General features: G+C 39.5%; 12 protein-coding genes across 35 annotated transcripts in view; 3 read left to right on the plus strand and 9 right to left on the minus strand.

The window, feature by feature from the left end:
- Positions 1–654: 654 nt before the first annotated feature.
- Positions 655–138,501, plus strand: elmo1 (engulfment and cell motility 1 (ced-12 homolog, C. elegans)). Of its 7 annotated transcripts, XM_047383642.1 has the most exons (24): positions 658–804; positions 15,003–15,240; positions 54,224–54,380; positions 66,010–66,050; positions 66,179–66,251; positions 66,350–66,400; positions 66,495–66,664; positions 70,122–70,157; positions 72,621–72,720; positions 73,435–73,586; positions 73,672–73,750; positions 74,776–74,817; positions 75,097–75,147; positions 75,295–75,417; positions 77,029–77,157; positions 79,522–79,626; positions 81,936–82,044; positions 105,150–105,286; positions 126,423–126,586; positions 128,333–128,445; positions 131,738–131,845; positions 132,929–133,011; positions 135,598–135,675; positions 137,418–138,501. In XM_047383642.1, the coding sequence occupies exons 3-24, from the start codon at positions 54,303–54,305 to the stop codon at positions 137,616–137,618; spliced, it is 2,223 nt and encodes a 740-aa protein (XP_047239598.1). In that variant the 5' UTR covers positions 658–804; positions 15,003–15,240; positions 54,224–54,302; the 3' UTR covers positions 137,619–138,501. The 7 variants fall into 7 exon arrangements, with proteins under 7 accessions (XP_047239596.1, XP_047239600.1, XP_047239599.1 ...); XM_047383640.1 differs by lacking the exon at positions 15,003–15,240 and having other exon boundaries at positions 655–804; XM_047383641.1 differs by lacking the exons at positions 658–804; positions 15,003–15,240 and adding an exon at positions 35,833–36,022.
- A 2,611-nt stretch (positions 138,502–141,112) lies between these two features.
- Positions 141,113–158,078, minus strand: pex1 (peroxisomal biogenesis factor 1). 2 transcript variants are annotated; one of them, XM_047384133.1, is made up of 24 exons: positions 157,863–158,078; positions 156,409–156,555; positions 156,192–156,275; positions 154,910–155,024; positions 154,137–154,807; positions 152,817–152,936; positions 152,592–152,712; positions 152,365–152,471; positions 152,171–152,256; positions 151,949–152,081; positions 146,992–147,088; positions 146,746–146,916; positions 146,519–146,673; positions 146,256–146,442; positions 145,960–146,126; positions 144,822–144,956; positions 144,660–144,724; positions 144,421–144,563; positions 143,500–143,603; positions 143,181–143,354; positions 142,833–143,075; positions 141,987–142,151; positions 141,652–141,782; positions 141,113–141,345 (listed from the first exon to the last, which is right to left on the minus strand). In XM_047384133.1, the coding sequence occupies exons 1-24, from the start codon at positions 157,968–157,970 to the stop codon at positions 141,264–141,266; spliced, it is 3,711 nt and encodes a 1,236-aa protein (XP_047240089.1). In that variant the 5' UTR covers positions 157,971–158,078; the 3' UTR covers positions 141,113–141,263. The 2 variants fall into 2 exon arrangements, with proteins under 2 accessions (XP_047240089.1, XP_047240088.1); XM_047384132.1 differs by having other exon boundaries at positions 144,421–144,584.
- An 89-nt stretch (positions 158,079–158,167) lies between these two features.
- rbm48 (RNA binding motif protein 48) lies at positions 158,168–161,247 on the plus strand (the record flags this gene model as incomplete). Its single annotated transcript, XM_047383935.1, has 5 exons — positions 158,168–158,341; positions 159,768–159,958; positions 160,053–160,198; positions 160,339–160,871; positions 160,951–161,247. Coding segments are annotated over 5 exons (1,107 nt in total), but the record flags the coding sequence as incomplete, so codon positions are not given.
- efcab1 (EF-hand calcium binding domain 1) lies at positions 160,875–164,890 on the minus strand. 3 transcript variants are annotated; one of them, XM_047384135.1, is made up of 6 exons: positions 164,671–164,872; positions 164,368–164,526; positions 164,075–164,179; positions 161,541–161,692; positions 161,298–161,402; positions 160,875–161,217 (listed from the first exon to the last, which is right to left on the minus strand). In XM_047384135.1, the coding sequence occupies exons 1-6, from the start codon at positions 164,744–164,746 to the stop codon at positions 161,128–161,130; spliced, it is 687 nt and encodes a 228-aa protein (XP_047240091.1). In that variant the 5' UTR covers positions 164,747–164,872; the 3' UTR covers positions 160,875–161,127. The 3 variants fall into 3 exon arrangements, with proteins under 3 accessions (XP_047240091.1, XP_047240090.1, XP_047240092.1); XM_047384134.1 differs by having other exon boundaries at positions 160,875–161,402; positions 164,671–164,890; XM_047384136.1 differs by having other exon boundaries at positions 160,875–161,402; positions 164,681–164,827.
- A 2,799-nt stretch (positions 164,891–167,689) lies between these two features.
- sytl1 (synaptotagmin-like 1) lies at positions 167,690–181,263 on the minus strand. 4 transcript variants are annotated; one of them, XM_047384829.1, is made up of 16 exons: positions 181,121–181,263; positions 179,358–179,437; positions 176,703–176,799; positions 176,562–176,616; positions 174,561–174,712; positions 174,357–174,468; positions 174,201–174,271; positions 174,082–174,122; positions 172,478–172,597; positions 172,165–172,331; positions 171,982–172,084; positions 171,653–171,814; positions 170,565–170,643; positions 170,371–170,470; positions 169,686–169,891; positions 167,690–168,295 (listed from the first exon to the last, which is right to left on the minus strand). In XM_047384829.1, the coding sequence occupies exons 5-16, from the start codon at positions 174,697–174,699 to the stop codon at positions 168,153–168,155; spliced, it is 1,443 nt and encodes a 480-aa protein (XP_047240785.1). In that variant the 5' UTR covers positions 174,700–174,712; positions 176,562–176,616; positions 176,703–176,799; positions 179,358–179,437; positions 181,121–181,263; the 3' UTR covers positions 167,690–168,152. The 4 variants fall into 4 exon arrangements, with proteins under 4 accessions (XP_047240785.1, XP_047240783.1, XP_047240782.1 ...); XM_047384827.1 differs by lacking the exon at positions 176,562–176,616 and having other exon boundaries at positions 176,673–176,799; XM_047384826.1 differs by lacking the exons at positions 176,562–176,616; positions 181,121–181,263 and adding an exon at positions 180,335–180,369 and having other exon boundaries at positions 176,673–176,799.
- A 4,105-nt stretch (positions 181,264–185,368) lies between these two features.
- On the minus strand, positions 185,369–188,909 carry cd164l2 (CD164 sialomucin-like 2). The gene is made up of 6 exons (XM_047384254.1): positions 188,574–188,909; positions 188,212–188,298; positions 187,932–188,024; positions 187,812–187,850; positions 187,494–187,650; positions 185,369–186,574 (listed from the first exon to the last, which is right to left on the minus strand). Exons 1-6 carry the CDS (start codon positions 188,650–188,652, stop codon positions 186,559–186,561), a joined length of 471 nt encoding a protein of 156 aa, XP_047240210.1. The 5' UTR covers positions 188,653–188,909; the 3' UTR covers positions 185,369–186,558.
- A 4,732-nt stretch (positions 188,910–193,641) lies between these two features.
- Positions 193,642–196,984, plus strand: gpr3 (G protein-coupled receptor 3). The gene is made up of 2 exons (XM_047384152.1): positions 193,642–193,902; positions 195,402–196,984. Exon 2 carries the CDS (start codon positions 195,431–195,433, stop codon positions 196,421–196,423), a length of 993 nt encoding a protein of 330 aa, XP_047240108.1. The 5' UTR covers positions 193,642–193,902; positions 195,402–195,430; the 3' UTR covers positions 196,424–196,984.
- A 1,219-nt stretch (positions 196,985–198,203) lies between these two features.
- wasf2 (WASP family member 2) lies at positions 198,204–208,554 on the minus strand. Its single transcript, XM_047384777.1, has 9 exons — positions 208,405–208,554; positions 205,957–206,120; positions 205,698–205,832; positions 205,408–205,561; positions 204,852–204,969; positions 204,625–204,743; positions 201,987–202,145; positions 201,270–201,754; positions 198,204–199,874 (listed from the first exon to the last, which is right to left on the minus strand). Exons 2-9 carry the CDS (start codon positions 206,087–206,089, stop codon positions 199,717–199,719), a joined length of 1,461 nt encoding a protein of 486 aa, XP_047240733.1. The 5' UTR covers positions 206,090–206,120; positions 208,405–208,554; the 3' UTR covers positions 198,204–199,716.
- Positions 208,555–209,935: 1,381 nt separating this feature from the next.
- LOC124879234 (probable methyltransferase-like protein 24) lies at positions 209,936–220,769 on the minus strand. 2 transcript variants are annotated; one of them, XM_047383655.1, is made up of 5 exons: positions 220,366–220,761; positions 217,026–217,124; positions 212,833–212,969; positions 212,423–212,690; positions 209,936–210,278 (listed from the first exon to the last, which is right to left on the minus strand). In XM_047383655.1, exons 1-5 carry the CDS (start codon positions 220,666–220,668, stop codon positions 209,973–209,975), a joined length of 1,113 nt encoding a protein of 370 aa, XP_047239611.1. In that variant the 5' UTR covers positions 220,669–220,761; the 3' UTR covers positions 209,936–209,972. The 2 variants fall into 2 exon arrangements, with proteins under 2 accessions (XP_047239611.1, XP_047239612.1); XM_047383656.1 differs by lacking the exon at positions 217,026–217,124 and having other exon boundaries at positions 220,366–220,769.
- Positions 220,770–223,480: 2,711 nt separating this feature from the next.
- On the minus strand, positions 223,481–254,619 carry ahdc1 (AT hook, DNA binding motif, containing 1). 5 transcript variants are annotated; one of them, XR_007040980.1, is made up of 8 exons: positions 254,471–254,619; positions 254,134–254,372; positions 237,665–237,851; positions 236,134–237,434; positions 233,176–234,887; positions 231,041–232,709; positions 225,427–225,541; positions 223,481–224,773 (listed from the first exon to the last, which is right to left on the minus strand). XR_007040980.1 is itself a non-coding variant. In XM_047383653.1 (8 exons), the coding sequence occupies exons 5-7, from the start codon at positions 237,328–237,330 to the stop codon at positions 231,047–231,049; spliced, it is 4,572 nt and encodes a 1,523-aa protein (XP_047239609.1). In that variant the 5' UTR covers positions 237,331–237,434; positions 237,665–237,851; positions 238,282–238,326; positions 254,134–254,372; positions 254,471–254,619; the 3' UTR covers positions 223,481–224,773; positions 231,041–231,046. The 5 variants fall into 5 exon arrangements, 4 of the variants coding, with proteins under 4 accessions (XP_047239609.1, XP_047239607.1, XP_047239610.1 ...); XM_047383653.1 differs by lacking the exon at positions 225,427–225,541 and adding an exon at positions 238,282–238,326; XM_047383651.1 differs by lacking the exon at positions 225,427–225,541.
- Positions 254,620–256,999: 2,380 nt separating this feature from the next.
- Positions 257,000–283,980, minus strand: yrk (Yes-related kinase). Of its 6 annotated transcripts, none has more exons than XM_047384056.1 (13): positions 283,837–283,980; positions 272,538–272,581; positions 271,959–272,213; positions 271,674–271,776; positions 268,284–268,382; positions 268,011–268,114; positions 267,733–267,882; positions 265,574–265,738; positions 263,091–263,270; positions 262,420–262,496; positions 262,173–262,326; positions 260,259–260,390; positions 257,000–258,186 (listed from the first exon to the last, which is right to left on the minus strand). In XM_047384056.1, the coding sequence occupies exons 3-13, from the start codon at positions 272,188–272,190 to the stop codon at positions 257,978–257,980; spliced, it is 1,605 nt and encodes a 534-aa protein (XP_047240012.1). In that variant the 5' UTR covers positions 272,191–272,213; positions 272,538–272,581; positions 283,837–283,980; the 3' UTR covers positions 257,000–257,977. The 6 variants fall into 6 exon arrangements, with proteins under 6 accessions (XP_047240012.1, XP_047240011.1, XP_047240010.1 ...); XM_047384055.1 differs by having other exon boundaries at positions 272,527–272,581; XM_047384054.1 differs by lacking the exon at positions 283,837–283,980 and adding an exon at positions 283,406–283,678.
- Positions 283,981–284,977: 997 nt separating this feature from the next.
- Positions 284,978–288,358, minus strand: part of sesn2 (sestrin 2) — a 10,044-nt gene continuing 6,663 nt past the window's right edge. For both annotated transcript variants that reach the window (XM_047382846.1, XM_047382847.1), the window contains exons 5-11: positions 287,864–288,073; positions 287,595–287,727; positions 287,397–287,512; positions 286,987–287,070; positions 285,997–286,103; positions 285,763–285,907; positions 284,978–285,525 (exon numbers count right to left, since the gene is read on the minus strand). In XM_047382846.1, the coding sequence (XP_047238802.1) occupies positions 285,439–285,525; positions 285,763–285,907; positions 285,997–286,103; positions 286,987–287,070; positions 287,397–287,512; positions 287,595–287,727; positions 287,864–288,073 (882 nt within the window). In that variant the 3' untranslated portion in view covers positions 284,978–285,438. The remainder of the gene's footprint in view (positions 285,526–285,762; positions 285,908–285,996; positions 286,104–286,986; positions 287,071–287,396; positions 287,513–287,594; positions 287,728–287,863; positions 288,074–288,358) is intronic.

Genomic DNA, 288,358 nt, shown 5'->3' on the forward strand with positions numbered 1-288,358 from the left:
CCAACAAAAGATCAACACCCAATTTGATATTAAAAGTCTGCAAAATGGTGGGTTTTAAAAGAGATTTAAAAACTGTCAGGGAGCAAGCCTGTCTAAGGTGCGGCATTATAAAGAGATATGAAGAGATGTAAGTTGTGTGTCATCAGCATACATATGACAAGTGATGTTCTAGTACTCTACAATCTGAGCTAAGGGGATCATATAGTCAAATAAAGGTGACAAAATAAAAGAAGTGTTTGTTTGTGTGTGTATGGCACCCATTTTATCCTTAGGTTTTGATCAAATTCATTGTAGTCCTGCATATACCATGTAATAGAGTCTACCACTTCCCAGCAACACGCAGGGGGCGCCAACTTCCTATTGACTGTCTAAGCGTACAAGCAATAGAAACCTTGTTCAAGGTACAACGGAAAGGTAAGCTTTATATTTGTCCATCTGGTGCTTGTGCGTCCCCTTTCTAATGCCACCCTGGGCAACTACCCATATAGCCCATTTCAAAAACCTCCACTTAATCATATATAAGTCTTTAGTATGTTAAAAAGTAATTTTTTTAACGTCTGATCCAGCTAGATTTTGTTCTGTTTGTTTTCACTGAAATGTGTCCCTTCCCTCCGTCGCTGCTTCCTCCTCAGTCCCGCATGTCTGGCAGCACAGAGGCAGCCGGCAGAAGAAAGGAGGAAGTGGAAACATCAGCGCTCTCTCTTCAGGGTGGGAGGAAACACCAATGAGTCGAAACACAGACACACACAAACTCTGGACATCAGCGCTGTAGAGGAGGAAGAAGTGCCCTTCTCGACTCGACAGGTTTGTTACGTTTTCCCTTTTATTTGCTCCTAAAATGTAGCTTCACCTTGCTTTGTGTGCTGCGCTAATTCTTAATGATGATCCGCGATGTTTTGGGTCTGTTTTGTCTCACAGAGCCGTTCTCCCTGTGTGTTTTGGTCATATTGTTGCAGGATATTTCGGTGTTTCCTGTCGGATCTCTCTCCGCGGCTTCCTCCAGCCTTCATCTGCTGCATGTCGCTTACTTTATGAAGTGGCCTTTTGCGGCTTTTGGCGCCGTTCCCCCCTCTTGTTTTTGTATTGACAGTCATGTCTGTTGTGTGCGGAGAGCCATCGCTCTGTTCACCGCAGCTTTAAACACCCAAACGCGTTTTAGTCGCGGTGAATGAATTAAAGTGGTGGTGTTTTGGCTCCCTGCGTTTCTTCTGGTTCGGATTTTGTGAAACAAGTGCGCAGCGGCCGTGGAAGTTGCGTGTTTGCAGCATGAATGCAGCGAGGAAGCTGATGTTCCCGCTTCCCTTCTCGGGCTTGTTTGCTGAAGAAGTGCGCGTTTGTTGCTCTGGATCCAGACATATTTGCATATAGAGATGTCTTATTTAACTCCCGTCCCGCAAGCTTGGCCGCGCTGTGCGTCAAGAGGAAAGCCGGTGCAATCTTCTCGCCTTTGCGTCGCAGATCCAAATGTGCATTGCAGTTGCATTCATCGCATTTTGATCTCCTTCACATCTCTGCATGAGGTTTCCATAGGGTTCCGTTTGTCTTCTCGTTATACGCATCAGATTATTGTGTCAGAAACTTTATAAGCAGTGGTGCACTTCTAGGGCATGATAACTGATGGTTTATTTAAAAGACTGGATTTGTCAAGGTAAATAAAGCATATCATGTTAATAAAAAGCGAGAAGGTTCTTGCTATCTTTGCAAATTTGCAATAGTTTTAAACCACTGACCAATAGATGCAATTTTCAACGTTGAATAATGAATGACTGTTAGGTCTACAATGATCTAGAAGTACGCTTTGATGGTGAAAGTATGTACTGATGTGTCTTCACACACATTTGAACTTCAGTGACATTCCATTCCTAATCTTTACGGTTTGTTATGGCACGGGTCCACTCTTTGTTGCCATAACAACTCCATTGCTTCTTGGAAGGTTTAGAAATGTGTTTATGGAAAATATTGACTATTCTCCATAAAGGGGATTTGTGAGGTCAGACACTGATGTTCGACGCAGACGTGTGGCTAATGGTATCCTTCCTGATTCCTCTGAATAGGGTTCTGTCGGATTGAGTTTCCAAAACGTGCTGCAAAAATGATTTAAGAGGAGTGGAGGCCTCTTCGATGCTTGTATGTGCAGGTTTCAACCAGTGACCTTACCATTCATACAGTAAGCTTTATTTCAAACATGGATATGAGGTGAAACGCTCAAAACATTCACTTTCATGTCTGGGGCTCATAATTATAGCTTAAAGTAAAACACTCGAGAAAAACTTATTGAATAACCCCTGAAGTCTGATTTACGACTGAAAAGTCTGACCCTCGAGTTGAAATTCAATATGGCTGAAAAAGAAAAAGAGCAATATAAAACCCTTGAATCGTTGCTTCAAAAGTCATGGGACGTTTGTGATGTCTTTAGTGACTTTTGGTAACTACTTTGATTGAATGTGATTGTAATGTTCAGTAGTTTGCTATAGTTGTTGCTGAGGACATGCTTTTAATACTCTGTGTCGCTATGATACACATTCATCTGCCGCTGAGTCATCAGCTGATGGCTCAGCGGCTGAGAAAAGCTGAAGATATTGTCCATTGCTACAGACAAATGCATAAAATGTATTTTATCCACGCTGTAGAGCATTAGTTCTGACTTTCAGAATAGTTCCTAGTAAAACAAACAAACAAACTTGTTTTCCTACTTGCCTGTTTTATGGAAGTGTTTTATGTAGTCTAATTCATGCTTCTGTTGGGCATCAAATGCAGACTGAACGTCCCAACCCCACTACATTATTTTCCTAACAACCAAATTTAAAACAAGATTCTTTGGTTTATTTAAAAGTGTACTCTTCTGCCAGTGCATTATAACCCCTCATTTTTGAGTCTTGTCTTGTACATTTTTCTTGTATGCAGCAGTGTTATATTGTGTGTGTGTGTGTGTGTGTGCGTCCAGAGCAGAAACAACTTAGCTGTAGGTTAATTTGCTTTGCTTTTATATTAATTATAAAAAGGCTTTTTCCCCATACTGTCATTCTAAATTAAACAGAAGCTACTCACTCACAGATAATTAGTAATTTTATTCTGTTTTACAAGACATATATTTATTGGTCTATTAAGGGAAAATAAACATGCAAAAACACATAATAAACTACCCCTACAGCCGGCATCAGCACACTGGGTTCCTCTGCCTTCTCCTCTTCACACTCCATTCTCTTTGTCCCTCTGCTCATATCAGCAACTTCTGATGTAGCTATAGTTCGTTTGCATGTGCTGTTAGATATCAGCGAGGGTCATTACTGTGAAGGCTCCTCATTCATTTCTTCTGTGTCAAACCAGTCTAACTAACAATTAACACAAGCAAACTAATAGACTAGGAAGAAAAGTACGGTAATGTGCGCAGTCACGTCTCACTTCTTAGGGGCTTGCCTCTATAGAGGCCATCATGAGGATTTCATCATATAAAGTTTATCACTCTCTTCTTCATTTAAGTAGTACATTAGGTTAAAGTGTCAATTGCTGCTGCGACTTTCTATTAGGCACATGCTTGAGTGATTAAATGGTGATCCTGAGGGGTTGAACTGCAGAGGAAGATCAATTGTACGGTCAGTGCCGTAAGGGTAGCTCTCATTTCACCAAGCCCGATAACCTTTGTTCTCCATGATTGTTATTCTCTGCTAAGGGTGGCATGTTGAACATTCACATCTCTTTGAGCACTTCTTTATGAATACCTCTGAGCGAGCTTGTTGAGATACAGCAGCACAAACTGTGTTAGTCCCTTTACTATGGGAATATAAACTGTATGTGCATTTAGCTTGTAATGCAGGAACTACGTCAGCTAATTATGTCTTAGCGTTCTTTCTTCAGCCCGATTGTGCCATGTTGGTTTTAATCCCCAACATACCTGAATACAAACAAACCACCAAACTAATGCAGATACAAGCATCCCACGCCATCTCTGAGGGTGGCCTAAAGAAAACTGTTCTCAGTGAGTCTGGAGTGTGTTCACTCATATTTTTGGTGAAGTCCTGGTATAATCAAATCACTCAGGATGCACGTTATTGCTAGATGTGAACTGAGCTTTTCACTCTTGGATGTCAAGAAGAAGATTATGGTGATGGTCTAACAGCATGAGGACTTACAGTTCCACCTGGACTTCTGAGCAACATAGGTGCTGCATCATATGATTCTTGCCAATCAATTAGATAGTTTAAATTTAGCTTTTTACCACAAGTTCTTACTTTGTACCACTGGAGCGATTCAGTTAGATTAGCTCCCAAATTTAATTTGAACTAATATGAAGTCAAAGAGTTGTTTTGCATATTGAAGATATTCTAAACATATAATCGTTCTGCTGAATCAAATCTGTTTCACTTTTTGGGTTTTGACATGATAAACATTCACTATTGAACCTGACAATGATTAGTAATGCATTATTTTAATTTAAGAGAAATAAATAGTTAACTTTCACGATCAGAGAGTCCAGTGCAGCTATCAACGGCCTTCATATAAACTGAATGATACAAGAACAATTTGGAATATTATAAAATCATTGTTTGTTTAGAGAGACTTATTATTTTGAGAAAAATGCTTGATTTTTGTCTGACTCATAAAATTCTGCTGGTTAGCTGAAGTTAGCAGAAGAGCAAGAAGTCTCTGGAGATTAGAGGTCAAAAACCATAGGTCGGTTCCCACTACAGTACCATGTTTAAAGTTTTACATATGGCAGACATTAACAGTTCACAGAGTCGTAAAATAAACGTTATCTTACAGATGTGCTCGATAAAGCTTACAGCCTGAGGTCTTCCTGCCTTACTGACAGTTTATATTTTTGCCACATAATTGTCTTTTAAGATTCTTCACAGCTCTTTATTACATCAAAGAAAGGCAAATGGCTCAAACGCCTCTTTTATAGAGGAGCACATGCAGAGTTTGAAGAGGAAGGCTTGTTTCAGCAAGGAGGTGATAACAATGAAACTGAAATCACTGCAATAGCTCCTAAAGGATTGAAACATTTAAAAAAAAAGAGCTTTATAAACTCATTTTTCATTTTTAGTTTTCTGTTTTGTAAAAAATATATATTTTTTTTAGGCATATGTCTACTGAAATGTTCTTGCTTCCATTTTTTCTGTGTTTGGTGAAATACTATATATAGTTACTAGCAAAAGTATTTATTGCCCAAGGATTTTCTCATTTCATAAGGTTAGAAACACAAGCATAATATTTTTAGATCTTATTAAAAGAACAAGACAAATGAGTGCCACAGTCGTGGCAGATGGCCGCTCACACTGAGCCTGGTTCTGCTGGAGGTTTCTTCCTGTTAAAAGGGAGTTTTTCCTCTCCACTGTCGCTACATGCATGCTCAGTATGAGGGATTGCTGCAAAGTCAACGCCAGTGGCTGTCCACTGTCTCTACATGCTCATCCAGGTGGACTGAATGCTGCAAGTCACTGACTGGATGCAATCTGCTGGGTTTCCTTTGATAGAAAAACTTTTTATCCAATTTGAATAAATAACTGAATCTGACTGCACTGTTCAATGGTTAGGATTAATTGGAATGTATGTACCTGACTGTTGTGAAGTGCCTTGAGACAACATGTGTTGTGAATTGGCGCTATATAAATAAAACTGAATTGAATTGAATGAGTGCATAATTACGAAGCAGAAGGGAAAGGATACATGGTTTTAAAAACTGTGTATAAATGACAGTCAGGAAAGTGTGGCGTACATTTGTATTTAGCCCCACTGAGTCATTTCCTGCAATTTAGGTAGAGCACGTTTGTTGGCTGTTAGTGTCTCTAACAGTGTTACAAATCAAGTCTGTCCAACTACACTGTCCATTCTGAAGAAAAGCGTCCCCATATCGTGGTGCTGCCTCCACCATGCTTCACCTTAAATGTGGTGGGTTCAACATTGGTGTTCTGCCACTTATAGCATCTAAAACTTCGACTTTGGTCTCATCTCACTAGAGCACATCCCTCCACATGCTTGCTGTATAACCTGTACCCAGAATTGGTTGTCCTGTGGATCCCTGCAGCTTCTCCAGAGTTACCACTTTACTTCAGTTTTATTTAGGGTTTTTTGAGAAAAGGGGGCTGATTACAAATACACACTACCTTTTTTTTTGTAAAAAATACTGAAAACCATACGTCATTTCCCTTCTACTTAAATATTATGTGCTAGCTGGTGAGGGTCTCTCACATAAAATCCCCTGTAAAATGCGCTGAAACTTGTGCTTGAACTTGAACAAAATGTGAAAAGGTTTCAAAGGTTATGAATACTTTTTTAAGGGACTGTGCTTTAAAGTTTTTCAGTTTTAGCTCACTGCTCCAAAAACAAGTATTTAAAGTTTAGCTGTCCAGCTTCAACAACGAAGCGTGCCAGAAGCATCACATTTCACTTTAACAGCCACCTGAGGTACTTGTACGTCAAACAGGATGCACACCCATGCAAAAAGTAGTTTTATTAGCTGCGGCGAGGCTCAATTTCTTGTTAGCTGGCTTGCCTGAACAAATATTTCCTTTCCACTTCACAGAGCTGCAGTACAAACAATGTGAATTGCCCTGAGATTTAAAGAAAATGGTAAAACACAACAGCCTTGACTTGCATTATGAATGTAAAGCCAAATGAGTTAAAAAAATTAAATTGAGCGCTTTGAATCCCCTGTTTTTTTAGATGTTCAGGTATAATCCAGGAAATCGGATTAATGAAAAGAGATGGAGTGGTGTGGAGGAGTTTTTGGGAAGGGAATGGTTGCCTGCATTTGCTTAATGAGTAGTAACACATATTAGATTTTAATGTGTATCTGTCTGACTCAGCCTTGGTGTTTGGCATCGTCTCAGCACCTCCTGAAGTGCAATCTTGCCAATTTATTTCTCTTCTCATGTTATCTTTCTCTCATTAGCTTACTCTGCTTTAAGTGCACGGTTTGCATCAGTTTGAACTGTTTTCTCTCTCCATCTCTTCTCATTTGCAATTGCACAAGTGTCCCCCCCACCCCCCCACCACACACCCCATGCCCACATCCACTCTCCCTCTCCGTTGTCACTCCTTAGGGGAAGTGAAGGTATGTAAATTGTTTTCTCCTTCATTTATGCTCTGCAGTCCTCCTTAGTGAGCTCAACCTCCCAACACCTTTTTTTTCACCTAAAAGCTCAGAGTTGTAGCAAATAAAGAAATGACAAAAAACATTGTGTAGTCTTTTTCTGCAGCTATTAAAATTGTAATAAATAATAAATCTTTGCCCTAGTCTTGTGGTATCTTCTTGTTCTGAACACATTGAAGCCCCTGTCGCTTTGTAGCTTGCAGGTAGATTAATTTGCAGTTCCAAATTGGATGAATGTTGCCTTGCATAATTGCTCCCTGTGGTATGAAGTTAATTAAAACAGCGTGTATATACTAAAGGTGCAATGGGATGGCACTAGACAGGCGAGCAGACAAAGCTGGGTGAGAAGAGATCTCAAAGGTAATGTTGTCATGTTCTGCTCTCTGGTTTGCCTCTGGTAATATTCATGTAAATCACTGCAAAGCCAGAGTCCTGGGTTCTCCTCGCTTATGTTCTTCTCATCAGCTCATCCCACAGGTTTTCTGTTGGACATTAAAGGAGATCAATATTGTATGTTTTGAATGATTTCAGTCTTGACACGACCATACATTTTAGATCATTATCTTGCTCCAAGATTCAGTGATGACCCAATGTTAGGAGAGATGCAATAGTCAGGCTTCTCCTGGCCAGTACCAATAAATTTTTCTTTTCATAGGAAAATGAGCTGATTTCAATCTTTGATTGGTGCATTTGTATTTTTCCGTTTTCTAAGACATGATATCTGATTTTATTTTTTTTTTATTATAATTTCCTGGTAATTATAAAAGCTCATGATGTCATGCACCCTAAAAAGATTCACAGTCCCTTTTGGGGAAAAAAAAAAACAGGCCCACAGCATTACAGATCCTCCATCATACTTCACAATGGGGACAAAGTCCTTTTCCACATACTCATACTTTAAGTGCAGACCTAACTGGATGGTATGTTGCCAAAGTAAAGCCTATGCATCTATACCTTTACATGTTCTTTCACCTGGGAATTCAGATTATAAGTCAGTTTAATCATCCTGCGGTGAGATTTTCTGTCCAGACTTCATGCCACGTGAAGACAGCAGAACCTGCCTGCAGAACCTGATACAGATCCCTTTGTGTGCTGGCCCGACCGCTGCATTCCAGCTGCGGTGCGGCTGCGGAGCTCTGTAAATACAGAGGGAGATCTTTTGAACAGTGTATCTCTATGTTTGTGGTATTTAGGCTCTCCCAGCTAAAAGCTTTTCAGCCTCAAACCCAACTGACCCACCATGATAAACAGTTACAGAAAGAGCCTTTCAGTCTAGTGGGTATGTTTTCCCCCGAACACTGTGGGATGTTTGAGACGACCTAGAATCCAGGAGTTTTTAAAGACAGCCGAGGCTATGAGGGTCTACTTGGTATGTTCATGATCCCTGTTTTAAGATTGTTCCTATGACAGTATCACGTTGTAGGATTTAGAGCATTTGTGCACATGTGCTGCAGAAAGTAGCAGAATTTAATTGCTGTGTCAGTTTTTATGGGTTGCCTGCATGTTGTTCACTGTAGGTGCATGCTGGTGTGTGAGTAGGAGCTAAACACAGGTTTTCTGCAGCCAATACCCTCGAAGTGAGTTTGTGTGTGTGTTTTTATAGTAGATGCTTCTTAAAGATCTCTGATCACTGTTCAGTATTATGACTCATTGGTTGATGTGGCATTTTCCATAGACACCTCTTTGTTTAATTCGATAACTTTCCCAATATTCACTTAGAACATCCACTGCCTTGTTTGCAGTTTTTCTGAGTCCATGAAAATGTAATTGTCCAGTCACACAGGCAACTCATGAGTCCTGATTTTTCTTACTTGGAAGAGGTCAAAGTGTACATCCTTGTATCCGATAGGGCGTTGCGAAAGGGGGGACCCCAATTTTAGATTGAGTAGCTGCAAGAGATCTGATAATTTACTCAGAATTAAGAAAGGACAGTTGTATTCCTGATTTGTTTGTGGTTTGAAATTGATTCAAAGTTAATTAGACCTTTGTGTATTCACCCAGTTGAACCTGTTATCTGTTTGCTAACTTTCATTTTGGAATTCAACCTACAGGCTGGTAGTATTACAGGAATGCAGCCTGTTGAGTCCTTTTCTCACTGGAAGTATCAGAGGTTTGTAGTATTGTCCCATTTCCATCCTGTACTTTGTATGTTCAGTATGAGCGATTAAAGTATTAGGTGGAAGCCTCCTTAAACATTCCCGAGGTTTAGGGGATTTCCTCTTGTAAAATCAACAGGTGCATCAGTGCTCCCACTCACTTTAGGAATGTTTAACCCTTTATACAAACACTGCAGACTTTCAGAAATTACAAACTTCTGCTTGCCATCATCAAAAGGAATAATGGGAATATTTTTTATTGTTTTCAACCACTTTATTGTGGGACAAGAGTTGTTATCCTACAAAATGGAAACTCCTTTTAAAAAATGGAAATTGCTACTTTCTTTTAAAGAATAATTTGATAAATTATTTGCCAAGGACCTTAGATGAAGTGTAAACTCTGAAAAAAGGCATTGGTTAAAGCCCAGACAGTTGAGGGAATCAGTAGATCAGAGCTGCTATTGTTGACTGCTGTTACATCGTCATTGTGTCCACAGCTGCCAAGTTAAAGTGAACATTTGTGTGCTTGAAGTGAAGTCTGGAAAGCTGTGAGTTCTTTTTGTTCAGAGTGAAATGAAAACCCTGCCATGAGAATGTTGACTGGTAATAGTTTAGTTGTTAAAGCTGTAGTGGGTAACTTTTTTTGGTGAAAATGTCACTATGTCCTGACAATACAACATAAGACAGATGATCTGTGAAAAAATCGATCTCCTCTGGCTGCTCCCAGTGGTTCTACTGCAGAAATACACCGCTCCCGGTCACAACTAACCAGTCAGATTTAGGAGGAACGTCTACAAGATTTATGTTGTTCTGCAGCTGTGCTAATGATTTGACGACGAAGTTTGTAGTCAAAGTATAGGCAGACCTTAGACGACGTAAGGCATATCGTTGATGTTTCGTCCGTACCATTAAATGTGCCATAGCTGTTAAATCGCCGTCATCGGTGGCCCTGCTTACTACCCTGCGCGTTCACAGCAGGCTCCGCTGCAGTCGCAAGGAGTTGTGGAGGGAGGGCTGTAACATAGCTGAGAGCAAGGGGGAGGAGCATGTATGGTGTGCTTGTTCAAATTTTTAGGCTAAGTCCACTGTTTCCCCAGAACTCCCTGCCGGAGCTTTAAACATACCACAAATTGATTCCTAATGCAGTGGGCTTATAAGGAAGAGTAAGAGTGGTTGTATTTTTCATCATCTTGCTCAGTCACATAATGTATCACTCACCGACACAGAAGGTGTTCAGCTATAAAGTTGTCCTGAGGATGTTTCAGTGACCTGCTCAAGTAAAGCTTAAACTAGGAAAATAAATAAAAAACAGTGCCAGCACTTCTAGATTTACTGCATTTTTAAGATGGTAAAAATCATCCCAATGAACTGAACCAACCAAGGCACAGGTCAAGAGACTACATATAACTTTTTCTTAGTTGGAAATACAAGATACTACGCAAATAATTTCTGCAGCGCCTCACTCATGGTGCACTCAGGATTAACTTTGTGTTTTTTTGCAACTTTATTGAACAACTACACTTTTTAAAATGATGCCTGAACAAACAATGCACCCAGCACGTTGACTGCTGTGCATCTCTCCACATATCCGGGTAAAAGTTAACTTACATTAGCACCTAATCTGGTGGAGCTAGTGGATGCTTCTTTCTCCATGTTGTGAGAACAAAGACATCCTGAAAAAGCCTTCCTTCTGTAGAGCTCTTGGTTTCTGACTTTTTATATGGTTTTCTGCATTGTAATTCAAAACATATTTGTGGAGCAATTAAAAAATTTTTTTGTCACAATTGTTTTATTTTCTTCTGAGAGCTGATTTGAGCAACAATTACAGTCTCTTTCATATATGCTTTGGGTAAAAGATGTCTATGCTTAGACCGAATCTCCCCCTTGCTGTGACTGAAAGGGAAGCTAAACTCTAGTGTTCAGACGGCAAATTACAATGTTTTCTATAAACTTTCCGAATAGATCTCAACAGAGAGGTATGATAAAGCTATTAAAATGTAGTTTATAATTAATGTATAGCCTGAGATAACACATTTTAACCAATAATGGCACAACTCGATGCTTGGCAAGTGATCTTGCAGCAGCTTTTTCCACTAAAGAGAGAGAGAGAGTGAGAGATTGAGGAGGAGTGCAGCGCGTCTCACAACGTGCCAAGGTCACCAGCTCGCTTGTTCCTATTTGCTGGGAAACTGTAAGCCTTGGACTGAAGATGTGTTGCATTGTGCTAGAGCTGCTTACGAGCCTCTGCATAAATCAAAACACAGAAGGACACCCAAAGCACTTTGAATGAATCTCGTTTGCTCTTGTGCCTAAATTTGGCTGAATAATAAATGGTCTACACTTATTTTGTGCTTTTCCCTAGCCATATCGACCATTCAAAGTGCTTTTACACTAAAGCCACATTCACCCAGCCACACTCGCTATGGGCAAATGTTCATGCACTGTTATGCAGATCGGTGACCAACTTGGGGTTGAGTGCAACATGTGAAAAACAGCTGGAGTTGAACCCACAGTTTACAGATTGCATAGAGTTTACCTCACCCCTGTTTTGAGTGTCCAATTAGTGCCTTATTTCAAGTTAGGAAGTTTTGGTTAAAAATATTTCTTTATGAAATGGGATGTTTCTTCAAGGAGCCCATACAGTTAATTTTGCATAAGCAAAAGCATTGTGTTTTTACTCAAGATGCACCAATTGGTGGTGCAGTATGTGACAGTTTGAACAGCAGCTTTTGTAACTCTCAGACCTGCTGATTCCAGTTGCAGCTTTTTATAATTTCTCTTTCAGAAGAGCAGTGATTCTAAAACAAAGTTTTACTAAATTTTAAACGAAGACAAACTGATTTCAAGTTGGTATTTTAAAATGTGTTTAGCATCTTACATTAGCAATGAACACACTTCATGGCAAAACTAAAACAGTCTCTTTGTGTATTCCCTAGAGCTGTAGTTTTCAAAGTGGGGGATGCGGCCCCCTTGGGGGCTGCCAGGGGGGATTAGGGGAGACCTCAGAAAGGTTGGGGGTTTTGATAAAAAAAAAACCCTGTGCCTATTCTCAACAGTTTGTTGAATGTTATTCTGTGAGATTATAATTGTGTTAACATATTTTAATTATATTCTTACACTAAAGAAATATATAGATTTTTGAATAGTTAATAAAAGACATTTAAAAAAGTTGATGTTTCTTTACATAATTGTTAGCATCATCTGTGGGTTCAGTAGGTAACAGTTTTTACTTGAAAAGTGGGTCCAACTATGGCAGCATAGAGTCATAAAGTCTTGTCACATTGTTGAAGTATATGTGTAGCCCTTGATGTACTTGCTCTGAGCAGTGAATGTGTATTGGGATCAAAGGTGTGGAATTCTGTGTTCAGCCATGTCAGGACTGGGCATGCTACTTTTACCATGATAATATATATATATATATATATATATATATATATATATATATATATATATATATATATATATGGTAGCCAGTCTTCATTGATTGCACATTGCACCAGTAAGAGTGTGAAGGTTCAATTAGCAGGGTAAGAGCACAGTTTTGCTCAAAATATTGAAATGCACACAACATTATGGGTGACATACCAGAGTTCAAAAGAGTACAAATTGTTGGTGCACGTCTTGCTGGCGCATCTGTGACCAAGACAGCAAGCCTTTGTGATGTATCAAGAGCCACGGTATCCAGGGTAATGTCAGCATACCACCAAGAAGGACGAACCACATCCAATAGGATTAACTGTGGACGCAAGAGGAAGCTGTCTGAAAGGGATGTTCGGATGCTAACCCGGATTGTATCCAAAAAACATAAAACCACGGCTGCCCAAATCACGGCAGAATTAAATGTGCACCTCAACTCTCCTGTTTCCACCAGAACTGTCCGTCGGGAGCTCCACAGGGTCAATATACACGGCCGGGCTGCTATAGCCAAACCTTTGGTCACTCATGCCAATGCCAAATGTCGGTTTCAATGGTGAAAGGAGCGCAAATCTTGGGCTGTGGACAATGTGAAACATGTATTGTTCTCTGATGAGTCCACCTTTACTGTTTTCCCCACATCCGGGAGAGTTACGGTGTGGAGAAGCCCCAAAAAAGTGTACCACCCAGATTGTTGCATGCCCAGAGTGAAGCATGGGGGTGGATCAGTGATGGTTTGGGCTGCCATATCATGGCATTCCCTTGGTCCAATACTTGTGCTAGATGGGCGCGTCACTGCCAAGGACTACCGAACCATTCTTGAGGACCATGTGCATCCAATGGTTCAAACATTGTATCCTGAAGGCGGTGCCGTGTATCAGGATGACAATGCACCAATATACACAGCAAGACTGGTGAAAGATTGGTTTGATGAACATGAAAGTGAAGTTATACATCTCCCATGGCCTGCACAGTCACCAGATCTAAATATTATTGAGCCACTTTGGAATGTTTTGGAGGAGCGAGTCAGGAAACGTTTTCCTCCACCAGTGTCACGTAGTGACCTGGCCACTATCCTGCAAGAAGAATGGCTTACAATCCCTCTGACCACTGTGCAGGACTTGTATATGTCATTCCCAAGACGAATTGATGCTGTATTGGCCGCAAAAGGAGGCCCTACACCATACTAATGAATTATTGTGGTCTAAAACCAGGTGTTTCAGTTTCATTGTCCAACCCCTGTATATATTTCATATTTAAGGGTTCAATAACTGTCAGTGAATCTTTTTAAATGCTTTCTGTGTCGCCATGGGGTCAGATTAATATTGTCCAAATTAACACGTGGAATTCTTTGAAAAAAAGTGGATTATCTGGTGATTAAATTGTGTATGCATCAGTGCTAAACAGTGATGCTGGAGTGCCATTTTCAGACATTTCCAAGCTAGAATTCAATCACAGGACTTTCACACTGTGAGGCAACAGAGCTAACTGTGCCATCATGCAGTAAATGGGACTCACCCATTCTATTGAATTCTTGTCATTACTGTTTTCCACGTCCTACCTCTTCATTTTCTGATTAGAGATTTTAACATTAAAAAACAGCATATAAATATTGCCCAGTTTCTTAAAATGAGTGCCCACACACTAACCACCAGCGGCAGCAGCATTAGTCAGGGCATCTAGGATAGATCCGCTTGTTCAAAGCTTCACGAGTTGTCTTTCTTGCTCTCACTGTTAAGCTGAGCAGCAGCCTGAGGTGAGTTTCTGTTGATGTTAAACAGCCAGTAAATTGGAACTATAAATATCCTCATACCCTGGAGGTCCCTTGGTGGCAACAAAAAGTGTTCTGTTGATGAGAAATGGCCACAGCCAGTATGATTCTTCCATTAGCTTGGCAAAAGATTTGCTCAAGGTCTTGTTGATCTTTGACTGGCGTAGAACAACATGTCAACAAGTAAAAATCTTTGAGAAGCTCAATCAATATGCTAACGGTCATAATGGGTCATATTTTCTTTTCCTCGGGCAGGGGGACATTTCAGTGTATATTTTCATTTGCCCCAATGTTTATTTTCTGTCCTCACAGTTTGTGTTCATGAGAAAATGGATTTTAAGTTTAATACTGGATATTTCCCCAGTTGCAAACACAAGCTAAGCCTTTTGTTAAGCTTGTATATGTTTGCCGTAACAGGTTGGAGGCTGTTGGCAAAATCAATACAGCAATGCAGAAAAATTTAACCTGTTTGTGAGAGTAAACATAGAGGATACAGGTTTATCCTTTCTGTTTGTGCTTATCAGTGTTTGTGCTTCTAATCGCTCCTGCCTGCTGTTGTTGTGCATAGAGCTACATGTTTTTCCTCCCATCTGAGACTAAACGTCAGTGATTGTTTTGGCTCTCTTAGACTCAGCTGTGGCGCTGTCGCTTGTGGCCTGAGTGAATCCTCCATCTGTGCGCCACCTGCTTTACCTCGCATCACCCTGGATGCTCTGCGCTGTCCGCACATCAGAGCTTTTTCCATTTCCTGCAGATGTTGCACACTGTCAGCACGCCCGGCCCATATCTTAGACTCACCTGCTGTGCTGCACAGAAGAATAACGCGGCATCATCTCGGCTCACTGTGGCTCTCCGCATGTAGAAAGGTAGTAGTGTAACAGCATACGAGTTGGATTTATTGTTGCCTTCAGGGTGTGTTGCTGTGTTTGTTCTTTTTGCTGTCTAGAGGGGAGGCTTAGTTTCCTGTGTTTGCTTTTTTGTGCATGAGTATCTGACTTCTTGACTGCATTTTCCAGAACAGGCAGCACTGCGACAAGAAAGGCTCTGCAAGGAAAGGGAAGTTTTACAATGGTAGCAAAACCTGTTTGAAACACTGTACATTTGGTACCTTTAGAGCAATGCTTTTGCATTTAAAGTGAATTGTAGCATCAGTGATGGGCCTCTTCTGAACTGTGGGTTAAAATTGAGCCACTTCCTGCCTTTATCTCCATTAGTACCTACTCACATCCTGTTGAGCAGAAAGGTCAAGCGGTACAGGCACAGCCCAATGTTATATAGTAAGTGTGTCATGGTTTTAGCAAGATTACACTTACACATGTTTCTCTGTCTGTCAGGGATAGGATTGTCATAGCTTTAAAGTCATACTGGTTTTAGGTTATAGTTCAAGATTTTTAACGTGAGATTTGTTATAAACAGTTATCATCTTATTTTAATTTGATAACCCGCAGGGCGTCTTTATTTAGTGTAAATCTAAATGAGTTGGTGCTGGAGGCCAAAACAAACAGCTGGTCCAAGAGGGTCAGGTCCAATTTCAATAGTTTCAACCAATATTTTATGTGCAACCATTATTTTCTTTACTTTTTATTTGGTTGTTTTTTTAGACAATGATTACTTACATAACAAATGAAGGTAGGGGGTGCCTGGCATATATGGTTGCTCTGGTCAGAGCAGCCATATATAAAAAAATAGAAAAAATGGAAAAAAAGGACAAATGTAACAGAGTTTTGAGTGAACATGATTTTTATATACATTTTTTAGGTCGTTAGTCTGACTGGAAAAGGTTTACATTGTGTGTTTTTACCATGTTTCACCCTAGACGATCATTGGTGGCGCATTGCCTCCTGCCTCGGTTTCCCCCGCAAATAATCATCGGCTTCAGTGTAAATAATTACCCAATCCAACCTCAATGACGGTTTAAAGGTTCATAAAAGAGTGTTCTCCTAAGCCGCTGACATTTTTTAAAACTGAAATTTTATGACTGTAAAAGCTTTGGTCGTGGCCCCTTTCAGGTTAGCTGTTAGCTTTTGTATTCTGCTTTTTTCATATTAATAATGTAGCTATAACACGGGTTTCCCAAGCTGATATTAACTGGTTAATTAGTTGGATTATCTTCTTTAACAGTTTAAAACACATGCGTCACAAGACCATACTTCCTCCATATAAATGTTTTTTTTTATTTTGCTTAGGATAACTTGATATCTGTGACATCCTACCCACATAAATAAAAACCAGACTTGAGGAATGCCCACAACTGCGTCTCTTCTTTCCCTCTTTCTGTCCTTCTATTTCTCTATTGAACATAAATGTGTGTAATTAAGCCATAAAAGACAAAAATAAGTCCTTTGAATATTCAGCTCCTGTCCAAAAATAGTCAGTCTTCGGCCTCATTTCAGTTCTTCACCACAAGCAGAGCCCCCACCCACAGTCGTACTCTTTAACTTGACAATAATAGGCCAGCGAGTGGTTTTGAGCTCGCTGCAGAAGGGATGAAAGGGTTTTTAGCAGATGCCAGTCACCACACTGTTTGGGTGGAGGAGAGCTGGCACCTGCATATGACTGACCACTCGGGTATGAAGCCTGTCAGTCGGTCGGTAAATATAGGCAAGGGAAGGTATGAGTTGCGCAGGATAAACAATTAATAGAAAAGCAGCAGGGAGTCGAAAGTTGAGGGCTTGTAAATTAAAGGGTGAGGCCAGAGATGGGGCATCTGTCAAGGGAAGGGAGGGCTGTGTGGAGAGCCTGTGCACCATGCGTGACATGGAAGGGTAAGGAAAATAAACCAAGCAGACAAGAGCAAGCATCTCTGAGACAGCATTTAAAAATAATAAAGGGAAAACAGCTTGCATGGAAAATATTTAGAAAACCAGCTCCACCATATTATTCAGAGAGCATGAGCTCATGTGTGGCTGTGTGTGGTGGACTGGTACTGGTTGAGAGCTGGTGAAAAACACTGTGCCTCCAACGGAGCAGGCAGCCAGTCATTCAGCATGGCAGAGAGGCAAAGAGCACGCACCAGTACAGTGGGGAGCAGGGTTTTGGTGTGACTGGGTTCTGGAACTGCAGAGGGCAGGTTGGCCTGTGTGTGCACATCGAATTAAGGGGGTGTTTGATGTATAACCACAGCTGGGGTTGTGGGGAGGGGTTGCGGAGGTGCGTGGATATGGGAGGGATGGAAGGGACGGAGAGACAGCTGGCAGGCCAAAGCGTACATGTAACGAGGAGTGTGTGTGGCAGCCACAGTGACTCCTTTGTTCCCACTCACTTGTGCCAGTCAGAGCGAGTGGATGGCCTATCTGTGAAGTGACTGGACCCTTTCATTGCACCTAGACCAGATACACAATCCAGCTTCACACTCAGCTTGTGCTTCTATGCATAGGAGGGTTTAACAACACATGCGGACCACGGGACAGGACAATACACGATACAGATTTCAGGAGAATTCATGAGATGAGGCTATGACAATATTTGGGGGAAACTAAGAAACATTTTGTTTGCACAAAATGCTTGCAGCATTTATAGTGTAGATATGGTGGTTCAACATTATCACTGTTATATTGTTTATTTTGAGGAGGATCTAATGATCCAACAGGTGTTGATTTGAAACCTGTGGGATCCTGATTCAAACTTTAAAAACCAGTGTTTCAAACAATCCATCCTGAATGGTAAAAATGAATGAGGCCGCAGCTAAAGAACTCTGCCTCAGACCTCATAGTCTGTTGTATTCAGCAGGTGGCAATAACACAGTCATTAACTACATCTAAATTCAAAACAAGATCCCAAGCATGGCTAAAGCAGTGATTGAAGCTTAAATTCCTCTCAGTCATACCAAAGGTTTACTGGACTGAGTCGGATTTTAAAAGCTCAGATTTGTGCTCTTCAGATGGTCACAAAAAAATCAGAAAAGATCACATTGGCAAAGAAGTCGGGCCATTTTAACCTGCAGTGTGAACATAGCCTAGGCATTTTATATTTTCAGCTAGAGATGTTCGAATGCTTTGAAAAACAGTGAAATAGCCCTGCCCTTTAAAACTGATGGTAAACTATTATGTTATGTATTTTTCCTATTTTCTGTTCTTTTGCTGGCCACACATTAGCTTTACTACATTACACATCTCTCACAATTACTGGTGGTATTGCTTTGTTTGTTGCGTTTGGGTACAAATTCGTAGGTTCCCTTATGATGGACTAAAAGTACATACCAAAGTAAGGAATAAGACGAACAAAAGTCTCTAACATAGAGTATAAATGGCCCTTAAACGTGATAAGGGCTTTTTCACTGTTTATGTAACCCACTGTCAGCACAACAGGGCAACTCACAAACGACTTCCTTTGTGGTTTCGAGATAAATAACATAGATACAAATATTTATCAAACTAGAAACACTCACTGTTACATCCTGAGCCAGTACATCGATAGCTTAGATGTTTTTCTCCGGGTGAAGTCATACTGACAGCAATTTCTCTTTGATGAGAAATACTGTGGAGTTTAAATCTGGTGAGGCCACACACCAGATTTTACATGTGCCTTAGCACAGTTAGTTTGCTATGACAGATGTTTTTTACAATCCAACAACCATGCAGTCCATAACGTTAGTGCTCTCATAGAGTACTTATTACGCTTGTGATGATAGTCATCAGTGCTAACATAATTGCAGCACCAGTAACTTGTGTCCTATCCTAATTAAACGAGTGTTGTTTGTGCAGCCTCTGTAGTTACGGTGTAATATACAGAGTCATTTTTCTTGTGTACTCCTTAAATTGGGTTCATCAGGGTATAAGGTCACATGAGACCTATTATTTGATCTCTCATATATTAAAACAGCTCTGTGAGTGTGTGTCTGTGTGTGTGTGTTGATGTAGGCATTTATCTTTCCCTCCACAATAATGTTCTTCGGATTACCAGAAGTCTTTTAAAGCCACACACTAATGGAGGAAGGATTTGCTTAATAGCTTATTTCTCTCCTTATAAAAGTTTAACACTATAGCACCCAGTTTGTTTCCACCCTCTAGCTTTTAAAATTATTTTTTGTCCTTTTAGAAGTTCAATAGGCTTTTGTGGTGCTTGACTTCCTCTTCTAAAAATATGCTACATTAAATTCAAGTAGGACAGGTAAAAATAGCTATGAATCTATGCACATCTCAATCTGGGCTAGCTCAAGCCAACAGGGGATAGAGCATTCAAAGCTGGACAGAATGACGGTCAAACTGGCACTTAAATAGAGCTAATGTTCTCAAAAATGTGCCGAGTGGCACAAGTTTAGGTCCTCACAAATTTTAAAGAGGCAGCAGCGGATTATAAATCGGTGAGTTATGATTGTGGCATGGCCTTTTGATTATTACATGCTTCAGTAGAGATGGTAATCCTCTGAGCTATTGCATTTAGCTAAGTGGAGACCATGTTTCCATGTAGAGATGTATATAATGTGTACTGCAGTGAGACGTTTATGGCAAACCAAAATATATTTTGCAAATGATACAAATTCAGCACCAGCTATAAAGTTTTTTTTTCTATATCTATGTAAATAAAAACATACAGCACCCCAGAAACCCCTGGAAAAGAAAATGTAATAAAAACATTTTTTACATGAAATAGCATGACAATGTGGCCTCATTGCCTTTTCACCTAAAGGAGAGGGTCAGTTTCAAGGGAAGGACACCCTGAAGCTCTGTACGTACGAACCTCTTCTTGGACCTGCTCCAGAAGGGACTTACTACTTCCCACCTGTCCCTGGAAAAGTTCACCAAAGAGTTCAGTCAAAACAGACTTCTTAGCTGGGGGTTATCTGGTGGATGATTTCCCTGAAGATGAAGACTCAGCTGCTATCTCGGTGACATCCTCAGACTGCACACAACACAAAGGGGTAAAAAAATTTAGTTACTAAGATTATAATTTCAATTAAAAAGTTAATTAGATCATAACAATACGATAGCGCTACTTGTTTGGTCATCATTTCTTATACGAGGCCGTTGAATATCCTCTCTCGCTCATCATCATCGATATGTGGCAGGGCTTTAAATATGGGGTCCATGTTCTATGACTTATGCAAAAAGTCATAGAACACGGAGTATCTGTCCTCCTGGTTTTTTGTGACCGCAACCCTCACCTCTCTCACAACTGGACGGTCCTCTTATTTTGGTGCCATGAAGTGGAGAACAGGGGCTTACATGGGGAGTATCATTGATACAGAAGCTCTTGTTTCAGTGTTTATCAGAGTTGTGATAGTTTCCCCAGCAGTGACTGTGCTTCCGGAGGCAACTCAAGAAGTACAGTCTTCCACAGGAGCTGCTGGTCATCTACATTTCCATAATTCAGTCTGTCCTGTCTTCATCCATCTCAGTGTGGTTTGGCTCATCCACAAAACAGGACAGGTCCAGACTGCAACAAACAACCAGGACTGTAGAGAGAATCATCAGGGCTGATCTTCCCTCCATCCAGGACGTATGCAGGTCTAGGGTCAGGAAAAGGGCAGCTAAAATCTCTGCAGACCCCACACACCCTGCATATAAACTGTTTTGGCTTTCACCTTCAGGTTGGCACTACAGAGCCCTGTCTGCTAAAAGCAGCCACCACAGAGACAGTTTCTTCCCCCAGGCTGTTTCTCTGATAAACACTTGACAGTCCAGAAAAAACACCATGCATACCTGGACTGATCCCACATTATATTTTCTTGTAAGGTCACTTGTGTGTATATGTACAGGGGTTGGACAATGAAACTGAAACACCTGTCATTTTAGTGTGGGAGGTTTCATGGCTAAACTGGACCAGCCTGGTAGCCAGTCTTCATTGATTGCACATTGCACCAGTAAGAGCAGAGTGTGAAGGTTCAATTAGCAGGGTAAGAGCACAGTTTAGCTCAAAATATTGAAATGCACACAACATTATGGATGACATACCAGAGTTCAAAAGAGGACAAATTGTTGGTGCACGTCTTGCTGGCGCATCTGTGACCAAGACAGCAAGTCTTTGTGATGTATCAAGAGCCACGGTATCCAGGGTAATGTCAGCATACCACCAAGAAGGACGAACTACATCCAACAGGATTAACTGTGGACGCAAGAGGAAGCTGTCTGAAAGGGATGTTCGGGTGCTAACCTGGATTGTATCCAAAAAACATAAAACCATGGCTGCCCAAATCACGGCAGAATTAAATGTGCACCTCAACTCTCCTGTTTCCACCAGAACTGTCCGTCGGGAGCTCCACAGGGTCAATATACACGGCCGGGCTGCTATAGCCAAACCTTTGGTCACTCATGCCAATGCCAAACATCGGTTTCAATGGTGCAATGAGCACAAATCTTGGGCTGTGGACAATGTGAAACATGTATTGTTCTCTGATGAGTCCACCTTTACTGTTTTCCCCACATCCGGGAGAGTTACGGGGTGGAGAAGCCCCAAAAAAGTGTACCACCCAGATTGTTGCATGCCCAGAGTGAAGCATGGAGGTGGATCAGTGATGGTTTGAGCTGCCATATCATGGCATTCCCTTGGCCCAATACTTGTGCTAGATGGGCGCGTCACTGCCAAGGACTACCGAACCATTCTTGAGGACCATGTGCATCCATAGCCTCTCCACAGCCTCACTGCTCCACTTCCTTGTCGTCCTCACAACAGGTTTGCAGAGCTTTAGTTTCTGCCTGTATGCAGGAATCAGGTGGACCATGATATGGTCGGATTGGCCCAGTGCAGCACGTGGGACGGCGTGATAAGCGTCTCTGATGGTGGTGTAACAGTGATCCAGAATGTTGTCCTCTCTGGTCGGACATTTTATAAACTGTCTATATTTGGGGAGTTCGTGGGTGAGATTACCTTTGTTAAAGTCACCAGCGACGATTACTAAGGAGTCCGGGTTGGTCCGCTCCACACTCAGTATCTGGTCGGCGAGCATGCGCTGTGCGACCTGCACGTTAGCTTGCGGCGGGATGTAAACACCGACCAGGATGAACGAAGCGAACTCACAGGGGGAATAGAAAGGCTTACAGTTTATGATGAAGGATTCCAGGTCTGGAGAACAGTGCTGCTGAATCACTGTCACGTCGTTGCACCAACCACTGTTGAGGTAAAAACAGATTCCTCCACCTTTCGCTTTGCCGGAGAGTTCCGTGTCTCTGTCCGCTCTATAGAGCTGGAATCCTGCCAGCTGCAGCGCAGAGTCCGGTATTAATCCACACAGCCACGTCTCCGTGAAGCACAAAACTGCCGATGAATAAAAGTCCCTGTTTTTCCCCAACAGCAGTTGTAGTTCCTCCATTTTGTTGGGAAGTGAGCGCACGTTAGAGAGAAATATTCCAGGTAACGGTGTTCGTAGTCCACGCTGGCGAAGACGTACCAGCACCCCAGCCCGTTTCCCTCTCTTCCGGCGTTTCACCGCGTGAACAAAGGTGAGCGGAACCTTTGACCAGAATGTCCAAATATTCCAGAGCAGTAGGCAGAAAAGTTGGAAATAACTCCTCTGGTGTAGTAGCCATGATGTTCATGAGTTCTTCTCTGGTGAGAGAGCTCCGGGTACCATCACAGAAGACCGTTTTAAAGCAAAAAACAAAACAAAACAATGCGCACCAACACGCCGAGGCGACCATCTGCGGCGCCATCTTGCTATTGGTCTAATTATTTGATTCAGGCTAAAGCAAAAGCACAGCTAAAAGTTGCAGGACACAGACCTCCAAGGACTGGAGATACGCCAAATTTATACTGAGACACAGAGGTGGACCTTAGTTACTAATTAAGTGATTTCTGAAACAGTGGCACTGAATTGGCACACTTTTGAGGTACTTATTTGCTGTTTTGGTTTGTCTTTCAATATAAAATCCCAAAAAAGATACAGTGAACTTTGTGACTGTAACTTTACAACATGTAAAAAAAAATGCAAGGCTCTGTGTGATATGTCATTTCAACATGATACACACCTCCCGCATGGAGCATGGTTTTAAAAAGTTGTGCCAAACACCCTTCTTTGAGGTCATTTTGACAATGTGGTATGAAGCCAAACGCTAATTCGTTTCCTTTGCCTTGCTGCCCGTGCTGTCAGGCAGTGTAGAGTCATGCTTTCTCTCTGAAATGAGTGAAACTAAGCCTTCAGTTCCAGCATTGTTCTTGCATAATCCCCACATCTCTATTCTGAGACTCATTGCCTGCTCGGAAGAAACCGCACAGCTCATTTTGCAGCCTGGTTTATTTTTCCCATAGCACCAGGGCTTTTTGTTTTCATTGATTAGCTGTGCCAACGCCTTGTTGCTGATGAGCAGCGATTATCTAGTTAAAGGAATACCCCTCAAGAGCAGTGTTGTTTGCTGGGAAAAGCTTGTGTGCATCTTTTCCTTTTGTCTGGTACATTCTTCTCCTCCTGCTGTCTAGGTTGTAATTTTAGCATTTTTTTGAGGAAGTGTAACTTCAGGCTTTTTTGGTAAACTTGGTAGATTGTTGCACTTGACTTTGTTGAATTCAATGATCCGAGGCAGTTAAAGCAGACTGAATGGAAGTCTGTTTTTCAGGAATTTCTTCCTATTTTAAGAACCAACCAGAAAGCAATTTGATTACACAATCGCTGCTTTTGTAGGGGAGATATTTTTGTTGCTGTGGGAGAGTTTGTATGAGCCAGAGTAGCCGGCATATGGAAGTGGAGAGGTATTGATTTGCCCGGCGGGAACATAGTTTGATTGGTCGCACACATTAGTGTGGGACTGCAGGTCATCATAACTTAATGTCTGCCTTTATGGCTTTCTTTCTCTCTCAGTTTCATAATCCAGGCTGCATAGTGATAAATAGAAAAAAGGTCAGTTTATGTTTAAAAACGGTGATTCTGAAATGCGCCCACTTTGACTGAGAGGGGGTGTAAAGGAGATGCTCTGATGTACTGGCTGTTCTGAAATAGTTAGAAATAGTCAAGGTCACTTCATGTTGGAGTCATTTTATTTTTGTTCCTGGTTGTGAATGAACAATGCTTTGGTGGTCTTTCCTAAGGATACAGCACTCCCCACCTACTCCAACACAGCCACACATACACAGACATATACATACAGGCCTCACAGAGAGACAATGGCACTACAGACTTGTTTCCATGACTTTCTTCTCTAACCAACCAAAATGCACCATCTATCCCCTCCTTAGTCACATGACCTGACAGGGAGGTTTTGTTTCATTGCTACCGTCCCCACTTTATTTACCCCCTTTTACCCAAATGCACACAGATGAAGGGGTCCAATGAACTCTTTCAGGATGACTTGTTCCTTGAAACGTGGCCCCAGAGGCTTTAATCACCATTGTCCGCGGTGATCACCCAGAAAGGAGCCCCTCTCTCCCCCTGTTCTCTGCTACTTGTGAAGCACTTTAATGCTTTGTGCATCACAAACTTCTGAGTTTTGAAACAAGAGAGGCATGTTTGAACCAAGATCACATTTTTAACAATAAATGGATTCAGTGTCCTTCGGCAGGGAAAGGCTTGAATAGTAGTTGGTGCAACATCATGGTTGTTCGGTGCAATACTAAGGATTTTAGGTGCTTGGATATCATGCAAGAAAAGGCAAACAATTGTGATGTAGCTGGTAATCACTGATTTGCAGAATTATACAGATTTCCAGTCTCAGAATTCCCTTCTGGGGAAGACTGGAATTGCAGACTCCTTGAGCAAAAGAATATTCATGGTAATTCGATTTATGTTGTCGATGTGCATTATATGACTTCCTTAAGCTAACTTCAACACATTTTTTTATATAAGAACTTTGTACTTTTCCAGACTCAAATTTCCATAGAACATAGCCCTTTTTTAATACAAAAGTTAACTTTGGATCTATGGCAAATGTTTATATTGTAGCATTGCTTTTAATATGGAGCCTGTAAAAACTGGATGGATGGATGGATGGATGGATGGATGATTGAAATAAGACTGGATGGATGGATGATAGGCAAAAAGGTGAATGGACAAATGGATGAATGGGTGGACAGATGGATGGTCAAAGAGGTGGACAGATGAAAATGAAACAGGTGAATGGATTGATAGATAGATAGATAGATAGATAGATAGATAGATAGATAGATAGATAGATAGATAGATAGATAGATAGATAGATAGATAGATAGATAGATAGATAGATAGATAGATAGATAGATAGATAGATAGATAGATGGTCAGATAAGGTGATGACCAAATGGATTGGTGGATGGATGGACATATGATAAGATGATGGGAACACATGGATGGATGGCTGGCTGGACAAACATGGCTCATTGGTTAGATGGACAAATGATTAAGGGATGGACGGATGATGGACTGAGGATGAACAAACATGAATGGATGGACAAACAAACAGATGGACAGAAAACAGATGAATGGACGCATGGATGAATGAAGCAATAGACAAACAAATAGTAGACAATTTGGTGAATGGATGGTCAGATGGATAAATTGATTGCTTTGTTTTCTTTTTCCACACGTATCTATATCCAGAAAATGCTTAATTCAAATTCCATAGTTTTCCAGTCATCTTAAGAATCCTGTGTGTTTGTGCTTCTTTCCGTTATAAAAGCTTCCTGTTTCAGATCAGCTTTCTTGGCCACTGATTCAAACCTTCCACTAAGTCAGTCCTACTATATTCTCCAGTTTGACAGAATTACACTGTGGAGAGAGTAGGTGTTTGACCTGATTATGCTGCTTCCAACAGGCTCAAGAAGCCTGAGAGCACAGGGTCATATCGTCACTGACTCACTAACCCTGTGGGCTCTCCGACTATTTCACACTCGCGCTCATTCTACTTTTTTTCTCACTGACAGTGAAAAGGCTTCCAGGGTAAACAACTAATTGCGCACCTCTTTTTGGTTTTAAAGCTCTCATTGCCGCCCTCGATGCTGACTGATATTGAGTTATGCAATGTGGGCGGATGGCCTGTTATTTTTGCATCCAAAGAGGAAAGACATTGGGTTTGAACAGAGCACATGACCTATTGTTTTTCTGGTAGCAGGGGAATAGAGGGAAAACAACATGTATCATAGTCACCTTACGCAACACTCTTGAATTATGCACACTGGAAGAGGACAGGGTTTTAAATATACACTTCGTGTATAATGGTGTGGATTATGTTTTATAAGCCCTTAAACATCTAAAATGATCCTGCACTGCGATGAATCCGTGGGGGATAATGAGACATAGTGACACATTGTTCATTCATGAGAAATGCTTTAGGATCTGTCCAGATGGTTGTTTTGATTACCCAAAAATCACCATATGGAAGGTATAGCTCAACCCTTATCCCTCTTTCTCAGCCCTAACCCTACTGTCTGCACATTAATGCGGATATGATGTGGTGTGAGGGTAAAGTAGCAAAGTTTTAATGGCAATAAATGTGGGGATTTTGTAACGGCACACTTGAAATTGGAGGTGAATGAGCTGGGTTTGCACATAGACTTAACAATTTTATTATTTTCTCTTAAAAATTATTCTTACAGGCTGAAAAATAAACCCTTTGGTAACATCATGTTTATTGTTTCACTATGTTACTTTTGGTTCAATTCTAATGAATTTAAAAGTAGTAAAAATAGTATTGGATTATTTAAATTTAAATATTTAACACAGCACACAATATTGTGTAGTTTGATATGCACCGATCATTGTCAGCATAGAAAATAGGCAACACATTTTTATATTTCTTCCTGTTAGAAATATTTTAATGTCACAACAATAGAAACATAGTTTGGTGTATTATGATATCAGAGGTTTGGTGTTTGTATGCTAATGTGTGCTTCTCGTTTGGTAACCTGCAATACTTGATGACGTATCTGTTTATTAAAGGAGTTTTTAACTTCATAGCTAAGTATTTCAACCCCTTCATCGTTTGAGGGCCATAGAATATGTGTAGATGCTTGGGTAATGAGGTGAAAATAGATATTGACCTTCCAATGTCTGCTTGACTTTGAATTTGAAGTCACAAAGGTGGTTAACATTATCTGCTGGGAATTTAGGCATTCCTTGAACAAGCTAATGCACCACCAGGTATTTATGCATTTCCAATGTCTTGGAACTAGTCAGCCTTTGAGATTAGCAGAATATGTCCAGAATATGAGCCCTTTTTGGTGTTTTGCTCTTCATAGACTAACACAAACATAACAAGCTGATATGAGCTGGTTAGTCAGCCTATCTGCTCTGGCACCCAGCCTGCTGTCTGCTTTTCAGAAACACATATGGTTCGTAGCTTGCTAAACGTATTTTAAAACAGGATAGCTAATAAGGGTGATGGGTAATGCATCTTTAGTATCCACATTTTCTTCACTGGAGATTTATCAAAACTGCTGAATATGTTTTTCCTGTAAGTGAGGAAAAAGCATACTGGTCTACTTTTAGCCAGCAGGCAGCAACATGTGGAGGAGGAACAGCATTGAATAACTGTGCTCCATAACCCTGGAAAAACCTCCTGACACTGTAGTCACTTTCACTAACATTCTCATTAAACGCATCATAAATCATATGTAAGATATGATGAAACTTTTAAAAGCTGTAGCAATAAATTATTTTAATTTTCTTTTGAAGAAATATGACAATGAATGTATGTAATACACTTAAATACAACAGAAAAGGCAATATAAATATTGATAAGTGTTTGTTTTTTGTCTAGCAGGTTTTCTGCTTGTGTTTCCATCTTACTCACTGACATGAGCAAGTCATTTTAGTTGATGTTAGTATGTTTATATTGATATTAATGACTCCCTCTCTGAACTATAGACATTGATTTATATCATTTTCTTCTGCCCTGACATTTGCATAATTTCCATATTAGTTTTCAGCTTTTTCCTCGTATTATAGACGGGGAAAAAAATAAATAAAACTGTCCAGGGGACTGAACTAAGCTAAACTGACTTTAGTGATGGTATCCACTAGATATTTAAACGAATAAGTGTTTGTTTTTGCATGTTGTCTAGTCTATTCACACAAGATTAATGCATTTTTATGAAAAACAGTATTCTAGTAATAGCACTGTAAGACAGCAACACTCAAGCCTGTGTAAACACATTCAGTGATTATTTTGCAATAATAGGACGATACTTGCACAATTTGTGGGAAGTAAGACCCTGGCAAAACCCTGCTTGACATTTCATGCTGCAAGGTACACCCAGGAGTGTTTGGTCCAATTAAGTAGGTGCTGGAGTTAGCGGTTTGGATGTTTATGACTTGTGGCTCTTTGCTTTCCATGTCACTCTATGACGGTTAACATCAAATGAAAGATGGAATTTGAAGAATGTTTTGCTCACTTTTTTGTAAAGAAGAAAAAAGAATAAAACTATCCTGCTAATGCAGAAAATGTGTTTATATTGGATTTCAATGCAGTGTTATGTGGTCATGCTTTACCTTTTTGGAATATGGAGGTTTGTTAATGCTGATGTTAACCTTGTTTTTTTGTTCTGATGTTATACAGTGGATTTACAGTGGTTTGCTGTTCTATGTGTTTCTGCAAATTCTAATCCCATCTTGTGTCTCAGTATATCTCATCTTATTCAGGCTTTTTTTCCTCAGATCTGACCCAGTGAATTTTTTTGTGCCTGTTCAAGATTCAGTTTAAGGTCAGCTTATAGTGCCTTTTAAAAAGTAAAGCATCCAAACTATAAAACTTTGTACAATATGTCATATATGTCAAATATGTTACAACAACAAATTTCAACTTACTTATTGGAATTGTATGGGATACATCAACCAGTTGCCTATGATTGTAAGGTGAATAGGAAAATGATGCATAGTTTTTAGAATTGTTATCATATAAAAAATTTTGAAAGTTTTTCACACGTTTGCTACAATGACAACTCCCAGAAATCGTTTGGGAAGAAAGTCTTGACCTGCTTTGCAGTTCTAAATAGTTTTCCAGTTCTTCATGTTCTTATCCAGTTCTTCTTTTCAGTTTTCAAATATTCCCACTGATTCTCAACTGAATTAATGGCCTGAATTTTGACTTGGGCCATTCTAACATGAATATGCTTTAAATCCTTGTACCTCTGGCTCAGTTCTGACCAGCTTGCCTGTCCTTGCTGAAGAATGGGATCAGCACTGCATGACACTACCACAATGATGTGTTCCCGTGGCAATGGTGTGTTTAAGGTTATGACCAGTGTTAGTTTTCTGCCACATGGAGCACTTTGCATATGACCATAGCACTTTCCTTTCATGTTTTCTGTCTCCTCCTACATGTAGCAAACTGGAAAGGGGATGTCTTGTGGCTTTCTTTCAACACTAACCTTGTTCTCACAACTCTTTCTTAAAGGTCATAGTTGTAAAGTGTACATCTAAAAGTTTCTCTGTCAAAAGATTCTCACACCTGAGCTCCAGATCTTTGTAGCTCTCCCAGAGTTACCATGGGAATTTTCTCTGGTTAAAGCTAATAAAGGTTGATGGCCGTTTGTGATTGTGCCATGCTCTTAATATATTTTGGATGATTGATTGAATATTGCTCTAAGAGATCCTGAAAAACCAGGAACATTGTTTTATATCCATACCCTGCTTTAAACATGATCCGGATTTTCACAAATTTACAAACCTCTGATTAAGTATTTATGTATGCTTCACTTTTCAGTAATTCAAATTAAAATTCTTTTTGAAAACCATCAAAAGTGTTGGTCTGTTACAGAAAATCAGAATAAAGTATATTAGTCTGTGGCTGTAGCATGACAAATGACAAGGTTCAGTGGATATGGACAGTTTTGCAAGCCATTGTACATGCATTATGGTGGATGTGAATAATGCTCTGGTCTCATTGCCCAGATGTTATTCAGTGGAATTACAGCGATCTATAATATAATGGTCTCAAACAAGTGAGTCCTTGTTGAGAGACCCAGAGGGGTTTGTGTTTTAATACTGCCAAACAACTTAAATTTATTTATTTCGTATGAGAGAGCAATTATAGTCATATGAAGTTTTTGTAAGTTTTTATAGCCTGATTTGCTTTGAGGTGCAGGGTAATATGTGGTCACTTTTATTTGAGAAGTGTTTGGGTTAATGTGGAGTTTGGAAACAAAAGAAATTGCTCATTTTTCTGTTCTTCTTAGTTACTATAAGAACTACAGACAGCTTCTGTTTGTTACTGGAATGATGATTTAAAGTTAAACCTGTCCTAAGTGCAATACATCCAGATGTGGTTTTAAATAATAGATGATCCCCTGAGGTTGAGGGTACATGTATCTTCCATATATCATATAATTTAAACAAACTGTGCAAATGAACAGATTAATTTGTTTTAAGAAAAACAAAAAAAAGGAAAAAGCTGTTAATGAAACCCAACCCATGTCGGTTTCTGTCTGACATTTTTTGAGACACGCATTTGCATTTTACATTTTTGTCTCTCCACTGACACTGTCATCCAGAGCCATTTAGGGGCGAGTGCAACCATAAGCTTGCATTCCCAAAATACCAACAATACAAACAAGCAATCATAATGCAGGCTGCAGGCAGAGCCACGGCTCCCTGATAATAGCTTCTCTTCAGTGATACAAACAAAAATAACAGAGAATTATTCTGGTTATTACTCAGGTTGTATTTCCTGGTCTGTGATGATAAATAGGCAGAGTTAACTGCTTATTAGTATGCACCTAATGTTTAAAGCTCAGATACTCTCCATATGAGAAAAATCATTATTCATGCTGCATGGCCTTATCGCCAGAAAGTAATCTGATCCTCATAGGATCCATGCAGAGCTATTGTAGTTTTTGTGCACAAACAAGGAATTTACAGGGAGTACAAACTAAACAATCTGCATAAAATTCATGTAAAATGCACAATTTTCTTTTCTAAGAATCAATTGCAATCATGCAAAATGTTTTAGATTCTCAGAAATCAAATATCATAATAACTACTTTGAGTCTGCACCAACTGACTGCAGGTTTCTGCTTTTGAGAGTTTGTGGATGGATTCATGTTCATATGAAAGAGGGCAGCTCGTGTCTTCTTAAATTCTCATTTCTTGAGTTTTTTTAATACAATTTTTAAACATCTTCAGAGTTCACCACAACATATAAAACCTCTTTGCCTTTTGTCATTAAGCTCAAGATTTACCATACATTTTTGCTATTTTCACTGTTAGGTTTTTAAATCATAGTTTCTAATTAATTAATTTGAACAGTATTATTGTAAAACATGTTACAACCTATCTCCATTAATATACTATTATTATCTTTAAGGCATTCTAAAGCCATAGCTAAGAAATATTTATTTTTGTTTCTATTGAAGGAACTTAGATTTAACAAAAAATAATCAACTCAAGCAGTTAAAGTATGGTATGTGAGTGTCAATAAATCGGTCAACCAGGGTGTGCATATTTATGAGCGTGAATGTGCAAATGTATGGTATAAACTAAAATGACAAACCCAACCAGGGTAAAACTTAACCAAACCAAGCAAAAGCCAAAAGTCCATAAAAGCACTATACAGACAAAATTTAAAAGAAAAGGACGACCGTTGCGTCAAGTTCACCAATTTGTCAATTTCTACTCTACATTCATAGCCACACTTTCATCTCTACTCTTCCATTTTTTGCCTGTAAACAAATCCTTTTTTACCTATTTTTATTGTTAGCTTAGTATTTTAAATAATTATGAACATAACTAATCATAAAAAATTCTTACATATTGTGTATAATTTAGTTTAATAGTATATTACATACTGGCAAGTTTATATTAGACCCTGTTTTCAACTGTTGTTCTGCTTCTGTTTTGGGTCAGTTGATTCTAATAAAATAAGAAATTATGAACCCTGATTAAACTAAAATAACTGCTAGTGAACTCCCGCTGACAAATAATATTTACAGAGCCTTGCGAAAGTACTCGGATCCCTTGAACTGGTCAACCTCTTGCCACATTTCAGGCTTCAAACATAAAGATATAAAATTCAAATTTTTTGTGAAGAATCAACAACAAGTGGGACACAATCGTGAAGCGGAATGAAATTTATTGGATGTGTCCAACCTTTTTAATAAATAAAAAACTGAAAAGTGGGGCTTGCAATATTATTTGGCCCCTTTACTTTCAGTGCAGCAAACTCACTCCAGAAGTTCAGTGAGGATCTCTGAATGATCCAATGTTGTCCCAAATGACTGATGATGATAAATAGAATCCACCTGTGTGTAATCAAGTCTCCGTATAAATGCACCTGCTCTGTGATAGTCTCAGGGTTCTGTTCAAAGCGCAGAGAGCATCATGAAGACCAAGGAACACACCAGGCAGGTCCGAGATACTGTTGTGGAGAAGTTTAAAGCCGGATTTGGATACAAAAAGATTTCCCAAGCTTTAAACATCCCAAGGAGCACTGTGCAGGCAATCATATTGAAATGGAAGAAATATCAGACCACTGCAAATCTACCAAGACCCGGCCGTCCCTCTAAACTTTCATCTCGAACAAGAAGAAGACTGATCAGAGATGCAGCCAAGAGGCCCATCATCACTCTGGATGAACTGCAGAGATCTACAGCTGAGGTGTGATAGTCTGTCCATAGGACAACAATCAGTCGTAAACTGCACAAATCTGGCCTTTATGGAAGAGTGGCAAGAAGAAAGCCATTTCTCAAAGATATCCATAAAAAGTCTTGTTTAAAGTTTGCCACAAGCCACCTGGGAGACACATCAAACATGTGGAAGAAGGTGCTCTGGTCAGATGAAACCAAAATCAAACTGTTTGGCCACAAATAATATTGCACGCCCCACTTTTCAGTTTGTTTTTTTTGGTAAAAACGTTTGACACATCCAATAAATTTCATTCCACTTCACAATTGTGTCCCACTTGTTGTTGATTCTTCACAAAAAATTTAAATTTTATATCTTTATGTTTGAAGCCTGAAATGTGCCAAGAGGTTGAAAATTCAAGGGGGCCGAATGGTTTCGCAAGACACTGTATTTATTTATTTATTTCCTTCCTTACTGTAGCCCTTGAGTAAATTAGAGAAAATTACTTTAAAATAATCTGCTTCTTCTCCTAGCTGAAAAACTTGGGTGTGAAATGACCAAAACTGCGCAAGTACCAAATAATAAGTGATGAAAAATGACCAGCATCCCACAAGGACAAAACACCAAAAAAAAAGCCTCTTACTTTTTCTGTCTCAGCAAGTTAAAACCAACATGTTTAAAGACAACAGTGAGGGCAAAGTAGGACAAAACAAAATGGAAAAGACTAAACCCTGACTCAGGAGTAAACAATGGCAAACAAACAAGGCACCGTTGAGCAGAGTCTTTGATGACTAATGAATAGTTTGTGTGCTGTGACACTATTTTACACAGTGAAATAATGAGCCGTTATGAACAAAGCTATGACACACCGCACACCTACAAGCCTGAGTAGCTTGTATTAAATCCCAGACAGACTGTTTGTGTTTTGTGGCACTTTCAGGATCAAGACACCTTGTACACATTTCATTGATGTAAGGAAGCAAGGGGACATGGGGGGTTGGTGCAAGCTGCTCTTATGACCCTGATCCATCAAAGGGAGCTATTAACAAGCTGAGAAGGTGTGAAGTGACGACAGGCAAACCCCTTTTATAGCTAAAGGGGCTGTTTTCACTCATCTACATTATAGTTGTATGTCTGTATCACAACGTGATTTTGCCTTGGTCTTGTTTTATACTGTGTCTGTATGTTATTTGCAGTCGCTGTACTACTGCCCAATACAAATTTCCCAATAAAGTATATCTTATCTTATCTGTTCCCCTATTGAGAGGTTGTGAGTTTGCTTGCTTACCCCCAACTACCCTATGTTGGCATAGGAACACCATCTTGTCTACCAATCTGCATAAAAGTCTATAAATGTGTATGAGTGCATGTGTGTGTCAGTGGTTGAATGTGACTTGTAGTTTTAAATTGAGATGTCATTACGTCCATTAAAGCACTAAATAAGTAAACATTTCACCATGTAAGCACAACAGTTAGGGCAAAGGTGAACGAGTCAAGTGGTCGACTTATGAAAGGTTGAGATGTGTTAAAGAGAGGCTCGTCTTTATGGCCATAATGTCGTTGCACAGCTTTTTATGTAGATAATCCGTCTGTCTTTTGGGTGCAATTCACGGGCTCAGACACCAGTGCAATCAGTTGTGGATTGAGATTGTATGAAGAGTAAGAATCAAAGCTACGCAGCTGGCATGTCCAGGTACCAGTTATAAGTAGGGCTGCAACTAATGATTATTTTGCTAATCTATTAATCTGTTGACTATTTTTTCAATTAACCAATGAATGAATGAATGAATAATCAGATAGTAAAAGGTGCTTAATAGGAGATATTTTACAGAATTTGATCCAGGTGAAGCTAAAACTATGCCATCTGAGGAGGTCTGGATAGAGTATATTTACAGACAAAGATGTTTTTTTTATCTTAAATACAAAATGTTCATATTGTTTGTACAGTTTTTGCTTATTTACTGCTCTGAATGGGTTGTCCTTTCAGCAAATGGCATTTTTTAGAGTCTGCATACTCCAGTTAATGATTATTTTATTACTAAATTAGTTGACGATCATTTCAATAATCGATTAATCAGATTACTTGTTTCAGCCCTAGTCATAAATGCTCAGATGCCAACATCTAGGTAAACATGTTGACAGTGCTGTTTAAGGCAGTTCAGTACAGTAATTTATTATCTGGTAATTTAGTTATGCTCTGTGCTGGGGTACCTAGCCTGCAGTCAGGTGCTTAACAGGAACGCCGGGAGGGCTTTAAGACTAGATTCTGCCGTAAGGAGTTAGATCCATGGAATTTATTTCCTAAGGTCATAATAACATCTAAATTTGTTTTCGCCTGAATTACTGACTACAGTACAGCTCCACTCCCATCACGCTCTGTTTGCTTTGTCAAATTTTTTCAGTTGACTTTAAACCTTAGTGGGGATAATTTTCTTCCCCTGGATTGTTTGTTTTCACTGGTGTTGCTGTAGTGGAAGAAAAAAGATTCTCTCGGGGAATGTTGGAAGGAAATATCTTGAATGTTTGCATTTTTGGGGCTTGCAGGAACCAAAGCTTACCTCATCCTGGGTGGAGTAAACATCTGTTTTTTTCTGTGTCCCTTTCACAGACGAATAGCGTGCTGAGTCTGAAATGGCTATCAGTTTTGTCTCAATAAAAGTGATCATTGTGACAGAATAAAACCATCTAAATCAGAATGCTTTAGACTGCTCGGACTCTGCGGTATCTGCGGTAGAGATAGAGGTGGAGGTGTGAGCTGTGTTGACTGAATGGTGATTGAAATCTTCATTGAAAAGTATGTTTTGCTAAAAATACCTACATGCACATTGCATTTTGCAAGGATTTTAATTTGGCCTTAGTTTCTATGGATGTTACATTTTTGGGGAGTCTTTTTTTAATGTATGTGAATTATTACTTCTTACTCTATCAGCGTCTTCTTTAAGTCTCTTCTTCTTTAAACTTTGCCGCCTTTTAACCAACAAATCTGTTTCCTCTTTCTCAACAAACGCCTATTTCCTCCTTCTGTGTCTCTCAGAACCCTCTTAGTTGCTCTTTTCCTCTACCCAAAGCGCTGCACAAACCGTTGTGGAGCTCTTGCCTTTGGCTTATGATGCTGAAAGCCCTTTGTCAGTCTGAAGTTGCTTAGATAAAACAGCTTTTCACTGTTTTCTGCTGCAAAGCGGTCGCATCCTCGAGAAGCAGGTTGATTTTGAGGAAACCTCGCTGTCCTGTTGGTTGTCAAGTTTTGCGGGGTGAGTTTTTCACATCTATGCTGTGTTTTCTTCACGCGACACAGGATGCAGTAGGCCTCAGGGTGTGGTGGTTCAGTTTGATCTACTTTCTTATACAGTGTTTCATCTTTGGACTCCAATTTTACGTTTAGATGCAAATTCTGGAGTAGTTGTAGTCTGTAAGTGGACTTCATGTGCTTTTCAACTGATCCAATATGTGAGTTTTCTATATTTTGAGCGTAGAAGTATTTTATGTTAAAGACACATGAGATCTTAGAGGGTTTGATCTTTGAGGTATCATGATTTGAAGAATGGAAACAAACGGAGTGCGGTGTGTAAGAAAAAGAGCATACTTATTGGAAAGTAATTACTAGGTAATATGAGGATTCCCACAAATGCTCTTTATGGATTGCATGTTTTCCTGCGGGCCTAATTTCTGCCTTGCATTTTTTTTACTTTTGGCAGCTATCTTCTTTTTTTCCTACCTCTTAGTTTTTATAGCTTCCAATGTTGTGATTAACTGGGTTTCGCAGAACATTATCCAAGGACCTCTAATTGATTCTGACTCACTTGTTTACCTCAGTCTGCATGCTCTTCCTGATCACATCACTGCACTCGGGGGTTTGTTCAGCAGCTCGTTCTGTCTCTCTTTCACCTTATGATCAGACCTGTTGAAGGGAGACAGTAGATTCAGCCTGGCGCGTGCTCACAGGGAGTGGTAAAGCTGCTTTATGTCACCTCAGGTGGCCGAGACGTTTGCAGTAGGTCGACTGACTGCATGTTTGAGCTGTTACATGGTGCTGGCACAGTCGTTTAACAGGATATCCTGGCTGTGGTGGTGTTGTGAGAATTAGATCTGGTTTCTGACACAACGGGGCGCAGCTGGAGTGACTTAGGTGTTGTGATCCTTGTTAGTTTAACTTTAGAAAATTTAACTTATTTGGAACTTGATTTAGTCCCAGCGGTTTTAAAATTCGTGGTAGTCATACGTTTTTGTCACATAGAGGATTGTACTTCCTCTTTCAGTAGAATACCGTGTTCCTAAAGTATGACTCCAGACTGTACCCTGTTACCCTTGTCTTCTGTCTTTATTTATAGCTGTTTTGACTCATCCTTTTTTTCTATCATTCTTGTCATTGGAAATCTTTGTAGAGAACACCTACAACTTTGTTGGGAAGACAACCTCTGATTAAATTTTAACTAATTTCTTTTATACTTTCAAGCAGCTGTTGGATAGCTATTGGATCTCTGCCTTACTTTTACACTTTATATTGTACATAAGGGATTCACAACCAGAGGTTTTTTTTTTTTTTAGTGAAAGCAGTTTGAGAACAACAGGGATCATTTGTAATTGAGCAAAAATGAAATTATACTAAATTGCAAACAGGCATCATTAGGCATGGTATGAGATTCACACTGGATTATACCCTTGAGTCAATTACCTATATAATCACCAAAATGTGCATCGTCTAACTGCATTTATTTAAACCACAAAAGCAAGGTAATACATTGGAGCTGCAACTAATCTATTAATCTGTTGACTTTTTCCTGATTAATTGATTAACAGTCAGATAGCAAGAGGTTCTCAATAGGAGATTTTTTACAGAATTTGAACCAGGTGAAGCTAAAGCTATGCCACTTGAGGACTTCTGGATAGAGCATATTTACAGACAAAGATGGTTTTTCATCTTAAATGCAAAATGTATATATTTTTTGTACAGCTTAATTACTAGTGTGTTATTATTAGTGTGCTGTTCTTTCACCACATGGCATGTTTTAGAGTCTATACACTCCAGTTAGCGATTCATCAATTACTACATTAGTTGACGATTATTTCAAAAATTAATTAATCACGATTAATCCGATTAATTGTTTCAGCCCTATAATATGACATGTTATTGCAGTTATAACAATATTATAGCCAATATTTATTTATTTATTAGTTAGATTTTGATACTTGGCAACAATATAGAATTTATTAGTAGTCTTTAAGGGCTTATTGTGTTTGTTGTTTTTCTTTTGTATTAACTGGGTGTATAACAAGCTGATATTACTAGATATTAGGTATCTAGAAGAGCCTGCATTCTACCTTAGTAAGAGTGATTGGTGGGATTTATTTAGTCTTCACACAATAATTATGTGTCATTATTGTAAACAGTGAAGGGAAATCTCATTAAAAGAACTCGAACCATAGAAAATGTCATACTCATCTTCTTCCACTTCATCCAGAACTGGGTTGGGGGGGGGGCAGACTATCCTCTCCCCAGACACTTCCTCCAGCTCCTCCACGGGAGCCCAAGGCGTTCCTAGGCCAGCCGAGAGACATAGTCCCTCCAGCTTGTCCTGGGCCGTCCCCTGGACTTCCTCATGGTGGGACGGGCCTGCAAAGAGGATCCGGTCAGCGGATGCAGGTGGAGACCTCGACGACCCGATCCCCAGATGCTTAAACTGACTCTAGAGACCATAGGGAATTAGTGATGGAAACCTTTTGACACCATATCTTCTCCTAACCTTGCTATATATTAACCCTTTTAACTGACATTACCAAAAAATATACTAAAATACAGTTAACTGTTTTATTTAAAAGAAGAAAAAAATTTGATTGTGACACTTTCTAAACAGTTTTTAACAACTTTTATTGATTATCAAACAGGCTACATCAATACACCACTTACATTTAGTAATCCAATGGATTACAAAACAGCACACAGCAACCGCATCTAATCATACTTTTATGTATATTGATATTTATTGATGCCCTAGTGGAACCAACAGTGGAAAATAGCAAAAGTAACACTTCCAACCATAGTGTTTGTTTTTTGTGGTTCACAAACATTATCGATTATATATAATATAAAATAAACTCGATTTTAATTAGTTTATTATCATAATAAATCACATTTTTTATCGCGATAACATTTATTTTTAAAGAAAGATACAATAAATGATACAACTGCCAATTACCCTGAGAGTGATAAAAAGCAATTATGTTTTGTTAATCTAATAAAGCCCCCACAGTTCTTACTATTTGCTCAAAGCACACACCTAAAATGTACTTTCCCCTTTCCTAAAATATCTCAGAAGGAGGGCTGTGCAGAGACCACCAAAGGGGCAGGTGCTCAAAGCAACAAAAGGCCACATTAAATCTGATTTTAGGGTGGAATATTAGCAAGCATCACACTCAGCTTTTACACTTCACTGTACTATGATGTACAATACAGACCAAAAGTTTGGACACACCTTCTCATTCAAAGAGTTGTCTTTATTTTCATGACTATGAATATTGTAGCTTCACACTGAAGGCATCAAAACTATGAATTAACACATGTGGAATTATATACTGAACAAAAAACTGAAACAACTGAAAATATGTCTTATATTCTAGGTTTTTCAAAGTAGCCACCTTTTGCTTTGATTACTGCTCCGCACACTCTTGGCATTCTGTTGATGAACTTCAAGAGGTAGTCACCTGAAATGGTTTTCACTTCACAGGTGTGCCCTGTCAGGTTTAATAAGTGGGATTTCAAGCCTTATAAATGGGGTTGGGACCATCAGTTGTGTTGTGCAGGAGGTGGATACAGTACACATCTGATAGTCCTACTGAATAGAATGTTAGAATTTGTATTATGGCAAGAAAAAAGCAGCTAAGTAAAGAAAAACGAGTGGCCATCATTACTTTAAGAAATGAAGGTCAGTCAGTCCAAACAATTGGCACAACTTTGAAAGTGTCCCCAAGTGCAGTCGCAAAAACCATCAAGCGCTACAGAGAAACTGGCTCACATGAGGACCGCCCCAGGAAAGGATGACCAAGAGTCACCTCTGCTGCGGACGATAAGTTCATCCGAGTCACCAGCCCCAGAAATCGCAGGTTAACAGCAGCTCAGATTAGAGAGCAGGTCAATGCCACACAGAGTTCTAGCAGCAGACACATCTCTAGAACAACGGTTAAGAGAAGACTGTGTAAATCAGGCCTTCATTCAATTCAATTCATTTCAAAGATACTTTATTGATCCCCGAGGGGAAATTAGAATTCCAGTACAACCCATTCAAACATACATCATGACACAAGACAAGGGGGGGACGGGTCACCGAGGCTTTGTTGCCCACTCACAGGCGCTGCCCTTGCTAGATGAGAAAAGAGACCACATTAGGTAAGAAGAGGGAAAAAATCATATTTCACACTTTATCCTTAGCAGGATACAGTTTGAGATTGCAAAAAACCTCAGCACAAAGAAGCAACAAGTTTACAAAACAACATCATGCTGGGAATGGTGAAGGTGGTGTGAGGGGTGCATATGTTTATCTTGAGCATTTGTGTGTGTGTGTGCAAGTGAGTGTGTGCAAGTAAGTCCATGAAGCACTGTCACAGAGGCCATTGTCCTTGATGGTACGTTGGAATGTTCATCAACCGGCCACAAAGTTCTGAGCAGGTCCACAAATGTCCTCAGGGAAGGGAAGGGGCAGAGGGAGCAGAGCGTCATGTTTACATAACTTCCAGGAGAGGTTGAAGATTGCCAGCCATCAAGGCCGTGCAGGGGAGCCAGATTCTGAAAAACAATAATTATTTGGGTTAGGCTGACTCTTAATTTTCCGTCAGCCTTGAGAGTCTCGCTGGTGCTTCTCAAAGGCGAATCCAAACAGCCAAATTCCTGGTCTTTCGCCAGATCCAAGCGAACAACTTTCTCCAAGATTTATCCCATTTCACCCCTGAGTCCACGAACCGCAACCTGCCTGCGATCCTGTGTAAGGATCACATCCAGTCTGCGATTCAGCTCACATAACATCTCAGTCTGAGTGTTGATCGCCCTGAAGATCCCATCACACATGCCAGGCAGTCTCAAAATTGCCAGAACAGCTGTTGACATTCTCCGAATTTCTCGATATGCCAGGTAACCGCTGACTACAAAAGCAGAAATCCTGATATCAAACATCCAATTATATACACATCTTCCACATCCTCGACTGACATCGACAAACACACAATCCTCCACTTCTGCCAGGAGTCCATTGTGTATCCAGAGAAAAACGCCCAGTCCGGACAAGTTGGGCTCTCCTTCACTGTCTTCTCCTCGAGATAATTTGATCAGTTGCATTGAGAAACCAGCTGACCAAATCCATAACTCAGAATTTGGAAGATATGCAAAAAGAGGCTCCAAAAAGAAGACAAGACAGAGCTGAAGCAGGGCAGATATGGGAGGGGTGCGGGAGACAGAGAAAAAGCGTCCTCCTCCACCGAGAGCAGAAAGAAAAATAGTAAAATAGCTGCTAGGAAACCACTGCTGAGGACAGGCAACAAGCAGAAGAGACTTGTTTGGGCTAAAGAACACAAGGAATGGACATTAGACCAGTGGAAATCTGTGCTTTGGTCTGATGAGTCCAAGTTTGAGATCTCTGGTTCCAACCACCGTGTCTTTGTGCGGCGCAGAAGAGGTAAACGGGTGGATTCTACATGCCTGGTTCCCATCGTGAAGCATGGAGGAGGTGTGATGGCATGGGGGTGCTTTGCTGGTGACACTGTTGGGGATTTATTCAAAATTGAAGGCATACTGAACCAGCATGGCTACCACAGCATCTTGCAGCGGCATGTTATTCCATCCGGTTTGCGTTTAGTTGGACCATCATTTATTTTTCAACAGAACAATGACCCCAAACACACCTCCAGGCTGTGTAAGGGCTATTTGACCAAGGAGAGTGATGGGGTGCTGCGCCAGATGACCTGGCCTCCACAGTCACCGGACCTGAACCCACTCGAGATGGTTTGGGGTGAGCTGGACTGCAGAGTCAAGGCAAAAGGGCCAACAAGTGCTAAGCATCTCTGGGAACTCCTTCAAGACTGTTGGAAAACCATTTCAGGTGACTACGTCTTGAAGCTCATCAACAGAATGCCAAGAGTGTGTGGAGCAGTAATCAAAGCAAAAGGTGGCTACTTTGAAGAACCTAGAATATAAGACATATTTTCAGTTGTTTCACACTTTTTTGTTCAGTATATAATTCCACATGTGTTAATTCATAGTTTTGATGCCTTCAGTGTGAAGCTACAATAGTCATAGTCATGAAAATAAAGAAAACGCTTTGAATGAAAATGTGTGTCCAAACTTTTGGTCTGTACTGTATATCAAATAGTAAGCTTGGAGATATACAATATATATAATTGAATCAAATCTAGGGAAAACTACAATACAGAACACAACACCACATATGTGTATATTTAATATTTTATTGTGATCACAATTTTTCATCATAGCAAAGTATTGAGATATTCAAACCCGCATGAGTTTTATGTGTAAATTAGAGCTAGACCACAGAACGCATTTAGTTTTTACACAATTACACTGTTAAAAATATAAACAGAGGGCCACATAACAACCTTTTTGTGTACAGTGGTAAAAGCCCCAACAAAAAATGAAGCAGCCTGGATGTTCTGTACTTTCAGTGGAGGTGAAGATGCTCCATTCAGGACAGCACAGCTGCTTCAAACTTTAACATGGAGCTGCAGACAATAAAACAAAACTGATTTGTTGACATATATTACTTTAGTGTTACAAGTCACCATGAGAAAACATAAAGCCTACTAACCCTGCTAAATGACCACCAAACTTTAGGTTAAATCTCTTCTATTTATGTTTGTGTTTTGTGATTACTTATACACATTTTCTTCTTTTCCTCTTCTTTTTTTTTCTTCTCAGTCTATTCTCTCTTTATCCTCATTGTCTCATCCTCCTTATTTCAGACATCTTTCTTTACAAGGCATTTTTCAGTCAATAGCTCAGCATAACAGAAGTTATTTTAGAGAAAATGACACAGTGAGAGCTTCTGCAGGCTGTATTACAAGGAATTTTTGTTTTGAGTCTGAGTTGTGTTTTTTATTTTTCAAATCTCACATTTTCACGGGGCAGGAGCGCTTTCATTGGTCAATGCATAATTATCCATCCAGAACTATAATCTATCAGGAATAATGTGAGGGGGCTATTGTTTTATTTAAAAATTAACAGCTTATTTACAGCTATTTTTTATTTCTCACTTGAAATAAAAGCCAACTAAAGACCGCTGAGCGGGAGGAGACAGGTGAGGTGAAGCCATTATTATCTTACCATTCAGGTTTTACCGCTCAGACAGTAGTTTGTTGTTGTGTCATGAGCTAGTTGCTAGCTAAAGGCTTTGCCTCTTCCCTTTTTGCGTTAACAGTTTTCAGCCAGTATTACTATAATATTGGTTGAAAAGGCTACTGTGAGGATGTTTTTGTAATGCAATACTTCGTGCTGCAATTTATTCATATTTAACCTTTTTCGGTGGCCAATGAAAATGCAGTTGTTTATTTACTAGTCAGCTGTTTTATGGGTTAGAATGAAGTAAATAGCGTGTAACTAACAAGTCATTATGTAGATTATATCACAATTCTGTCAAAATGTGTCTCCTCCACTAATAATGTGGGTTTTTATTTTTCAATTTAATAAGATATGTTTTCATAAAATGTTATTCTTTTTTTTCAAGACATTAATAATAATTCATTTCTAGGAACTTGATTAGACAGTAGTGTGTGAATTTAAAATTTCTTGTCTTATCTGCATTGATTAAATAATGTTTGTCTGTGTCTCTGAATACATTTGCAGCATATATTAAAGCTGCACTACGTGATTTTGTGAAACTGTGAAAGGAAAAGGTAAGTTTAAATGATGTGAGCCTCTATCATTGTCTCACACATGGAGGCTGATGGAGAACACACTTCCTCGTAAACAAGCAGTTGTACAAGTGGCTTCTTCTTGGCACTCAGACAACAATTCTTAGCGCTACTCTGCCAGACAGGACACGGTTAAATTTTTAAAAAATAAAATAAACTTTAAATATGTTTTATATTTTAGATTCCTTAAAGTAAACGCCCATTGCTGAGATGACTGAAATATTAACCTTTGACCGTCTTTTAATGCTCATCTGGAACGTTCTTTCAAGACACCATTTCAGGTGACCACCTCATGAAGTTCATGGAGAGAATGCCAAGAGAGCAAAGCAGTAATCAATGCAAAGGGTGGCTATTTTGAAGAATCTAAAATATAAAAATGTTTAGTTATTTCACACTTTTTGTTTACTACATAATTCCATGTTTGTTCATTCAGTTTTGTTGCCTTTGTTGAGAATCGACAATGTAAATAGTCATGAAAATAGAGACCATTAAGTGAGAAAGTGTATCTGAAACCTTTGACCAGTAGCGTAAGCTTACACTACTTGTTTAAATATTAGCTACACAGACAGCAAAAATCATGGTGTTCTGTTGGTGTGAGCTCCACCGTCTGCCTCGTTCTACTGCGGGACGAATAAACGCACTAAAATGTTAATCAGTTGACGGTTCAGTCAGCTACCAAATAGTGAAGCAATGAAACAAACCAGTGTGCTCCCTCCATTACTCCCCCATCTGGTTGCAAAGCCACTGGAGGGTAATGTGGCTAATAATAACGCAGATTATGGTGGAGCCAGAATGAAGCTGACCATTAAAGCACAAAAAAAGTAGGAACCGCTAGCAACCTACCCTGCTGCTGTTATCATGCAAAGATCCTCATTTACGCTGTAAAACTCAGTTTTTTATGCACCAGATCTATGGTTTGGAAACACTATTTTAGTGATCCTTTATTTGTCCTTCAGTAGAAAAAGGTATTTGTATCAACATCAATTGACAGTAAAATGTAGGCACACAGTGGCACATTAAAGATAAGCAAATAGAATAATTGCATGACTGAATCAAAGGTACAAACTTCACTTATATTGTTGTCTAATGCTTTGCCAAACAGGGAACTTTTAAATAGCATATATATTTCTAAATGAGGCCCCACTTATTAGATTTTTACTAATTAAGAAGGTTAAATTATTGCCATGTTGTAATTAATCATAGTTTTTGCTCTTAACTTGAAAAAACCCTGTTTCATATGTTGCCACTTATTGAAACTGGGATAGAGTATCATACTTTTGTTGATATCCGTATTTTGAAATTTTAGTGTTGTGACTAACCTAGATCTGACATGCAGGAACCAAAGAGTCTATTTGTGTGTGTGTGTGTGTGGTCCTGTTTTTGCAGCTGAGTGAGGACCATTTTTCGTATTTAAGCATCAAAGTGAGGACTGTTTGTTGTAAAGTGAGGACATTTTCATGGTCCACACTTGCTATTTTGCTAGGGGTTAGATTTAGGACTAAGATGTGAAATGAGTTAAGGTTAGGCTTAGGGTTAGGTATGTACTGGTAATGGTTAGGTTTAGGGGTAGGGTCAGGGTTAGGCCATAGAAAGGGTTGAAAATGAATGGAAATTAATAGAAGTCAATGAGAGTCAATGCAAGGTCATCACAACATATAGTTCCTAGCCCTCATGCACATTCGGTGACCTTTTCTCTATTGTTGCACATAACAGAAGGATTCTAACACACCCTGAGCCCTGCAGCAAGCTGGGCCCTTTGTAGAGGCATCAGATGTAGAGCTAGAGGGGACTCTTTTGAAATCTATCCGCATGAACCTTAATGTCTGCCCAAAATAAAACCTTTACCCAAGCGACTGCATCAGACAGGCTTGCAGTTCTCTTTTTAAAATGTTTTTTTTTTTTTTTGCAATTTGTTTCTGTAATTGTCACAAACAGCAGAATTATAATGGTATAAACAAACTCATTAAACACATTAAAAATAGTTTTTAGGCCATTTTACCTTTCAAATTAGAATCTAATGCACTCAAAAAGTTTAAAATCACATTTTTATTATGCATTTTTATGAGTGTCTTTTAACTAAATTTTTGTTTTTGTTTTTTGGAGCCCTTTGAGAAATTTCTAAAACCTGCTAAAAAGTTCAAATGATCTAAAAGCATGTCATATATTTTATTGTATTTTTTAAATCAAATAAATGTTTTACTTCATTTAATTTACAAAAGGTGGAGATTTTAAAATGATCCAAAAATGTCAATCTATACTTGGTGTTATTTTGAAAAAAAGCAGTTATACTAAACATAAATATTTTCATATTTTTCATTAGGGTTTAAAGTGTAAATGCCTAAAAGGGCTAAAAGACCTAAATAACCTAAAAGACGGTTTAAATTTTATCAGTTGCCACCGTTTTTGTTTTGTTTTTACTTCATTTTTTATATTGAAGATTCAAATATTTTAGCAAATGGTTACAGGGAGTATTTGAGTTTATTGAAGACTATTTCAGTCAGGAATGGTTTTGCATGCTGAGAAACACTAGGCCTCTCAGACTATGGCACCTTAAATGTCAGAGAAATATCGTAGGTCAAAACCAGGTCATCTATAATTTCAACACTGACTTAATCTGCACGGGGGGGAAATGGTGACACTTAATAAATGCCTGTTAACTGAGGCTTACACTGTCATTGGAATAAACTGCTACCTCATGTTCCCTCGCAGCATTACAGCTCCTTTTCAAAGGTCGTTGGATAAATTGGCAGCTCTTACACATTTTTCTTTCTTATATTAGTCTTAATGTCCACTGTGAACTCAATGAATAGCTGCAGCAATTCTGTTGTATACTATGAAAGATATCTCTGCTTTATGTTTCAGTTAACTTTTTAATAACTTTGGCTTTTTAAAGATATTTTGATTTTCAAAATTTGCAATCTATCTATTTTTACCCTATATTGTTGAAGTTCTATTCCCCTCATTTATCTTTTGTTTTGCAATATTATTTGCTGCATTTCAACCACTTGTCTTTCAGCCATTTTTCTTTTCTTTTGATTTACTTTAGACACCAGAAGTGTCTACCTCTTTTTAGGCTTTATTACCTCTTACGTCCTCCCTTCTTTTATTTCCTCTCATGTTTCTTTGAGTTTCTCACCCTTACATCCTGCATATTTCGTCTTTTTTTAATTCCCTCCCTCCTCCCTTCACAGAATAGGTGACCCTCACATAACACTGCATGAATTATTAAGGGGAAACCAAGCCCTGCCCTTCCAATCTCCAGACGTCTCTGTGTTTCCTTTGCTTTTCCCTTTCTGGTTATTGATGGGTATGCTCTGAACCTCTGGCTTCCAATCCGATCACAGGTTTTTCATCAATCTCAAGGAATTATGTTTATTTTAACTCAGATATACAAATGTTTAAGAATAAGCTGATTGCACACATTCTCATTTGCAGTTTAAACTCCATTTTTAGATTAATATGGTCTGGGCAGCACATTCTCAGTAAATTAGATTATCATTGAAAAAGTAAATTTATTTCAGGAATTCATTTCAAAAAGGGAAGTTCATGTTATATAGAATGTTCTTATGTTTCTCAGGAAATTAAAAAAACAAATATGACCAACAGAAAATTATTTTTAATATAGAAATATTGGCTTAATGGAAAGTTTGTCCATGTACTACACATTATATGCACTCCGTAATGAGTTGAGGCTCCGTTTGCATAAGTCACTGCATCAATGCACCGACTCATGCAATCAGCCTATGGCTCTGCTGAGGTGTTAAGAAAGCCTGGGTTGCTTCTAATAGCGGCCTTCAGCTTGTCTGTACTTTTGGTTTTGGTGTCTCTCATCTTCTTCTAGACAATGCTCCACAGATTCTCTATGAGGTTTAGGTCTAGTCGGTTTGCAGCCAGTCAGTGTGATAGCTATAGCCCATGTCCTGAATAAGTGTATGTTGCAACTCTTGCAAGCACAGACTCCAGCCGCGGTCCACAACTTGTCAATATCCTGCAAATTCTTAAATTTCCTTTGCTTTACACTCATTTTAAGGCCGCAATTATTCCTGTTCCCTGTGAACCTTTTTATGCTACATGTTTTTCTTCCACTAAACCTTCCATTAATATGCTTGAATGTGGCACCTCTTTAACAATTCTTGCTTACTTTTCTTGTAGAGGATTTCAGTGACTACTTGCTGGACAACCTTCAGTTCAGCAGTCTTCCCAATGACTGTTGGCCATAACAGTACATTTCTGTATTGAAAATCCAAATGCAATATTCTGATTTGAGAAACTGAAAATTCAGATTTTATTAGGTGTAAGCAATAATTAATCTAATTAAACACTTAAATGTATCACCTTGTGTGCGGTTTTCTATATAATTCATGATTTTTATGTTTTGAATAGAGTTACTGAAGGTTTTAGATATTTTGAGACTACTGACATATATACAATATGTATAGATACATATGTACATATCAATATATTGAGACACATTAAGATGTACGCTTGTGGCACATTAATGCATTTCAAAGGAAATGAAATAAGAGAATATCTTAATATCTTTGTTGATTCCTGATTAACGTTCTTGCTGGTCTAACTTTGCAAAACATAACTCACAGAGAAGGCTCCAGTAAAGGTTGGTAGGGGCACAAGTAATTAAATGTGAGGAAACTAAATAAATAAGCAATTGAGTGTAGGAAAGTTGAATTGGATCCTGAAATCGAAAGTAGTCTACAGCAAATTAAAAAAACAGGGAGATTTTCTTTCTCCGTGAGCTTGTTTAACCTTCCAGTAGAGCAAAAAATAAACTTTCACTCGTTCACAGTCAACTACACAAGGTTGGAATAACTCAACCTGCTCTGACGTGATGAGCTCTGACAGCAGATAGCTCAGTATCAAACTTCCATTTACAATAAACTGGCTGTGATGAGATGTCAGAGTGACAAAATGGGAATTGACACATATCTGTAGGCTTAGTAAAGACACGTGAATAGCTTTTCAAACACACAAAAACAAAATCCTGAATCTTGTTGCCTAGATGATGTTTTCAGGAGTGTTAGAGGGAAGAAAAGACATGTTAATCAAATGAGGCTTTCTTGTGAAGGTGCTCATGGTGTAATGGTGTGTCACACTGCTTTGTCTCTAAATTAGATTTAAACCAGTTTTTTTAAAATAGATGTGCCTCATTTGCCACCAATGAGAACAATGTGTGTTTCTGCAGATTTCGTGTGTATTTCCAACCAATAATTCCAGAGGGTAACCATTCTCGTGTCATCTGAAGTCACTGTTAGATGACAAGATGCTTGAAATAATACACTCAAACACACAAAGCATAACCTCAATATTTTTATTGGAGCCAGTCTTCTGGCTGCAGTGCAACACTAGCGTCAGGAGGACAGCCTCTTGTTTGGACTGAATGAACTAACAAACCTCCCCTCATCAGTTGCACGCAAAAAAACACAATTGCGCAATCGCAAATGATCAATTTGGATTAGGTCTGAGCAAACCCACAGGTCTTTAAATAACAGTCTAAAATGGTCTGCTGTTGCAATTAAAAAGAAAAAAAACCTTAGAAATAGAATATTTCCAAGCACTAAAAACCCATTTAGGTGCACATCATGAATAATATATTTATTGTTGTTCTGCAGTGTAATGCAGTTGCATTCTGGTTTGAACTGGAAAGGTCAAGTAGAAGTCATGTTTATTTCTGTGCTGCGGAGGGTTGTTCCAGACGGCTGATGTGTCTACCCACAATGCATTGCAGGGAAAAAAACTAAAGCTCTGCAAATGAAAGTAATTTTCTCTGATAAAGAAATGATGACCCTGCATCTTTTGATCATTATATATTTTCAGCATATTCTGTGGATAAACAAATAGCCCCGAGACATCATGTATATTTCTTTAAACCAATTACATTTTATTCCCCAGGATTTTTCAGCAAGAAAATATACTAGTGGGTTGCTGTTTTAGTTTTCCATTTGTACTGACAGTCGTCATCCAAATGAAAACTACTGAGTGCACAGACACGAGTGTTTCTGTCCATTAGAGGGAAACCCCAACTTACTCAGTGGGAACTTTAATTTTTGTGGTTGCATTGAGGACAAGATGTTGTCAAGGATATTCTTGTAGGCACAACACTCTCACAGTAACCTGGGATTTTTGTTGTTGCTATAGCAGTTAAAATACTCAGTATGGGATTCTCAGAGTATTTAGTAAAATTGTTTGGTTCTGCTTTGGCTTTTTTTTTAAGCAGAATAACAACTGCTCCTAGGGGTGACTATTACAGTTATAATAATGTCATCTATAGAAGGTATTTATTGTTACTTTGAGTTTGATATATGGAGTTAAACAAAAACAGAATAAAGACCCCCAGAATGTCATACCTGTTTGTCCTTGTGCTCTTTATACAGTAATGGCGAGCTGATTTTAGCTGGTTTATCTGCAAAGGTAACTAGCCTGCAGTCAGCTGCTGAACAGATAATGTGTATCATCTTCATAAGTGTGATTGATATTGCCCTTTTTTTTTACACCATGAGTGTTCGTTTATCTTACAAATAGCAATACACTTAATGGCTATTTTATTGGGTACACCTAATCAATTGCTTGTTAAGAGAAATAGCTCATCATATGGCAGCAACTCAATGCATTTACGCATCTAAAAAATTACTAAATCGACCAACTGAAGTTCAAAAGTGAGCATCAGAATTGGAATGAGAGGGGATTTAGGAGACTCTAAACTGCCATGGTTGTTGATGACAGACGGGCTGGTTGTGAAGTATTTCAGAAACTGCTGATGTACCGCAGTTTACACACATATCTCTAGGGTTTGCAGAGAATGGTCTGAACTGGTTAGACTGGTTAGAGATGATAAAAAAGGCAACAGTAGAACAAATAATTACCCACCACTGTATGCAGAATACCAGATCTGAATGCACAACACATAAGGATAAAAGTGTCTCCCAAAAATCTTTCAGCCTTTCCAGTAGTTCTTGAAACGTTTAACCTGAGCACACAAAACAGAATACCATTTGGTCCCTGTGATTTTTCTCCTCAATGCCTTGCTGAAGACAAATCTTAGCAATCCATTCATTTCTGTGCATACCATAGTGGTGAACCAAGCATTAGACCAATCCCTGGAACTGTGTTGCTAAAAGCGTGGCTTAAATCCTGGCAGGCTGTGACAGAGGTTACTGCTTTCAATCTCTGTCTCTTTCTTTAGTCTTTGTTTGGGCACAGAGATGTCTGCATAATAATAACTAACATGCTTTGTCTGCTGAAGATGAGTGAGTGAATTGCACATGCAGAGTGTATAACTATGGTACCACAAATATTTACCCCTTTTAAAGATTTCTTCAGGTTTTGCTCTTTTGACACTTGGTGCTTTTTTGTGATACTACTGGATAACCTAGTGAACACAAAAATCTGTTTTAAAATTACTATTTCATTACGTGTAGAAATGCTGTCTAAACCAACCTGACCCAATGTGATAAAAGAATTGCACCCAAAATCTAAAAAATTTTTATGCTTATGCAGTTAGATTTTCACATCGCTGTGGAGGAATTTTGTCCCACTCTGCTTTGCAGAAGTGGTTTAATTCAGACACATTAAAGAGCATGAACAGCCTGTTTCATGTCATACCATGCCATCTCATTTGGAGTTAAATCAAGACTTTGACAAGACCAAATGCAGCACTTTCATTTGATTTCGTTTTTTTATTTTTATTTTTATTTCTCTTGCCACTCAGAACTGGGCTTACTAGTGTGCTTTGGATTATTGTCCGGCTGCTTCACCCAAGTGCGCCTGAGCTCAAGACAGAATTGTGCAACAAGAGTTTGAGACTCCAACTCAAAGTGCACTTAACCAGCAAAAATAAAGACTTCAGACTTGACATATACTTGAGCCCTAAAGACTTAAGACTTGATTTGGACTCCTGATGTGAGAGTCTTAATTACTTGTATGAAGAATGAAAGGAAGCCAGTATGTGAGCTAAAGACTGCAGCTCTGATGGGCGATGTTTTACTGTGAAAGGATACTCTTGATTATTAGCCAGTGACGTTGGTGGATTATAGGCTATTTAATGGTTCATAACAATCTGTTCATGTTAGCTGCAGCTTCACAATAATGACCACATGAATGTCTTTCCAAATAAACGCAGCGATAAATGACTTTGGATCATTCAGGAAACAAAATATACATAACTTACCTTCGTCATCCTCTCAATTTTGAGCTAGCTGCGACATTACATGGACATTTAAAAAATGTCACAATAAAAGCATGTTCGATACAGTTCATTCAGAAGTATAACACATTTATTTACTTACTACAGTTGGCCTGGTTTGTTAAATTGTTTAAATTTAAGGTATAAATAACATCTTAATTAGTTAGAAATGAGAACAAAGGTTTTAAATGTGAGTTTAGAAAATGGTTTTCCAATATTATTAATAACTCCAGCTCAGAGTGAGGAGAAGGAAGCCCTCCAAACCATATTTAGTGCAATGTACAGTGAAGGAGTGGACAATATGAATACTGGGGTAAACAGGTGTTAACTTAGTCGTTACAAAGACAAATAAGCACTTAGTTTGATTAGTGTCATTAGACACTTGAGACCTGATTTGGACTTAGGGCAAAAGACTCCAGACTTGATTTGGACTTTGGATTTTCTTGTAAAGGACAGATTTTGTTGATGCCCTAATTATGGCACGTTTATCTGGTCTTGAAGCAGCAAAGCACTCACTGTTTTATAGCCTTTTCCAGACTGATAGAGGTTGATGACTTTGTTTCTCATTTGTAGTTGCAGAATATATTTAGATTGCATTGTGTGTTGCTTTTTTTTAATCTTTTAGCCTACTTCATGTTGCCAGACATGTACTATTTAAGTGATATCATTATACTACAGGTCTTGCACTAATCAAGCTTGAGTCTGGCTGGGGAATTGGACCACAAACTGTGACAATATATGTTTTCCTTTAGTAAAATAAATCAAAATTGGAAAACGGCTTTTGTATTTAATCAGGCTATCTTTGTCTCATATAATCTGTTTATATCATTTAGGTGATCTGAACAAATCTGTAAGGGAGCAAATAGCAATTTTAATTTTAGAGACAATTTTTTTTTTGATCTCGCTCCAGTCACCTCCTTGGTATTTACCAAGAAGCATTTTTTTGTATCTGCAGAAGTTCATAGAGGGAAGAGAAAAATGCAACCTTTCAGACCTTCCAAATGCTGAGCATTTTTTTTTTTTTCAGAGCACAGAGTCTCAGGAAGTTTCTAACATACATCATAAAAACAATCTGCTGCTGAATGAGCATTACTGATTCATATCTCAGCTGTGAAATTCAAAGTAGAAGGCTTGAATGACTCATTTTTGTCGAGTTGTGTCAGATGTGACTTGAGTATGCCACTCATTTTAGAAAGAAAATCTCATCGAGATCTCAGGCCATTGATGCAGCAGCTGCCATGACAACAGCCCCTTGAATTAAGGCTATGTGGATTATTATGGGGCGACTCACAAACACAACCAGGGCACTGTTATTGTGTATACTGTCTTCAAATTATTGCTTATTTACAAAGGGCTGTATAGATTGTTCAGTGGTATTTAGACTCCAAGTTGAGAGGATTTCTGTTTTGTGTGTGATTAATGGACACATTTCCCCACTGATTCTGTGCATACTCATATGTACATGATTTATATGTCAATATTCTCAATCTTCTGCTCAACTGTGCTCTGCCAGGAATTAGTCCCAGCCAGGTTTCATGCATTATGGATTGAGATGAAAAGGTAAAGTTCTTGATCAGAAACGTGGATGTTCCCAGTTTCCCAGACAGGCTTAATTGATAAATAATTGATCATATCTGCTGTACGAAACTTTCACTTTTTCACTTAAAAGCTGTGAGCAGAAGTAGGTTTCATTAGAGTTCCCCCTGGAATCAAGCAGAGCTACTTTTACAAGGCCCCACTTGTGTGCTTCAGAATGGCTGTGATTTGGTCGTTTCTCTACCACCGGCCCTCTAACTAGCTTATCTTGAAAATCCACTGGGTTTTTCAGGTCAGTCTGGTGGCTGGCACCTCCGTCACATATCATCCTTCTTTATACCCTCTCAAGAGTCCTAAATCACGTTGGATGAACCCTGGATTAGGAGTTCAGTGTTGTAGTGTGCAGTTATTGCCTTCAAGAGCAGTGAGGTTTTTCATTGACTTTGCCACTCAGCATATGAATCCAAATAGCACAGCATTGCAGCATAGGAGTAGTGTGTTTTGACTGGTTAAACATTGTTTGGAAGAAATCTACAATAGATTGAAAGTTGTTCATTTGCTTTTTGTTTTTAATTAGCTGAAATTGTATGTCATATAATCATTCCACCCTAGATGAATAATTAAAAGTCCAAAATTAATGTGACATGCATGCCTATGACTGGATGTGCAGCATCTATTTCCCGTGAATGTTTTAGCTCTGTTCTTGTCTCTTTTCTCACTGCTCATAGAAATGACTTTTAACCACATCTTATAACCACATCTTATATAAGCATTTACCGCTTAACTAATGTGCTCCCCTCTCTATTTGCAGGTTTGGATGACCCATCTCTAGAAGTGTTTGACAGAGGTGAGCAGCAGCGAGACCTGCGGCAAACACTCTCCCGGCAGCCATGCCGCCGCCGGCAGACATCGTCAAGGTGGCCATTGAGTGGCCGGGGGCCTTCCCTAAGCTCATGGAGATAGACCAGGTTGTTGTCATCTTTAACATTGTATTTCTTTAACTCCAGAGAGGTGTAGATGTAACGGATTAACAGCTGATGATTTGTTAACACCATATACAAAATATATATATGTAGTGTCAACACAATGGTGCACAGTAATCTGATTTTGTGTAAATAACGAAGAAGTTCAGGGGCAATTGGCAGATGGAATCAGGGTATAATGCCGATTTTGCATTGTTCTCAGCAATTAATCTAATTAGCCCCAAAGTAGTGTTCTTAACTAAAATGTTTAAATAAGAAGCACAGCTACATAAACACACACACAGCTTTAAAGTTGCTACCCTGACTGCGACAATCAAGGTTTCTTTAATAAACGAAGTCATTAAAATGCATTATTCAAATTCTAATGTGCTATGTCAGAAACCTGTACACTGGTTTATTTGATGGTTTAGTTCTAGGCAAGATGTCATTTTGGATCCAGTATAAAGTGTTTGTATTTACTGTGGGTTTAACCATACACCCACCTAGCAAGATCAGAATCAGAATCAGCTTTATTGCCAAGTTTGTACATACAAACAAGGAATTGACTCCGGTACACTTTGCTTTTTCGTTTTGTTTTTGCATTACAGAATATACATATTTACAATGTACAATATACACATAAATAATAAAAAGGTGCATTTGCAACATCTGTATGCTGTTGTTTTGTACTCTACTGAATGTTCATCAGAGAAACAGCCTGGGGGTAGAAACTGTCTCTGTGGCGCCTGGTTTTAGTGAACAGTGCTCTGTAGCGGCGGCCTGAAGGTAAAACTCTAAACAGTTTATGTGCAGGGTGTGTGGGGTCTGCAGAGATTTTAGCAGCTCTTTTCCTCACCCTAGACCTGTATAAGTCCTGGATGGAGGGAAGGTCAGTCCTGATTATTCTCTCTGCATTCCTGATTATTTGTTGCAGTCTGGACCTGTCCTGTTTTGTGGATGAGCCAAACCACACTGAGATGGATGAAGACAGGACAGATTGAATGATGGCAGTGTAGAAGATGACCAACAGCTCCTGTGGAAGGTTGAACTTCTTGAGTTGCCTCAGGAAGTACAGTCTCTGCTGGGCCTTCTTTCGAACAGTGTCTATGTGTGAAGACCATCTCAGGTCCTCAGAGATGGTGGTTCCTAAGGACCTGAAGTGGTCCACAGCCGATACAATGTTGTTGAGGATGGTGAGGGGGGTGTATGGGGGTGATGTTCTCCGAAAGTCCACCACCATTTCCACAGTCTTGAGTGGGTTGAGTTCAAGGTAGTTCTGACCGCACCAGTGTACCAGCCGATCCACCTGCTGTCTGTATGCAGTCTCATCACCGTCCTGGATCAGACCAATGACAGTGGTGTCGTCTGCAAACTTAAGGAGTTTCACGGACGAGTCCGATGAGGTGCAGTCATTTGTGTACAGAGAGAAGAGGAGTGGGGATAGAACACACCCCTGGGGGGCACCAGTACTTATTGATCTGGATCGGGAGAAGATGCTCCCCAGTCTCACCTGCTGCTGTCGGTCTGTCAGGAAGCTGTTGATCCACTGACAGGTGGAGGCTGGGACGTTGAACTGGGTGAGCTTCTGGTGGAGGATGTCTGGTATGATAGTGTTGAAGGCCGAGCTGAAGTCTACAAACAGGATCCTTGCGTACGTCCCCGGGTGGTCGAGGTGTTGCAGGATGAAGTGTAGTCCTAAGTTAACAGCATCATCTGCCGACCTGTTTGCTCGGTAAGAAAATTGCAGGGGGTCCAGCAGGGGGCCTGTGATGTCTTTCAGGTGCTTCAACACCAGCCGCTCAAAGGATTTCATGACCGCAGACGTCAGGGCTACAGGCCTGTAGTCATTTAATTCTAGGATGGTGGGTTTCTTGGGAACCGGGATGATGGTGGATCGTTTGAGGCAGGAGGGGACCTCACATTTCTCCAGTGACTTGTTGAGGATCCTTGTGAAGTTCGGAGCGAGTTGATTTGCACAGGCTTTCAGGCATGATGGGGAGACGTTATCAGGTCCTCCAGCTTTCTTTGTTTTCATGTGCTGAAAGAGCCTATTTACATCATCCTCGGAGATCTTTTGTGCAGGCAGAGGATCTGAAGGTAGGGGGTTGGTTGTTTTACGGGTCAAATTTGTTCCTGAATGGGATGTGGAGGGGATGATTTGAGGTGTGAATGGCTTCTTGTATAGTGAGGTGATTCACAATACTGGATTCACAAGATTCATTTCTTGTTTGATCCAATCTAAGTATTTCAAATTTTGAACTTGAAACAATTAAATCCAGAAAAGACTTTTCGCAAACGTTGTTTAAATTTGATGCCCTAAACCAGATGCTTACTTTAACATCTTTAGCAGCTCACAGTTAGCAGATTGTGGTATTCTCACAGTGCACGAGTTGTTAGTATTTTATCTTTCACCTTTTTTCCCCTCACTGAGTACCCAACATAACAACATAACAATTTATAAGTGCCTGAGACTTTTGTAACCGATTGCTGTCGGCCATCCTGATAAATGTTCCTCAGAGCAGGTCAAGAACTGTTTCCTTTCTGGCTTTGAAATTTGAGTATTAAACATGGGTTCAGCATGATGTATTCTATTACAGCATTAACCTTTATTTCTAAGGCTCAAAATAAAAAAACGTATTTCAAAAGACGAAGCTACGTTAACATCTGCCTCAGATCCTCCTTGCAGGGCAAAACTGAAGGGCCATTTTACAGTTTTTCAAGACGTTTACACTGCATTTGATCATCTTTGACTGTTTTTAATATCACATCCCCGTCACTTGCTATAGCTTTAGTCTACATGCTGTATAAAATAGTGTATTACATGATGATCATTTTCAATTATTATGAAGAGTTTTGTGATTAAAGAGTAGCCGAAAACAAAAAGAGGCACTCTCTCAAAAGCAGGCTGTAAATGGATTACATCTTTGTACCAAATTCAAAATTAATCTTAACCACTCATTCAGTGTGATTTACAAGACAAGTTTGGTTCTCTCATTTGTACAAAGTTCTCCATCGAACACCCACTCAGGCACAGATGAGCACATTATGGGCATGTTATAACGTTCACATTCTTGGCTGAGGACATCCATTTTGATTTGGGGACTGGTGAAGGCTCAACTCTTGAACCACAGCTACAGTGTGGCCATGAGTGAATATTTGTGATCTAACGAAACAAAAAGAGTGACTCCTCACAGGAAAAGGTATTCTTCTTTGTGGCGTCAGTTTTGAGAGAATCTCCAAGTTATTCAATTCAAAAATACTTTATTAATCCCAAAGGGAAATTAAATGTTGTTGTAGCTCATTATGAAGGTTTCTTCAAATAGCTGATGTAGATGCTGATGGCTGTGGGCAGGAAGGATCTCCTGTAGCGCTCCGTCTTACAGCAGATTTGAAGAAGCCTCTGACTGAAGACACTCTGTTGTTGTAGGACAGTCTCATGAAGAGGATGCTCCGGGTTCTCCATAATGTTCTTCATTTTATGAAGAATCCGTCTTTCCACAATGATCTCCAGAGGTTCCAGAGGAGTCCCCAGAACAGAGCCAGCCTTCTGTATCAGCTTGTTGAGCTTTTTTAAGTCCCTGGCTCTGATGGTACTTCTCCAACAGATGATGGCAGAAGAGATCACACTTTCCACAACAGACTTATGGAAGATATGCAGCATCTTGCTGCAAACACCAAAGGACCTAAGCTTCCTCAAGAAGTACAGTCTTCTCTGTAATGTTATGCAATGCTGCAAACCCCCACTAATGGGCTCTTTAGACGATCCATCAGGCAAGGACAGCTACAGTATGAGATTCTCACAGAGTGATAATACTGAGTAAAAATAAATAGAATCATAGTATTAACATAAAATAAGAAAAGTATAACATTAACTAACTGCTTTAACCAATTTATAACAGCATTGTCTTCATAAGCCATACTTTTTTAAATATCTGTATACTGTGATACCGTTAGGTGTTATGTATAGTGTCTATAGTGACATCCAACAGCAACATATCAACTGAGCTTCACCTAAACGTCTGCACCATAGTTGGTCTTAATGCAGTGAGGACAGTGATGGCTATCAGCCAAGTTTGGCAACTTGTCTTTAAATCCACCTAGTTTAATTTTTGTAGCAAATTTATGAACATTTTACCACATTGTTGCTAATAAAATTGTTTTAAATGTAACATAATTGTTTAGAATAAACTAAAATATCAATTTACCACTTTGAATTGCTGCTACAGTGGCCGCTGGACAAAGATTTAAAAGTAAGAAGACCAAACTGGCCGTGTAACCTTAACTTGTGTATTTAAACAAATACATTGATTCAATTTTTCATTATTACATTCAGTGAAATGTTTAATATAATCACACTGCTTCAAAGTTTACCAATTTGCCTGATGCAATGGCTGTTAATTTAAGACTAATATTTACCTCTTTTAAATTCTCATTATGGCCTTTTTAAGCTGCTCTGAATGTCAACCAACGGTTGGTGTCTGGCAAACGGTGACCAACATACTAATAAAATAATTAGTCCAAATAATGACTACTAAAGGGAATCTTTTTGCTGTTTGATTTCACATACAGTCTGTAATGTGGCCTTTTTCCCGGTGCGTGTGTGTGTGACTCACAGATGGGCTAATTACTGTACAAGCAATGAGTCAGTGACGCAACAAATTGGCCTTCTCATTGGATAATCCAATGAATGAAGCATTGAACTATGGAGTACTTGTGCTTCTGGTTTCACTATGACTTGTTTGAAAAAAAGGAGAGTGTAGATTAAGATGAGATGATCTGATGAGATGTTTTTATGAACTTCTTATTTGTCTTACTGTTAATTGGCTTTAGTATAATTTTTTATCTTAGTGTCTTGAATCTAAGTGTCTCCATCGACCGTTCCTCTGCTTTTCTCCACCTCTCTCAGCTGTTGTCTCCCTCTTGTTCCACCGATCTCTTTTCCCTCCTCCTTGTTGCTCTTTGCTGCTCCCTCTCATTCATTCCCCCGCTCACTCCTCCTCTCTTCTTTGTGTGATTGTGAAACTTGTGCTGTTACTCTTCTTCTCTTGTCCTCCACCACCAGCTCTCCTCTCCCTGTCCCTCATCCAACTCCACCTCCTCCTCCTGCATCTCCTCGGTACAATACACCCCGCAGTAGCATATGGCTGTCTGAGTCATACGATGAGGAGTGGGCTTCTGCAGCCTGAGTTGTCTGAACCCAGCGAAAAATTGTTCATTTATAAACGTGGGTGTGCATAAATGCAAATGTGTGTCTGTTTTTTTTGTTGTTGCTGTCCTGTTAATTGTTCTTGTGGGTACAGCCCCTTCTTCAGTGATTTCATTATGTAGATCTATTTGTATGGCAGCATTCAAAGTGTTCTTGTGTGGATTATTGTGTGTTTGCAGTAGTTTGTGCTCATATCCTACGTCTGCCTGTATTTGTGTTGTCTAATTATCTGGTTGAGATGTGCAAGTTCACCCTTAACAAGTAGTTCTTATTTCAGTGCACATTGGTTGAAGCTGTATTAATTAAGTTTTATATTTCACTATCTAAAAATTCAGTTATTGATTCAGTTATTAATTCAGTCATGCCAGTTAACAAATTGATTCCTGTTTAATTGGAATATCTCCTATCATAGTATTGGCTTTAATTATATTGGCATATAGGACGACCCCATCAGTAGAAAAATACTGCTGCAGCATGTCTTTTCTACCCAGACGGGAATAAAGAGGCCCCAACAATGAAGATTTTTTTACAACACTGTTAAATTAAAGGCAATAGCATTTACAAAATATAGAGAAACATAAAGCTGTCCTGAAAACAAGTTTACATCAAGGTTTATGTTGTCTTCTAAAGACAAGTGGCAAAACCTGAAGGGTCTGGAGAATATCTGTATTCAGGAGTGGTCCAAAATCCCTGCTGCAATGTGTGCAAACCTCATCAAAAACTACAGGAAACATCTGATATCTGTAATTCCAAACAAAGGATTCTTTACCAAATATTTTAGTTTTTCTGATGTATCAAATACATATGTCAGTCAGTCATTTTCTACCGCTTATTCCATAGTGGGTCACGGGGGAGCTGGCCTATCTCCAGGCAGGGTCCACCCTGGACAGGTCGCCAGTCCATCGCAGGACAACACAAACAACCATGCACTCACTCATTCATACCTTCTTGCTGCAAGGCAACAGTGCTACCAACTGCACCACCGTGCAGCCCAAATACATATGTCATACAATAAAATCCAAATTAATTACTTAAAAATCACAAAATGTGATTTTCTGGATTTTTGTTTTAGATGCCGTCACAGTTTAATGTGATAAAAAAAAATGAAAGACTGCATGATTTACAAGTGGGAAAACTTGCAAAATTAGGACTGTATCAAATACTTGTTCTCCCCACTATATATGTATATACAATACTGTGCAAAAGTTTTAGGCAGGTTTGGAAAAAATTATGTTTTCATTGTCCGATGAGCTAACCCCTCCCTCCTACTTCCCTTTTTCTAAAGGGATTGCTCAATCCAGCTCTCCATCCAATGTCCGGACTTCCCTAAACCTGAAAGGTCTTACCAAGATCTTTTTACTTTAGCACATCTTTTTACAAGACCAGGTTTACTAAAAGGTCTGTTTGAGCTGGTGTCGGGAAATGACTCGCCTAACCTCTAACAGACTGCATCCAAAAGTCTCGCCCTTCTTCAACTGGTGGTCTGGACGACTGAGTAGCCCACAGCAGTCATCCACTCCTCGACAGTCACTTCTGTTAACAGCTGCTCATTCCCTAATATTACAACTGGCTCTTGGTATATGGGCTAGGTTAATTTTAGTGACTCGGCTTGAGCCCCAAAGCCGCTGTTTCAACAAGCTTGGCTAATGCAACCTATAAAAACCTTCTAAAATATCTTAGAACCAGGCAACAAGACTTTTTACCACCAACGAAAAACCAAAAATAAGGTGACTCAAATAATTGAATGTCCACGATTTATCTAAAATTTTATATGCTTTCTTTAATTAGTAACGCTTTTGTAGGGGTCAGTAACAGCTTAAATTTGGCAACACATAAAAATGTCAATAATGGAAATTAATCAATCAACTCAACCTGTCTTTCCCTGATGCTGAAACTAGTGAGTTTGGAGAGGCTTTGAAGACGGAGGCTCATCCATGTACCCGATGAGGATGTTTCTTCAGATAAAAACGAACAATTTCTTGAAGGAAATACGACTTAATCTTCAGTTTTCTTCCTCTAAATGGACAGGCACTGATGCTCCAGGTTTCGATAGTCAAACAGGAACTTTGTTGTCATATGTCTCTGAAGACAGTAGTTTCCAGAGGCTGAAGTGTTGAAGGAAACCCCAGAGGTATAAATGAGGTTGATTCAGGACTTCGAGAAGCCTGAAACTTGGAGCAATCAGTCGTTCACCAATCAAGTTCACTTCTGTTGTCTGGATAAAAAGGCCATAGATGAAGTCAGATCTTTAATTCCGAGGCACAGTCCTTTCAGTCGATCAGCTGGGCTGTGTCTCTGGTCCTCTGATTCATCTGTAGCCTCATTCTCTGTCCGATCTTGTTCGCTGGTCTTCTGCAAGGAAACAACCAACTAGTTCCTCTGTTTTTGCCTATTTTATAGAGCATTTCCACCAAACTCTTTGTGCTCATTGGCCAGTGGCTGTTGCCATGGCTGTCCCAAAGGTGACCTCAGTCATCAGCCTTGTGCTGTAAGCTACAACTCTCACTTCCCTGAACATCTGCTCTATTCCTGTCTCACTCAACATTACACTTCCTCTTAAACAGAGGCTTTAATTCTTATAACGGTGCTGCTCAAACTTTTAGTTACAGCATTTACTTCATTTACAGTTTAAAACCATTACTTCATCTTCATCTTTTTTATTTATACATCACAACTAATCAACATTATCTCTTTCATATATAGCTGATTGAGAATTTCTAAACCTTAATGTTTTTTATTTTAATTATCAGTTCTCAATCATATTTCAATCATATGTGTTTTAACTTGAAAATCAAAGATGACTCATTTCATTTAATATTTGTAGAAAATAAAAAATTATCATATATCATTTCTTTGATTACACTTTTCAGTATTTCAGTATTTTATACTTCTGCAAAAGATAAGACAGGTAATATGTGACTCCACACAGTCCCAGAATATGAGAATATGCTTGTTTCACTCTCTACTGCTTCAACTGTGTATTTTAATAATTGTTGCATGGATTACACAAAAGGATATTTATTGTAATTTTTTATGGATTTAACTGTGAGCAGTTAATGAATGTTGCATGGATTACATGGAAAGATCTCACCTTATTTTGACAATGTAAACAAGAATGCTTACAAAAATGGAAGTGTTAATCATTTATTTTCATCAATCAACAAAATGCAGTGAATGAACAAAAGAGAAATCTCTTTGGCCATGTGGTATTTATTTGATCATGTGACTATGACAATTGTGTTTAACTGAAGCAAAGAAGCAGTGTCATTGGTGTGGTGTGACATTTGGTATCAGGTATCTGCCATAACAGCAACATTAATGCCAGATATCAATATTGGCCCAAAGTTTCATATCAGTGCCTCCCTACATTATATAATTATATAACTTTCCTTCACTGCAATGTTTGACTATGTTTAAAGCCTGCTGGACACCAATTGTCCTTCAAAACACAAGCAATAGTTGGATTTCTCCTTTGACCCCAAACTTGTTTGCTTTTTTTATCTTGTTTTCTCATCACACAGTGCACTGTACTTGAGGGCATACATCACAAAGCAGAACTGTGTTGCATGGTGATACATTGTGACAACTATTGGAAAACATAGCAGTAACCAAGGTCTAAACTGCACATTTACACATAATGACACAGAGGTTCAGTGATACCCTGCTCAGTATATGACCCTAATTTAGGGTTATCAGAAAATTATGTTTAGAATAAAGTAATCAAAAGTATTTGAATAATGTCAAAGAGAAATAAAATAACTTGAATGTATTACTAATCCAAGAGGAAAAAAAAATACTCAATTATTTTTTTTTAAATCCAGATGTTTACATACACTAAGATGACTTTTGTTAGACAGTTCAGAAAGCCATGATGATGAGGTCAGGACTTTGTAAGCTTCTGATAGGTAAATTCACAACATTTGAGGTACTCAGAAGCAAATGTCAATGTGTTTTAAGGCAACATCTTAAACATATTACATCCTATTATGACATCATGGGGAAAAAAAGGAAATTGGTCAAGATATCAGGGAGAGAATTAGGGCTCTTGTATGCAGTAATAAATGTTTCAGTGTCAAATGTGCGAATCATCCAAGGAACAAAAGCAAAAACGCTTAGGAAGATTACTGAAGATGAGTGTCATTATCCACAATGGACATCAGCTAAAAGGCCACTTAGCAAGAAAGAAGCTATTACTCCAAAAGCAACGTAAGAATCTGGATTATAGTGTGCAAATGGATTCAGTGACCAAAACCATCATCATATTTTGGAATAAAAATGGGGAAACTTGCAAATGCACCAGTTGTGAAGTATGGGGCTGGGAACATCATGTTATTGGGGTGCTTTGTTGCAGAAGACGCTTGTTCACTTCACAAAATAGATAGCATCATGAGGAAAAACAACGTGGAAATATTGAAGCTACATCTCAAGACCTTAGTCAGAAAACTCAAACCTGGGTGGAAATGGCTCTTCCAAATGGACAATAATACTAACCATGCCAACAAAGTAGTTGCAAGGTGCAAAAAACTTCTGAAGTCAATCCCAGGGATAATTTGCATACCTGACCTAGTTACATCGCACTTACAAAATTGTTTTCTGTTTAGTTGGTTCGCACATTTTGTCTACCTTGTTTGATTTTTTAAATATGATCCCAAACAGTCTTGTGCTGCTACTGAGCCACTGTATTGGCTCTAAACTTTGACTTGTGGACGAGTCATTGTGCAATCAAGACATTAAAACTACATGAAACGTTTTCACATCTTGTTTTCAATGAAAATATAGGTGTGATTTAAGAGACTGGATTGTTTATTTAACAGACTGAGATCCCACATTCAGAATCACCCTCTAACATTTTATTGAGTTCGAAAAGTAACATCAGCAGCACTGAGTTTCTCTTGGACACCTTCTCAAACATCTAATAAAGTGTTGTTAACATGTAATAAAAGTTGTTGTCTCACCGCCTCGTAGGTTTGACAGTGTGAATCTGCATTGGAATTTTTTCTTATTTTACTGCAGTTGAAAATGGTTGAAGACTGCTTGGTTCACAAAGTCCCTGTGCAGTCTGGAAAAAGAAAACAGTTTGGACAAATCTTTGCATTTACAGACTTTTGTCTTATCCTGTTATGTAAATATTGTGTCCATCTGTCCTAATATACTTCATTCCTTTTTTGTGTCCTTCCTTCTTTCCTTTCTCTTCCATGTGCCTCTTCTACTGTCCTTCTTTCTTTTTATCTTAATGTATGTCCTGGTACACTTCCTTTCTTGTGTCTTTCCTTTTTTTTTTTACCTCTTTCCTTTTTTTTACCTCCTTTCTTTCTTTCTTTCTTTCTTTCTTTCTATCTATCTATCTATCTATCTATCTATCTATCTATCTATCTATCTATCTATCTATCTATCTATCTATCTATCTATCTATCTATCTATCTATCTATCTATCTATCTATCTATCTATCTATCTATCTATCTATCTATCTATCTATCTATCTATCTATCTATCTATCTATCTATCTATCTATCTATCTATCTATCTATCTATCTATCTATCTATCTATCTATCTATCTATCTATCTATCTATCTATCTATCTATCTATCTATCTATCTATCTATCTATCTATCTATCTATCTATCTATCTATCTATCTCTCCCTCTCTATAAAGGTCTTGTTTCCTTCCGTCCATCCTTGTTGCGTCCTTTATTTTATTATTTATCCTTCATGTTCTTCTTTACTCTTATGCTTTCCGTGTATTCTACCTTACGTCTTTTCTTCCAGTCTCTGGTTTTTCCAGCTTCCGGATTTTAAAGCCTTCCCACAGCAGTTCATAGTTTGAGTCTCAGAATGGGGAATTTTTTCATGAAAAATGTGGGAACCACGGGTTCGGTAAAAAGTCGACTACAATGCAACACACATGTAACATGTGGTGTCTGATGTTAATTTAAAAAAGTTTGAATCATAACTTAGGTTAGTGTCAAAGTAGGAACACATGGTTTGGAACACACTTGTGCTATAGTGAAAACTATTAGAAAAAAAGAATTAAGGCTTAATTATGATCTTTCTGGTACTTCTTCTGGTTCTTCCTACATGTTCTTCTGAGTGTAAATTAGGAAACATGTTTCACTTTCAAATGTTTTTTTCTTTGGCAAAGTTCACGGAGGAATTGAGAAGTTTTAGAGTATACAATGATTTACTTTTCAATGTAGCTAGAGACAGAATCTCTGCTGAGGCCCGAGAAGCTCTTTTTAATAAAGTGGTAATGAAAAAAAAATGAAGCAATTGAATACAAATGGTTCACAAACTCACACCAGCAGTAAGATAAACAAGAGGAACAGTCTCTCATTGTTCCAGCCCTGCAGTATGAAATAATTGCAGCCCACTCTGGATTGAGTGGCAATTCAGTCTGGACTGTGAACTTAATGTGTGCCTTTATCCACAGAAAAAACCTCTTTCGGCCATTATTAAAGAAGTGTGTGAGGGGTAAGTCTGCTTCATGCATTGAAAAGTGATTATTTTTTCTGATGTTTTTTTATCATGTTGTCAGATTTGTTTAAGATTTCATGCACTTTTTAATACCAGCTAAAGTGTTTTTTTTAATTCCTTTATAGGTGGTCTTTGGGAAACCATGAAACCTTTGCTCTTCAGATTGCCGATGCAACCAACTTCTACATCACAGAAAAGGTTTGGTTATCAGTTTTTCAGTGCAGTGTACATCTGGGATGAAAAAGAGGCTATGAGTGCATGCTAATTTGTGCTTGCATGTTGAAAATTCTCCACAGAATCGCAATGACATCAAAAATGGCTCCATCCTGCGCCTAACCACTTCTCCTGTAAGTTTCAACTTCTCTAAATAACATTTCACAGTAGAAACCTAAAAAAAAAAAAAATTTTATTCACATTGTATGTGTGTGCTTTCTCCTCTAGTACCAGACGGCCCTCCAGCTTCATGAACGGATTCAGTCATCCAGCATGGATGCAAAGCTGGAGGCACTGAAAGACCTGGCCAACGCATCCCGGGACATCACCTTCGCGCAGGAGTTCATCAATCTGGATGGCATCTCGCTGCTCACACAGATGGTGGAGAGCGGGACTGAGTAAGTTGAGCGGTTTGCCCATCTCATTTACTCATCTTATGCAATGTTTTTCCTTTCTCTGAGATGATATATCTCTCCTCTCATTGTTCTAAATGTATATTGGTAATACTGATTCCATGAAAACGAACCATAAACATTTATTTACATTTCAAATTAAATTACTAAAATAGAATTGTATGGATTCCAACTCAAATTAAACCTAAGCGATCCATATTTCCTGTTTTTAAGATTTTTACTCACACAGTGGCCCTCATTTATCAAGCCTGTGTACAGCAGTTATTTCAGTGAACTGGACAGTATTTGTTAGTGAAGACTGCAATAGAGAAAATCAAGACCGTTCAATTTAGGCTGATTACATAAACATTCCATTGGCTACACAAGTTGTCAGTGCAGTAGTCTACAGGCTTAGTCCAAAATGTAGAACAGATACGCCAAAATTTAGAACTGCATATAAGAAATTAAAACTGGCCCTCCAAAGTTATTATGTTGCGGTGTTTCTCCATGCTAGGATTTTTCCACAACTGGTGCCATGGATGTTTTAGGACATATGACATATTCCACTACATGAGCGTCGCAGTTCTCACATGCTATGCGTACCGCTGCAACTGCAATTCAGACATTGCAGCAATGACTTAATACCAACGTTGCTTTATGTCATGCTACACTATGCTGTCTGCACTGGTCAATATACACTTACCTCAGCATGCCAAATGCTTGAAACTCAAAAAGAAACGGATGGCTTAACCTACTTCATGATTTAAAAGGGATAATATCAGTTTCACTACTTGGTTGCATGCATAGAGCATTGAAATGTCATTCTCAGATGGTCATTTTACCATTTTAGATGAGCAAAAAAGCAATAAACAATTACATTGAAACAGTGACAGCACGCCAAAAGTAACATACCCCAACTTCTAAATTCAGCGCTCTTAATTCTTATACAGAACTGGAAGCCATGGAAAGCATAACCCACACTTCAAAGTTGTTATAGGACTAGATGTTCCACAAAACCCCCTTTTATTTAACATGTAGCAGTTGTTTTTCAATACACCAACACACATGGCAAGACAGCAGCTTTACATTTTCACCCAGGTGTGAAAAAAGGAAGTGTGGAAAAACAGTTCTGTGAACTTAATGGATGCTGCAGGTTGAAAAGAGTAGTTCTCTGCACTGACTTCTCACTATTCTAAAGATCTTTGAGGGTTTTGTGTAATATAGAGAGTGCCTCTTGAGACCATCTAAGGTAAAGGTTAGAGCGAGTTGAGATTTCTCAGTGTTTTATGCAGACCTCACTATCCAACCCTTTGGTCTGTAAAGAAAATGTTAAATTTAAAAAATAAAAGCACAATCACACAATGTCAAACACGTCTATTTAGTGTTGTGAAAATTTAAAACTGCTGTGTGTCAGGTTTTGTGGCGCTCTCGGCAGTGAATCTTTCAAAGCAAACGGTTTTTAAAATGATAGTGTAATTTTGTTTGTTTTGTAGGTACATGGAGGTTCAAACTGTGGCCAGAAAATTGACAGTCGTCTTTTCTGCTGAAACACCTTAATGTTCTCCTATTTCTGGCTATCAGCCTGTTCTGTTACACAGAAAACCACTTCTCACTTTCAAATTCTGAAGTTTAAAATGATCAAATATTTGGCTCTATTTAATGTTTCTGCGCAGTGCTTTTACAGCAGCACAGTTGTTAACTCGGTGCTCCCGGCTCTTTAATTATATATACCTTTTCTGTAAATGACAGCATTGGTTATTCAGCTGGAGAGAGTTTGAGATGAATGTATGTTTGTTGGTGAAGGAGAAGGAGCAGAGCCAGTGCTTCTGCTGCATTTTCATCTCGACAAAAGGAGCTTCTTAGGCACAGAAATGTAAATGGATATCGGAAACAAACACTCATTAGTTCGCCCGGCATCCATCAGGGTTAAATGTAATTATTCAAGAGGCACAGTGCTCGAGACTCCTGAGGGTAGATCTGCTGTTTGATCTGATGCTTGTTTCTCCCAAGGCATGATGCCTTTTATTCATGTGGAAATCATGCTGCTGTTCACCAGAGATTTGTTAGGCGTAAGGAGATGTCGCCCTCTACTGATAAAACATGAAATAACAAGAAGCATACGTCTTTTTTTGGATTGGTGTAAACCACAAAGGGACAAAGAGCTCTAAAGCATACCTATTTTATTTTATTTTATTTGTGTACAAAGAAAACATCTCCTTATTTGGTCAAGATTTTAGCTGCAGCCATTCTCAGATGGTGTTGGATAGCCTTTTTGTGAATAAATTACCTTTTCTGCGCTTTTCTTGTTCCAACTAAAACCAAAAATGGTTCACAACTTGGAGTTTATATTGTTTTGTTTAACATAAACGGGGCCAAAGTGACACACATAAGACCAAATATATACATGTACCCCACTAAACTTTCATTAAATGCCTGTAAACAAGTTGCACCTCAACCACACCCTTTTTTTCTGTCATAGTTCTGATGAAATTTAACCTAATTTCCTAATTTAACTGTTAGTTCATTTAATTTCCTGCTAGGAGCATAGTCCATAACTTTTCAATATGGTTGTCAATGGATATTTCCAGGAGCTCAATATTCACCTGCTTTAGCCATTCCAAAACATTCAAAAAATCTGGATGCGTATTTGAATCCCTGTCTTTTTGGTCTCCCAGTTGTGCTAAAGTTTTCATAATCTAGCAGTTGATTTGAGATGAAGTCAATGAATCTGGAGGTTGTTCACCACCCTTACAAATTCCACTACATTTACACCAGTATCACTCGCAGCAAAACAACCCCACAGCATAATGCTGCCACCATCGTGCTTGACAATTGGTTTAGTGTTCTTTGGTTCAAAAGCTTATGGTGGATTCCTCCAAACACACGTTTTGTCAGCGTGGACAAATAGCTCAATCTTTTCCTCCTGTCACCGTAAAACATTTCTCCTGAAGTCATGTGGCTTGAGTTCTTCTCTTATACTTTGACAATTGCAAAAACAAGAACTGGATGGATGGGTTTGAATTTATTGTGGAAGTTGTATGTTGTAAGATCATTCTGCCCTGGAAAAATACATTTATATGGGTCATTAGTCTAAAATTAACATAAAAATTGAAATACAGTTTTTAACCCATAATGAGTTAATGTAAACTTCTGACAGAACTGTATGTTTGTTTTCAGTCCGTTCTTTTTTATTACATTTGCAGCATAATGTTGCTTTTAAACTTGCTTTGTAAAAATAAAAGTTTTATGCAGACTGCCTTTTCATCTGATTTTGCTTTGCATGCTTCAAATATCCCAGCAGATTAACTGAAAAATAGATGTTGTGTTTAAGTCTTAAAATTTGGACTGAAAGCTGAAGCAACTGAGAAAATGAAGAGTGTTGTCGTCTTTTCTGTGGCAGCTCCGGCTTTTATTTTTATGTTGTTTCCCCTTTGTGACACCAAAGTTTCTCAAATCTTTGCAGGCGCTATCAGAAACTTCAGAAGATTATGAAGCCATGGTAAGCCCACCTCCCTTTCCCGCTCCCCTTTTCGGTCGGGTAACATCGCTGGCTCTCTTCTCTTCCTAACCTTGCTGATCGAGTCTGCATGATCAAGACTCTGGTCTTAAGGGGAATTTTAACACAGGCTTCCATTCTTAAAAAGGTGCTGCATTTTATTTCCTGCATGTGGTTCGGGCAGCCAATTAAAAGCTTTCACAGAAGACCCAAAGAAAACCAAGATTAATTTCTTAAATTATACCACTTTTACCCACATCTGTGGTTCAGATGTTTTGTCTTTTCTTGAATTATGTCTTGGTTCTCTTTACAAAATGATGCGCAGGTTATAGGGGTTGTCCACATTGAGTCCTTTATTCGTCTTCTTTTTGACTTTGATGTTTTTAGCCAAAAGCTTTTATCACCACAGTACCATCATCCATCTCTACAAGGATTCTCTCTCTTAGTTGTCTCAAATAGTCTTTAGGTTCAGTATTCCGTCATTAAATGTTTGTCTAAGGCAGAATTGTTTTCATTTTTCAGCTGTGGGTAACTAATTTTCCATGGGACTGTTTTTCTAATCCTCTGCTGTGTAGCAGTACAGACCTATGATATTTACTGTTTGGGTATATTATATCTTTAATGTGAAGAACAGTTTCTTCAGTTCTGCAAATAAAACTAACAAAACAAATCTAACTTTTCCTACTAAATAAGCTCCACATACATTGTAATAAAACACAGTATTTGTTAAACTTCATTACAAAAGTATTTGTCTCATGGGTACTTTCACATAAAGTGCGCTACGAAGTTTTTCCCAGACTTGATGTTCAGCTCTTGCGTAAATATTCTTTCTATACTTGCTGACCAGTCTGCGCAACTCTAAGATGGAGAATCACACCTTGCAGTTTTCTCCAGCTTACCCTTACAGGTGCCTCTCAATAAATTAGAATATTGTTGAACGGGTAATTCATTTCAGTTATTTAACTTCAGTAAGTGAAAGTGATATAGATTCATGACACACAGAGTGATATCCATGCCATTATTTCTGTTTATTATGACGATTATGGCTTTCAGGTAATGAAAACCCACATTTCTAAGAAAATTTTATTTTCATGTTAAAATGTACACAATAATGGGGAAATACTGCTGACCCGATAACTGTCCAGGATTGTGAAACAAACACATTTGAAAGGTTTAGGGAGATTCATTATGGACTTCTGCTGTAGCCAGAGCTTTAAGAGCCTCCAAACATAAGCATTGTCAGGTTAGGAGGTTGTAGAGGAGCCAAATGCAGACAGGAAGATGGCAGTCTCATTTTGTAGCAAATTTAATGAAGGAAAAGCAAACTTACAAAAACATGAAGGAATATTCGAGCCACAGAGTCTAGACAGAAATATTCGACAATGGAGTATTTGAGGTTTACACTATTAAACCACCTTGAGCTTAACACATCAGCAGAGCTACAGGCTGGTTGCCTCCATTACACGCTGCTGTTATAATGATAATTCATGCGAAAGGAGCTCAGGCCAGTTACTAAATGCACATGCTGTTCAGTATATGGAAAATGTTTTCAGTATTCTAACATTTCTGAACTTAAAAACCTTTTTCTATTTGTCTTATGGAACATTCAAATTTTCTGAGAAACAGAATTACAGAGTTTTTATTAGCCCAATTATTCAGTTTTACCAGGAATAAACGCTTGAAACATGTCACTCTGTTTGTAATGTATTTATGAAACCTGAGTTTTACTGTCTGAATTGGATTACTGAAATAAATTCACCTTTTGATGATATGTTTATGTACTGTGATCCACCTGTCCTTCAGTGTCCTTTGCTTAGATGCCCTTTCATAAAATCAGCAACTGTAAGGTGGTTAAGCCAGTAGTAAGCAGCAGAGGTCAGCATTGGTTCATTTTGGTGTAACCAAATAATATTTGTAATGTTAAAAGGATTTACAGCAGATCACAGCAGCTACTACACATTTTTTTACTGTGAGAAGGAAAAATGAATTCATGGTTATCTCATTAGGTTGTTCCCACAGGTCCACGATAATCAGTTGTTTAATATGTTCTTGCTTTGGTCTTCTTTCGCTTTCACAGCATCATTGATTTAATTTATTTCTCCTTATATTTGTGTAACTGCATGATTTGCTCTGTTAAAGCAGCTCTCTGGTCCTGAATGAACTCCATCCAGCACCTGCTAACCTTCCGACAGCCCCTGCTATTGGCTGACAGCCGTTCTGTCTATGCTTTATCTCCTCTCTATCCCATGTCTTCGACTATGTCTGTCTTTACGTCTGTCTTTCTTCAGCAAACTATTTTGCGGTCTCAAGCCTATTTCGCCACCCCTCTCTCTCTCTTTGCCTTCTTTGCTGACCGCTTGCTTCTCGTTTCGTCCCAAGCCATCTGGGCTTTGCATTGAAATGCTTCTCCATGCCATCTGGTGTAGAGAGGTTTCCCATTGTTTGTGTGTGCTTTTTATCCTGTAGTTTCGGTGACCTGCTGTCCTTCACTTTGACGGCCTTTGTGGAGTTGATGGACCATGGGATTGTCTCCTGGGACACGTTTTCTGTGGCCTTTATCAAAAAGGTCAGCCAGGAAAATGTCACATTAGGCAGGCTCTGCATTTATGGGGAGCTTGTATTGTTGTTTGTTTTTTTTTTTTTTATATATTGTTTCATGAGAAGTTTCCACAGTCTTATAAATGCTCATATATTTCCAAAATCAGATCTTACTATTGTTTCCTGATGCAGTCGTATAGCAAATGGAAGTGAATAAAAATAGTAAAGGAAACTCGTTTGCCTTTTTTTAATTGACTGCTCTAAATTATTGCAAGAGATTGTTCAGGTTCTTCATAAATACTCACACCTTGCCTGTGGTATTCATATCTAGTGAACGTTTTTACATTTTGTCTGGTTACAACCACAAACTTCAATGTATTTTGTATGATAGACCAACACAAACAAAAGCAGTGCATAACTGTAAAGGGTACTGAATAGGATATATGGGTTTTCAAGATGTTTTAGAGCAACAACGTTTAGCCACGTTTTCTGGAAGAAAATGTAGTTGTCCTTCTGCCCCACAATTTTTTACTACTTTGTGTTAGTCTAGCAAATAAAATCTAACAAAATACATAGACATTTGTGGTTTCAACATGACAACATTTAGAATAAGTTGTACTGTGGTACATTAGCTAAACTCAGAAAATGATTGAAACTTTAATGGTTAGAGTTTTTTAAATGATGTAAAGCAGTCAGATTCCACTTTACAATTTAACTAACTCTGTTCTCCGATTTTCGACAGATTGCCAGCTATGTAAACAAGTCAGCTATGGACACGGCAGTGCTGCAGCGCTCCCTGGCCATCCTGGAGTCCATGGTGCTCAACAGTCAGGATCTTTACCACAAGGTGGCGCAAGAGATCACAATTGGACAGCTCATCCCACATCTTCAGGGGTATGACATCTAATAGTATTTATTAGTAAGCCAGTATTCATGAATTAGTGTTGGTAAAGCATTCTTTTTTTTTGTTTGTTTCCAGGACTGATCAAGACATTCAGACCTACACCATTGCCGTTATCAACGCTCTGTTCCTTAAGGCTCCAGAGGAGAAAAGACAGGTGAGGCTTCAAACTCCACCGCTTCTGCTGTGTCACATCATGTTGCAATCACCAGCAGTTTTGTGCTGTTACAGTAAAATTAATATATGTGTGACTCTTGTGTGATTTTGGTTTGCTCTGTGTTAGAAGATAAGAACATCTGTCTTTCCCTTCGTCTTTGCCAAAGTGATGTTCTTTCTCTCATCTCTCCCTCTCACCTGTAGTTAATTACACGCTCCTATCATCAGCGCCACAGGGCCTGGCGATGCACTTTCACATTAACTATGAATGATGCTACCTGAAGACACGTTGCCAGAGACTCATACAAATACAAGCAGAATATAGTGTTGCAGTGGAGCCTTTTTTGATTTTCTTTGTTTGCAGAAACTTTTTCTGGGTCAACAGGCTTCATATATATATACATAGATATATATTTACACATTTTGTTGCTTATTTTAAGGCGTGTGAGCATCTAGTAGGATCTGATTGATTTCTCATGGCGTGTGTGTGTGTGTGTGTGTCGTGTGTGTTTCTGTCTTAGCATCACAGTGAGAACCATTTTCCCGATTTCACCATCAAATTGAGGACCGTTTGTACCAAAGTGAGGACATTTTGCTGGTCCTCACGACCTATTTTGCTAACGGTTAGGTTTAGGACTAAGGTGTGAATTGACTTTAGGTTAAGGTTAGGGTTAGACATGCACTGGTAATGGTTAGGTTTAGGGTTATTGTCAGGGTTAGGTCATAGAAAGGGTAGAAAATGACTGAAAATCAATGGGAGTCAACACATGGTCCTCACTACATATAGCAAAACAAGAGTGTGTGTGTGTGTGTGTGTGTGTGCGCGCGCATACAAAGGATCCTCAGCCATCAGTTAAGCTATTATTATGGTCTCCAACCCCCCTTCCTCCATCCCCAGCAGAACCACAAAATAGACCACTGACAGAAATTAGACTTTTTCTTTTTTTAATTCCACGCCACATTCACTCACTCACCCTCTCTGTCTCTGTTTCTGACCTTGTTTCCTCACTGCACACGACATGGTAGTTTGATGAGAACATTGTGGATATCCTAAATTGTCCCCTGACAGTAAGTGCACCCTTGATTAGCACACTTTGTAGTTTGCACTGTAGAAGACATCAGCTATCACATCTATAATCCCATTTTAAGTTTCTGTCTCGAGCTTCCTTTTCTTTTTATTTTGCAGCCTGTCATTGCATAAACTTTTTTGCATACATAGTCTTAAGATCAGAAGTTTGCCTTGATATGTTGTCTCACTTTTATCACTCTCCACTTTCTCCCTGCTCTTATATTCTTTGTCTCTATCCCTTTTGCTTCCTCTTCTTCTTTTTTTGTCTGAATCCGCAGGAGATGGCCCACATTCTAGCTCAGAAGCAGCTACGCTCCATCATTCTCACTGTAGGTTTGTCTAAAACTCTGCAGTTTATTCCAATGTTTTCATTAGATTTTCTATCTTCATAGTGATAAGATTTTCCACCTTATATATTTTATATGAAGTAAATCGTTTTCTTTCTTTCCTCACTTTTTTCATTTGTCCTCGTGCAGAATGTAATCCGGAGCCCCACACCCATTAATGATGAGATGGCGCATCAGCTGTACGTGTTGCAGGTGCTCAACTTCAACCTCCTTGAGGACCGCATGATGACCAAGATGGATCCTCAGGACCAGGTTTGGACCTCAAAAAATTTGAGAATTATAACATTTGAATGTTTTATAAAAAAAAGAGTCAACTTGTGAGTTAAACTCCAGAAGCTTAATAACTTGCATTCATTATTATTAAAAAAGTATGAAAACATATATAACCATGCATAATATTCTGATAGATGCAGCAAAAGAGTTGTTGGATTTATAATGAATGTAGTTAAGTCTGTTTCATACTCGGCAGAGGAAGCATTATAATTGCCGCAAATAGTAAATTAATCAGAGCAATAAGTGCAGTGGCTTGCAAAAATAATTATAGCTGTTTTATCTATTTTAGCTGTAACATTTTATCATGTTACAACCTGAGATTTCAGTGCATTTTATCAAGATTTTATGTGATAGACCATTCTTTTATGTAAAATAGCTGAAACTCAGGTTGGATGGAAAGTCTCTGTGAACATCAGTTTTCAAATTATGTCATAGATTCTCAATTGGATTTGGGTCTAGGCCATTCAAACATGAATATTCCATTGTAGCTCTGGCTGTATGTTTACAGTTGTTATCTGGCTGAAAGAATAACCTCCAGTTTAGCCTCAAGTCTTTTGCAGCCTCTAACAGGTTTTCTTCCGTGAATTCACTTTATTTAGCACCTTCCATTTTCCCATCAACTCTGGCTAGATTCCCACTGCATGTTGCTGCCACTATCAAGTTTAGTGTGGGGGATGTTGTACTGAGTTTCCTGTGCAGCATCACATAGGGTTTGTATGATCTCCTCTGATTAGAGCAGGGATTACAATTACAAATCAATCCATTTGTAAGAAGTTTAGAAAACCATTTATAACTTACTTCCACTTTAGGATAAAGTACTACTTTGGGTTGGTCTATTAGATAAAAACCCAATAAAATACATTTATGTTTGTGGTTGACTAAATTTTAAAAAGTTCAAGGGTTATAAATACTTTTTATAAGGCGCTGTTATACTTTATGATCATGTTGTCATTCCATTATCTCTTCACATAAATAATAATTATCTTCTAAGCCCTGCAGTGTCTTGTTCTTTAAAGAGACATTTTAGACCTCAGTAACTTATTGTCAGACTGTTCTTTTGGTGGTGGGCTGATGGACATTTATTTGTTGTCTGTTTTTCCTGCACAGGGGCTTTGTTCTGTATTTATTATTGACTGAAAATAAAATGGAGTGCTTTTATTAATAGCGGTATGATGGTTTTGGTAGATTTATAGACATCAGTGCCCTTTCATGCCTATTTAACAGTGGGAAATCTGTCTTGGTCAACTGGATTTTAGTGTGTAGGATAATTAAGGGATAAAGAACCGCCTCTCTCGGTGATTATGTACTCAAGCTAACAAAATGTCTACAAGAAGTCTCCTCTACATTAAAGCAATGCTTCACATCTGGTCACAGATATTAAAATTAATGGTGGTAATAACAGTTAACAGTATTGACTTGGCCTCAGAATAAAACCGTGTGTCAAACTGGTTGTTGGCCCTCATTCAGTTTTGGAAACTGCCAGACAGCTCAAAAGAGTAAGCAAGATTCTCTCATTATAAAGCATGGATTAGGATAACGGAACCTCTGGTTTGAAGTTGCACTTTAATATATCCCCGTCTGTGTGTTCAGGCTCAGCGGGACATCATCTTTGAGCTTCGAAGAATTGCCTTCGACGTGGAGTGCGAGCCCAACAACGGCGGCAGCATCGAGAAACGCAAGTCCATGTACACTCGAGACTACAAAAAGCTCGGCTTCATTGTAAGTTGGTCGTGTGTGTGTGTCTGTGTTTTTATGCTTTACAGCTTACATTCAGATACATACACTTACATACAATGCATACAGTGTCCTCCACAAATATACAAAAAGCCCTAAAATCAATTAATCTTTTATTGCAGAATCATAATGTCATGCTGAACAATTTATTAAAAACTAATTTTAAATGTGAGTACACATTATTCAGGTAAAAAAAAAAGTTCAGAATTAAAAATAATTAACAAAATCACTAGTACTCCCAAAATAAACATTTAAAACAAATGTTACTGTATCATTCTTTGAATTTCTACATTTCGATTAATCAGAAATCCACCACTTCCTGTTTACTTTTCAGAATAGCTACCCACTTTCCAACTTGCCCATATCTATAGTCATAGCCACATTTAAAACGATTACAGCAACTGTTAATAAGTAGCAAATAGGAAAAGTTTGGTTTGATTTATGTCAGACAATGGGAAAAAAATGTTGTGTGTTTTATTATACAGTGCATACAAACATCTGGTTTCAACTGTGTTTATATCCCAGTGAGGAATAAGCCAAAATTAGATTGTTAGTTGGTTCATCTAGATGTTGGTTCTTAAATATTGAGTGATAGGTTCATTGTTGCTCTGCCCTTCTTCACTGCAGTTGTTTAACAATTAGCTTTCGAGATAATTATTTACCTCCTTTACATGGTGCTCACTGTTTGTGATGGCAAGATAAGCTTAGGTCCTCATTCAGGCTTGTCTGTCGGATTTCAAAATTTAAAATTTAGTTTTTATTATTATTGCTCTGACTGTAGATATTGGCAAGTTTAAGTGAGTAGTTACTTTTTTGACTTTTAAAGATCACCTTACTTGAATGGCACGGTTTATTGTCTTTCCCATTTGGGGGAATTTCTCATGAAAAAAAGACTTTTGTGTTTTATCTTTTCTATAATTCAGGACAAAAGTTTTTTGTGGATTCATTCTAAAAGTTTCTAGAAATTCTGATCAACTTAAAGTATAAATAACAACCATTACAGTTGCTTTTATTTTATAGGAATTGTTGGATATTCAATATTTGTTAAAAACGTATCTCTCACACACATGCTGTGGAAATGCTTGATTGTGCTTCTACAAAGAGAAATAATTTGCACAAAGGGTGCTGGAGCTTTAGTAACATAGGTGGGTAGTAACTAGTTATATTTAGGCAGTTACATTTTCTGGAGTTGAAAAATACAATTTAGTAGTTTTACTGCCATCCTTTTTACATTTACTTTATCATGAAGGATCGCTACTCTTACTTGAGTAAAATGTCTGTCTACTCTACCACCTCTAGTTTCTTCACTGAATGAAGAACAAGCTTGTTTTGACCAAAAATGCTCCTGACACACACCTACAGTTTATGTTGAAGGGAGACTTCTTGTTTGTAGACCAGCTTCATTGTTCTAATGTTATTTTCTATCTGCTGTGCCTTTTGGAGGTCAAGTGAACATACATTAAACAGTAGATATTGTCAATGGAGGTACTTTACTTTGTACTAACTAATACACATTACCAACTGTAAGTACTGGTTTCATAAGTTTTATGTTGAAAAAATTCAGATTTGATAAACTGTTTCTCATTTCAGTCAGTCATTTTCTACCACTTATTCCATAGTGGGTCGTGGGGGAGCTGGTGCCTATCTCCAGCAGTCTATGGGCGAGAGGCAGGGTACACCCTGGACAGATCGCCAGTCCATCGCATAGCAACACACAAACAACCATACACACTCATACACCTAAGGTCAATTTAGAGTGACCAATTAACCTAACAGGCATGTCTTTGGACTGTGGGAGGAAGCCAGAGTACCCAGTGAGAACCCACGCATGCACGGGGATAACATGCAAACTCCATGCAGAAAGACCCCAGGCTGGGAATCGAACCCAGGACCTTCTTGCTGCAAGGCAACAGTGCTACCAACTGCGCCACCGTGCAGCCCTCATTTATCTTATTTATTTAAATTGTTTTATTTTATTTTATTTATAAAAATACCAGAATGTACATGTAACGTTATTTTTTGTCTTTCTCATATAATTTTAAGTATTAAATTAGATGTTGTGAGTAGCTTTTTTACCAAATACCTTTACCCTTGCTTGAGTAATTTCTTGGATGGCTGCTTTTTACTTTTACTTGAGTAAAAATATTTTGACATAGTGCTACTTGAGTACAATTTTTTGAAGCTCTGTTTGTTGATATGCTTTAGTTCGTACCCTCACAGCACCCTTTTTTTTCTGTGCACACTGTGACTGTTTTATTCGGTTTGGTTGACTGAGCCTAAAATAACTAAGTTTAAAAATGAGCATCTGTGGTATGTGTTGAATGTCGGTCTGTGCTTGTGTTTTGCCAGAATCATGTCAATCCAGCTGTGGATTTCACCCAGATCCCTCCAGGCATGCTGGCTCTCGATAACATGCTTTACTTTGCCAAACACCACCAGGATGCTTACATCAGGGTAAGCATACACACACAAAGCAGAGTCACGTTGATGCGAACTAAACCACTGGATGTGTTTCTTTAGGTGTTTGGTCTTCTCTTCTCTTGCTCATTTCTATTGCTCATTTCCAATTTTTCAAACCAATTAAAATTACAATAGTGTTGCTATAAAGAATTCACATATGCTCAGGAGAATTTTAATTGCAAAACCCACCTCTTACATCTTTTCATTTCGTCGGGGTATAACCACGAACGTCAAAGTATTTTTGAGGGATTTAATGTGATAATCCAGCACAAAGTGGAAAGTGGAAGAAAAAAGGACACATGGATTTCAAAATGTTTTACCAAAAAACTGTGGTATGCATTTGTTTTCAGCCCACTTTGGTCTGATACACTTAAACACATTTCAGTGCAACCAGTTACCTTCAAAAGTCCCCTAATAATCTGTTTAGTTATATCTCAGTATAAATCCAGCAATTCTCTGAAGGGCTCTAGGGTTTTATAGAACATTAGTGAACAAACTCCATGATAAAGGCCAAGGATGAGTTGAAAGCCAGGTGAACAGTCTGTTCTTTAAAATAACCTGCTGAAAGAAGGAAAGAGGAGCAAGAGCAAGAGCAAGTGGGTGAAACACACTGGTTGAAAGTGTCTTGAGAATATCACTTCACTTTAAGTACAGGTCCTTCTCAAAATATTAGCATATTGTGATAAAGTTCATTATTTTCCATAATGTCATGATGAAAATTTAACATTCATATATTTTAGATTCATTGCACACTAACTGAAATATATCAGGTCTTTTATTGTCTTAATACGGATGATTTTGGCATACAGCTCATGGAAACCCAAAATTCCTATCTCACAAAATTAGCATATTTCATCCGACCAATAAAAGAAAAGTGTTTTTAATACAAAAAACGTCAACTTTCAAATAATCATGTACAGTTATGCACTCAATACTTGGTCGGGAATCCTTTTGCAGAAATGACTGCTTCAATGCGGCGTGGCATGGAGGTAATCAGCCTGTGGCACTGCTGAGGTCTTATGGAGGCCCAGGATGCTTCGATAGCGGCCTTTAGCTCATCCAGAGTGTTGGGTCTTGAGTCTCTCAACGTTCTCTTCACAATATCCCACAGATTCTCTATGGGGTTCAGGTCAGGAGAGTTGGCAGGCCAATTGAGCACAGTGATACCATGGTCAGTAAACCATTTACCAGTGGTTTTGGCACTGTGAGCAGGTGCCAGGTCGTGCTGAAAAATGAAATCTTCATCTCCATAAAGCTTTTCAGCAGATGGAAGCATGAAGTGCTCCAAAATCTCCTGATAGCTAGCTGCATTGACCCTGCCCTTGATAAAACACAGTGGACCAACACCAGCAGCTGACACGGCACCCCAGACCATCACTGACTGTGGGTACTTGACACTGGACTTCTGGCATTTTGGCATTTCCTTCTCCCCAGTCTTCCTCCAGACTCTGGCACCTTGATTTCCGAATGACATGCAGAATTTGCTTTCATCCGAAAAAAGTACTTTGGACCACTGAGCAACAGTCCAGTGCTGCTTCTCTGTAGCCCAGGTCAGGCGCTTCTGCCGCTGTTTCTGGTTCAAAAGTGGCTTGACCTGGGGAATGCGGCACCTGTAGCCCATTTCCTGCACACGCCTGTGCACGGTGGCTCTGGATGTTTCTACTCCAGACTCAGTCCACTGCTTCCGCAGGTCCCCCAAGGTCTGGAATCGGCCCTTCTTCACAATCTTCCACAGGGTCCGGTCACCTCTTCTCGTTGTGCAGCGTTTTCTGCCACACTTTTTCCTTCCCACAGACTTCCCACTGAGGTGCCTTGATACAGCACTCTGGGAACAGCCTATTCGTTCAGAAATTTCTTTCTGTGTCTTACCCTCTTGCTTGAGGGTGTCAATAGTGGCCTTCTGGACAACAGTCAGGTCGGCAGTCTTACCCATGATTGGGGTTTTGAGTGATGAACCAGGCTGGGAGTTTTAAAGGCCTCAGGAATCTTTTGCAGGTGTTTAGAGTTAACTTGTTGATTCAGATGATTAGGTTCATAGCTCGTTTAGAGACCCTTTTAATGATATGCTAATTTTGTGAGATAGGAATTTTGGGTTTTCATGAGCTGTATGCCAAAATCATCCGTATTAAGACAATAAAAGACCTGAAATATTTCAGTTAGTGTGCAATGAATCTAAAATATATGAATGTTAAATTTTCATCATGACATTATGGAAAATAATGAACTTTATCACAATATGCTAATATTTTGAGAAGGACCTGTAATTTCTTGTCCTTTTTTTTTTCATAATGTGTTTTTTCCAGATTGTCCTGGAGAACAGCAGCAGGGAAGACAAGCACGAATGTCCATTCGGCCGCAGCAGCATCGAGCTGACCAAGATGCTCTGCGAGATCCTGAAAGTTGGCGAGCTTCGTAAGTCGTCTTCAGCAAAAACAGACACGGTTCAAAGTTAATCGCCAGGTTTAGTGTATTCACATACTGGACCTGTATATAACTTTTAGAGAGAAGTTGACACTGAATCCCTCTGCTTAATGTACTGCCTCTGGACAACAGAAACAAGGCTCTTTTCCTATTTTAAATCCAAGCAGACATTCCCTTTATGTTTGTCTTTACTTGTTTAAATGGACAATTTGTTTTCAGTTCTGCTCCAGACTAACTTCTGCTCCTCCTGGTGGGAATGGAGGAAGCAATTTTAGCTTCTTTTTTAGGCTCACGTACCCCTTTATTTTCTATTCTTTAAGAGAATTGTGCTGCAGGATTTATTGGATGGTTCTCTGAAAAGTTTCTCATTTATCTTTAAAATTACTGAGTGAGTCATAGCCTTAATGCACCTTTGCCTACACCAAATTCTTAACATCTACAAAAAGATAAATTATTAGACATGCACTAACCTTGTGAGAATCATTGGGTGAATAGAGTAGCAGGATACATTTTCCATGAGCTTTGCAAATGTATTTTCGCCATTTTTATGTTTTGCTCTTTCAGTTATCTATGCTTCTTTTATTCTAATACTTCATTTATTTATGCATGTTAGCCTCTGCTGCAGAGCTCCTGGGTTTTTTTATTCAGCTTCTTTTATCTTTTTTCTTTCTAAATGCCCCTGTGATGCTTTCTTTGCACAGACTAAAATTTCTTTCTTTTGTTCTTAAAAAAATTGCTTTGTCCTCATTCATCCTATTAAATTTGTTTTAAAGAAAACCTTTTGTTTTTAAATGTCCTAATTAAAACAAGAGATGCTGAGAAAAATGTATATGATGAGGATATACATCTGGCTTTAAAAACAGAAACGATTTTTGTCTTTCTATTATGCTATTATGATCTTCTGAAGGTTCCTCTCAGGGTTGGAAACATCGGCAGAATCACAGGCCTGACCTTGACTTGTTGTCCTGAGGTTCCCCCTGGTAGCTCCTCTCTGCACTGCGTCTATTTTTTAAGCAGACTCAGCCTACAAATAATACTGATTACATGCTACAGTGCATTTATAATTGTTTAAAATAAACCAATGAAAGATTTAAGAGGACAGGTAACCCCATAACCTCCAAAGAATTATCTGTATAGGTGCATTATCTGCAATAATTATAAAATATGCACATTGAGTGGTGTGCATTTTGTCATTTGAAAGAAAGTAATCAGTGCAGTAAGAGCAAAAAGAGAATATAATGGGTTTGTTTTATTGCAGGCTAAATCTTTAACTTTTGATCCATTTCTGTCTCTGATTGAGTTGATATTTGCATCAAATTAGACTCTTTGAGCCTTTCCTGTATGCAGTACATTATTTTAATGGCAGGATGACGGTTATGGTGCCTCGCCAGAAGTAGAACCTGCTCACATTTTGTCACAATACATTCACAAACTACTTAGTATTAAATGTTATAGGTAGTAGTGCATAGTGTCCAAGTGGAAGGACAATGACATGTGGTTTTCAAACAGTTTTACAAATAGAAATCTGAAAGGTGTGGCATGAATTTGTATTCATCCTTAAACTTTCACTGGGGTTACAGCTGCAATACTTCTGGGGTATCTCTACCAGTGTTGCTTATCTTGAGACTGAAATATTTGCATGTTCATCTTTACAAAATAGCTCAAGCTGTGTGAGATCTCAGGGATAGTGTCTATGAACATCACTTTTCATGTCTTGCCACAGATTTTCATGTGGATTAATGTCAGGACTTTGACTGGTCCATTCTCACACATAAATATGCAGTGCGCTGTTAGCTTTCTACCTGTGTTTTTGTCATGCTCTTTCCATTTTTGGATGATGGATTGAACAGTGTTCCTTAATGTGTCCAACGCTTGGGACACTGATTCCAACTTAACCGTGCTTCAGACTTCCCCACAACGTTATTCCTAACCTGTCTCCTGTGTTCCTTGGTCTTCATGATGCTCTTTGTTGACTAATGTCCTCTAACAAACCCCTTAGGTTTCATATCTCACATGCATGCATTAAAACATACCGATGAACTTTTTTGAGGTGGATGGATGTAGCATAGGCCAAGGGAGCAGGTGCTGAGGGAGTAAGAGTGGATCATTAATGCTCTGCTCCTGTGAGGGTTTCTCTGTGAATATGCAGCATGTGTGTTGATGCTTCAGTGTGTTCTTCCTAGAGGGAAGATGACAGAGGAATAAGTCTCAGCTCCGCATTGAAACTGTCATCATTCAGTTGACCTTTCCGTGGGGAAACATAGGAACAGCTGACACTAATGAGGATGTTGGAGGCTGTGTCGGTCTCTCTGTAGCGTTTTATCGGTTTTGATAGTGTCCTATTTAAGTCAGAGCACTCTTTCTCCAGTAAAGCACAGGAATAACATTTTAAGAGAGTCCCCTTTCTTTTCCTCGAATGCTCACCCTTCAGGCAATATGTTTTCTATATTTCTTGGTGATTATGGAATTCCGGTATATTTTTGCTTGTGGCTAAGCTCTTTTGTACCAGTATTGACCAGTCAGTGAAACTGTTGTAGAACCAGATTATTGTTTTGAGAAATAATTTCAAGTAAAATAACAAGTGTTTGCTTAATGTGGAAAAAATCTTTTCAAATGTATTAATTTAGTGGGCTCTTTAATTTAAGGGACTTGAGAGAGGTGCAGTTACTAAGCTTCAGCCAAGGAAAACCCCACTAATGTACAACTATAGACTCTGAATCTTACTCTGCACCCCCGCCACCACTCTAAAGCTTAACCAGTCAGAGTCTGCTTTCAGTTTATTTATGTAAAAAGGACAAACAAATAATTTTTTTTCAAAATGGCTGGGTTTATCTGCTGCTTTGGCAAGGAATGCCAGTATTTCGTGTCCATGCTATTTTATCCACAACTACTTCCATCTCTTAACCATAAACAAACAATACTTAAACATCACCAACTCATCTCTTTCTTCTTCCTTTTTCAACCTGTTAACAAACTATTTCACGTCCATGTACGGTGCTCTGCATAAATGAGTACACCCCGTTTGAAAAGTAAGATTTGAATCACTATCTCATTAAACACAAAAACAATGTTCAAAATTCTCCCGACGCTGAGTTTCATAGAACCCTTGTTTAACTCCATAACATGAAATCAAGGTTAATAATATAAATAATATAAGATTGAATCACAAAATCAGCAGTTTTTAAGCAAAATTTAATGTAACAAAAACCACTACATCTAGTATTTTGTATGACCGCCGTAATTTGTAAGGACAGCACCGAGTCTTCTAGGCATGGATTGAACAAGTTGGCGACAAATTGCAAAACCTATCTTTTTCTATTCTTCAAGAACAACCTCCTTTAGAGCCTGGATGCTGGATGGAGAGTGATGCTCAGCTTGTCTCTCCAGAATTCCTCATAGGAGTTTGATTAGGTTCAGATCAGGAGACATACTTAGCCATTCAATCACCTTCACCTTGCTCTTCTTCAGAAATACAACAGTAGCTTTAGATGTGTGTTTTGGATCATTGTTATGTTGGAAAAGTGCATGATGACCAAGGGCACAGAGTGATAGTAGCATCTTCCCTTTTGTATAGAGAAGTAGATCTGTGAGTTCATGATACCATCAATGAAATGTAGCTCCCGACACCAGCAGCGCTCACGCAGCCCCACATAATGACACTGCCACCACCATGTTTCACTGTGGGAACCATTAATTTTTCTTTACAATTCTTACCTTTGCCATATCATACAGTTTTGAAGCCATGATTTCCAAAAACTGTGATGTTTGTCTCATCATTCTGGAGTACAGAGTCCTAGTACTCTTCATCTTTTTCATCATGGGCCCTGGCAAATAATAGGTGTACTTTTTTTGTGCCCGGGCTTTAGGAGAGGCTTCCTTCGTGGACGATACCCATGCGTGCCATTACTTTGCAGTGTGTGCCGTATGGCATCATAGGAAACAGTTCGCCCAGTTTCTTTCTCCTACGCCTTTGACTAACTGCAGTGAACTTGCAGTTAGCCAAAGTTAGTCAACCCTTCTCACCAGAAGATGCTCCTGTGGAGGTGTTAACTTCTACGGACGGCCTGGACGCACTGGTGAGATGGTTGTACTTTCATCTTTTTAAAATTGTTGGATCACTTTTGCTACATTTTTCTGACTGACATGTTAAGCTTTGCTGATCTTGTAGCCCTGACCTTTTTTGTGTAAAGAAATTCTTTATTTAATTATTTCGCAAAACCTTCTCAGGTTTTGTGAGATTTCTCTTCCATGTGGTGCCATAGCTGACAGCATGAAATGGGAAGTGGTTTTCTTTTTTAAGTAAGGCCCTTGTATCGTCACCTCTTAAATGAATATTTAGACTCACTTGTGGATGAATTCTTGTTAATTATAATCTTGTAGTCTTAAGTTTGGCTTTTCTCCTAAGATTTTAATTGGGGTGTAGTAATTTTTGTAAAATGGGCTTAAATGAATTTATTAGGAAAATTAATATTTTGTGTGCACAAATGAACAAATCTTGTTTGTAATCAAAGACCTACATTTGTGGGAGTATTTTGTAGTATAGTACCACATAGAAATGCCTTACCTGAAAGGAAACTAAAGGTTTTTTTGACAAATCTGGTGGGGTCTACTCATTTGTGTTAAGCACTGAACTTAATCCCCTGTATTTAAAGTTTTATTTTCATTAAAGGTTTTAGTATTTTATGTATTATGGAGATAAATGCTCACATAAATGCTCAGCTATAATTTAATTGAGTTGTGTATTAAAATCTGAAGTCTTTATTTCACTCTGTTCCCATTTATTTTGGTCCCGGTCCCCATTTGGGTCAGTTGAGCTTATCCAAGGTAGTTCAGATTTATTAAAAGAAGAAATAGCCCTCTTCCTCGAGCTACAATCTAGAAGCGAACTTCAGCATTGGCTACGAGAAGAGAGATCAATTTGAAGACAGGAAAAGTAGCATATCACTGTAATAAATCTTTAATTATGATTGCTTAGTGTCTGGTATTCTGCAGCAGAACATGAACACTTTCACTTATCATCTTAATTATTTGTTATCCATTCACAGTAAATTAAATGAAATGTCAATATTCTCCTGTCTTTCAGTTACAGTGTAAGAGATGTAAAGCACCAAAATGAAGTTAGATGGACTGTTTAAAAGCTCACACAGAGAAACAGTGACACAAAGTTTCCTGTGGACACCTTAGACTTCATTTATACAAAGATTTAAAATAAATCATGATTCTCTTAAAGTAAAAGTTGTTTTTTTTTACTTTTAAACAAAACAAAACACCAAACCCCTGGTGCCTAAAAAGTCCTTAAGATTTTTTTTCTGTGTTTCATCAGTTGTGTATAAAGATGAATAATAATAAATGTTGACGGTGGTGACGTCTTTCTGACTCATTCATGAAATTTGCTTATTTGACTCTGCTGCTCAGGCAATCTGTTCTTTGCTTTCTTAGAAGAATGAAACTCTTGAGGGAAACTGGATGGATTTCTTTTCGTCTTGCCTCTTCATGCTCTTTTTCCTGCTGAATTATCACTGTGTTTACTTTTTATTCCTGCTTTAAGGGTTTCTCTTTGTTGTTTGTCTACTTTCTTAAAAACAAAATACCTAGGAAACTCTTTCTTTAAAGGGGACATATCATGCAAAATCCACTTTTTTACCCTTTAAATATATGTAGTATTGTATAGTAAATGTAGTATATGTATTTTTCAGTCCATTAAGTTTTCTCTATCATCTGTTACGTTTTTCTAAATGTTACATCACAGTATTTGCTGCGGAACAGTTAATTAAGGTCATGGACGTCTGGCTGATCAATTTTGCCTATCCGCCATATTTATTTCTTGCTGTGATTTTGTAGTAAGGAGACTTGAACTGCATTGCAGTTCCATTTTATATACACCACAACCGAATGATTTAATTGTGAAAATTAAGAATTTAAAAGCATGATACAGTATGTCCCTTTTAATATCAGTGAGCTTTCTACCAATGCACCATCCAAATTTGAAGATTTCATGTTTATCTAATTAAGTTTGGTGAAATGAGCTAACCTTTTGTAATTGAATTAGCTGTAAGTACTTTGCAACTCTACATAATTCATGACGGTCTGCAAGTGTCTCTCTCACCTCCTTCCTTTAAATCATGCTCTTTCCTCCTCACATTTGCTGATACCCTGCCTCAGATCCCTGAAAGATTAATTGTGTCACAGCGTTTCTGCTGGAACACGGAGCTTAATGGAATCTGCGACTCACCGAGCCACGTCTTCTCCGACTCCGGGTTTAAGTCGGCCTATGAAATATTTATGAAGTTATTTTGAAAGGGTCAGACATGGTGAGTAATGGCCCTGCTTAGTAATTCACAGTGTGCCACCTCAGTGCTGGGATGGAGGGCTGGGTTTGCTGAAGCATGGCAGGTCCAGGCATGGAGACACTTGTCCACAGACGTACATATATACATGAAGGTGTAGATCCTGTATGCAAGCCCTCAAACGCAGTCAAGTCTGATAGAAGGACTGGGAAAACCACAATTGTGTCATGTCTTTAGGTTTTTATATTTTAACTTCTTTAAAAAGCTACCATACAAGGTGGGAAAGTAGAACATGCCCAGAATTATGAAAAAAATCTCTTTATGAAATGTATCATGTTTAAATAATCATGATGACTATTTCTTCTTGATAATCTTTAAAAGTGTTTAGTAAAGGTGTTATAAGCTTTACATCTAAAAAAGGTTGACATTAGACACTTTGATATTTATCCTAAGATGTTTGTTCTTTCCATGCTTGCAGAGCAGCAGGTTCACGGAACAATAGATTTTCTGCTGAAAAGATAGAAACACAATCAACTTTAATGCTATTCTTTCACTTTGTGTTTAAATATTAATAGAAAAGAGAACTTTCTGACACATTCTTCCTTGGGTGTTTTGCTGATTTGAGATCAAGGTAGAAGGTCAAAGTCTCTGATTCACATCATTTTTATATTTAACAAACAATTCAGTGACTTCTTTGTGCAGAATAACTTTGTATTGATTCCCCTGACCTTTTCTGTTAAGGACCCAAAAAGATCAAAACAAAGCCAGAAAAAAGCCCTCAAAAACAGAAAAGACGTGTTGGATTTATGTTCCTGCATGGCCTACTAGGTGTTTATTGACACTGAGGGTAAAGATGTGTCTAAAAAAATAAATAAGCTTTTATTGCAGTATTAAACCGTACTCGTCGTCTTCCGCTTTATCCGGGACCGGGTCGCGGGGACAGCAGACTCAGCAGAGACACCCAGACGTCCCTCTCCCCAGACACCTCCTCCAGCTCCTCCGGGGGGAGCCCAAGGCGTTCCCAGGCCAGCCGAGAAACATAGTCCCTCCACCGTGTCCTGGGTCGTCCCCTGGGCCTCCTCCCGGTGGGACGTGCCTGGAACACCTCCCGAGGAATGCGTCCAGGAGGCATCCGGTATAGATGCCCGAGCCACCTCAACTGGCTTCTCTCGATGTGGAGGAGCAGCGGCTCTACTCCGAGCCCCTCCCGGATGGCTGAGCTCCTCACCCTATCTCTAAGGGAGTGCCCAGCCACCCTACGGAGGAAGCTCATTTCAGCCGCTTGTATCCGGGATCTCGTTCTTTCGGTCATGACCCAAAGTTCATGGCCATAGGTGAGGGTAGGAACGTAGACCGACCGGTAAATGGAGAGCTTCGCTTTTCGGCTCAGCTCTCTCTTCACCACAACGGACCGGCACAGCGCCCCCATTACTGTGGCAGCCGCACCGATCCGTCTGTCGATCTCCCGCTCCATTCTTCCCTCACTCGTGAACAAGACCCCGAGATACTTAAACTCCTCCACTTGAGGCAGGAACTCCCCTCCAACCTGAAGAGGACAAGCCACCCTTTTCCGGTCGAGAACCATGGCCTCGGACATGGAGGAGCTGATCTTCATCCCAGCCGCTTCACACTTGGCTGCGAACCGCCCCAGCGCATGCTGTAGGTCTTGGCTACAGGGGGCAGCAGGACCAGGTCATCTGCAAAAAGAAGAGACGAAATCCTCAGGTCCCCAGACCAGACCCCCTCCGGCCCTTGGCTGTGCCTGGAAATCCTGTCCATAAAAGTTATGAACAGGACCGGTGACAAAGGGCAGCCCTGCCGGAGTCCAACATGCACCGGGAACAGGTCCGATTCCATACTCCTGGAGTTCCCCCCACAGGGCATCACGAGGGACACAGTCGAATGCTTTCTCCAGGTCCACAAAACACATGTGGACTGGTTGGGCAAACTCCCATTAACCCTCAAGTACCCTGTAGAGGGTATAGAGCTGGTCCAGTGTTCCACGGCCAGGACGAAAACCACACTGCTCCTCCTGAAGCCGAGGTTCGACTATCGGCCGGACTCTCCTCTCCAATACCCTGGCGTAGGCCTTACCAGGGAGGCTGAGGAGTGTGATCCCCCTGTAGTTGAAACACACCCTCCGGTCACCCTTCTTATGTAGGGGGACCACCACCCCAGTCTGCCAATCCAAAAGCACTGTCCCTGTCTGCCACGCAATGTTGAAGAGGCGTGTCAACCATGACAGCCCCACAACATCCAAAGACTTGAAGTACTCAGGGCGGATCTCATCCAACCCCGAAGCCCTACCACCGCGGAGCTTTTTAACCACCTCGGTGACTTCAGCCCGGCTGATGAAAGAGTCCAACCCCGAGTCCCCAGCCTCTGTTTCCATCAGGGAATGCGTGATGGCAGGATTGAGGAGATCCTCGAAGTACTCCTTCCACCGCCCGATAATGTCCCCAGTTGAGGTCAGCAGCTCCCCACCCCCACTGTAAACAGTGTTGGTGAAGCACTGCTTCCCCCTCCTGAGGTGCCGGATGGTTTGCCAGAATCGCTTTGGGGCCAACCGGTAGTCCTTCTCCATGGCCTCACCGAACTACTCCCGGTCTGAGTTTTTGCCTCTGCCACCGCCCGGGCCGCGACTCGCTTGGCCCCACAGTACCCGTCAGCCGCTTCAGGAGTCCCATAAGCTAACCACAGCCGACAGGACTCCTTCAGCTTGACAGCGTCCTTTACTGCCGGTGTCCACCACCGGGTTCGGGGATTGCCACCGCGACAGGCACCGCAGACCTTACGGCCGCGGCTACGGGCAGCAGCATCGACAATAGATGCGGAGAACATGGTCCACTCGGACTCTATGTCTCCAACATCCCTCGGAATCTGGTCAAACTCTCCCGGAGGTGAGAGTTGAATACATCCCTGGCCAAGGGGTCCGCCAAACGTTCCCAGCAGACCCTCACTATGCGCTTGGGCCTGCCAAATCTGTCTGGCTTTCTCCTCCCCCAGCAGATCCAACTCACCACCAGGTGAGTTGGATCTGAGTGTCCACCCGAGTGTCCAAAACATGCGGCCGAAGATCTGATGATACGACAACAAAGTCGATCATTGACCTCCTGCCTAGGGTATCCTGGTGCTAAGTGCACTGATGGACACCCTTATGTTTGAACATGGTGTTCATTATGGACAATCCGTGACTAGCACAGAAGTCCAATAACAAAACACCGCTCGGATTCAGATCGGGGAGGCGATTCCTCCCGATCACGCCTCTCGAGGTGTCACTGTCATTTCCCACGTGGGCGTTGAAGTCCCCCAGCAGAATAATTGAGTCCCCAGGAGGGGCACTATACAGCACCCCCTACAGGGACGCCAAGAAGGCCGGGTACTCCGCACTACCACTCGGCCCGTAGGCTGAAATGATAGTCAGAGACCTTTCCCCAACCCGAAGGCGCAGGGATGCGACCCTCTCATCCACTGGGGTAAACCCCAACACGAGACGGCTGAGCTGGTGGGCGACAAGCAAACCCACACCAGCCCGCCGCCTCTCCCCGTGGGCCACTCCAGAGTAGAAGAGAGTCCAGCCCCTCTCGAGGAGATGGGTTCCAGAGCCCACGATGTGCGTGGAGGCGAGCCCGACTATTTCTAGTCGATATCTCTCGACCTCCCGCACAAGCTCAGGCTCCTTCCCCCCCAGCGAGGTGACATTCCACGACATCCCTAGAGCCAGCCTAAGCATCCGGGGATCGGGCCGCCAAGGTCTACACCTTCGTCCGCCGCCCAATCCTCTTTGCATCAGTCCCTCACGGTTCCCCCTGCAGTACTAAACCATTTTAGAAAAATCTGACCAATAATCTTAGTATTTATTCACTGAGGGGAAAAAAAGTCCTCCTTTAAAAATAGTTAACATAATCACTGCTGCCACACTTAGCGGCACCTCTCACAAATCCTTTAAAATATATTATCAAATTTTTTAACATTTATATTTTCTAAATTTATCAGTGTGTTTATGAACTTTTAATTAGTAATCCACAACTTTCTGTTATCATGTTGCATTAATGTGACGTGATACAAAGAGCCGTTTCTCTTAGCCACTCTTTAAAATGGGAAAGACAGTGAAACATGCATTTCAAGTAAGGCAGTTGCGCGACGACCTTAATAAGTTAGGAAATGACTGCATGAACAAGACTACTCACCTAAACTTGAATCGCATGTTCTCCTTTACTTGGAGAAATGGTTGTCCTACCAATAGTTCAGGCAAACAGAGGCTCATTTCTCCGGAACACTCTTCAAAACAGAAAAGACAAGAAAACATTCTAGTAAGGCAGATTTGTTGATCTTTATAAGTCAAGAAATGGCTCTAAAAACGAACTAAATTGAACGTCTCAGTCTGATTGGTTTAATGTTTTAAAAGTACACTCAAGCACACACACGAAAGGAGACTTGAGCACTGTGGAATATTGACCCAATGTAAACAGAAATATAAACTATAAATGACTAGTTTGTTCCTGTTGTTTTATTTGTATAAATGTACATTTTACATGTTTGTAATTTCTTTCCTGTAGTTTTACATTCAGAGCAAGTTTTGAGAATTTGAGTTTAAATTCATTTCACATGTATGTAACAACTAAAAATATTTAACCGTAGAAGTTCAGATTTTCTTACTGCGCAGGTTCTCACATCATATAGCGACTCGCCTACACTTGATAGTATCTAAAGCCAGAAAAAAGTCAGAAACTATGACAAATGAGGCTGGACGGGGACCCATATTTCTCCTACCGTCACACACAGTAAGGAGAATGGAAAGCAGGCAGAAATTGATCAAAACCTCACTGTTGGGTAACTGCAGCAAAGAGCAGCATCACAGGGTCAATAAATTCCAACAGCCTCTGGAGACCTTTGTACAAATCTTCACTAGGTGCCATTAATTGTGCTGTAGATGCAAGGATTCAAATTTTTTTGTATATTTTAGGTTTTTTTAATCTTCTGTTTTGATATGTAGAATTGATGTTGTGAAAATTTGTGGAAAGATAAAGTATGAAAAAAAGAATTGGCCAACTGTCTACTATTTGCTTAAAATGTCAGCTTCTGTTTTCTCTATGAACTTTGAATAGCATATGTTCCACTTTGTTACCTTATGGGACAACAGCCTAATACCTTTTGGCCAAGTTGTATAAGGTTACAGGATTGTCTATATGTGACTTGGTGACCAGCATGCAAATCTTCTCTCTTTTACATCTTTACTTATACATTTTATAACACCAAACACGAAGCAAACCAGTGGGTCCAAAATATGGCCAGGAGATCATTTATGACCCCTGGACTGATTTTTTGTTTTTGGCCTTCAACTGAAATTCAAGAATGATAAAAATTTGGCCCATTTGTAAACAGATGGAGACTTTCTATTTTTATTTTGCGCCAAATTATTACTGACAAATTAAAGGGGACATATCATGCTTTTAAATCTTTCATTTTCACACTTAAATCATTCAGTTGTGGTCTATATAAAGTGGAACTGCAATGCTTTGGCCTGAACTTGTTATCGTAGCTCCACAGGCTCCTCTTTTACCCCTGTTCCAAGGTGCATCTGAGAGCAACTCGTTTTGGTGCAGTCTCATTAAATGCTGTTGAGGCACTTCACTCCCCGCCCCCCTACATGTCAAGGTGCGCTCCATTTTAACCCGTTCAGCCATTTTTGTAGTTTAATAACAATTGTCTAGCGCCGCAGAAACCAGACAAAAGCGGCAAAAACAATGCCAAACTGTTTATGCTATAATACTTTTTAAAACACACAGTGCTGTTATATCCTCAAGGAGCTAAAAGCAGCATCACTGCATTAACATAAGCAGAAAGCACGATGCTACTGCTATCAAACCAATGGCCAAGATGTCACAACACAAAATAAATTAATGTCTAAAATAAAGTTTGCTGTCATTTTAGCGTTATTTGCTGCTTACCGCTTTGCTGTGTCTGTTGTTTCCATAGACAGAAGGAACTGATGTGGGACATTTCCATGAAAAATAAAATTTAACCAGGCACTTTGAAGAGGTATTGATGCTGGGGGATGGTGTCATGTATTGTGTGGGTTAATACACCCAACAACCGGACCAAACTTGTCCTGTTTCAGCGTAGCCATACATAAGCTTGGACTACAAAACCACAGCAAGAAATAAATATGGAGTTTAGACAAAAATTCAGAATGAAAGACTCACCTTCACCGCCTCCACCTTCCAATGATTCTTCTGTGCGTCTCCCGGCCTTCCAATCAGCATCTTGTCCATCTGATTCTCCATCCAATCACCTTCCGACGCCTTGCTTTTAAAGGACCTTCAGCTGTGTTCCACCTCGCTTGTCAGCTGAGCTCATCCCTCCTCCACCCCACCTCCACCATCTTCCTTCACATCTACTCCTGGCTTCCTCGGTCCCTGGTCGCCAATCCATCACCAGTGTCGGATCAGGGGGAAGACATCTCTAAATATAAAACCTTCCAAATGATCATCTGAGCTCATGTCATTCTCAGCATTCATGTCTTCCTCCCAGGTCCGACGCCAAAGAAATAGCCATGTAATTTCACATCATTAAAACTTTTCTAATTGCCATCCTTTTCTTTGTGAGTCTTTTCAGATTGAAATAACGGATACGCAAAATTGATCAGCTGGAATCCATGACCTTATTTAGCTGTTCCACAGCAAATAGTGTAACGTAACAGTTAAAAAAACGTTACGTTACGTTAAAAACAGATGGTAGAGAAAAGTGAACGGACTGAAAAATATGACTCAAACAGAATATAGAGATATCTCCAACACCTGGAGAGACTAAATTAAACTTTTCTGCACTCCTACAAACTCTAAGTACACAACATGTATTTAAGGACTAAAAAAGTGAATTTTTCATGATACGCCCTCTTTAAAGTCTTTGTATAATGGGAAATGTGAGGTACAACATAAAGTATTCACCACGCTTTTTGCATTGTCTTTCATTACCTAGTACAAAGGACCACAACTATCTAGGGAGTTTTCTTAAAAGCAGTTTTAGATGCACCAAAATCTACTTTTATTTATTGAACTTAAGCAAACTTAAGGAAATTTGAGCCTTGATTTGAAACAAAGCTTAGTCCCAATGAGGCAAAAGATTACTTTGGGTCTCTGGTTGGCATACTTAGGCACGAAGCAGAGATGGTTTTAGTTTTGATTAAATTGAACAAAACAAATAAAAGTCAATGCCACATCCTGATACAAACAAGTTTGAATATGCAAACTTGTATGTTTCTCAGAAATAAGCGAGTAATGTGTCCAAAGCGATGAGGTGACTCAGCTATCCAAACTCACCGAGCTGACAACTCTCTCTGTAATTAGATTTTTTTTTAGCAACATCAAACCTTCTCTCACACACTCCTACACTCACATAAATATAACCACTGAAAAGTGCCCAAGTGTGAGATGCAAATATTGCTTTGGACAGCCCTGCTGTGTCAGATGTGAGACGTGGTTTTTTGTTTTTTGTTTTTTTAAATTCCCCACAAACATGCCGTTCACGCACACTCAGGGTCAAAATGTTTATATCTGGCCGTGGACTCATTCTCAGGTAGTCAGGGGTAAATATCAATCTGAAATAATGAATGTCTCTGTATTTGCAAGTTGTTTCTTTTCTGTGCTTTCTTTTGACTTTTTCCCACAACAGCCGTGTTTTTGCATAGAAAGTTTAAAATGAAGTTCTTCTCTAAGCTTAATATATCAACCAACAAGGACCATTTATTTTTTCCACACATACTCCAGAATTCAATCAAATTCAACAATATTCTCTGTAAATCCAAAAAATTGCACAAGGCAAGCGACAGGAAATTCAGTCAGGGTTTAAAACATTCATTTTTTTAATCAGGGTGGTTCTGAATATGTCTGCAGGTTGAAGTATCTTTCTTCCTAACGCAAAGCATTTTCCCCAACATAAGTTGAAATACAACCCAGGTTTTAAAGTGACAGAGAAGTCAGTTTCAAACAGATTTATACTGCGAATGACTTTCTTGTTTGCACTTGGTAAAGCTCAATATAAAAAAAGTTTTAGTGAGAAGTCAAATTTGCTGCAAAACTGTTTACGTTTTTAAGAAACTAAATTCAATTACTAGCAGTGTTCATTGGTTTTAATAAATAACTGTGCATCTTGATAATTGGTGTTTTGGACCAACTGTAGGTCAATACTTTCCTGCTTTGGGGACCTTTCTTAATTGCATTGATAACTGACGATTCAAAGTAAAATTTCTATAATTACTTAGGATGCTCATCTGCTGTTAGGAAAGGTCACTGTGCTGTATAATATCTATCAGAAGCAGCAGCAGCAGGGATTGTAATCTTTGCATTTATTTACTGTATTTCACATTATTTGACTGGTATCAGACCCACACTCATTGAATAAAAGTTAAAATATAAAATACACAGAAAATAATACACAGTGAAATTATAGCATTTCATCAAAATGTATCACCTTAACTCATCAAGATACTTGGCTAACAAAAGGATTAAACTTAAATGCAATGGTTAAATTACAGGAGATGGTTACATGTATGAAATTGAAGTACGCTGGGATGAAATAGGAATGGTTTAGTATGAAACGGGTTTATGAACTGATGAGAGATTTGTCTAATATACAGATATTAGTTTTCAGTGCTAGCAGCTGAGCATTAGCTTTGAAGCTGATCTCTAACGAAATGATTAGGTTACAGCTGCAAGTGCTTCGTAGAAGTCTCCTTTGATTAAGCATGAGCAGAGTGGCTGATGGCAAGTGGAGTGAAGGCCAAGCACAGAACTCCCAAGTATCCTTTAAGCTGCTTCTTGAGCATCATTTTGGCACTTTGTAACCACTTCTCTTCATTGTGTGCTGCGTGTTTGAGGTGAAGCTGTCCACTCTCTGCATTGCTTCAGGCAGGAGAAAACAGTAGTGTACAAAAAAGAAACTTCACATAACTTAATAGTATAATCCCAGACCAAAAGGAGATGAACACTGTAATTAGACAAGAGCTACTATAAAATGATCACAGAATGACAACCTTGAGTGAAGAAAACACGGCCTCACAGAATCATTATATAGTATTTACACAAGAGTTTAAAGCAAAGTTTACAAAATGATGTAGCTCCATGGTTCTCAAACTGTGCATCAAAGTACCACTGCAGGTATCATTTGTGAGGTAAATACAAATATATTAACTGTGGTGTATAGTTAATAAGCACCAAAGGCCTTAAAAGATAAATTGGTTAATCTTTGCTTCTTAAAGAAGAAATTTTCCTACTGCTGCATAAGTAATACAGCATATTTAATATTGCACTTATATGTTTTCTTTAGTTTCTGTTAATTTTAGATAGAGGAATTTAGCAGATTTCAACAGTTTATTGAATAAGTATAACCAGATAATATTGGTAGGGAAATTAGTCAGGCTTTCTGCTCCTGTAGCAAGTCTGCAGCCTTCTGCTAAACAGACGCAAAGCTTGTCTGATATAGTTTTAAAACAGTTTTACTTTTAAAGAAGAGGTATTCCTTTATTTTTCACAGTAACTGTGCACAATAAAATCAGCCCTTTGAGGGAAAATACATGAGTATAATTTTTCCTCCATGCTTAAAGGGTTGGATTGTGAATTTTCTTTTTTTTTTTCTTTGAGTATAGCTTGGCCCGTGATCAGACAACCTACATTTCAGTCAAACTCTGCTTTTGTATTTTTGTGCCTCTTGGTGCAAACTGTCAGGTAACTGAGTAAATATGTGCATTTTAGCTGGACTTAGCTTGTTGTTCTGTGCTCAAACAATTCTGCATCTGCATTTGGGCAGATTGGAGACAGACTGTATGCATAAGAATGAGTCACAACATCTGAAGTATTTTTGCAGATTTTGCTGAAATGAGATTTAATACAGAGCACACTGGAGCCCCATATCTGATATATTAAAATCTGAGATGTGTTTGGTATATTAAACAGCTGTGACATGCACCGGGACAGAACCACAAAGCTCAGAGTGACACAAGAATTTCTGTTTCTTACAAAAAAGAGAGAAAATGATGAAAGTGTGCAAATTATTTTCTTAATCCTGGTATATTGTGGAGAACCAATGTTTCCCCTAAATGTTTCTTGTTTGATATTACTTTCTCTGCATTTTACAGTTTTTTATTGCTCCCACCCATTCTTAAATGTGTCCCAACCTTTGTGAGGTGAACCTGCTTAATGTATTTAGGTAATCTAGATAGAAAACTGATAAGAAATTCGTTTTTCATTTTTGCTTGTTTTTGTTTACAGTTGCATCACAGTAAATTACAATACCATCAGTGTTAATGTATTACAGTAATTTAATTCAAAAAAGGAAAATCCTGTATTATATAAACTAATTACACATGCAGGGTTGATTTCTGTTTATATTACAGATTATGGCTAACAGCTGATAAACAAATGTTATATTGATGGTCTACATAGTCATAGGGAAGGACATCCATAATAAGTAGGGTAAGCCTTTTCCTTTTTATTGGTTTTTATGTAATATTCAGATATTTTTCCAATATAAATTGTTTGGGTTTCATTAACTGAAAGCCATAATCATCAAGAATAACAGAAATACATGTTCGAATTATATCACTCTGTGCCTAATGAGTCATATATCTATCAATCTATCGGTCTATCGATCTTTCAATCGATATAAATATACACAATTTATTAAAATACACTTATGTATCTTATCTGTTTCTCACCATCCTTGCTGAAAATGACTTTTGCTCTATATTTTTTACAATTCTTCGCACTGTTCTTGTGACGTCTTTTTGATCTCTTATTCTAAAGCAGAAACTGTGACCACCGACCCCTTTCTGCCTTGTTTCATCATCATTAGCTTCATGGTAGAGATGCTCAGATTAAAAGGGCAAGTACAACATGTCTGCCACTCTAGTGAGGTATGTGCCTCATAAAATCTTTATCATCAGTTTTTCATACTTCACAGAGCTTCTCCTGAAAAACCCAGAGGCCTTACATTTTTAAGTTGTGCGTCAATCTTCTGAGGTTAGATGCTTTATTAATAAGTTCTTACTCTAGCCTCAGTTTATGCTCTGGATCAATGGATGCGTTAGACTTGTTTCAGTGCTGAATGCTTCTCTTGTGGATTTACTCATGAAGATATGTGGAGTGTTCCAGAACAGGATTTGAAAAGTAGATGAGCCTCAAAAGCACTGTTCTTGGCTCATTTCAGTCACTATAAAGCTGTGTATTAATATTTCATGCCTGCTTGGTGATGCTGCACTGTTTCTTGCTGCAGCTTGACAAGCACTCAGCCAGGCTGCTAAGTCATGCAGCCCTAACTGTGTACCTGCTGTCTTGGCATCCATGTCTGCAGACGCAAACAGCGACTGGAACAAAAACATGGTGCTAATGATGCTCTGCTGACACGCAGAGATACACTACCCTTGTAACAGTTGGACATGAATGCATGCTGGTGTTGTAATTAGAGCAAAGGCGGTGCTTTCTGCTGCCTCTTCATCATTTGGTGTGGCTGCAAGGTGACTGTGGGTTGTTTCACCCACTTTGTGGACACACCCACATGGTCACAAATACTAGGTGGACTTTGACAGATGTCAGAGAGGCAGTCAGCCCACATGTGTCTTTTATGTTCCTGTTTGATGCACAGTCACACAACTGTACAAGTGCTTAGTCACTTCTGTTATGTCCAGGACCTCACTGTGTGGTCACCAGTTGAGTAACTGGCTGACGTCACAGAGCCCTCAGAACATGGACTGTAAGCAGACTTTTATGACTGCTGCACCACGTTCACACACAAAATACTAGTTGGCAATTTATTTTAGGGATCTGCAGGTTAGCACTGGCCTGATTATCCCAACAGATGCTAAAGGAGTGGTGGAGGGGCAGAAAGGACCAATTTTTAGGCTAGAGATGCACCAGTCAATTAGCTCGTTTTTTCCCTTGATTAGCTCGTAACTGTGGTCTGCAGTTCAAATACTGAAAAAAAAGAACTACCCCCACTATCACTCAGTAAAATCATCACCTGAAGAGCATAGAACTTGTTTTGTCAAAAAAAAGGCGAAGGCAAGGGACAGAGTTTTTGATTATCTAGAAATTCCTTCATTTTCTGTTGGATTCAAGCCCAGTACCTCGAACTGCTGCATATGTTTCTATTTTTACTTTTATAGTCCTTAAAAATAAATTTCAGAATCATTTAAAATTAGACTTAGAAGGTCAGCCCTAAACAGAAAATACAAATACAAAAAAACTAAATACAAAACTGACATTGTTATCAGCCAGAAAAAGTGCATCTGTGGTCTGGGCCCTTTGTGGACTGTTCATAGTTTCTTCCTGACAATTACACATGTTTTTTTGTTTTTGTTTGTTGAGACAGAGCAGTAAATTTTTACTTCATCCCACGTGCTGTAGGCAATAAAACTGCTGTGAATGTATTGTTGTTAACAACCAGTGGCAGAGCATCTCTTGGAAAATGGAAATAGAAGTTGCCCTATGTTTACATCAAACTGGAATGAGGTGAATTTTTTTCACCACAAAACAATGAAAATGGACAACAGGATAAATAGAGAACATAGGTGTAAAATTGCAATGAGCGTGGACCTAGATATGTATTTTCCTTTGAAAATTGTTTTCCATGGCACTGTAGGCAACCCTTTGCTGGGACCTTAAGAAAACACTCTGCACTACAATACAATATATAAAAGTGGCATAATATCGGGGAACCACTAAGAATGAATGCCTAATTCTTTTTTGAGCTTCTACGGAGACATTGCAGCAGAGAGTTTCATCTTTTGCAAAAAACCATGTTAACTTACTTGTTAACAGCACTACTAGTGTGTCCAGTGACATTACAGCAATCAGAGCCAGTCAAAAACAAAAGCACAGCCTCGTCTTACCTGCTGGTGTACATGCAGCTGTAAATAATTCCACCTTGTTATCCCAAGTATGAACACAAGCAGGAGAAAGGCAGCTGTAGTGTAGCTGTTTTGTGCTGTAAGATGCACCTGGCTAATAGCTCTGTTACTCAGCCTCCATTCCCAGGCACACCGCATAATGTGGTCACACATTATGACCAGGTCTTTGGCAACCTTTGGTTGATGTTTTTTGTATTTGTATTTGTTGTTGTTTTTAGTTTTTTTTTTTTTTTTAAGAAAACTCACAACTAAAGTAAATCACTGAAATGATGCAATAGGGCAGAAACCCTTTTTTTTTTTTTTTTTCTTAATTTGTTTTGCTGAATTTAATAATTTGACTGATTTGTTTTTTGTTTGTACCATCTGTTGCAAAACTTATTATTTGCCTCATTTAAAAGACCAAATCCCATTTTATTTCTTGCCACCAATGCGTGGAAGACATGTACTTTTTCAATCAAATATGATATAAAGTAATACTACATAGTCTTTAAGTTCTGCTGACCTAACTGAGCATATGGTCGAGACCAACTTAAACCGGCCATCATCGTGTCCAGTTTCCTACTTTGAGCCTGTAAACATCTGGCTATGCAGATGGCGGAAACGATAGAGGACAAAGCAAACTCATTAGAGTTCATTAAGCATTCATCCAGACTGTTTGCTGCAGACCCATATGCTTTGCCCAAAAGCTTCATAAATTATGATTTTAAACGAGTCACAGTTCATACCTGCCCTGCTGGTACGAGCTGTTATCTGGCTATAGGGACAGTTTAGTGTCTCAGTGACGATATTTATCCCGGCAGCATTCTGCTCCAGTAGTCTTACCCTTGCTTTAGTTTTAGAGACTGTGGGCATGATGTGGTATTTAGAAATATCTTATTTTCACGTAAGAGTTTTATTTACTTAATTGTAATGTGTTGGATGATGGAAAATATTTCTCTTCAATTGCATGTTTTAGTAAAATACTCATTTTGCATCTTAATATTCAGGAAAATCAAAGTTTTGTACATTGACAATATTTCATTGTGGAAATTAGAAAAAGCTATTATTAAAATAGCTTTTTTTAGACAATTAAAAAGTTGTCTAAAAGGTTAGACAACTTTTTAATTGCTGTTTTAAATTAAACTCATTAAAGTAATTGAAAAGACAACTTATGAATTTATCAGGAATGTATTAATCTGTCAAATCTTCATTTATCTAATGGCACAAGGCAGGAGCAGAACTGAATGAAATAAATTGGGGGTTGTTTTCAGTATTTAGTTGAATATGTTTTTAATAGACACCTCATGGTGTCATACCCAACTATTAGCTGTCCTTCTACTCTTACAGTTTGTTTTACTCTAAATATTGCTTAATGATTTACAATTTATTGGTGTTTGAGTCATTAGCTTTCCCAGTTTGGAATTAACGTATCTAATGATGATTGAAAGAAAGATTGAAAGAGGTATCCTACCATTTAATCAGCCTATAGGTGTGGTTGTATACACATTGTAAGAAAGGAGTATCTAACTTGATTCAGATATAAAGCCCAGTATCTTACAGTGTTGTTACTGTATTATATGGGTGCATATTTTTGTTAATTGATGCACTTTGTCAGTAGCAAAACCACGACTTTGCACTCCCACAGATCCATTTGCATTTAGGTGAATAATTTTAAACGCCTTTGTGTAATACTGAGAGTGATGCAGCTGGCGATTGTTGGTAAGATGGGAACGTAAGCTTTAACTTGTCAAACCGTTCCCTCTCTGCTTCTTCTGCTTTGCAAAAACTTCCCATCAACATATGCGTCTATTCCAAAAGGTAAAACGAAATATTTCGAATTTGATATAAAACAATTCCTACTATTAAAACAGATGACTCTCAGTGGATTAATCTGTGCATCCTGATAACAAAGGGAGAAACTATTCAATCAGGTTAAAGTGTTTGGCTAAAAGTTTGTTATACTAGAATATTGTGCAAGTACTTAGAAACATTATTTTAAAAAAAGTACATAACATTTTTGGCCTTGTTACCAAAATATTAAATATTATATACTATTAGAAAGCAGTCAAAAAAACAAATCAGTTTTTCAAATGAGGGTTTTCTATAAAGAACACCATTTCACCTTGTTTCTTGTCTCAGCCCTGCTGTTTGGGCTCTTGCTTGGCTTTGCAAGAGGCAATAAAACTGTGTGCAAGGGAGAAAATTTCTGCATAGTCGCTTGAGACAGCTTTCTGTCTGTATCTTTCAAATGAGCCTTGACATGTCATTCCCCCTCGCCACCTCAGGGCTGTGTTGGCTCTATCCATAAACAACCTTGTAAGCTCAAAGTTCAACCCTCCTAATAAGTTTTGTCAGTCTGCCAAACCAGTTTATTTATTAGAGATTGCTTCATTTTATCTACTTACCTTTTCTATTTCTTTTTTGTTTCATTTTTTTTTCTGCCCCTGAGTGCAACTCTGTTGGCTAAGCAGGTTGTCAGCATCTCTTTTGGCTCCACTCCATTCGTTTTCCAATTGACAGCCGGGTTTTTGTAGCACATCCCTACCCAATCTCCACCATGTCCTCCACTTAATCGTCTATCCATCACTTGAAATCAAGGCTTGGGTCTCTGTGCCTGTGGGCTTATGGCAGCACTCATTATACTGTGAAGTCTCAATTGCTGCCTGACCCTTTCCATCTAATTTCATGGCTCCTCGTGGTGGCCAGTGCCCCTGCTGCTCCACTCTGAAACTCTTTAAATGAACCAACCTTTGGCTCTGAGCTGCCACTCGTCTCTGCAAGGCGGGAGGGAGGTGAATGCAGTTCGAATGACTGTCAAAACCTGTTATTGTACCTTTGGGTGAATAGAGTTTTGGTACTCAAGAGCCCAGTCTCATATTTTTCCATCCTACTCTCACGTCAAAGAAGCTCCCACACAAATGCTGGGATTAAAATGGTTCACTGCTCTGCCGAAAAAGAAAATAAACAGCATTTGGGAAAAGAAATGAATCATGACTTAATTTAGCTGGAACTACCTTTTTTATTCAAATTTGTCTCGAAGGGACATTTTGAATTTGATGAGTGTGTTCAAGTTCTGTTTCGTTCTCATCTCAATTAAACCGATTCTCTGTGGATTTGCTTGTTTTTTTTTAATAGTCTTACAACAAATTTGCCTCCTGCTATATTTATACTAAAAAAGTTACGGTAATTCCTGAACCATCTGCCGTGTTTCATATTATTGAGTAATTTAAATGTGGATTGTCTAAATACTCAAAACAAACTATTTTACTCTTCACATTAACTTCTTCTGTAGCTGAGTCTTATTACCAGATATATCCATATTCATCTGACAAGGTGCTGTTTTATTGCAGTATTTAAAGGCATGGTCCAGTATGAAGTTTGTGGAAAAATACCCATGTTTGGGGGATCATCGTATTTATACAAACATTATTTATGTGCTTTAATTTAAAACTCTTTCAAAACAGCAAATTTTGTTCTTTTTGTAAGAGAGGGAGATGTCTACAGTGCTTCTGGTTGGCTATGCACAGAAATAGGTGGGAGAGGGGCAGCACAGTTTTACTGAATACAGCTGTAAAAAAAATAACAAACTCCAATCACTGCTGTACTTTCTGTACAGCTGTAAGATGGTAACATGTGCCCTGTCTGCAGGCACAAGTAAAGTTGTTCATTTCAGATTAAACTGTTGTCGGACTTACCGACAACAATCTAATTAACTGGCTCTATAAAAATGTGGACATGTTAAAACTACAAAATTAAAAGGGCAAAAATGTAAATGCAACACAAACCGAGACAAGTAATATTGCTAATGATGCATCTGAATAATTTGTACACTTTGCAGACTAACAAAAATAAATGTTTAGGATCACATTCAAATGTGTAAATGTGTTGGTGGCTATATCGATCTTTTGTCTCTCTTATGTCCACAGCCAGTGAAAACTGTCATGACTTCCACCCCATGTTCTTCACACATGATCGCTCCTTTGAGGAATTCTTCTGCATCTGCATCCAGCTGCTCAACAAGACCTGGAAGGAGATGAGGGCCACAAGTGAAGACTTTAACAAAGTAGGCTGCATGGTTTTATTACTGGGGTGAGGCGTAAATGTGCTTCAGTTAACGGTAAAAGTCAGCCGTTTCCACAGTGGTGAAAAAATAGGACATTCCATTAAATTTTTGAGTACTTTCAAAATAATTTTTTTTTTATTTATCGCTGGAAAAGAAAGTGATTGAATTACAGGGAAACACCTTGTTTTACTCATTAAAAGATACCAACAAAAATGTGTTTTCTATCTGAGGAAACGACTAGAACACCTTACTCCCTAATATAAAGTCTTGACCTCTTTGGTCCAAATAGTAGAGTGAGATGCTACTTTTAGCCATCTACCAGTCTCAGCAATCGGGCTCAGAAAGGTTTGCCCCACTTCTCAGCTGTGAGATGAGTGAGAGGTTTCTTACATGTACAGCCTATTTAACAGCAACTCCATGAGATCAAAAGTTGGGGCCTCATGTACGAAAGAATATGTACAAAAAAAGTCAGATGTACGAAACCATGCACAGACATACCACCACATACGTAGCCTTCATACATCCCAATTGGCGGTGAATTCTGCGCAGCTGCACATGGCGCTGGAACCGCCCGGTCTCCACCCATAAATACATATGTAAAGTAGTATAAATAACCATGGCAACGGGGGCGATCAGAAAGCCAAGAAAGCAGAGATTCACTGAATATGAAATACAGATATCAGTGTCCGAGATGAAGGCAAAATGTTCAAATTCATTTGACAATTTTTCGCCCGTTATAAGTAATACATTATAATAACTGAGTGGCAGAAGGTTAAATGCCGTTAACATGGTAGGAGCGGAATTACGATCCATGGCCGGAATAAAAACTTATTTTACAGTTTATGTGTTAAATCCAAACAGCGCTTTTTAGCTTCTGCTCAATTAGAGCTGGCATGAATATTCCTCTTATATATCTATTAGGAAGACTATCACCACAAAAATGATGTGAAGTACTTTAAATCATTAAAACCATTCAGGAAGTCACTTAAAAAAGCAGTAAGACAAAAAAAAAACATCACCTTAGCAGCCAGCCATCGCGCACGGAGCCTGCTTGAAGTTTGTTCCCAACACAACTATTATAATTAGAATAATTCTAATTATTATTATAGTATAAAAGAATCATCAGTTGAGGAGGCCAACGTGACATTGCGTCCGAGGAACACATTTGCGCATCACATATAGGTTACACATACATTGAATGGAAATGGTTTCTATTCACAAAAACAACATTTATGTACAGATGCTGCCCTTATAGCAGTCCATAGCTCTGGTTACATTATAAACCGGCAAATAGCTGCAAATTGCAATATAATATTTGCCATTTTAGTATAGTTTAGGGAATTTAATATATATCTGAGCAACATACGGATGAGGCCGACCTATATGGCTGGCATATCACGGCTCAACAATGACTGTTAAATACCCGACCTGTCAATCAGCTCCCTCTGAAAAGCTCCAGTAAAGGACAACAGTGTAGTGGCAACTTGAACTGGGACTGGTGATGCACGTTTCCTCCTGGTTTCCCTCTGTAACACGGTGGCAAGCCCCCCGCAGAACTCCAAAATAATTGCCCTGGGCAATCTAAACTGGCCAAGTCATGCATCATCATTTGACAGCAGGTTGGTACGATCTCTGAATGATACGATCCCTCCGACTTCTTCCATTGACGATGTCCTTCAGCTGAGCCAAAGCTGCCATTGTTTCACAATTACGCACATCTTTACGCAGCTATTTATGGATGTGTGATTGTCTCCAGCTTGTCCACCTTGGGAATCATAAAACCTGACTTGTTTGGAATTAATCTGTGTCTTTAGGTACGTTTTAGTTCTCTGTAGCATGTTATTGTTGATTGAAAAGGTTTGCGTGGCTTCCGCACATTTTCACAGCAGGTCAAAAGTTTGCGTGGATTTCCACATGACGTTCATTTGTGTACATGCCGATTTGTGCTTAAAACATTGCACCGCAAGGTTTTGGTGCGTAAGAATGCTTAATACATGAGGCCCCTGGGATTTAACTCGGCCCAGGACTTTCTGTTCATTTATTTTTTGCAAGATTTACTGGTATGTTTTGGGTCGCTGTCATGTTTGCAGTCCAGTTCTGCTTCAGCTGTAATTGTTTTAGATGGTCTCACATTTTCCTCAAGCACCCTCTGATAGTAGACGTTTTTGTGATGGTTAGTTGGCCAGGTCCTGCTATAGCCAAGCATCCGCAAACCATGACACACCACCATGCTTCACAGTTAGTATGAGGGTCCTTTTATTGGAATGCTATGTCCTCTGTTCTAATGTCAAAATAGTTTTACTTTAGACTCATCCGTCCAAAGATTATTATTCCAAAAGTCCTTTGGCTACATTCTCTTTGGCACACTTTAGTATTTTCTTCATGTTTTTTAGAGAACAAGGGGGTCCTTCTTGGTTAAAATTGTGCAGCTTCCTTCTGATTGTACAGACATGCATTCAAGAGTTTGGATAGAGACGAATAGCCTTCAGTAAGCTGCCTAAGGTTGAGCCAGTTCATACAGGGATTGCATCTATGTACACGGCCAGATGGTGATAGTAATGAGGTGTTCATGATTGGTATTGTATGTCGTGTAGTCAATTGGGCATCAGTTGTAGGAAGCAGCAGATGCTCTGTGCATTTTCCTGATTTGTCAGACAAATTGGGATTGTCTTATGGTGTCAAATATTTAACAGATGAGCTACAAGCCACAGGGTGTGCATTTCAGTTGAGATGTATTTATGTAGTGTGTTAAATATCATGGAAAGTTCCTTACCTGCATTTTTAAAGAAGACATTAAGTTTAAATTTGCTCCAAATTGATTAACTCAATTAACCTCAATTAGTAGGATTGTGAAATGTATGTCCAGACAAAAAGGATCGCATTCTTCAATCTGAATCTTCAATTCAGTTAATCAACTCATCCTGAGCATGTATTGGGTGGTAACCAAGAGTGGAGAGTTCATTGACAGAAAGAACCAAAATCAGAAGCAACATCTATCTACCTCGACGAGCTGGGGATGAGAGGACTAGACAGAGACATAAAATGGAGAGAAGCACACCAGGCCAAAAACTAAAAGCACAAAAAACTTTTAATAGCAATAACATAAACAGCAGGTAACTATAGAATTAGACCCACTGACTGAGTAAAGTTTATTTTGCCAATGCAAAATGTCCTGCTGGGAAGACTTGCATCCTGACTCTCTATGAATGTTACTTTAACACCTCCCAACTACGGTATCATTTGTTGTAGACAAGTCACAACCTCCAAAGGACAGGACAAGATGTGTTTAGAAATAGTTTAAAGAACCTCCTCATCCGAGATGTTCACCAAGGTGCAAGACTACCCAGAATACTAGTCAGGTGGTTTATTTAAGAAAAAAAGTCCACTGTGTAATTTCTGGTTCATACCTACTGGCTTTGAATGAAGTGAACATGTGCCGGTAGCAACTCTCAAAATGTCACCCAGGAGCAAATTGTTCTCCATCAGGATGAAACTGTAATTGCTGATTCAGACTTTGACATCTAGAAAATGCATTTCCCAAGAGTTTGTGATTCTTCTAATATTTTATTAGGGAAGTGAACGTTGACATGCACATGAGTCTTAAGTTGCAGCATCTTCCTTTGGAGTCATGACGTAAGAAAGACAGCAACCCTATTTGTACCGTTCTTTGACCATCGTCATCTAACATTGATTATGACAATTTTAGCACTCAATGCCTTGTATTTATATATATTAAAACATATACACTCGAGAAAGTTATCAGTTTTCATTTGGAGTCATCTCTACCTCTGGTAGGTTACCAGGCAGTGGAGAGCAGTCACGACAGATTATTCAGAATAGAAAGAGAAATCAAATAAATCTGGGCTCAAATGGCAAAGTGATGCTGAGGGAAAAGTTGCAATTAACGATTCTCAATAAAACAGTTGAATGTATGACAGAGGCAGGGAGAACAAACCAGATGGATGCTAAAAAACACTGTCCTTTAGTTTGTTAGATACCTCACTAGCATGGCTGCGTTGTTTGTTTTGTGAATTTACAACAGAGAAAAAGCTATTTATATATTTATACTCCTTGTGTTGGTTTGTGTTACATTTAATTGAATATACAAGGAGTGAGAAACCAATGCCATTTGGTGTTGAGTAACTACGAGGTCTTTGCTCGCGTCTACATTGTTACTTATGCCGCACGGATTTCCCGCCTGTGTGGAAAAAATCTTTTTCATGCTTCATTATGGGAAGCCATTTGTGTAAATATATAATATCCTTGATATCAGCCATTATTTTTGTTTACAAGTTTGCAGCTACACTGCACTAGTCAAGCCTTTGCTCACTGTAGTTCAATATTCTGCTACGCTGGTTTAATCAACACGGTTTATAGAAACACATTTTGGCAACTAGTGGCACCTCTGTTTAACTAGTAGGAGCGAAAGTCCTACTAATCGGCTCTAGTGTCGCACTAGTAGTATGGAAGTCCCCACTTGTAGGCTTGTTGATGCACTAATTAATGACTAGACCTAGTGTCAGGCAATAAAACAATCTTATTATTTTATCGAAGAACAGAAATGACCGTACTGCTTTACTTGTAATCGATAAGTCCCACAATACTTCAGAGAATTGTGTGTTTAGTTTATGGGGAGTTTTAAAAATGAATGTCATTACTTATTGTTAATGTTAACTTTAATTTGTTCAGTTTGGATTGAAACAGATGCTTTCCTAGAAACTGGACTTTTAATTCAAACTGTATTGTGATAAATATCAAAATCATTCAATACAAAAAACATATTGCAATTTTAGCCATATCGCCCAGCTCTAACCAGACCCATCTAGATGTTGACTGTCATATTCATTAACTGGTTGATAATAGAAACCCTAATATTTTAGCTCAACAAATATTATGCCCACAAGCTTACTGATGACTCTTAAAAGTGAACACTAGGCAACTAGAAATCTAACTAGTCAACTAGTAGAACATAATGTACATTAGTTGAAACTTTGTAGCAGTTCAAGGGAAGTAAGATCACCAAAACGTTTCAACCAGTGAACCAGTGCGATTTCTAGGCTTCACTAGATTACTAGTTGAACTTTCAGGTTGCACTAGTTGACTAGTGCACCCATTTAAGAGTCACTAGTAAACTACTGGGCAGAATTTGTCCTGAGTAGTTGGCATTTGTTTTATTGTCATCTAGTTTACTAGTATGATATAGTTGACTTGTGCCTGCTTGTCAGAACCTTTGCAATGTTAGTAAGCGCTATTAGTGAGAGCTGTTTATGCAACAAAATATTAAACTAATGTGACCAAGTCTCTAACTAACCGTGTATTCACAAACATGTAAGCAAAAATGATCAGATATTAAAGATCTCAAATATTTACAGCCTGCCATAGACTTTATTTAGTATTAACCAGTATGTTAGTTAGTTAGTTAGTTAGTTAGTTAGTTAGTTAGTTAGTTAGTTAGTTAGTTAGTTGGTTAGTTAGTTAGTTGGTTGGTTAGTGTTAACCAGTCTACTGATCAAATTAATCAAATCACAGCAGCCGACTAGTAAAATTAAAGGGTCACTACTAAAATTGTAGGTTGCATTTGTGTTGGCAAGTGTTGCCCATGCCACACTTTGGCTAACCTGTAGGACTCCTGCTCCTACTATTTGGACACAAGTACCAATAGTTGCCAAAAGGTGTTACAGGTCAGAGTGTTTTTGAACTAGTGTGAGTAAATGTCTAACTAGAGCAGTGTAGTGGTTTACTAGCAAGTAAATCGGATAGGTGGCTTGACAACCCTCTTTTTCTGTTCCTGCCTGCCATCACCTTAAAGGTTTAGATATCAGAAGTACCTTGTTGGTATGAAGACATTTTGGTCTGAAGGTATTTGCTAAATGATGCAGGCAGAGCTTAATGCTAAGCATCACAATTGTTCAGTCTCAGGTTACAATGAATGTGAAATTCTGATGTATTGCTATTTGATGAAGGAATCAAGTTCGATTATTAATAAAGGATTTTTTAATTTAATGTTCACGCTTTTTGTGGTACTTACTTTTAACTGTTGCAACCTGCTGAGTTGTAATATTGCTGATGGTGGGGGTTTTTTCCCAGCTACTTAGAAAGTTGTAGTTGATAAAAGAGCGGCGGTTTTCTTGTTATCAGGACAGAATTTCTATTGCGTAACACTATCAGCTTAAAGCTAGAATGTATATTTGAATACATTCTGCAATTTAAAATGCCATGTCCACACATTATAGAAGGGAGTGTACTCTTTAGAGAGCATATGCATCCTAATGTGGGTGGATAATAAGGGGGATCAAGGATAATTCAGAGGCCATCCATTTTCTAATCTGTATGGTTTCCCTGCAGCTTCAACATTTGCTGCTGACAGCACTGATGTGTGGAATACTAACGCACTTGAGTTTTTATCAGAGTCCTGATGTGCACGTTGCTGTGCACTGCAAGTGTGTGTCTATTTCTTCAGCACTGATTGCCTTTTCGCTGCCTTGGTCTCTATGGCCGATTGACTTAGCGTCACTCTACACACATTGAAATATGCTTGTTTAGGGAAACTGCTTCAAAGAAGCTGGCTTGTTGATTTTTCTTCTGTTTTAATGTGGTGCTTAGTACAAGTCGAGGTGTGTGTTTGTGTATGTGGTGTGTTTAATGGAGGCAAGTATGATTCTCCCAGGGCACTGCTTTGTCTGTCAGTGGCCGTTTCCCCTGTTTCCATAGCAACCCCGTCCAATTACGTCTGCAGCGCCGCACTGCCCTGCCTCTGTTTTAACTAAAATGGAGCCACTCTCTCTGAGTGCGTACTCGCTTTTGTTTCGGCGCGAGAGTGCTATCAGAGACTTGTAAGGCTGCCTGTCGTCCCTTCATCTGAGCGTCTGTGCTCACAGCCTCCTCTCGTCCTCATCCTCCTCCTCCTTGTCCCCGCAGGAAGGGAGGTGAGAGGCTTCATCTCTGTTCTCGAGACCTTGAAAAAAATCCCTCAGTGATGTAGCGCCTTGCAACCACTCGCATACCCCTTGCTTTTCCTCCTCTTCCTCCCTTCCCTCTCTCCCTCTACAACTAAACACACACACTTGCACACACACAATCACCTATATTTATCATGTGATCGGCTTTCTGCATCACCATTGGTGTCTCTGATCATGGCGTGGGTCCAATCAGTGCATAAGCTCAGAGATCAACATAAGTGAAGCAGAGCAGCTTGGCTGATGCTCTTAGAGCCACAGAGGTAGAAAGGACGGCAAATACAAAGGTGGAAAATTTTACTATAGTAGCAAGATTATCGGGGGAAGCATAATAGAAGAGGGGCTGGTTTAATTAAACAGAATATGCTTAGATAGAGAGGCAACAACAGGAGAGAGAGCCAAAACGAGAAAGAAAAGGCGAAAAAAGGAGGCGGCATTGACAGACGAGTTTCTCTTATTGTGGCTAACGCTATAGCTAACTGTCCACAATCAGCCAGACTGCTCCTCTGAGGAACCATCTGCTCCATCCATCTTTCCACCTGTCCCTGCCTCCCTGTCGCGAGCCGAAAAGTCGTTCTCTGGCAGAGGCTCGAGTATTCATCAGTCATTGTGGAGAGTATCGTGCGCTGCTCAGAGCCATGGAGGTGACATGTAAGTACAGAGATTGGGAATGTGGAGAGAAAAAAAACAGAGATGGAGACAAGGTGGTCCGAGCAGAAGAGAGAGGACTGTTTGTGTGTTGTTGCCTGGATACGGAGGAGTAGAAGGGGAAAAACGGAGGAGGAAAGGAGGAAGGAAAAGCCAGGGAGAGATGGAGAAGATGAGGGAGGAAGGACAGATGGGGCGATGTAGGCTCGGCGAGGCGTAAGCAGGTTATAGCGGGACCCAGATTACAGCCTTTGTATTAACACACACACACACAATCATGTGTTGGATTATAATTTCACTTTTCCTCTACTTGCATACAGATGCACACATCCACTGTGCACCCCCAGCATCATCCGTATTTATGTGTTATTGTGTGTGATAGGGGGGTTGGGCGTTGTTGTCAATGGGATTACTCCACATCACCAACCCCACTGTTTGTCACCAGAGGAATCCAGCACCACTTCTTCTGCTCCTCTGGACTCCACACTGCTTCTGATAGCTTTAGATGGGCTTCAGCCAGTGTTTCAGCCAGAGGGGTTTCACATAGAAATTAGAGTACGGCCAGATCCAGATTGTAGAGCAGAAGCCTTTGAAATACTGCCAGTACTGTATTTGAATTGTTGTTTGGCCTATCTAGTTTACATATACAATGTGGTGACCTGCTACACAATTATTTGGGCTGAAACCTGGACGTAAATAATTTGGTTGCTTTTTGCACTCAGTTTGCATGCTTGTTCCCATGCCTCTCTTGGTTTCCTCTTTATGGTCCACTATCCTCATGTGGACGAAAGACATGCATCTAAAGTAAATTAGGGGTTCCACTCTGGTCAGATGATGGAGTGATCATGCAGAGTGAGGATTTGTCTGTCTGCTGACATTATGATGGACTGGTGATTTGTCCACTGAGTACTGTATCTCTTATTCAATCCTGAAATTTTGTGGTTATTTTGAGCATTTTCTAAACATCAGAGATAAGCAATCAGAGATACATTAACTAGTGTAAAACCAGAGCACCGATTGGGTCTGAGGCCAATTTATGATAATTTATTTTAAAGCTTTGACTTAAAAATACAGTATTTCACTTTTTTTTTAAAGGGCTGTGATCAACAGTGTTCAGAATATATACTGGCCTTCCTTCTTAGAGTGTTCAATATTCATTTGTATTATTAAGCAGCCAATTTCACAGTATGTTAGATGTAAGTTTTGAAAAAGGTTTTACCAATTTAAAAAAAATACGTAAATGATTTCAGAATTGATATTTTATAATGTCTGTAACGTCTTTTATTAACGATTACTCCAGTTAGCTATTAATAACTGTAAACATCAGTCTCTATGTGTATTCCTTACTCTAACTCTGATATGGGCTTGTTCCATGACAGACAAAAGTTAAAAAACCATAAAGAATAGAAAAAAAGAGTAATCTAGCCTTCCTAAATTCTGCCAAAGTCAGCTACGAAAGGAATGAAACGAGAAACACCTAGAGTTCTAGTTCTCTGTTTACACAGCCTAAATTAAACTCCAGCATGCATCTATGGAAAATTCCTTTTAAATAGGTTCTTACATCTTTTTTTTTACTTCATCTGAACAAAACTGAAAACAGCAACATTTGAGTTTTCCCCCTGCTTTAACAACTTCCACTGCCGAGAGTCTTGTGGTTTCCACCACCATGTAGTGCTTAGGTAAGGTGCATTCACTGACTGGAGAAAAAAATCTGATTTTGGAGTTTAAGACCGACCGGTCTCCTGTCAGGGCCGGACAAGTTGAAATTCAGTATACCAGTTAAAGTAGATTTCTATTAAATAAATGATCTCTTATTTACCTCATTAATTAGGGATAATTAATAAATTAATACTAGTCTCTCTATATCTGTTTTTGTGCTTTTTATAACCTCGTTGAATCTCATTCTAAACGTTCCTTCTTTGTGTTCAAATTCATTTTCTTCATGTAATCATCCCCGATTGCTCCCTCATAGGAACTGTCTGAGCTTGACCAGTGTGTGACCTTTCAAACCAAGTCTGGGATTTTAGCTTTCTAACAATATTTGTGTAAACATCTGAGTATATTTAATATACAGGAATGGGTTAATATGCTAGGACATACTTCATATGCTGCTCCAACATGGGAACATTTCCCCTGAAAAGATTGATCTGAGTTGACACTTATAGCTACAGTATTAACTTACGATTTGCTCCTGCTGAAGATATTTTTCGTTTAACAGTTTGCTGAAGTGTTAGACTAACTCTTGCATCTTTACCCTCTGTTTTATAACTCTTTAATAATTCAGCTCGGAACATATTTCAGTCCAGTTCTAGTAAAATGGAGGCCAAATTCTAGTAAAGTAAACAGAACAGGATGACTGGTCCCCTAAATCCACTAACCTCATACAAAGCTCCAGAAAAACTACCACTTCTTTCAGAGGCCAAGATAGCAGATAAAATATGTTCCCAGGTTCATCCAGTTAAAAATAAATTGAATAAATTGCAAGCAAAGTTTAATCCTGTAGAATTAAAGTTGGCCTCAGACTGAAGGCCTTGAACTTGGTCCAGGTAGCACTTCAGCTAAATGAGCCTAAAAGCCACGAGATAAAAAATGAATATAACTACTGTTTGGTATTTATGTGTCCATCTTTGGGGGGAAATATGAAAAAGTACATCCCTTCCTTCAAAGTCAGGGGTTTTCTACATATCTAGGGTTTTTCTTTTTTTTTTGGCATATACTGAATTTGTCTATAACGTTTATATTTTGGCTTCATCTTTGTTAGATGAATAATGAAATGGTACAATCTAAATCTATGTTCACCTGATATTAGATTTTACATAATTTCAGTCATAATCAGTTCATAGTCTGGTGATCATTTACAATAAAACTTGAGTAAACAAAGAATCTACTTTCATTTTTACTAGGACGTTATATTTTATGACTCCGTGTTGAAGACTGACCTTGAAGCATTTATCAGTTTACAAAATACCATTACAAATAAGAGTGCTTAGAAGCTCCATAAGATTAAAGTTTCAGTTAATGGTTGCAATAAGATCTCAAAATATTAAAACACCACAATTTTCTGTTGCCCATGTTAAAAGTAATATATTTATTATGATATGAAGGTGTACCTACATGTGTGAGACTCTTATTTTGAATCAATAAAGTGAATACTATTGGGGCATGCGCACACTTTTACTGTTGTCCTTCTTTGGATGAAACTGTACCTGGATCACAGCTTGGAAAACCTGCACCTCCCCCCCTCGTCTTTCTCTCCTGCAATGAGACCTGCTGTTGTCTCATTATATGACCGGTTTTATGTATACTTCACCAGCTGTCTGTTTCTAAGGCTCTTCCTTTCCTGCAGCTTCTTCCAGTTATTTTGTCTTGTGTTCTCTCTCTCTGTCTTTTACTCCTCCTATTTCTTGCCCCCCCCTACTCCTCATCCCACCAGTGTCCTGCACCACCTCCACCACCATCTCTATTGTTGAATTCAGACAGGCTATTTATATCTTTTTGCCTCTGCCGGCTGCTTCGCCTCCCACTCCCTTGACAAGTTTCGCTTTATTGTTTTTGCACATGTGTAAGCACAATCCGACGGTGCGTGCATGTTACGACAAATCGTAGTGTATGTTTGCGTGCATTAACTTTCTGCACAGTTTGTATGTGACTGCGTATCAAGAGTAAAGCATGACTGTTCTTCTTTTTTGCTCTGCAGGGACTTGTGTCAGTTATTTGTGTTTTTATTCTTTGTTTCGGTTCATTACTTTATCATGAGTGTGTGTTTGTGTGCCTAAGGGGGCGATCTTTCATCCTAGGGAGTGTTGGCCCACTCACATGGAGAACAGCAAAGCTAAGCTCCCTAATCGGAACAGAGAGATCATCCGTTATTAGCATCAAACTATCAGAGCTGTAGCAAGAGAGACGCCAGTCCAGCATTTTGTTTTGTGGTGGATCAAGATAATTAGGCTCCCTAGAAATCAACAGGGAAATGAACACATGAGCTTAAATTTTTATGCCTTGTGATATAATATTTTATCTGCTTATCACCTTCACCGCAATAAAAGGTATTTGTGGTACAATTTTGCTTTGGGGATGCTCTTCTTCAGCATGACCGGGATACTGGTCAGAGTTCATTGGAAGATAGGTGGATCTAACTACAGGGCAATCTGTGGCAAGACTTGAACATTTATGTTTTCAGAAGCTCTCCAATCAATCTGACTGAGCTTGAGCTGTTTTAGAAAGAAAACTAGGCATATTTTTCAGTGTCTAGATGTTCAAATCTGGTAGACCTATACCCCAAAAGACCAGTGAAAGGTGGTTCTATGAATACTAATGCATGCCACATGTTTCAGATTTTTAGTCATAAACAAAATTTAAAACCATCCATCATTTTCCTTCTGTTACACAATAATATGCTACTTTGTGTTGTTGTGCCACCTAAAATCCCAATAAAATACATCGCGGTTTGCGGCTGTAATGTGACAGCTGCAAATAATTTGTTGGCCAATAAATAAAAGCAGCAGACACATTATTAATAATAGAATTATTGCTGCCTATATTTGACAAACCGTATAATTAGGCCTGTTTAAAAATGTTTTAGGTAATATTTTCTTCCAAGATTTATTTTTTTGTTACAGCTTATTTAGAAAAAAAAAAGCTAGTGTAACTTTATTATTTTTTTCTTTATTATTTCTGAAATATTCCGAATTTACATTTTGTAATTCATATTTTACGTACTTGGATGTTTTATTATTAGTTTTTGGTAACTTGCACATATTTGTCTAGCCTAAAAACTGGCCTACGTCACGACCCGGCTCTTTGGCCATGACAAAAAGAAACACAAGGACGTAAGTTTATAGAAAATAATCCATGTAATTTACTAACTAAAGTTCACATTATAAAGTCTGGTTGTCTGGGTGTGCCAGCAGGAACCAGGACTGGCAGGACTGGCCAGGTGTTCCCAGTCAGGTTGATCGCCCCAGTTGATCAGGACCTGAAGAAGAAACAGCAAGCACAAAGCCTAGTAAACAGGCCCTGCCCAAAAAGAGGCCGTCACACAAATAAATTAGTTTTACATTATTCATGGGGAAGTTGCTTTAGTTTCCCAGAACAGCATTAGTGCTTGTACCCTGCTGATGATGAGTCCTTGAATAGATGCTTAATCAAAACCAATTTGATTGTCCATCTGGACCAATTAATGCAGATTTTTCTTTTTTTCTGCAGAATAACTGTGGAAAATGTCTGAAAAACATTCAGTGCTCATTAAGCCAAGGTCGGCGCTTGGCTTTGTTGTTAATTTACTATAAATTTGCAGTGAGTGCTGCATTCCCAGGTGACTTTTTTTGTCTGATTGTACACATGGGCTGCACTGCACCCCATGCAGAGCTGTTTGCTTTCTTTTCCTCTCTTTGAATAAAAGAGCTTCTCTGTCAGTTTGTCTGGGCACATAGTGCAGGAACCTTTAAATAAGGCAACACTATTGTTTGGTCTGAAGACAAAACCAGCTAAGTGTGGTCCGTGGGTTTTCATGTGTGCTGTTGCTGGGAATACTGAAAAATTACAAGGAACGTCACTTGGATCATTAGCAGACATGTGTTCAGGCGTATATTGGATTTTGTACATATTTTATGTCTTATAAAAGAATTAGGCGGTTTTATGTGCTTTACATCTGTCAAGATTGTAAGTGTAAGAAACCATTATGGGTAAAGTTCTCTCAGTGCCGTCAAATAGAAATTTAAAGCATTTAGTTAAAAAAAAAAAGTGATTTTTAACAGCACTTTAAAGTCACATCCAGCTGGTACCACAAGGATTTCAGTTTAAATATACTGATACAGTGACTTGTAAACTGCAAGCAGCAAGAGGCAGTGAATACATATTTAAAGGTTTAATGGATGGGAGTGTCATCGTTCCACTTTTGTTGACTTGCGAAGGAACATCTTGGTTTTAAGTGGATTTTGACAAGAACAAGTGGAGACAAATGACAAAGGAGAAATTGCAAAGCAGAACAGGAAAGACAGAACCTTGGTTTTTCTTACGTGATTATAAGTGGTTTTGGCCTTGGAACACATTGGGTGTCGTTTTTGCCCAGTGTCTTATTGCTGAATCTTAAAAACTTTAACTGAGCCAAGTGAGGCCTGCAGAGTTTTAAATGTTTACCTGGGTTCTTTTGTAGCCTCCTGGACGAGTCATCGATGTAATCTGGGATTCATTTTGGTAGGCTGAACACTCTTTAGAAGGTTCACAACTGTTTCCTGTTTTCTACATTTGTGAATAATAGCTTTCACTGTGGTACACTGGAGTCCCAACGTCTTACAAATGGCTTTGTTACCAATTCCAAGATAATAAAACTCATCTTGGAGTTTTTCTCATCTGTCTCTTAAGATTGGGGCATGATGTGTTGCTTTTTCAGATATTTTAGCCTGCTTCATGCTGCCAGAGAGGTTCTGTTTGTGCAGTTAATGCCTGTACATGTCTGGCATTAGTCAGACCTCAAAATGCCACCAAATTGAAGACTTTGGCGCTCTTTGGAGTCCTGCTGTTCTGTCACTTCTTTCTCTGTACGTGTAAGTGACGCTGCCTCTGTTGTCCAATCAAAAACTAACCCAGATTGTTAATATGGCGTCAGTCTATTTCGATTCTAATAATAGATTTTTTTTGTAAATGATTAAAAAAAAAAGCATCAGAAATGTTACTATAGTGACCATTAAAGATGTTGAACCTGTTAATCCCTGGTATACACCATAGATGTTCACATGACAGCAAGTTTTAATAATTTTGAAGATTTGTTTTGCAGCACTTGTGGCTTTTTTTTATTTATTTTTTGTTATTTGAAAGCGGGTAGACAGGAAGTGGGGTGAAGAGAGGGGGATGACAATGCAGCACAGGGTGCTTGGGTCGGACCTCGAACCAGCTGTGTCGAGGACTAAACCCTCCGTACATTGGTCACGCACTCTCCAGCTATACCATGCGCTGTAGCAGTAGTATTATTCTGTTTGGCTTTAATTCAGGTACTACACTGTATGTGTTGGGACACGTCATGATCTGTGGTGTTTCTTCTGGTTCTAATACAAGTTCACTGAAGACTCAAAGTTTGTTGCGCCTTCTCATCCAGACTACATTGCCCAGGGAACAAAAAAATTGCCTAGTTAAAACTACTCACCTGTGCCAACGTAATGCTAATCTTGCTATTCGTTATTTTTGTATTCTTAGCTGAAATAGCGGTGGAAGTTTATTGTCAACATTAAGGGAATGCAATGCATAGTCCATGCAGGAAATGTTTTGCCTTCTTCATTTTCCTTTTTTTAGTTTATCAATCAAAAAATATGTTAGAATTATTTTGCACAGTTTTGCATACTCCTGTGCTTGCCTTCTTTTCTTTTCGCTCCATCCTGCATATGCTGCTCGTTGTAGTGACACCTTTCAGTAACAGTTCAATTACCACCAAGTGAGATTGGAGATTTGATTGCTTCCAGGGATTTGCCAGGAAAGTCATTATTCCTTGATTACAGCCTTGTTATTTCACCCAACAAAGTGTCTCTCTAGGAAGACCTCCAGTATTTCTCCACCAAAAGCTTGAGTGGCGTGCTCGGATTTGACCGACAGCTGGTAAATGATGCCATTAGTGAGCTCTTGGCTAAATGGAGCAGCTGCGCAGCACATTGGTCAACGAGAAATGGTCATAATTTGTTGCAGCAGAGGAAGATTGATGGTTAGTCGTGGCAGCTACAAGAGAGGGGACCATCCTGCTGGAGGATGAGCTCAAAGGTGCAAAGAAGTGATGGAGAAGTCAGCGTCTCCTTTCTGTGGTTCTTAGTGGTTCTTAGTATGGCTTTTAATTACTCTGCTGGCACTTGCCTTGGTATCTAACTTCCTTTGTGCCCTTGTTGTCTAGTAAAGATAAGACAACATGAAATGGGAAACACTTACAGTTAAAAGAATAAACAAACCTTGGATCAGTGAATCTTAGTGAACAGGAAGAAGAACTCAAGGTGAACAGATTCTCATAACTGAAAGTTTCTTGAGCTCTAAAATCACCTTACCTCTGTCAAGGTGCTCTCTGATGACAGAGGATGAAGATAAAATATTCATTGTGCCGCCCTCATGCATTCCTGGCCCGTTGACAAAGGACCATGTGTTCGTATTAAATGTGATGAATATTCGCAGTGTTAATTAGGATGAGAGCAGCCACATGGGCCTGCAGAATTGTTTTCCTGTCGGATACACGGCTGCAAACAAGGCATATTAATGAAGCCTGTCCAGGGGCTTTTCTGCTGAAAAACCAGGTTGGCTGAAAGAAACAAAACTTTCTCTGCTTTTTAAATAATGTCAGGTTTTGATCTTAGGGTTTAGAATTGTCAGGCTTTTTAAATTAAAATCTGATATTGTATTTGTTGTATTACAGTTGTTTATATGATCATTTATTAATATCCTCTGGAGAATATTATTTTGTCTTGGCACAAAGATGCACCGTTTATAATCTTAAGGGTATAATAGGTTACTTTTGTGCTTAATTATGTGTATGTCCTGATTTATAACAGTTAAAGTGTGATTAAAAGTAAAGATTGTGCCTTAAATCCCCCTTTTGCATGACTGAAGTTATGGCTTCATCCTCAGGACTGTACATTTTTTTTCCCGCTTCAACATATGAATAGAGTAAGACAGTGATGGCAGAAAAAAAGGTGTCTATGGGATGGTTATGGTGTGAATAATTGTGAAAAAGGGGTATGAATACTTAACAAGGCACAGTGGTTGTCCTTGTGATAATATTAGGTGGAATAAAACCCAGCTATTATTATAAATTTCTATTTCTACTAGATTGAATTAAACATTAAGCAACACTGACGTGTCACACAGACTTCAGAGATACTAAAGTCCTCTTCCTGTCTTATTAGATGCACAGCATGATTCCTTTCTAAGTCTTGCTTGAGGGAGAAGTGCATGAAATTTTCCTTTATCTTTGCACAAAATGTACGTGTCAGGGAGCCATTATATAATTCTATTAGCATCATTTTGAAAATGATGTTGGTTAAGGTTAAGCTCAGCACACAGAGGCTTTGTCTCAACCTTGTTTGCCCTGTCAGAGGATATTTTACGGCTTGGCTTTGCAGTGTCACAGATGTTTTGCATCAGCTTCAGTAACAGATTTAGTGCAACACTAGCGAGGGAAAGTGTAGTTATGTAGCCTGGGTTCTGTAGTATACAGGTTGAATATAATGACTTGTTACAACTGGTGACTAAAATAATAATTGCTCCTCTTATCTGGTTTTTTTAATGGCTTACCTCTATATAGAGATTTACTATTACCACCTTCAAACATATTTGCATTTCAATACATATCCCTGATTGATTAAAGTTTATTTAGCAATAAGGTGACTTTTTTCCAGCTAAAGGCTTCCCACCAGCCTTTTAACATCAGACTTTGTCTGACATTGAGCAACAAGCTGGTTTAATTCCTTTTTATAGCCGTATTGATTTGCAGCTTTTACTCAAGCGTCAGAATTTTGAATCCAGATCTGTTCTTAATGCACAAAGTTCTGATGGTGATGATTAAATAGGATTATACTCATTCACTTGAGCGGTCTAAAATCCTCTAGTTTTTTTTTCTCTTGCTTGATTCAGGCTTATGGTTCACATGCATGTCCAGAGGCTCAATTTTTCTATTTTTAATGGCCTTATCTCTCAGTCTGAGTGGTGAGAGTCCAAAGGTTCTTCCAAATGATGAGTAATCGCTTTGCAGCAAAAAACAAACAGTGAGAACAATATTGCATAAGATTTTATCTTGTTTGGGATTTTTACCAGGCTTAAGCCTTGCTGTTAAAACTACAGGCCAAACAGATGAGCGCAGCACCGAAGAATATCGCAGTCATAGAGTAGAAAGTATTTATGCATTTGAATATTTGCCAATTTTGTCAAATTGTAACAGACTGTATTTTATTAGAATTTTATGTGTAGAGCATAATTGTGAAGTAGAGGAAGAACGACACATGGTTTACAATTTTTTTTAAACCAAAAATCTGAAAAATTTAGTATGCATTTATATTTAGCCCCTTTTACTCTGATATCCCTAAATAACATCCAGTGCAACTAACCGCTTTTACAAATCACTTTTAAATTGAGTCAACCTGAGTGTAATTTATCCCAGAAACAAAACAGCTGTTCTCTGAAGGCTTGAGAGATTCATCAGAGAACATTAGCAAACAAACCACATGATGAAGACAAAGATATAGGCAATAGTAGTGCTTCACATGCTTTTGAACACATTCTTGAATTTGAAGCATAGTTGTGGCAGCATGGTGCTGTGGGGAGGCTTTTCTTCAGCAGGGACAGAGAAGTGGACCAGAGATGATGGAGAAAGTTGGAGCTCAATACCAAAAAGGTACTTCCACAAAATAATTTAACACAGATGGATGCCACACCTAAAACATTTCAAAAACCCTTTTTTGATTTTCCTTCAATTTCACATTTAGGTACTACGATGTTGGTGTATTACATAAAATACCAATAAAATGAACTGGATGTTGTGGTTGTGGGGTGACAAAATGAGAATATTGGCAATTGTGAATGTTACAATTTGTGTACCTCTAGTAGTGTTTACAACAGACCTCCTAAAATGGCATATGATGCAAAAATATTTGCATTTCCTGAAAATGCATGCATGGAATAAAGCATTTAAAGAAATACAAAAGATGCACATTTAACAGAACAAAAGGAAAATCAGTTTTCCTTCCTGTCACCTGAGATTGATTTGATCTAGTGAATATTCTGCTGCAGTCTCAGCAGCAGCAGCTAACAATATTGATCAATGATCACAGCTGCTTATCATGTCTGCTTTCACATCAGCCACGTTTGGTTACAGAACTGTTTGTTTTATTAAAGGCACACAGCTTTTTTTCTAGAGGAACTAGATCTAGGGGCTAAGTTCACCCCAACCAGAGAAACCCATGTTGAAAGTGAAATTCTGCACATGAAGATAAGCATTCTGTGTCAAGACCTTTTTGTTTGCTGGCTGAATGGTTTTACAAAAAGAAAAACGGGCCTTTGGGTTACTTTATTGTTCAACTCATAATTATGCAGAAAGCAAATCGCTTGTTAGAGTGCAAAGCTAAATGAAAGAAGCTGCTTTTGGATATTTCAGCTTATTTGCAGAAGGACAAAGACGTTTTTATGCATTAAAGAAAAAGAAATCAGGCTTCAATAATGGTTTTAAAATCAAATTGCTATAAACATTATTTCCTCCTGTTGTACATTTTAATGAACTAAAGAACTAATTTTCAGTTGCAGAATTGACACTGGATTTGCCCACTTATATTCAGTTACTATAACTCTGTGCAATAAAGTCACTTTTATAGTTGTCTCTGGTTATTATCCAGTTGCAGAATGATGTATATGATCACCTCAGAGGTTGGAGCAGACTTATCTTCCTGTCCCCTAAACATGCAGTTGAAACCAGATGTTTACATCCACTTTATAAAAAGAAACACAAATACTTTGCTTTCTTGCTATCTGACAAAAATCTGAGTAAACGTTTCCTGTTTTAGGTTAAATAAGATTTCCATAATTGTTTTTTTTTTTTTTTTTTGCTAAATGACAGAATAGTAACACAGAATTTTCGAAGTGTTAATGGCCAATCAACCAAACATTGTGATCATTGATAAGCACCAGAGGACAAATGTGAACGATGTGGCCATCCTAAATCATGGAAACATCAGAAAAAAGAAACATAAGAAAGGGGAGAATCACCACGGGCTCAGGGAAGAGAGAGAGGCTGGTGGATGAAGGCAACAGTAGTTCCTGTTGTCATTGGAGCACTCGGAGCAGTGACCCCCATACTGGAGAAGTGGCTCCAACAGATAGCTGAAGAAACATTGGAAATCTCAGTCCAGAAGAGCGCAGGCCTAGAAACAACCAAGATACAGTGAAGGACCCTTGAGCTCCCAAGCCTCTTGTAGAGAACCCAATCAAAAACCACTCACCCCACTGAGGGAAACGGGTCGGGTGGGTGGGACAATGAAATCTTCTTGTCTTGAATTCTTTTGATTTTGCCATAATGTTGGATGGAGTGTGTTTGAGGAGTTGCCTTAAGATACACCTATAGATGTGCCTCCAATTAACTCAGATGCAGTGGATTACTCAATCAGAAGCTTGAAAAGCTATGACATCATCTAGGCTTTCCCAAAATGTTTATAGAGATTGTAATGTCTAATTATGTAAACTTCTATACTTAAAGAAAGTAAGAAAAAATGTCTGTCATTTATGTGGCATTGAGCAATTTTGGACCTGACCTAAAAGAGGAAAGCTTTATTCTGATTTAAAGTATAGCACTGAGGGAAACAAAAGGTTGTTCGCCTTTTTATTCGGTGTATGTAAATATCTGGTTTTGACTGTATGTATTAGTTAGGGGTTCGGAGCCGGAAAAATGAAGGAGAGTAATGGAAAAACGAACCTAACTTCTACTCCTGAAACAACGGAGTTGCTGTGAGGAGGAAATGGAGGTTGAACAACAAAGTCAGTCAGGCAGAAGAAAAGAAACAAAGAGAACGAACAACCTTGACTGCTTTATATAAAATATTAGACAATCTGACTACTACAAAACTATAGGGAAACACAGTACCTACTGCACCACAAAGGTTTTGCATTGGAGTGTTTTTGATATTCATTTTTTATTTGTTTTAATGGACATAGATCATTGCTTGGATGTTGTTGTCATAATTCTCACCCACATTGTCCGTGAGAGCAGAAAAAAAAGAAACATTAACAAATGACAAGGACAAATTGACGCACAGCAGATTTTTTATTTAAATGCCATCTGGTATAAGCTGTTTGTGGATATCTCAGTGTTTAACAGTACACTGCATTGTTGGATGGATGTAAGGTAAAAGCTAAATATTTCTCTTTTTCATATTTGTCCACTACGAAGTTCAATTCTGAACCTTCAAATAATAACTTGTGTATACAGATAATGATGCTTATAGTTGTGTTTCAAAGCAAACCTGATAAAGAAACTAGATGCATCTTAAATTCCTGAACAGATGAGCTGGCTCATGCTTTTGGCTGGTGTCGTAGCTAAATGATGATGGGTTTGTGGATCGGGAGCAATCGGTTCAAAAACCATGGGGAGGAAAATAAACTTCAAATTAGAGAGAAAATCACTTCCCCATCCAGTGTCCTGAGATCCAATGATCAAGAAAATCCCAACTTGTGAGAGAACATCTTTTTTATTTCACTGGAGGAGGATTTCTACAAGTTCTTCATAAATATTATACGGGTAGCAGTAAAATTGCTTTAGATTAGCTGTCTGCCGGGTAAGTGTCCTGCTTGAGGGGAGTAATTTCTGGTCAGTTGGTTAGTTCCTTATTTTGTCCCATGGCGGTCTGCAGAAAACTGTCCTCAGTGCATTTTGGGTTTTCATGCTTTGCTGAAATCCAACAGCTAGAATGGAAGTTATTCCCCAGAGACACACGTGTGCCTGCACTTTATCTTCATCCTTCATGTTTTTTGCATCTATGGTGATCTCACCTGGCTCCCCTGCCTTCTTCTTCTCTGTTTTCCAGGTAATGCAGGTGGTGAGAGAGCAGATCATGCGAGCGCTCTCTCTGAAGCCTAATTCCTTGGACCAGTTCAAGAGTCGCCTGCAGAATCTGAGCTACACAGAAATTCTGAAGATACGCCAGTCCGAGAGGATGAATCAGGAAGACTTCCAGTCCCGGCCCATCTTGTGAGTGTGCTGTGTTATCTCATGTGAAAAATTGTCAGTTCCACAACTTTGCCAAAATATTTATAAAATCTGTTGGAAATCGGTTTCTAGTGAAATTTCATTTCATGCAATTTAGAGTAAACAGTGTAGAATTTGAAGATCTGTCTAAAACTGTTGACATTAACGATTACAGTCCATCTTATAATATAACATAATGTCAATGGAATAGTTGTGTTTTTTCCTTTACATTTGTCAACTGACTTAAACCAGGCTGGACCAGCTTAGTCTTTCTTTGATAAATTTCTGCATTCAATTGCAACTGTCTTCAGGCAGTGTTCTTAGTCGGTATTCAAATAATGATCCTCTCAGAGAGCCGGTATATCATTAATCCAGGTTCTGTATCGGAGAACATTGTTCTGTCCTTGTTTTTAATGGAGTGGGTAGCAGTTTTGAGAAATTGTTGCACTGGAAGAACCTGTCTCCTTCAACGGTAATCAATGCTGAGCCTAAGGGCTTATTGAATCACTGTTGGAAGGGGAGAGACCAAATATTGCAGACACCTAATCCCACTAAACACAATGCAGTAAGGGCAGAAGTAGCTGTAGAAAAACGTTCCCTTGAAACAGAATGCACAGAGGAGGGTTTTATCACAATAAAATATGAAAATCAGCTTACGCATTCCATGAGTTATGTCTGTTGATGAATTTCTGTAGAAAAGATGCTTAAGGAAGTCAATGTTTCTACTCTGAACCAGACTGTTACATAACAGCATTACACAAAACCTTCTGGACATAAAAGGCCATGTTTTAAAATGTTATCTCTGCCTTTGAGGCTGAGAAAATCACAGACTGTGCTTGTCTTCAACAGTGTAAGATGCTCTGGCGCTGGAATTGTCCTCAATTCAATGCAGTTTAATCAGAAGCTGTGAATATGAGCCAAACATCACGGATCAAAGATTTTTAGAAACCCCTGTTATCTTTTTTATTCCACTTTGAACAGAGACATCAGAACAAGTTGAGCTGAAGATTTATGGACTTTGAATGAAAGTGGAGGAAGTCTTTCTTGCAGAATATACCAGCTAATTTCTCTGTGAATTTTTATTCAGAAACCAAAAATGTATTTCAACAAAGTTTGGTTTTATTTCTGCAGAGGTTGAAATAGTGCTTCCATGTTATCTGTACAAGGGGATGCATAAACACATGAGAAGATGCAGAACATTATGCTGGACCCCAGTGATCCAGCTCAGGCATTGTTTATCCCCTTTCCTTCAGGCAGAAGGTTGTGCAGCTTCAAAGCCTGTAGATCAAGGCTGAGAAACAGCGTCTTAACTTGGTCTGTGCGGCTCATGAACTCAGGGCCCATAATCTGTCTGTCCTGTCTTTGTTTCGTGTGTGTGTGCATGTGTGTGTGCACGTATGCGTGTGCTCGTGTCTGTGTGTGTAGACATTATTTTGTTTTCTAAACAGCCTTGTTTTTATTGTTTTATTGCTGGTCTCAGAGACAAATTTCATTCCCCCCGTGTCTCAGACATGCTGAATTACAAACTGTGGAACTATTTATGTGTATTTTATGGCTTCTATTCCTTCTTAACAGTCATAATCCAGGAGATTTTGTTCCTCTGATAATTTAGGTAATTAAGGAATAGCTAATTTAATCCTCTTACTTCTGTTCTCCTAACACTTTGCAGATCAGTGCCACTGGTTGGGTGCTTTGAACAGACTGTAGGTAATTCCCACAAATGAGTAATCTCTGTTTGTTATCCTGCAGGGAGCTGAGGGAAAAGATCCAGCCAGAGATCATGGAGCTGATCAAACAGCAGAGGCTCAACCGCTTGTGTGAGGGAACCTGTTTTAGGAAAATAAGCAGTCGCAGGAGGCAAGGTGAGGCATTCAGGACCCACACATGCATTTTAATTCACACCTCCCCATCCACAAGAACTGCTCTCCTGATTTCTTCCTCATATCCTTCCCTTTGATCTTCATCGCAGTCGCCTTAGTCCCTTTTCTTTGCAAAAGCTGCGCACAACACATTTCATCAGCTTTGAACCTCTGGACTGGTGCAAATCTGCATTCAAGATCACTTGCACAAATTCTCTGGCTCTCTCTCAGCCTTTGAAGTCGAGACGCACGGTGGCACACGGTGTCTTTTAAAGCATAAAAAATGCATCCCAAGTCTTCAAAAAGTGCACGCTCGACATCTTTCCTCTCCCATTTGCCCTTCACGACACACCTCTTCAGCATACAAAGACACTCAGAGTTGGTAGAATCCGAAGGAACAGAAAACAAACATCTATAAACATTGAGCTCACTTTTGAACCGAAAACATAAAGGTGAGCACTGTAGTTTAACTCAGGACTCTATTGCTTTAATAGTAGTCTTTCTCTGTGATGAAACGGAAGAATAAACCCCCACAAATCTACACCTCAGCTGAGATCGGAGTGTATAAAAATCATCCTGCCTGACATTTTATATTGTATCTAAAACTTTAACAGCTTTCAAAGGCCCTCCACCTTCTGCTCTCTCAATGGTGCACTTCAAAGAACTTTTTAGGGAGACTCTCTGTATTCCAGCACTTTAAAGCTCCATTAGGATTTGTCTTGACAGGTGTCGTCTGGGTGCCATCAGAGTGGGATTACATAATCAGAAACTTTGAAGGAAAATAAAAGGTGGAAAAGGGGAATCGAGAAAAGAATTTGCCAAGAGACAACCAGCGGCCAGATTAAGAAACCGATTATCTTTGGTTCTTGTGGTGGAACAATATGCAATGTTGGGCTTTTCTGCATTGATATGTTCCTTTTTTTATTATTACCCTGCATAGTTCTCACCATAAAGATCTTGGAAAGCATATTTTAGGTACATGAAGCCATATGCATTAAATTTGACACATAGAGGACGTGTAGAAATAAAGATATATTAGTCCGATCCAAGCAAGCAGGTCAGTGTCTACCTGACGGTTCTGTCATAGAAGCATTAACATAACCCTTTCTAGATACCTCTGATTTTGCTTGTTGAGGTCTTTTAGCTTACTTCCTTCTGTCCGATAGGTTCTATTTAAATGATCTCCTTATTCTAAAGATTTGGCAATGTTGTGGCCTGTGTGTGGCTAGAGAAACTAAAATCTGCCTTCCAAAAAATGTGTTTAATCACAGTTTAGGCTGTAGACCGGCTGTCATCGCTACATCCTACCGTCAAGATGCAGAACCTGCTTATTTTTACATGAGTCAAACTTTACGCCACCTCGATTTTGCAACTCAGAGGTATAACAGCGGCAGGTTATGTTCAACGCCCCCTTGCCACTTTTAAAATCTGCAGCAGCAACACACACTAGCTAGACCAGATAGCCAAGTCCTTTTTTTTTGTTTGCAAGGAAACCCACAAGCCTATATCAAGACCTATCTATGTTTGAACTTAATTCTTAACCTTTAAATTTTGATTTAAGCAAGCCACATTGTACAGTAAGAACATTTCAGATCTTAAAAAATTTAATTACTTCCAACTTGGTTTGACTTCTTCTCTTAGGTCAACATGTATCCTGTTCCTCCAGAACATTGCTGCCCCATTGTCTCTATCAGGGTTCTGTTTTATGTGCTTTGCTTTGGGTCTTTTTTATTTTGCATGTTTGAATCTCCTCTGTCTTCAAATTACTCCTCCCCTTTATCTGTCGCTGTTACTTAGATCTGCCTTCCAACAACATGTCCATATCCATCTTTCTTCTCCTCTCTGAGCCATTGTTCTCATCCCGACTCTGCATGCATGTAAATGGACAATGCTTTTTTTTGGAGACCTTAAGTAAGCTTAATGACAACATATGGTGCTTTAATTTTTTTCGGGTCTCGATATAACTCTTTCATTGATATGTTGATACTTTTCTTCTTTGTTGTTTTAAGCCCCCCACCGCGTCTTGTATCATTATTTAAAATGCTCCATCCTGTTAGGATGTATCACTCACATTAAATATTAATTTACCTTGACTCCATTGCTGAATGATTTCCCCCTCTACACTGCGCTCCCCATTTAAAATTAATATTTCTCTCCAAAAGCTCTGCTTTTAAAGTTTGATGGATAAGTACCGAAGCTCCTTCCTTTTAAGAGCAGTTTGTAGCTGGTAGTCGTACTTTTGTCTCACTGAGGTGTACTTTATCAAAGGTAGCAGATCTTGGCCTGATTCTGTTGATTTTTAGCGTTCTTGGCTGCTTGTTGAGGCAGTCGTTCTGGAAGCCAAAAGGAGACCAGAGTGCAGACACACGCAGGCACACTGATCCATCACCCAGACGGTGAAGCTGAACAGTCGATCCAGTCGCCTCGCTTCACAATAACCAATCAAATCTTTCTATCAATCTGCTCCCTGTGGCTCAGTACCATGCTACACCCAACTAGAACCAGCCAGATTGTTTTCAGCTATTAGTTGAACTGTGCACAATCCAGCCAGAGCATAGTGGTTTGTGTCTGCACGCTGCCAGCTACAGTAAACCTGTTGCCCGCTATGGCAAAAAAAACAAAAAACTAAAAGAACAGCAGACTTGCTGCAGAGTATTGCATCAAGCGGCACCTTGCAGATATCACTATCGAGTACAGGCTTCCATGTTTTGTATTGAACAGACCTGATAAAGTTGTTTTTAAGAACTTTGCATTTATTTGTAAAGTAGATGTGCTGGCAGATTTCCTGTTTCAAAATATGATTTTAGGCTTAAGTTTTCCCATCTGCTTTACATAATCTTATTTTAGAGTTTCATAATGAGGCTCCATATGTTTACAGGTGCTGCTGCTCTGTAAAATGCATTTAGAGCATGATAATGTCATAAAGGTTTAGCTCTTTGTCTGCCTTTAAACAGTCTCAATTAATAAAATGAAAACAACTTTGTCACAGTAAAGAGCCCATGCTTGGATTTAGTTTTTTGACCTTTAGTGAGGAAAAGATCTTTTATTAGGTTGACTTGAGGTTACTGAATATTGCTGTCGAATGGCTGCTAAAGCAATAAAAAATTTCTGTTGTCATGATCCCTCCCTTGCGGAGAGGATCTTCACCCATCTGTGGATTTTCCTCGAAGCTGTCTTTTGGCTCAGATTTGTTTTTTCTATCAGCTAATTTTCTCTCCTCTTGATGACTCATGCTTTTTGCCAGCTGCCGTTTGTTTCATAACTTGTCTAAATCCATCTCTGTTGATTCTTCCAGATAAATTCTGGTACTGCCGGCTGTCTCCAAATCATAAAGTCCTGCACTATGGAGATCTTGAAGAGAGTCCACAGGGAGAGGTCCCCCATGACTCTTTACAGGACAAATGTGAGTATCTATCAAATTAAGTTGTTCAATAATTAAAATGGAGACTTAATCATCAACCTAATGATCAATGACCATCGCTGCAGTAAAACAGGATATCACTAAAAATCTTTGCTGACTACAGAGTTGATATTTTTAGTAAGCTTAGCATCACGAGCTATATTCACAAAATTCCGGAGCATTCTGGAAAAGTCTGGAATTTGATTTAAATATTTCCTGATTAACTATTAAGACAGGTAACAGGTTTCTAAAACTCCTAAACCGGTCATGTGAATTCCTCATTTGAAACTCTGAAACAAACCCATGAGTTGGATCAATGATAATTATATTAACAATTTTAGAACTTGTGAAAGATTAGATTATTTATACATTAAGAGGCTGGAATAAACTAGAAAGTGGACCTTTTGGATTTTTACCGTGATTATATTTCAAGACATGACATTATGCGACTTGCAAATCAAGTTGTTTTATTTTAGAGAATGTTTTCTAGAAACATTTATTTAATACATACTAAATACATATCCACAGTACAGTTAAGCCAAAAACATGTTAATACCCCTGGTCTATTTTAATTTTGAAGAAATCTTTTATTTTGACCAACACATTTTCTTCTGACTGAAGTAGCCCAGCCAGAGTCCAGACTTAAAACTGATCTGAAGAAGGAGCTAAAGATTAGAGGGATGACAAGGAGGTCTTCCAACCTCAAAGACCTGGAGCTCATCACCAAAGATAAATTGTAAGATGTCACTTGAAAGATGCAAGAAGTGGGTCAGCAATTATAAAAGGGTTTGGTTGCCATTATGCCAATGAAGATTTTTGACATTCATATTTTGTCTAAAATAATATCCCTTGTACATTGTCTTATTAACTTTTGGGAGATTTCTGTATAATTTCCAAAACAAAGTTCTTGGTTGAAAGATAATTTTAAGTCTTATTCCTCCATGGGTACAAATAGTTTTGGCCTTACCTGTATGTGCAGATATAATATTCTTGTTTCTTAGCCATGGCTTTACTTGGATTTTAATTACTTGAATAAACCAAACAGAGTTGTGTGTTGTTGTTAACCGTCATCTGGCCTCTCTGCAGTGCCTGTAGCTGATATCAAAGCTGTTATCACTGGCAAAGACTGTCCTCACATGAAGGAAAAAGGAGCCCTCAAGCAAAACAAGGTGTGTTTCAGCGAGTGTGTGTCCACACGTTTGTGTGCGTGTGAACACACACCAGGGCCTGGGTGGGTGTGTATCCAACATAGTTTTGTGTGTGTTTGTGAGAGAGAGAGAGAGAGTGTTGCATAATGTGATGTCGGTTACATAAATTCTGCTTTTGGAAATAACACAATAACTTACATCTCAGTGGCTCTCACAGACAAACACATTCATCAGCAGCATTTTCACGTAAATAAAATGAAATCAATTTATTTTTTTCATTGCTGTTCACATGTAGCAGTAACACGTGACATGCACTCTGGAGCTTTAAATGGGATGAAAGAGCCATCTTGTCTGCATGCATGTACTCATCATGCAGTAATTTACCCCAGCAGACCTTCGCCCCCCACCCACAGAACTCTGATCTGTTAGATCTTGAATAAACAGCCTTGTAGACAAAGAAACTCGCCTCCTCTGGAGCTTTTCCTTCTTTATATCCCTGTCAATTAAGCGCAAGTCTGGGAGAGTGGCATTAGGTGGCCCGGGGGCTTTATAGTAAGCCTGTTTTAGCCTTGTGAGTGAGACCGTAAGCACATCATAATATTTTGTGTTAGACAGCCAGGCAAAGTCACCTCTACAGGCTTTAGAGCAGAGCTGTAAAGACAGAAGAAAAAAGTGTGCTGCATTTCCAAGTTTTATTCCAAATGTTTTCCAAATTTATACAAAATAAAGTAATTTTACTGCATTTCTAAGTTGTTTTTTTCCCTATAGAATGTATTTATTGTCACCAAAAGAAATACTTCTCTGAGTGACAAAAACTGAATAGGAGGTTTAACGGGGTAAAACAGGGAAGCTGGTTGAGTGATGGGAAGGTGACTGGATGTAAAGCACTTGAAACTGGGGTGGAGATTCACACCTAAATTCAATTTAGAATCTGTGGCAGTACCTAAAAAATATTTAAAAAATGATGTCTAGAGATAATCTCCATCCAATCTGTCCCTAACTTTCTCTAATTTAGAAAATAACTGGGCAAAACATTCAGTTTCTAGAAGTACATTGCTGTTTCAGACATACCCAAAAACACCTGAAACATCAACAAAACGTGGTTCTGCAAAGCATTGACCTGGGTGGTTTATTTGCCAAAACCTTTAAAAAATACATATTTTTCCTTCCACCTCACAATTACGCCCTGCTTTGCTTTCTATTGAATAAAATTTATATACACTACATTGAAAATTCTTGTTATAATGTGACTAAATGTGAAAAAGGCCAAGGAGTGTGAAAACCTTTGTAAGACACTGTGTGTAATAATATGACTCAAATAAAGTTTTAGATGTTTTTATGTCTTTCTGACTAAGAGAAAAGAAAATATGATGCACTTTTTCCTGACTAGCCCAGAAGATTTTGTTTCGACTATGCTAGCTGCACAGCTCTATGGGTAGCAAACTGCCTACTATCTCATAGATCCACTATATAACTCTACTACCATGGATTGTTAAGGGCCTATAAAGAGACATGCACATGCAGTAAAACTGTGTTTTTGGTTTTACAGTTCTTAAAAGTTGAGCTGTTGGGCCTAAACCCCTCCGTTAATAAAATATGCCTGCTTGCCATAGTGACCATTCATTGTACTGACCATTTATTCTCTCACTCCAAAAGCAGCATTGAAATAAATGAACTGAAGCTGCATTATTTAATATCTTCTCAGAAAGTGCGCCTGGGCTGCAGCCCCAGACGAAATGTTTAATTAACTGCTGCTTGAATCCAGGCTCAGAGTATACCGGTTTAATTGGCATTGGATTCCTCTGCCGTCCACGCTGCATGGTGTGCTCCTCTGAGTTTTAAATTCCTTGTGGCTTTGAACCTACGCAGAAAGTCAAATGCTACACGATAAACTCATCTGTTTATCAGACATGTCTGTAATGCAGAGAAATCTCTTGCGCCATAAATGTTTTTCTAGGTGGCAGTTGATGTTTTACATTGTTTTGCTTATTCGGGCGTTTTAAAAACAAGCTGTTGATTTGTTCCCGTAGCATTTCAGTCTTATGTGATATATCACAATGGAAAGGTTTTTTTTCTTTTTTTGTATGCCCACTAGACCAACCTTGTTGTGACATGTCGTCCATCATGCATCTGGCATGTTTGTTAATCGTATTCCTTCTGAGAGGTTTCCAGAATTACATGTCAGTAAACACTTTTTTCTCTGCTCAGTGGATGAAGATATAATGGTTTTTAAAGGTTGATTACAGAGGCATTTAGGAGCATACACTTCAGTATATTTACCACAGATCAGACCTTTTCACTTTAATCTATATTTGTTGTTATACCTGAATTCATGTCACATAATTTCCGAGGACCCCCCAAGTCCACCCAGATATTTCACATTAAGTTCTACCTTGCTGGTTTCAAATGAGTCAAAGTAACAGACGGTGATGTGGGGATAAGATGTGACAGGCTTTGCGGTATGACTTTCACCTACTATTTGGTTTTGTCCCCCTCACTACCGCATCCCATCTCTGTCAACAATTCCTATGCTGTTTTTTGCACGCTTTCCCCACCCTTCATCCTCCTCCTCTTCCTCCTCTACATTTTACCCTGTCCTCTCTCCAGGAGGTGTTAGAGCTGGCCTTCTCTGTCCTCTACGAGTCGGATGAATACTTGAACTTCATCGCTCCTGACAAGCATGAGGTAAGTCAGCAGAGGTCGACTCGGTGGTTGTTGACTGTGTCAGACAGAATTAACCCGTTTGAGGACACAGAGAGGCAGGTTTCTAAATATAAATATACAGGGTGTCATATTTAGTGTATATAGTGTGAATGTTGTAACAGGGACATGTGACGCCTAATGCACTGATTTATTTAAATCCTACCTTTCTCCTTCTATTTATTTAAGTAGAGTATAAAAGTAATGTAAAATATTGAAATTTTTAAATCAAAGGCCAGTGCAGTGCTATGAAATATAGCACTCCACTGGTATTTAAACCTTTACAAATTTATTGTGTTTTTGCTTTTTTGTCACAACTTAAATTTTTTATTTCATCAAGGACATTTTAATAGAAAAAGATCACTTGGATAAACACATCCTTCGTAAATAATGAATTTATTTGTTAAGGGAAAGTAGCTGTCCAAGCCAACCTGGCCCTATGTGAAAACGTATTTGCCCCCTGAGTCTAATAACTGGTTTTGCAACCCTTACAGCAACAACTGTCATTAAATATTTGCAGTAACTGGCACTGAGTCTTTCACTTCACTGTGGAGGAATTCTGGTCCACTCTTAAGTCCAGAAATATTTTAAATCAGGCACATTGGAGGGTTTTCTAGTATGAACGACCTGCTTAAGGCCACGCCACAAGATCTGCCTCGGATTTAAGTCCAAACTTTGACGAGGCCGCTTCAAAACCTTCAGGGTTTTTTTTTCTGGTGTGATTTGGATCATTGTCCTGCTGCAAACCCAGGTGTGTGTTTGGTAAGAAGAAGAATCCATGGTTCTATCAGCCATGGCAAGTTGTCTGAGTCCTGCAGAAGCAAAGCAGCCCCAGACAATTGCACTAAAACCACTAAACATGAGTGTATGTATAATTTCCTCCTTTATTTTTGCCTTGATGTAACGGGGGACAAACCTTCGGTGAACAAAGGTTTTTGGGAAGAGGCTTTTGGAAAATGTGAAACAGGACTTGTGCTCTTTCTGGTCAACAGCACCTTGGACCTTCCCCATGGATGCCATGTTTGCACAATCTCTCTTTTTTTTACATGCCTTTCTTGGTTCTTTTGTGACCTATTGGATGAATCATTGATGCCCTCTTGGAGTATTTTGGTAGGGTGGCCACTCGTGGAAAGGTTCACCACTGCTCAGTGTTTTCTCCATTTGTGAATAATTGGCTCTCATTGTGGTTCACTGGAGTCCCACAGCCTTAGAAAATGGCTTTGTAACCCTTTGTAGACTGATAGATGACAATGTCTTGGTTTCTATTGTCTTCTTGAATTTCTTTAGATCAGGGCATGATGTGTTATTTATTTAGATCAGTACGCCTACTTTATATTGTTCCACAGGTTGTTGAATCTACAGGTGATTTAATAAGGGAGCTGTCTAATATTAAAATTTGTTTTAGCAGCCGAAACATTTTAGTGGAACAAAAAAGCAAAAAGAGAAGCAGTCTGTTTGGGATTAGGCTTTTTTACAGCACTGTATGGTATTTGCCTCAATGCAGCATCTGTTTAGCCACAGGAGGCAAGTTTAATTTAAAATAGTGGAAAGATCTGATTGTGTTGTCAAGTCTAAATGGTTCATGTTTTTTCAAAATAAATTAGGAAATAAAAAGTGTGGTGTGTTTTAATGAGTTTTTGAGCCCAGCACTGTTGAACTGAAATACATTTCATATAATGTTACATTAGTTTTAATGTGATGCTTTGCTTCTGCCCTTCTCTTGGCAGTACTGCGTATGGACGGACGGTCTCAATGCTCTCCTGGGAAAGGAGATGAGCAGTGATTACACCAAAACCGACATGGACACCCTACTCTCCATGGAGATGAAGCTTCGCCTACTGGACCTAGAAAACATCCAGATTCCCGAGGCGCCTCCCCCGATTCCCAAAGAACCTAGCAACTATGACTTTGTTTATGACTGTAACTAGGCCTGCACTCCCCCAAAAGCCTGAAACACAGCTCCCCCACCCAACCCAACCCATCTGTATTCACTGGACAACACCCATCCCCTTCTCAAAAACTAGTAGAAGCATAAACAAAAAGTGAGGGATTCTTGATTCTTGTTACAGCTTTGAAAGAGAAAAAATGGAAAATGTTGATGTTAATGTTTTGCACTTCATTGACTTGGGGTTTAGGGGGGGGGTCAGTGTAGAGTCATCAGGATGGAGAAGAGAAGCCAGGGAGCGTTCTTTTGTTTCATCTCCACATCGCCACCATCGCTTTCCTCCTGTGACTGATGTTTCCAAACTTTCTCTGTTCCTTCCTTCCCACCCAAGCACTCCCTGTCTTCTTGCTTCTGTAGACAAACATTTTGAAATTTAATTCTCTTCACGTCTTCTGTCTATAGATTTTTGTTTTGTTCCTTTTTTATTTTTCCTCAGGGTTTTTTTTTTGTGAGGAGGGACAAAGATTGCAGTGATCAGGATAATGATTTTGTAGTTAAAGAGCCTTTGAGATGTAAAGGTTGTTTTTGGTCACCTTGTCAGAAGGTTTTATTTTCTGTCACATTTCCACTTATTTTGTGGCAGCTAAATGGAGGCTGAATTACACCCAATGGACCCATAAGACGTTAAAATACTTTATTTTCTTGGCTCAGTCTCACTTTACACGTACTGAAGACTGTTTAAATAAAGGTGATCCTCAAAATCCAACCACTTTACCACAGAATGTTTTATACACATATTGATTTTATTGCAAAAAGTGATGCTCGTTACTTATTGTACATACATACATACATACATAGTGGCACTGCCGTGAAACAACTGTAGAAGAGCCACCATTGTTAAAAAAACGCACTCTTGTCTCTCCCTAGTGTGAGTCTTTTTTGTTTTAAAGACTGCTGTAAACAACATTCCTAAGCAATATTAGAGCTTTCGTTCTGTTTGTCATTTAAATGATCATCATTTAGTATTCTTAAAAGTGTGGACAGCCTGGTTATAGGTGTTTGGTAAAGGGAATTTGACTTTTTCATTTTGCCACAAAGTGAAGAGTTTATGTATTTTTTTTTTATTTAAAAAAAAAAAAAGAAACATCATTTTTATTCCTAGTATGATTTATATATTTTTGTCCTTCCTATTTAATGCCTTCTTATTTTTTTTTCTTTAGAATTTTTTTTCAAAGCCCCTAAAACTGCTGTTTACATTAAAAAATGGGAAAAGAAATCTGCCTCTTTATTTATTAAGAAGCTTGGCATTGATAAAATACGTTTAACTATTTCAGAGTATCAGAAATCAATCAGTATTACTCTCTTGAGTATAAAAGGGGCTCACAGCCTATTTTGGAGGTTTATCCAATGGTAATTTGAGAGGTAAGGTTTGAGAAATAAGGAAAAACAAAGACTTCAATGTTACCAAGTTGCTTGGACAAGTCAGTTTGTCATCTCAGTGACGGCCTTGCAGAAGAATGAGAATTCCTTACTGGGATCCAGATCTCACTGTGTCACCTATCAGTGAACTGGTCATGCTCAGTCTCTTGACTTTTCTTAACCCAGCACAACTGGTATTCTCTAACTTGAAGGTCTTCCTGTTGCAGGAAGGTAGCGGGTAGCTTATCTGACCCAAGTTGTTGGTTCTTTGCGTGGTTTCCCACTTTGGATCACTTCGAAGCTGTGCTAGAAATAAGTAGGGATGGGTACCGAATACAGCATGTTTATTGGTACCGACCGAATTCCATCGGTACTACCGAGTACCAATTCATGTAGAATCAAACAGTACCATGTTTCAGTACCTAAACGCATCATCGTGACACCGAGGGAGTGGAAGACTGGGTGATTTTCCATTCAGGACATGAACACAGCATTGCACACACATGAGCGTAATGACGTCAGCAGCCGCTGCTACAGTCAACAAAGCATGGCTCCATTTTTCAAAACGGTGCAGATTACACTCAATGCAATATTTGTGAGGTGAAGTGCAAGGCCAGCGGCGGGAATACTTATGATATGAGGAAGCACCTGGTGAAGCACCAGGTTTTTCTCAAGGCTAAATAGAGCTTAAAATGTTAAGCCTGTCTCCAGAAATTAAGTTCCAAATCTTTTTTCTTTCTAAAACAAAAATAATTCAGTTGTACGCAGAATATTTTCAGCTAAAAATATTTTTGGCAATGGTTCTCAACCAAAAAAGGGTGGCTTGTCCTCTTCAGGTTGGAGGGGAGTCCCTGCCTCAAGTGGAGGAGTTCAAGAATCTTGAGTTATTGTTCATAAATGAGGGGAGAATGGAGCGGGAGATTGACAGACGGATCGGTGCGGCTGCCGCAGTAATGAGGACGTTGTGCCGGTCCGTTGTGGTGAAGAGAGATGACCATTTAGGCTTAGGCTGCCGACATCATCATGTACAATACAGCAAAGACTGATTCACCTTATTTACATCTTCCTTCTATGTATATAGTGCTTAGATTGTTGTACTTGTCTAGAGTTTGTGTGTGTATATATAATATATATGTATATATATAGTTTTTTCAATTTTTCCTAAATTTATTATATAAGCCTTTTACAGTCTGTAAATATTTAAATAATTCTGTTCGATATTGTTTGTAATATTGTTCACTTTTTATTCATGGTTATTATTCTTTCAATAGCTTATTTTATCCTTCCTAATATTACCTTACTAGAGGTGCACCTTTAATCTGCCACTATAAGTATTTAGGAGGATGATAAGGTTGATCTTATCTCTATCTTAATAACTGTATGATTGTTATAGAAGTTTGTGCTGATTTACTCAACTATTAAGGGGGAGGATCCCTGCGCAATCGAACTGTAAGCTATTATTAATTCACTGTTGTTCATTGTTTAGAGAATATCTCTCTTTTCTCTGACATACACTCATGTCTGCTTAAGACACTTGTAGGCTCACTAAAACTCTTCACTACACTTAACATTTCCTCACATTAGGAGCTCTCTTAAGGCCTAAGATGCTTCGTAAATAACTTATCTAACAGAGGGAAAAAATCTTAGAATTTGAGAAACTAAGATATTTTCTTAGAATGACGTCACAAGGAGCTACTTTTAGTCTAAGGATTCTTTGGGAATACAGGCCCAGGTTCCTAACAATTTGAATTTGATGTTGTCTAAAGTCCAAAAAGTAGTGAAATGGCCCTTTTTTGATTTTTAATGTCTACAGATAAAATGTTAAAAGTGTGACATTGTTAATTAAAAGATAATGAATGGAATGGATAATGAATTTTATAGAGATCAGTGTAAAATCCCTGTATTTAAGCATTTTAACATTTTGTCCTTTAGAAAACTGAAGATGAGAGAAAAAAAAAAAGTCTAGAACAAACATTTTTCCATGCTCAGTTTTCTTTTTTGCATACATATCCAGACCTGGAAAATGGTCAAATAAAGCTCAAAACTTCTCAAGATGTCGTAGGAACACTGCTAAAAAAAAAATAAACAGACAAATAATGAGTAGCAAATGTGCAAAAATATTTTCATTTCTTTAATTACATTTTAAAATTATACAAGATCTGAATTTATACATATGTGCAATGATTACATAATCTTTTATTTCACCACATTAGTAGAAAAACATTGTACAATCACTGTTTTAATCTATGAATCAAATGTTGATGTGCCGTCAGGCTAAAGTGACACGTTGTCCTGGTGTAAACATGACGTGAGGAAGCGATTTGTCATCTGAACCCCCAAAATATTGATACCTAAAAGATGAAAAAAGGGTTTAGATGAGAAAAACTGAAAATAATGTGTGCAAACCTTTCACTTTAGACCTAAGTAAAGAGTTAGAAACTATGATTTAGTGCTCCATTTCTTCACAGCTATGATGAGCGATGATAAACTTTATTTATATTCCTGATTCCTCATTTTTATAAATGCTTATAGACATCCTGCAAGTAGGACACTGCAGGACTTATGACACGCTTGATAAACTAAACCTATTTAAAGACATTACTGCAGTAATTTCTGTTTTAATCTGTTTGAGAGCCCTCTTGTTTTTAAGTACTCACAGTTGAGCATATTTGCTCCAGTCGACTGGGCTGAGTGAGGGTCTGGTCACAGCCAAAGCAGACTTAATGTGCGTCTGAGACAGCAGGAGGCCCGGCTGGCTGGAGGCTGAATGCGTCCAGACAAATTCTTCCTAAACAGAAATAAGCAAAGACTTACACAGGTACATGCTAAAATCTGCTGTGCATTCCATTAGCAATGAGAAGATCAGCGCAGCATGGAAATTTAAAGCAGAAATAGACTGAGCAGACTGGTGAGATTAATTGATGATATGCACAGACTACTAGAAATATAGGAAATAACAGCATTTACATTTATTTTATTACATTTCACATACATTTCCTTTCCTGTAGCTGTTCTTGATGTTTTTAATGTCCTGCTGCAGGCGCTCCAGCTGCTCAGGGCCGAGCTCTTTGTATCCGGACTGGATGGAGGACATGTAAGCTAGAGGGAAACTGCTGACTGGCTCTCTGGAATTGGGTCCAGAGACACATGGTGAATCCTGTTAAGCACATACATGTTAAAACCGAGGCTACAGTTGCTCAATTTTAGTGCAATCAAACTCCTGAAGCAAGTCTAAATGTATTTGTTGTAATTAATAATACAAAGGCAAAACTGGAGAAAGGTTAGAGGTCCAGGGAAACAGATGTAGTGACATCTAGAGGCTGTTTCTGAAAACCTTTCAACAGGATTCAGCATTTTCCTTAAAAGTAAATTTATAAAAAGGCTGTTCAGATGAGACATATACAGAGCCTTGAAGAAGTACTTCCCCTACTATCTACAAAAATCTTGTTATCAATCGTCGCGTTAAACCAACAACATTAATGTATTTTATTGGTATTTTTTGTGAATATTTGTAAAGGCAAATGGAAATAATTTGTGGTTTGCCAGATTTTTTACAAATGAAAAATGTCACATTTTTCACTTTTTTATTTGTGAAACAAATAAGAAAACCAATGTATTAATATCCTTCCATTTGAGAATTAACCAGTACTTTGTGTCTGTCTATAACATGAAATCCATATAAAATACACAAAATGTGGCAGTGAGGCAACAGAATGTGACAAAGTTCCCGGTACTTTCGTTTAAAAAGCCAATTTATTAATGTAGCAACTTTAACTGTAATAATACCTGAAGTGAAATATGTGGAAACAAGTTCTGCTATGATGTGATTTGAGCTCACCCGTCTTGAAACTGGTGAGTTTTCAGTCTCCGACTCAAAAGAACTTCCGAAATACAGCCTCCAAACGTTACCGTGGCGTTCCTCGTGTTCCGCTCGAAGCTCGGCAGGCTCCAGAAGAACCAACGACTGGTCCAGCACCAAGCTTTGGTCTCCCTCTCCAACAGAGACGTCTGAGCCGCTGCTGTTATTTGGGAAGATCATGGAAGACAGGCTCATGTCGCTGTCTGAGGTGGAGGTCAGCTCCTGATTGCCAGAAGAATCACAACGTTAATCATCGCCTACGTTTTGTCTTTTGTTTTATCAATCAAAAACATCCTATAACTGTATGCACATCCAGGTTGAACGTACATGCGGGGTGCCAACGCCTGAGCTGTGGACGGCCTCCAGCTGTGCATTGTAGAGCAGAGCCTTCAAGTCTGCCCCGGTGAACTGCTGCGTTACTGCGGCCAGCTGTTCTAGGTCAACATCTGGAGCCAGAGAGAGTCCAGAACTTAGAGCCTTCAGGATCTCAAAACGAGCCTCCTGGAAACAATAGAAAGGAGACAACTTTTCACCACAGGATTCACAAGCAGCAAAGCAACTTTAGCCATGTTGTGTGATATCTAGTGCAGTTGTCTTCATTTATAATCATAAATGATGCAGATGAATGATTTTTAAGTCTAAACACCTGATCTGGAAGCGGACAGTAGAGGGACTTGTCCAGTCGTCCTGGTCTCAGCAGGGCTGGGTCTATTAGATCTGGACGGCTGGTGGCTGCAAGCACGTATACCCCTACAAAACACAGCAGAAAGGGAAGATTATGTCAAAGTTAGTCCCACATGTGCAAATAAATCACTTTTCAGTACAATTCAATGCAATTCAGCTTACTTATATAGCAACAAATTACAAAACAAGTAATCTCAAGGTACTTCTGTATACAAACCAATATGGTGCCAACTCAGTTGAGATCAATACAGATGTTACAATTCAATCCTAATTAGAACACAGTACAATCAGGGTTAGTTGATCAATATCATCATACAATCCTGGCTTCCACATCATAGATTTAGAAAACGCAGTCGACCATTGGCTTCTTAGTGTAGGAAGACCCCCACAAGTTCACCTCATAGTCGGAGAGAGATCAGTTGGCAGGTAAATGGTTCGGTAACATTAAAAAAGAAGGATTCCTCTAGGTTTTGGATAGTCACGTTTTTTAAAAAAGCTCTGAAATAATTTCCCATCATAAGACAAAAGCACCAAATATAAACCCTTCATTCGACAAAGGACTGGGCTTCCTTTGACAAACTTGCACTAAGATATCCATGAAAGTCAGTTGAATTTGATTGTTGCTGAGTTTTGCTTTTTTGCGCTAAAGTACGATCCGAAACACAGCAGCAAAACTACAGCAGAGGACATGAAAGAGAAAAGAACCAAGAAGCTGCAGTGGTTACGTTCAAGTGGAAACAAGGAGTTGCTTTAAATGCTATGAAATCGTGCAGAGAAAGAAATGCCAACAAACTACACAGAACTGTAGAGGGGAGGACAAACAGACACAATTATCATAACATCAGCTTTAAGTGTTAAAGTTGCACTGATGTTTGGAGCCTACCCTGCAGCCCCTCCACCCCATCCAGCTCGGTGAGCAGCTGGTTGACCACACGGTCAGTTACCCCTGTGCTGTCATGGCCTCTCCTCGGAGCCAGAGAGTCAAACTCATCGAAGAAGAGGATGCAAGGTTTGGCAGCTTGAGCCCTGAGACAGTGAAAAGGAGGGCTTCAACCCAGTGGGAACATGAAATACTGCTTAGAAATACTGAAAAAACACAGCAAAACTTAAAAATAGGTTTACCTTTGGAAGACGTCACGAACTCCTTGCTCACTGGCTCCGATGTATTTACTCAGAAGTTCAGGTCCCTGCATAGGTAAAAGTTTATCTCAGTAAACAAGACGTTCTTTTCCCCAAACACAAGGCTAAAGGCCTTTAGACTATGCAAACAGATGTCCAAGTTACCTTGATGCTGATGAAGTTCATACCGCTGTCTTTGGCCACAGCCCTGATCAGAAGTGTCTTCCCTGTACCTGGAGCTCCATAGAGAAGGATTCCACAGCAATGCCGGATAGGGAGATTAGAGAAGAGGATTGGATACTGCAAAGCATCAAAGACCAAAATTAACTTTTTTTTTCTAATCTATGATGGGAAATTTAAAAAAATAAAACAACTAAATCTGTGACAAACAAGGATTGACAGAGGTCCATGCTTACTTTGGCCTTACACAGAGTGAGCAAAAGGGTAAGGGAGGTAAAAACAAATCTCTAAAGCTCACAGTTAGAGAACTGCAACTACGAGTACTTAAATCTCCACAACCATTAGGCTCTATTAACAAGTAGCTGCTTGGGAGGTCAGAAAAAATACCTTTCTGTCCTACCATCACAAATATAAACATGAGGTTTCCTTAACTGCTCAGGAACTTTAACTGGAACCATGCACTTTAATCAGATAAAAGTAGGACTTAGATTTTATGCAATAAACCCTCCAGGCTGGTAGGGTGTAGAAGGAAGGATGAATATGTGCTAATGCACCACATGTCTGCCGTTAAGCATTCTGGATGTGTGATTCTGTGGTCCCATTTCTCCTTCAAGGGCACTAGGAGTTAAGAGGGTATGGCATCTTGAACTCTCTAAAACACAACAGGAGATCTTAAACAGAAAATGGGTCATTATTAGGTCTTTCAGTCAAATAATAAGAAAAAACATGTGGTCAAATCTAGACTGAAATGGTTCATCAGACACAAAATCAATATTACTCTATGACTTATCTCAGTCTGCAGACCTAAATCCTGTAAAAAACTTTAGATTAAGCAAAACAGAAGAGAGAACTATCAACTTTAGAGGGTCTGGAGAGTTTTTACAAAGAGGAGTGCTCAAAGATCTTTCGCTCTATCCATCAACCCTGTGAAATTATAGAAGCCTAAACGTCAGCTAATAAATGTGGCTCACACTGTATATTCTATATTACAACCTAATGGAGGCAAATAACATCGACATGCATCTGCAGATCTTTGCAGTAACATGATATCAGGAGATTAGAAGAATGACGACATCCTAAATCACACAGGAAGATGTCTTGCAGTGAGCAGCAGTCTCCTGACCTTAGCAGGGAGTAGGATGGTGTCCATCAGTTGCTGTCGCACTTCTCGCAGCCCTCCCACTCTTTCTAGTCCAACTCCACTCGGTGTGTGAAGGTCTGCACCCCACAGTGATGGAGGCGTGAACCCACGGAAAGCATGAACAAAATCTCTCCATAAGAGACAGACACCTAGGAAATAAAGGTTGCAAACAACTTCAAATCAAGATTAATAAAACAGATCACATGGGTGCATAATGAGCTTTAAATCTGTCTGAAGAAAGAATTTCAACATGTTTTTTTGTTAAAGTCTGTACATACCTTGATCACTGTGTCCTCTCTGCATTGTGTTAGCATGGATGGCACGCTCCAACAGCACACTGAGATCCTGGGCTGTGTATCCCTCTGTCTTCTTGGCAACCGCCTCCAGGTCAAGATCTTTCAAGGTCTCCTCAGACAGAAAGGTCTTCCTCAGGATCAAGTGGTGCAGGATTTCAGCTCTCTGGGCCTGCAAAGCAACATATCCTTATTGTTTTGACAATTTTTGGCATCCTCGGTGTGTGCATGTGGATGTTAGTGCTGACCTGGTCTGGTGGCTGAATGTTTACAAATCCCTGGATGAGGTGGGACCCCTGGACCTCTGTGAGAGAAGGGTGGAGAGAGTACTCGCTCTGGCTGGTGATGACCAGACACACCAGGCCGGAGTGCAGCACAGCCTCATCGACCATATCATACAGACCTGCAGCCAATAACAAGATTTATCAAGACCTGACGCTTCAACTGATTCAAAAGAACAGGTTTCTAAACTTACTTTGTGCAATATGCTGCTGCAGGAGCGCCTCAGGCCCGTGCTCGTGTTCAGGTGAGGTGGGTGCATGAGTCAAATGATCCAGGTCGTCGAGCAGGACCACAGAGGGTTGTCTCCACTCTGCCTGTTCAAATATGTCCTGTAGAATCTGCCTCACAGTGTCTGCCCTTTTGCCTTAAAATGGAAACAACCCCATAAAGTTTTTGCTTGCCTCTGATACTTCTGCACATTAAAGAAATGTTTCTTGACCTTGGAGCTTTTTGCAGTCCAACACCTCCACGTGTGCGTCCAAAGCCTCTCTGGCTTTTCTGCAAAGGGCTCGGGCTAAAGAGCTCTTCCCACTCCCCTGCAAGAGGAAATGGGTGAAGAACTTGACATAACTAACTGCAATAAATGTAGAGTATTTAGTTAGATGAATAACTATATTTTGTCAACATTTTTTGTGTTATTTATTTTGTTTATGATAAAAACAGTTAAATTCAATCCCGTTCTTTTGTATACAAATATGTCACACACCATCATAAAAATGGGAAACTTCATTTTAACAGATAAACATTGCTACTGTGCTGCCAAACAGGAAGGTACAATGCATTCAATCATTAGAGATCTAAACGCAACATTTATTGATAATTATATGGAATCAACAGTGGAAAATTAACAAACCTAATCACACTGTCACTTTTTAGTTGTTTGAATCATCAGTTAGAGTTTATTGTTATTAACAATGGATGACCAATTCTTATATTTTTTCATGGTAATGATAAATCAGTGTTTAACAGAACTATTCACACCTGATCCTTCCCCCATTTTGGAAAGAAAACTGGAATGATTTAGTGTTAAATACAGATAAAGTTATTATAATGGGGGATTTTAACATTCATGTTGACGCTGAAAGTGATAGCCTAAATATAGCCGTTAATGCTATCTTAGACTCAATTGGCTTTGCTCAAAACATTGATAAACCTACCCACCTTTGTCTTCATTCTCTGGACCTTGTGCTGACATATGACATTGAGTGTAAAGAAATAACAATATTCTCTCATAACTCTGTCCTGTCTGACCATGTCTTAATAACCTTGAGTTTAATTTAACCGAGTACTCCACACCTGAAAGAAAATTTCATTATAGTAGATCATTATCAGGCGATGCTGTGACAACCTTTAATGAATCTGTTCCACTTTTAATTTCCTCATTAACACTGAAAAGCACAGTGGAGGGCAATAATCTGCCCCTTCACAAATTGATTATTTTGTTCATAGTGTTTCTTCATCATTGTGTGGAGCAATAGACAATGTAGCCCCCTTGAAAAAGAAGGTAATCAATCATAGGAGGCTAGCTCCTTGGTTTAATTCAGAGCTGCGTTCTTTAAAGCACAATGTTAGAAAATTGGAGAGAAAATGGCGCTCTACACACCTAGAGGATTCCTACTTAATCTGGAAAAATAGCCTACTGTTGTATAAATAGACACTTCGCCAAGCTAGAACATCTTATTTCTCATCATTAATAGAAGAGAACAAGAATAATCCTAGGTTTCTCTTTAGTACAGTTGCTAAACTTACAGAGTCATAGCTCTGTTGAGCCATCCATTCCCTTAGCTCTCAGCAGTCATGACTTTATGGGATTCTTCTTAAATAAAATTGATTCTATTAAAAATAAAATCTTTGACATACTCCCGAAGATGATTACTTCATCCTCAGCAAGTGAGACAACATTGGAAATAACTGTAGAACCTGATCTGTGTTTGGACTGTTTTGATCCTGTGAAGCTTCCTGAGTTATCAGAAATATTAGCTTCATCTAAACCTTCAACTTGTATTTTAGACCCAATCCCAACCAAATTATTTAAGGAAGTGTTCCCTCTGATTACCAGCCCCATTTTAGATATGATTAATCTATCTTTAGTAAATGGATATGTACCACAGGCTTTTAAGTTAGCTGTAATTAAACCTTTACTTAAGAAACCTTCGCTTGATCGAGATGACTTGAAAAATTACAGACCTATATCCAATCTTCCATTCTTATCTACAATTCTTTGGAAAATAGTTTCTGATCAAATGTGTGAGCATTTACACAGCAATGACCTGTTTGAAGAGTTTCAGTCAGGTTTCAGAGCTCATCATAGCACTGAAACAGCTCTGCTGAAAGTCACTAATGATATTCTTATGGCCTCAGATAATGGACTTGTGTCTGTACTTGTCCTGTTAGATCTCAGTGCTGCATTTGATACAGTCGATCACAATATTCTCTAAGAAAGGCTGGAATATGCTGTAGGGATCAGGGGAACAGCGCTAGGCCGGTTTAAATCTTATCTGTCTGACAGATTCCAGTTTGTTCATGTAAATCATAAATCATCTTTAAACTCCATGGTTAATTGTGGAGTACCACAAGGTTCAGTACTTGGGCCAATTCTCTTTACTATATATATGCTTCCAATAGGTCAAATTATCAATCAGCATAGGATAAATGTTCACTGTTACGCTGATGATACTCAGCTTTACTTATCCATAAATCCTGATGAGCCCAACCAGTTAGATAGACTACAAGCATGTCTTGAAGATATAAAAACTTGGATGACTTTAAATATTTTGCTTCTAAATTCAGACAAGACAGAAGTTGTCGTCTTTGGACCGGAGTCTTTAAAAAAGAAACTGCTTAGTCAATCACTTAACCTGGATGGCATTAAATTGACCTCCGATAATAAAGTAAAAAATCTTGGTGTTACTTTTGACCTGGACATGTCATTTAAATCCCATATTAAACAGGTTTCTAGGATTTCCTTCTTTCATCTCCGGAACATTGCCAAAATTAGAAATATCCTATCTAGGAGTGACGCTGAAAAACTAGTCCATGCATTTGTTACTTCAAGGCTGGACTATTGTAATTCTTTACTATCAGGATGTCCACAAAATGCAGTGAAAAGCCTTCAGTTGATTCAAAATGCTGCAGCAAGAGTTCTGATGAAAAGTAAAAAGAGATATCATATTTCTCCTATTTTAACTTCCCTTCATTGGCTTCCTGTTAAATCCAGAATAGAATTTAAAATTCTCCTCCTCACATATAAAGCCCTTAATGATCTAGCTCCATCATACATCAGAGATCTGATTGTTCCATACGTTCCTAACAGAGCACTTCGTTCTCAGACTGCAGGTTTACTGGTGGTTCCTAGAGTCTCTAGAAGTAGAATGGGAGGCAGATCCTTTAGTTATCAGGCTCCTCTCCTGTGGAACCAGCTCCCAGTTTTAGTCCGTGAGGCAGACACCCTGTCTACTTTTAAGGCTAGGCTTAAAACTTTCCTTTTTGATAAAGCTTATAGTTAGAGTGGCTTAGGTTATCAGGGAGGGAGCCTTCCTCCCTCCCTGTTGGATGGAGTAAGGGGGAGTCAGGTTTAGCCTAAACTGGCTCAGTTATGGTTGAGGTCCAAACACACCCTCCATTTCTGCTACCTGTATGACCCCTTCTCCTTTCCAATGGATATAATCAGTCTGACAGAGGGAGGTATCCCAATCCTTGTGGTTTTTAGTATAACAATGAAAATCAGAGGGATCCTTTGTGAGGTGCCTTGAGACGACATTGTTGTAAATAAGCGCCGTTTAACTAAATAATCTGAACTGAAACTATCTGTGTAGTTATGCTGCTATAGGCTTAGGCTGCTGGAGGACATAATGACCACTTTCACCCTCTTCGCTACATTCTCACACTACTCTCCAATTTTGCATTATTTGCTGTTATTTCAGCTTTTAACCTTGTTCTCTCTTTTCTCCTAGAAGCTACACCTGGCCTGGCTCTGTGTCTACCTGTGACACCTTTCTGGAGAGGGGAATCGTCCGAGCTTCTGCTGGCAACAACTTAATGCTCACCCTCTACAGATGATCCACATGGCCCTGTCTTTTAGTGTTTAACCCTTTCTCTCTCCTAGACATGGAAATTGACTGAGCTTTTACTGTAACTAATTATATGAGCTCTCTTTCAGACTCTAACCTTGAAAACTGGCTCAGAGTTTATCTGTTCTTTCCTTCTAGGTGAAACGACTAAAGGAGCTACATCCATTAACATTTACTTTTCCTTCCCATAGAAAGGACTCCTGGATCAGTGCTTCTTTGTTCTCTTTGTGTCTCTGCTCTGTTCTCTCAAACCCCCAGTCGGTCGTGGCAGATGGCCGCTCACACTGAGCCTGGTTCTGGTGGAGGTTTCTTCCTGTTAAAAGGGAGTTTTTCCTCTCCACTGTCGCTACATGCATGCTCAGTATGAGGGATTGCTGCAAAGTCAACGCCAGTGACTGTCCACTGTCTCTACATGCTCATCCGGGAGGAGTGAATGCTGCAAGTCACTGACTGGATGCAATCTGCTGGGTTTCCTTAGACAGAAAAACGTTTTATCCAATTTGAATAAATAACTAACTCTGACTGCACTGTTCAATGGTTAGGATTAATTGGAATGTATGTACTTGACTGTTGTGAAGTGCCTCGAGACAACATGTGTTGTGAATTGGTGTTATATAAATAAAACTGAATTGAATTGAATGTATTTTTTGTGATTTTATATAACGGACCAACAAAGTGGAGAGGAAATGATATATGGTTTTCAAAATCTTCCACAATTAAAAATCTATAAAGTGTGGTTTGCATTTGTATTCAACCCCCTTCACTCTGGTACCCTAAGTACAATTGGGTGCAACCAATTGACTTAAAGGTAACTATTAGTAAATATACCCCACCTTTGTAGTTTGCTACAAGCCATGTAGGCAGCGCAAACTATCACTGAACAGACCATCCCCTGGTGGTGGCAGCATCATGCTGTGGGGCATGTGTAAAAATGGCCCAGTCAGAGAAGAGATCTAAGTCCACTTAGAATTTGTGGCAGTACTTGAAAATTGATGTTTAAAGATGCTCTCAATCCAATCAGACTGAACTTGAGTTATTTTACAAGGAACAAAATGGGAAAAACTTTAGTTTTCAGACATTCAAAACTTATACAGACATAACCAGCAAAGGCTGGAAAGTATTATACACAACTGAATGATACTGCATGGCACAGTTTTTAGAATTGTATTTGCTAACACTTTTAAAAACAATTTTTTTTATTTCAATTCACAATTATATGCTACTTTATGTTGGTCCATCACATAAAATAAAAAAATACTTTGTAGCTTGGAGTTGTAATGTAAAATTGGATATTTTTGCAAGGCACTTTAAAATGTAAAGATCTACCTTAGCGCCGGTGATGAGCAGTGCCCCTCCCTTGAGTCCCTCCCCAGAGGTACAAAGTTCCCTTGAGAGTGGGCTACCCAGCAGGTTATGGGAAATAAACTCAAATCCACTCTTAATAAGATCATCAATGCCACTGGGGAAAAAAGAAAAACAGCAAGTGAAAACATGTTAGGGTAAATTAAAGCGGAAAAATATCAATGCACAATTCTTTCAAGAACTTACCCAAGTATTTGTAGGGAGGAGAGCTCTGTCTCATATGCTTTAGTTTCAGCTTTTAAAGCAGACTGTGCTATTGTCTGTCTGTCCACCTGAAAGTAACAAAATCTCATATAAGTCAATATGCTTCATGGGCAGTTGCATTGGAAAAAAAGAGGTTGTTTCCAGGATTTCTGTTTGTAATCAATGCCCTGTATCACCTGTATGTCTTCCTTCTGGAGAACGGTGGGTGCTAGCAGAAACAGCTGGTCTGGAGGATCGTTCTCTGGTTCTGGTTTCAGCACCGTCAAAGATAACTCAAGCTTTGCTATAACATAGGAAAAAAGAAATATATATATTTTTTTTATATCGTAGATATAAGATAAGAGGTTTTTGCTTTGTAATCACACTTCTTAAGCTTGTAGAAGAAATGAAAAGAATGAATCACCATCACTTCCATGTAGGATGATAGTGCTAGAGCGAGGAGTCAGACACGCCAAGGGTTCATGACTCTTTGTGTGCAGCCAACCGAGGAAAGCCGTCTGGATCTCTTCATCGTCCTCCTCAGGCTGAATTATAAAGAAATCGCAACATTACAAGCGGCACATCAAATCTTTTCTCAGTTCTGTACAAATGCAATCACAGCGTAGCAAATGTGTACTCAGGTGCCTACCAGAGGTACTAGAGGCTGTAGGTGGATGTTAAAGGCCACTTTGATGACTGATTTCACGGGTTTAATTCTCACTGATGAATGTGGCTGGATGTTCAACTTGCTGGCCAGGGACTGTGGTATCTGAGAGAAATGCAACAGATATTATAGAATATATACAGTGCCTCTCTATCTCTATTTTTCCACATTTAGATCCATTCCAACCACAAACGTCAATGTATTATTGTTATTATTATGTATTATTTGCTTTTATGTGAGAGACCAACACAAAGGAGTGCAAAGGAGTGGGTGGAGAAGGAAGGAAGGAGGAGGGGGGTGGGTGGATGGATGGATGGATGAATCCAACCAACGGTCTTCAGAAGTCACCGCTATAAATGCTGTTATGTGAAGGTCATGCAAGGAGTATTCAACACAAAGCAGCCAAGAGTCTTTTGGTATCTCTGGAGGACCTGCAAGAATCCACAGCTCAGGTGAGATAATCTGTTGGCAGGAAACTACTAGTTATCCACCCCACAAATCTGGCCTTAATGAAACAGTGACGAGAAGAAAGCCATTGCTAATATGCTATATTTTAGTTTGTCACAAACCATGCAGGGGACAGAGCAAACATCTGGATAGAGGTGGTCAGGTCAGACAAAATGGATATTTTTGGCCTACTTGAAGAAAAACTAACACTACACATAACCCTAAACACACAATGCTTTGGGCTAAGAAAGGTGGTGACAGAATCGTGGGGATGCTTGTCTTTAGCTTGGACAAGAAAGCTTGGCAGGGATGATGGGAACCTGGATGGGGCTAAATACAGAGCAATAGTGAAAGAAAACCTGCAGAAGACTGTGGTTTAGGTTCACCTTTCAGCAGCACGATGACCCTAAACATACAGCGCTACATTGGTTTAGGTCAAATAATATTCATGTGTTAAAATGCCCCAGACAAAATCCAAAGCTAAAGTCAATTGAGAATTTGTTGTAAGACATGAAAACTTCACAGATGCTATCTATCCAGTCTCACCGAGCCTGAGGTATTTTGCTAAGAATAATAGGCAACAGTTTCACTCTCTAGTTGAGGAAAGCTGGTAGAGACAAACCGACAAAAACTTGCAGCCTGAACTGCAACACTTTTCAGATTTTCAATCGCAATACATTTTTGAAAACACATGATCAGTTTTCTTCCACTTTGTAACTATGCACTACTTTGTTCTGGTCTAAATAAAAAACGCAAAAAATGCATTGAAGTTTGTGATTGTAACGCCATAAAGTTAAACAATTCCAATAAAACCATTGTCCCAGAAATGATTTTGGATTAATGAATATTTGTCCTTACCCATACTTTTCCACTATGGATCTCCCCCTTGTTATGACCCCTCTCCAGCATCTCAGCATCGTGGCACACAACCCTAACTACAGTGGCTTTCTCCTCCTTCGCCTCCTCTCCTCCTTTCACACCTTTATCTTTGTCCAGTCCTACATTCTTCATTTTCTCCATGGCCTGCTTTGCTTTGTCTTTCGCTTCTTTAGGGGACAATACCTTGAAAAGACGGCCATACGTCACTACAGACTGACTTCCTCTTACTGTTGTGTTCAGACTAGGGCTCCAAGAAAAAATGTGAATAACACCATCAGCAATGTGACTCATGGTACAAAAGGAGTCCGGAGGTGCACCACACACTCTGTAGATAGAGTCGGGAAAGATGACAGGGATGCCGGGTACAGGAGGCTGCTCTTTAACTGGATTGTGAGGGCCCCTTATAATATGACGGAGCAGGCCAGTGATGCCACCCCACTGTTGGCTGCGAGCAGTGCAGGAGGCATTATCCGATGATGGCTCTGAGGGGGGAGACAGACCCATGTCTGGCTGGGAGTGAAATCGTTGATCAAGGCGGGATCTCGCAATAGCATCACTAAGGTCGCCGATTCCAGGGCGGATCTTTGGAGACACCACGAGCTCAGTGAACTGCTCCAAACGACCATACGGTGCAAATGGAGAGACGGAAGCTGTGTTGAATTAAAACAGATGGTAGCGCGCTTATGAATATTATCCAAGAATATAACCTTGGAGCAGAGATGTAAATAAAAAATAGCCAAATGAACACAGACCTATTCTAATGTAGATTACTGTATGATTGTCCACCCACACAGGAAAGACGGCAGGCTGGAAAACCACTCTGATTTGATCCAGAAGCTGCTGCTCCAACACAGAACTGTGAAGCTCCTGGAAGTGTCAGTCACATGAAACAGGTGAGACAAAAAAAAATTCAGGGATGCATGTGATTTCAGATAAAAACAGCAACATAAAAAAATACAGAAATATATAACATTCACATATAAATCCTGGCAAAAGTTTTTAAACCACTATAATGTATAAAAAATTTTAATGGGATTTTATGTTATCAACAGGAAGTAGCACATAAATTGTTTTAAAAATCTTTAAAAAAAATCTGAAACATCTGGTATGTATTTGTAAGGACAAGGAAAGCATTTATCAGAGATGTGGTCCACAAGTCACCTCTGACTGCTGCTATTAACAGCTAAAGTGGGAGAATCTGTCTTTAGGACAACCGTTAGTCAAGCACTCCATAAATTTTGGCCTTTATGTCTGAGTGGTAAAAACAAAATGGTAAGAATATTGTTTAAAGAAAGCCATCAGACGTCCCACTTGCAGCTTCCCAAAACCCTTGTAGAAGCCACAGCTAACAAGTGGAACATGGCGCTCTAATCACAGGAGACCCAAAATTTTACTTTTTGGCCAAAATGCTGAATTTTTATGTGTAGCACAAAACTAACACTACACATCATGCCCGTGGTGAAACAAGGTAATGGCAGCATCATGCTTTGGAAATGTTTTTCTTCACCTGAGACGCTGAGCCGGATTGATGGGAAGATGGATGAAGCTAAATACAAGGTAAAACTTGATTGTATGGCTGAGGGCCACTAAACTCCAAACATACAGGCAGAGCTACAATGGAATGGTTTAGATCAAACCATATTCATGTGTGAGAATGGCCCAGTCAAAGTTCAGACCTAAATTAAATTAGGAATGTTTGGCAAGACTTAAAAATTGATGTTCCCAAATATTTTCAGTCCGTTCTGACTGAGCTGCAACAAGTTTATACAGAAGACGGGCAAAAAATGTATTCTGTAGATGAGCAAAGGTGGTAGAGACACGCCCCAAAAGACTTGCGGTTGTAAGTGGAGTGAAAGGTGGTTCTACAAAGTCTTGACTCAGTGGGGCTGAATACAAATGCACGGCAAACGTTTGCGATTTGCCATGTTTGTAATATGAAACTGTTCCAGCAGTGTAAAAAAACTTTTACAAGCACTGTCACCATTTTGAGGCTGAAAGAGTTTCAAACATAGATGCAACGCTCCCACCACTCACCAAGATCTCCCAGTCATCAGACGACAAAGGTTCCACAAACACCTGATTTAAAGATGAGACTTGATGGCACGGCCTAAGAAAACCCTAAAAGAAATCACAATATCAATAAAACAATATTAAGATCAACTCAGACCACTCTTTTACGTAACAAGGGATGTCTGGGTTTTGTGTCATATAGTAAATGCAAAACAACAAATCAAGCAAAAACAGGCTCAACTTGTTCTCCGTCCTTCAAGCCCAGCTTCTCTCCAAGTTGCCGACACAGCTCCACGTTGTGGTCATCTGGGCCGCAGGAAGCCCTGTATCGAGTCCAGCTGAGAAACACTGGAGATCCATTGCCCCAGGACAGCTCCAAAGCCTGGTTCTAAAACAGACAGAAAACATGTGGGTTCCAGGAAAAATCTTGTACTGCTTGAACCAACAATTCAAACTATGCTTGTGTGTCGTTGCACCTCAGCTGTAGTGGAAGATGGGATCAAAGTTTCAGGAAACAAATCACAAAACCTCCCGGGGATTCCTAAAAACATATTCTCTTGTGCAATTAAATGTCCCCATAGAATTTTAACCTGATGGGCTGTAAAAAATGAGAGCAGCTATTTACTATTGTATGTGTTTATGTTCTACTTCTGATAAAAATAATAAACAAACCCAGTTTGTTTGTATTTATCTAAGGTCTGTTTCTTTCTATGGGATATAAAACAAAAAAAAAAACACTTGTTATTTGCCATTTTTTACATGTTTTAGCATGGTTTAAGTATTCAGGCTTCTCCTGCAACTACAGTGAAAAGTTGTCTTTAGGGATATGTCTTTATCAGCTTTATCTAAAATATCTAGAAACTGATATTTTTGCTCATTGTTCTTTAAAATAATACCTCAAGCTCCATTAGATTGGATAAAGAGCATCTGTGAGCAGCCATTTTTCAAGTGTTGTCACAGATTGTCAGTTGAATTTAGCTTTGACCTTTGACTGGACCTTCTAACACAAGAATATGCTTAAATCTAGGTTCTGACTGTATGTTTAGGCTCATTCAGACTGGAAGTCTTTTGCAGCCGGTTTTCGTCGGGGGTTGCCCTGTATTTAACCCAATATATCTTCCCATCAATTATTAAAAGCACCATGGTTCTCCCACCCCCGTGTTTCACCATGGAGACTTCACACTGCACAATGTTCCTTTTCTGCCTAAACTGGCATTTAGCATGTAGGGCAAAACGTTTATTTTGATTTTTCTGTGAGAAATCACACACAGATGGACTATTAATAAGTAATTAAGTGACTTCTTAAGGAAAATCGCTGCAGAGGATTTTATGTAGGTGTATCAGAATAAAGGAGGTTGAATACATGCCACATTTTTCAAAATGTCTATTTGAAAAACAATTGTTCAGGATATTTAATATATTACGTAATCAAATCATTTTGACAGGAACGGGATAGATAGATATTCGGGTCTTTATCACCATCGCTTTTAAGGATATTGAAAACACTGACATGAGGCACATTTCGTTTAGCACTCTAGAAAATAAACAAACATACATGCTGACATTAAAATTACATGACCGCACTAAGTAAAGCATGAAGAGACACATAAATAGAGCAAGACGAATCAAATCAACTATTCAAGTGTTGCAGGACTGACAACACAAGGCAGAGTGGCTCCAGCTAGGCTAACCTACCTCTTGTAAGGAAAGGTTTGATATCAACTTCGACGGAAGGTGAAGAAAGCAATTTTTAGCGTTGTTAAAAACAACTCTTACAGGTTGAATACCCTGACTGGCAAACATTCTCTCCACATTGCCAAAGTAGCTCTGTAAACGCCAGACAGGCTGCTCCGCTGCTGTTAGAAGTGCCACAAACCCGGAATCGATCGATGTCCTCTGCTTGTAGAGACGCCAGACCAAAGTAGCCGATGCTAGAATGTGTTTTTCAAAATAAGACGTTTGGAAAGAGTCTTCGGTCGACGCAGGCGCAATACGATTGACGTCTGGAGTTTATTTTGAAGGCCGGAAAAGCCTTTTCCACAAGCATGGCGGCCCCTGTCAACAAGAGAACCGACTGTTGGAGAGGCCCAGAAGTGTACAAACATCATGAACAGCAGAGAGTTTGCATTTCTCGGCCGAAATACCGAGACGGGAGAAAGGCCAAAGCGGTTAAGGTAAAAACCTACGTTTCTTTAGAAGAAGAAAAATCGGTTTGAAAAGGAAATTTCATCTAAATCTCTAGGACAGTCAGAGCTAAAGGAGACTTTGCTTAACCACAAACATCATACAAATAAAATATTATATATAAATCGGCCTCAGCTTGGTACTGTGATTAAATTAAACAATAATTCACTTTAATTTAATGTATCCTATAGCGCCAATTTTCAACAACTGTTTTCATCCTATAGCAGATTACAAGCCAGACAGGTCAAATTCAATTCAAAAATACTTTATTAATCCCGAAGGAAAATTAATCAGTTCCATGCTATATGCGATTATATAGAATCAAAGTAAGGCAAATTTGAGCTCTTTAGTTTTAATCTAATTTAATCACACGCCGTGCGATCCATTATTATGATGCAGTACAAAAACTTTAGTTGAACATATAATGGTAATTGGTAAAATCGGATCTATCTACGGAAGCCCAGCAGATTGCGTCTCCTGGTTGACTTTTCAGCAGCCCCTCATTATAAACAAGCATGTAGTCACAGTGAAGACAAACCACTCCATTTTAACAGGAAAAAAAACCCTCTGCAATAAAAGACACACTGAACAAACTCACTGGACCAGCAGTCTTTTTTATGTCAAATAAAAACAGAGTACACAAAGTTAGTGGCAGAAATGGTGTTTCTAAATAGCTTCGTCCAGGGACTAGAAACAACTATAAACAGAATAAATGGATGAAGGATACTTTCTATGGGAAAGAAAAACAAAGAGCTTACCCAGAGTTACTAAAAAGAAAAACAACAGCACCTTCAGTAAGCCCTTCCAAAATCACTGAGCCAGAAGTGACTTATATGTAAGTAAGTAAGTAAGTAAAAGTTTATTTATATAGCGCCTTTCACAGACATTAAATGTCACAAGGTGCTTTACAGAAGTGCACACTTATACATTATATGGGAAATTAAAAAAAAGGATTACATAAAGTTTATGTCAGAAATGACTCGATCAATGGCTTTTGCCAGGGAAGACGTAGCTAAACTCAAAATTAGTGAGCCAGGAGTACTTTCTGTGGGAAACAGGAACAAAGAGAGCAGCAATTGTTCTGTTGATGGCTCCACAATGTTATTCCCCAAACAGATGTCAGAGATAGACTCACCATAATACTAAAGAGAAAAAACAAAAGGAGAACTCTAAGGTAACGGCAACAATGCCTGTAAAAATGTTGTGATGAAGAGTAGCCAGAGAAAATAAGGAGGATGAGGAAAAGTGATATGTATATCTTCCAGGAGCCTAAGCCTTCAGAGATAATTCAAGAAAACATAAGCCATTTAAACTATAAGCTTATAACTGAAAGGTGGCGCCTCCCATTCTGCTTTGAGAAACTCTTGGAACCACCAGTAAACCACCAATCTGATCACATTTGTTTTGTTTCATCAGGTGTACACCATAAATTTAGAGTCCCGTTATGTGATGGTTCAAGGGGTTCCAGCCATCGGCGTGATGACGGAGCTGATCCAGCTGTGTGCGCTGTACGGCATCGTGGAGGAGTACCGACCCCTGGACGAATATCCAGCTGAGGAGTTTACAGAGGTCTACCTTGTCAAGTTTCAGAAACTAACAAGTGCCAGGTACACTGTGTGAGACTTACTGTGGTCATGAGGCTTCTGTAATGAAGCCAAGAACATCCGCTGAATGATGTTTGTTTAAACTGTCCTGTTTCAGAGCAGCAAAACGTAACATGGATGAAAAGAGTTTCTATGGTGGTGTGCTGCATGTATGCTATGTCCCGGAGTACGAGACGGTGGAGGACACCAAGCTGAAGCTGCAGGACAGAAGGAGTTATATAGTGAGAGCAGCTCGGAATAGGGGTATGGTTACCTCAGTTGATATATTTTAACTCGACAGATTTAAAGAAAAATGTGTTTCAAATATTTTCAGGATTTGACAGATTTTTTGCCTTTGCCTTCTTTTGTGGAAACTCTTTTTCTTTCTTATTCCATATCAAAAGAAAGAGAAAGGACAGAAGCAACGCAAGAGAGTCCTACATCATCAGATGCAACATTATTAAACAAAATCCTCCCCAGACACGATGAAACATCTAAAAATGAAAATACCAGAGAGGCTTTAAACGTGAGCCACTATTCAGAGTTTCCTCCTTTGCCCTTACCACCCGAAGAACATTATTCATTTAGACAGAATGTCCCAACAGAGGACAAAATGGGAACTTTGCATAATTCATTCTCTAATATAGAACAGCCGCAAGCGGAGGGTTTAGGCTCCAACCCAACCACCTCCAACTGGGACCAAGGCACAGAAGGCCGACTGGGTTCAAATCCTATTTCTGGAGTCAGATTAATTCCCAGGATTGCTCACTTGGCAAGCAGAAAGCACAAAATGGAAAGGTCTGAAGAGCATTCAGCGAACGTTTCTGGAGAAAATGGGCCGTTGATTGGACCTAAACTACCGGAACCACCAAAACTGGACATGGAAGACGAGTCATTAAACACAACCGTTACCCTAATCAGGAGCACAATGACGCAGGTAGTCATTCAGTGATTTTTATTTGTATTTGACATGATAACAAATATACTGTCACAATGTATGTCTGTTTAATTTTTAGGTGGGATCAATTCCAGAAGTTAAAAAAGTTGAGAAAAAAGCAAAACCACGTCGCCGGATATAAACTGGACAGATGTCTACCGCTGGCTGCTTTGGAAACTAGATATTTCTCTTTTTTGTAGATTGCATTTATTTACCCATTGTTAGGAAAAGTACAAGCAGATATTAAGCTTTTTATTCATGATAGATTTGAAGGTGTACATGAATATGAGTTGTTTCCTTGTTCTTGTTGCTCTTGAAATACAAGGTGCTCAAACTTCTCAATACTCTGAAAGATAAAAAAAAAAAATGAATCAGATTAAGAACGTCTGGCAGAAATTTATGGCATCCTATAATTTGTAAGATTACTGTGGGGTCAGGGAGGCAGGTTCCAAATGCCTCTAGCAAAAGGTTCTCCTTTTGGACAGATTTTTCAAAGTCCTTAAAAGATAGCAGGCCATCGTGATCGTGGTCCTAAAGGGTGGAAGGAGGCAAGTGTTAAATAATCTTCAGATCCAGATTTTTTTTTTTTTAAATAGATCAGACCAGAAGCTTCGATAAAAGGATTTAAACTGCAAACAAACCACTGTATTTGAACAGTGATCTTCTCACCATTCTCTTCATTGTGATCTCAACCACGTCTTTAATTGCTTCATCCGGATCCTCCTCATTTGGCTGCTTGAGGAGGCTCTGCTTCAGCATGTGACAAATCTCTTCTCTGGCGATGACTTTGTCATCATTCAGGTCGTACACTTGAAAGCAGTCTGAGGAATGCAAAAAAAAAGGAAGGATTGCCAGCTGGATAAGTATGGAATGTCAAAAGTGCCACAACGTAAACCAAACAAAATTTAAATTATTTGTATATGTTATAATAAAATTTGAATATATTAAATAACTCTAGATTTTATCACTAATTATTTACACATCAAATGTATTGAGTACATAAAATAGATATTTATTTAAACTGGAAGTCATGTTAATGATGTGCAGTGCACCGTAACATAAAATGTCACTGTGTTTCTTCTAATAGATCCTAATGTCCAGGTTTCCTATGCAGCTTTAAAAAGAATGAAAGAGTCTAGAAATTTGCTTCTATCATTTTCCAAGTCTAAATAAATATGGAAAAACGAAAACAGGAGGGAGAAATGTTCGAAGACTTTATCTGTTTTCTGAGGGATAAAAGTCTGTTACTGCTTAATTACTGCTGTAGTTTTACACTGATTTATATCAAGTTGGCATGCTTTCTTTAATTTGCCATATAACAAGTACATTTTGACATTTTACTTTATATGTATTTTGATTTTTTTACTTACTGAATGCATGCTTATTCAAAATCAAAATAGGGCAAATTTTACCACCCCTTTAGTCTCTAGCCGACTGTAAATTCATGTTAAACTGGGTCTGAGACTCTTAAATTGAGTATAAATGTCAAAAAAGGAACAAAAATAGCATTTTTTACAAACAAGGTACCAAAGTTTACAAAGTAGTTTAAATAATCTGCAATTACTCTAGGATACACCATTCCTTGTTTGACAAGCCCAAAAGCCAGATTTTAAAATATATATAGTTTATCTAAGTGGGTTGAGATGGTACAAAAGCAGTGGGTAACGTACAGGGGTTGGACAATGAAACTGAAACACCTGGTTTTAGACCACAATAATTTATTAGTATGGTGTAGGGCCTCCTTTTGCGGCCTATACAGCGTCAATTCGTCTTGGGAATGACATATACAAGTCCTGCACAGTGGTCAGAGGGATTTTAAGCCATTCTTCTTGCAGGATAGTGGCCAGGTCACTACGTGATACTGGTGGAGGAAAACGTTTTCTGACTCGCTCCTCCAAAACACCCCAAAGTGGCTCAATAATATTTAGATCTGGTGACTGTGCAGGCCATGGGAGATGTTCAACTTCACTTTCATGTTCATCAAACCAATCTTTCACCAGTCTTGCTGTGTGTATTGGTGCATTGTCATCCTGATACACTCATCAGAGAACAATACACGTGTCACATTGTCCACAGCCCAAGATTTGCGCTCCTTGCACCATTGAAACCGACGTTTGGCATTGGCATGAGTGACCAAAGGTTTGGCTATAGCAGCCCGGCCGTGTATATTGACCCTGTGGAGCTCCCGACCGACAGTTCTGGTGGAAACAGGAGAGTTGAGGTGCACATTTAAATCTGCCGTGATTTGGGCAGCCGTGGTTTTATGTTCTTTGGATACAATCCGGTTAACACCCGAACATCCCTTTCAGACAGCTTCCTCTTGCATCCACAGTTAATCCTGTTGGATGTGGTTCGTCCTTCTTGGTGGTATGCTGACATTACCCTGGATACCGTGGCTCTTGATACATCACAAAGACTTGCTGTCTTGGTCACAGATGCGCCAGCAAGACGTGCACCAACAATTTGTCCTCTTTTGAACTCTGGTATGTCATCCATAATGTTGTGTGCATTTCAATATTTTGAGCAAAACTGTGCTCTTACCCTGCTAATTGAACCTTCACACTCTGCTCTTACTGGTGCAATGTGCAATCAATGAAGACTGGCTACCAGGCTGGTCCAATTTAGCCATGAAACCTCCCACAGTAAAATGACAGGTGTTTCAGTTTCATTGTCCAACCCCTGTATAGTGCCATTATTTGTGGGACTGCAACTCTTATTAAAGCAGGTCCAAAGGTAATGCTTTGTACTCAAATGCCCAGAATTGTACAGCAAATGTAAAACAAAAATCTAGAAATTTAAGACTGGAAAAGTATGGAACCTTTTGATGGAAAATGTAAAGGAACCCTGAACATCTAAAAATGCAGTTACTTATAGAGCAACTAGTTCTCCAACTGGCTTTCATGGGGCTGTCTAAAAGCAAATATAAAATCATGATGCACTGCAACACATTACCAAGAGATAAATTAATACATAATGAAATAAATTTAGAATACATTTTTCAATCAATGGCATATTTAACTAGGTTTAATATATATTTATCGAATAGTGTTTTTGTTTCCAGGTTAGATTAATGGCACATTTAAATACTGATTTGTCAATTAAATTATTTGTTGACTAGTGGCACCTTTGGACTTCCATAGAGTACCTGGATGTCGTTTTAGATAGAAGGAGATGAGGTTAAGAACACAAAGTTGGGAACTTGCGTTTTATTTTCTCATCTAGCGTCCCACGCAGAAGAACAGAGAGTCCTTCGATCCACTCCTCCACATTAATGATACCATCACCATCTTTGTCAAAACTCCTGAAAACTGAAGGGCAGAAAATCTGTTACAAACCTTGTGATCTTCTTAGACATTAAACAAGTCTTAAAACACGGATTTCTATTATAAATGTGGATTTTTGTTTTATAATATGCCTAGAAAGATATGATCAGATTTCGATCATAACTAGTCCTGCTAAAAGCCTCAGAAAATGTTCAACCAGAGCGACGCAGTACCTCCGTCGATCATCATGGCATTGGTCAACCCAAAGATGTTCTGCAGGATGCCTCTAAACGTCCATCTGTCCAGGCCATGTGTTGCTTTACCTCGGCCGACCTGCTCAGCTTGAAGGACGTTAAACGTCTGGATCAGACACTCGATCTCTATTTTAGTGACTAGCAGAATGAAAATAACGATGTTATTTGACGTTCTGAAGCGTATTAGTTGGTGTAATTTTGAGATGATTAGCGAAACTTTAACAAAATCCAAGTAGACGAGCAAGAAAGTAGTTTATTAAACGATGAATTGTTACAACTCACAATGTTCCACCTTTTTCGCGAGGGTTTCAGCCTGGGCTTGTGTCGCCTTCTTGCTCTTTGCCGACATTTGCAACATTTTGAACAGCTTCTTGGCGTTTAACGTCGCTCAGTGAGACCTCTGTTTTAATTTGGAGGGTGACGTTGTTGACGTGGCGTCTCCATAGCAACAGCGAAGGCACCTAGCATTTCGGGATGTTACTGCAACTTTGAAGCTATTGTGTGCAATGCAAAATTAAGACTTTTTGGGGGTTTTTCCCACGTTGCTGCAATGGCAGCTGTAGTTCCGTTAGGGTACGACTCAGTTTCTGTCTGTTCTTTACAAGCTATAGCTCAGGTTCCATTAGATTTAATGGAGATCATGTTTGAGCATACATTTTTTTTTTTTTTGCCACAGGTTCTAAGTTGAAGTCTGCACTTTAACTTGGCTATTCTGTCACATAATTATGCTTTGATCCAAACTATTTCATTATAGTTCTGGCTGTATGTTTTTGGTTTGTGTCCTGCTGGAAGATGGGAACTGTGCGCTTATCTTAAGCCTTTTACAGCCTCTACGAGGTTTTTAATTCCAACATATCTCTGTATTTAGCTTCACCTAGTTTCGTATCAACTCTGACCGATTTCCCAGCTGAAGATGAGTATCTCCATAACATGACGCTGCCACCATATATCACCAAAACAATGATGTGTTCAGGGTGATCTGCAGTGTTGGAAGGGTCTGGATCCTTTGGTGTAGTGAAACAAATACAGGGGTTGGACAATGAAACTGAAACACCTGTCATTTTAGTGTGGGAGGTTTCATGGCTAAATTGGACCAGCCTGGTAGCCAGTCTTCATTGATTGCACATTGCACCAGTAAGAGCAGAGTGTGAAGGTTCAATTAGCAGGGTAAGAGCACAGTTTTGCTCAAAATATTGAAATGCACACAACATTATGGGTGACATACCAGAGTTCAAAAGAGGACAAATTGTTGGTGCACCTCTTGCTGGCGCATCTGTGACCAAGACAGCAAGTCTTTGTGATGTATCAAGAGCCACGGTATCCAGGGTAATGTCAGCATACAACCAAGAAGGATGAACCACATCCAACAGGATTAACTGTGGATGCAAGAGGAAGCTGTCTGAAAGGGATGTTTGGGTGCCAACCTGGATTGTATCAAGAAAACAAAACCACGGCTGCCTAAATCACGGCAGAATTAAATATGCACCTCAACTCTCCTGTTTCCACCAGAACTGTCCGTCGGGAGCTCCACAGGGTCAATATACACGGCCGGGCTGCTATAGCCAAACCTTTGGTCAATCATGCCAATGCCAAACGTTGGTTTCAATGGTGCAAGGAGCGCAAATCTTGGGCTGTGGACAATGAGAAACATGTATTGTTCTCTGATGAGTCCACCTTTACTGTTTTCCCCACATCCGGGAGAGTTACGGTGTGGAGAAGCCCCAAAGAAGCGTACCACCCAGACTGTTGCATGCCCAGAGTGAAGCATGGGGGTGGATCAGTGATGGTTTGGGCTGCCATATCATGGCATTCCCTTGGCCCAATACTTGTGCTAGATGGGCGCGTCACTGCCAAGGACTACCGAACCATTCTTGAGGACCATGTGCATCCAATGGTTCAAACATTGTATCCTGAAGGCGGTGCCGTGTATCAGGATGACAATGCACCAATACACACAGCAAGACTGGTGAAAGATTGGTTTGATGAACATGAAAGTGAAGTTGAACATCTCCCATGGCCTGCACAGTCACCAGATCTAAATATTATTGAGCCACTTTGGGGTGTTTTGGAGGAGCGAGTTAGGAAACGTTTTCCTCCACCAGTATCACGTAGTGACCTGGCCACTATCCTGCAAGAAGAATGGCTTAAAATCCCTCTGACCACTGTGCAGGACTTGTATATGTCATTCCCAAGACGAATTGACGCTGTATTGGCCGCAAAAGGAGCCCCTACACCATACTAATAAATTATTGTGGTCTAAAACCAGGTGTTTCAGTTTCATTGTCCAACCCCTGTAAGTGACTGGTCAAAACACCTTTCAAAAAGGTTGCAAATCACACATTATTTAAAATAAATGTAAGAAGATATAAAACACCGTTGTCATATGGATAAAACATACTATAATAGGTGTTGAACATGCAAGTGTTGTCATGTTCTTGATGTTTGTATTCTATAACCAGTGATAGGAGCTTACTTCTATGCATTGGCACTTTACGACAAGTCACAACAGGTAGTGGTTCAATATTCCATGCTGAAATGGAAAAGTCCTTCAAAAAGCCAGTATGTCATCAGTTGTCACTGACTCGTTTTACGCAAACAGACACAGCATTATAATGCCCATCAAAGAACATATATAATGTACAATTAAACATTCATTAAGCCATACCATGGTTCTTTTTATGCATATTTATTATTCTTTTGTGAAAGTAAGTAATGCATAGGTAAAAAGATCAGGGTGTTTTTCTTTTCTCATGGTTTTAAGACTAAGGATGAGGGTAAACCAGTTCAAAGAAACACCATATTTATTTAAATTATTATTATTACATTAGGATTAAAACTGAAGTTACTGATTTTGAACCAAAATGTGCAAGTAGTCTTAAAACCTGACATGAGATTCAATTAGCCCAGTAAAAAGCCATGAACTTTTGCAGAGTAGTAATTTTTCAAATCAAAATGTTCTGTCTGATATTTCAACTGGGAGCAAAAATCCTGTCACTGCCATCTGCTGGAGGACACCTGCAGGGGACTCAGACTGTGATTCTGTCATCCACTGTCCCTTTGAAAAGAAAAACAGAAATTAAGGTGGATATTTAAAAACCTTTTTAGTAAAAGTGTAACATTGCAGGACCTTGTCTACACTTTAGGCTCCTAACCTTATTGTCCTTAGTCATATATATAATTTGGTTGCAAAAAGTGTTATTATAAGGTTCAAATACAAGATGGGAACAAGCTGCCATAACATTGCAGCAGAATGATTCAAAAATATTTCTCTGAGACGTTCACAAATGAATCACTAATAAAATATTATAAAAATCTTTAATTACAGGCTCAAAGATGATTGACAGGAATGTAAACACCTTTAAACAAGCAGGAAGACAATGTTAAAATTTTGTGTCAGCTGTTATCCACGAAAAACTGAATTTTTAGTTTTATGCTTCAGGCCATAGTAAATGTGAACAATCCTTCATTTATAGATTACATTTCATATTTAATTAATAAACTACAATTGAATACAAACATGTTTTTTACCTGATTCAACACTGAATGAACAAAATAAATGTTAAAATGCAGACATACGAGTTATTCCTACACTTTAAGAATATTGCACAAGTACTGACTTCAGTTTGAGTGTAAGTGTTGGTGTATATCATAATGACAGAGAGGTTACATGTGCTAATAATAGGGGGGTGGGGGTGGGGTGTCTTCCATCAGTCCAACAACAGTTTGAACATGAACATGAAGTGTTTGAGTGCAGGATGTTCTGGTCACACAGACCACTGCATGAGGTTAGTTCTGATCGGCAGTGTTGTATCAATCCAGCGGTTTGGGTTTTCAATCATGGAGGTCCACACGGCGACTTCGTCCTTTGTGGAGTCCATCCAGCTGACGGCCTCGCCATAGCTCTGACCTGCCATTAGAAAATAACACAAAGAAGTTGAAGGCTTTTCTGCTGTGGACATTATCGCAAACATGCAACCACGACAAGTGACCACTCTTACCGTGAGTCCAAAAAACACGTGCACATTTATGTTATCTTTGCATAAGATGATTCACAATAAAACTAATTACTTCTCATCTCAGAGCACATGAAGAAATGAAAAATAGGTATCCTAACGTCTGCAATATTTCTGTGTATCTGACCAGACAGAAAAATCATACCATTTGGACAGAATTGATTTTTTAAACAGCTACAGTATGTAATAAAGGAAAAAACAGAATCAGTCCAAAATGGTCCTTCATGGTTCCATCAGTAATGGCAAGTCATTCAGGTCCTGAAGAAACAAAGCAGCACCAACACACTATTTGACTATCGGGATGATGTTTTTAGTTTTGTTTTGTTTTTTTCAGAAATGCTGTGTTAGTTGTTTATGCAGCTGGAATAGGACACATATTTTCAAAAAGGTCTTTGTTTGCCTCACCAGTCCACAGAATATTTCAGTATAGTCATGGGGAATTATCAGGATGTGTTGATGTGTTGCTTTTTGAGAGTTTTTAGCCTTCTTCATGTTTCAGACAAGTTCTAAATAGGTGACCTCTTGATTCTACAAGTGAGCCAGTAGTCAGGCCTGGGTGTCACTAATAAAAGTTAATCGGCTTTCCAAAAAATGCGTCTAATCACAGTTAATTATCACTGTCTGATATTAAAATTTGTTTTATGATCTGAAAGTGAGTGAGATTTGAAAAAAAGCAAAAACAGAAGAAATCTGTAAGAGAGCAAAGACTTTCTCACAGCATGATGCTTCTTTAACCTTGAGCTCCACCAGATGCCGCTTTCCTCGAGTCACAAAACCTTCTGAAATATTTGAAATTCTTGTGTGCAAAGGGCAAAACGTAGCCTGTGTAAATTATCTGACTGAAAAACTTGCATCTGTGTTTATGATCGTGTTTATTGGTGGTGTTATAAAGCCTAACTAGTTTATGACCTATCATGTCACATTTCCAGATGGAAGAAATGATGCTGTTCTGGTGACTGCAAGACATCATTAGGATCTTTTGAATACACAAAGATGGAACTAACCAGGATTGAGGAAAAGGAGGAAAACAATTTCAGAAACTTTCCTAGATGCTAAGTTAAGTCTTCAAAGGAGCTCTTTTCAACCATTATACCTTTCAGCAAAACATACCTGCATTCTTCTTAAAATATCACGACTGTAAAATTGCAGTTTATGTCTGAGTGAAACTCTGAACTTGCGTGTGGATACAAGGCTTCTTCTCGTCTACTTTAAAGACTGAATGGTGGAAGAAAGCTGTTTCAATATAAATTTGACTAAAACTATTAAAAGTACAAAGATTCTCACCTGTTCCGCAGCTCAGATGAACCCCTCCCAGAATGTTCGTCTTTAGACCATTTCTTTGACAGACTGTAAGCTCAGCACAGGCCTCCCTCAGATCACTGGTTTGAAAGCCGTCATAGACCATGGTGTGGTTGTATGTTGGACTGACGGAGTGCTTCACCACCTGTGTCTTTTGACCGCTCTGTCGACCGACATCTGGGAGAATGTAGCTTGATTTTGATGTGTAGAGAGAGACAAATGAAAGAAAATCAACACCAGACTGATGGTGAAACGAAAAGCACCCCAGGTGGAAAGAAAAATACTGACTAGCATTGGTTAAGCTACTCTTCAAAATGGGTAAGTTAGAAAAACATGCCATTCAAGTAAGGAATCTGTAGAATCTTTACAAGCATCTTTATAAGCCAGGAAAAGGCTACAAGATAATAGTATTCATCCAGGCTTTCCCATATCTAGTCAGAGGGATAGTAAAAACATAAATAAAAGAACTAGAACTGTGAAAAACAAGGCTGGCTACACAATGAAGAAGAATGGTAAGAGAGATAAAATAACTATTTTAATCATGAAGTGTTAAAATATAAGAAAACTTTGTTGGCATCCCTTTTTACCAGCGGTTCCAATGAGCGTGGTGTGTGCTGTACATTAGGAATGTTGACCAGCTAAAAAGAAATATATTCCAGAGCAGACACACCTTCTTATAAAGGAGTCTATAGCGCCTCCTTTCTTAGAAAGGAGACCATGAGCCTCTCTGAGCCAGATGTGAACCTCTCCTGTCAGAGGCAGACCGCCACCTGAACACAAACATATATACATGCATACTTTTATGTCCACACAGAATGCTACAACACTTGTGGTGTTGAAGCAGGACAGATTTATTCTTCTTACCCTCAAACCCCTCAGGCACAAATTTGATAGACAGCATGATGTTCCCCCTGATGCTGATAGACTCTGGACTCAGATAAACCTATATAAAAACAATCAAATGATAAAAACAAAATAATGGATGAAGGCTCAGATGTGTGGGAGCTGAGACAGACCAAGGTTATGTAAAACCTTATTTAAAATTCACAGCATGTTTTCCTCTTCCATCAGCTCTCCCAGACACAAGGCACAGTCTTCCCCCTTTTTTCGGTGTCTCGAGCCAAACTGCTCAAATGTCTGTTTTACATACACATTGCTGAATGAAAGCAGATGCAGATATCAGTGTTTTTGTGATAGTTCAAAAACAATTTAAGTTCTGCTTTTGATACAATTTCTCATGATGTTCTCCTAGTGACCTTAGAATAAGTTGAAATTACTGGCTTATCACTTGCCTTAAATTGTACCTTATAGATTTTTATCAATAATCAGATAACACGCTTCACCAGTGGTCTTCCCCATCACTATATTTCAGGCCTCCCATTTACCTTTTATCTCTCGATCAAATTCTAAGGAAATATGGCACACATGTTCATTCTTATGCTGTTGAAACAATGTCTCTACATACACTGTATAAAAAGCACAAATTGTTTTCCTCACCATCATACAAGAAATCAAATGGTTTCCCATTTTAGGTCAACTAGGATTACCAACAATTTACAATCTAAACTTTATGAAACCTGCTTCAACAAAAAAGCTGTCTCCCTTCTTAACAGCATGAAGACTTGACATTCCCATGGGCTTCATATAACAGTTGGACATGACACCTTCAGGCTTCATACCCAAGGTTGAACCAAATGTGTGGAGATCTACAAAACTCCTCCTATCTTAGTGGATCTCGTTAGATTTTTTTCATGGTGTGTTTGAGGTGTTGCCTTAAAACGTTCAAATCTTTGGTGAGGTTAACAGCATATTGTAATTCGGTATTTTAGCTGTTATACTGTCTTTTAGGGTCTAGACATGCAACTTTAAATAAAATGTTTAATTTCTTTGACTGAAATATTGCAGAATAATTTTATTTGCGTGGAGCTCATTGATCATAAGGGATTCCCTACCCGTGGCTGCAGATCTTGCCACAGAGGCTGCGTGCAGGTCCAGTCCCACAGCCCCAGAGCCACCTCCACCTCCCCCAGGAAGATATTTCTTCCCAGAGACTCAGCGTGCCACACAGAGAGGTTCAGAGTCCGACTGCGCAGCTCCCCGATACGCAGTTTATACTGAAACAACATAATCATAATCAAATTGTAAGCAGTGCAGGACAAAGTCTTGGGGAATCCCTTATTTTGTAACAAAGAGGCTAAACCATGACTGCTTTTGAATGATTATGAGGGACAATGAATACAGTTAGCATGTTATGCAATGTGTGCATGAGCGAGCGTCTCACCCTGAGCGTCTGATCATAGACTGGGTTCAGTGTTTTCTTCTTGACTGACGTCTTCTTTTTGCTGTGATTCGACTTGTCTGGCAAGAGATAGGTCTTTACATATCTGTAAAACATGCACACACACACTTGTTCAGTGTGCCACTGCCAATTTGAAGCTAGTCACATGAAAATACAACTGCTTACGGGTCGGAACGGTTCTTGCGCGCTGAAGCGATGTCCTCGCAGCGATACACTCTCACCTGCAGCTCCTCACTGTGATTGTCGTAAACCAGCGAGTACTGGATGCGGCCCCTCACCTCCACCACTCCAAAATCCCCCGAGCTGAACAGACTCATCATGCTTCCACTGAGCTGCAACAAACACACAGACACACACACACACACAATCACAGAGCAGAAGAGAGCTCTTGCGTCACTCTCCTGAGCTGAGTCATCTAGTGTCGCTCTGATCATCAGCTGATCATTTGTGTGTGTCCGGTGCGAGAGTGTGTGAGTACCGTGTAGCTCGAATGGAGGCTGCCGTTGGAGCTGCTGGTTTTCAGAGAAGCTGGATCTTGCTTCGTCAGGCTGCTGTTAAAAGAGTCCAAATCCCCGTTGAGACCCACAAATAAGTCTTCCTACATGAAAGCATTTACAGGGCAATTTAGTTCTCAAACAAAATGTCATATTTTGTCAAAATACACATATTTGGACAATGGTCAGAAAGTCATGGGGTCTGAAAAGTTTCTGAAATTATTGTGTACCTTTCAAAGGAAACAAAAACAGGTACACAGTAATTTCAGAAACTATCAGACCCCACGACATTCTGTACATTGTGCCTCCAGTTCAGTTTCAGAAGAATCAGAATCAGCTTTATTGCCAAGTTTGTATAGACAAACAAGGAATTTGACTCTGGTACACTTTGCTCTCAATAATAAAGAATATCTTCTTTTTTAATGTTCATATATGCACAATTGACTTTACAATGGAATATGATGTAAGATCAGTCCAAGTATGCATGGTGTTGTTCTGGAACTCTGACTGTCAAGTGTTCATCAGAGGAACAGCCTGGTTTAAACATTAATTACAAATAAATTCAGTTCCTTACTTCGGTAAAGAGTAGAAATGTGGGACTTTTATATCATCGTCCACATTTATTGGCGGTAAAAATCTCTAAACAACTTTTTGTTGCAGTAGATTATTTCTCAAATAAAAAATAACTCCTCTAAAATAAAAGCAAGTAAGTTATTTATACATTTATACTTTCCTTTTTTAAATTTAATCCATGATTAAATAATCTCTGACATCCTTTTTACCTCAGGTATAAATATGATGTTGCCCATTTCTTTTAGTTCCTCTTCAAAATGGGAAAAACCACTGAACATGCCATTACAGTAGGGCTAATGCATGTTGTCTTGATCTCTTGATAAGTCAGATGATGATATGGGGAAATTACTACAGTCATAATTACAAAAGTTTGAAACAACTAAAACTTAAACAAACTAGGCTGGATGAGGGTCCATATTTATCTTCCTACCACACACATCAAGAAAAGTTTGGGAGCAATACCAAAAAAACTACCATCACAAACACAAAAATGTGGAGTTTGCTTAATGCTACTACAACTTTACCTGAAACTGTGTACCTTTAATAAATGAGGCAATGAAAAAAAATGTTTTCTTAATGATAGACTTCTCGACCAATAAATAAATATAGCTACATTTACATTTGAGATTTTGTTTTTATACACATTACATATGGAGGGTGCTGTAAAAAATAAAATCTCCAAAATAGTGGCTAATTGTGTGTAAATCCAGGTAAACTTACCCCAGGTGGAGCACAGCTGTTTACACATTTAAAAAAACCTTACTACTAATAAGACCATATTGCTCAGACCTTTTCACGAGAACATAGTGAGGCCCAAATGCTTTATTTTGCTGCTGCATAAATATCGTCCTTCAAACAATCCAAAAGTTTCAGAAGGGAACAAGTTTGACTTATACTTTGACATAATGTCAAATATTGACTCAGTGTCAGAAGATGGAAACCAGGCTAGCTGAACACTGTTTACCGAAGCAGTTAGTCATAGTACTGTGTGAGTGTAGGCGGGTAGTCTAATCACCTCAGATTCTTCTGAGTGCCCGTTACTTCTCGTTTCACACTCTGTGAGCAGAATAACGTGGACAATGTTACTCAGAGGCATCGGTGATGCACAAAGGACTTTAGAGATATTTTTCATACCTTTGGATGGAGAAGAACTGTTTGTATTATTTAAAGCCTGAGTGAAGTCAGGTTTCATATTTTCCTCATTCCTGGAAACATAAGTTTGTTATTAAAAATATTTCTCCAATAATTATTGCAAGCAGAGCTTTTAATTTGAAAAGTACTCTAACTAACCCTTCGCTTTCCTCTTCTGTTTTCTCCTGCAGTCTTTCCTTTGCCTCAGCGGGGATGTTGTTCAAGGGAGTTTCCTTCTTCTCTCCAATGAACACTTCATCCAGGTTCACATCTGTTACCATTGCAACAACCAGAGAACTATCACTGAGATAGATATGCCTGCAGCAGTAGAAAAAACTGGTGCCACACTGACTGAAAACTCACCTCTGCTCTTTGTCTTTCTATGGCGTATGGATGCCCGAATAAGGTCACAGCCTGAAGTCCACCTGCTATGACGTTTACTGCAGACCTCGCTGAACCATTCTCCGGAGAGGAGGCGCAGACGTGATGGGTTTTTCTCCATCTGCTCAAGGTTCCTGCAGCATTGACACAAAATCGAGATTAAACTGAAACCTACAGAACTGTTCCTTCACAAGGAGGTTACAGAAGAAACAGTTGCGATTGTCATTTTGTCCTCAATTAACAGCTAAGTTCTTTCAAGATAATATGTATAATTTTTTTAAAGTTCAACAAAAGTGGGCAGTCAGTAATTTAGCACAGCTCCCTCTTAACACTTAACAAGTTACTAGGTTTAGCTCACCCAGACCATTATTATTGAATTAATGTCCATAGTTCACCACGAAAACAATTATGAGTTAAGTGACGTAATTCACCTATTAGCATATCAACTGTCTAAATGCAGCATTTGCAACCTGCTTATTTATGTACATTTTGTTCCCTCCTCTTTTCTTTTGCACATAAACTGTATTTTATTATGGCCAAATTTTCAACACAGCTTCTTTCTTGAAACATAATTTCTTTGCTTTTATTGTGAAAAAGCAAAATGAGTCTAAAATTAATCACAGCATGCTTAAAGTTGCAGCCCCATCCTCCGTTCAGTTCTCCTGTAAATGCAAAACCCACCTGGAGACTCCCTTCTTAAAACAACAAAATTGAGGTGCGAAAAAAAAAATCAGTTTAATCCATTAGGTTTGTTAAAGCACATGCATTGAGATTATAAAATCCAGTGTGAAACTAGGGCAAAAACATAAATTGTGAATATCGGGTCCCTACAGACACCGTCTATGTACATACGTATGTAACAGCGAAATCTCACCTGTGTCTATGCACACTCAGACACACTGCAGTCACCAAGCTTTTGTCTTGGAATGAAAATGATGTGACTCTTTTCTGCAAAAAGTATCAAAAGTTGGCTCCCTAAAAAATGCAAAGAATAGAAAACACTGTTTTGTGTCGCCAGGATGAGCTGCGCTCCCTTCAAATACGCCGGAACAAAACAGCATCATTCAGATCAAAGTTCTGGAAGTAAGTGAGTATGATTGGTTCATTCATAGGACTGCTGACAACTCAGTGCTATTTGCTTTGACAGTAATTTACTAAAATATTGATCTTTCTAGCCCACAGCCATCACCACCTACAACGACTCTTTGAAGAAACATAGATAATACTAATTAAAAGGATATTTAATTTGCCTTTGGGATTAATAATGTGTTTTTTAAATTTAATTGAATTGAATATAGATGGAATTTTCCCTAAATCCACACACGACTTGTTTAATTGTTGGCAAACTGTGCCAGTGCTGAGAGAAGCTATTAGAAGATCTAATTTATCAGCACATCTGCCTCTATGATTAGATTCAGCACTGAAAGCACATACAAAGTTTCATCATGAATTTACCTGTTAGTGTTTAAGTTTAAAAGACATATGGGATCGAAATTATCATACATATTAGTTTCTGAATGTCATAAATGTATGCTTTTTCATTTTTTGAAGTAGCATGCTTAGATCCATTTAGAACATGTTCAGATTGTCTCTCAAATGATAAAAAGAATTTCCTTTTTGGGGAAATCAGACAAACTATGTATAAAGGACATAAAAACATTGAACAATAGCAAAATGAATCTACAAAGAATTCTATTTTCTTATTCAAAAATCAAATATTTGGACTAAGAACAACAAATTTGGCTGCACGGTGGTGCAGTTGGTAGCACTGTTGCCTTGCAGCAGGAAAGTCTTGGGTTCGATGGCCGGTCGATCTGGATGTAGCATGTTTTTTGTGTGCATGCATGGGTTCTATCCTGGTACTCTGGCTTCCTCCCATAGTCTCCCTAAATTGCCCTTAGGTGTGAGATTGCGCGTGTATGGCTGTTTGTATCATTGTGTTGCCCTGTGATGGACTGGTGATTTGTCCAGGTTGTACCCCACCTCTTGTCCAATGACTGGGGATAGGCTGGAGATTGGCACCAGTTCCCCTGCAACCCTGCACGGAAAAGCAGGTATAGGCAATCCTCAGTAAAATAATCATCTCTGACTGACCTTATACGACCTTCATCGAGATTACGCAACTCCAAATCACGCTGCAGGACCTGCAGGACGGAGGATTGCTCCTCCTCCGTCAGGTGGCTCAGATCGAGAGATGAGTCAACCCGCTCCTCCGCCATACCTGGGAAACAGATAAATGTTATCCTTAAACAAATAAATGCTACCTGTTAGGAATGGCATCATGTCCTGTTTGTATTTTAAAGGGGTTGTTCAAGGAATTAAACACATTTTTAAAAGTACTGTACTGTTACGTAGTTTATGCTTGATCTGCAAGGATCTTTCAGAAAAATGACATTGTGTGAATTAATTAGTGATTTAATTTGTTGTTTCATATGAGCATGAACTGATTACTATACACGGCTTCTAAGCACAGGGCGAGGAGAGATTAAAGGTCTGGAAACCCACAGCCTTTTTAGGAAAATATTTGAATAAATAAGCAAGACAGAACAAAAACCGGAGGTGCAAGTTGTTCAATAAAGGGAGGGGGAGATTGCTGTCCAGTCCCACAGAAAGCACGTTATATATTCTCAGTGAACGAGACTAATAAAAGTATTGGTTTATCTTTAATGATCTAGAATCACAAAATATCAGCCTAAAATATTTTAATCACAAAATATTCAAAACATCAGTACTTCTCTGGTAAAAAAAAAAAATAACAATAAATTCACCAAATTCTAAAATAAAAGTATCTTTATTGCAGTATCACACTGAGAAATTTTGAAAACTTTAACCTTTACATTTAGTATTTTTACTGGTAGCACCCCTAACAATCCCTTATAAATGTAACTGTAAAATTATTCTTCACAACAATTTTTTCATTCTTTTTCTTCACACGTTTTCCCATGGGCCTTCTTGTGACCAGAAAGGGGGTTCCGAGTATGTTAATCCTGAATTTGAGAAAACTCTGTGTTTTCCTTCCATAAAGAAAGGTTTGAGCATATCACCATGGTAACGTACCCTGAATCAAACCTGCTCCCTAGCGAGAAACCATGAGTTTCTTTTGGTCCTGACCCAGCTGAAGCAGCTGCCTGGCATGAGTTTTTTATTCTTAAACTCTGATTATCCTACATTGTCAGAGGATTTTCTCACTTAAATTTGAAGTTCTCCAACTCCTAGATACAATTTTCCAAGTTGTTGTAACGGCATCGCTTTTCACTGATGCATCAGGGCATATTTTGTGCATCACGCTTCACTTTTATTATAAAGAGAGCTTCTTTATGCATAATATGATGTAGAAAACTTTTAGAGGCAGCGGTGTGTCAAGCTGTTAAAATCAAAGTCCAATCAAAATTGAAAAGTTAAATATTTTGCATTACATTAAATTGTGTTACAGATTCTGCTGCATCAGGTTGGGATTACACAACTATTTATCTCATTTTGCAGAGCTTTCTTATTGAACATGCATAGAAAGGATATAGAGCTTGAAGCAGAATGCTTCTACAGCATCATTGTTTATGTATGTTTAACTCATCACTGGTTACAGGTTATTCTTTTCATTGACAGGATCAACATCATAACTCATTAAATAGCATACAATACAGAACTTAGAGCTTTGTACAACTATTAATCTTTCCTTGTTTAACAAACAATCTAATATATCCACTACAGTTGCAGGAGGATTTCACAGAAAATATCTTTCTCCGCCGATGCCGTTTTGTGTACTCTGACCTTGAGCCTCAGCCTTATTTTAAAGTGACACCCTGCAGGGTTGGAGCTCAAGTTCAGCTGATCATTCTGTAAGCTCTGGGTGAACACAGAGGGGGTCATGTCACGTCACTACGGTGTGTTATTTTCCTTAACAATCTACAATAGGAGGAGAACAACAACCGGCCCAACAGATTAGTGACCATCATATCCTCCCTGCAGACATCTGGGATGGAAGGGAAACCATAGATACGATTTATACCAATTATTTTGCTGGTTAAAACATGTCCAGTCATTAAACAACCACAGCAAACATAAAGACTATTCGATGCATAGTTGTAAGGAACATTAACAGCATTGTTAAAACATTGAAACTGGGTTAAAAAATTTACAAGTAGGATATCAGCTGAGAGGACAGTGTTCTTTTGTGTGTCCAAATTATAACCACTCAATATTTACTGTAAAAATCTTTTTTTTTAAATTAATCATCTCCTAATTTTAGCTGTGTCAAAGTGTCATAATCTCCCTGTGTTTAAGGTTTGAGTTTGAATATTGTTTACCTTCCCTGCACTGCTATGTTCTTCATTTGCTTTATTTCAGTTCATTTAGGTTATTAGATTAATTCTGGTGTTTGCATGTTTTGTTTCTTCCTGCATTACAATGGATTAGATGTTTCTAGTTTATATTTTCTTGTAGATCTGTTAATGTTACATTTGGCAATCTCGTTGTTTACTTATTTCAGTTCATTTCGATGTTTTCTGTTCTACTGCCCTGCACTCCCTTCTCATCATGTGTTAATTAGTCTCTCTTCCACAAGCTGCTTCTCATTCCCTTCTGATTAACCCTTTTGGTTTATTGGTATATTCTCCTTCCTTCCTCAGTATTTAGACTTCCTGATTTTCTGTTCTCATCACTAGTTCATACTGTTAGTTCCTTGCTCCAAGTCGCTATTATTTTCCTGTTCCACATCTGCCTACCTGCCTCTGTTCCATGCTGTAAGTTTTCAGTTCAGTCATTCTTAAATATTCAACTCACCTTCTGGCTCCCACACTCCTGTTTGCACGTTGGTCCTACAAAACCCTGGCTTAATATGACGCAATATGACGTCTTTTTTCCTGACAATACAAAAACAATATACAATAAAAAACCTTTTACTCAGTCCACCACTCTGATTTACGCAACAATTTTAAATTGTTAAATAAATCCAGAATGCTTCTGAAGATTCAACTTCAGATAGAAAGCTGTTTAATTCAAAGCAGCCTGTCTCTCTCTATCTTTCTGCTGCTGACTGGTTACATTTTCAAACCATAATATCAAATTTCAGCAAGAAAACTGACAGAAACAAATATATCATACACATTTATAGGCACCATACAATCAAATGGCATTTGCAGGGCTTGCCGTTGTTTAGATAGTACAGTCAATAGGAACTGAGAACTCTCAATTTACCAATTACCGACTCAGACTTTTAAAAAAATATTTGCTGATCTATTGAAACATTGGGGAAAGGGCATCTTTATCGGCCTTTCAGCTTTTGCATTTTCTGATAATAGCAAAGCTAAAAATCAATCAAACATAAAACATAGCAGAAGCCAAGTCCTCATTTGTTCGCACATTCAATTTGCAGCAAAATTTTCACTTCAAGGGTAGCAACAAACAAGTCGTTTATGGAAAGCGACATCCCCTATCACCCCACAGCTCTTTTTTAAATGTTTTTCACAGAGACTTCCTTATTCTCTTTGCAATGTAGCGCCTCCAGTCCATTTGATCAATCACGGTGACCTTTCGATGATGAATTGCAGTCCAGATTTATTAAATGACAATGAAGTTGGAAGCTGCAAAGCAGACCTCAAATTCAGGTTATTGGCTAACCACTATAATCGGCCATATTTTCATACATTTTGTAAACTTTGCACCATACAGGGGGAACTTATTTTCCATTGACTGAACAGCAATAACCAACAGAAACCTCCAGATGCAACTCAGAGATTGTTTTTTTTTACTCTACTCACATGTACGCCCCCAAGACCATGCCGCCCTAGGGGGGGAACCATATCCCCTATTTTAAAACTGCCTCTGGTCTCAAGTTAACCCCAAGCCACCGTTCAGTCTTTGAAGTTGTGCTTTATGGGCATCAGTGGGTGAGGGGACATGCTGTGTCTGCAACCTGCAACGGTTTTCATCCCCTCCTGGTCCAAAATTACAGTATATTTAATGGATTGCTAAGTAACACTTTTAAATTAATTTTAAAACACATTGCAGTAACAGATCTAATGTAGTATCAGCCCTCATGACAGCTAATGTCAAAAAGGTTTTACGTCTTATTTGTTGCAAAACGTTACTTGTGTTTTGCGTGATTAGGCAGACGTGTTCCCTGCCTTTGCTCGGGTACTTGTGTGTAATTTGCGTAAGCGCAGACGGTCTGCCTGGAAAACAAATAGGCAACAAAAACATACAGTTTCCGCCAACATCAATACCATTGCCATGTTGCTTAACAGGCTTTTGATTATTCTCGTCAAGTTTCTCTATCGCTTCAAAATGCTTAAATGTTTTAAAACCATACATAAAAATTAAATGACCGGTTTAAAATAAAACTCTGATATTTTATCCTACGTCTATAATCATGTATCTTTACTACATCAGTAAAAACAAAAAGATGCTAGAGCAATGTTTTAATCCTCATAAGGACGACGTGAATGAACACCTGTCGCTTCATTTCCTCACCTAATCTCTTCCCTCCAAAAAACTTATTAAAAAAAACACCCTTACGCCTAAAATGAGGTGGAAATGTGTATTACCTTATCTGACGGCTTGTACTTGTTCCATCTGGGAGAAGTGAAGGAAAAAGTTTTTCTGGGTGCGCTCTCTGTTTGTGTGCTGAGCAAACGGATTGAACACGCCCTCAGGGTTAGTCCGCAAAGGGGCAGCTCTCTTCGGAGCTCAGCGTGAGAATAAATGCCACACACACACACACAAACACAGGAACAGTTGCGTGTGTGTGTGTAGAACAAATGCTACCAAAGTGTGGGTCCGTTTATAGTCAAATCCAGTTCAGAAGAGATACAAAAAATGGACAGAAAGTTAAGGCTAGAATCCTCCAAATTAGAAATAATTTCGCACACAGGCAGGCTAGCTAGGTGTGTAAGTCCTTATATATGAAATGATTTGGTAGGTCTAGAACAGGCAACCCTGGGTGAAAACGTTGGATTGGTGCTGTTGCAAGTAGATTCCTGAACATCCAATAGTCATACCTCAGTTTCAGAGATTTTGAAAGATGCATGCCTAAAACTGCTGTCATGCTGTTTCTTATGTTGCCATGTTCACTAGCGTATTGAAAAAGCGTGTGTTATGCAGGGCTACATGTGGTGAAATTAAGCAAATTTTGTGGAATATCTTTAAAGTATTTGTGTCCACTCTGGCGCTGAACATTGCATGTGTATTGGGATCAACTTTGTGGAACTCACAGTGTTCAACTGCGTCAAGACAAGGTATTTTACTTATAACATGATGTCACCATGTCATTGTTTTTCTGTATTCAAAGGTCACCTGACCATCTGGAAATATAATTTTAATGCTGTATGAGGTCCTTAAGTAATACAATAAGTATTATCCAAATGAATAACAAATTAGGTCATGCAATCAGTTGCACTTTGGGTTCCAAATATATATCATCCTGGAATGAGTGAATCTTCATCAACACAGACAGTATTTACATAGTATCAATTTAAATTGCTCTAGCAGTGTCACGCATGTGCGGTATATGTTGTATATAAGAGCTGCTCATGCTGTTGAATTTTTTTACATGTCCAAAAAGCTCCAGAACAGCTTGGCTTCAAGATATTCTGTGGTATGAGCATCACAAGGTCTCATAAATATAGCACATATGCGCCACAGCAAAGAACTTAAGTGCAACTCTAAAGCTGCGGCCGTGACCCAATCATAACATAATGTATGTTGCGTTTAATTTGTTTCAATTTTCGAGGTTGGATGTGGGAATAATTTCACATCTAAGGTGAGCTTGTCCCTTCAGTGAGTTAGAACACTAGAATGATTTGTTAATTGTGTTGCTCACTGCTGTTAGAAACATAAACAAATAGCACTGTGTTTCTTTGGGTTTTATGCATTCAAGCAAGCATCAAAAGAACACGTTCACAAATTAATGCTGTGCAGTAATAAAAACCTTTGGAAATGTTAATAATTGTTAATGGCAAATTGGACATTGAAATCAGGGCTGTTAGGATTTTTAAAACTTGAACTCCAACTTGGGCAAGCTTACCCCATCTGGGTGTGTCACATACTGTATAACCGACCTAAGCACTGTTTCAGATGTACACCCTTTCATAGAAACACTATTCCCTGATGGCTGTGGCCTCTCTCAGGGGGGGGAGGCGCCCTACCTCAAAGCAAATATGGTTCAGGAATTGTCAACATTTTGGTGTCGAATACCACAGCACACCTTCAAAAGGTCTAGCGGAATACATGCCTTGAGTGCTGTTCTGGCAGCACAAGGGGCACCAACACACTACTAGGCAATGTGGTCTATATGCATAGAGGTTACATGGTGGACATCCGTAGTGGTTATTCAAGTTAGATGGTTTCAACATCAAACTACTGTAACACCTGTATGTACTTTGTGCACAGATGTTTTTGCAAGTAGGTGTATTTTGGGTATCAGTGTTATCATGTTGCCCTTTTGATCTAGTTTTAATATGCTTATAATATTATAGTTTAAACAGCAACAGCACAGGTCACAAGTACAGGTCCTTCTCAAAATATTAGCATATTGTGATAAAGTTCATTATTTTCCATAATGTAATGATGAAAATTTAACATTCATATATTTTAGATTCATTGCACACTAACTGAAATATTTCAGGTCTTTTATTGTCTTAATACGGATGATTTTGGCATACAGCTCATGAAAACCCAAAATTCCTATCTCACAAAAGTTAGCATATCATTAAAAGGGTCTCTAAACGAGCTATGAACCTAATCATCTGAATCAACGAGTTAACTCTAAACACCTGCAAAAGATTCCTGAGGCCTTTAAAACTCCCAGCCTGGTTCATCACTCAAAACCCCAATCATGGGTAAGACTGCCGACCTGACTGCTGTCCAGAAGGCCACTATTGACACCCTCAAGCAAGAGGGTAAGACACAGAAAGAAATTTCTGAACGAATAGGCTGTTCCCAGAGTGCTGTATCAAGGCACCTCAGTGGGAAGTCTGTGGGAAGGAAAAAGTGTGGCAGAAAACGCTGCACAACGAGAAGAGGTGACCGGACCCTGAGGAAGATTTTGGAGAATGGGTCGATTCCAGACCTCGGGGGACCTGCGGAAGCAGTGGACTGAGTCTGGAGTAGAAATGGTTTACTGACCATGGTATCACTGTGCTCAATTGGCCTGCCAACTCTCCTGACCTGAACCCTATAGAGAATCTGTGGGATATTGTGAAGAGAACGTTGAGAGACTCAAGACCCAACACTCTGGATGAGCTAAAGGCCGCTATTGAAGCATCCTGGGCCTCCATAAGACCTCAGCAGTGCCACAGGCTGATTGCCTCCATGCCACGCCGCATTGAAGCAGTCATTTCTGCCAAAGGATTCCCGACCAAGTATTGAGTGCATAACTGTACATGATTATTTGAAGGTTGACGTTTTTTGTATTAAAAACACTTTTCTTTTATTGGTCGGATGAAATATGCTAATTTTGTGAGATAGGAATTTTGGGTTTTCATGAGCTGTATGCCAAAATCATCCGTATTAAGACAATAGAAGACCTGAAATATTTCAGTTTGTGTGCAATGAATCTAAAATATATGAATGTTAAATTTTCATCATTACATTATGGAAAATAATGAACTTTATCACAATATGCTAATATTTTGAGAAGGACCTGTAGATGTATGCAAATACAGATATTATCTTGTACATAATAAAGATTTTGCATAACGTACTTTCGATTTAAATGACTTCAGTATAACACGTCAGCTTTAGCTTTTACGGCCTTAAAGAACTTTGATTGGTGGCCAAATTTGAGTCATGAACAGAGATACTTCTATTATAGTGGATTTTTACTGATTGTACAACAGTAGTATTAAAACTATTTTCACTGCAATAATTATCTGCTTAAAAGATTCCTAGATGGCAAAAAAGAGCAAGTGAATCATAAACAGTCCCATCACTTTTGGAGCTTTGGTTTATAGGAGTGTTAAACTGCTATTTTCCTGTTGCAGCTAGCCGTGCTGCATTGCTAATGCTAGCTTGCATGTAAACAGGAACAAGTAGAGATTGGGTTTCAGGTTTTTTGCTTATTTGTTCTTCTGAATAAAAATGCTACATATAATATTGTCCTTACTATCATCGTGGCTTATGAAAAAATAAAATCTCTTTACTGTGTTTAAAACATGTAGGCTGAAACATTAAGGAACCCCTGATAAATGTTGTTCTACAACAGGATATTTGGCAGGGTGTTATGATTCGCACACACACACACACGGATGTTCTGCCAAACAGTAGGGTGGGGGTGCGATTTATCTCATAGCTGTCCACACCTATTGAACAAATAGTGAGTTAGAACACACATGCACACCTGCTCATACGAGCAGTTCTGCTTGTTGTACGTAGGAGGAAAAACTGGCCAGTCGTGCATTAACTAAATGTGTTTGTTGAACTTCCCTTTCACACAGTAGAAATGTGTTTGCGTGTAGTGTGAGGGCAGATTCAGACTGAAAAAGGCTTGTGTTCAGTCCTGTCAACAGTCTTGGAAAAGAGCCACCGTCTGCTCAGTTGGGGAAACCTTTTTGTGTGGGATTATTCAAGCCTGTAAAGCCTTGGCACACTGGCCTCACTGCGGTTCCCCTGCAGGCCTCCATCGGTGATGTGCCTGTGCTACACACTGACACTAACGCACAGATACTGTATACAGGGACACCATGATTATTATTTATGGCTGTCAGACCATTGATCCCATCCCTTTATCATGAAGATATGATCTCAACAGTAAATTACCTCCTTACAAATCAACAATAATAATGTGCACATTGAGAGATGGTTATCCAGGGTTTATTCAAGCAATGACATGACAACACAAAAAAATAAGCCATGTATTTATGCCCACAACCGGCATCAAAATTAATTCAGATGAAAACATATTGCAGTCAAATGGCCCAAACAATAAGAACCCAGTCAGTGAGTTTAATATAAAGTCCTACTTTTTTTCACAATTCTTAAAAAATACGAGAAATAAACTGATATGCAATTTTTTTAGTACAAGATGGTTTGTTGACGGGGATGAAATAGAAGTAAGACAGATGAAATGGTAATGCGTGGGTATGAAAGAGGGGTATGACGTGACAAAGAGGCGAAGTGAGCCGGAGCCAAGGAGACAAACGTTTGGTGAAAAAGAAAACACGGCATTTCAGCATTGCGGTGGTTGCATCATCATCACAAAGAAAACAATAAATAGTAAAATGAACAATGTAACGCAATTCCAAATAAAATATTCAGCTTGCTAACTAATTGTTAAGCTTTAACACGAATTACAAAACTAAAGAGTCATTCTATAATACCTAACATAGATTTCTTTCCAATTAGGGTCCTTTGGACACTGGTATGAATGTTTAGAACTTTTCTCTGCTGCAGGAAAATCTGATTCAAAGGAGTGAATTACCTTAACTGCTTGTCATTAAGTTCTGCAAATGGCTGTTCATGATCCGTCTACTGAAAGTGGTTGTGCAAAAGCAGAGAAATGGCATGCCTTGACCAAAATAATAAATAAAGAAGAATGAGATCACAAACATTAAAGCTCCACTGTACAGGAAGAAAATATTTAATGTAAAGCTTCTTAAATGCACATGAAGCAGAGATGGATCAAATGCAGCCCCTAGGTCTCTTTTATAAACAAACCTATTTTGGGTTTCAAAGTCTTGTCAAAGTTTTTTTCTGACCTACTGTCTGCACAAATTTATTTAATCCTTATCCAAAGCTGTGCTGCAAAATTCACAGCACGCATTTCAAATTCACTGATGTAAATACTAGCTGAATATAGTCAAAATCAAGGGAAAAATGTATTTCATAAACACAGACATCCCAGGGGGGTTTATGAAGGGCACCAAACTAAAAATGACAGGGGCTCAAAAAACAACAGTAAAATAAATCTTGTCGTCATTCCTTGATGAGTCACCGCTCTGCTGCTGCTGCTGCTCTCCTGTCTGATTGCCCTTCAAACATCTTGTCCTCACTGTGGCTGCTCTCTGTGCAAAGACAGAACAATTTGTATGTAGACTGATAATGTTTGTCACCATACTCCAAATACAATGCAAGTCTGAGAGAGCTGAAAGTGATTTCCAGTGCCTTGCAAACGTGATCATGAGCCTTGAGCTTTTCTTGTTATCACTACAAATTCCAATGTAATATATTGGAATTTTATGTCATAGACCAACAAAGTTTATTGTGAAGTGGAAGAAAAAAGATACATGAATACATGCAAATATGCTTTGATCTAAACCATTCCACCTCTCATTTAATTTTGCTCTGTCCTCACCTTTACTTCTGAAAGTTTTTTAAACAGGGCTTCTGATGGCTTTCTTTTCACAATGGCTTTCCTTCTCCAGGAGAGCCAGAGTTGTGGGGTGTGCAACCAAGAATCTTCCTATTTACAGACTATGAGCTTTAGATCTCTGCAGCCCCTCCAGAGTTACCAAGGCTCTCTTGGCTACTTCTCCGATTATTGCTCTTCTGTCAGTTTAGGTGGATGGCCGTGCCTTAGTAGGTTTGCTGATGTACCGTACCCTTTCCATTTTCAGATGACAGATTGAACAGTGCACAATGATATGTTTAAAACTCGACATATTGTTTCATAACTTCTCCACAGTTTTATCCCTGATCCATGTTGCTTCTGACCTTCATGATATTATTCGTTCACTAATGTTTTTTAACTTTCCCTTCCACCTCACAAGAATATACGGCTGTCTGTCACATAAAATCCTAAGAAAAGTATTTTACAATGTAAAAAAACTCCAGGGAAATAAATAACTCTACAAGGCACTTCACTTTGCAAAGCACAGTGCATATTGTTATTCATTCCTGCCACCAGAGGCTGCTGGTGCCTCACTTCATGCAGTCACTTAGACATGAAAGTTTTCCTGCTAACACCTACATGCCCAAACTCACATGGGGTCATAGCTGCTCTGCTCTTTGGATTTCAGGAAACGCATGGCGAGGAAGCCGCCAGCCTGCAGGCACAGCACCAGTAAGATCCCGCCTATGAAGCTGGACATGTCAAACTTGGCCTGGGAAAACTCAGAGGATTTGGAGCTGCTGTCACCACCTTGACAAGAACAGAGTTCACAGTTTCCATTGCCATCATATCAAAGAAAAAGAGGGAACATTTTGGGGAACATTTTGCTCGCTCTAAAAGGAAATGTGTTTGACGTAAGAGACAAGAGAGGGGGTAGAAGTGGCTGCTGAGATACAACTGATCCAGTTTACCTGAGTCACTTTCATCTCCACCTGCGGCAGTCTCTATAACTGGGAAATGAAACACGTGATAGAGTTAGAGAGGTGCCTTAAATATACTATATATTTAGGTGTATTTCTATTTTTTAGTACCTGTGCATAGTTCAGACACTCTGGTCCAGCTGCAGTTCATGCCAGTGTCTGCAGAATCCCCTCGATCAGTCACACACATGCCTGTATCATTACCTAAGAAAGAAAAAGAAGCAGCATTTCACAGTGTGTTGCTGGGCATCCACAGGATGGTAAATAATTCAGTGTTCTGGTACAAACGAGATGAGCTTGTGCTACAGCAGCTATGATGATTGAATTACTATCAGAGGTCAGGTGTGTGTATGTGTGTGTGTGTGTGTGTGTGTGTGTGTGTGTACTGTACCAGTTGGGCAAAGCCTCCAGACGCAGCCAGTCAGGTTAAGCATGGATTCTCCAACACACAGATCACATGACTCAGCCTGGGAACAATCTGAAGGACAAAATTGTCTGTCAGTCACAAACATCATTTGATTCAGGCATTTTAACTGCCTAAATATTCAAGGTCTAGAGAAAAACCTCCATAAATTTACCTCACTTAGCATGTGAGAAACAATAAAATATGTGGGACTGTCAGTAAAAACGTAAAGAATGCATATATTGTCATAAAGAAGCTGTGGAAATATTCCACCAAAAATGGTGATATTATACAAGACAAAAGTTGGCCTTACAATAGAAAATAGATGCAAACCATCAAACAATTCCTACCTGGTTGTGAGTGTGCAAAAGGAACAACTGCTAGAAGCAGCAAAGACGATAAAAGCACCCGCAGTACTAAACGTTGCATTGTGATGACGAAAGAACACCAGTGTTTGGAGTTTACACCTTAAAATTTCAGCAAATTATCAGCAAAACATGAAATATCCTCAGTCAGTCCTTTAAAGGGAATCCCAAAGTTTCCAACAGAGCTATGCTTCCCAGCAAGGACACACAGAGAAAGAGACCAGGAGATCTTTGTAATATGAGCAAGACCAAACTTGGTTCCCCTGGCAACCAGGTGGCCCACCTCTACCCTCCTGAAATAAACACTGGTTCTGACAGACTGACACCAGTTTACCTCGGCAGGACTCACATGAGCAGACACGTGTACATTTCCTCAGAAGTCTTGACAGAAAGCGGGTGTTTAAATAACTTGGTCCAAATAGGGATTTATTAGGTTACTAATTTCCTTTCACAACCTGTTTTATGACTGTTGTAGTTTTCTAATGTCTACTTTAAACTTTGAGGATCTAAAAACCAATTTTTGATTAATGGCTAAGTATGTGTTGAGGTACAGTGCTGACCACATTTATTAGACCCCTATTAATGAGTGCCAATAAACTGATATGTTAGTCCCGAATGCAACTTATTATGTATATATTTGTGGATATGGTACGGTAATATAGGTACTATATACTCATAAGTTGCATTATTGGTTGTGTTTTTATGTATCTAAATTAATAACTAGTTCTTTATATAAAAAACTGACCAACTACTGTGTACATCTGACTTAAGCTTTCTTAAGCTTTCTTGGTCAAAGAGACTGCAGTTAAATTCTCACAGTCTGTTTTAGGCAAAGGCTCTGTTTCTATGAACTAAAACATCCGTCAAAGGAAAACCAGAGGCATTTATTAAACTATTTTAATCTTAAACAAAAAAAAGTTAACCGTAAATACAACAATAACCCTTGGCTTTAAATGATGTCATTACAGCTGTTCTATGAAAGCCAGAGGCGGAGCCAGAGAGTCTTTCAAGAACTTTAGGGAGCAAACTGCGTCATGAAGACCAAGTAATTGTCATGATTCCAGCCCTTCAGCTCTACCTTGACTGTGCTGATTACTAATTGCCTTCACCTGCACTGGGTTGCTCCTATTTAAACAGCTGCTCGTCACCAGCTCAGTGCGAGATCGTCTGTTGCCTCAGTCACAGCTTTCAAGCCTTGATTCATGTTCCAAGAGAGTTTTTCTGGTTTTATGATCCTGCCTGTTTTTGACCACAGATTTTTGCCAAGTCCTTCTGCTGTTTGGAAGAGTTCTGACCTCCCGTTGCTTAAACCTGCCTGTCTCTGACTCTGTCTTCGGATTACTGGACTACCTTTGCTTGAAACCCTCCAGTGCTTTACCCCAGATTGCCTCACAACTCTGCATCTGGTTGGTGGAAATTGTCCCTGTCCCCTGTTTGTTCCCGGAACCCCCAAGACCTCCCGTTGTCCACTCTCCCTTCCTCCCCGGCTGGATTCCGGTCCCCTGTGGAACCTCCATTCCTGACCTCCCAGTCTGACCACTTTCTGTGGGACCCCATCAACCTAATTATTTTAATAATAAATCTTTTGGTGAACCATTCTCTTGTCTGGCTGCGTTTTGGGTTCTGGCTGATTTGCTTCATCGTTACAGTAATACATCATCATAAAGTTGTGGAGAAGATTAATGCACTGTTGTATTATCCAACAATATCACAAGCAATGAAAAACGCATGGAGCATGTTCAGTCTATCATTTGAACATGGCACAACTGCTAACCTACTGAAACATGGCTGTCCACCTAAACTGACAGGCCGGGCAGAAAGAGCATTATTACGAGCCAATAGTTGTTCTCTCTTCCAATCTGACCTTCGAGGAAGAAATCCATTCGTCAAAGAAGGCCTGTTTAAAGTTTGCCACAAGCCATCCAAGAGACACTGCCATCATGGAAGCAGGTTTACTGGTTAGAGCATCAGCTTGACATGTCATCTCCTCAATGAAACATGGTGGTGGTAGCATCATGGTGTGATAATTGTCTTCAGCAGGGACAGGAAAGCTGATCAGAGTTGATTGGGAGATTGATTGAGCCAAAAAACAGGGCAATCTTGCAATAAAAACTGTTAGTCTGAAATGACTTAAGGTAGAGGTTCACCTGCAAGCAGGATAGCAACCCCAAACTTGCACCAAGACCTTCAATAGAATGGTTTTGATCTAAAATGTAGTTTTGTAACATATTAAATCAAGGAGGCTGAATTAAATGCATGCAACACTTTTCATATTTTTCCCTTCCACTTCACAATAGTACACTACTTTGTGTTGGTCTATTACATAAAATCCCAATTGAATACATTGCAGTTAGTGGATGTAATTTGACAAAATGCAAAAAAAGTGGAAGGTTTATGAATAATTTTGCAATACACTATTCAACTCTTTAGAGATGTGATTTAGGGAGGTGTGGAGACAACCAATGCAATGGAACTGAATAATCCCTTTTCTGTCCCTCAATGGGGACATTCAGTGTGTTAGCTGCAATGTGAAAGGCAAATGGAAAGAACACAGTTAAAAGATTGGTAATAATACAAAAATAAATAGAATAAAGATGGTATAGTAATATCAAATATATAGTTATAACAGTTATAAAAAAAAATGGTAGATGTATATTATACAAAATGTAATAAGACAGTGGGAAGCTGTACAAAGTGGGCTTTTTGTATATTTGTGCCAAAACAGGATATTTACAAGAAAATAATAACCTGTGCATAGTGTGTTTGCTGGTACTAGTGATGGCTATATGGTCTAGCAGCTGCTGACTGGAATGACTCATAGCTCCTTCATGCATTTCAAATGCAAAAGTTTGTCACTGAAAGAGGTTTTCAGTTCTGTAACATCCACCGGGTTGGAGACATTGTCCAGAAGGGAAGTTATTTTTGCTGTAGTTCTCATGTCTCCCATCACCTAGTCAGGGTCAAGCTGACATCCAAAGACAGAGCTGGACTTCTTCAGAAACGTATCCTCACAGCTGTTGACAAGCTACTGCTCCACCAGACAACACCACAGATGATAGCTGATGCCACCACAGTCAAAAAGAGCAACGTTTCCTCTCTTTAGAAAGATTTCCACTGCTCCAACCTACATTTCTGTACAGAAACCTGCAAGTGCTGTAGAAGAAATGTACAGTACAAGTACTCCGAGCATGGACATGCAGCAACTGTCTCATTCAGATGCACTGAGTCACAGTCACCGACCTGACATATTCAGTCCAGAGTCACGACACACTTTGCATGTTAATAAAATGAACCCCACAATTACATTACCACCTCTTCCTCTGAAAATCACGTTGCTCACATGTTACAACGTGGCACACCATCTTAACATGTCATGAATGCCGTCCGACGTGACGGAAAAAAAGAAAAAGAGATAGCCCTTACAGCTGTACATTTTTGTACTTAAATAATTAAAATTACGCATGACACAATTAAAAGAAATGGGTAAAGCCTCTCTATATCGAGCCTAAAAACTATGCTATCAGAAATACGTCAGTTCTTTGCAAAATATCTTTAAGCACTTTGTCTATATTCATGATGTTCTTGAGATCTTCTATTATGAAATAAAAAATTCACGACAGAAGATCTGGAAAAACACCTGGGATGTTGCAGAATGTTGGAGAAGCTCGCTGACACAGAAAGGTTACGATCGTTGTACTTCAAGGCATCTCTGTGGCGTAGGTGGCATTTATCTGCAGGAAGTGTGACCATACAAGGCTCGAACACAACGAGATTCCCCCCAGTTAGCTCATTGCTCTGCGTCCATCCACAGACACCTATCCTGCATCACCCACGTCCGCTTTCAGACAGGGGGAAGCCACGTTTTGGTTTTTTTGTTTTGTTTTTTTGCCTGCAGGGGTGGATTTTCTATGGTAATTGACGAGCATATGCATTCGAGAGCAACAAACTAAATGTATTAAATTGCCACCGTTTAACCGCGATCTTTATTCCTGTTTAATTTTTCTTCTGGGGTTTTTTCTTTGGTCTGCCAGTAGAGGCAAGATCATTACAAGTATGACTGAATATAACATGTGGTCGGAAATTAAAAAAAGGAATTTATACGGCTTCTTTGTTTACCTTGTTCAAATAAAAACCTAAGAATAAGAAAGAAATTCCAATTGTTGCTGCTAGGGGCTTTATTTTCATATTTTAAAACATAATGTATCTCTGTAACATAAACTCTGAGTCTCTAAAGTCTGGAGATGTGGAAATAAGCCCGCTCAACATATTTCCCCTGTACACTTTGTAACGTTTGATTTGTTTCTAACGTCCTTTGAGGCCGGGGAGAAATAAGCGTTTAAATCCCTAAATCATATCCAGATGTTTCCACGTATTGATCACAAATATCACTTTGATGACATTGCTTATTTTTTTCTTTTTTGATTCTATTTTATGATTCTGTTACTCTATAAAGCCCCATATTGAAAACGATAATATATGATGATTCTATTCCTGCATATAGATTGTTATAATTTGTTTAAAATGTATAATTTAAGTAATAATTATAGTAGGCCAATAAATAAAAATCAGCAAAAACAAATCTGCAAACTAGGATAAATAAATAATTTGTGGATTAAAGACAAAAAGGCTCTTTGTCCGCTGATATAAATGGGTGTTTTTTAGTTGAAGCCCCCACAGAGGTTCGTTTCACGCAGATTCGCGTCGCTCTGCAGGACATCTCCCCATGAGTCATCCCCGATGCGTTTCAGCACCATGGACAGCTCCAGCCATGACTCCCCCCCCCCCAATCATCTGAGGACCTTTTTGCCCGAAAAAAAGCAAGTCCCCCATTATTCTCTCTGGGACATATTAAAGAATGTGTACGTTGGAGTAGGAGGGAGGGGGGACATCTGTTGATCACCATTTACCATAAAAGAGAGCTACATGGAGCCGCAGTGGGAGGGGCAAATGGGATGCCGCATTTTTCTGAATGAAATTACTCCACGCACACCGCCCTCTCCCTGTCCTCCTTCATCGTTCTCGCCGCATCCCAAATGCGAGTCTCTGATTGGACGAGCCTCCCAGTCATTGACGTCAGCCAAGCTCTCTTGTGGACGAGTCCCGCGGAAAAGCATCCACTGCCTACCGTAAGCGCTCCGGAGAGGTCGACGAAGAAGACAAAAGAGGGATGCGAACAAGAGAGAGACAGAAGCTCGGTGACTGAAGCATTTTTTAAACCGGCGCAGCATCACCTCATCGTCATCCTATTTCTCCGGGATCTGATCAGAGAAGAGTACGGATTATATTCAGCCACTGCAGACCGCTTTTCCAAAAGGTAAGATACACAATGCAGTGCAAAGATTTGAATGCTGTTTGGGATGCACGTTTTTTCACGTGTGCGTGAATATGGTGCAGTAAACCTGTCAGCAAGAGTGTTATACAACAGGGTTCTCCGCACAAGGAGGTGGGAAATACCTCCTCCTTGCTCTGGGATTGGAGAGCAAGGAGGATGAAAGACGCAGATGCATCTTAAAATAACAAAGATAAGGTCTGAATATTAAACTAACAGTTAAATATATCTGCTATGATATATATATGGTATTTTTTGGAAAAAAGAATAAAATCTGGACATGCGCTGTAAGATATAAAATCATATCAAGTCCGGATTTACAGTGACGCGCTTTTCTGTTAAATGCATTAATAATTCATCTGTTCCATTAAGGAGACCTATCGACCATTCAATTTTCACAACTTACCCACAGGCTGTTGTCACTGATACTACCAGCCAACATGATAAAATGTACTAAATCTGATCCTAATTATAGGCATACTCTGAATTTCTCACATTTGGTCACGTTTCCACTACACACTTCAGAATACTCTATTAGCATTTTATGTAATAGGCCAACACAACGCATCACGTGAAAATGATACATGTTTACATTTTTTCCTTAAAAAATTATTAAAATTAATAAATCACTGCTCATATTTCTTTGTAAAATAGCTCAAACTCTGTCCGATTAGGAGATTGCCGTGAACACACATTTTCAACTTTTTTGTCCGGACTTTGACTGAGCCACTTTGACATTTAAAAATGAATCTAAATCATTCCATTGTAGCTCTGGCTAATTTGTTTATGGTCATTGCTCTGCTGGAAGGTAAACCTCTGAACCCTAAGTCTTTTGAACCCTCTAACAGGTTTCATTACTGGATTGTCCTGTTTCCGGCTCCATTCATCTTCCCATCAACTCAGAGCAGCTTCCATGTCCCTGCTGAAAGAAAGCATGCCCACAACATGATGCTGCCGCCACCATGCTTCGTTGTGGAGATGGTGTGTTCAGTGTGTTTTCCATTCACACATAGCGTTTGCATGTAGGTCAATTAGCTTAATTTTGCCCTCGTCTGACCAGAGGACTTTCTTTCTCCTTCAAAGTTACCATGGATAGTTACCAGGATAAAACCGTTTGATGAAATGGGACAAAATGTGCCTATCAAGGGGTGTGGATGCTTTTGCAAAGCACTGTAAGAAGACATAAAACTGTAAACCACTAATGGCATTTGGAAATCATTTCATCTAAGAAAAGCAGTTTCAAAATGCATTATTTTGAGCGTATGTTTCATAACAAACAACCATTTGATGCTCTTTACAGAACAGCCCCATTAGAATAAATGAGTGTAACAGCTAAACATTTTTATACTTGCATTAAGTCCACATTTTGCATTCAGCAGCATCAAAAGCTCAAACCACACAGTGCCCCTGAAATTCCAGCTTAATGAACAAAGAGATGCAGTAATGAGTCATTAAAGCTAATCTCACTTTACTTTCTCTTTTAGGTTTTACTGGTGCTACTGTTAAACCAGCCATGACCCTGAACGCCTCAGAGCTGCCCTGGGATGAGTCCTCGGGTCTGGAACCTTTCCTTCCGCTGGACCTGCAGGAAAGCTCCTCTCCACCTGAAGTCCCACCTCTCACCATCTGGGGCGTGACCCTCTGTGTTTCAGGGACTCTCATTGCCACTGAGAATGCCATTGTGGTAACCACTATCTTGGTCACCCCGTCTCTCCGTGCCCCGGTCTTCCTGCTGCTGGCCAGCCTCGGCCTGGCCGACCTCCTGGCAGGCGTGGCACTCATTCTACACTTCCTCTTCCGGTTCTGTGTGGAGCCCAGCGATTGGTCCGAGCTGCTGACCTCAGGGCTGTTGGTGACCTCTCTGACTGCCTCCCTTTGCAGTCTCATGGGCGTTGCCCTGGACAGATACCTGTCTTTGAGCCACGCCCTCACCTATGGCTCAAGCCAATCGCGCCGCAGAGCCGCCACCCTCCTCCTGCTGGTCTGGTTGGGTGCATGTGTCATTGGCGCGGGACCTGCCATGGGATGGCACTGCCTTGAGGAGCCAAACTCCTGTTCTGTAGCACGACCTCTGACCCGAACCTATCTTTCCCTAATATGTGGTGGCTTCCTTATGGTTATAATTGTAACCCTGCAGCTGTATGCACGGATCTGCCGTGTTGCAAGGCGGCACGCCCACGCCATTGCAACCCAGAGGCACTTTCTTCCCACCAACCAGCCGTATCCAAGCAGACACAGCAGCGGAAAGGGTTTCTCTCGTCTGATCCTGGTCCTCAGCGTGTTCGTGGGCTGCTGGATGCCCTTTTCCCTCTGGGGGCTGCTTGGAGATGCGTCCAGTCCTCCTCTGTACACCTATGCCACTTTGGTGCCAGCAGCAGGCAGCTCCCTGCTCAACCCCATCCTCTACAGCCTGAGAAACAAGGACATCCGCAAGGTGCTGCTCCACGCCTGCTGCCCACACAGATTCTCGCACAGCACGCACACTCACTACCCTGTCGATGTGTAAGACCAATCAAAGCAGAAGTCAATCTATGCCAGACATATCATCATGTATGTGCCAAAACACTTAGAATCTGCACTCAGTGTTGTACATGTCCAAAGAGTGAAAAGCCCCCCCACGGAGGAAAACACTCCTACACACCCAAGCAGCATTTTTCTGAGATGAATTCCTCCAAATCAGAATGTACTAAACTGTCCTGGCTGGCAGCCAGCTTGGGACTAAATGTACTGTCCGGTGTATACTCTGTGCCTCAGACGACTGTAGCTTCACTGGACCTCCAGAAATAAACAATCAAAGGAACGCTACATGCTTGGATTGAATGAGTGTGAGCACTTTAAAAGGAGAGGAAACGCTGGGTTTTTAACACCTGACAGTGTGAAAACACGTGATCCAAAGCCCAGTTTTAATTACTTGAAATGTGTGAGAAACAAGTGGGAAAATATTTTGCACATGCTGATAAAAGCACTTTGAGATGTACTGACCATATGTTTTTTGTTGCACAACCTTTTAAAGATGGATGAATATTTTATACTGATGAATAATAAATAAGTCTTTTTTTCTATTGTATGATGTCTGCAGTGTTTTTTGTTTTTTTTTTCTGGGCGAGCTATTAGCGTGTTTGTGTATGTTTCTCTTACTCGTTGACCCACTTTTAGATAAACCGATGCTAAGGCTTTCTGAGGAAATGAATTATTTGGTCAACAACCTTATTACAGTGTCTCTGAATCTGATTCATCCATTTAAAAGCTACAAAGCAGCCAAGGCTAAGGGGTAAGGCGATTGTGCAAAAGGGTTTTCTCACTTTCTACTTGTTTTCTGGCATTTAACACCCCCACACACTCTGATCCAGGTGCAGTCAAAAGGTGTCCACTGCTGATAATAAACAACGAGCCATAGATAAAGCACGTGGATTGTTCATAAAGGTTTATCATACTTTAAAACTCTTTATAAAGCCATTGCAAAAGTGCATAAAGTGCATAAACTTTAAATTTTATTTTTTATTTTATCATGTTACCACCACAAAACTTCTGTTTATTTTATGTGATAAGAAATCATAATATTATAATATATAAAAATGATATATAACAGAAATATAATATACATATATAAGCTTTTGCAGTTTGTCACAATCCATGTAGGGAAAATAGCAAACATGTGGGAGAAGGTGCTCTGGTCAGATGAGACCCAAATTGAACTTTTTGGCCTACATGCAATATATGGTACAAACCTAACACTGCATATAACCCCGAACACACCACCCCCATGGTGAGATGGTGATGGCAGGATCATGCTGTGGGGACATGGCAGCGGGCCAGAGTTGATGGGGAGATGAGTGAAGCTGAATACAAGGCTGAAAGGAAACCTCTCAGAAGACTTGAGAGTGGGGCAGAGGTCCCACTTCCAGTGGGAAGACAAACCTAAACATTATACAATAGAATGGTATAGATTAAAACACATTGTGTTAAAAAGACCCAGTCAAGGTAAGTTTCAGTATGTTATATTTAAAACTTTTTAATATTATTTGAAGTGAAGACCTATTTGAATTGTGAAAGTAGACATAACTTTATTCACTTAACACCCCATTAATTACATAATTTAAACATAAGCTTCTTAAACTATATTTAGATTTTTCAGCTGAGATGTGACCTGACCTCAAAGCCTTCTAACACACTACACAAAGATATCACAGCTCCTATTTTCACCAACTACTTTAATTCCTTTGTTTCCCCCCCAAGCTAAACTTTGTTAAACATACACTTCCCCTCAGAAAGGACCCACTAGCAGATATGGGAATATAGACATTTTTAATTAAGTTCTTAAAACCAGATATATTAAAATCAAGGAGGCCACATTTACAATTGTGGTCCAGTCAAAAAAATTAAAAAGTGAATGCTGCCAGTGCATTTCTCAGGAAAAAAACAGCTATATTTGAACACTTTGACATTTTTAATGCAATTAAAACCTAATATAGAACATATTGACGTATTTAAGGCATATTAAGACTTGCAATTAAAAATGTTCAAGTTAATTCCAACCAAGAATAACTGACAAAGCTTGAAAATTACTTCTTCATCCAGACAGACTGAGCTTGAGCCACTCTGCTGATAACGGACAAAACATTTAGTCCCTAAGCTCACAAATATTTGCCCAAAACAGACTGGCTGATTCTACAATGATTCAGCGGGGCAAAATACAAATGCATGCCACACTTTCCACATTTTTATTTGTAAAAAACTTTGAAAACCATGAATTGTTTTATTTTCACCACACATTTATGCATGACCTTTTGTTGGTCGATCACAAAACCCCAATAAAACACAGTAATGTTGTTTGTGGTTTTAATGTGATAAAATCTGAAAACTAAACCATCACTTAAATTCATTTAATATTTATTGGAATAAATGCTTTGGAAACTTAAGAGAGAAAAAGCATTAATTTGGCTAAACATGTTGTGCAATTGTGCAGCAAATCCGATGCACTTTACATAAGAGGCACTTTAAATTGGATTCATCAGTTAAAGCTGCTATTAAATATAAGACACAGACACTAAAACACCAGCGAAAAGGCACTGGATGAGGCAAAAGGCCTGATTTGATCACCGATTAAAGCAACAGAATAGAATTTATCCCCAAGCAAAAACAAATTCAAGGCATAATCTCAGGAAATAAAAGATAATACAACTGAAATACAATACAAATACCTCATTATTTAACTCCATGTGTTCAGAGTGGCAATATCTGGTAACCATCCTGTTAAGATTAGTTCATTTATCAGTTTGTTTACAAGCAACAAGTTATTTGTTCCCATGATCACCACAGAAAAAAAAGGGCTTAATACAAAAAGGTGGGGTGGAAAAAACATGGAAAAGATGTGCCTTAAAGGGGATTTAAATTGATTGTAATAATTACACTTCATGGTGGAATGGAAGCTAACATCTATGGCACAGGATTGCTTTAAGGTCAACATTTTATGGTACGTGTTTTATGCAGATTATCAGCTGGAAGACGTTTTCCAAACCAGACAATGTTGTTAATTCAACATTAACGTGTTACTTTAGGAAGGCTTTGGCAAACTGAGACACAGTAACACTCTTTCAATCATTAGACCTTCGCACCTGGCCTCTGGAAGTTTGAATAAGTCAGAATAAGTGATTTTAAAAACATCATAAGTACGTGCTTCCTGCACACGGTGGCTTAAAAAACAAGCTCATACTGGAAGAATGTAATACAAAAAGAAAAGGAGCAGGTGATGATGATCAAGGCTAATAAGGTAAGATGGTGGTAGTGAAGGTGATGAGATCATTCGGACCACTCTTCGTCATCGAACTCAGAGGAGTCGTCCTCGCTGTCGCTGCACTCCACGGCGATACGGCGCGACAGGATGGCGGCCACATCGTTGCCAAAGTGATCCCTCTTCTCCTGCTCCCGTTGAGCCTCCACCTTACGCAGGTTGAAACCTAGAAAAAACAAAGTTAGTCGATGTTTAGCATCTCTGTGATGGGCTTCAAGCAGCAAGCTCTGATCACAGTAACAGTGAGCGCCATCTCGGACTGTAGAAGTTCAACAAGGTTTAACAAGGTTTCTACAAGTTTCACCAAGTTCAAGAAATTTAAAAGACCGTTTTATGACAATATAAATCTATGTGAATTCTAAACAAATAGACTAATTTAAAAAAAAAAATTTAATAGCCTAGAAAGCAGTTTAAAATATATTTATCCACTTAAGCTGGTGTTTTTCAGCTCTGACTCTAGTTCTTTTACATCTATAGTTTACATAATTTCAGCACCTTCAAAGACAACATGGATTAAGCCTCATAAAGGTTATTAATAGACTTTGGCCAACTGTTTAAATCCTTGTTTTCACAAAAAACCTTGTAAATGTTCACTTTTTTTCATGAGCTGATATGTGGATAAATACCAAGAAATGTTGGATTTTAGATCCTGAAGGAAACTACAATAAGACAGTTTTGGGAAGAAATGTTGAAGCTTGGGCTTTAAACCGTTTACTACCCTGGATCATGGGCTCTGCAGTTTAACCATAAACCCAGTAACGTTGAAATCCCTCAGCTGGAACGAGAGCAAACGGAATGGATGAATGCTGCAAAAATATGCCTCACAAATTGGACAGAAGTAATAAAACTTTTAAAATCAAATAAACAATAATTCTAATAATAAACAAAAGTTAATGAATGAAAAACACAAATTTAAACCCTAAGTAAAGGTAATTTAGGACCTAGTATGAAAGATCTGGATGTATTTAAGATATTTTTAAGATCCATTACAACCATTTAAAACCCCACAGAGACCAAGTGCATTTAGAAGTGCTAGGAACATAAAACCAGTCCAGTCCAGTCTGGTGATAAACTACATGATCATAAGCAGTGTGAACATTTTGGTAGTTTGCAGATCTGTGTTAATAAAACCCTAAAGAACATTTTTTTTGCAAGAGTAATTATATCTCAGTGAATGACCCTGGAGCCCAGAGAAGTTAATTATATCCTAGAGGGACACCTGAGAAAAAAAGTACATCTTAATCGGTTTCTAGCCTAAAATCTCTCCTCTATAAAGTGAATTTTGCTTTTACAAAAATCTGTCATTTACAGATTATCTCAAGAATGGAATAAAGTACATAAAGATATTACAGAAATAAAAAGGACACGTTTTAAAGAAAAAGAACACTAAAATCTTGTTTTAAATGAAGTCTATGTATGTAATTTGCTACCTGTGATGTCTGTCTGACTAACGCTGTGTTAATTGTGTTAATGCCAATATTGTTTTGTATTAATATTATTGAATTTTATAAACTGGATCTAATTCAACAGTTCCTGTTGACCTCTCTCTACTACGTCTTACCTTGCCGGATGGCCTGCAGCAGGTCACAGCGACCATCACCGGCAGGAGCTGGCTGAGGTTTAGGAGCTGAGCTTGGAGCTAAGCCACCACCAGAAGGAGGAGGAGCAGCAGCACTATAGTCAGTGGATGGAGGAGGAGGCCCAGGTGGTGGTGGAGGAGGTGGAGGGGGTGGTGGTCCTCCACCTGTAAGCATAGGCGGCGGAGGGGGAGCCACAGAGGGCATATCAGGCGGGGGAGGCGGAGCAGGTGGAGAGGGAAAGGAGGGTGGAGGTGGGGAAGGTGGGGAAGGTGGTGCATCAAAGCCAGGTGGAGGAGGGGGTGGGGCAAAACCAGAAGGTGGGGGCGGGGGAGGAGGTGCAGGGGGAGGGGAAAGGTTCGGACGGGAGTTTGGTGGGGGAGATGCAGGTGGAGCGGGAGGAGGGTGGGTTGGACTCAGCGGGGTCATTCTCTTCTGAGCTGGTTCTCCATGCTGTCCATCATTAAACCTGCAGAAGAGAGAAACACCGAGATATTAACAGGCCATAATGGAGACGTCACGTCCTTCCATTAGCATTTTCTATCTGTGCTGAGGCTACCGCAAGTTAACAAATGATGAGGCCAAGACTGCAGCAACTCTGTAAACCAACAAGTGTGGCTCCACTTTCACTACATGCTGCCGGGGGCGGCCATGTGCCGGCAACATGTGTGGGCTGTGTGCATAATGCTTCGAGTACTTACGCCATGTCTAGGGGTGGAGGAGGCAAGGAGTCATCAGGCCCAGGCGGAGGCAGAGGGGAGCCGGGATCATAAGCGTAGGAGCCCGTACTCTGCTCGAGGAAATCTGAGTTGCAGCCCTCCCCGGATCCGATGCTGCCGTTCAGTCCCTCCGAGGAGTTCCTGAGCACAAACAAAAGACATCGCTATGAGTCAAGCACATTAGCTGTACAGACCTAACAAAGGAAAATCACAGAGAAACAACTAATTAACAACTTGCTAATTATAACTTGCTAATTATAAGTGAACTTAAAGGAACAGATGAAAATAACATCTCAGGAATACAAGGTCTAGCCTGCTTTTTAACATGATGGCATCTTGTCATCATAAAGACCCAAAGTGTTTTAGAAATCTCATGGTTAAATTTTTACGTATTTTTTTTAATCCCACCCCAAGTTAGGCGTAAATTCTTCAAACACAGTCTTTAATGTTGGACATGGAAAGATTAACGATCACCACGGTCATGTATTCTGGAAAGATTCAATGATAAAACCTTTTTGCCAAGACATAAATAATTAATTGGGCCAAATACTAATAAAACAAAATAAGATACGACTTGCTTTTAAATATCTGTGTTGTATGCCTCAGTTATTATGGAGATAAAATGTAGAGAAAAAAAAGATAATCTACTTAAACTTTTAATGGTGGCTTCCAAGAAAGCAATAACAAGGGAAACGTAAGCAGGAATATCCACTGATGCTGAATTAATGGACTGAAATTGTTGAAGCAATTTATACGACGGAAAAACTGAAACATATAATTATACTGCAGAAGACCGAAATGGAAGAAAAATCGAATTCATGGACTAGATGCAATAGGAAACGCGATGAAAGAATATTGTATACTGAGACATCTAGGAAATTTAATCAAGAGCATTTCCCACAATGTTCATTGTTTAACAACATTTGTGTCAACTGAAATGGATAAAAATAAAAGACCTGCAGTGTTTTACGAAAGCCTGACAATAAAAGACTGAAAACAACCAGACAGTATTGATGATTTCATTCATTTTCCTCCGTAATCAATACCAACTGCTTGTTGCATCATAAATACAAATATGATGGTTCAAAAGGTTCTTAATTGTCTTCCTTTATCATCCTAAAAGATATGGATTGTGTAATATAAATAAAAGAAAATCGGAAACAGCAGTATTTTGGAGAAAGGGAAGAGAAATTATTCTACAAAGTTATTCCCATTCTTACTAAGGAGCACATTGATTTCGCATTTTAATATCATTTGCATTAATATAGCAATGATTCTTACATCCTAAGGAACTGATAAACAATCAAACATAAAAAAAAAAAACACTCATTTGTTTACTGAAGTGTTTTTGTTACAATCAGAGCAACACCCACCCCCCTGAGAACATTCCCAGACAGCACGTACCGCCCCATCACTGTGTACAGATCCACTGATAACTGGGTGGGAACGTTTGATGTGTACACTAAACCGAAGCAATGGATTCAGCAAGACTTTATTTCCATTCGTTGAAGTCTAATTCTTTCCTTTTGTTAGTGATCGCTCCATTGTTGTATTAGCCCTTATCGGCTGGTGATTGCGCACAAACCACCTGAATATTAACACCAAAAGAAAACCTCTCAAACACAACAAAATCTGCATGGAAATACACCTGCACCATACACCCACACTTTAGTTGTGACTGGCCCAGACCAAAGTGCCTTGTTTAATTTTAAATGCTGTTAACTTTAGGTCATTTCTTTGCACATCTAAGCTGTTATTTTATATCAGTCTTTTCTCAGTCTATAACAGATTTTTTTTCCAGGGATATTTGGCTCCATCCAACGTCCTGTAAACCCTGAGGCATCGCCACAGCTTGTTGCTGCCATCACCATGAACTACTATGCTAGTTATAAAGTATAGTAGAACTACAGACTTGGTGAAGCATCTCAAAAACAGATTCTCTGGTGTTTCTAAAGAGTTTCAAAAAGGTTCTGTTTCTACAATAGTGAAGTATGACAATGTAAGTCAACACTATATGGTTAAATATTAGCAATCTGGGGCACTGGGTGGGTCAGTAGGTAAAACAGGCGCACTATGTGCAGAAGCCATAGTCCTGCGTTCGATTCCCGATTTCGGGCCATTTGCTGCATGCCTTCCCCTTTGTCCTCAATCTCTTTACTTTCAAATTACTGTTCAATAACGGCCACTACTGCCAAAAGAATCTTAAAAATATAATCAACTTGCTAATATGTTCATGTTTAAGAGGTGAATTGACTGGCAACAACCATCATTTATCACCTGTAGTAAAGGCTTCACTAGCTATGGCTAGTAATAAAGCGGGTAAGGTTAAAGAAACCGTTGTACATGCTGCACAGTTTTAATTTACAAGCAAAATGAGCTTGCTGTGTAAAAAAATGGTTTTAAAGCTAATTTTCTTTTGAAGACCCAGATTGAAGCTGACAGAAGTAAATCAGAAACCAGCCAGAAACCACGGCAACCTCGCCTAACTTTAGAAAGTACAAAGCAAAATTATCACAAACACAGTAAACTGTAATCAAATGAAATCAATCAAGTCCACAGGACATGAGTATTTGGACACAAACGTCAATAATCGACTGCGTCCTCCTTTCAGTTTACTCACATTTCATTCTTTGGTACGACAAACTCCTTTCCCATCTTAAGCCGCTCCCATTCATCCTTCCTGGTCTTGATCTTTCGAGGATGAAGCGTCCTTGGGTTCACATTGTCTTTCTTCTCCCTCTGCACAGAAAGCAGACAGTTCACAAAAATGATGGATGCTGTATTACGTTTCCCTAACTTTATGGATCATGCTCGGGATGTGCTCAGGGTTATGTTGGCGTGTCTTACCCTGTGCTTGCGCCTCTCCTTCATGATGTCCTTGGTGTCCTGCAGCATCTTCTCCTTCCACAGGTCAAAGAAGTAGGACGGATCGGTGTAAAACTTCAGAGCCTCTTTACCATCGTCCCTGCAAACAATATTTACAGGTTTTAGAAGGAGCGGTCACACTTTGTTGTGTTTGCGCTGTGCGATTATTATCTCTCTTAAGTGTAAAAGTAAAAATAAGTAGTTTAACTTCCTTTTTAAGATATTTTTTGCAGATCTTTTTGCATGATTAAACAGAACGAACAGTATCTAATCTAAATTGATGTGCTAAAACAAACATTCTATGCATCACTGACTTCATACTGAACAAGTCTTATTTTCCAGCTCTGTGTGGAAGTTAAACTTCACTAAATTAAGCCATTAAAAATTACAGCTCTTCCCCTAGTTTAGCTCCAGAAAGCTTGAATACTTCATTCTTGAAGTGTTAGCAGTAAAAATGTGTCCAAAATTGTGGTTTTTCCCCATGCATGGACAGTGTTCTTGATAGCTGCATGTTCTGCTACTACCTGCTCCACCTTACCTGTACTGGCTGAGCTGGTTGAGGGGTGGTGGAGGATTGCAGGTCTTGTAAGTATCCTGTACAGGCACAGGCAGAGACGGCCTGGTGAACAGCTGCTGGTCCTGGGTCAGGCTGCTGCGGAAGGCTTTACGGGTAGTGATGGCCTGCAGAGAGACTGTGAGAAACAAATGGGAAGATGCATAAACAATCTAAATTATTTATTTTGCTCAAGAATGGGAAGGAAGAGAATTTAGTTTCTGCAGGAACGTCTAAGCAGGAAGATTTCAACAGTATAGCAGGTGAGAGCTTACCCTCTTCTTCTTTGGGATCTAACTGGGTGACTTTAACCTGTAGGCGATCAACCCTTTCCCCCAGCGTGTTGACTCTGGTAGCAAACGCTCCAGCCTGGATAAACAGCTCCCCAAACACGTCCTCTGCATATTTACCTAAAGAAAAAAAAAAAAACAAGACCCTAACTTTCTTTACTCTTGTTAAATGGCGTTTGATCTATATGACCACAGTCAACCAACAGATTTAAACGACAGTGAGCCAAGTATGGCCGTTACTCACTGAGGCTGCCGAGCTGCCGGATGATGTTGGCCAGGCTGATGTTGGTCACACATTCCAGCTCGCTGCGGATGTTTGAAGGGATGGTCTGACGGCTCACGTGCCGCGGCTCTATATTCCTCGTCACCAAAGGCATGATGGGATGTGGCAGGCAGGGCGGCCCAACCCTAATACAGAGAGGGGGTCGTTTGCTGATCAGTGAATCTGGATATGAGGTTGTCCTACGACAGCCACATTAATTAGACTCTCATTGATGTGTTGATGTGGATAACCACTGATGATACAGTACCTCCAGTATTCATACCTCTTGGACAGTTTTACTATTTTGTCTCATTACAACCACAAATCTGAATGGGATTTATTGGGATTTAGTGTCATTAGTGTCCTTCCCATAGAAAGGACTCCTGGATCAGTGCTTCTTTGTTCTTTTTGTGTCTCTGCTCTGTTCTCTCAAACCCCCAGTCGGTCGTGGCAGATGGCCGCTCACACTGAGCCTGGTTCTGCTGGAGGTTTCTTCCTGTTAAAAGGGAGTTTTTCCTCTCCACTGTCGCTACATGCATGCTCAGTATGAGGGATTGCTGCAAAGTCAACGCCAGTGACTGTCCACTGTCTCTACATGCTCATCCGGGAGGAGTGAATGCTCCAAGTCTCTGACTGGATGCAATCTGCTGGGTTTCTTTAGATAGAAAAACTTTTTATCCAATTTGAATAAATAACTAACTTTGACTGCACTGTTCAATGATTAGGATTAATTGGAATGTATGTACCTGACTGTTGTGAAGTACCTCGAGACAACATGTGTTGTGAATTGGCGCTATATAAATAAAACTGAATTGAATAAAACTAACCAATAAAAAGTAGTGCATAATTGTGAAGTGGAAGGAAAATAATACATGTGGAAAGTAAGGGTGCACCGAGTGCAGTTTTCTGGCCGACCACCGATCTTTCAAAACCCCGACCTGCCCATTCAGAATTTGGCCGATATCAATTTTGTTCATAACTGACAGTGTCAGTTGTTATAAGGTCACAACACACCTTCAATGTTCCAATCCTATGTTGTGAACAGTTGTGTACCGCAAATGTGCGGACGTGACCTAATCAGTCAGCCCTCTCTCATGACAGAGCAAAAGGAGACAGTGTCTGATATTCAGACCTTTGTAGAAGTTGATGAGGTCGGTGGATAAGCTGATTTCACATGTAACTATGGCATACTTGTATAAAATTAAATTTAATAACAGATATGCTTTTATTACAAATTTAACACAAGGAAAGATGAGGAAAAAGAAACTGTATGAGAGCTTTACAAGGCATTGTAAATGCAAATTATATTGGATGCTATTTCACTCATCTTCAGACTAGATGATTGTCTTATACATGACCATCGGCAAATGAATATTTTATTCTGTTTGTTTCAATCGCTTAATGTTGAGCTTTGAATAATTTAAGCATTTAAAAAGGCATGTAAACTGTCCGTTTAAACTGAATTGAGGCACTTTTTCACAAGCAGTCGGTCACAAATTACAGATTTGTTACTGTTCCTTTAAAATACCGCGGTTTTAACTTCGTAATAATCTATAGAGTAAACTGATTTATTGGCAGCCACGAAAGCATTTTACTTTTCTAAATAAGTCACAGCCTCATGACTTAGCAAACACAGCACACATATATAAATAATACAGAACCAGACTGACCTAAAGCAGAAGCAAAACTGCTGCTTTAGGTCAGATCAGCATCGACTGTGCAGCAGCTGAGCGCAACAAGCTGAAAGGTTAAAATAGAGAAGAGATTAGTGGGGGTAGTTAGTTCCCTACCATTAGGTTTGCAGCTGAGTAAATATATTAAGTGATATGGAGCAGACCTGTGGTTGCACACAGCAACGTAGGAGAATATGACAGCTCCCAGCAGGATTTCTGCAGTGACTTCAATATAAATGCATCCTCGTTGGGCCCATTTTTGGTTGCCTAATTACAAGTTTGTCCAGTTAAATGAGGAGTTTAACTAAAGGGATGATTCATGGCATAAATGACACACATAGAGCTGTTTGTGTTGCACCTTTTCTCCACTTGGTAAACATGTAATGTTACAAAAGCCAAAATGAAGCACTGACAATGATGGAAAAAATGTTGACAGATATGAAAAGCCTAGAGCTGCCCTGTGTGTGACAGCGAATCAGCCTGTGGATTTCAATAACTGTTTAGTTTTATTGCTTAAATCTTACACAGCTTCTGTGCGGTTTATGCCACATTTTCATTAATCAACACAGTAAAATCAGAGAACGATTTCACGCCCAAACATGAGCTAAAACAGGCTAAATGTAAGGTGGGATATCGGCCTTGTCGGAGCAGGAAGTAAACTTGTAAGCGCCTCTTATCGCGAAGAAACAGTCAAATAAAGGTGTAGTTATACCCGTCACCTTACAAAAACAGCCCTGAGTCAATAATACTGCCTTACCGTTAAAGCTTCTCTCTATTATCCCTGCTAAGTTGGTAAGTCTGAAGATTTTCTCAAGAAATGTTGAGAGGTACAGTAAACCGAGTCGAGCCTGAGCAGCTCAGTCAAGTCCCGGGATTGCGAACTTCTGATTGGTTGACAGGCCCTAGTTCTCGAAGGTGATTGGCCACAGTGGCTGTCTTTCTCCGAACAGGATGTGGAAATTTCAACGTAAGGAGCGCAACTCCACCCAAACTAGTGGCAAACATCTGTCCGCAATTTTCGTAAGGGAGCGCGGAAGCAGCGCAGCATTCCAGAGTGCGCTCCCAGCGAGCTGGAACGCGTCCCAGGATTGACTGGCACTGACTGCAGTGAATAAGAGCTTTCTGCAGATGGAAACACTTACAAGTTCATGGCGGTAAAGCGCATCCTTCCCCTCAGCGCCGGTAATACAAACGGGAAGAGCTCGGCCTTTTGACGGAAAAACGTATTTCAAAATTATATCAAGAATGAAACATACTGATTGAGTGCAACACGGTCATTTAAAGTTTGCAGTACGAACAACAATGCATAATTGGGAACTTGAATAAAAAAATAGTCCATTTTGTTAAATGTTTTTGCAAATAAAAATCAGAAAAGTGTGTTTGTATTCACCCGTTACTCCTGTGCCTCTGAATAAAATCCAGCGTATATATATATATATAGCTGGTAGCACTGTTGCCTTGCAGCAAGAAGGTCCTGGGTTCGATTCCCGGCCGGGGGTCTTTCTGCATGGAGTTTGCATGTTCTCCCCGTGCATGCGTGGGTTCTCACGGGGTACTCCGGCTTCCTCCCACAGTCCGAAGACATGCCTGTTAGGTTAATTGGTCACTCTAAATTGCCCTTCGGTGTGTGAATGAGTGTATGTATGGTTGTATGTGTGTTGCCCTGCGATGGACAGGCGACCTGTCCAGGGTGTACCCTGCCTCTCGCCCATAGACTGCTGGAGATAGGCACCAGCTTCCCCGCGACCCACTATGGAAGAAAATGACTGACTGACTATATATATATAGTAAAAACAGTGGATTTTCTGATGAAGATGTTATTGAAAGAGAGAGAGAGAAAAAATACTAATCTAAATTTGCCTAATCAGTTTAAGCATGTACACCCTTGAAAAGGGTTTCAGGTGTTTCGCAGATGTACAGAAAAATAAATGAGCTGTATTCAATCTTTAATTTCGGATGTAGTTGGTTAAAAATGTATTTAAAGAGTTTCAGATTTTAAACTAATTACTTTTTTCAAGAAAAAAAATAATTAACGGTGCATTTAAAGAGTAGGATCATTTCAGTTTATGTACACAGCTAAAAAAAAAAAAAGCAAACCGGTTCAATTACATTTCTGAACCAAGTACATCAGCATGTGTTCCTTTTTTTCACCATACATGGCAATTTTGTCAGTATTGTAGTCATTTCTATTTTCCTTTCAAGTTGTAAAATGTAAACCCTTTAATGTCCACTAGACGGCAGTGTTCAATTAGTTGTATAAAAAAGGCTTACTATTCCACAAAACTGCATCATTTTTAAGCAAAACTTTATTAGGTTTGTTGAGTATCAGTGTTGTATGTTTGCCCAGGTGAGGGTGTAGGAGCTATGAGCACTTTCTAAGGTGTGTTTCAGGACACTGTGACCCTCTCCTGAGGAGCTGTGAACCAGGTGGAGTCCACAGGCCTCGAGACCCCGAAGGACACTGAACCAGTAGCGGAGCACCTCCTCATTGCTGCCTCCCACCTCAAAGCCTGCCCAGTGCAGGTGTACAGTGGCGACCAGATGATGAATGTTCTGCAGAATGCCCACCTCGATCCAGTTCTGAAAAACCCGCCACTCAGCACTTAACAGGTCAGCATACAAAAAATGAACCTAAAAGGCGAAGAAAATATTAACATGTAATTTTTTCATGTGGTAATATTTCGCAAAAATATTTTGATAAAAGACTTTTTAATTATCTAGTGAAATAAATAACCTTTTAAATAATATTCAAATTTATTGAGTATAACTGCAATGATCAAACAAAATAATGTCCATATAACTCACCATATGTTTACAAAATGCAATCAAATTCACTCAATTTAAATGACTGATCTAATTTTGGCATCTGGAACATCAGCCACAGCACCAGGACTGAATGTGATGGTATGATGGAGCGAGGTATGGATTGATGGATTGGGTTCTTGTCCGTCATAATGAAGAAGCAGCTCAGATCTGTCGAGTGAAGAAAGAGCTGAGCCAAAAAGCGAATTTCTCGATTGACCAGTCCGCTCACATTATGACCGTCACCCTGGTCGTGGGATATGGATGATGAGGGAACAAGACTCCACATACAATCAGCTAAAGTGAGCTCCCTCCATAGGGTGGGTGGGCTTAGCCTTAGAGATAGGATGGGGAGCTCAAAGAAAAGCCCCTGCTGTTCTGCATTCAGAGCAGGCAGATGAGGTGGTTCAAGCATTTGGTCAGGAAGCCGCTGGGGGCCTCCCTTTGGAGATTATTTGGGCAGGTAACACGGGAAGCCAGTTATAGGCAGACCCATGACTGTCTGGAGCGGCTTTATTGTTGCTGGGGAGATGGATGTCTGGGTTTCCCTACTAGAGCTGTTATACCAGTGATCTGATTTTGGATAAGTGGAGGACAATTGAAGGATGACTGATGTCCCCATGAACCTAATTTTGTTTCCAGATCTAATTAGAAGAAAAATATTAAAATGATGCAGATCCACTTCCACAGGACATTTATAAAATCCAAGAGCATGTATATGTGCCCAAAAAGCAACTCTCTGCTAACCCCTGTGGCCCTCACTTCTCACATCAGGAACATTTTTGAGAGGCTGGTCCTCTCCTATCTGAAGCCTAGGATGAAGAGGCACGTGGATACACTACAGTTTGGGTAGATGTGATTACGAAGACAGGGGCACGATAGTTTCCATTCGGACTGGAGCATCCTCAACCACCTTCAGCTCAATATAAGTAAAACCAAATAGATGGTGACTGATTTCAGGAAGAACAGGTACACACTATCTCCACTTACCATTTAAGGCATGGAGGTGGAAGTTGTATCCACCTACAAGTACCTGGGTGTGCAGCTTGATGACAAGCTGGACTGGTCCAGACACACAGAGACAGTGTACAGGAAAGGTCAGTGCAGATTTTTGAGAAGGTTGAAATCCTTCAACATCAGTAGACTACTTCTGCTCACCTTAAACCTAACCGTGGTGGCCAGTACATTGTTCTTTGTTTTTTGGTTGTTTTTTTTTTTTCGGCAATAGTGGCCTTTATTTTTCCAGTATTTTTGACAGTAGTTAGACAGGAAATGGTGGCGGAGAGAGTGGAAGACATGCAGCAAATGTCACCAGGGCCAGGACTCAAGCCCAGGACAGCCATGTCAAGGACTATGGCCTCCGCATATGGGTCGCGCGCTTAACCCCCTACACCACCAGCGATGTGCCCAGTGCACTGTTCTTTGATTAGCTTGCTTTTGTTTTTGCTGTTTCATAGGTGGTGCTGCTGTAACAAAGCAATGCCCTGTAAATGATTAGTACAACTCTATTCTAGGTGGATATTTGCTCTTGAGGCTTTAACAAATATGCAGTATTATAGTTATGTTGCGATCATTAGTGAAAAATGGTTGAGATCTTCACTCTGTCATTTTTATTGGAGAAAGTTTGTTAAAACCTGACTAAAAGCACTGTATTTAAGATTTGTTCATGTCATGCAGCTTTACCCCTCTACATTGGAAATATGCCCCTCATAAAAGCCTGTATTAGTATTAACCAACATAGAAGTCTAACTCAAACTGCAGGTATGTAACTCCCTCTTGTGGCTGCCGGATGTAACTGGTGTCCCTGTGTGATTCACTCACTTAAACCGTTGCCATGGCAGTCGGAGATGGCGCAGAACCCTGTTACCATGGCAACTGTCAAGTAAAAGTGCTTTCTGGATATGCTGGGGTGAAAAGACTCTGAGGTGTGTTTGTTTGGCAAAGTTTTTGTTGTTTGCGCTTGCGTCTCTTACGGTGTGGTGTCCCAGAGCTGCCATGATGTCAGCCAGCGTGTGAGAAACCCCGCCCTGGCTGCCACTCATCCTGTGCCTGCGCCCTTTTGGAGCTCGCCATTCCAGCCACAATTTGTGCTGGCTGACGACGCCCGTGTTGCCATGGTTATTGGCTAAACTGTTGCCAAGGTGACCAACAGATGCACTGGAGGTGCTGGGATCAAAACGGTGGATTTCACATCCGAGCCCGGAGACTGTGCTCAGAAAGTCTGCATCTCCTCCATCCATGCTGGCGAGACAAAAGAAAAACAGACAATAAGGCAGAGGCTCACAGAGGTGGTTTAAAAGATTTCTGCATGCATGATTAAATATGCATTGCATTGTTTAGTGCAGCTGTGCCCGTGTTAGGAATGGGTTTGTGGTGCAGACACCTGAAGGAGTAGGCAATGCAGGGTCTGTGTGCAGCTGGAAGCAGCCAGTCCTCGGCACACAGCAGCCAGCGAGCTGAAGTCATGGGGGGCAGCACTGCCTGAGCCTTCCCTGGAGGTAATACCTTGGAACATTTCAGCTGAGGACAGAGGAGAAGGAGAAAAAGCCCACGACATGAAGCTCTGAGAACCACCCGTCTCAGAATTAGCATTCAAAGGAAGAGAGGACGTTTAAGAAGAATTGGTGTGATGAATGGTCTTGCAAAATTTGTGGCGAGTGTTGTCGCTGCATATCTTTGACTGAACAGCCATTTTTAAACTTCTCACTTTTCTAAGTTCATTTCAGACACTTTAAATTTGGGCTGAACAGCTAAAAAGGTCAAATAAACTTTTCAACAACTTTCCTTCTCAGCTTTACAGCACTTGGTGATGTGTAACTCTAAAATTAATTGGGAGTTTCCAGTCTGAAACATCTTTTCTGGCTCCATATTGGATGCCAGATTTGGCAGAAATTTGCTGCCAGCATATTGACAGCACCTGACTGATCATATTACTGCTGTGTCAACCTCCCACGCGAGTCTGCAGTCAGAGAAGTGCAGGGTAGTTTAAGAAATGCTCTTCTTCTTTTTTTTTCATTATTGATTGCTGTTCACATTTGGCAAAATCCATCACTTAAACAGAATTTCAGCCTGTTCAATGCTCAAGTGTTTCTGAATACCTTCAAGAAAGGAGGCATATGAGTTTAATGAGTGGTTCAGGTGGAAAAGTTGAAGGGGAGGGGGTTCTCCCTGAGGGGTTGCAAATCTGACCTGTTAGTAGATGTGATTGACAACAAAACATGAGGGAAAGAAAAAAAAATTTTTACTTTATTTTTTTTAGCTCACTTTATTTGAGTTTTATCTGTTTTTCACACTAACCATTTTTTAAAATCTGCCTAAAGAAAATTCTGATGACCTTGAAAAAGTATCCACACCCTTTGAACTCTGCTACATTTTGTCATGTTACAACTTCAATGTATCTTAGTGGGATTTTATGGAACAAACCATCACAAATTAGCATATTAGCAAATTAGCATTGTGAAACAGAAGAAAAAAATGATACGTGGTTTTTGAATTGTTTTTCTAAAAACTTTGAATCGGTTTTTATTAAATATACCAAGGACTCGGTCAAAATGCTGGGGTGATCGGGCTCTCTCAGTGGCAGCACCCGGACTCTGGAACCAGTGCCCTCTGGATCCACCACAGATCTAAGTCTTTTTAAATCAAATCTCAAATCTAATTTATCCAGGCTGGCTTTTAATAGCATGTAGCGCCAAAACATTATTACTATTATTGATTTTATTATTTTTATTATTTTTTGCCTATGCTTCTATGCTATGTTTTGTTTATCTCTGTATGTTTTTTCACAGATTTTAATTTTAAAGCACTTTGGTCACCTTAATTGGCTGTGTACAGGGCTTTATAAATAAACGACTGATTGATAAATTCATGGAAGTGTGACATTCATTTGTTTTCAGCCCGCTTTACTCTGATACCCCTAAAGTAAATTGTTGAAAAGCCACCTAAATAATAATACCTTAATGAATAGAGTCCACCTGTCTGTGATTTAATCAACAACAGCATGATGAAGACCAAGGAACACAGCAGGCAGGTTGGAGATCAAGTTGTGGAGAGGTTTGAAACAGAGTCAGGTTATGAAGCAATATCTCAACATCTCATGGAGCACTGTTCAATCCATTATTTGAAAATGGAGAGTTTTAAAAACACATGGGCGTCCACTCAAACTGATAACCAGGACAAGGAGAGCTTTAATCAGTGGGGACGTTTTCTTGAGCAGGGACATGAAAGTTAATCAGATTTAGAAGGAGTACACAGCTAAAAACAGGTCAACTTTGGATAAAAAACTGATACTGGTTGTGAAAGACTTAAGAATCTTCCAGCTGGACAACGACACTAAACAGCCAGAGCTACAATGGAATGGTTTAGATCAAAGCATATCTATGTCTTAGAGTGGTCCAGTCCAGATCTAAATCCAATTAACAATGTGCGGCAAGACATGAAAACTGTTGTCCACACACACTCTTCATCTAACCTGACTAAGCTTGAGCTATTACACAAAGAATAGGCCAAGCCTCAGACATAACCTAAAAGCCTTGCAGCTGTAATTGGAGCAAACGGTAGTTCTACAAATATTGACTCAGTTAGGCTGAACACAAAGGCATGCCGCACTTTTCAGAAAATTATTTGTTGAACATTTAGAAAACAATGTGTTATTTCCCTTCGACTTTACAATTATGCCAAAGTTTGTGTGGTTCTATTACATAAAATCCTACTGCAATACCCTGAAGTTTGAGGTGTAATGGGAAAAAATGTTAAAGGTTCAAGGGGCATTCGCACTTTTTCAAGGTACTGTGAGTAGATTTGGGATTTTTTAATTACAGTTCTCTGTCATTAGCGGAGTCAATATCACTGTAGAGTGCCTTTGGTGTCCTCATCAGAATCATTCAGTCATCATGAAAATGTAGCAGAATAATGAAACTCTAGAGCCTTAGTATAAATAGTTAAACATTTACACACACAGTATAATGATGAGTCTCTTAAAATATGTTTCCTTAATTTTATACAGTTTTTTCATCAGATATATGTGACTTTAGCAAGTCCCACACACTGCTTTGCTAACTTTACTGTGTGTAATAACATGTTAAATGATATTAAATCATTTTGTTTTTGCATAGTTTTATTGTCTGTGACCACTTGATTTGATAAAATTAGTCAATTGATCTTTTCTATTTTCATAATTATATTAAACATTTTTCACGTGTCCCCGAAACTGCTGTCCACCCTATCAGCACACCTCCCATGAGAGGGAGGAAATAGTTCATGACAGGAAGGACATCTGCACAGTTTAGGCCATATGCTGATTATGTCACATATATTACAACAGCTACTGTATTTTAAAATAAAAACATAAAACTACATTTTAACACAGTACATATTATGCAAGAGTTGACAGTATGGACTTTTTCAGTGATAACGGTATCAAAAAGGCCAGTTTGATAAGGCAACCCTATTTTACCTGGACCATGTGAGGGAACATTTTTAATGGTCTTTTTCAAGGAAAGAGATCAAAAGGAGCTGAGATAGCAAGGAGATATTGGGAACATCGTGATGCTGACTCAGACAGAAGAAAAAAGTCCCTTAAGAAAGAGAGGGACGAATGGAAAAAACAGTCGGGAAAGAAGAAGGGGGTCAAAGAGCTCGGGTGTTTAGGACTGCCCCTGCATCAGCCCTCAAGAGGTCACTATCTGATGTTCCTGTTTCACCTGATGAGTCCCCAGCATGTGGAAAGACACCAGATAACCCTTGCGGTCAGAAGTAATTGAGGCAAAACACACTGGAGAGTGGTGTGTTGTTGATTACGATAATGAGGCATACCCAGGTATCATCATGGATGCAGAAGGTAACACTATCAAAGTTAAATGTATGCACCGCACTTGCATAAACAAGTTCCACTGGCCAGGTCTCCAGGAGGACATCTGTTGGTACCATGACTTGCAGGTACTTTACCTAATACCAGAATCACAGGCTCTGAACAAGCGCTTTGTGCAGATTGAAATATGAAATATTTGAAATATTTATCTCATTAATTAATATTTGCTGTTGAGAAGGGGACTAAAAGGCTTTCTAAAAATGTATATTTTAAATCACTATGTAATTACAAGGTATTTACTCTACTTTGAACATGTCCATGACAGGGTGGACTTATGTTGCCATTTGCATGTATTTTCTTTGGTTGCAGTTATTTTATAAAAAAGGGGGTGCTTGACCAACATGCATTTCCAACAGCATAACATCTACTTAATACGATGAATATGATGTTCAATTGAAAATCTCAGCTTCTTTTGGGGGAAAAGTCTCAAAGGCACATTATGGTGATATTGACCCAGTGACTTGTTGTAGAGTTTCTTTAAAATTGAAAAAATATATTTAATATAGTTGTAAAATCTGCATTATTTAGCCCAATATATTTAACTTGAAATACAGTTTTGCAAAATCCTTAAATCATACATTTAGCAATATTAGGAAATTTGATAGGATAACTTTCATATCATTTTACGGAGCCCGGACAACTCACTGTAGAAAAGAAACTTTAAATTGGCAACGTTTTTGTGTTTCAGGAGTTTTCGTCTGGCCTACCTGTGGCCTTGTGATATACGTGATGATACGACTGAGTTCTGCTGGAAAGGATGGTTTGTTCACCGCCCACAGCTGCACATCCATCACTCTGGGTCCCACCTGAGAGCATATGTACAATCTATATATCAATATACTGTGGAGAAGGAAATAATAGACGATTCATGGGAATTAAGAAGGAGCCTGAATAATGCACAGGGGTGACAATAGGAGAATTTGCAAGAGCTGAGGAGACAGGTCACAGCCACTGACCCCAGGCCCATTGGTATTTGCCTGAAGCTCCTCAACAAATAAATAGACACACACACTTACACAAATACTCCTCTCTACTCCTAACGCCATGGCAACCTCTGCAGAGCAGGAGGGGTGCACCAGAATGAGTCAGAGAGTTTAGCCTTGGGCAGATAAAGAGAGGGAGAGTAAGAAAAAAGAAAAGCAGAGGGGGAGCCGGAAAGGAGAAGGAAGGTTTGGGGTAAAGAAGCAGACAGATGTGTACGTAGAAACACTGACACAGGCTGTGGATGGAGGCACAATCTGTCCATCCTCAGGGCACAGACAGAAAAGACAGACCAGCTGTCATCTTCCTCTGATTTGGGGTCAGGGCAGGGCTTGCCCCTTGCCCTCACCTGTTCTGTCACGTAGGTAATAATTCACAAAGCTGCACACAAGCTGGCCTAACCCGTGCTAGATGAGGACACCTCATCAGCTGAGCTTTATTTGCATTCCTCAGTTAAGAATACACAGTTAAAATCCCCTTCATCTACATGAGGGTTGGAATGGGCGACTGGCCTCCCACTCACACAGTGACTGGATCTCCTTAATTTGTTGTAAGCTGTGCTTCAATACAAATGTTTTGCAGCACTTTCAGAAATATCTTGCGTGTCTTCAGCTTATTTTGGATCTTCTGAGGTACTAATGTCCTATGTTTTGTCATTTTAAACTCTGTTGGTTCCTCCAGTTATGTAATTAATCTGTTCTTGCCATGTTTTTTTCATTGAGGTCAGTAACTATGAGTCATTTTTGCCCTTGTTCTTACTAAATGAATCTGTCTATAGCTACTAAAGCCTACATGATGGTTTAAAAAAGATGGCTTTTAACTTTTTACAAATTTTTCTTTACAGTTAAAGAGGCACAATTTTATTTCCATTTTTATTTTTCAGAACAAAGAAAAACATCAGACTTTTGTAAAAGAGACCACATAATTTTACTGAATGTAATGTTGTATATTTGTGGAAAATGAAGATGAAAAAACATGCCGTTTATGATACTTGCAATATATTATGCAGGAGTTACATTAAAACACTTAAAAAACACCTTTTTTGTTATTTGTTAAAATGTTATTACACTATTCATTATTACATTTATTTATTTTTGATAATTGTATATTTAAAAAAACACTGCTAATTTCTATGTCAGTTTTGCCAAAAGTTATATAGACACACTGTGAAGGGCCTAGAGGGCCATATGCACAACCCTGGCTTAGTGATTTAAGCATTGTTTAAAGCTTTCTTAGCATCTAATTTTGAAACACCTTTTTATCATTTTCTCAGATGAAAATCCAGCTACTTCTCTAGAAAGCACTAAATGTTCTTGAGGGTTTAAAAGCTCCAATGGGCTCATGAGCAGACTTACTAGTTTTTAGTTTATGTGATCCCCACCAGCTGTGCTGAGCTGAATTGTTCTGCTAAAACTACTTATTATTTAAATGACTTTTGCTGCAGCTTTTCACTAAATAAGTTATAAGAAATTAAATATATGACACATTCTGTGTGAATTATATTTATGTTGTGGCTTTTAATTTCAATTTATTTCTTGATCCCAAATGTGGAGTTTATGCTGTTCAGACAGACGTTGGGTGGTTTTAACCAAACATCGGGTAAAAAAAACATTCACAGGGAGCAATTGTGAACTGTGAATTGTTAACCTCTTCCCAGGATGAAACAAGAAATGGTAAAATAAAGTGTATAGAAATTTTAATGTCAGTGGGTTGTGGTAATGACTTTAGTTCACTGTAGAGAATGAGTTTGTTCAATTAACATTAGCGTTTCACCTGCTAAATAGTATAATATATATTTAATTAATTAAGTTCAGTTTGTTACTAAAGAGTCTTTGCCAATATTATTAGGTTGATCTGATCATTTCTATAACATAATTAAAATAGAAATAATAATAATTTAAACCAAAGCATTACTCATTTAACAGTTCAGGTTATGGGTTATTATTGTCACACCCCTCTTTAGTAAACTTAACATTAGACCCTCCATTCATCCATGTTCTACACCTGCTTGTTCTGTACAGGGCTGCAGAGGAGCTGTTGAATATCCCCAGCAGTCTACGGCAAGAGGTAGGCTACACCCTGGACAGGTCGCCTGTCTATCACAGGGCAACAGAGACACACAGGACAAACAATCATGCACACTCCCATTCACACCAATTAACCTAACTGTCATGTTTTTGGACTGTGGGAGGAAGCCGGAGAACCCGGAGAGAACCCACGCATGCAAGGGGAGAACATCCAAACTCCATGCAGAAAGATTCTGCATGGGAATCAAACCCAGGACCTTTTTGCTGCAAGGCAACAGTGTCACCAACTGCCCCAGGGTGCCGCCCAACATTAGACCAGTGGTTCCTAGTGGTTTATTCTATGTAGATATGTCTAACTGTGTATGCACTGTTTTTTTTCTATAGCTGTTGTTTTACATGTGTGCTGTTTTAGTGAATCAGTTACTAGATTAAAGTCGTCGGTGCAACAATTGACCTGTAATGAATCCTGATTCTGGCCGTGTGAAAACACTGGAAGAGACCTGTGACCCCAATAGTATTCAAGCATTACTAAGTCAATTGCATCAACAACTCATATATTGTTTTTATCCATTAGTATGTGCTGTTATTTGTATATGTTGCAAAATTTGTAGCATTAAATATGCTTCTTCCATTATAAATTGTGTCAATTTGGTTCTTGAAGAGGATGTCCAGACAGGACACTTGCTGGTGGACAACCCGCATCTTGGGAACCACTATAAACTCGGTTTAGTTTTAACCCAGCGGTTTTACAGTGTAGTCATGCAACAAATGTTATTTATGTTTCATGGTCAATTTGTTTATAGAAAAATAATATTTTTTGTTATTGATGTCTTTTTAAAATGTTTTTATGTTATTTAAATATATGACATAAAGCACACTAAACTCATTGAGCAATAAAATACATTTGTTACAATTGTATTGTTTTTTTTTTTAACTAAAATGTGCCTTATGGACTCCTTTCTGTGAAATATGTGACTAATAAATACACATGAACCGTTTAATTATAAAGTTTACAACATTGTCTCCAATTTCTACCAACCTGGCGCTCCTGCATCTCGTTCTCATCCTCATACGCTTGCTCCACATCCCTCATCAGCTCCCCGTCTCGCACCTCCTCCTCCTCCTCCCACCCCGATCTCCTGGAGGGGGCTCCCCCGGCCTGGCCTGTTGAGCTCCTCTCCGGCTCGATGCTGATAATGGTGAAGGCAACGGCTCCGTCCCTCTCCTCCACCCACAGACGCGCCACGACGAGGAGCTGCAGAACGAGGAGAACCGGCGGGATCAACAGCAGCGGGAGGAGGCCCGCTCCCGAGCGGGGGTACAAACCAGTCAGCTCCCGCATGCCTCCTCCGTGGCTGCACCGTGGATCATCTCCCTGTAATCCAACTTTTTCTCCTCAGGGCAGAGGAAAGTCCCAGCTGGGTCCTCCTCCATCCCCTCCCTGGCCTTCTTCTCCTCCTCCTCCTTGTAACCCTCAGGGGATACATGTGATGACGAGGCGCATTCCTCAGTCAGTGGTGGTCCTCCTCAAAATGCTGTTTTATTTATCTAACAAATAACTGTAGAGTCAACAATTAGCAAAAGTAGTCAAGGGAAAAAATAGCTTTCCGTCAGCTAATGAGAAAACAGCAGACATTCTCACACAGGATTCACATTTGAAAGAAAATGTTTAAAAGATGAAGATGAATTTGTTGAAAAGCATCAACTTTATCTCAGACAGAGCTTCCAGTAAACTGTCTGCTAAAAATATTTTATATTTTCTCTTACTGGCAATAATCACAAACAGTTCAATTTTACAATATTAATATTTGAATAAATATATTTCTCTACTGGCTTTCAGAAGATGCTTAAAGTTTTTCTTCATTTACAGAGGAAAATGTGTTTTATTTGTACAAGCAACTTAACACTGAGCTATGTAGCATTTAACCATGGAAAAGCCTCTAAACTCCACGGAAAGAAACATTATATTGTATGTCGTATTGGATTTTAGTTGATGATTCTAAATATTTAAGATTGGCCTAATTTTTTATTTAGTATTAGCTTCTATAAATGCTTTGTTTCTGCCTTTTTCTTGTTCTACATTTTTCGGACGACTTCAAAGTATTTTAATTTGTTTATGCCAATATCTTGATCTGTAATATTGCATTCTGACTTGCTTGTCTTAATTTGGATCAACAAAACAAGCCAAAAGTAACAGTTTCTGTTTGCATGAATTTTATTCTACATCAAAAAATTGGTTTGCAAAAGGCTCTTAGATGATCAGATGAACGATGGTGCCTCTCAGATACTGTGTCATGTCTTTCTTATATCTTTAAGAAATTCATTTCATTGTAGCCTAACCTCAGAAAGATAGTGTTTTTCTTGTTATGCAAAAAAATATTTTCCTCAATTTCTAGTAAACTCCCAGCAAGAGTAAAGAATATGGCACATTTGACAGAATCCTTAATGGAAAATATCCAAATGTCTACATCTCTGAGCTTGGCAGTTTTTTGACATCTTCACAAAGCAAGCCAGAGAAGACAATGAAGTAATTGCAAAGACTTACAATATTTAGGCTATTTTCAGTTCTGTGGCTTTTGTTTGGCGGCACTGGTTGCCTTTTTTTTGTTGTTATTTTCCTAAAGTAGGCAGGCAAACAGGAAGTGGGGTGGAGAGCGGTAGAAGCCATAGGTCTCCAGGGTCAGGATTCGAATCCGGGACAGCTGCGTCGAGGACTGAGGCCTCCGTATATGGGTCTTTGTTTATCTATCATATATCCCTGGTTCAGTATCTTTTTCTTATTTTGTTAATCCCCAGTTGGTCGCAGCAGACAGCCGCTCCCACTGAGGTAGGCTGGGCTGCAGGTTTCTTCCTGTTAAAAGCCAAAGATTCATTTCTATTGTTGCCACATGCTTATTCAGGATTAGAAAATGCTGCAAAGGCAATGACTTGATTAACTAGGCTGAACATCCTTACATACGTAACTTTTTACCAACTATTATTAAATGACCATCTGAATGTGACTATTTCAATTTGGATAGGACTGCGTGTTATCAGGTCTGAATATATTATTGGACTGATTTTAAATTTTGAATGAATTGGATTCTATACAACTGGACATGAATTGAACTTGCCTGTCTTTTGCAATGCTTCCAGATGACATTCACTGTAAATTTGTGCTATAAAACACTGAAAAGAATGATCCGTATGGGACAATAAAGACTATCTATCTTAATAAATACATAAATGAATTGAATATGGCTGTGTATAAGCCATCTCAACCGAACTGAATATGTCTTAAGGCTCATATTTTAACTTACTACTAAATATTACTGGACATTAAAGGAGAGCGAGTAAAGTGTCCTCAAATCTAAATGTTGTATTTAAGCCAAATATTATACAAAGAGCACCATGTGGATCAGCTTCAGAGTACAGGTGGATTACAGGTTAGCTGTGATTTTATCAGCTATTTGAATACAAATGAAATGTCAATGTTTTATATAAATATAGAACAACGTAAAAATCAGGAGAGAGCAGATGCACCCTCCCCCTCACCGATCTGTCTGTCATGTCGTCTTGTTGACTGAATGTGTCCCCCGTCTGCCATACAGTGGAATGTCACAGCAAACACGTTTCCTCCGGCCATGTCTGAGTCTATTTAATCAGCCTGTTGACAAACTGTACACAATCTGCGGCCCGTAAACTTCCCCCATCTGCTTTCTCTCTCCATCATTCTGCGCGTCCGTCTGGCACGCGCGTCCACAAAAGCCGTGGATTTACAATATTTCTGTCTAGCCGCGAGTTACCTTCAAAACATGGCCCCTTTTCGACTGACCCTTTTACAGTTTCTGCTTAAACCCCTATTCTGGATTAGACATGTTAAAATAAAACGCTTAGTAAGTTTCTTTTTCCCGGCATTTAAATCTTCTTCAACACCTTTTTTTGATTTTCCTCAGTCTGGTTTCTTTCCAGCTTCCAACACGTCCCGCATTACTCTCCTCATCACTCATTCCTCTCCTCCCCTATTTTTCTTTTTTTTACTCCCCGTCGAATCGTGTCCTTGCTTGAACTCCCTCCCTCACGGCTGCAGGCAAAGCCCAGTGCTTACAAGGTCTCTGAAATCACATGCAAACACCTCCTTTTATCTGTTAAAGAAATTGCACAACACAGACAAGTTTACCAATGGCAAGAACATAATGTGTATTTAAATATTTTGCACCTCAGATACATACATGATATGTAACAGACAGATATACAATTTTTTTTGCAGCACAAAAACCACCATACAACACAAGACCACGGAAAAAAGAAGGGAGAGAGTGAAAGAAAGAAATGGGGCCCGCCAAGACTTTGTCGTCTCTGGAGCCTCAATCCTTTTGACCCCACAGGCACACACTCACACACACACACACACATACAGAAAAAAGCAAACAAACTCACAAATACATGCATCACTGCAGTCACACAAATCCATCCTCTGTCTGAAGTCCACACACAAAAAAAACCAAGAGTCCCTTTGGGGCCGTTGTGTAATTTCAGTGTCTCTTTCCCTTGTAGTTAAAACAGCAAAACACAGGATGTTGAGTCTCCAAGCTGCAGTCCTCCTCCTTCTTCTCCTCTGCCTCCTCTTCCCCCCTCCCCATCAGAGCAGAGAAACCACGGCAAGACGCAGAAGAGGGGAAAGTTGATGATGGCTCCCCCCATCCTGCCACCGTCTTCCCCCCCGGGCCTGGAGCTGAAGTCATATATACAGATGCTGGTATTTCAAGAGCAGAATCTGATTTAGTCTGCTTTTTCTCTTATGGGACACAAACATCAAGAAGTGCACAGAGCAAGACGTTTGGCTAGGCTCATGGTATTTAAAAAAAAAAGTCGATTTTTGGGCTCAGATGCGGCTCAGGTTGCGGCACAAGACAGTTGAGTGGTTTGAGTGCAGAACATTGCAGCTGGCTTCAGCAGTATATGGGGAAGTTTTGAAGACAGAAACGAAAGGGCGAGAAAGAGAGAAAGAAAGCAGAGTGATCCTAATTTGTCTATACTGCAGAACAGAAATGGAAAGGACTCGGCAAGGTACTGCATGTGTCACAGAAGGACCCAAAGGGATGGGGAAATACATATAGGTTCATCTTTTTCCACAGGCGTCTGTCAGCTCCTCTTGGCCGTTCCCTCATTCCAGGGCAGCGTGCTCACGTATGATCATGGTTAGGTAGTGATCTAATCTGCACATGTGTTGCTGTGTGTTTTTATTTGCATGTGTGCGTTTCGGTCTGAGTGAGTATCAGTGTATGCGTGTGTTTTTCTATACGTGCATGCTTGAGTTTCATGGGTTGATCTTGATTGTCAGTGCTGGAGAATTAAAGCTTTACTGTCCAAAGCTGGCAGCTAAATTCTCACCCTTCAGTTCAGTCTTTCACAAAGAAGTCCCCTTAAAAAATATGTTTGCAAATCTGTAAAAGCTTGAGTTGAACCTGAAAACACACAGAAAGACAGAAAAAATAAAGAGATGCCAAAAAAATATATTTTAAATAGAAAAGCATATGGCAGAGCTTTCAAAAAAATCAGTTTTAAACAAGAACATCGTTAGACTTGCCATATTTCTGGCTTTTTTAAAAAGGTTTTCAATGAGTAATAAGTGCCTTGCAAAAGTATTCACACCCCTTGAAAAATTTTTTCCATTTTGTCACCATTTATCTGTAAACTGTATTTTATTAGCATTTTATATGATATACAAAGACATCGGGCATAAATGTAGTTGAGGGAAAATGATGCCCTTGGATTTTTATGCAGCCCCTTTAAAGCTGATACTCCTAAATAAAATACAGTGCAACTAGAAGTCCTTAAGAAGTCTCTAGTAGTAAATAGAGTCTGTGTGTGTAATTTAATCTGAGCATAAATCCAGCTGTTCTGTGAAGGCCTAGGAGCTTTGTTAGAGAACATTAGTGAACAAACAGTATCCTGAAAAGCAAGGAACACAGAAGAAAGCTCAGGTTGCTCAAGCTCAAGTTGCCATCTAGAGTACACAGCAAACATGTAAAAGAAGGTGGTTTGGTCAGATTACCAAAATTGAATTTTTTAGCCATAATGCAAAACGCCACGTGTGGCAGAAAGCACTGCACATCACCTTGAGCGCACTCTCTCCACAGCAAAACATGGTGGTGGCAGAATCATGGTTTGGGGATGCTCTTCTTCAGCAGGAGCATTGAAGCTCGTCAGAGTTGAGAGAAAGGTAGATAAGGCTAAACACAGGACAAAACTGGTTTAAAAAATCCTAATAAAAGATGTTGAAGTTTGTGGTAGTAATGTGACAAAATTTGAATGTGTTGAGGGAGTGTACCATATTTAGAATGCATTAACAATCTTTTGCAGACCAGAACTCTCTGAAGTCTAGAAATAGCAGATCTACCTTAGTGAGGGTTTGCTAAAGCTTTACCACAGCTGTCTTCAGTTGTTTTCTGACGTTTGCTGTTTTTAACAAATTGCATGCTGCGATAGGGTAATTGATTCGGCCACTGCAGGGTATTTCGCTACCAGAAAAGTTATGTGCTGCTTTCACATAAAATTTTAGGTTGTTATTGAGTTGCAACTTCAATCAAAATTCATTCACCTTTGCTGCATTTGGCTGAATCTGAGCTGACAGTGGATTCCTATTCACTTTAGACTTCATATATGGGCTTCTGTTATCAGTTAGTAAAGACAAGAGCGCATGAACTTCAGCAGTATATAAGTTTTCAGTGCTGAAACATGCAGCACTAAACAGCATGTATTAAACAACAACTAATACAGTTTTGGTAAAAAACGTTTACATAGATTTATTATGGGCAAAGAAATTATTTGATGTACAAGGTTGAATTGATTGTTGATTTTCTCCAATCCATACATGGTTTAACGTTATATACAGGCTTAAATATATGCATACGCCGGTCTAAAATTTGGATAAATGTTCCTTAGCAACTGGGGGTTGTCAACAAGGTTCAGGTATAATTCTAAATGGATATTTGACCTCTCTTCTTGGCAGAATTGATGGGGTTAATGTAAATTGGCCTGTTTCCGGGCATATATCCATCTTTATCAATTCAAAAACCAGCTTTGATGTGTGTTTAGCATCATTGTACTGTGAAAAGACCCAATGTGTTCCCCTGTTAGTGAAACAGGCCCACAGCATGATGCTGGCACCACTGTGCTTGACAACAGCTTCACTTTTCTTATGTTTAAAAGCCTCACATTGACTCCTCCAAACTTACTTCTTGTCATTGTGGTATAGCACCTCAATCTTTGTCTTGTCTGAACATAAAATGTTTCTCCAGAAATTTCTTCGAGCTTCAGTGAGTCACTACTTTACAGCGGGCTTTTCTTCTCGGATTGTTCCTGAACATTCTAACAAATTCCCTTTCATCGGAGGGTTGTAGTCTGGGTCATTTAGTTTACACTTGAACACAACTGATTGTTGGAAGAGGACAATGAAAAATATAAAAACGGTTTTCAGATAAAGACTGGATTTAAGCTTCTGAAAAGGACCTTCTGAAAGCGCAGCCTCAACCCTGCTGTAGATTGGTGAATGATAATTAAAAGCCAGGTCTGCGCTAGGAAAATAATAAACTAAATATGTATGTGGTCAAAGTTCAACTTGCTAAAGAATGTTTAACAAAATATTGGTTGGTGTGTGTGTATATATTAGAGCCTGTATGTGTAAGTTTGACCCTTCGTGGGTTAAAGGTAATCTAGGAAATGTTTTGCATTTGGAATAGCATTCATATGTTGTACAGCAATCCACTCTGGAAAAACAATGGTTCAAATATATTATTAAAAGCCCAAACTTAGGATGACAATAATGGCCATGGTCAATGTTTCCAAACTTTGAAATGGTATTGTATGTAATTTGAGTACAAAACTACCTATTGGTAACAAGTGGCATACGTCCTTACTTTATACGGCAGCAGGCCTGACAAGGTTTTATAGAATAATTAAAAACATTTTTTGGGGGCGGCCCTAACAGAAGCTGGAAGAGGCAACGCTGTCATTTTAGTTGATTTGTAAGGAATTTTCTGACTGTAACTCCACATCTGTTCCTCTTTTGCTTGCAAGTTTTGTTGTATTCTTCCAAGATAGGAATCGGCATCGTTTTGTTTCCAAATGGTCATATTGATTTTGTTATAGCTATTAAAGGGCCAGACACTGGAACAAAGTTTCCTTCCCAGCAGCAAGGCTGTATGTTGCTTTGCATATAGTTTTTCTCCTGATACAATTTTCTAAAAAGCTGGCACACATGGTGAAAAATACTCTCTTGAACAGAGTGATATACTCTTAGCATATCAGATAACCTGTCAGTGAACTGCCAAGTGTCAACAACATTTAGAGTTCACTTTTTTTTACAGCCAGGTTTAGCATGCAAATCCAGTATAAACTTTATTTGCATTTTTGTAAATGAAGTTTAACAGGCTTCACTCTGAGTTTGCTTTTAGTTACCTTAAACTCCATTATTAAAATACTGGCTTTCCATTATTTTTTCTATTCTTCTCATTTCAGGACTTTGATAGCTTTATATAAATTGCCCAAATGGGTTTTGGCCCTTGTGCCGTATTTTACCCATTTTTGCTTTAATGAATGATTTTTTTGTTTGGGATCTCTAATTCAGCCTGATAGTTATTCTCCAGGCAGTGCTGCACATAGTATTATCATTTCTTTCTTGGTTTCAACTAAAATTTACTTACAGTTGTTAGTGGTTGTTATATTGCTTCTCCAGCCTAATGTTCTTTCTGTGCTTTTGAAAGCTATCACCTGCCTCTATAAACAAACAGCAGAGGCAGCTAAAATGATTGTTTAGCTACTAACTATAATCAGTAAATCTTTACTATAACCAAATACTTCATAGCACAGTTCAACCACAGATCACTAGTGAGTTCTGAGGTTCACAGTGATGGTTGCCTAAATTAAGTTTAATACAAATAATCAAATAATCAGAGTTTTCTTTACATGACAAATGCACAAAAAAATAAGAGAATAACATACACAGGCCCTATAAACAGCATCTGACTCAAATGTCTAATTATAGTAGCCTGCAAATTAATTCCCACTTAAACAGTCAGTCGGTCATTTTCTACCGCTTATTCCATAGTGGGTCGCGGGGAAGCTGGTGCCTATCTCCAGCAGTCTATGGGCGAGAGGCGGGGTACACCCTGGACAGGTCGCCAGTCCATCGCAGGGCAACACACATACAACCATGCACACACTCATTCATACACCTAAGGGCAATTTAGAGTGACCAATTAACCTAACAGACATGTCTTACATTTTTGGTGCAATGAATTACATCTAGAGACTGAAATATTTGTTCATGCTTTGCCAAAAACGATCAAGCTCACTCATATTGGATGGACAGCATCTGTAAAAAAAAAAGAGAAATTTCAAGTCCTGCCGCAGATTCTCAGTTGGACTCAGGTCTGGATTTTCACCTGGCCATTCTAACACATCAATATATTTTTATCTAAACCTGTTGCATGTTTAGGGTTATTGTTCTGCTAGAAAGGAACCCTTAACTTAAGTCTTTCTCAGTTTCTGGCAGGTTTTCTTCCAGATGCCAGACCATGTCTCGCTAGGTTTGAAGTTGTGCCATAGTCTGTTAATTTTCTAATGATGGATTGAAAATAGCTACAGGGGTTGGACAATGAAACTGAAACACCTGGTTTTAGACCACCATAATTTATTAGTATGGTGTAGGGCCTCCTTTTGCGGCCAATACAGCGTCAATTCATCTTGGGAATGACATATACAAGTCCTGCACAGTGGTCAGAAGGATTTTAAGCCATTCTTCTTGCAGGATAATGGCCAGGTCACTACGTGATACTGGTGGAGGACAACGTTTCCTGACTCGCTCCTCCAAAACACCCCAAAGTGGCTCAATAATATTTAGATCTGGTGACTGTGCAGGCCATGGGAGATGTTCAACTTCACTTTCATGTTCATCAAACCAATCTTTCACCAGTCTTGCTGTGTGTATTGGTGCATTGTCATCCTGATACACGGCACCGCCTTCAGGATACAATGTTTGAACCATTGGATGCACATTGTCCTCAAGAATGGTTCAGTAGTCCTTGGCAGTGACGCGCCCATCTAGCACAAGTATTGGGCCAAGGGAATGCCATGATATGGCAGCCCAAACCATCACTGATCCACCCCCATGCTTCACTCTGGGCATGCAACAGTCTGGGTGGTACGCTTCTTTGGGGCTTCTCCACACCGTAACTCTCCCAGATGTGGGGAAAACAGTAAAGGTGGACTCATCAGAGAACAATACATGTTTCACATTGTCCACAGCCCAAGATTTGCGCTCCTTGCACCATTGAAACCAACGTTTGGCATTGGCATGAGTGACCAAAGGTTTGGCTATAGCAGCCCGGCCGTGTATATTGACCCTGTGGAGATCCCGACGGACAGTTCTGGTGGAAACAGGAGAGCTGAGGTTTTATGTTTTTTGGATACAATCCGGGTTAGCACCCGAACATCCCTTTCAGACAGCTTCCTCTTGCGTCCACAGTTAATCCTGTTGGATGTGGTTCGTCCTTCTTGGTGGTATGCTGACATTACCCTGGATACCGTGGCTCTTGATACATCACAAAGACTTGCTGTCTTGGTCACAGATGCGCCAGCAAGATGTGCACCAACAATTTATCCTCTTTTGAACTCTGGTATGTCACCATTAATGTTGTGTGCATTTCAATATTTTGATCAAAACTGTGCTCTTACCCTGCTAATTGAACCTTCACACTCTGCTCTTACTGGTGCAATGTGCAATCAATGAAGACTGGCTACCAGGCTGGTCCAATTTAGCCATGAAACCTCCCACACTAAAATGACAGGTGTTTCAGTTTCATTGTCCAACCCCTGTACATTAGATACCCAGAGCTTGGAAAATTATTTCCTAACCTAACCCTGCTTTAAACGTCTCCATAACTTTATCCCTGACCTGTTTGCTGTGTTCCTTGGTCTGCTGCTGTTTGCTCACTAATGTTTGCTAACAAAACTCTGAGGCCCTCACCGAACACCTGGGTTTAAACGGAGATTCAGTAACCCACGGGTGGACTGTATTTACTAATTAGGGGACTTCTCAAGGCAATTAGGTGCAATGAACTTTATTTCGGGATATCCAATTAAAGGGGGGATGAATGGACAGCAGTCCAGGGTGTACCCCGCCTCTCGCCCATAGACTGCTGGAGATAGGCACCAGCTTCCCCGTGACCCACTATGGAATAAGCGGTAGAAAATGACTGACTGACTGACTGACTGAATGCACAGCACACTCATCAGAGTTTAATTAGTATAAATTGTGAAAACCGTCTATTCTTTTCCTTCCATTACAAAATCAAACACTATTCTGTGTTGGTCTATCACTTCACTTTATTATAGTAAGATTCTTTATTTGACAAAAAGTTGCTCAAGCTTTCAGTTGTGTGCTTATGTTGCAGGTGTTATCTGTAGTTTAGTAGAAAATATTCTCTTTTTATCCTTGAGTGTAATTACGGTTTTTACTGCTGTGTGCGACTATTGTAGGATGATACTGTTATTTAACATTTATTTTTTTCAATTTTGTTTCAGCTAAACAGTTTCCTATCTGTTTTTGCAACCATTCAAATAAAACACTTTATTAATTCTATTGTGCTATTAGACTGTAAAATGTTGGACTAGAACTGGTCGCTGAGGTTTCATGTTTTAATTTTGATATAAGTGTTCAATAAACTCACCTGTTGTTACAGGCTGGTGACGCTGAAGCTGTCATCACTGACTGGGTCCAGGAGCTGGCACAGCACCCCTCCACCCTGAGCGGTCTGAGAAGGGTAGCGATGTCCTACACCCTGGTAGGTTTGCTGGGGCAGGGAGAAGCCACTGGTGTCCTCCTGATGGGGTGAGGTGTCTAGAGGAGGTTTGGAGTAAGACGAATGAGGGAGGAGACCGTGGCGAAGGCCTGTGCTCATGCTGTGAGGGACCAAATCCCGCTTGTGGGAGGCCATGGCAGATGGAGGGCTGCGCTCCTCGTAAAGCCCAGGGGTTGAGTGGGAGAGCAGACCAGGGCTGGGGTTGGGGTGTACGTGGGAGGGGAGGTGAGTGTTAAGGTGGGGCTGACTGCTTTGGAGGTGTGAGGCTGAATGAAGGCTGGTGTGTGAGCTCAGGTTTGTGTGGCTCTGATGTTGTGTGTCACTTATGTGTGTGTGCGTGTTTAGGGTTGGATTGGTTAGGGGATTAGGATGTGCATTTCCATGAGGACTTGCGTGTGGATTGCTGTGGGCATGCACAGATGTGTTTGAGTGCGGGCTTGGGCTACCGCTGTGCGATGTCTGTCCATACCAGTAAGGAGAGCTGCAGTAGCTGGGGGAGTCATACTGAGAAAACTGGGGGTCTTTTGGAGGAGGTCGGTGTGAGGGGCTGAGCGCTATGCCACAGTGGGGTGTTAATCGTGGGGAGGGGGAGCAGGAGGGGGAAAAGGTCCTGGATGGGAGAAGGTGGTAGGAATGGGTCGGAGGAGGGGTGGGCTTGGGAGGGTAAGGGGGAGATGACACACTGGGTGAAAGGGAAGAGGAGGATTCACCAGGGTATAAGGCTGGATATCGCTCTTCAGAGGATGGTGTGGAGGGATGGGCTGAGTAAGGGGAGGGGTACTCACAGGTGTCCTGGAGGTAGCTGGAAGGTGGAGCAGGATTAGGAGTGGCCAGGGGAGAGAGACTGCTACTGTCTCCACTGTAATAATCCACCCCCTCCTGGAACAACCCAGACCCCTCTGGACCCCCAGCAGATGCTATCATTCCTGCTCCTGACGCAGAGGCCGTCTTGCCCCTGCCTTTGGACCCAGTTGGACGCTCTCTCTGACATGGAGACAGGCCTCCTCTACCTCCTCTAGAACCTCTGCCCCGTCCTCCAGCCCCTCCCCGCTTAGGTCCAAGAGCAGGTGTTGGGGAAGGACTAGATGGGGAATCGGAATGTAAGGCAGAACCACCTTCCTTTTCTAATTGTTGTTCAGTCCGTTTTCTGCGACCACGGCCGGGTTTGCTGGTCCCCCCACCTTGGAAAAGGACATCCTGGCTCCAGTTGTATGATGGTCCTGAAGCACTCTCATGCCAGTCCATCATTAGTTTCTCCAGGCTGGACAGGCTCGATAAGCCTCCACTCACAGAGCCAGCCTCATTCTGCTTATAGCTGCCACCAGTGGAGCTGGGTCCAGTAATAGGCGCTGTTGAGCCAACATGTGAGGAGTCCGAGGAGGATTCTGACAGGCTCTCAGGAAACGGTTGTCGCTTAGCCTTCTGGGGGGTGTAGTTTGAGATATCCAAGATGTCTTTGGACTCACTGGAGCCATATTCACTATAGCCATGATACTGAGACCCAAAGTTGTCTGCTGACCAGCCACCAAAAGCTTGCCTGAAAACAAAATCACAAAAATAAATTAAACTCTTGGTACTCAAAGATATTTAAGATGTTACAACTCTGAGTTGCAGCTCCATTGATCAAAAACAGTTCCATACATGTTTCAAATTTTCAAAGGACTTAATCACAATCAAAATTCATTTCCCCAAATTTTAATTTTAAATTCAAAAGTTCTCTATAAATTTACTGGATATTTTTCCACTAAGTATGGATAGATCTACAGATGTAGAAAATGGATGGATGGATAGAACGTTTAGACAATGGATGAGAAAAAAACAATTTTGAAACATAGTTTTATATATTTTCCACATTCTTTTCTTTTCTCATACTTTTCCAGACTTGGAAAATACTTAAATCTTATTAGTTACTTTTCTAAAGCACACTGGAACCCTGTCATCTATAAATTCAATCATGTTAATCTGTTAATCAAGTCATTTTTAAGACAACAGAAGTGCTCTACCTGCAGCTCCACTGGTTGGAGTTGTACTGCTTGTAACCCTCTGGGGCACAGGGGCTGAAGGGGCTACCTTTGGCCACGGACATGTACCCTCCTCCAGGCGATGTGGGTCCTGCTGACTCCCCCCTCCCCATGGGGGAATGGCTTACTGCTGGATAACCACTAAATGTTCTTTTGCTTGCTCCTTGGAAATTAGAATAACCCATTTGATTGGCAGGAGTCCCTTTGCCACTGCCATGAGGTGACCCATATCCAAAGCTGCAGTCTGAGGACCTTTGAGGCCCTACAGGAGGGGAGCAGGAGTAACCAGAGAGGTAGTGACCATAAGAGGCAGGATGGGGGGAGCTGGGAGCGTGTGAGAGAGATGGTGGAGTGGATTTAGGATACGAAGGGGTGGTGGGAGATATTTGGGCTAAGCTTCCATAACTATAAGGAGGCCTCGCAGAGGAGCCATGCGGATGCGCTGAAACCTCCACCCCTGCATTTGCTCCTTTAGTGCTCCACTTGGGGAATGGAGGGGACCAGTTGTGAGAGGCAGCTGAGCTGGATGGATCATAGGTAGAGGATGAAGATTTGCGGGGGTCTGACTGGGAGGACATGTCCAGCAGGTCTGAGGAGTCATCAGAATCGAGCAGGGATCGAAAATAACCAGCAAATAGTCCTTGTGAGTCCTCTCCTGCTGGCCCACCCCCTTTGCTTCCACCAAGACCACTGTAGGTCCCTCCTCGTCCAACATTACAACTGGAAAAGCCCCCTCTTGGAGATCCACAGAGTTGATACCCACCCAAAGCTCTTTCCTTATCCATAACCCCCTCTTCTTCCCATCCACCTGTCCCATTGGGCCATTCTTGCCCCAGTCCTCCCCCTTTAAATGCACCATTTTTTCTAATCCGTCTTCTTCTGACTATTTTCTCGCCCCCAGGCGCTGTTCCCACCATACCCCCTCCCCTACCCACCCCTCCTCCCACACCCTTCCGTCTTTTTCTCGGTAATCCATGCTGAGACAGGAGGTTCAGTTTCCGCTTTCTTCCAATAGATTCAAAGAAGTCACTGAATGTGCTCTTATTGCTCTCGCTGCCCATGACGCCCCCCGCTGCTCCGCCACCTCTGCCAAGCCCCCCTCCTCTGCCACCTCTGGGGCGTCTAGTCCCGGTGAGCCTATGGAGCAGGGTGGATATTCCAGGGTTTTCCAAGGGGGTGTGAAAGGATTCTGGCTCACTTGGTGTCCAACAGCGAGGAGGGGAGCAGCGGCCAGTAGCTGGGGGCTGGCGGTTTAAAAATGCCAATTTGGAGAGAACATCCCCATATTCAGTTTTCACATCATTTGTGTCATTAACATAGGATGGATATGGGCAAGGGAGTTTAGTCCGACGTCGCCTCCTAGGCTTCTTGGGCTGGTCCCCAGTTACCGCAGCAGTCCCAGCACTGGGAGCTTCGACCTGTATTCCTGGCAAAGGCTGTTTAGGCGGTCGTCCCCGCCTGCGTTTGAGAATCACGGGGAGCTCTCCAGGAGGGAACATCACCATAACACTTTTCCCATTGTTTTTCATGCGAAGAAGTGCAGTTGGCTCTCGTGTTGCTTCAGACCCCTCCGAACTGCCGTTGTTATTCTTCTCGGCCCCTGTAACTGTTTCCAAACTGGAAATTTTATAGCTCTTCTGTCGGCGGCTAAGGCTGACAGGAATGCGAGGCACCTTTACAACAATCTTCCTGACCTGTTGGGTAAACAAGAAAGTGGAACATAAAACATCAAGTTATATATGGTATAAAACTGAGTGAAGAAGAAATAATAGAACAGTGATACAGAGGATAAACAGTGCCTTGCAAAAGTTTTCACACTGTTTAAACATTTGTGACATTTAATCATGTTTGAATCACAAATTTTAAATGTATTTTATTCTAACTTCCTGTAATAGACCCACTATCACAGCTATACACACTATACACAGTATCCACAGCTTTGAACAAATCAAGTGGTATATTTCAATTATCTGAAAAAGCAAAGAGTGTTGCACAACTATAAATCTACAAAGACATGGCTGTCCACCTAAACTGCCTGGCAGAAAGGCCATTAATTGGAGAAGAAGCCAAGAAGTTCACGATAACTCTGAAGGAGCTGGAAGGATCCACAGCTGAGGTGGGAGAAATGTTGAGTTGTATACTCTACAAATCTGGCCTTAATAGAAAAGAGGCAAGAAGAAAGCTTTTGCTGAAAGAAAAACATAAGATGTCTTGTTTGTGCTTTGCCATAAGCCTTGTAGGAGACATAACAATTAGGTGGAAGAAGGCGCTCTGGTTAGATGGGTCTGAAATTGAATGTTCTGGCCTACATGCAAAACCACATGTAGCAAAATGCTAACATTGCACAACACCCTGAACACACCATCCCCACAGTGAAGCATAGTGGAGGCAGCATCATGCTCTAGGAATACTTTTATTGAACATACACAGGGAATACAGGGCAGCCTGCAAGAAAAGCTATTGGAAGCTGTAAAGGACATAACACTAGGGCAGAGAATCACCTTCCAGCAGGACGACCTGAAATGGAATAGTTTAGATTAAAGTATTTCCATGTATTAATGCGGCCCAGTCAAAGCCTAGACCTAAATCCATTAGAGAATCTATGGCAAGAGTTGAAAACTGATGTTGACAGATGCATCCATTTTGCCTGAGCTTGAATATTTTTGCAAAGGAAAATGGGCAAAAATGTTCAATCTCTAGATGTGCAAAGGTGCTAGAGACATAACCCAAAACGCTTGAAGCTGTAACTCAAGTGTTTTACAAAATATTGACTCAGAAGGCTGAATACCAACATTTTAGCTTTTTATTAAAAAAAAAAAGAAAACCACGTACCCTAATATAATACACCAACATTTGTGGTTGTAACAAATCAAACTGCGAAAAGGTTTATTTTGTATGAACACTTTTGCAAGGCACTTTAGTTATTGTTAATACACTTACACCAACATAACGCCCTTTTTTGCTGTTAGTGGGAGGACAGACCCCCAAGTCTGCATCAGGTTCTCTCTTCATAGTCAACAAAGGAGCAGATGGAGGAGATTCAAATGAGAGAGGAGAGGCAGCACACTGGCGGAGGGCCTGTGCTGCCAGACGCTGCTTTAAAATGCTCTTAGGAGCTGCTTTATGCACATATTTCAGTGGAGGCTTGCACCTGGATTTAGGTCCAGGTCTATGCCCAAGTCTGGGCCCAGGTTTAAGTAAAGGTTTGGGAGCAGGTTTAGGTTCAACGGAAGAAAGAGTGGTATCTTTATGGCAGGTAGATGCAGGTAGAACAGCCTCCACAGAAGGACGTTCATCTTTATCAGCATCAGTGACTTCCTCCTCTTTAACCCTCCAGATCTTCTCCTCTAATGTTTCCTCCTCTTCTCGTCCCCTGTCCCTGCCTGCTCCTTTCCCTCCATCCTCCATGCTTCGATGCAGGCGAGAGGATTTGCGCAGGTGCAAGGGGAAGCGAGGACGCCCAGAGCTGCGGAGTGCATACTTCTTCTCTGTCTCTACAGGGAGAGAAGAGGAGACCGTTATTGGGTTACGGCCAGAGGGGACTGAACCATAGTTTGATGACGTGTCAAACTCCGCAGTCCGGACTGGGGCCTCCAGCGGATTGGTAGGTGCAGGATGATTGCCAATCGCCAAAGGCAAAATCTGAGGTGAGGTTGTGTTCATGGCCTCTAGTGAGAGAGTTTTCGACAGTTCTGAATCTATAGAATCTGTGCGATTGCTGATTTCCACGAGTCCACAGTTGTCCATGTGTGGGTTTGAGAAAGCCTCTCCATGCACTTCTGGGTCTACGTGTGTTTGCATGTTTCTGGGTGTCTCTGAAAATGTGTCCGCCTCAGCTGTCATGCAGGTCTCAGAGTCACTCTGCAGGTAGATGCTGTGCCCCAGCCTTTCCTGCAGATGAGCATCAGTTGCCAGGATGGATGGAGAGGCGGGGACAATGTCAGATGTCACAAGTGCCAGGCCATCATGAAAGGGATCCTGGAACGCGCCATGGAGTGTGAGCTCCCCTGTCCAGCACTCGGGACTTTCCAGTCCCTCCAGTCCAACAGTACAACCCTTCTTCTCAGTCTGAGTCTCCCCAGGACCTGATGGAGCGCCAGTTTGGCCTGAATGCAGAAGATCCAACAAGCCACTCATCCAGTGGACAGTTCTGCAGGTAGTAAGGCAGGATTTGGAGAGATGGTTTCAGCTGTCTGTATATTAAACTTTCACCAGCTTGTAGGGACAGAAGCTTTTAACACCTAAAGATGGAAATCAAAAATAACCAGAAGGGTTAAAATATATCAGCTTACCAAGTTGAATTAAAAAAATGAGTAAAGTCTTCCTGTCTTTGTCCTTACTGCTGCTAAACTTTTACAGCGTAGATCGTTAACGTATTTGGCAACGTGCCAAAAATCTACTCTGTAATGTACCCTCTTTTATTGACCGTGCCACCCATACACCGGTATAGTAAAAATTAGATTACATTCACCATTCATTCCCCACTCAGTCGGTTGCTCCGACCAAACGGCGGTGGTTTTTGATTCTGAGTTGAGCCTGAGTCGGTGTGCCTGACTGGCTCTGTTCTGCAGGGGATCATTGGGTCATCAATACTGCAGTGGAGAGCTCACAGACTTTTTCTCTCTCTTTCCCCTGCCTCTGTCTTCTGCCCATGGTTGCTAGAGTGCAAGAAATGGAATACAGAGACAGGCAGATGGGGAAAAGGGACAGAAAGTTGGAGAAGGTGGAGAGGAAGGCGCGTAGAGAAGGGAGGAGCACAAAGAGAAAGAGAATCAGTGATTAGTACATGATGTCACAGCTCGAATTGGGCCAGACTTGAATCAGTATTTGAGAGAGGGCTGCACTGTCTCGCATCAGACACAATTATTTTGGAGGATGACTTGCTGTAAAAATTGTTTAAGTTGACTTATTGGAAAATTTTCTGATCTTATAGCAGATCTTAGATACAAACCTAAATATTTGATAGACGTTATGTTTGCCATAGCTTCATGCAACTATATTATGTAAACAACTGAGAACAGTTTGCACATACAAATCTCACTGACTAATATAAAGAATATACTGTATTTAAATTGGGGAAAAACTTACACATGCAGAGTTAGTGTCATGTTTCGCCAAAAACTCTGCAGATTCCTGTTGGGATGCAACAAGAACAAACATGTGTAAACCACTGTCGCCACCAGGGGGAAGCAGAGAGGTGGTGAAAGTCGAGGTGTTGAGAGGATTTAGAGATGAAGGTGACACAAAGACAGGAATGATAGAGGGATAACAGAACCTTGCAGAGGAGGAGAAGTATGGACAGAAACAGAAGTACGAGACTTGGACCACATGTGCTGGCTGCCACGCATGGTCGTCAAGCACAAACACAGGAAGGCTTGCAACATTTGTGAGCAGACATGCATGCACACTGCTGGCTCTTAACTCTGTAGCACACACACTCCACATTCAACACAATTATGTCCATTGTCAGGTCTCTCTGCCTTTCCTTTCCAACATATGGCTCTGATTATGGAGGGAGGGAGTGAGGACATTGAGCAGGAGGCAAAGAAAGTGAGAGAATGAAAGGGTGGGAATGTATGAAAAGGCGACAGAGCTGCATAAGAGACAGGAAAGTGAAAGATGTGACTGAAACAGGAGCGAAAGAATCGTGACTGGACAGGCAGACAGTGAAATTAAGAGGGAAAAAGTTGTGGAGGATCAGGAGGAACAGGATGAGGCAGTCGAGGAAGAGGAGAGAGGGAGTTTTGCCTGAGCTGAGTGAGGGGCTGCACGCATGAAACAAAACAACCTCTGCTGCTCTGAGGAATGACACAACTGGGACAGACAAACATGGAGATGAACGCACACACACACTGCTGGTACTTCTTTAACCCCATCACCCACTCCCTTCCCGCGGCCGCCTCCCTGACTTTCTCTCACGTTCTCACTTTCTCTCCGGTCTAATTAACGACGCTCATTAATCGTGCCTTCATCTGACCAGTTTGTGAGGGAAGGAGAGGAGCACATGCTTTAATTAAGCGCAACATCACATGTGCTTGCACATACACGCTGTCACTCCCCAACACATACCAACACACACATGCAAATATGCCCCTGCAGCTTCGTCCTCCCACACATCGATTTACACATAAAGACAGAGACTACACGCACGTTCACACACGCATGTGCCTCCCGCACGCAAAACAAAGGCACACATGCAAATGCCCCTCTTCTGTGCTCTGCAGGGGGCATTTTGACAGGGTTTAGATGCGAGCCAATCAATTCTGCTATGATTCATTGTTTAGGCAAAGCACTCCTGGCATCCTTCAGTCGCCATTCCAATATAATCATACGTAGCAAATATGTTTTGGTGCATTTTTCCCGTGGATGGCTCTGGGGCTTTGGAGCACACAGCGATGTAGTATTGTCTCTGAGAAAACGCCAATGGTATGCGCTGCTCCCACATCATGATCTGTTGAATCTACTACACAAAGAGAAGCACTCGTATGAGTAGTGTTTGAACACTTCTGATCTATTACAGTTTTTTCCCCCACTTTCTTCAAAAAAGTTTTTTAGTGTTATTGTGCAAATGTGGGAAGCCAGCAATGACAACACAACATGCCACAGAATGCCTGTGCGTTAGTGTGTTTGTGCAGAGACAAGAGGCTGCCAGTTTCGAGTTTGGGCAATTGCCCTGTTACGCAGTCTGGGAGGCGCAATGACTCTGTAGATGGTAGTTCTACAGCATATCTATTCTCTCCTCATCTATCTCACTGCCACAAAGGCTTGCAGACTCACAGGCCTGCCAGCAGAAACCCTCAATGAGGAACTAGACCCAGTGCATGTGTGTGCTTGTGCACGCGTACGTGCAACTGATTGTGTGTGTGAACAGAAGTGTGCACATGTAAGAGTGTGTTTTCCTGGGTGTGTTTGTAAAAGCACTCACTGAGCTCTAACGGGTGTGCAGTTGTTGCTAAGAGACAGGCAGCAGCACTGAAACAGCATGGGGGGGTATGGAGGGTGGCGGGTATGGAGGAGAGAGGAAAAAAAGAGGTGGTGATGAGGAGGGGGGGGGGGGGGGGTGTCCACCAAGAGGTTTAGACAGATAAGAAGAAGGAGCGAGATGAAAGAAAAAAAGGGAGGAATGAGATGGAGAAAGTGCACGCGAGGGCCAGGAGAGAGAAGAAACGAAGTGCGGATAGGGTGGGGAGGGGGAAGTGGGTCAAGGGGTCCACAGAGACCGAGTGACACCGCGTGGAAACCCAGCCAGCATTGCGGCGCCGCTCCCTGTACATCACCTCAACCCTGATGCAACCTCAACCTGCAGCTCAGACAGCCTCCGCCTCTCGTACAACAATGGGAAACATCAGCGAGGAGATGAGAAAGAAAAGAAGGAAGATGGCGAAATAAGTTGGTGGCTATTTAAGTTTGTCTGTGAGAGGTTTACTGAGGAAAACAGAGGAGGAAGAGAACTTAGTGGTGCGTTGATGAACAAGTCACATCTGAGGTAAATCAAATGTATGAAAAATAAAGTTTAGCTCTATGGAGTGGTGGTACGTGCATTAACATGGCCCTCTTTTCTGCATTCCATTCCAATAACTTTTTAGGACGCAACTTATCAGAACCAGTAAGAACCGAAACATATTGATCTATTACTAAAATTGTCAATAGGTTGATAGATAGATTTGTCAGAAAACTAAGAATTCCCCTTTTTTGTTTTTGCGGAGTAAAAGTTTCACAAATTAACTAGTTTAAAGAACCTGGAATCATTATAGAGTAATTTAGTCCAGGTTTCATCACTTTATGGATTGTGCTTTCCACTCTTGTCTAAATTTGAGGTTGTCCTAATGCCAGAAAGCTTTGAAAATGCTCCTTTTAGTATTTCTGCAAGTAGAATAAAGGTTTGATTAATCTGGGTTTTAAATATCCACTATTCAAGAGACAGTCAAATTACGTTCAGTTATGTTAAATTTAGTTAAATTCAATTCAATAATAATGAAAAAAGCCATTTAATTGAGTGCCCAATCATAGCCGAGAACCACGTACTGACTTCAGTGTCATCGGCCAGCTGCATCCAAGTTCCCATACTGTGTTCAACACAAGGGGGTGCACACATCCCCATTAACTGCATGTGAAGAAAAGCAATAGAAGACTTTTGGGAAACAACTGAACAAACTTTTTATTTTTCTGAGTGCTTTTGCTTATCAGGCTTGTTTGTCAGATTAAAAGTACCTGTTGGAAATCTTAGGCAGGTATTTAACATACTTTTCAATGAGCCCATAATTGTGTATTAAAATTGTGTGTTTTATTGGTCTAATGTAATATTCTAATCTTCTTGTTTTCATGATCGGTAAGTGAAAAATCATCATAATTAACAGAAATAAAGGCTTGAAAACTTCAGTGTGTTATTAATCTATATATTGTGTTTCACTTAGTGAACCGAGTTTTAAATGAACTTTTCCATGATATTCTAATTTATTGAATATGACTGTAGACAGATAAGTTATTGACCCCTAGAGGGAAGTAGTTTAATTAACATACAACTACTCCTAAACATTAAAGGAAGGTCCAGTAAAGTATCTTTTTATGATTTTTTTTTCATTATAAGAAGTTCTGGGTTTGAAGACTTTGAGGGTAACTAAAGTCACTGGGCCATCATCGAACAACTCCATCACACAGTAACTTAGCAGAATACAGGCTCCACAGTGGACCTCATTTTATTTAATTTTGGCAACAAAGTATCGTCTAAATTCCTTTATTTAGAGCAGAAAAACAGCTTTTGTTCCTACTGCTGATAATAATGTAGCATATTCATTATTACAGCTCTAACTAGCTATGCTTAAAGCAAAAATAAAGAATAAACACTCGCTAAATATTGAAGTGGTTTTTAAGTGCTATTTGTGTAAAAATAGTAGACTTAAATGTAAAATGATTTTCATTCAGTCTCTCAAATTATGATAAAATAATGAAAAATGAGTACCAGTATTGACAAAAAAAATCAATCAATGGAAACTCTTTATTGGCATCTCAGCAATCAAACCCTTTTTTGTAGTTACTGATAAGCATCTTGTATGTTTCAACTAGTATTTTGGCAATTTATCTTTGGTGCTGAGCTCCGAGTCTTTCAGGGTAGAAGGCATCTTTGCCATCACCCTAATCTTCAGCTCTATCCACAGATTCAGATTCAAACTGGACCTCTCCAAAACATCAATAATACTTTCAATAAGAACAATCATGTTGGTAACATAAAACAAACTTCAAACCTTAATTTGCCAGCGTGCGAAGGCAATGACCAACTCAGTCACAAAAACCTGGCCACCTTTTCTGGCATCTCATTAAAAAGGAAAGATTAATCTGTATGAAGATTTTAAAATCACAACTTTTGGAAAGTATGATATACCTTAATAGTGAAAACTTAGCCATCACTTGTTTAAAACATATTTTATTTTGTTGATGAGGAATACAACTTGTTGAACTTTATGTAACCAATCCCAGCAAAGTTTTCTGATTAACAGGTCTAATTTGTTTGAGAAATTAAGGTCCTGATTAAACCTGGAAAAGCTAGCAGGGAATGCTGGAGCAGGAGCAGACATACCATTATTTTGCACATTTGGTTTTGAGGGAGCTGCAGCTCAGGTCAGCTCAGCTCAGCACACACACACACACACACACACACACACACACACACACACACTTTAGTCCCACCAACACACTTAAGTAAGGACCCTCACCATCCCATCTACCCCCCACCCACACTCTCCTTCACTGTGACCTCTCTTCTCCTTCTCACCCGCTCACATCCCAGCCACCCTCGACGTAGAAATCCACCACCACCTCCCCAGCTGCAGGAAATTCCTAATGATCTCCATCACCAGTATGCGTGCTGGATCTCCTGCCAAGAGCAGACACAAGCACGCACAACAAACATGCACACCAGGCGCACAACTCAACAGAGACCAACACATAAACCATATGTGCAGACAAACAAAAAGGCAGACAGACGTTCAGACGCACATCTAAACAGACTTCACACAGACCAGATACAGTGGCGGCTCAGCCAAAGATGCACACAGGGGACTGGAGAAGAAGAAAACAAGAGACAGCACAAAATCAGGACCCTCCCCACCACCATGACCACTACAACACACCCACATGTTTCACTCAGATTTGTTTCACCGAAACATGCATGCTGGAGTTATTTAAAGAGAAGGAGGACCGTGATACCCCCTTGCTTTCTCAGACCCCCTCTGCTTGTCTTCAAGCTTCCCCTCACCTACCGCCCCCACTTTCTTTCCCACAATCCCCTCTCCCCAAACACTCCTTCTTCATCTTCAACTCAGCTTGAAACTCTTGCCTGCTCTTCCTCACTCTCCTTCAGGCAGTTTCCTGGCATTGCTTATGGCCATCCTTTTAATCAGGTCATGTGACCAACACCAGCGGGGAACAGAAGTGTGCATATGTGGATGTGAGAAAGTAAAAAAAACACAGATGTGAGAAAACCCATCTACCTATTCCAGACCACGGCCGATACCAAGACAAAGAAATCCAGTTCAAAAAATAACACAATGATGAATGGGCAGTACCTGACACCTCGAAGGTTTATACTGACTGCCCCTTTATAAAAATGTCGCAGTGTATCTTTCAGGTTATACATTCATTTCATCAAAGCCTAATTACATGTTTAATTTTAAAGAAAAGTGGGAAAGAAATTAGATTTGAATATCTCTAACAAACTACACTTTCTGGGAGTCAAGATGCTTAACTAACTAGCAAGAGTTTAGTGGCTAAAGCCCTACCAGGTTATTCATTGCCCCTTTACAAAAAACATATGAAAGCAGCCCGACCAAATGTTGAAAACTGTGCTCGGAAATTATGAGAATGTCCAAAGCTATATCCCAATTGGGGAGATTCACAAACATTTAGATTGTTTAAAGTGTCATTGTTTAAAAATAACACAATCTACATGGGGAAGGGTTTCTTTTGAAAAATGGGACAACAAACACCAACACTTCCGGTAGCCAGATTATGCTATTGGCAAATTTGGCACAGATGCTCAATAAAAAGCAGCATATGATACGTCTACTAGTATGCATTAATCAGCCTCCCCCTTTTCCCTTAATTGATTCTGGCCAGTTATGGGCAGGTCAAATATATAAATTTTTTTGCCCTGTTCATTAAATAAGCATCAAAAGAGCACATTAAAAACAGCACGTTCATTGACAAACATTTTTGTACTGCCTTTAGTAAAATCAGATAAAAGTTATGGACATATGTTTTGATGCATAAATTGAGGTAATCTTTTAATAACTTCCTTTTTGGTTGGATTACACACTACGTCTATCAGGGAATCTACAGACATTTCTTTAATCTCATGGTCAATTATTGGCCCCTTATTTGAGGGGAAACTCTTTTTTAAAAATTGGAATCAGCAGCTCAGACCTCAAAAGAAAAGCAGAAATCAAGATCTGCCCATAAAACCCTGATCAGTGCATATCTGCTTCCAAGACATGTATTTCTAGCAGAATGCAGATGTCTTAGCTATTAACTACCAAAAATGAACTCTTCTCAATGTTAAAACGTACAGCAAATGCTAAATACAATAATTATCTACTGAAATGGTTGCCACATTGTAAAAATCAATTAGTAGATTTTAAACAATACCACAACTTTTAAAGTAAAGGTTTATGAGTTTAAAACTACTACTTTTACAACTTCCTGCTGAAGCTAGGTGTGCTACATTGCTAGCAGCTAGCTTGTACTAGCTTGTTTATAACCAGGAACAACAAGAGATGATTCAGTGTTAGACGTATTATTTTTTTTTTCTTTCTGCCCCCTTCTAAAACAGTGCTAGAGCTAAAAGCTATTTAGAACTACAGCTTTGAAAAAATATTATTATTGCTGTTGCTGGTGTAAATCTGCTGCCAGGTTAATCTGTTATGTCCTTCAGCCAGTGTCCATGCAAATGTCTAGCAGTGAGGAGTTATGACAGTCATTAAAATCAGAACCATCAACAGCATTTGAGCAGATTAACATAAATTTATTCTTTATAAACTAGGGTTGAAATTTTAAGGGAACTCAGAAGAGAAATCAGAAGTGGTTTAATATATGTTGTGCTATTACTGTTGTGTTATATGTTTAAGAGCAGGAGCTGTTATGCTTATGCTTAGCCATTGCCCGGCAAGGTTTTAAAAAGTGATGGTTTCAGAACAGCCTAAATTTTCCTTCATATCAAATGTACAGTTCATAGTTCTTTTAATTATGCTAGAGAAAGTTTCAGAGTGACCCGGATTTTCTCTGACTGTATGCATGGTTGCCAACTCCTTAGTAAGAAAATGAAAGTCAAAAGTCTATAAGTCGCCAAAAGACATCATCACTAATTAGCATAATTTGCCATCTGCAGGCAAACTGGTGCTGTACAAAAGGTAAATAATGTAGCTGAAGTTGCAGCAATACAAAAACCTTCCTAAGCATGCTTAGAAGAACTTAAACTATAATTTTAGAACTATTTAGATTTTTAATTTTTAGTATTTTTTGTTTTGTTTTCTAGAATACAGCTTTCTTAATTTGTTTCTGTAAACGATCTGCATTAACAACCGAAATAGTCCAAAAAGATACAAAATAAAATTTGATTGGAGTAATGTAGCAGTTTACCACATCCGCTACTTGCCTATCACAAAAACACCTGAAAAAAATAGCTAGATTTGTTGCTACTTTCTTTTTGCTGGAAGTTGCTGTAATAGCCTTAAAATTCACTAATATAACAACAATGCAGCTAAGTTGGAAACCGTAGCTTCATGGGGCAGAGCTGATTTGTGCTCCCTCCTCCCTCACCTGTTTCTTCACACTGTCACTCCTCCACATGTGTCTGACTTACAAGAAAGGCTAGTCGGAAGTTATCATGTGGGAAATAGAGGAGCACTATACCTCATTCTCATTAAGGTAACGCTTTTTCAAAAGTGAACATAGCAAGGCAACTCTGGTATTTCTGTAAAGCAGTTGGCTGCAGGCTTTCTACCTGAAAGTGTAACCTGCTAACATCAGCTTGGTGTTGTTTTACTCCACGCAACAAACACATTTACCTAAAGACCACACCTAAATTCCCTGCCCTGCCCTGCCCTGCCCTGCCCTGCCCTGCCCTGCCATGCCCTGCGATAGACTGGCGACCTGTCCAGGGTGTACCCCGCCTCCCGCCCATAGACTGGAAATAGGCACCAGCTTCCCCGTAACCCACTATGGAAGAAGTGGTAGAAAATGACTGACTGACTGACTAACCACTCCTAAATTCACATGGTGATTCTACATTTGGCCTTAGATTTTCCACAATTGTGAACATCTGTTGAAATAAAAAAAAATCAAATTCAGCATAGTGTTATGGCTAATGCTTTAAATTTTATATTCACTACCTTTGACTGAAGTATAATTGAATCCATGTTTTATTAGCAGAATTGGGATTAACTTTGTTTTAGTTGAGCTAACAGTTATGCTTGTGTTTTTGTATTTTTTGTGTAAGTGCAGTGATATTGTGGTATTTTTTGAGGATGCAACTTCGACTCATACCCTGACAGGTGGTGGTTAATAAAACTTTTCATTCTTCTTATTGATTTTCCAGATATTTTGTTTCTGTCCCTCAAAGTAAAAATGAATAAAAAGCAGATCTTAATGTTTTTCATTTGTACTCTGGCCATTGCAGTGGTGAAAAGCAGAGAGTTCTGCTTCATCTATCACAAACATTCTTGTGATTCAAAATATAAATGTCCACAAAGGCTCTTGTCTTAATTCACAATTATAAGGCCCACAACCTGACACACACATATCGACCTCACACACACAGAAGACACACAAACCAGATGCTCGGACCTCTACAAACGATCAGACCTTGAGGCCAGCATGGTGGACAGGGGCCCCCATGCTGTGGCCCTGACTTCCCAAATTCCTCCTCCTCCTTCCTTCATACTCCTGCTCCACAGTTGCTGTGGGAAACACTGCAGCAGCGCCCGTTGCCAAGGAGAAGGCTGCTGGCTGTTTGAACAACAATGGCCGCCTTGTGAACATTCCAAGTGTAGGTACTGACAGCTCGTCAGCCGCAACCCCAACAGACACACGTCAGGAGAAGGCATGCGCTCTCCCAGTCCACCCCTGCCGTACCTCTCCAGGCTTTTGGCCCTGAGCCAGAGTGAGGCAACATAACGTGTTCAGACACAAAAACATACATCTGTGCAACACTGTGAGAAATTATGACTTCTCCTGTCCCTCTGTGTCTCTCTGTATCTCTTTACCATCTCCCTTTCTCTCTCTCACGCACAAACACTCACACGTTGTGCAGTGCATCCATCCATTCCCCCCGCCCCCCTTCCCCCAACTACTCTCTGTCTTTCCCTCTTACCCCCCCAATCCAACACACACACACACACACACACACACACCTCCCACCTCCTCCTTCCACAGCCTTCTGCTTTCACTCGCTTTCCATCTCAGGAAGTGTGTGTTTTCACTCTCAAGCACACACAATCTCTATCTCTCCTGGAAGGTAGCGAATCCCTTCAGTCCCTCGGGGGCATACACTTCCTCAGAGAGAGAGGGAAAAAAGAAAGAGAACTAGAAACAAGAGAGGAACATGAGCGAGAGGGTGAGAACTGTATTTGAGGTGGGGATTTATAGACAGACCCCTTATTTCGCTAATTATCTACTCATATTGATGGGACAACAATGATGGTGGAAATCAAGTTGACTTGTAATGTTTTGTGTGTGCATGGGTGTGTGTGTGAGGTCTCTGCTGATCCTCTGACTCATTGTTTTTAAAAAACACAAACCCAGACTCATGAATACTCGCAGAGCAGAACCCAAAAACACTCGAACAAGCGCAAAATCAGACAGACTGTAAATTCTAATGATCTACAAATAGGTGTGTGTACGTGTGTGTGTGTGTGTGTTCTTGTACTTGTTGCTGAGTGAGAACCATTTTTCGTATTTTTATCGCAAAGTGAGGAGATTTTGACAAAGTGAGGACATTTTCCTGGTCCTCACTTTTTCAAATTCCGTTCTTGGGACAGGGGTTAGGTTTAGGACTAGGGCATGAATTGAGTTATTGTTAGGGTTAGGGTTAGGTATTAACTGGTTAGGGTTAGGGTTAGTGTTAGGGTCAGGGTTAGGCACTAAAAATCAAGGAAAATGAATGGAAGTCAATGGAAATAACCGAAAAGTCCTCATAAAGATAGTAAAACACGGATGTGTGTGTGTGTGTGTGAGTTGAGAATCAGACACTCAGGAGCATGCATGCGTGTTTTCCCCATCTCTCCCTCCTCTTTAATAATTGAGCTGATTCTGTCCAGCTTGTTAGAGAGGTATACAACCGCTTCACACTCCATCTTTCTCCCAGCTTCCTCATCCTCTCTCACGCTCTGTCTCTTCTCCCAAGTTATTCCTCCACTCGCTTATCATTTATCACCCCTTCTCTTCCCTGACCTCTTTCTGTAACCTCCCTCCCTCCACGCCAGCTCTCTCTCCTCCCCTCTTTCCTTGGCAAATCCCTCCTGTTCTCTGACCTCTCCCTCGCCTCTTGCTGCCTTTCCGCCCTCCATCCCCTTCCATCCATCCGTCCATCCCCGCTGCCCTCTATCATCCCTCTCCAGTGCCTCCCTCCATCCCTCCAGAGGTGAGAGGTCGCAGCTTCCTCTCTGCTGTCAGACTCAAACCGGCTGCAACCAGCTTCGGTTGGGGTGGGGGGTTGGTGGGAGAGGAGGTGAAGGAGACAAGGGGAATGAGGAATACAGGTAAGGAAAAGAAAGGAAGTAGGATGGGAAGGGACTGACAAGGAGGACGGATAGATGGGGGCAGAGAGGTTAAAAGAGGGAAGGAGGCAAGGGAGAAGAGAGGGGGAGACGTCTTCTTTTTGAGTCACTGCCTTTGGCGCCGAGGAGCCGTTTTATGAATGTATCGTGTGGGAGGTGACAGAATGGAGCATACAAACACTGCTTACACTAACACTAAATGGTTGCTGGGAATGTGTGTTTATGTGTGTGGGTGCATCGGTGTAGATGTGTGCATGTGAGTGGGAGAGGTACCACGTTTACCTGCCTTTGGCGAAAGGAAGTTTCACTCCAGGTGACGGTTATATTAACAAGGGCAAGAACAATTGGTCTCTGAAACCCCAAGGGCAAATTAATGACGTATTACTTAAGCCAGTAGTAGGAATACAGAAAGCTGTCATGTATTCCAAATATATCCTGTTACAAAACATTACTAGACGAAGTTTTACAGCAAATACGTTGGGAACATAATCATTGCTGTATTCTTAGAGCCGTCTGCTGACAGCTCTGTGCATTGCTAGAAGAAAGCACAAATCAACCAAATTCTGTTGAAAGGGAAAATTTGTTTTCTTGAAATTGGTAATGCCTTGTGAAGAAGCTGATGTATACCAACTTTAGAAAGTTACTGCTGCAAAAATGGCAAAAATGATACGCTATACTGAAATCAATATAGAAGATCTTGCAGAAGAACTGTGGTTGGATCAATCAGGACCTTCCAATAAAATCCTAAACTCAATCGTGTAAGCAATTACACAAGTGAGTTTAAGATCCATTAGAATTAGTGGAGCTTTTTCAGACTCACTCCCATTCAACAGGAATAGATCTCTACAACTTGATGTTATAAACTCACTGTTATTTTATAGATCACAAGGGCTTTTCCTTTGAAAAAAGGCAAAAAGTGGATCTTGTTAATCAGATGATATGCATAGAATGATTAATGGTATCAAGTTGTTTTAAGGTTTCAAAAAGTTGATAGCTTCAAAATCACAGTGTTTCTGTCATACGGTTCCTATGGTTTAAAGTCCTTTTAAAAAGATACCACACCTCCCCCTCCTTCACCTGTTGCTGGGCACTGCCGGTTGGCTGGCTGAAAGAAGGCTACTAAAGGTTTTCGTCAGTTGCAAGACAGACAAATTAGTGATTAGTTCTTTCAGGGTGCGACAAACACGGTGAGAAAGCTAAAGGAGTGCCTCCCATCTATGAGCTGGTAAGCAGGTGACTAGACTCTTCACAAGCTGATTAATTAAGTAGCGAAAATCAGCTTGTTATACTGTTACTCCATAGCAGGACTCCCACTGTATGATATCACATCATCATATTGTTACTGTTTTTACAGAAATATGCCAAGCAAAAATTGATAACATGATCAAGTCACTCTATTTAAAACATGAAAGCAACAATTATTCCTACTGCTGCTAAAATAATAAAACAAACTGATCATCATAGCTTCAATAAGATTATCTATAACATTTGGTTAATTTTACTTAGATATATAGACTTTAGCAAAAATATAGAACCTGCTAAATTTAGCAGTAATTTTCAAGTGCATATTGTGCAGTCTATAAGCCTTTTTGACTAAGACAAGGATACCAGAATAAGACTGACTGGTTTATTAAGCTATATGCTTAAGTAGCCATACATACAGTATGGGTCACTAAAGTTTTCAACCAGCGTCACCTTAAAATGAGTGATTTGTGGGATTCCTTTAGTTTCCACACCATGACTGTCCACCTTTTTTATCCATCCATTGTCTTTACCCGTTTGTCCTTGCAGGGTCACGGGGGCTGGTGCCTATGTCCAGCGATCATTGGACGGGAAGCGGGGTACAAGCTGGACAGGTTAGACAGTGACACGCAAAACAAAGAAAACCTCAAAACACACTCATACCTAAGCGTAGTTTATTACTAGAAAAAAAATCCAAATGAAAAGATTACCACACTTTGATCAGCCAACTGGCAGGGTAGTGCAGAGTGGAAACAGGTGGAGGAGGGGTAGCTCTGTGTTATTCTATGCTGCAAACGGTCAAAGGCATGACAAACCACACCTCTGTGATGTTGAAACCATGACTGTTAAAAACTTGGATATTTGTTTTACTGAAAATCTGCTCATGGCTACTTTATAAAGAGCAGGACAACAAAAAGCTACATTACACTACACAATAAGAAGGTGGATGGGTCATCAAATAATTTATCATTATCATGAAAAATGTCTTATCATTGTAAGTATATGCATTTATTGTGATGTTTGAAAAAACCCATAACTGACTGTATTGTATTTCGTTGTCACTGTAAGGATGGTCTCTTAAAGACTCATCTTTTTAACTTGGCTTTTAATTGCAGTTGAGCAGAATTATCAGGCTAGTTTTTATTTTCTTATCTTTGTATTGTTTAAACTGCTTTTATTCTATTAGTTTTATTGTAGATGTTGTATTTCATTGCTTATTTTATGTTTTAATTAATTTTATTTTATGAACCTGTACAGCACTTTGGTCTCTTTGGGTGTTTAAAGCCTTTTATAAATAAAGCTTTATTGGTTGATTGATTTTGTCTGAATTGTTTTTTTTTTTTTTGCTATTTTCTCCACTGTTGGTTCCCTGAGAGCATCAATAAATGTCAGTAAATTCAATACTATGATTTAATGCAGTTACTGTTTGCAGTTTCGTGGCAAGAATCACACTTCTTCATGTAACTGGTGTCCTAAAGAAGCTTATTTCAAAGGTATGTTTTTAAGAGCAGTATTTTTTGTGGGACTTTGACACCAATGACATGCAGCCAGAGCCACACAGTTACCTAAAAAAAGACCAAAATGAAGTTAGAAATACTTTTTATCATCACTTTTATTGTCATCACAATAAATACCACAAAATAACCTGATAAAATTCTAGGTCAGTATCAAATGCTACTATCAAAACTATTGCAAAATTTATTGGGTTTTTATTCTAAACTTTTGATGAAGTCTGGGTATAAAGTAACAACACATAGTAGAGATACCAGAAATACAACTGTAATGATCAACATGTTACAAAACCTTTGCAATAAAAAAATCTGTTTTAATAGAAGTAATTCGATCATATTAAATGTTTTTTGTTTTAAATGTTTGCATAAATGCCAAGAAATCATAGTATCTTTACTCAAGGTTATCATATTGTGAGAATCTTGTAACGGTGTAAGGTTAGTTTGATGTTTGCACAAAAAAATTGGCAAACAAAAATAATAAATAACTCAATAAACTTCAATGGAAACCAAAAGTCAGATCCAAGGAAATACAGAAATAGTGTTTCTAAAAATTTACTCAATAACAAATCTGAATACATTTATTTCTTGGAAACTGTCTGATGGCCAACCTGTCCAATGACCGCTGCACCAGGCCCCCCATGGCTCTTTAATGATACGAGGTTTAGACAATGGATGAATGGGTGTCTGAAGGCACACTGTGCTTGTTGAGGCATTAACAATGACACTGAGGTGCACAATCTCCCCATTTATGCATTAATAAATCGTAAAGCAACCATTCAACAGGTTGCATCGACCTTAACAAGGTTCCAAACTTCTTTTTAAAACACTTTAAGAATTCAGTGGAATCAGCATCTATACTGTACCAATCAGTGTGTATCTCCACATTAATTTACCTTCAAGATACATGCATACATGTGTCCATTCTGCCTTCTCCATCTCCATATATTTGTATAAAGAGGGCGCCTGGCTATGGCAACCTCACACGCTGATAGGCAGAGAAAGGAAGACAGGTGATTGGTTGAGCTGTCGGCTGTCATATCAGCAGGGTGTATCTTTGTGACAATGTTAGACGCACACACACGCATAGCTCCACACACACACACACACACACACACACACACACACACACACAAATTTTCCTGTGCTGCCAACCTACACACCTACGAACTCCAGCAAAGTGCAAACAAAGGCTACTTCTCAGCACACACAGACCCACACACACACACACTCAGAGATAGATTTGAGACGAGATGCGGTGTGTTAGGTGCGCTGACCCTGCCGATGAGGACAGGAGGAACATCAACGGAGCTACAAGGCCGTTGCTATGACAACTAGCCCCGCTGCACAGGTAGGAAGCACAATAGGTCTAAGCTGTTCACATTCACTCTGTTTGTCTCTCACACACACTCTCTCACACACACACACACACACACACACGCACACACACGATGTAACACACTCAAGACAAGTCTGACAGACAGCAGCTGAATGCCAAGGTAAGGCCATTTCCCTTTCATACCTACATTCACTGTGGGGAATTATTCATTAACTGCTAATATAAGAGAACTAAGTCTTTACCCAGTGACTCAGATCGTGAGACTGTGTGTGTGTGTGTGTGAGACAGACAAACTCTGAGCATCACTCTGCATACTAACAGCACCTGCACCGGGGCAGCCAGTGTATGTCTCTGAGGGCCCCTTAAATAATCAACTGCCACTGCACAGACAGTGGCATTGACTTCTTAGCTTTCCTGCACTCTTTCTCCTCCCTTTTACAAAAACCACAGATGAGAGCTCATAATCACGAGTCTCCAAACTCACTGGCTGGATCACCACTGCAGGATGAGCTGCGGCTGCTGCTGTGTCCTGTGCGAGAGGGGCGGCTCAAAGCCTGGTAATGAACCCCCACGCCTTTCATGTATAGAGTAAACACCTGGATTTAAACATCTGGTATGCGCCATTCATGTCTGTATGAAAAGTCCAATTAAACTCAAGTCCAAGACCTATGGAGCCAGTCAAACAATATAACACAAAACCTGTGTGTCTTGTCTTGTACAGTGTGTATCTGCAGCCATAATAAGGCTAATAGGTGAGATTATTGTAAATAAAAAGGGACAAAAAAAAACGGGTCAGGTTATGCAGGGTTCACTGCGTGCACATTCACTGTGTGTGTGTGTGTGTGTGTGTGTGTGTGTGTGTGTGCTTGAACATCATTATTGTACATGCTTGCATTCCTACAGTTGAGCCCAGATCAGCTGTAGGCATGCAGAGCAGCGGCAGGTAACGGCACCGACTTAGTTAAATGTAAAAAAAAAATTAAAAAATTAAAAATACACCACATGAAGCGCTGCCAGATGTGCGCGGCACAGCTGGATCAGTGGACAGTAAGCGTGTTCCGGTGTGTCTGCATAAAATACTCACCTCTAGCATAAGGCAAAGCCCTGGTGGAGCTGTTTGCGGGTTGTCAACGCGGGCTGGCTGGCTGTCTGTCGCAGGGCTCAGCGCCTCTACTCGCCCGGGTCACGGAGCCGTCAGCAGCCGTCACCAAGCGGCGTTTCCCCGCTTCTTATGAGCTCCTCCGTGGCGCCTCGGCTGGAGGATCGTCCTTCCACTTAAACCTTAAAACCGCTCCTCTGGCTCAACATCAGCGCCTGCACCCACTAAATATGGGAAAGCAAAAAACACAAAAAGGGGAGAATTTGAAAAATAGGGAGCAAAGAGGTTCCGTTTCAGTCTTGTTTCGTGTAAAGGTACTGACAAAGCCCCGTTAAAAGCCTGCGCTCGGGTTTCGGGGACAGACGCGGGACTCCCCCAGTATGCGGTAGGGCGAAAATCGACCGAGCGCCCGTGCGCCTCTGCCTCTGCAATTCCTGCTCTCTGTCTCCGATGCGCTCCAGTCTCCGTGTGTGCCTCTACAACGTGCCTGGTTGTCAAAACCACGCGGGCACCCGTAGCTGCTTTTACTCTAACCCTGTGGAGTTGTGGGAAATGTAGTTTGTTTTTAACTGGAAGGGCTCGAACTCAAAAGACAAACAAAACATATAAAGTACATAACGCAAATTTGAATAATGAGATTCATTAGTTTTATTTAAAAATAAAAATCCCAAAATTAACATCTGCAGAATTTTTACAACCACAAACGTGAAAGTAATTGATTGGAATCTTCTTTGACGAATTCAAAGGTTTAATTTTTTTTTTTACAAATAAAAATTTTAAAATTGTGCCAAGCATTTACTCTGAAACCCCTAAGTAAAATCAATGTCTTTGTTATTGTTATTGTTTAAAAAAGGTCATGCTCAGTTAATTTCTCTCTGTTCATTATAGTTAAAAAGGTCTTGCAATTGGTTCTTGCTCATAGAGGATGCTTATTTATTTATTGTACTCTACTCTCTGTGTATTTTAGTTCATCTTTGAGATCAGCGTTAGTATGTTTTTTTTCCTTGGTTGGTAGATCCCTCTTTGTTTTATTATCAACCTTTCCTCAGTTTCCCTGTTTTTCTCTCTTTCAAAACTGTTCAAAATCCCCTTGATTTGCTCACCTGCATCCAATCTCATTCTCTACTTTTTCCTCTGCATACAAGTCCTCTTGTTCTCTCTATTCATTACGGGTTCTTCCTGTTATTCTGCTCGAGCTCCATGTCCTGTTCTTCTTGAGTAAGATCTGTATGTTTTCTGTTTTAATTATTAAACCTCCATGATTCTCACCCCAGGTTCCTGTCTACATATTGGTCCTACCCTCAACATACAAAACATGACAGAAACTCAACTGCTTTATAAGAGGGTGTGAAAAAAAACAAAAACTGTTTCATAACAAAGTGACACACCAGACAAGTCAGTCATAGGGCTGTGGAGAAGTTCAGAGCAGGTTTAGTTAAAGAAACAATATCATGAAAACAAGCTTTGAACATCTCACTGATTACTGTTAAATTCATCATCTGAGTAGGCAAAGAGTAGGCCTATGGCATAATTGCATACTTACCAAGATATGGTCATTCCACCAAAATTGACAGGCTAGGCAAGAACATTATTCTGAGAAGCAGCCAAGAGGCCCTTGGTAACTCTGGGGAAGCTGCAGAGATCCACAGATCTGCTCTGTCGATATATGGGTCTGGCTGTGCATGGTAGTTTTGACTTGCACATGCAGATGTAGCAACAAACTGTGTTAACAGACAATGGTTTTCTGAAGAGTTTCTGGGCCAACTTGGTAATATCCGTTACAGAATGATGTCTGTTTTTACAAAAAACAATAAGATTTATCAGTTTTATCATTAAATATCTTGTCTTTGTAGTGTATTCAACTACACACAGGATTTTTAGATCTGTTTGTATTTACACAATGTCCCAACTTCTTTGGAATTGGGGTTGTATATGTGGAAGACAGCACTGCTATCAGTAACGCACTCCACAAACCCGGAGTTATGGAAGAGCGATAGAAAGAAAGATATTGTTGAAATAAAGTCACAAGAAGACCCTAAAAAGCCGTAAGAAGTACTAAAGTTTGCAACAACCAACATAGGGGGATTCTGGCCTACGCGCAATATGCAATGTATGGTGGAAAACTGCACATCATTCTCCACACAACCTTGTCACAGTAAAAAATGGTGGTGGCAGCATCAAATTGTGAGGATGTTTAGCGCTGCAAATTGAGTATCTGTAGCAAGAATTAAGATTGATTTTCGCATATGCTTACCATCTAAGTTTGAGTTTGAGCCATTTTTCTTACAGAAATTGGCCACAATTTCAGTTTCTAGACATGGCAAGCTGGTGGAGACATTGCCCAAAAGACTCGCAGCTGTAATTACCAAAAGGTAAAATGCACGCCTCAAATTTCAGATTTTTAAATGTAAATAAAAATTATAATAATTTTTATTTTCCCTCAATTTAACAATTAGAGGTTCACTGTATGTTCGTGTTTTGAATTGTGTTGCTTAAGGTAATTATGAAGTTTTAGTAGTACAAAAGTAGGTCTACATACCAGTCTATTATTATTTATATTTGTCCTTCATTTTGTTTTGAACCATCATTAAAAATCATCTTAAAAATCATGATTTTCTGAAAAATGTAACTTTGTAAGCTAAAATGTATTTTTTTCATTTTAATAATATAATGTAACTTCATAATCTTCAAATAAAATTCTCATGAAATAATCAGATTCCTAAAGTTACTCATTGAAAGTAAACTACCTTCATTAATAATGATTAATTCTTTAAGGTTAGGATACAGAAGAAAACTCAGTGGCATTGCATCAATAAATCTCCAAACATACACAATTAGGAAAATCCCAAAACCTGGAAAAGAGATTTGATCTTTATTACAATAATATGAGAGAGGGGTTGCAGCATGACGGTTACATTCGTGGAAAAGTAACGATTGAAAAAAGCATTTAAAACACTATTTATTCATATTCCACTGTCAGAGATCTTTCCTCTTTATCTTTGCCTTTTTCAACCCTCCCACCTTGAAACTGTATACATGTTTACTAGATATAGAATTGTTTGTGATGCACAGATATATTTCAGTTAAATTAGAACATTAAACGAGACAATTCATAAGTAAAGCACATTCCTTATTATTTCCACTTTTAGCACAGCATTAAAGGCACTTGTTCAAGGAGACAGATATGGATCTAAGATTAGACCATCTTAAAATCAAATATAAGTATAAAGAAACCAGACCTCACCTCAGTTATTGCTGAAGAGTAAATCCTTTTAAAAATCAGGAAGTTAATGTGTTCATGATCTGGTCAGATAAAGAACTGTGGGGTTCACTGGCAGCTGTCTGAGCTTCCTTAAGATGTGCACCTTGTTGCCGTTGAGATTCTTTTTGCCTTGGCACATTTGTCACAAAGAAATCAGTCAATCTGATGGCATTCTCCTCACAGAAAAAGAAATCAAAGGACCTGAAGAAATCTGGCAGCTGAACAGATCATGCACCCACTGGACTCCCTCAACCCACCCCTCAACACAAGCATCTACATTTTCTTTCAGTTGCTTGTTGTCATGGTTACAGAGTAAAGCAACATTACTGCAAGGCCGGAACAGGAGAGCCTCCAACTCCTCAGCATGGATAACTGATCTGCTCTGAGCAGGAAGCATTGATCAGCAACCAAAACAAAGGAAATGTCAAAAGTCATTGATATGTTTCTTCATTTGAGTAGGTGTGGATCAAAAACACTGAAGGCACAAATAAATGCATGACTTCAAGATGCCCGTCACTGTATTTTTGAATACAATTAAAGCTCCACATCTGTCTGAAACGATCCCGGTCACAGGTTTTCTCCGGGCTGGTACTGCGGCTCTGTGGCGGTGAAGTAATCCTCCAGGAAGGACTGCAGGTACTCAAAGGTGGGCCTCTCGTCAGGCTCCCGCCTCCAGCACTGCAGCATCAGTTCGTGGAGCGAGGTCGGGCAGCTATGGGGACCTGGCATCCGGTAGCCTCTCTCCACCTGCTCTAGCACCTCACGGTTGTTCATGCCTAAAGGGGAAAGAGGAAGAAACAGGAGACAGAGACCAGAAGCTGGTTTATACTCCAAAACACATGAAATATAAATATACACATTTGTAATATAATGAAACTAATTAACTATAAAATTAAAGAAAAATGCTAGGAACAAAAATGTGCTGCCTTGAAAAAGTAATTATATCCTTTGAACTTCTGCATATTTTGTCAAGTATATGTATTTTGCTTGTATTTTGTGTGATACACCAAATTGTGAAGTGGAAGGAAAATAATAAATGTTTTTTTAAATGTCGAGAACAAAGAGCATCACGAAGACCGGGGATCACAGCAGACTGGTCAGGGAGAACGTTTAAAGCAGTTTTATATACAACAACATCCCAAACTTAATCCATCATCCAAAAAGGGGAAGAATAAGACACAACTAAGAACCTACCAAGACATGGCCGTCCACCTGAACCAGGGGTCACCAATCTTTACAATCTTATCGAGAGAAATTATTACTCTCGTTTATGTTAAATAAAGGTTGACTTGACACAACAACTACGAAACCCTTAGAAGAACTTTTGCTAACTTTTCTATTTAGAAGAATAAAACACATGGAACAATTTATTTAAATGTTTTTTAACTCTTTGTTTTTAAACCAATGCAGTAAAGGAAAAATAATATTTTATGAGAAGAATGAGAGCATTTGAGTCCTTTTCATATTTATCAAAACTAAAGAGAGAAGTTAAAATAAATAAATAAAACCCATTATTGGTATATAATCTTAAAGAATGCACCATTAGTATCTTTTTTTTCTGTGCAAATTACTTTAAATGAAAAAAGGCAGGTTAGTCTTAGCAGATCTTTTTTTTACTATCTTTCAACATAAAGGCATCGTTCATCTTTGTATAATTTCTGGTCAAAGTTAACAGCCACTGTGAAGGGCCCAAAGAGCCGTATGCAGCCGTGGAGCCACAGGTTGGAGACCTCTGACCTAAACAGACAGGTTGGGCAAAGGGCAGCTCTAAATGCAACCAAAGATGATTTCAAAAAGTAATAATCCAAGGGAGCTGACTACATATACAAAACACCTTTAATTTGTTAAACAAATTTAATCCATGTGTTCTTTTTTTCCATTTCACAATTATGTGCAACTTTGTGCTGGTCTCTCAGATAAAATCTCAAAAACAAAGTTGAAGGTACTATATTATTAACATATTTCATGTCTGAAATGCTTCCTGTAATTTTTTATAGTGCAACTGCAACAAATCAGAGAGGAAAAATGTGGACCAACACGGGTGTTTCACGTAGGTCAGCAGTGATGCTTACTGGTCAGATAATACAGCTTGTACAGATATAGTGCAGCGATCACAGTGCATCCGAACTGGGACACAACTCCGAAACCTTTCACTTCAGTCTTTATATTGTTTTTCTGGTCAACAAATGTCTCTCCTGAAAAATATTCCTTTAAATCACTTGAACAGCAGCAGCAGCATTAGCGTGCATGCATGCAGAGAGAAAGGACATTGTTTTCAACATTGATTTAAGAATCTTCAGTGTGCTCAAAAAATAAAGGATGATGGACGACATAAGGACAATTTCACATGATCAAAGAAATGAAAAAAAATAAAATAAAATCAGAAAATAACTTGCAGAGGAAGAGGGGAATAAAAGAAAATGATCACCTCTCCAGAAAACTGGAAATTTAATAAAGCCAGTTTCTACTCCTCACACAGTTCTTCTCCATATTTTAGCAGATCATCACATCGAGGTGTAAGGTTTCAATAACATTTAGCTTATGACGGAATCGCATAAATAATCTCACTTATTATAACATGCAAACTCAGGAAGCCACAGGCTCTGCATGCTAATTGGCATGGTAGGGTGGTAGTTGCTCAAGAAACGGGTAGCCCTCATTTTACCGTAGGTTCTCATCTACAATTAAGGAAGTGCTTAGGCTATGAAGTCTCCAGCAGAGCGGCTCAGTAACAAGGTTTGTTAGTGTAAAAACCCACCATGTCTCAATAATCAACTCCTTTACATGAAAAAACAAAACATTTTCACTCTCTGAAATGATAATCTTAATTTAAGCAATCAGCAGGTACCTGGGTAGGGCACACGTCCCTTGGTGATGAGTTCAGTCAGCAGGATACCGAAGCTCCAGACATCTGACTTGATGGTAAAGCGTCCATAGAGTGCAGCTTCTGGAGCCGTCCATTTGATGGGGAACTTGGCTCCTGAAACCATGGTAACACAGTCAACATGTGTGGTTGTGTGATTAGGATAGGTTAGGACTAAAAATACAAACACAAAGACTAAACTAATAACTTTATATAAAGGTACTGATGAAGCCTGGATGCTTTTTGTCTTACACACTTGTATTTTCAGTTCCAGTCCAAAGTTTTATCCACTCACAATGGGCATGAATGTCATTAATTTGAGGCTGTTAGTAATTTGTCTGAGTCAATACAATAATCATACAGCAGACAACTTCAATGTATTAAAAAAACAAGAGTCGGGCTCACAAATATTAACAGATTGGGACTTGCCTCTCTACCAATTGATGTTTAAAATTATACATACAGGCTCCAATATAAGCATATTTGCCATTCTTAAATTATTTGATATCCTGCTAGATGGTTTTCAAGAGAAGTTCACACATTTTCAATAGTCTTCAACGTTTCAATGTTTTAGGAAATTCATTCAGAAATATAAAAGTAAGCCTTTCGAAACAGGTTCTGGTGTATGTTTGGGATCATTGTCGTATTAAAACACTCAATTGTTTTCCACTTTTCCACCGTCTGACCCAAGCTGAGACCTTCAGATGAAAAGAAAATTGGCACTAAGGGCTCAACTGATGATAAACTGAAAGGTTCTGACACACCAGCGATACTGTTCTCAACCAAGCAAGGTTTGCATCACTGTGTGCTGAGAGGCTGCAATACAAGAAAGAAACCCTTTCTTCAACATGGATGTTTTTAACCTCGACTAAGATGTGCCTACATGCACAAGCCAAATGCTTTCTGGGAAATAACTTTATAGTCAGATGAGACAACGACTGAGCTATTTGGCTACGGTTACTAGAAATATGATTGGAGGAGTCAAAGAACACTGTACCAGCTGTTGAGCATGGTGGTGATAGCATCATGCGGAGGGTCTGTTTTACTGCTGGTGATACTGCTGTATTGCACAAAGTGTGAGAAACAATGAAAATGGAACAATTCCAGTTCATTCATTTCACCTCAAATCAACCTCTGTGACCCTAAGGGAGATGAAACATAACCAAAAGGTTGTCGTCAATGTTGTCATTTGTATTCGAAAACATATATTTGTCGCATCAGCATTTAGTTGCCCCTTTTTTGTTGAATGAACCAATGCCTCACCTTACAAATATAAATGAACATTGTCAAGCTGGAGAAAGGTGTTATGTTCTGATGAGACTAAGTATATGTTATCTGGATACAATGACAACAACTATGTTTGGATTTAAGGTGAAGCTTCTAAATCTAAGAACATTGTAGAAAATGCCAAGCATGAAGGCATTAGCATCATGCTGAAGGTTAGATTCGCTGCAGTGGTACTGGTGTTGCAAAAATGAGTGGAATAATAAAACGGAGGACTAAATCTATATCTTTCAAACTTCACCTCAAATCAACAGCTAGATAGTTGAAAATTGGAGACAAGTGTTCCAGTAACAGTATTCTGGGCTTTACAAATTCTGTAAAGAGGAGGAATCAAACATCCATTTACAACTTGCTAAGAGACATTTATCCAAATATTAGTGGGGTGTATGTATATTTTTAAGCTTTTATATGAAATCTTTGCCCTGCATGTATAGGACAAAAATCCACAACACAATCAAACCAGATTATTTATAAAAATTATTTAAATTGTATCTTCTTTCCACCCTATAAATTCAAATGAATAAATATAAGTCAAAATGAATGACATTCACATCCATAATGAGTAAATAGACACTTCTGACACAAACTGTTAAACCTTATATTGCATTCTGCTACCTTGTCTGGCGGTATACTCGTTGTCCTCAATTAGCCTGGCCAGGCCAAAGTCAGCGATCTTGCACACCAGATTGTCTCCAACAAGAATGTTGGCAGCTCGCAGGTCACGATGGATGTAGTTCATCCGCTCGATGTATGCCATCCCAGCTGCAATCTGCACGCCCAGAAAAACCAAACATGCTCAGATCTGCAGTAGAGTTAAAAGGCTCACTTTTATCCCCCGTATGTTGTTTGACTTGAACCTCACCTGTGCTGCCATGTCCACCAGCTGAGGCAGCTTTAGGTTCTGCCCTTCTCCGTCCTTTAAGAAGTCCAGTAAGCTCCCTAGGAAAGAAGTACGATGGTATGTATTAAAGAAAAGAGACGTCTTTAAATTCCTTTTTATTTTAATACAGTATTTGAAAGTATTGCGTTTTGTTAATGGTAATTAGCCTGCTCACTGAGCATATCATTTAGCAAATCCCAGTGGTTTTCCAACTTGGAACAGGAAAATGGGTTTGATATAATTCTGGGATCCAAGTTCAAAATTTTTATAAAGGAAGAAACACAGCACTTGTTTACAGGTGTCTGCTTCAGTTTGCACTTGGCATTCTCAAAAATTTCACTGCACTCCTCTTTCGAGAAAATTAAAGATCAATTTGCTTAAACAACTCATGTTTTTTGCTTTTGGTACTTAACAGCGCTACAACTAAAAATCGGATCCAATACCGTTTTTTTCCGTTTCAAGTTGCTTTAAATAAAGTGAATCCTTATAATTAAATGAAATCCTTCTTTTATTAACCATACATATCATTTAAGGAATAAACAAATTCAATATCACTTCAAAAGTTTGACGTCAGTAAGGTTTCCACCTGCTGTGATGAAGCCAGTTCAAACCTACAATATGTCAGAGTGGTGACAGTTTACTCATCCCTATACCTTGGCTCATGAACTCGGTGATAATGTAGATGGGCTCCTCAGACACGACGGCGTAGAGCTGCACCAGCTTGTCGTGCCGGAGCCTCTTCATGATCTGAGCCTCCTCCAGGAAGGCCTCGGGGGACATGGTTCCTGGCTTCAGAGTCTTCACCGCTACCTTGGTGGTGCCGTTCCACATGCCTGGCATACAGACGAGTTGATGTTAACCGGTGCACAGAAAAGCAGACATGCACAAAGAAAAAGCCTTCCAGTGGAGGCATATATACCAATCTGTCTGTCATAGTGATAGCTGCAAATACATGCAGAATGTATGCTGCATGCATATATAAAAACAAACAATAAACAATGTGGAGTAGTGATATATTACATGTGATAAATACTGATGCATGCACATTATTGCTATTTTGGAGGGCATGCATGATGTGAATTGGTGAGTTGAGGGAAGAGAGATGAAGGACGGTTTATCTGGTTTTCTTACGTTAGTAACAGCAGAGCCTGAGTCACAGTGTCAGTCAGAAGTATACATACGCGCAATAGGGGAATCAATATCATATTAATTTTAAGGCTTTTAAGGACACATTTAAACTGTTCTTTTTCCAGAGTGGAATATGAATATGAAAATAAACAACTTAAATGCTTGTGTTTGAGATTATTGATTAGATTCATTTGACCCAAACTGGCTTCATGAGATGAAAGCAACTTGGTTCGAACTATCTGGAGCAATCCATGAACCTCCAAGGTTGTAAATCTGGAAACACCAGTGTCATCATCCCAATCAAGCAAGTTTAGCAGACCAAGAAAGTAGCCCCTGATCCAAAATCAATAACTTCAAGCTTGAGTGAAATTTGCATCTGTCCACAAAGACAAGCCAACACATTCTTGAGAAAGGTCTTATGGTCAGGGGAGGTAAAGATGGACAATGCACGTTAACAAAGTATGTTTGAAAGGAGTCAAAGGAAGGCTTTCAACCCCAAGAAACCACTAAAAGCTGCCAAGTGTGGTTGAGGCAACAACATGCTGTGAGTCTGTTTCACTGTCAGCCCCAACCTCAACTCTATTAAAAATGTATTAACTATGCTTAAAGCTAGGTTGGTACCAGGAAACCAAACCAAGTGTTTAAATAAACACTACCATTTCTGATTAGAATCGTGTAAAAATCCACCTGGAATAATGTCAAAACCTTGCTGTAAAGCATGGTGGTGGCAGCATCATGCTGTGAACCTGTTTCACAACTGGCGGTAATGCTCCATGGTGCCAAGTGGACTGAAGAATGAAAACAGAGGACCTCCTCTAAATTCTTCAACTTCCTCGTGAATAAACGGACCAGACAGTTCAAAAAGACACAAGTGGGTGTCCAACAGGGCAATGATCCCAAACACACTTTAAAATTTTTAAATGGATTTTGGAATCAGTAAAGCAGGCTAATATTCAGTTTCTGGAATATCCCCAACTTTAACACTCTTACAACTTGCAGACTTTCCTTAATACACAAGTCCATGACAGGAAACCTTTGTGAGGAGCATTTATCCAAATATTACTGGGGGTTCAATGTATTTATTTGAGCCTGTATATTCTGTATTCAATTCATGCTGTAAAAGCAATGGTTCAAATGTGTCTTTAAAAATCCTAAATCAGCGTGAGATTGATGTTCATGATGTATACTTCCTACAGCACAAATAACACCAGGGAGAAACCCTGTGAGCCTAAAAAAATATGTTAAAACACTCTTACAGCTTTGACTGGTATTGATTACTAATTTGAAGGCAAAAATATCCGACGTGTCTTCCACTGACTAACAATACACTGGCATAAAAGGAAATCCCCAGCTAGATGCGGAACGCAGTCAACAATCTTTGCTACAGCTCTGCTTTTTCCTCTTTATAACACATTTTTTGTGGTTGCCCATATCAGTCTCACCCATCCAGACGTCCCCGAAGCACCCCTGTCCCAGCTTCCTTTGCATGGACAATGTTTCCCTCGATACCTCCCAGGCGTCCCGCCCAAGGCCCAAGGTGAGAGGGGTGGAGTTCAGACAGGCCTTGGTCAGGTAATAACAGAGTCCATCGTTAGATCCTGAGAGGAGGAGGGAGGGTGCCAGAGATGGTGGGAAAGATATTTGGTGATGGAGGATGGGAGAAGAAAGGGTGAAGGTGATGGGTGGAAGAGTTGGTGGAAAGATGGGAGGGGGTGACAAAAGGTGATGTGAGTTTTAAGTACATGCACATGCAACCAGGGGAGGATGAGGAGAACAACTCAGCACACCTGAATGTTGAAGGTAAACCTCTGCATGATGCACCACTAGCAATTTTTCGTTTTTTGTTTGACAACAAAATTTGTTAATGTGCAGTTTACATTAAGAAATGTTTACACTGACTCTCTAACCTTAATCAACCTATAACAAAAACCTCTGGCAGTTTTTTATTCAGGTGTGCATCTGTTGTTATCTCTCTTCTCCACCTTTAGCGAACCCCCAACAGTCCTACCCATCCAGACTTCTCCAAACTGGCCATTGCCCAGTTTCTTAATCAGCTGGAGAGACTCGCGGGGAATCTCCCACATATCCTTGGTCTTCACCGATAAGTCAGCCAGCTTAGGCATGCCCCTCTTACAGCTGCCCATCAAACGGCAGCACAGTCCCGCCGCTCTCTCTGAGACAGAGAGAGACGGAGAGACAGACAGACAGACAAAAAGAAATATAGAGAAAAACAGAGCATTGCAGAGATAAAGAAAGGTCAAGACAGCTTGCTTATCAAATACAAGCTAAGCAAACATACAAAAGAACAAGACATAAACATATAATATGAGAAGCAAAATTATGAACAAATATGGCAGGAAAAACCAGGATGCTTCATGGTTAACAAAAAACAAATGATAGATACTGTGTAACTGAAGAATGTTCTCTATTACCAACATGGGCCACTAGGGGGCAGGTTTACACTTAAAGGAAGAGAAGGAAGTGAAACATATTATGTCATCCAAACTATTATTTTCTTCTTTTTGGTGTTTCTAATTATTATAGAGCTTTTTTTCCTTCCTTTATAAAAGCCATGAAACCTTCATTTGTGTTATTTCTAATAGACCTAGTCATCTCAAAGTGACTTTTCTATGTCGCATAAAGGCAAACCAGTACAAGCAAAATGCAAAAAGCTGTTTCAAGTACTTTGCATTTCCTTGCACAAGTATTCAGACACTTTGAACTTTTTAAATGTCAACTACAAACTTCAAATTCTTCTACATGTATTTATAAAACCCTGAGGCACTTATGCTAAGAAAAAACAACACACAGTAGGCCATTATTGTGAGAAAGAAGATAAAGATATCTTCCAAATTATTCATCACGATAGTGGCAGCATCAGACTGTGGAGATGCTTTTCTTTAGCTGTGATAAGGAAATTGTTAGAGTTAAATTTGGGTCCAGACTTAGGATCTGTGGGAAGACTTAAAAATTGATTCTCGCAGATGCTTTCCATCCAATCTGACTAAGCTTAAGCTAAGTATCAGAGTAAAGGGTTCTAAATTCAAATGCATGACACATTTTTTTTTCAAATTGTTTTAAAGCCATGCATCATTTTTCTTCTGCTTCACAGCTGCAGCATTCAATTCTCTGTGTGGTTCTATTGCAAAACATCTCAATAAATAGCATTACGCCAGTACACACTTAACAAGAACTAGTTCTAAATTGAGTTTACACAAGTCATGGTTCAGTATGTATCCGGGTTTTAAAGTTACAGTTTGGTACACTTCAATCAAGAAGTAAAACGAATCTTTTTCAATTTCGAAAATTTATTTGATTTTATTATGTTCTAAATCCTAGAAAAGTGGAAAGTATAGACCTTACTGGATATTTTAAAGGGAATAAAGTAGTATAAACAGGCATAACCAATATAACCACCTTGAAAAAGGCTTATGTTAATGTTTAGAATTTTTTAATAAGAGTGTGCCCATATATGAGAATAAAACATGTTTAAATCACTTTGGAGTTATTTTGATATTTAGACAACTTAGTGTCCTAGCTGTACCTGAATGCAGCATGGCAGCTTTTTTTTGGGAAAATCCTGTCTTATCAATGAGGGTTCCTTCAATTTGTTTCTCATATGATGTACAGAGTTTGGACTAATTGGATGCTACATTAGCATCTTCAGCCTCTTCAGCTCATCTCTGCTATATCTCCTGCCCATAAACAATATTATCATATATAAACTCTGTTTAATTCATTAGTTTTGAAGGTTAGGCCATTAGCTTTCATTATAAACGCATACATTTATTGCGAATAAGAGCGCATTATGGCTCTATACTGCATGAAAGATCAAAGGTTTTCCCCTCAAATCTTTTGTGGAATTGAATAGAGCTCTGTTAAATGATGTCAGGGTGAGCTACGTGTACTTCAGGTTCATCATGTAGAAAACAGCATTGTTTGATTCAATGTTCGCTCCACTCATGCATTCATGCACAACACTGCCAATAAAACACACTAAAGGTCATGGCAGTAAATTGACAATATGTGAAAAAGTTAAAGGTGTACACTAAATTCTTGTACAGAAGGAATTAAACATCAAACTGTAGCAATTGAAACCAGAGCTTTGCAGCCTGACAGGCGATCAGAAAAGACAAGGATGAATTTGTGAATTTGCTTGTGTACTACCTGTATAATGCTCCACCAGTTGCTGAACAGTGTCAAATTGTGACCTGGTGGTGATGTAATAGCCGCCGTTGTCTAGTTTGCGGATCTTATAATGCTTGACATGTTCTCCCTTGGTGTCGTCCCAGTCACGGATGGACAGAGAGTAGGCACCTGCACGAGGGAAATATGAAGCAAAAGGCAAGGAAAGGTTGGCAGAAGTGAATGTCACACAGGAGAGCTGAAAGCTTTTATAATTTTAGACCATCTTTAAAGAGTTAGTGCATAGATGTGCTCCTCACCTTTGGTGGTCTCACTCTCTCGTATGAGGAAGGTTCCCCTCTGGTTGCCCTGAGCCAGCAGCTGTCTCTCTGCATCCTTCCTCCCCATTTTCCCAAAATACCACCTGTTACCATGAGAACACCACACAGGTGACCGGAGTAACATCACACATCGTTTTGACCTCTCAAGCTACATGTCAATCACTGAGGAAATCTTAAGCTTTGGCTTAAAGCGCAGCACAAAAAAAGCAGCCACTGCTGTGTGTATTTTATTTTTTTGTGGTGCAAACTCACTCCTCAGCCTGTATGGAGTCAACCGGAGCAACATAGTTGGAGGGGATGTAACCTGAGTTGCCGGTGTTCAACGAGCGGGCCTCCCACCAGTCACCCTCCCTGTAACCAAAGACAATTTTAAAAAATAAAACATGGCATGATTAGAAGTTAACCGAATTGTAAATTGATTTTAGATTTCCAGAGCAGGGCAAAATGTTTTTCAGTAACAAAAGCTGGTCAACATACCCTGAAGCCACTGAGACCTCAGACGTTTTTAAATCAGTGACATTTATTCACTGCGGGAGGAATTTAATGCTTAAGAAAAAGTGAACTGACTTTGTTTAACACAGTGAACATGGATCAGTTTAACATTCAAAGAACTCAATATGCTGTCGGCTATTTAGATACATTCTTATTTGGGGATTTTGTTTTATCTTCAACCGTTAAACTGAATAGGATCATCACCACTGGGCACTTTAACATTCATCTTAACGGCTGAACTACTCTACTCCCTGAAGTGACAGCTCACATGAGCAAGTACAGTTAAAATCATGTGTGAACTTGCAAATGAGAAAGTCAAAGTTAATGTCCAGACACTGCAGGGCTGAACTGTGAACTGTTACTTCTGCATGCATGAGAGCCATAAATCACAGCATCTACACAGTCTGTGCTGGAGCTGAAGAACTGGACTCTGAAGAACTAGAGAACTAGAGATATAACTAGAGATGTACCAATTAGTATTACCCCCCTCTTTATTTGTTCAGTCGCTAACATGCATTGGTACTTCAGCAATGCCAATAATTAACAACACCCTGAGGCAAGGTTATGTTCCATTTTACTTCATGACTGAGGTGATTCCTGTCCTAAACAAACCAAATCTTGATGCCAGCTTGTTTTCTAACTTTTGTCTTATTTCCAAGTTGCCTTTAACTGGTAAACTATTAGAAAATGTTGTCGAAACCCAGCACAGATCTTTGTTGGGTAAGCTTCAGATCTCTGGCCCTTTTCAGATTGGCTTTGTAAAGCACTTTTCTGAGACTGTCTTGGTAAAAGTTTATAACGATCTTTTAATGGCTGCTAATGCAAGAAAATGTCCTGTGTTGGTCCTACTTGATCTCAGCGTCACTTCTGATACTGTCGAGCCCACAACTCTGCTAAATAGGCTGAAAGTTCAGGCTGGTATTTCTGGCTCTGCATTGAACTGGTTCTACTCTTATCGATTCAATAGGAAATTCTAAACCAAGACATGTTCTCCTCAGAATATGCTCCTCTAGCATGGGTCAGCTCTGGGCCCATTATTATTTTGTTTTTACATTTTCCATTAGCAGGCATTAATCTGTCATTTTCTGATGCCTCCTATCACATATATGCAGATGACATCCAACTGTATGTATCTTTTAAACCTCAACGGCTACCCTTGCCTAGAGACCTTAATAATAGCTCCAAGTCACTTGACAGTTGCCTCCCTTTGTCCAGCAACCAAATCCAATGAAATAAAACAAGGAGTTACATTTGACTCCTCATTAAACTTGGACTCACACATTAGATCTATTTCTCATTCCTGTATCTTTCATTTAAGAAGCATTTCTAAAATGTGAAACATCACCTCTCGAGCAGATCTAGAGAACATCATTCATGTATTTGTGTCATTGCGCTTAGATTGCTGCAATGTTGTTTTTATCAGTCTGGACAAATCATCAATTTCACCTCTGCAAAGTATTCAGAAGGCAGCAGCCAGACCTCTTAGCAGAGCTAGTAACACTCTCATATCACTCCAGTCATATACTCTCTGCACTGGCTCCCAGTGGATTCTAGAATCTGGTTTAAAGTTCTGGTTTTCACCTACAGGACTTTAAATAGCCCGGCTCCTGATTATTTGTGTCAGCTTTTAACAAAACATTCAGCTCATTGTAGCTTCAAGCCCAGAATATCCTAAAACATTCAGTCTGTGGCTCCTAAACAGCTGGTCCCTGAAACTTCGGTTTACTGACTCTGTGGACGTTTTTAAAAATCAACTGAAAACTCTTTAGTTCCACCAGACCTTTATCTCATGATATTATTGTGCTTTTTCTACGCTTGTTTTTCGACTAGGAATAACTTAATGTGTTTTATGTTGTACAGCGCTTTGTGATTTTGCATCTGTGATGGGCGCTTTATAAATAAACTTCACTTACTTACTTTGTTGCTGCAGTTCTTTTATTTAGCATCTGCGGTCATTAAAACGTAGCTACACTGTCTTCTAAACATAGCCACACCCCTTGACCTTTTTTCTACAATGTGCCAAAATACAGATACAAATACAGATTTCACTGTATTTTATTAGACCAAGGCAAAGTAGTGCTTACTTGTAAACTGCAAGAAAAAAATGTGATTGATTTTTTACATTTTTAATAAATAAAACTATAAATAATATAAATAAATGTAAGTGGCACCCATTTGTATTGAGCTTCCTCAAGTAACACTTTGTAGAACCACCTTTTGCTGCAGTTACACCTGGAAATCATTTGGTGTAAGTCTCCACTAGCTTTATACATCCAGAGACTGTGGTCAAATTAGCTCAAGCTCAATCAGATCGGATGGATTGATTTACATGCCTTGAACCGGAACCATATTTTCAACTATATTTAGGTCTGGACTTTGATTAGGCCATTCTAAAATATGAATATGTTTTGATCTAAACTATCCTTTCCTGCTGGAAGCTGAACCTATGCCCTCAGTCTCAGGTCCTCTGACAGGTTTTCTTCCAGGAGTTCCCCTTAATTCACTTCCATCCAACCCCACAGAGTGATGCTGCCACCACTATGTTTCATATTGGGGATATTCGAGATGATGTACAGTGTTTTTCACTGCATGTAGTATTTTACATGTTAATTTTGGTCTCATCTGATGCTCTTGGTCTCATCTTCTTGTGGCAAACTGCTAATGGGATTCCTTTTGGTATTTAACACTGCTTTCTTCTTGCCACTTCTATAATGGTCAGATTTTTGGAGTGCACGACTCTTAGCTGTCCTGTAGACAGATCCTCCCACATAAGCTGCGGATCTCTACAGCAGTTTGTTCACTGATGTTCCCCAACAACCCTCTCAGGCCTTCACAGAACAGCAGGAGATTAAATTACACACAGAAGGTCTCTGTTTACTAATTAGATGAATTCTGAAAGCAATTGGTTGGATTTTACTTAGAGGTATCAGAGTAAAGTGGTTTGAAGACAAACTCACATCACACATTTCTGACTTTATTCTGTAAAGAAACATTTATATCTATGTATCATTTTTCTTCCAATTCACAATTTTACTCTACTTGTGCTGGTCAATCTCATTAAAATCCCACTAAGACACATGAAAGTTTGTGGTTGTGACTAGAAAAAGTGAAAAACTTTAAGATGTATAAATGTATGTTGCTCTAACTCACGTGTTGTTGATTATTTGGAATTTCTCTCCTTTCTGGAAAGTGAGGTCATCTTCAGTGCGAGCGTCGTAGTCATACAAAGCTACAAAGAGAGTGACTCCACCACCTGCAGGAAAATAAAACACATAAGAGCATTGCCATCCATCGACAAGCATTATTTACTCACATTTTTCTATTTTTTGGGGTGGCAGAAATTAGAAAACAGACATCTCATGACAGAAATTATTACAGAAAGACATATTTTAATTTCTATGACTGAAGATGTTATTTAAGGTTATTTTTGCCTACCCATGCCTCCAGGTCGAGAGTGTGTATTGGTGGTGGGGAAGACAGAAGGGGATGGGAAGGGCTTGTTGAAGTCTGGGATGCTCTGAGTGGGGTCAGGACAGTAACGTCCAGACATACCTCCGGGCAGTCCTCCTTCTACATTGTTTGCCGACAGATCAGTAACATCTATGGATGCTGATGTTGCTCCTAATGATTTGCCAGACTTTTTCTGCTTGCAACAGGTACACCCCATAATAACCAGCACAGCGACGACGTCTGTAAATGCAAAGAATGTGATTTGTTTTTCTTTGTAACATATTTCCACTGCTTATGTAATACACTTTGCTGCAAGTGGATTAAAAAAGGGCCATAGAACATAGAAAGAAACATGTGACTTATAACTGCAGTTAAACTAATTACTGAAAGCTGATGTAAAGTGAAAGCAACTTGCATTACCAACACACAGAGATAAAAAAAAAAAAACTATAGAGAACTGCAGAGAGAGAAGTTACTAACTTTAAAAAAAAAAAAAACTTCCCTAAAGCAGTAGGAGGTGCAGGGGAGCGAGAAGGAGGAAGGAGAAGTTCACCTTTTCCTCACCTGATGTCTTCCTCTGTCAGATCATCTGTCAATCACCATCGCCACTGGAAAAAAAAGAGGGGAGGAGTTGACTGACGAAGGGCTGGAAGGGGGAGAGCAGGGCAAGGCAGGGAGGACGGGCAGAGAACTGGAGAGAAGGAACTGTAGCACCGAATGTGAGAAAAGGGCTTAGGAGCAGTAAAGCATGAGGCAGTTGCAAGAAGTTAGCGAAAAAAAAAAAAGATAGCCAGCTAGAGATAAGCTTTGACAGTGAGAGATGAGAGGTTAGCCACTTCCCTTTTTTGCTCTGCTGTTTGGATAGACCTTACCTTATACGTTTTGGTCAACAGCTGTTTAAGCGTATGCATGTGGGTGTGTGTGGATGAAAGACTGTGGTGAAACAATCTTTTAAATGTCATTACAGAACAGAGGGTAACTGACATAAAGTGACTCTGGGATCTTGGTGTGTAATGGCTTTGACAACGATCACTGTGTCATTCCTGACTTCCAGTTTTGAGCAAAAATAAAAGTTTCGCCAGAATGCACATTGACAAAGCAAACAAAAACAAAAAAAGCTGATTCAAACACGAAGAGGAACAAACATGTAAAACAAAGACTGTAAAAATATTTGATTTGCACGTAGAACAGTTAGGCTGTAAATACCAGCCTTGCTGGTAAGTGAGTGTGTTTTCCAAACCTTACAAGATCATGTTCAGCAATATTCGAAGATAAGCGTGTGTTTGCATTTGACCACCCGCTGTTGGCTACCAGTAGGCTTTAGTTGCATTGATAAAAGCTATCACTGCAAATATCCAGTAATAATTGTTTAAATGTAGCAGCCGCACATTTCAAAGAACGCTTGTTACAAGCCTGAAGCTGAAGCCGGTCAGTTCTTTTATGACTCAAACTAAAAGAAAAAAACTAAAAAAGGAGTTCCTCCATGTATCAGAAGTCCCACCAAGACATTCGCTGACTTTAATTGGTGGCAATAAAAATAGATTAATGCATGTAAACTGCTTTATACTGATGGGTATTCCTGCTCTTTTTTTATCATTTGGCTCAGCTCAGCAGAAAAGACATCTCTTTCAACCCCCGTTTAGTATCACTTCAAGGTTTTGTAAATATGTCAAATTAAGCAAAGAAATGTTGCCCTATTCTTAGTATGAGGGCAAACACATATTCTAAATATTTTTGTGAAGTGAGCTAATTAAAATGAAAAGCTGACAGATTTGCTTCTCATGTTTTTTTTAAAATATTCTTAGCTGCTTTAGAGGAAACTCCTAACATTAAATGAGGCTTTTTGTTTTACAAGGACCCTAAGTCTGAGTGGATTAAAGAGACAAGTGCTGCAGAAAGAACGATTTAATAAAAACAGTTACCTCCAATCAACCCTTTTTTCATTTAGCCTATATTGTGATGTCCAACTGTATGTATCTTTTTTTCTTAATGTCAACATCAGTTCTTAATCAGTTATCTATACACATTATGCAGTGCTGGGAAAACGTTTTTGCCCCCCTACAAATTTGTTCTGTCATCAAATAAATGTAATATTTTTATAAGATAAACAGACCTAATGCCAAAAAGCTGTTTTTCTATGATGATTTCATTAATTAAGGTGGGAAATGGCTATTTAAACCAACCTGGCAATGTGTGAAAAGTAAACCTAATCACTGGTTAAGCTACCTTTGCTGCAACCACGGCCAACAAGTATTTGAGATAGGTACTTTTACTTCAGCCACATTGGAAGGTTTTCAAGCATGAAGGCCTGCTTAAGGTCATGCCACAGTATCTCTATCAGATTTAACTTTGACTATGCCACTCCAAGACATTCCTTTTTCTTAATTTGTCAAAGTTATACAAGATGCAACCTTTTGAAAGTTCAACTTTTTTGTCTCATCAATCCACAAAATATCATGCCAAAATTCTTGAGGATCACCAAAAAGTCTTTTGGCAAATGAAAGCTGGACCTGTTTGTTTTTTCGATCAGAAGTGGTTTTGGCCTTGAGACTTGCCAAGGGAAGCCATTTTTGCTCAGCCTCTTTCTTACTGTCTATTCATGAACAACGACCTTAACTGAGGCAAGTGAGGCCTGCAGCTCTTTCAATGTTCTGGGTTCTGTTTTTACATGTCATGTTGCTTGTTTTAAACTCTTGTAGTCTACGTCGTGTTATCAGAAAGGTACGTTTGTTGTAAATGTTTAAATATAATCACACCTTGTTGTGGACTTCACTTTTCATTAACATATGGTGTCGTTGTTGAGGGGTTGGTGCTGAGAGGCGATTGCTTTAACTTTTTTCACATAGCGTCAGGTTGCTTTGAATAGATTGTCCCCCTTAATAAATCATTTGTACGGGGCAAGAAATAATGCAGCTCTTCCTCTGTTGCTGTGCACTGCTGGTCAGATGGTTCAAATTGACTATTACACTTTGGCCTTGCTATTAGAAAAACAGGGTCTGACATAGCATGGTAACATAAAGAAGTGCCACTCATCACCCTTATTACAGTAACACCTTTAAAACTACAGTTGGTAAGTTACAAGCAGCATGTCTGTTAAGCAGCCCACTGCAGCCTAACTAATTAACCTGCTATTATAACTTCACTATTTTTGTGTTACTCTGACATGAACAAGATTTCAAAACTACAACTAAATTTACCAGGTGATTATTCTTAGTTTTTTGCACAAGTCTATGAAAAAACAATCTATAATATGGAGAATGTAATTATGACTCTAATTATCAATATAATACAAGATTTTAGAAGTATTTATAATAAATAATGTTGCTTTTCTGTTTTTATAAAAGCATTTAGATCATGTCAAACATATTTTCTTCATAATGTTAGTGTTAATACCATGATACTGTGAAACTGTGGCATGTTTTACTCAATTGTTTCTCCTACTTTTCTAAATATTTTCTGCCTAAAGACAATACAGTTTTTTTGTTATTCAGAACCCTTAATTTTTCATTTTGGATTAGGAAACCTGCTGTCCACAGATAAACAAACCAACAAGAAACATGCCAAGGTTGTCACAATTATATATCTTGAAAAAGTCTATTTTGTCATGTTAACACACACAAAATGCATGTTCACCTGCAAAGCTATAAAAAGCACTTGCAAAAAAAGTATTAACATCCATTGGACTCCTTAGATTTTGTGTCATTACAACCACAAACCTCAATGATTTTTGTATGGATGTTTCTGCTTTTTCCCTCAAGCCATATGAAGGGGAAACTCTGGTCAGATGAAACCAAAATTTACCTTTCCTGTCTATGTGCCAAATGCAATGTGTGGTGGAAAATGAACAATGCGCAACACCCGGAACACACCATCCTCACAATGAAACATGGTAGTGGCAGCATCATGCTGTGGGGTCCCTTGCTTCAGCACAAAATGTAAAAAAGTATTAAGAGGAATGAATATGGCTGCAAGAGACAGAGTATTAAAAACAAAAGAAGTTTCTAACAGTTTCTATTGGTATTTATGGCCCGGTTTTAATGTGTAGTCTATTTGCAGAGTATAAAGTGCTGGACAAAATTATCATCAATAGTCCTCTAACAAATGCAGGTTTTAGTTTATAATTAGGGTGATATCCTGAATTAGTTTTGGCAGAGCCCACACATAAATCTGAATAATGACTGCAGAGGGGTCTGGGATTTTAACCTACAACCTTTCAAGATTACTATTTTCCAGGCTGCAGCCACCCCACCTACTCAGGAATGCACAGGAAGTCACACAAAAGGAGAACAATACAACTTATGGCAGAGAGGGAAGAGAAATCACACATTTACTTTCATTGTGACAAAATGGCAAAATCAACTTTATTTGATCCCCACTAAAAACTCTCAATGTTCTTATGAAACTTCACAGCAACAGCAGCTGTTTTGGGGCTACACCCACAACAAAATATACAGAAGCAAATCCACACACACACATATACATTCAAGCATTCATTCACTATCAGACCGGCCATCGTGAGAGTTACAGGAAGTTAGCACTGTTAGAGTTTCCTGTCCACCCCTCTGATGGCTCCCCCCTTTTCCTGGAAACTGAGGCCAGAGTCCATCCACATACACACCCAAAGCAGCTGCAGAACTGCAAAAACACCCTAAACACACGCTTTCCTTTCTGTTACGGCTCCCCACTCCCCACTCTGCGCTCGAACACCTTCCACATTCTCTCCATGCACTCCTCTGATGCATAAAACTTTCTCTAATAAAGCACAGAAAGTAGAAGTGAGAGAGAGCATCATAGAGGCCTTTTCACTTTTCTCTGACCTTTTATGTTCAAATGCCTGTCTTTTTGCTTTTCTGGGACTGGGACTGGCAGATGACCACAAACAGGTGTAATAAACAGGTAATCACACATATTCTGGGAAGTGTTTTATCATTCATTGTTTTCAATTGGATTCCTGTTGAATAGATATTCCTGCAGTTGTCTTGTTTGGCCCCTTCTGCACACAGAAGCTGTAGTAATTTATAACTAGTGCGATTCAAGCTAATTCGAGGGTTGCTGATATATTAAAAAAAAAAGAAACACTTCTCTGTGATCAGAACTGTTCACATGCTCATATCTGGTAGCAACTCACCCCTAATACGCTTAATAATAGCAACTGAAGTTCATGTTGCAAGCTGCCGAAAACATTAGCTGTACTAGGGCTAAGAGTATGTGATTGTGTGGGCGTTTTGTGGTATTGGTGATGAGTGGTAGAGTGGGGGGTTGCACATTTCATCTGCTATAAGCATCATACTTAGTCTGACAGTCTGGCCTCACATTAATTGTTAATTACACGTAACAATGAGACACCGTGCACGATAGATTTTTACTTTTAAAAAGTAAATATTGCACCCCAAATGTGCATTAGTCCTTTTTTTCCCCAATATCTGCAGATGGAAAGGAGAATGATGCAACTGATGCTGTTTCTCGACTATGCACCCGTCTAAAATGGGCCCTATTCGTGTTTAGGAGTAGTCTGCTGTGCACACAGACGGAGCCTACTGTTGCGCACTTGCAATTAAATGCCATAGAAGATGTTTATAGCAACATGGTTATACAAAGAAATCATTTGAATGCACTGTAATACAGAAGCTGCTTCCTCTGTTGGGGATAGGTGCGATGTTCATCTGATAAGCCTGACTACACCACAAACGGGTAATACTTACAAAACATTAAAGTACTTCACGTAGGTTTGACACCTATATACTCATGCTCATGTCTGTCTGTTTGAAAACAAACACAGTTCCCCAGTTGTTGGAGTATAAAAAGCTTTCCGGGAAAATAAATGGCGAGCCATTATCCTCGCTCAGCATGGTCAGCGCTCTAGTTAAAGTTATTATAAATTTTATTGTAAAGGCATGAACCAAAGACAAATTCAGTAGCTGCATGTTTTATTCAATTCAGTATTTTAAGTAGAACAGCAAGAGAGAGAGAATATTAGGATACATTCAAATTATCAGACAACAAAACCAGCATTGTAACACTTATATGCACTAATAATATGTATAGTGTTAATAAATATCACCAGGCAGAGGAAAAAACCCTCACCGCGAATCTACATTTAAAAATTACCTCAAGTGAAAATACTTGCAATAGCAGAACTCCTAATTACTCTAACCCCTAACTAACCAGTGGTTAGAGAGCAAGGCATTTGCGTCCCGAAGAAACCACAAGTATCCGGGTTCGAATCCCACAGCCTGCTACTCTGGGTCCCTGAGCAAGATCCTCAGCCCCTGAATGCTCCCCAGGCGCTGAACAATGGCAGCCCACTGCTACCTAAGCATGGTCAGCACTCTAGTTAAAGTTATTATAAATTTTATTGTAAAAGCATTTATTCTATCCTAAGGGAAGAGTTAAATGCAGAGGACAGTTTCTCTATTGTGAGATCAATAAAGTTTATATTATTATTGCACTTTAGACCATGAATTTGCGCATTCAGAACCTCAAAGGACAACAGAATGAGGATTTTGTGGGTTTCGAAAACACCTGAACATATCTGACTTAAACAAATGGGTCATTAGCAGGCTCCTGCAGAATGTGGTGGCAGAAGACAATCTTACGATTTGAATCAGATGTGTCGCAGCACAGATCAGCAAGATTGTTGCCCTTGAGCAATGGCATTGCACATTTCTGTGCTGAAGTCTTCAAAGCTTTGTTCACCGGAATCTAGACAATTTTTTTTATTATTTCTGTGGGAACGTCTACCGTATTTGTTCCATTAAATTTTGTCAGTTCCCAGTTTTTGTTCCAAAACCACCTTTGTGTTTCTCTTTTTTTTAACAATCATATCAAACCATATCATAACATATCCAAGACCGTGCTTTTGGATGGTATTAGCCAGAGCATAGGCTGTGCCTGGCTGCCTAGCACAAATAGTGCTTTGATTTACCAAAAATAATCACTTTTTAAGCCATTCGATGAGATCATTTACTCTATATAGATATATTCTAGACCAGGTGTCAGCAACATTTATAACCCTAAGAGCCATTTTTGCCTTCGGTTCAGTTCAACAAAAATTTGTTTGGAGCCACAAAAGCAACATGACTCTTTTTTAACAAAATAGTTTGTTGTTATAATACCTACTATTTTTCTTTTTAGGTTTGATATATTTTCTTCAATAGGACTACATTTTACAGAAAATGACATCAGAAAAAGCACATAGTTTGCAACCTGTTGACCAACAAATTACTTCCTAAAAATATTCCAGAACATGATGACAGAACATGACTATTTACACAAAAATTAAAACCAAAAACATATAACATATGCCAACGGATTTCATTTAAAACAGAAAAACTAGGCGTACTGCTGCTAGAAATAACAAATATTAAATATTAAGATTATAATATTAAATTTATTTACTGTTAATTTGATTTTGATCAAATTACAAAAAAACACTCTCTAAATTTAAAGGCAGTTTTCAAATCCTTACTGATCTGACTAACATAGCTTTTTTCTTCTTGTCTTTGTAAAGTAACACATAAAAACAAACTGACTGATTCACATTTTCCTAAACTGTCGGACTTCTTCTGGCTGCAGCGCTGCAATTACAGACACTCAGCCCCTCCCCTCCCCTCACTGACCAAATTGATGAGCTGCAGTTTTAAACTCGGCTAACATGACGAGTAAAGCCAAAACAAAACGTGAATCTCTTTAGCTGTCAAGGCAAAGACAGATTGTTGTTCGGAAATACTTTCTCTATGAGGCAGACAGAAAGGAAAAAAAAAAAAAAAAAACAGCTGGAAGATGGCAAAAGCTAGCTGTGATGACGCTACAAGCTAACGCTCTCACTGATGTTTGAGAGCAATCTAAATAGCTCAGATAATCTCCTGTATCTGCAACAGATACAAACAAAATAAAAACAAAATAATTTTCATGACTGATTCAAAGGTACTCTCTTCCACTTCCAAGGAAATATTGTCTTGTATATTTTTTGCCAAACAGGGATGTGACACTTTTAAATAGTATATTTTTCCAAACAAGGGCTGAATTGTGCCCTACCTCTTGGTTTTGCTCTTTTACATTGTGCCATTGTTTGAATGGTGCCTGTCTTTGATATCAGAAACAACACTTATGTTGTTTCTGATAGCAAATACTTATTGGCTGAATGTCAATCTAAATCTGCCATGAATATATTACTGAAATAATTCAAACATAAACTTGAATTGCAAAGTCTATGCATAAAGTCTATGACTTGTCTCAATCTAAGGTGCTCCTGATGCTAAAGAATCTTTGAAAAAGGTCATTTTTTGTGTTTTCACAAAGAAGTAAACATTTCATAAATTTCAAAATCATTCTAAATAATTTCTCCACAACGTAGAACAAGCCAGTTCAGTTGAAACAAGTATTTTAGATTTGAAATTAGAGATGATCAGATCCAGCATCAATTTAAAGAGAACTGTAAAATAACTTTTCTTCTAAAGTTCTTCTTCATCCTTACTTCTTCATCAGCCATTCACTATATTTTCTTACACGTTTACATTGTTCACAACAGACATCTTCGACACATCTTCGTATTGGTTGGACATGTAGGTATACATTGGAAAACTGATAAATAACTTATTTTCCAGTGTTCTTGGTACCCACCAGGCCATAGCGCCCAGGAAGGCGAACCACATTGCCCATATCAAGAACCGCCACTGACAGCCCGTCCAGTTCCCCATTATTGATACAGAAGTACAAACAAAATTGTACTGAGGAAGAGCTGTAAAAAAATGTCACTTTCCACTTCAGCACTACAGTACATTACAGCTTATCGGTGGATTTGTTCACTTTAAACAATGTAAGGAAGAACCCAAACTTGGGCCTAAAAACCACTACCGAGCATTCTGTGTATTCTTCTAAAATCACAATAACATCAACCCCTCGATCACCATCCTCACTCTCGCAAACATCCATATCCAAATGACACACCCTTTCCTGCTCAGTGGACTGCAGATAAGCTGCTCCCAGAGGGAAAATTCACTGCAATCTCACACACATACTCAGTCTTAAATCTCTACTGTTTTACTGATTTCTGCCTAAGGACTGGAACCATTACTTTTACCACCTGTCCTCATCTATTTTTCTTACCTTTTTAGGCTCAGCCTTCTTTTCTAACTCTGCACCATGAGCAGGAAACTCAACAGGATGCAGAATGCGAGTGGGGCAGGAATGATAATGATAGGACAATGGGAAGCAAGCTGTCAGTGAACCCTCTCTCACACACCCTCCGACAGAGGGGAGAGGGCGACGGAGTTAGAAAGGGGCAGTGGAAAAGTAAGACGTCTGAGTTATCAGGATGTCCTGTTTCTACATGATGTCATCACATCCTTGAGTTACAGGGGCCAGACCTGGATTGTTGTTAGTAAATGAAAGCATTTTCCACTTTTTTTCACACATTAGGGGATCAAGAGTTGTTTCTATTGCACCAGAAAGAGTAAGCGTCCTTCCTTGCGTCATATTCAGCTCAAAACCAGGTGTTTCGGACTCTTTAGTTGGAATTCAACTTGTAATTCTAATTCATTCATTGGCAGAAAATAAACCCAAGTCCTTTTCCTTCCTGCCTATTGCCCTGAGGCTATAGACAGGAACTGACCCCATAAAGAAACAGGAAGTGATCGAGTCCGGCCTAACAGCGGTTTAACACATCAAAACTCTCAAAATTTCTTCACCACCTTTAAACTTTTTTGAGTTGTGAAACAAATATTTACAGAGATTACCAAAAAACTAGAAGGATTAACAACATGCACAAGCCAGGCAATGTTAAAACCACAGAAACATTTTTTGATAGATGGTCATGTTGAGGAAAAAGGCAGCCCAGCCTTTTCCTCTAGGTGGTTTCCTGCAGGCATGTAAGCTGAATATTCTACTAATGGAATATCTAACTCAGTCTGACACAAATAAGACGCTACTGGAAGAATTTAGGAACCTCTTCCTATCATAAATGTGCAGCACATTTGCTTCCACGCAACATTCTCCACAGATCCAACCAATGACATCATGTAATTTACTATGTTTTTATTTCTACGTCAAGGGGGCGCGTTTAGAAAGTTTTATTAGCAGTAGATAGATGGAGACCACTAATAATATAGAGGCAGCACACCAAAACGTAAAGCTACAATAGAATTTTATGAGGTTTTTTTTCTGAAATGTTTAGGCACGGGGCAATATGAGATTCTCAGTGTACCTCCCCTGGTTTCAGGGTATTGTAGTATTTACACAATTTAAAACAGAAATAAGCTGATTGCTGTCTTTTAAGACAGGAAAGCAACAATTAATCACAAACCTGCTACATTTTTTGGGCCCCATTTGCCATTCTGCCCTTTATAAAGTAGCATAGGTCTATCAAGCTGATATTTACTTGTAAATTGAGAATGTCCGTTGAGTTTTGAGAGCCAAAATATTTCCAAACAATCAAATTTGCTTTCTTTCAGCCAGCTGACTGGCACTATATGGATGGGGCAAGGGCTGAGACTGTGTCGCTCTATACTTAAATAATCGGTAATACATTTTTAGTCCCTCAAAATAGAAACAGCAACTTTTGAAGATCTGGTATACTCTGTTGGGGTAACCAGACCATGTCCAGGTATGTAGCTAACCTAAAAATCTGTAAGTTAATGTTTTCAGGTGTCCATATAGTGAAAATCACCTGATTTGATCCATTAGAACATTTTTTCAGTGGCTTCGACAAAAGTTAGTGTTAAACATTGTCAACTTATCAACTACTTTCTGAAATGAATTTGCAATCTTGGAATCATTTGGAGGTCAGAGCCGGGACTGAATGAAGGACATTCAAAAAGAGGCAACATCAAGAACAAAAAGAAGAGGACGCATGTTAATATAAATGCATTAAATGACTAAATAAATGCGGCAGCTCCTGGGAGTTTGTCCTTTCCTCTTTAAATTTATAAATAAAAAAACCTGCGCAAAAGACTGGGGAGGGGAGCGCATTTGTCGACACAGGTTGTAAAAACGTTTTTGAGGTAAATTCCACTTTTTTAAAACTGCAGCGTGATTTCTAAACATCTTTTGCGGTAGGCTGTCTGTCATGAAGAGTGGAGGAACAAGTGTATAACCGCACTTGATCAACTTCTCGCTGGCAGTGTGGCCGAACTTCCCGTTATTTGACAGACGGAGAATCGTTTCTCAGCTTTCACAAATGACATCAGAAATTTGACAAAAAAATAAAAAATAAAAATAGAAAAGCAGCGGTAAAATATAGGTGGGGCTGCTCAGACTACATGATGTACAGCAGCTTGTCTGGGTCTGGTGTTATTTAAATACTTCAGTTTATGTTTTGTAAACGCACAAGAACCCCACTCAGCATTTATGTATCATCTTCCTATACTTTAAAACAGAGTTCAAAACACCAACGTATAGAAATAAGTAACTGAATGAACTCAATCTGTACATACCAGAGACAGACGCGGACGTTGACGCGGTGAATCCAGGTGTGGTTGGCTGGAGGCTGGAGGGACGCGAGGAGAAAAGTCGCGCGCTGCTAGAACAGGGAGGAAAGGTACCGCGCGTGCGCCGTGGATCAGCCTACAGGGCGGCGCGTTTGACCCGTAAACCCCTTCTTCGGCGGAAACAATAACTTTTAACACAGTTTCTAACCAAAGCAGTCTGTTATCTACACCACAGTAGAGATGTGACGGACCTAAAAAATCTAATAACGACAGCAGACGTGGCTGAGAATTTTACTGCGGATCTACGAAGCAAAATAAACTACATTATATCGGCTATTTTCAGATAAATAAACTAAATCTAGGTCAATGTTTTAACTTGCCAAAAAATTTGTGTATTTAGTTTTTAAAAAAACAAAACAAAAAACAAAAAAGCTTACATTTCTCTTGAAAACTGTCAGCCGTGCTGAACCAGCCTCAGTGCCTGGGTGATATGAAGCTCAGATGCGACACTTTGACCGAGTGGTGTGAAAGACAGGAAGAAGGCTGAATGAGATCAGTGACATCCGCGTCAAAAACTAAATGTATGTACAATACAAAAAAACTAAAACTACTTAGTTTACAGTATATATTTTTTTACTTTTATACTGTTAAGTAGATTTCAACTATAGCTGCCAGTTGGCCATTGGTAGCTATAGATACACATTCACTAATAACTTCTTTGGTTCACAGAAATCCGCTAAATAACCTGATGTAGAGGTCTTTGCTGCCATCTTGTGGTCTAAAGGTGTCATATTAAAATGCAGAGGGTTTGTAAAAACTTGAATATTTCAACATCCCATTCTTTTCCAGAATCAGTTTTCTAGTTTTTCAGTTTCGGTTCAATTTATTCAATTATTTATCGTTTAATTACATTCCAATTTCAAACTAATAAAACATTAATAATAAAACATTTAGTATAGAATGCGAGTTGATAAAATGTCAATTTAAGGAAGCCCTGATGATTGCATGAAGTTGTTAAGGTGGCAGAAGTCCCTTCTGTTGAGCAAGCATGTGACGACAATAGGAAGCAACAACTCCATTTTACCACAGAAACCTCCAGCAGAATCAAGTTTCCGATAACATTCCAGATATTTGAGCTCAAAACATTTTACCTTGGTGACTTTTATCAGAGCCGGTCCAAGGCACAACTGAACAAAGCAGCTGTGTGGGTCCCCCCCAACCAACATCTTCTACTCAGTATTACATTATATTTAGGCTGTTAAAATGATTTCTGATCAAGTCTGCACATATCTGCTAGTTACTTTAAAACCAAAAAGATGAATGGTTGGAGAGATTTATTTTTTGTACAGCAAACCAATGATAAATGATGTCATCTACTGATAAATCAATATAGAAAGCCCTTTAGCTTTCAGAAAATCAGATTTCTAACCTTTAAGTAATAAGGGGAAAAGTATGGAAACTCAACATATTTCTTTATTCAATTTACTTATTTCATATGTATCCTGACTTGGAGAATGATAAAATTAGTTTTGAGACTAAGACTGCTGAACCAAAATGAAAAAAAAAAAGACAAAAACATTTTATCATTAACAAAGTAACTTTATTGCTTATAAAAATACAAGATATTCTTGTTTTAGCTTAGCCTTGTAGTACTGCAAAAAAAAATAACCAGAGGCTTGATGATTTTGCTGAGAAGAGTGTTAATTAAAAATCAAAAATCCACCCCCTCAAAAAAAAAAAAAAAAAATCATTGATTTACTAATGCATAAACCGTCCTGCCATAATCAGGCGTGTAGCATGTAGACTTTACAGACATGTGTGCAAGTTAAATCACAACGCTCCATTGGGAATTCAAATCTTGACATATTCAGTGCAAAAGAGGTAACCTGTTTTTAAATACATCCACGTTGCAAAGCACCATCAAAAAACATTTAACACTGAAACATACGATATGAATCTGCAAACATTCACTGTAGTGTGCGAGCATAAGTTTATCCGTCACAGCGGGCTCAACATCTGCAAGAAGATGTGCAACAGAGTCATCTCATGTAGTACGTAATGGCTCGTAAAGTATAGAGAAGGGCAGCCTGTAGCCGAGCTTCCATCACTATTAGGTTGGCGTGAACCTGCAGGACAAAAGGGGAAAAAGAAAATGCCGTGTCATTTAGCTTTGGGTAAAAGGGTGAAATATTGTCAACTACTGTCTGTAAAGCTTCGTTTTCTGATGACATTTAAAATGGAACGAAGAGTTTGAAATGCCAGTGATTCATTCTTTGTTGAGAAGATACCAGAGAGGAGTTGAAATGTCAAGTGATTTGTGACGACAGAGGTCAGGATAAGTGCGTGTCTGAACCCGTCCGTACCTTTTCGGAGTGTCTGAAGTGTCTCCAGAAGGCATGGTAAATGTGTGCAGTGGTCTGCTCGGGGTGACAGGCCATGGTTTTAACAAATACCTTTAGAGCGCGCTCCAAAAGGACATTCACACTGCCGTAGTCGTAATCATCGTAACTGCAGAAGCAGAAAAAACACCACAGTTAGGCAGTGGGAATATGGAGATTTAGTTTAGATGGTGTGGAAGTTGCGTGTTTTGCACCAACCGTATGCCGTAGAGGCAGTGGATGTAGTTCCACAGAGCTTTTCTCAGAGTATAAGTGTCCACGCCTTCATGCATGGCCATCCTGTGATAGGTCAAGTTGCTCACAACCTGCAAAGTTGCATTATCATTAACTTAAGCATTTTTTTTTTTTCTACTCAGATCAAGATTTCAAGGAATAATTAGGCAATCTAGTTTGCAGGAAGTTTTTTGACATGCAAAATTTCTGGTAATATGGCAGTAAAACAGAGTGTGTGTGGAATATAGCGCATGGAGCCATGTACAGTTATCCACCTCAATTTTTTCCACCCTCTTCAAAATGTTTGTTTAGTGAATAAAGGGACGGCGCATTTTAATTACCATGAGTACATTAGACCGTCATGTAAATATGCCAGATTTAGCCACAAGGGCTGATTTTGATCTGTAGTCCTGTGGCAGAATGATGTGCTGTGTTCATCTAACCCATAAAAATCCCTTTACAATATATGAAGCTTGTGTTTGTAATGTGACAAAATGTAAAAACATCAAGAGGGATGACTACTTTAAACAGTCACTGAAGTAACTAAGCATTGCAGTACAATAAATTGGCTTTCTCCTACATCCCAGCCATGAAACTACAGCAAACAATATTTAAACTGCAGAAGGACAATCTTCCATTTGACTGTTAAAATAACTTCAGAAATATTTTTATAATTTCTTGAACAGAGCATCCTTGCAACAGTTAATCACTTAGGTTGTATCCATCGGATTTCAAGCACATGTTGCAGCCAAGGAACAGAAAATAAGTGAAAGTCCCCAAAACAAAACTTTAAAGAATTTTTTTCGGTAACTGTACGACTATGATACCTGACAAAGAGGAAGTTACAGAGTACTGGCTGATGGTCAAACATAAACTAGTGCCCACTTGAATCTACAAGCATTTCATATAAGGTGTGTTCTTCTTTCTGGGACGGTTTCATTCAAATTATTTTTAAGAGATGAAATGTACAAGAACCTGGAATTCCTCATCCAGGAACTGGCCCATGTCTGGCAGCAGTCTCTGGACCAGAGAGAAGCCGTGGTCTTCCCATGAGTAGTCCTGCAGATGAGATGTTCAGATGATCAAGCACATCATAAAAACAAAGAAATCAGATGATGACCGGAATATTAGGCGATTTTATTCTTGAAGCAGTGATTGGCCAGTCACAAACTACAGATCCAACCTTTGACTACACTTCTAACAGAAGCGCTGATGTCAACTATTTTTGTTGAGGAAGTTGTTACGGAGGCAGGAAGACCTAACCTTTTCTTCGGGAAATTAATTTGAGACATTTGTGAAAGTTACATTTCTAATCTCTCCACAAAAGGGTGGGTGGGTGATTAGTGTGGTGAATGGGTGGGTGATTGGAGTGCTGAATACTGCACCTGTGCTCTCATGATGGGTGGTGATTGCTCTCCTCTAGGGGCAAAGTCCTCATATCTGAACTCAGGATCCTCAACTAGATACAACATCAGCTCAGGAGGAGCTCCTCTTACCACCGCTAAACAAACACAGTTGAGGTTAAGTAAGCAAATATTCAACAGACCAAACGAGTGACTGGCAGTAAACAGGTGTATTTCAACCTGTCGGTATGCTCTCGCTCCTCTCCCTTTCAAATCGAGTAACCATCTCCTCCTGCGTGTACTCCTCTTCCTGCTGCTGCAGCTCCACCATTCTCTTCATCAGCACCTCCACCTCCACTGCTCCGTCCACCAGCTGCAGAACCACAAAATACTTGGTTGTTTGCGAACTGAGCTGCTCTTGCTAAACCGCTTATCCTGGTGACACACAGCTACAATAATTCAAACCGTGACATCTAAGACCTGTTTGACTGGTGATGGGAATAACTCACCTCCTGCCTGCCATCCTCATGAGCCGGGCTGCGAGGAATGTGACCGGGCGACGGAGGATGGAAGGTGTAACCCCCAATGTGGTCCGGTTCTGGGTTTAACCCGCAACCCCACACAAAGGAGCAGAGGGAGTGAGTGTGTGCCATCAGAATCACGGCATGGATCAGCTCAGCAAGGGACCAACGCGGCTCGGCGCCGGCGCACACCAACTCCTGCAAATGTTGATGAGAAAGGTTTCAGATAGGCTTGCTAAATACTTTTGTTGGGTTAGGAACTCATGTTCAAAGTATTTAAAATACAGCACAAAAAATGCAAATCTGTTAAACTAATGAAAAATGTAGACACTCTTTACAACCATGAGGTTATTTTGACCTTCAGTCACAGTGTCTCGTAAAAGCATTTATATTCCTTGAACTTTTCCCATGTTGTCTTACTACAATCACAAACCTAGTGTATTCTGTTGTCATTTTATGTAATAGGCAAAAGACAGTAGAGAA

The sequence above is a fragment of the Girardinichthys multiradiatus genome, chromosome 13, assembly GCF_021462225.1.
Source record: "Girardinichthys multiradiatus isolate DD_20200921_A chromosome 13, DD_fGirMul_XY1, whole genome shotgun sequence".
Taxonomy (NCBI): domain Eukaryota; kingdom Metazoa; phylum Chordata; class Actinopteri; order Cyprinodontiformes; family Goodeidae; genus Girardinichthys; species Girardinichthys multiradiatus.

Excerpts from the sequence above, each read along its gene's own strand:
- elmo1 (XM_047383640.1), top strand. The coding sequence starts at position 54,303 with ATGCCGCCGCCGGCAGACATCGTCAAGGTGGCCATTGAGTGGCCGGGG. Across the intron at positions 128,446-131,737 it reads AAGCAGTCGCAGGAGGCAAG|ATAAATTCTGGTACTGCCGG; the intron begins GTGAGGCATTCA and ends TGATTCTTCCAG. Across the intron at positions 131,846-132,928 it reads TGACTCTTTACAGGACAAAT|TGCCTGTAGCTGATATCAAA; the intron begins GTGAGTATCTAT and ends GCCTCTCTGCAG.
- pex1 (XM_047384132.1), bottom strand. The coding sequence starts at position 157,970 with ATGTTTGCCAGTCAGGGTATTCAACCTGTAAGAGTTGTTTTTAACAAC. Across the intron at positions 152,082-152,170 it reads TCCTCCCTACAAATACTTGG|TGGCATTGATGATCTTATTA; the intron begins GTAAGTTCTTGA and ends TTTTTTCCCCAG. Across the intron at positions 143,604-144,420 it reads TGGGGTGGAGGGGCTGCAGG|GGGTATACGTGCTTGCAGCC; the intron begins GTAGGCTCCAAA and ends TGTGTTTTGTAG.
- efcab1 (XM_047384134.1), bottom strand. The coding sequence starts at position 164,746 with ATGTTGCAAATGTCGGCAAAGAGCAAGAAGGCGACACAAGCCCAGGCT. Across the intron at positions 164,527-164,670 it reads CGCGAAAAAGGTGGAACATT|TCACTAAAATAGAGATCGAG; the intron begins GTGAGTTGTAAC and ends TCATTCTGCTAG. Across the intron at positions 161,403-161,540 it reads AGATCACAATGAAGAGAATG|GACCACGATCACGATGGCCT; the intron begins GTGAGAAGATCA and ends TCCACCCTTTAG.
- sytl1 (XM_047384826.1), bottom strand. The coding sequence starts at position 180,354 with ATGGTCTTGGGGGCGTACAT. Across the intron at positions 169,892-170,370 it reads ATAGACTCCTTTATAAGAAG|CTACATTCTCCCAGATGTCG; the intron begins GTGTGTCTGCTC and ends ATCAAAATCAAG. Across the intron at positions 168,296-169,685 it reads TCATCTGAGCTGCGGAACAG|GTCAGAGCTATGGCGAGGCC; the intron begins GTGAGAATCTTT and ends TTCTAATGGCAG.
- cd164l2 (XM_047384254.1), bottom strand. The coding sequence starts at position 188,652 with ATGCAACGTTTAGTACTGCGGGTGCTTTTATCGTCTTTGCTGCTTCTA. Across the intron at positions 188,299-188,573 it reads TTTTGCACACTCACAACCAG|ATTGTTCCCAGGCTGAGTCA; the intron begins GTAGGAATTGTT and ends TTTGTCCTTCAG. Across the intron at positions 187,651-187,811 it reads TGGAGATGAAAGTGACTCAG|GTGGTGACAGCAGCTCCAAA; the intron begins GTAAACTGGATC and ends GTTCTTGTCAAG.
- gpr3 (XM_047384152.1), top strand. The coding sequence starts at position 195,431 with ATGACCCTGAACGCCTCAGAGCTGCCCTGGGATGAGTCCTCGGGTCTG.
- wasf2 (XM_047384777.1), bottom strand. The coding sequence starts at position 206,089 with ATGCCTTTGGTGACGAGGAATATAGAGCCGCGGCACGTGAGCCGTCAG. Across the intron at positions 202,146-204,624 it reads GTCGTACCAAAGAATGAAAT|GAACTCCTCGGAGGGACTGA; the intron begins GTGAGTAAACTG and ends GTTTGTGCTCAG. Across the intron at positions 201,755-201,986 it reads CCTCCACCCCTAGACATGGC|GTTTAATGATGGACAGCATG; the intron begins GTAAGTACTCGA and ends TCTCTTCTGCAG.
- LOC124879234 (XM_047383655.1), bottom strand. The coding sequence starts at position 220,668 with ATGCGGGAGCTGACTGGTTTGTACCCCCGCTCGGGAGCGGGCCTCCTC. Across the intron at positions 212,691-212,832 it reads TGCATTGCCTACTCCTTCAG|CATGGATGGAGGAGATGCAG; the intron begins GTGTCTGCACCA and ends TTGTCTCGCCAG. Across the intron at positions 210,279-212,422 it reads CAGCTCTGGGACACCACACC|GTTCATTTTTTGTATGCTGA; the intron begins GTAAGAGACGCA and ends TTCGCCTTTTAG.
- ahdc1 (XM_047383654.1), bottom strand. The coding sequence starts at position 237,330 with ATGAGTGGCTTGTTGGATCTTCTGCATTCAGGCCAAACTGGCGCTCCA. Across the intron at positions 234,888-236,133 it reads AAAAAGGGCGTTATGTTGGT|GTCAGGAAGATTGTTGTAAA; the intron begins GTAAGTGTATTA and ends TTTACCCAACAG. Across the intron at positions 232,710-233,175 it reads TCCAACCAGTGGAGCTGCAG|GCAAGCTTTTGGTGGCTGGT; the intron begins GTAGAGCACTTC and ends TTTTGTTTTCAG.
- yrk (XM_047384056.1), bottom strand. The coding sequence starts at position 272,190 with ATGGGGTGTACCTGTTGCAAGCAGAAAAAGTCTGGCAAATCATTAGGA. Across the intron at positions 268,383-271,673 it reads TTCCAAATAATCAACAACAC|GGAGGGTGACTGGTGGGAGG; the intron begins GTGAGTTAGAGC and ends CTTTGGTTACAG. Across the intron at positions 265,739-267,732 it reads ACTGGTGGAGCATTATACAG|AGAGAGCGGCGGGACTGTGC; the intron begins GTAGTACACAAG and ends TCTCTGTCTCAG.